The following is a 288,358-nucleotide window of genomic DNA, read 5'->3' on the forward strand; positions in this document are numbered from 1 at the left end:
GATAGACAGTATAACACGCTGAAACCAATTTCCTGCTGTTACAATTAACATGAAAAGAAAAAGATGTTTTCATGTGTTACAGCTTGCCTCTCTTTATTTGTTCTGCATAATTGATTGCTTTTCCTTTCATTACATGAATGGATATTTTTATGCTGCTTTGTGTTTGGAGGTAGAATATGTGCTAATAGAGATTTTGCAATTATTTGTGACCAACTGTTTGTAGAGGGGCATATCTACTTCTTCAAAATGTGTGCTTTGATATGCACTCACATAGATCCATGTCGCAATTTATAGCAGATACTGCTTTTGATATGAATGTACAAAGTTACATCTGAAAATGGAGATTGTATCTGTTTCATATAACATCTTTTAGAGAGGTCTGCCCTTTATTGAAGTGTACAGTTGCAGTGGCGTACCAAGGGGGGTCGGTGGGGGCGGTCCGCCCCGGGTGCATGCCGCTGGGGGGGTGCCGCGCACCTGTCGGCTCTTCGTTTTCATGCTTCCTTTGCCCCGGAACAGGTTACTTTCTGTTCTGGGGCAGAGGGAGCATGAAAACGAAGAGCCAGCCGGCGCACGGCACCCCCCCCCCCTCCAGCGGCGTGCACCCGGGGGGGGTTCTTTCGCCGGGGGATCGGGGGTTCTTTCGACGGGGGGGGGGGGCGTTGCGCTGTTCCGGGGGGGCGCTGCACCCGGGGGCGGGGCGCATCGGCGATCCGCCCCAGGTGTCAGCCCCCCTAGGAACGCCACTGTACAGTTGTATACAGTTTCCAAAGAAAATTATTTCCTTTCCTGATGTTACTAACCACCCTGTCTAATTAATGTACTGAAGTAGGTTTCTATATGGGTCTGGGTTTTCTAGCCCATTATAAACCATAAAGTTGTATTTCTCTTTTTATTTCTCTGTTTATCACCCTCCTCTCACCTTCCCACACCATCCTGTTAGAATATCAATGAAATGCTTTGATGTCCCCATGCATACCCCCCACTCTCCCACTCTGTCAGACTGTCAAAGTAATGCTTTGATGTTTCTCTTATATATACTATCTGCTACCACATTTGCTTATTTCCAATCTGACGAAGAAGGGCAACCTTCAAAAGCTAATCAAGAAATGTATTAAGTTATGTCCAATAAAAAAGGTATCATCTTATTTTCTTTTCCATGTTTTATTTTGTTTGATTTCTATTGATAATAACCTTATATGGGTCTGGAAATTAGGTTCTAATTGCTATTAACTTGGTACCTTCTTGAGGATGCCAAATATTTTTGGATAACTTTTCTGAAATGAAAGACTTTTAGTGGGTACTTATATAATGAATTTTTCATGTGTAAACTCTGTTGTATGCATGTAAAAGGCTTCTTAGGAAATTACCCCATGCGTTAAAGTATGCAAGGTGACAAGAAAACACATATTTTCAGTTGACCCAGTTGACTTCATCTTTTATGTGAAGTCCACTGCAGTGCTCCTTAGGATGCCCCACTGCTCCGCTGAGATGTCCGTGTGGCCAGTCTGCTAAGAATGTTGGCCCCTTCTACATCCCAATGACTTGATTGTGTGAGTTCTTCAGTCAGACATTTTATTTTTCAAATGTGGTCCAAAAAGATAGACACATCTGATCACAACATCTAACAAATGGCCATTTTCAAAATTTAAAAAAAAATAGACTTTTCTGTTTTGAAAATGGCCATGTTCGCCACTGGATTTTTAGATGTTTTTCTGCAAAACATCAAAAGTAAGATGTAGACGTCATATCGAAAATGCCCCTCCACATGTTTTACTAACATACATGCATACAATTTCCCATCTGGATAGTCAAGAGAGTAAAACTGAAATGCTGAATGAAAACATACACATCCACTCTAGGCTTCGAACCTGACTCGAACCTGACTCTCTGGAGCTCTTATTCATTCTTGGAGGCTTCTCCTCTGTACTCCTCTGCCTGTTTGATTTGCTTCTGAAGCACCTGCTCACCTTTTACACCTCTGGGGCCAATGCAGAAAGCGGCTCTACCGAGAAATTAGCACTCCAAAACTACTGTGGCATGCTAAAAGCAATAAGCATGCAGATTACCGCGCATTAAAATTGTGGCAGTAATCCACAGGTCATTATGAAATGTCATCCTTCCTGTCAGTGCCTGAGCTATGATTGGCTCAGGAACTGGAAGGAAGGGTGATATTAAAAAAAAAAAAAACTAAAAAGTTGCCATTAGTTTGCTTTGGCCGCAATCTCCTCTCATACTCAAATCTACATGACCCAACCTTACCCTGCTCTCTTCCCCACCTCAATATATATAAAAAAAGAAACTTCCCTGATGTCTAACAACACACCCTGTGACGTGAATTGCACCAAAACACTCCCTCCGTCCTGACTTTTAAAGGCAAGGCCATGGTGTCTAGGTGCAAGAAAACTCTCCATCCTCCAACTTAAAAAAATAATTAACCTGGTGCCTACAAGTACCCCCTTAAACTTCACCCAAACTCCCCCTCCCCCGTACACACCTTAACTAGAGGCAAGAACGATGCCCACTTGCTTCTACCTCTAGTGCTACCATCTTGAAAAGTTCCTCTATATGGCGGATTGACCTTGCCCAGTGCATCCCAGGATGCACTTAGCAGGCTGGGTATTGACATTTATCTGCTATACACTTGAGTGATTCTGTCACAGCTCATACTAAATGTTTTGTGGTGATGAATCCTGAGTAATTTTACTCATGCTACTGAGTTTAATGAATATCTAGAATGAAACTGCTAAGAATGAGTAAAGGTTCTCATCTAGTATCCAATGGAAATTATAGATATGCAGTCATTAGAGTGTGTTTGGAACACTAAAAAATTTAGTGCATGCTAAATTGGTTTTCCACATGAGAACTGCTGAATTAATGTGTGGTAAGTTGATTATTATGTGTCACCATGTACACTAGCATTTTTTTTATTAAAATGAATTTGTTAAACTAACTTTTTTAAATATCTGAAAATCAGGGAAAATTCCATAAAATAATGCAAAAATGCAACAAAAATGTTTATGCATATTTCCAACATATGTGTAAAGAAATGTGCAGGTGGGCAAGAAATGGAAAAAAAGGCAGTGGCTATTTTTAGATTTCCCCAATGTGACTGAAATATGCAACATGTTTGACATCTAACATTGTTATCATAAAATAAAAACCTAAAAAAAATGTCATATTACTTGTACTATGGAAATCAAAATTCAAAATTATTTTCACAGTTGACTTTTGAGTTAATAATGAATCATTGGCTTTCAAAACGTGGGTTGACTGACAACATAACAGTTCAGCTAATTGTACTGATGTCTGACTAAATTTCTGCCATTATATGATAGCATTCTAGGGAAGGGGCTAAAAGTTAATTGAATAGTCCTATTTGGTTACATAAGAACATGAGAGTAGCCATACTGGGTCAGACCAATGGTCCATTTATCCTAGTATTGCAAGCAGTTGCTTCTCATTCTGTCTCAATAGCAGGCTATGGACCTTTCCTCCAGGAACTTGTCCAAACCTTTTTTAAACCCAGATATGTTAACCGCTGTTACTACATCCTCCGGTAAATAGTTCCAGATCTTAAATATTCACCTGAGAGAAAAAATATTTCCTCCTATTTGTTTTAAAAGTATTTCCATGTAACTTCCTTGAGTGTCCCCTAGTCTTTGTACTTTTGGAACGAGTAAGAAATCGATTCACTTCTACTCATTCTACACCACTCAGGATTTTGTAGACCTCAATAATATCTCCCCTCATCCATCTCTTTTCCAAGCTGAAAAGCCCTAACCTCTTTAGCCTTTCCTCATACAAGAGGAGTTCCACCCCCTTTATAATTTTGGTCACTCTTCTTTAAACTTTTTCTAATTCTGCTATATATTTTTTGAGATATGGCGACCAGAATTGTGTTTTTAGTGGGACCACTTAAATAGCTTTCCTGACTTAGGGCTCCTTTTACTAAGCCGCAGTACTGATTCCTGCACAGCAAACGTGACGAAGCCCATAGGAATTGTATGAGCTTCGTTGCATTTGCCACATCAGGAATCACTACCACAGCTTAGTAAAAGGAGCCCTTATTCTGTTTCCTTGTTTAAGCTTAGGACCATATATTCAGTGGTTTGAAATAACTGAAAAAAATAATCAGATAAGACATCTGATCATCTTTAAGTAGACCTAAGATTTTTGCCTCCTAATTTTTTGATCTCTCTTTCCTGATTACATAGGGGCCTTTTTACTAAGGCATGCCCAAAAGTGGCCTGCGCTGGTGTAGGCGCACCTTTTGGACACGTGCTGGTCCATTTCCTGAGTGCGCCTGGAAAAAAGGGGATTTATTAATGTGCCTGAAAACGGACGTGCAGCAATATGAAAACCAGCATGCGTCCATTTTCGGCCTGAGACCTTAACGCCACCCATTGACTTAGCGGTAGTGTCTCACATGCTAACTGGGCAATAAGCGTGCAATGCGTGCCAACTGTCAATTACTGCTGGGTAAGGGCCCCGCAGTAGAAAATAGAAAATATTTTTTACCGTGTGTTTTGGGCGCGCGCCAAAAATGGAATGACCTCCCAGGGCACATGGTAGCTGGGTGGTAGTACCAATCTGACATGCATTGGGCGCTCGTAGGTGCCTATCCAGCTTATAATTGAAAGTGATCGCCGGCCATCTTCCGACACAAATCGGGAGATGGCTGGCAATTTCTTAAAAATGGCGAAATCGGTATAATCGAAAGCGGCATTTTTGACAGCATCGCCGCTTTCCCGTCGCTTCGCCGGTGAAAGTTCAAGGGGGCATGTCGGTAGATTAGCGAAGGCGGGACATGGGCGGGCATGGGCGTGGCTACCAGATGGCCGGCTGTCGCCGATAATGGGAAAAAAAGCGGCGTTAAGCAGTATTTCGCCGGCTTTACTTGGTCCTTTTATTTTCACGACCAAGCCTCAAAAAGGTGCCCCAACTGACCAGATGACCACTGGAGGGAATGGGGTATGACCTCCCCATACTCCCCCAGTAGTCACCAATCCCCTTCCAAACTAAAAAAATAAAACTAAAAACCTTTTTTGCCAGCCTGTATGCCAGCCTCAAATGCCGTACCCACCTCCATGACAGCAGAATGTGTTGTATCCTCCGACAGCCTTTCCCTGGTTGTGATGTGGCTCTCAGGTGAGTGTGACACTTTTTCTGTTAGGTGCCCTGCAGAGTCACATTAGCAATGCATTGTGGTGGGTGTAGGGTACTGGGCTCTACTCCCATGGTGCTTTTCCCCCCTGCTAACTGGGTCAGAGTGTGCCCTGTTTTGTTTCCTGTTGTAGTCCATGCGGTAGTGGCCATTTTTGTAAGCCAGTTTTAGTTCCCTTTCCTGTGTTACCCACGTTAGAGAACGTAGTTCTTACCTTGCATGGTGCTGAAAGAGCATTGTACACCATTGTGCCAGCTCTGACCTACTGCTAATCTTAGTACCAGGAGACTCTTTGCCAGTGGGGCACAACCTCTGATCTGCAGTTAACTGTGAGTACACGTGGTTATTTCAAGAAAGGACTTTTTCAGAGAGATTAGTCTTCAGGTGTGAACTGGTGTGCCAAAGTTATACAGCAGCAATAAGTCCTAGAGGCTGTATGCAGGTCCCTGGAAAAATTTTAGTGGGTGCAGTACAATTGTGGGTAGTGGGGGGGGGGGGTTTGGGGGGGGGGGTTTGGGGGGCTCAGCTCCCAAAGTAAGGGAGCTATGCATGTGGGAGCTTTTCTGAAGTCCACCGCAGTGACCCCTAGGGTGGCTGGTTGGTGTCCTGGCATGTCAGAGGGGCCAGTGCACTAAAAATGCTGGCTCCTCCCACGGCCAAATGCCTTGAATTTGGCCGGGGTTTGAGATGGCCGACATAACTTTCCATTATCGCTGAAAAACAAACCTGGCCATCTCAAACCCGGCGAACTCCACGGCATTTGGCCGAGCTAAACTGTATTATCAAAAAAAAAGATGGCCGGCCATCTTTTTCGATAATACGGTTCCGGCCAGCTGTAGCGCCGCCGCCAACATAGATCGCCGGCGATCTATTTGGCCGGCGACATTCGATTATATCCCTCCATGCAACTTTGTAAACGTGCCCCCTAATGTGCTGCATTACTCTTTTAAACAGAGATATTTAGTAGTCTAATCCATTTTTGGCTTCAGTATGCTCCGAGTTGTAGCAGTAGGATCTGGAACTGATATAGCAGGCTGCTTGAAGTGTGCAAATGTTTTTGCTAACAGGAGTTTGAAGGTCCTACTGTACAGTCATAGTTTCTGCAGTAAGCTTGACTTGTACAGAAGTCTGCTACTAAGAATACTTAACTCTGCAATGAGGAAGTGGAACAAGGAGCCAACATTTAGGGCCCTAAGAACTGAAGTGCAAGATGACTTTCTAAAAGTGCATTTTCATAAAATTATATTATTACTAGGAAAAAATGCCCGTTTCTGAGTGCAATGAAACAGGTGCTAGCAAGGGGCCCCCTCCCTCCGTCCCTCCGAGCTACTTGCCTTGTTCGCTGTCGACGCTGTGGCGTTTCCGTTTCGGCCCTCGTGGAGTGTCATAGCTCCGCCCTCGACGTCATGATGTTTTGATGCGAGGGCGGTGCAGACACTCCAGTGCACACCGGATATCTCGGGCACCTCAACTTCCGTGGAGGCTTCAGAACGTTGGGGTTGCCTTTTATATAGAGAGATTATTATTAGCATTAGCATTTGTATAGCGCTACCAGACGCACACAGCATTGAACACCTGATACAAAGAGACAGTCCCTGCTCAAAAGAGCTTACAATCTAAATAATACAGACTGACAAGACAATAGTAAACTTTCTTGTAAAGTTCGCCTTGCATGAAGATATATTTAAATTTGGCAATTGTTGAGCTGCTGCAATGCAAAATCTTGTAAATCAGCTCATTAATGTAAAATAATAAAAAAGAGCACATGAAAAAGGCTTTGTGGCCTTATAGGGGGAACCTGCCACTCCAGATTTAAGGTATCGTCAAGCTCCAAAGGCACTGGGGAGCCTCCTTCTGCCCCCAATATGCCAAGTGAGCCAACTGGAAAATTGTCATTGCTGCAAGCTGAACAGCAAGCATGTCCATTGGCCTGGAAGACAATATTGCTGGCTATGAGATAACACACTGCTGTTCAGCCTTGCATTTGCAACCCATTAGATCAAAATAGGTAAACATTATAAGAAAAAGCAAGATGGTAACCAAAAGTACCATGAATACTGGAAATACATAGCTGTGGTTTGTTTTTGTGAGCTCTTTCTGTGTGGAATGAGTGGAGAAGGTTGCTGTGACTGAACAGTAGAAGCTTGCAGTAATTATACAGAAGAAGCTTGCGCACAACTTGGCATAGGCATGGACTTCTGTAGAGAGAGCAGTTGATGAGCAGATAAGGTAGTCAGTAGATGGTCCTTGGAAGGCTGTGTTGGTAATGTGCAAAGCTTCTACAGTGAGAATATGCAGGGCAAGAGGAAACTGATTGTGCAGAGGAAGACATCATACCACCTTGGACAAGGTTGGCTTCAACTGGGTCAAGAGCCTCTACATATACAGAGAACGAAGAGGAATAGACTCTATGTGGAAGGCAGTTCCTTAACAGTGTGCATATATTGTGGCATCTATTCTATAAAGCAAAGTAGGTGCCTACTTTCTTTATAGAACACTAGTGGAACAGGTGATATATGTGCCTATAATTTAAGCACAAGCATTTATACCATCCATAGAGCTGGTGTAAATGCTCATACCTAAATTGCTAAAATATGAGCATCAATTGGAGTATTCTATAATTTGTGCACTGCCCACATTCCACCCAGACTCCACATGTCCACTTTCAAAACTATGCACCATTGCATTTTGGTGCCTTTTTATAGAATAATGCATAGCTGGAAAAGTGGCATTTACATGTGCATGTGCACATATACACAAATATATGCCAGTATTCTGGTCATTTAAGTGTGTCCTTGGTGCCTAAATTTTAGCACCCACTTTATTGAATTACACCATAATGCTCCTGGACCTCTCAGACCTTTGCGTAGGTGAAAGATATTCACCTGAAGTTGATGTCCCAGTTGAGTAAGCATCAGAGGTGATCTGTTTACTACTCATGTTGTGCAGTATGCTACTACCACAGAAAGGAGGTCTCGAAGGTAGTTCCTGTGATGACAGGAATGTTCAATCCTGTTATTTCACTAAGCTATCAACATGACGTGGTAAGACTCCATTTTCCAGGTCATGACTGGGACCCCAACAGCTGTAAAAGAATGGATGTAAGTCTTTAAGACAGAGTTTTCTCACAAAGAGGAATCAAAATCAAGAAGACAATGTTCCAAAAAAACAAAAACAAATTCTTGAAGTTATTCACAGTACTTGAAGGATTAATCATCATCTTCATTATCATTATATTCCATAGTCTTTATGGACTGCTAGAGCCAATGGTACAAACTGTCCTTCTTTCCCAAGGTCCTTTCCTGTCCTGAGCCATTTGTACTGCTGGATGACCAGTCCAGTCCACTCCCATATATCATCCATATATCTTCTTCATTTCCTTACTTCTTTGGTTTTTGCTCACCATATCCCTCCAACTTATTCTCCTTATTTTTCTGTAACACTTCATTTCAAATGTGTTCAACTTCACAGTGTCCGCTTTTTTTAGAATCCAAAATTTGCATGCGTATAGCGATGTAGACATCATGCATGCGTCCAGGATTCGCAGTCTGTTTAAAGCTTTCATAAATGTAATAATTGTATGCTTTTTATGCATTCTAATTATTCTGAATTGAAACTACAGAAATAATAAGGATGGTTAGAATTTTTAAATGCTTCATTGTTATTAAACTATAAATGCATAATATTCTTTGTGTTTGGCGTATAGGCTTAATTCTACATCATCCTTAATTTGACAAAAAAAAGTATGCCTTAGAAATAATGTTAGAGAAAATTATATCTTTGCTTTTCACCTTGCCTTAAATAATTTTGATTAATACTATGCAACTGCTGAACTCATCCTGGGGGGAACCAATGGGCCTATTGTATTCAGTTGTCTACTCTACTAAAATTCTGTTTATACTGAGAGCACTTGTCCTCAATAGCTACCCATATAGGCCTAGATTCTCTATATCATGCCTAAAAAATCGGTGCCGAAATGAAATTTGCCTAAGTGTTTTCTATAAAGTACACCTTAATTTAGATGTACTTTGTAGAATAAGCCTAAATTTCCATGCGATACATAGAATACTTAAAGTGCTGCTCCGCATAACTAAATTTAGTCATGGGCAGTTATGTCAAGTAAAATTTGGTGTAAATCCCAATGCTAAATTATGCACAGACTGGGTGTATTCTATAACAAAGCACATAGATTTTTTAGAAACGTCCATTCCATGCCCATGGTCATGCCCCCTTTTCAACTACGTGACTTAGAATTTACGTGCACCATGTTACAGAATACACTTGGACAGTTCTACTTGTAAATTCTAATTAATGCCAATTAGTGCTAATTGGTTAACAGCCAATTATCAGTGCTGATTAGCTTGTTAACCAATTAGCTTATGTGCATTCTTATGGAATATGCTTCAATTTCCGTGCCGAAATCTCAGCACGATATATAGAATCCCGGGGATATTTTTCAAACATTGGCACAAATTTTAGAATTTTCATATCTCTCTCTCTCTCTCTGAGGTTTAAATTCAAGAAACTGTATTGGTATACTAATTTTACATGCGTTGCCAAATTAATACACAAAACAGCAGAAGTACAGATTTAGGAGGAAGTTATCAATGTGGGCTACTATTATGATCCCAGGTTATTCGTAAGTAGTTCTCCTTGCATAAAGTAGGACCGGTACTAAAATGCCATGAGTCATAGTGAAATAACACATCTTTAGTATTAACCCACGTTCGTAACTTCCACCAATCGATTTTCAATTCAAGGGAGTCAGAATTCAGCAACATTTTTTTATGTATTTGGATTTGCTCACACCTTTTTAGTAGTAGCTCAAGGTGAGTTACATTCAGGTACACTGGGTAAATTTCTCTGTCCCTGGAGGGCTCACAATCTAAGGGGCACTTTTACTAAGCTGTGCTGTGTAGGCACGCTAATGTTTTTAGCGTGTGCTAAAAATTAGCACACACTAACACTAGAGACACCCATAGAAATATATGGTTGTTTCTAGCATTAGCACAAGTTAAAAATGCTAGCGCAGTTTAGTAAGAAGGGCCCTAAGGGGCCCTTTTACAAAGGCGCATAGGTGCCTATGTGCGCCCAACACACGTCAAATTGACACTAACACCTGGCTACCACGTGCCCCTGGCAGTAATTTGATTTTTGGCATGCGGCGGCAATCATCAGTTGATGCACGTTGGACGCTTACTGCCCGTTAAAGCGCATGAGACTATGCCTCTAAGTCAGTTTCATTTCCGCATCCTCAGTTTCATTAAAATGAGGGTACATGGCACTGAAAACAGGACAGGGCACCAGGTAATGTGAGACCAACGCGGGACAAACGCCTTAGCTGGCGGGGGTTGGGGACCCTCGCCAGCCAACGTGCATTCCAGTGGCAGCAGCGGGGGGGGGGGGGGGAGGCAGAAGTGGTGGCGGGAGGGCGGCAGCAGGGAGGCGGCCCAAAATGTTCCCCCCCCCCCACACCTTAGGCTCTGGCCCCCACCCTCTTGTCGAGATCTGGCTACGTCCCTGAAGACTGTCTAATAGATTCAACGCAGACCTGCCTATGGGTAGATACAGTGAGGAGGTTTTGGTTTGCAGACCTAAGGGTTCTCTGTGGGGAATAAGGAATGAGGTAAAGTACTAAGCAACATGGGTGGTAATCAAAATTATAAAAGGAATCCTATAGGATATAGGGAGTCAATGCTCAACATGATGAAAAGGAGATATATGGTCAAACTAATAACTGCTGTTAATGGTAGTTTTCAGAGGGGAATTTATCAATGTAGGCTATTTTTAAGATGTGTTATTTTACCATTAACCCCAGTTATTAGTAACTAGGTGTTATTGCATAAAATGGAACCTGTGCTAATAACATGAGTTACTGGTAAAATTTCACATCTTAATGCTAGCTCATGTTGATAACTACACCCCTAAGAAATTAGACTTGCTATTTAGCCATTGGCACTTCCTATATAATAATTCTCACCTCCAACGTTCTATGCTTGGGACCGTGGCTCCCTGGCTGCAGGTGGACTGCGAGGCAGACACGCACGGACGTCAATGACGTCAAAACAGCTGATTCCAAGGCAAGGAGAGGACTCCTCCTACTGCCTCAGAATCAGCTGTCTCCCCCCGCGCTACGGCCCCCTCGAAACCCACCCTCTTCCTGAACCTGTCGATCCCCCCCACCGAAACGCCAAAAACCGCACCCCCCGCCGCTGTTGTGCACTACCTGTGCTGACAGCCGAAGTGTTGTTCTGCCCTTCGGGTGGGTTCCTCAATCATCTTCTCAGAAAGTTTAACTCCATGCGTCTGACGTCAGACGCATGCGTGCGTCCTGACGTCAGACGCATGCAGAGGAACGTCCCGACAAGATGATTGAAGAACCAACGGGAAGGAAAGAACAACACTTCGGCTGTAAGAACAGGTAGCACAACAATGGCAGCAGCGGCGGGGGGGGGGCAGTTTTCGCCGGAACGGGGGGGGGGGGGAAACGACAGATTCGCGGAAGGGAGGGTTCAAGGGGGCCGTAGCACGGAGGGGGGGGGGAATTGCCTGCCTAAGGCCCATTTCCTTGCCTACAGAAACGGGCCTTTTTTACTAGTTAACATATGTTTTACGTTTAGCTGATGAATTTCACCAGTAAATATAACAGGACTGATATTCAGCCGGCAACACTCAGTGTTTGCTGACTGCTGCCAGCATTATGCCTGGAAATTCGATGACAGGCCATATTCAGACCGCCAGCATTTAGAGGGTCCTTTACAGAGCAGCAGTAAGTCCAATGCGGGCTTACTGCTCGCTCTTTTGGGACTGCTGCTGGCCCAATGCGGCTGCCGGCAGTAGTCCCGCCCCAAGCGTGCACCATTTCCAGGGAAAAAAGAAAACCCCTGGAAATGGCTGGTGCGGGAGTAACTGGCTGCCTGGTTACCACCAAGCTAGCGCAGGAGCCCTTATCATCACGTCAATGGGTGGCGGTAAGGGCTCCCCGTCGCATGGCCATGCGGTAAGAAGTTCTCTTACCTCATGGCCATGTGTGTTGGAGGCTATTTTGCCCGCTGTGGTAAAGAGGGCCCTAGCACATGGGAAAAATGGCCTCCACCACCAGTGGAGGGCCCCTTTTACGCAGCTTGGTAAAAGGGTCCCCTAATTTCTGGGATTGCGAAGCCAGACAAAGCATAGCCAGTTAAATACAATATTCAGCACTTAACCATCTATGTGGCACTGCATAAAGATAGGACTGACTTTTATACGGTCCTATTTATGCAGTTACCTGGGCCCATTAAGTGCTGAATATTGACTCTTAACCGACCAAGTGCCGACTTCACCCCCGGAATGCCCCTAAAATATTTGGTTTTCAGTTATGCGCTAACCAGATATTTTCAGTGGCACAAACTGGTTAAGTGCCACTAAAAATAAACAGTTAGCCCCAAACAGCTGATTAAACCATTCAGGAGCAGTTTCTGGCTGGTTAAATCGCTTTGAATATTAACCCAAACATTTATGTGTGTCCTTGCTCTGCCCCAAATCATGCCCCTTTTCAGTACAGATTAATTTAGCCATTCTGGGGGTGAGGGGGGAGGGGGTACTTTTAAGAAGGGTTTTTAATATGCATAATGTATTTTTACACATGTAAAAGAGCTTTCATAAAAATATCCCAGGGAGTACATTTGTAAAAAATATATGCAGTGACAAGCAGGGGTGTACTTCTAAGTGAGCTGTTCTGGGGTGGAGATTGCACAGAGCAGTGGCATATCGAGGGCGGGGTGGGGGGGCTTGGAGCTCCCAGCACCTCAGAAGGTAAGATGAATTCACTGGGTGGGGTGGGGGCTTGGAGGTAATGTGCTGGGAGGGATGCTGCACCCGGGGAGGGGGGGAATGGATGACACTGCACCCGGGGGCGGGGGGGGGGGTGCACAGCGGCGATCAGCCCCAGATGGCAGCCGACCAAGGAACGCCACTGGCACAGAGCACAGATGAATTTGCAATTTATATGCATTCTTTATTAAACAAATGCATATTATGTTCATGGCTTCACTCTAGCCATGATTTCCACTGGATTATCTCTAGTATTTTACAAAGACACGTGGAGGGGCATAATTGAATGAAAACGTCTATCTCCATGGGCGTTTATCTCCGAGAACGAGTCCGTGAAGGGGCGGACCGAACCGTATTTTCGAAAAAAATAGACGTCCATGTTTTATTCGACAATTTGTGAGCTGGGCGTTTTTGTTTTTCAGTGATAATGGAAAATGAAAGCGCCCAGCTCAAAAACGAAAAAATCCAAGGCATTTGTTCGTGGGAGGGGCCAGGATTCGTAGTGCACTGGTCCCCCTCACATGCCAGGACACCAACCGGGCACCCTAGGGGGCACTTTTACAAAAACAAAAAAAAAAGGTAAAAGAGCTCCCAGGTGCATAGCACCCTTCCCTTGTGTGTTGAGCCCCCCAAATCCCCCTCAAAACCCACTGCCCACAAGTCTACACCATTACTATAGCCCTAAGGGGTGAAGGGGGGCACCTACATGTGGGTACAGTGGGTTTGGGGGGGTTGGACGACTAAGCATTAAGCAGCACAATTGTAACAGGTAGGGGGGGATGGGCCTGGGTCCACCTGCCTAAAGTCCACTGCACCCCCTAACAACTGCTCCAGGGACCTGCATACTGCTGCCAGGGAGGTGGGTATGACATTTGAGGGTGAAAATAAAAAGTTGTGAAACATCATTTTTTGTGGTGGGAGGGGTTAGTGACCACTGGGGGAGTCAGGGGAGGTCATCCCCGATTCCCTCTGTGGGTAATCTGGTCATTTAGGGCACTTTTTGGGGCCTTATTCGTGAAAAAACAGGGTCCAGGAAAAGTGCCCTAAATTCTAGCTACAAATGCATACTTGTTTTCCATTAACGGTGAAAGGCGCCCATCTCTCCTCGGCCGATAACCACGCCCCAGTTCCACCTTCGCCACGCCTCCGACATGCCCCCGTCAACTTTGTACGCTTCCGCGATGGAGTGCAGTTGAAAACGTCCAAAATCGGCTTTCTATTATACCGATTTATTCGTTTTTGTGAGATAAACGTCTATCTCCCGATTTGGGTCGAAATCTAGGCGTTTTTCTCTTTCAATTATAAGGTGGATAGGTGCCTATGAGGTGTATTTTCAAAGCACTTAAACTTGCAAAATTCCATAGGGAAGCCCAGGAAATGACTGTGCATGTTCATCCCACTGTGGGGTTAATTTTTCCACACTGCTTTTCTTACACGTGTAGAAAACCAGTTCTAAGAATTCTATTATTCTGTCTGTGAATACTATAATTTGAGCTAATGCGCAAGATATATTACTCAAATTTTATTCTTCTGACAGCTAATCATTAAAAGAGGGCTTTTCTGGCTTAATGTAGTGTTTGCACAATCATAGAACTGTCACTTTGAACCGAAAATAATAAGTAACTCCATAGGCCTCTATTTGTCATGTGTGTTACTTGGGTATATGTTTTATAGGTAAATTTCACAGAAAGGGTAGTTAATGCCTGGAATGCCCTCCCGCAGGAGGTTGTGAAGACAAAAATGGTGATGAAATTCAAGAATGTATGGGGAAAACACAGAGGGACACTATATATTAAAAGGACGGAATCCAATTAAAGCAAAACTTAAGCGACCTCATAACTGGAGTGAACTTTGACGGCAGCTTCAGAGGTTAGGAAGTGAGACCAATGTAGGGCAGACTTCTATGGTCTGCATCCCATAAATGGTAAAAAACAGATCAGGATCAAGGGTGGAGTGGGCTTCGACAGCAACTCCAGTAGTTGGGAAATAAGACCGGTGCTGGGCAGTGAACAGCACTGTGTACATCTAGTAGCACTATAGAAATGATAAGTAGTAGTAGTAGTAGACTTCTATGGTCTGTGACCATAATTATCAGGGAGAGACAGAGATTAAGGTGTTCACGTATAACTTTGTAAGTCTATGTGCTTTGAAAATGAGCCTATACCAGTGTTTAATCATGAAGAAATGGAACCTGTGCAGAGTGCCAGATTCAGCTCTGGCCACCTTCATGGGCAGACTGGATGGACCATGCAGGAATTTATCTGCCGACATTTACTATGTTACTATCCAGCTTATTTTTGAAAGAGATCGCCGGCCATCTTCCGACACAAATCGGGAGATGGCCAGCGATCTCCTGAACCCGGACAAATCGGTATAATCAAAAGCCGATTTTGGCCGGCGCCAACTGTGGTCCGTTGCAGGGCCAGCGAAAGTTCAAGGGGGCATGTCGGCACGGTAGCGAAGGCAGGATGGGGTTGGGACGGGGGCGTGCGTTGAGATGGCCAGCTTCGTCAGATAATGGAAAAAAGAAAGCCGGCCGTGACGAGCATTTCGCCGGCTTCACTTGGTCCCTTTTTTTTCAGTATCGGTGATCAAAATAATGAAGTAACTTGCATATTACTATAAATAGTGCAGATATGAATAAATTCACATAGACACAAAATGAGATCCAATATACACTATTGCACTTTTCTTTTACAAGTGGTGCATAATGGAAGTTGCTCATTCTGGTGTTCCGCTGTGTGGTCCTTTGGCTTCCCGCTCCGAGCTGACGATGGCCAGCGTTTCGCTGCTTCTTCAGGGTCTCGGGCTGAAACTAAAATATCAAAGGAGAAACACCGCTGTAGCGGGTCAAACAGCATAACTAAATCACCAGAAAATAAAAAGTTCAAAATTCCACAGCACAAGGGACACACGCACAGCTGTCCAGGGCAACTCTTAACATTGAGCTGAAACTCTAATGTCCTGCAGTAAGATATGACCGTTATGACGTCAGATGCCATAAGCATGGTTACCAATCCAAAGCTCAGAAAACATGACACCATTCAACTCGGGAATTCAAACCAACAGGTTATTGCTGATGAGTCAGAGAAACTGAAACAAATCTCTGTAAACCTGGAAGATGTGATGGAGCAATCTGACAAACTGAAGAATAACAAATCACCTGGATCGGATGGTATACATCCCAGATTACTGACAGAATTGAAAAAAGAACTTGCCAAGCTATTGTTAGTAATATGTAAATTATCTTTAAAATCAAGCATGGTACCGGAAGACTGGAAGGTGGCTAATATAATGCCAATTTTTAAACAGGATTCCTGAGGTAATCCGGAGAAAAGTGATATGGAGGGGCATAATCGAACGGGGCCGGCCATCTATAAGAGCGGCCATCTGTAATGATGGCTCCGTTAAGTGGCGTACCAGAGTGTATTATCGAAACAAGATGGCCAGCCATCTTTCGTTTTGATAATACGGTCGGGGCCAGCTAAATCTCAACATTTGGGCCACCCTTAGAGACTGCCGGCGTTAGAGATGGCCGCCAATGTTTTTCGCCGATAATGAAAACTAATGGCGGCCATCTCAAACCCGGCCAAATCCAAGCCATTTGGTCGTGGGAGGAGCCAGCATTTGTAGTGCACTGGTCCCCCTCACATGCCAGGACACCAACCGGGCACCCTAGGGGGCACTGCAGTGGACTTCACCAAATGATCCCAGGTGCATAGCTCCCTTACCTTGGGTGCTGAGCCCCCCCCCAAAACCCACTCCCCACAACTGTACAACACTACCATAGCCCTTAGGGATGAAGGGGGGGCACCTAGATGTAGGTACAGTGGGTTTCAGGTGGGTTTTGGAGGGCTCCCATTTACCACCACAAGTGTAACAGGTAGGGAGGGATGGGCCTAGGTCCGCCTGCCTGAAGTGCACTTCAGTACCCACTAAAACTGCTCCAGGGACCTGCATAGTGCTGTGATGGAGCTGGGTATGACATTTGAGGCTGATATAGAGGCTGGCAAAAAAATGTTTTTTCAATTTTTTGGGGGGTGGGAGGGGGTTGGTGACCACTAAGGGGAGATGATCCCCGATTCCCTCCAGTGGTCATCTGGTCAGTTTCGGCACCTTTTCAAGGCTTGGTCGTGAACAAAAAGAGACCAAGTAAAGCCGGCCAAATGCTCGTCAGGGCCGGCCTTCTTTTTTCCATTATCGGCCGAGGCCGGCCATCTCTTAACCACGCCCCTGCCCCGCCTTCACTACCCTGGCGACACACCCCCTTGAACTTTGGCCAGCCCTGCAACGGAAAGCAGTTGAAGCCGGCCAAAATCGGCTTTCGGTTATACCGATTTGGACGGCTTTAGGAGAAGACCGACCCTTTCCCAATTTGTGTCGGAAGATGGTCGCCCTTCTCCTTCGAAAATAAGCAGGATGGTAGCCATGTTATTCCACTTTTAAAGGTAAGAAATAAAAATAAACAAAAACATAGAAAAGAAAATAAGATGATACCTTTTTTATTGGATTAACAATACATTTTTTCATTAGTTTTCGAAGATAACCTTCTTCAGATCAGAAATAAGCAAATGTTACAGGTAATCACGGAAATTATAGACTGGTGAGCCTGACATTGGTGCCAGGCAAAATGGTAGAAACTATTATAAAGAACAAAATTACAGAGGATATAAGCATGTATTAATGGAACAAAGCAAACATGAATTTAATCAAGGGAAATCTTGCCTCACCAATCTACTACATTTCTTGGAAGGGGTGAATAAACTTGTGGATAAAGGTGAGCAGTCAATATTATTTATCTGGCTTTTCAAAAGGCACTTGACAAAGTACCTCATGAAAGATTCCTGAGGAAATTAGAAAGTCATAGGATAGGAATGTTCTGTTGTGGATTAAAAACTGGTTAAAAGATTAAAAAAACAGAGAGTAGGGTTAAATTATCTGTATTCTTAATGGAGAAGCATAGATAGTGGGGTTCCCCAGGGGTCTGTGCTGGTACTGTTGCTTTTTAACATATTTATAAATGATCTAGATACAGGTGATTAAAATTGCAGACGACACAAAGTTGTTCAAAGTTGTTAAAGCACAAGAGGATTGTGAAAAATTGCAAGAGGACCTTACGAGACTGGGCATCCAAATGGCAGATGGCGTTTAATGTGAGCAAGTGCAAAGTGATGCATTTGGGAAAGAGGAATCCAAACCATAGTTATGTGATGCAAGGTTTCACATTATGAGTCATTACCCAGGAATCGTTGATGACACGTTGAAACCTTCTGCTCAGTGTGCAACAGCAGTTAAAAAAGCAAATAGAATGCTAGGAATTATTAGGAAACAAATGGAAAACAAAAATGAGAATGTTATAATGCCTTTGTATCACTCCATGGTGCGATTACACCTCAAATACTGTGTGCAATTCTGGTCACCACATCTCAAAAAAGATATAGCCGAATTAGAAAGGGTATAGAGAAGGGCAATGAAAATGATAAAAGGGGTGGGATGACTTCCTTATGAGTAAAGGCTAAAGTGGCTAGGGCTCTTCAGCTTCGAGAGAAGATGGCTGCAGGGATATATGATAGAGGTCTATAAAATAATGAGTGGAGTGGAACAGGTAGACATGAATCACTTGGTTACTCTTTCCAAAAATACTGTGATTAGGGGGCATGCAATGAAGCTACTAAGTAGTAAATTTAAAACAAATCAGAGAAAATATTTCTTCAGTCAACATGTAATTAAACGTGGGAATTTGTTGCCAGAGAATGTGGTATAAGCAATTAGCTTAGCAGGGTTTTAAAAAGGTTTTGCTAATTTCCTAAATGAAAAGTCCACAAACCATTATTATGATGGACTTGAGAAAATCCACTGCCTATTCCTAGGATAACCTTTCAATTTAGATACAATATGATACTGAAGTATCGTCAAAATGTATAATACTCAAATTCCAGCTGATTCTCAGTTTCATTTATCCATCACTTCCGGTTTGCCGCTTTCAAAAAGAACGCTGCCGCCATCTTTTCAAACAGTAGGTAACATGCACGATGTAATGATCTGCATCCAGTAAGTACACACCGGTTTTGAGGAGTTTTAAAATGTTCACTTATACACATGGGTTTTGACTGTTACCCTTTCTCTTTTAGGACAGCACCAGCATGATAGAAAGATCCAACTCGACCCCTTGACAAAGCGTTCAGCGAAACGGGTGCCTGTCGGGGTTCTGTTGCCTGGATATATAGATAAGTCTGGCTGGTTGCAGGGTGGTTTGATTAATTTTATTGTCACCATAAGTTATGAACAGAGGAGGGTTTTAAGACAACCCATAAACCAAAACAATTACACGTAAAATTAGAAAAATTGAAACATTTGGTTGGAGGGGGATTAGTCAATGATTACAAACAGATATCATTGGGCCAATATCCTAATTTATGGGACAAAAAGTCATGTGACAGCCCTTGGGTATTTATGAGACTTATTTTTCCCCTTAAACTAAATGTATGTTAATATTGTGACGTACAAAAGTGAACTTCTGACTGTCACTGGTTTTCAGTGGCGTTCCGTGCTTGGCTGACACCCGGGGCGGATCACCACTGCGCGCACCCCCCCCCCCCCCCGGGTGCAGTGCAACACGGCGCCCCCCCCGGCGTGGAACGGCACCCCCCCTGGTGTCGGCACCCTCCTGGTGTGGACCCTAACCCCCGCCCCCCCCCCCGGCGCAGCGCCTCTCACTCCCCCCTGACAGTCCCCACCTGCCTACCAGCTGAGCTCCGGCCGGCACCTCCAATCTGCAGCGCTGCTGACTTTAAATAAAGAAAACCGTCTCATCGTTGGCCCTTCACTACTGAGTCCCGCCCTCTGATATAACTTCCTATTTCCTCGAGGGCGGGACTCAGTAGTGAAGGGCCAACGACGAGACGGCGGTTTTCTTCATTTAAAGTCAGCAGCGCTGCAGATTGGAGGTGCCGGCCGGAGCTCAGCTAGTAGGCAGGTGGGGACTGTCGGGGGGAGTGAGAGGCGCTGTGCCGGGGGGGACGGAGCACCCCCCCACCCGTTGACACCCGGGGTGGACTGCCCCCACCGCCCCGCCCTTGCTACGCCACTGCTGGTGTTTGAGTATTATTCCTAGGATAAGCAGCATAAAATCAGTTTTCCTGTTCTGGGATATTTGCCAGGTACTTGTGACCTGGACTGGCCACTGTTGAAAACAGGATACTGGGCTTGATGGACCTTTGGTCTGTCCCGGTATGCCAACACTTATGTACCAATGAACTTATAACAATACACAGTAAGAACGATAGGCAGTAGCAGTCCTACCAGTTTGCAGGTGATATCAATCTCTTTCTCTTTGTAAAGCAAGGGGCACAGTATAAAGCCTTTGTCTGTCTATGTTTTGGAATACAGATTTCAGTATTGGGAAGCTGACTTCCAATCAAATATCTATATGTTAGAAAAAGTATTAAAAGGAGCAATGGAGCTGCTAGAAGGATTGCAAGGTTTTACTTATCTAAACAGCTTATTGGCTGCTTGAATTCAAAGATGACAGACCAGGTTGATTGAGAAGAGAACCAGTTTATAATGAGGACACAAGATTCGTCTGCAGCACAGAAAGCAGTGCAGGAAATTGGAAAACCAGAAGACCCTTTATATTCTCGTGGAGTCTGAGTTCCATGGGAGCTGAATAGGTTTTTTGTTTTTTTTTCTCTTTTACAATTACAAATGAAACCTTCCACGAACACAAAAAGCTGTAGAGAAGCGGCAGTGGCTGTTGCACCAAAGCAGTGATTAATCCTGTGAGTTTCATATTGACTCAAAGCTGCCTTTAGATTTAATATTCTAAATGGAGCAACATTTAGAATATTAGAACATTAGAACATCAAAGAAAATTAACACAGAATTGGCGTGCATAGCAGCCAGAAGCCAGAAAAGTGGTTGTTCTGGATGCTTCAGCACCCCCAATATTGAGCAAACTCATTCACTCTATCCAACGAGGGGTAATTTAGTTTGAATTTAGCACCCCTGATCATTTTGAAAAGTTAGAGGTGACATAGGGTTTACTAAATTTAAAAGGGGAAAGGGAAATGGGACTTGATCTACAGCCTTTCTGAGGTTTTTGCAACTACATTCAAAGTGGTTTACATATATTCAGGTACTTATTTTGTACCAGGGGCAATGGAGGGTGAAGTGACTTGCCCAGAGTCACAAGGAGCTGCAGTGGGAATTGAACTCAGTTCCCTAGGATCATCCACTGCACTAACCACTAGGCTATTCCTCAAAATAATTAATCAGAGATTCAGAGGAAGTACCATAATAGCATTGTGAGGGGGAGGAATTTGTGGAAGCTGCCCTGACAGAGCCAAAACTAATTCACACTGAACTGTCAACATCTGTACAAAAAGCAAAGATAAACCTGTCAAAAGAAGAGCAGTGGTTAGTCTTGTGAGGACCAGCTGAGCATCAAAGAATTATAAGTAAATTTAAATTCTAAGAATATAAACATACAAAAATATACCAGTCAATATTCAGCCACCAACTGTCAGAATTAGCTCCGGATATACAAGGCCGTGTCTGGGCACTGGCATTGAGTATCCAGGGAAGATGACACAAGAAAATGGTCTTAAGACGATGTAGAAAATCCAAGTTTATTATGTAACACAATATTCACAGATAAGTCCAAGTGGATCAAGGAGACTCGACACGGCTGTGTTTCGGCCAAGCAACCTGCCTCAGGAGTCTTTTGTATTCTTAAGGAAATTTTGTGAAAGCACTCTTTGTCTGTCAATACGTATCTGAATAAACACTTTGGTCTAGAACTCAATGGCGGGAAAACTACGTAGTGAGGAATAGGCAATACAGAGTCGCCTCTTCAAAATGGAGGTTGGGAATTACAGACCAGTCAGTCTGACCTCAGTGGTGAATAAACCAATGGAAACCAGTGGCGTAGGAAGGGGGGGGCGGTGGGGCGGTTCGCCCCGGTTGTACGCCGCTGGGGGGGTGTCGGCTCTGCTGGTTCCCTGCTCTCTCTGCCCCATAACAGGTTACTTCCTGTTCCGGGGCAGAAAGAGCAGGGAACCAACGGAGCCGACGCAGCTCCCAGCGACGTGCACTCGGGGCAGAGCGGCCCTCCCACCCGTCTCCTTTCCTTCGCCAGTGATAAGAATGTGCTCCGGGGGGGGGGGGGGTGCGCCATGCTGCACCTGGGGGGGGGGGGCACAGCAGCGACCTGCCCCTGATGTCAGCCACCCTCGCTATGGCACTGATGGAAACGCTTTTAAAGCAGATGATTGTGAGGTTTCTCAAACTAAATGGAATGCAGGACCCACGGCAGCATGGCTTTACTAGAGGCAGGTTGTGTCAGATAAATCTGATTGATTTCTTTGACTGGGTAACCAAACAGTTGGATGTGAGAGGGGCGCTAGACGTAGTGTACTTAGATTTCAGCAAAGCCTTTGACACAGTTCCGCACAAGCGACTCATAAATAAACTGAGTACCCTTGGTATGGAACTTAGAGTAACTGACGGAAGGCGACATAGGGTAGTGGTAAATGGAGATTGGTCTGAAGATATGGATGTTATCAGTGGAGTACCACAGGGATCGGTCATTTTTGAGACTGCTTTTAACCCTTGACCCCTATTCACCTGTTCGGTACCCATGTATGACTTGATCATTCCCAATCCCTTATTTGTCCTATTACTTTGTCTTGAATAGATTGGTGGCAAAAGGGGCCCTGTGGTGGCATCAGTGGATGGGTTTGCTGCGCACCAAGGCCCTCCTTTTGCCACTGCCTGGAAAAAGAAAATTCCAGGTGGGGGACAGAAATGACCGTGCGGTAAGTGAAACACTTGCTATGCAGCCATTTCCCAGGGAAGTCCTTACCATCACCTATTTATGAGGTGGTAATGGCTCCCGCGCCACCCCTGGTAAGTCCTGGGTAAGCTCCCGGTGCAAAAATATTTTTTAAAAATCCGATACGCCTGAAAGAGCGCGCATTGGGAGCAGCCTGGTGGTAGTGCTGGATTGGTGCACAGCAAAGCTGTGGTACAGGTACCACTGCATTGTAAAAAAAGACCCTGAACCTGTTAGCAGTGTGAATATCGCTGCTAACCAGTTAAGTACCAGCTCCACCCAGGCTCTGCCCATGGACCACCCAGGCACTAACTGGACAGTGAAGGGCCAGTTAGAGCTGATATTCAGCAGAACTGTCTGGTTAAGTTCACTGAATATCAGCAGATAGACAAGCACAGGTGACTAACAGGGTAGGAAGCTCTTCTGCTTGGTTAAATCACTTTGAATATCAGGCCGGTTTGTATATATGACACTATTAATTTTGTAAAATAAAGTATAACTACAAAAGGGGATAGAGGAAAGGGGATGGGATTTGATATCATGATTTGGATTGAGGTCACCCTTTTTCAGTACTAGTTCAAGGTGAGTTACATTCAGGTGCCTTAGGTATCTGTGGTTACAATCAAAGTGGTTTACATATTATATACAGGCACTTATTTTGTATCTGGAGCAACGGAGGGTTAATTGAAAACAACAACTACAAAAAACAACCAAACAAATGCACTCCCCACCTGTTCATAAAACTATCTGACTAAAACCAAATATACACAGCAACTGAAAACAGAACAGGGCGTCAGGCAATGTGAGACCAGTGCGGGGCAAATGCTTTAGCTGGCGGGGGTTGGGGACCCCCACCAGTCAAACCGGGGGCCCCAGAGTCAATTTGGTGGGCCCAGGCCCCCGTGGCCCCCCGTAGTTATGCCACTGCTATGTTTTAGTGAATACCTGCATCAGTGGGGTCATACAATATGATACAATTGGTGAGCAATAATCAGACTAAGTACCATGCAAACTAATAAAGCCAAAGCTGCTTGCTTTTGCCTGAAAATGAGACAAAAAGACACGTTAGTAAATATATTTTTTTAAAAACACTTTAAGGAGTTGAATATCCAAATAAAAATGAAAATAAGACAAAAATGAAAACCTCTTGCACATACCCCAAAAAAGGAGAGCAAGACTAATGGATATACAATTCTAAACACCAAGCTTTTCGAGGGGCAGTTATTGAGGTGTGTGACAGCCATAACGCATGCTATATGCCCCTTAATGTGTGTTAAAAGGCAATAATGTGTGTTATATTACTGTAACACATGTTAATTTAAGGTACTGCGGGATACACAGTAATTAGCTGCAAAACACGCAAATGCATCCAAAACACCTCATTACTATGTAAATTGAATAAACCAGCTTACAGTGAATACCACAAGCTGTATTATTCCTGTAAAAATAAAGCCAGCAAAAAGCTGGTGTTATTTTTCCTAGCAAAACACAGAAGAGCCACACTCCACAGCCAAACAAAACAAAGTGGAGGTGACAGAAATGGCTGGAAATATTTTAATGGAAATCTTTGTATGACTCATAGGCCCTGTCGCTGAAACATGGCCATGCCATCAGGCGTCTAAAAACATAAATAAATGAACAAACATATATGCAAAATATAAAATATAAGTAAGTGAATACAAAAAATGGTTGTTAACATTACAACAAACATATACACATAATATAAAACATTTAAATTTAAAAAATAATCAGATACTAGCTATTTTTCCTAGCCAGTAGCACTGGCTACTGAGCTTTGGTCCGATGCTCCTGGACCATGGCACAGCAGGGGCAGGAATGGGCCGGGGGGGGGGGGGGGGATGGCTATAGGAGGGTGCAAGAAAGGGGGAGTTTTTGAGGAAAGGAGGGTCTTTGGGAGGGGGTTTTATTCAAAGGGGGCTATCAGGAAGGGTGTGTGTAATTGGTGGGGTCTTTGTACCAGGGGTATGTGATTGGGGGCCATTGGGAGGATCAGAAATTTTGGGAGAGGGGCATTGGGAAGGAATCAGACATCAGGGGCATCGGGAGGCGGCATCAGGGATTGAGGGGGCTAACTAATTCCCAGCCCCCCCCCATTACATGTGTAATAAAATTAATTAGCACTAAATTGGCAATAAATACTGATGATTGGTGTTAACAAGCACTAATTGACACAAATTAGCTGTTTCACGTGCAAGTGGCTTAGGGGCCCTTTTACTAAGCTGCGGTAGTGCCAACGAGTGGTAGCAAGTGCCAAATCCGACACTACTGCAGGGTCGCTTTACTCATACTACCCCTCTCCTCAAGTCACTTCACTGGCTCCCTATCCGTTGTCGCATCCTGTTCAAACTTCTTCTACTAACCTATAAATGTACTCACTCTGCTGCTCCCCAGTATCTCTCCACACTCGTCCTTCCCTACACCCCTTCCCGTGCACTCCGTTCCCTGGATAAATCCTTCTTATCTGTTCCCTTCTCCACTACTGCCAACTCCAGACTTTGCGCCTTCTGCCTCGCTGCACCCTACGCCTGGAATAAACTTCCTGAGCCCCTACGTCTTGCCCCATCCTTGGCCACCTTTAAATCTAGACTGAAAGCCCACCTCTTTAACATTGCTTTTGACTCGTAACCACTTGTAACCACCTGCCTCCACCTACCCTCCTCCTTCTTCCTGTAAACAATAATTGATTTGATTTGCTTACTTTATTTTTTGTCTATTAGATTGTAAGCTCTTTGAGCAGGGACTGTCTTTCTTCTATGTTTGTGCAGCGCTGCGTATGCCTTGTAGCGCTATAGAAATGCTAAATAGTAGTAGTAGTAGTAGCATGAGCATCCAGCAGTAACTTCAAAGTTGGTGCATACTATTTCCCGCAGTAGAAAATATTTTTCCAATTTCTACCATGGGGGCGTTTCCGTTGGTAATCGGCAGCTTGGCCACATTAACACTCACTGTGTGATTACCACATGAGTAGTGTGTGAACCCTTACCGCTAGGTCAATGGGTGGCAGAAAGGGCTCAGGCAGTAAATAGCCGCATGCTACTTTCCATTTTAGCACACGGCCATTTACTGCTCTCCTTGAAAAAAGCCATTTTTCCCAGCTGCAGCCCAACATGCGCCAATTTCAAGCATCCAAACTTCCACAGGCCACTTTTTAACCACAGCTTAGTAAAAGGGCCCCTTAAGCCTCTATTCTATAAACAGCATGCCTAATTTCTTTCACATATAAATGCAAAGAGGATTGTTAACATGGGAGAGGCAAATATGTATTAGGGAAGGCTAAGAAAGCAAATAGAATGTTAGGTATTATTAGGAAAGGAATGGAAAACAAAAATGAGGATGTTATTATGCCTTTGTATCGCTCCATGGTGCGACCGCACCTCAAATATTGTGTTCAATTCTGGTCACCACATCTCAAAAAAGATACAGTGGAATTTGAAAAGGTGCAGAGAAGGGCGACGAAAATGATAAAGGGGACGGGACAACTTCCCTATGAGGAAAGGCTAAAGCTGCTAGGGCTCTTTAGCTTGGAGAAAAGATGGCTGAGGGGAGATATGACAGAGGTCTATAAAATAATGAGTGGAGTGGAAAGGGTAGACGTGAAGCGTCTGTTTACTGTTTCCAAAAATACTAGGACTAGGGGATATGCAATGAAGCTACAAAGCAGTAAATTTAAAACGAATTGGAGAAATATTTCTTCACTCAACGTGTAATTAGGCTCTGGAATTCGTTGTCAGAGAATGTGGTAAAGGTGGTTAGCTTAGCTGGGTTTAAAAAAGGTTTGGACGACTTCCTAAAGGAAAAGTCTATAGACCATTAACAAAATGGACTTGGGGAAAAATCCACTGTTTATTTCTGGGATAAGAAGCATAAAATGTTTTGTACTGGAGTGGTCACTGTTGGAAACAGGATGCTGGGCTTGATGGACCTTTGGTCTGTCCCAGTATGGCAATACTTATGTACTTATTTAGGGGCATTTGACTATTCTTATACGCACTTTATAGAAGAGCTGCATTTGCGCACCCAACTCACATGGCATAAGTGGTCACACCTAAAGTTTGGCGTCTAACTCTGCCATTATATAATATTAACTTAGTGCCCATTTTTGTTGGCACCTAATGTTTAGGGGCCCTTTTACTAAGCTGCAGTAAAAAGGGTCCTGCACTAGCGGTGGCCATTTTTGCTGCACGCCGCTAGTGCACCATTTATCGCAGTGGGTAAAAGGCTCAAAAAAAAGAAATGGCCATGTGGTAAGTTCACACTTGCCACATGGCCATTTCAGAGGGAGCACTTACTGCCATCCATTGAGGTGGTAGTAAGGGCTCCCTTGCTAACTCGGTGGTAACCCCTGCAGAAATATTTTCCCAATATTTCTGCTAGTGCCAGAAATGCCACGCTCTGGGGGTAGAACTACTGCCAGCCCCTGCATTAGGCTGGCGGTTGTTCCAGATTGCCACGCTGCAACCCTTTAGTAAAAGGGCCCCTTAGTGACCTATATAGAATTTACCCCTAAGCGGGGAAGTTATCAACATGGGCAACTGTTAAGACCTGTTATTTTACTGTGAACTCCAGTTACTAGGAATTAAGTCTCATTGCATAAAATGGAGCCTATGCTAAAATAACACATCTTAACAGTCACCCTGTTGATTACTACGCTCCTAAGTATAAGCGGCAAAGGCGGTATAAGTATATGATCCTAAGCTGAAGCAAAAGGGAGTTGGTGCTGGCGTTGATGCGTGTTTTACATGCGCACAAAGGCCCCCTTTTACTTCAGCTGGTAAAAGGGAAATCTCTCTTTCCAACAGGAAATGGCTGACTGGCAAGTAAAGAACTTGCTGAGCGGCCATTTTTGGAGAGAGCCCTTACCGCCACCCATTGAGGTGGTGGCAAGGTCTCCCGCATTAACCTGGTGGTAACTGGGCATCGCACGGCACTGCCTGATTACCACTGGGTACACTCCAGCTCTAAAAAAATAAATACATGTTTTGTAGCACCAGAAATGATGGTGCGCTAGGGGTGGGAAGTACTGCCAGGCTGCTGTGGCAGCCCGGCGGTACTTCCTGTATAGTGAGCGGTAAGCCTGTATTGGGCATACCGCCACTTAGTAAAAGGAGCCCAAAGTTATCCCCACTATGCCCATTTCTGATGGTTCTTCCTAGTCCTTTCCTACTTTGCTTTTCTGTGACGTGACATACACAGTAGCATAGTAAATGATGTGTATTCTGTTTTATTTTTAGCCTTCCTCCCAATGTAAATCTTGGAGTCCTTATAAAGCTGGCAGCTTGCTGGGAATAGAAAAGCTCAGCAGAGCAAACGTTGAAGAAACCAATTCAATCATTTTCTTTAATTGCAGTCTAAAATTAGTGCAAAAGCTTGAATAGCACAGGCAAACACAGTAAGGCGTCCGCATGCTCCAATGACTTGATTGAGATATAGAGACATCAGTTTTAAAGGGCACACATTCATTAGTTTATCAAATAATTTTCAGAACCAGAATTAAAAAAGCAAAACAGAATGCTACAAATCTCTGCATGCATGTATTCCTTACTAGGAGACAAAGCTACAGAGTGTTAAACCAGCTTAAGCATAGTAGAAATCTTTTAAGCATGAGGTTTCAAAATTATAAAATGGCAGATACAAATCAAGGTCAGGTATACACAAAAAGGCGCACATATGAGTTTATCTTGTGGGCAGACTGGATGGACTGTACAGGTCTTTCTCTGCCGTCATCTACTATGTTACTATCCTGCTTATAATCGAATGAGAAAAACGCCCAAGTTCCGACCTAAATCGGGAGATGGACGTTTATCTCACAAAAACGAATAGCGCGGTATAATCGAAAGCCGAATTTGGACGTTTTCAACTGCACTCCATCGCGGAAGCGTACAAAGTTGATGGGGCGTGTCGGAGGCGTGGTGAAGGCGGGACTGGGGCATGGCTATCACCCAAACAGAGATGGGCGCCTTTTGCCGATAATGGAAAAAAAGTATGCGTTTGTAGCTAGAATTTAGGGCACTTTTCCTGGACCCTGTTTTTTCACGAATAAGGCCCCAAAAAGTGCCCTAAATGACCAGATTACCCCCAGAGGGAATCGGGGATGACCTCCCCTGACTCCCCCAGTGGTCACTAACCCCCTCCCACCACAAAAAAAATGATGTTTCACAACTTTTTATTTTCACCCTCAAATGTCATACTCACCTCCCTGGCAGCAGTATGCAGGTCCCTGGAGCAGTTGTTAGGGGGTGCAGTGGACTTCAGGCAGGTGGACCCAGGCCCATCCCCCCCTACCTGTTACAATTGTGCTGCTTAATGCTTAGTCGTCCAACCCCCCCAAACCCACTGTACCCACATGTAGGTGCCCCCCTTCACCCCTTAGGGCTATAGTAATGGTGTAGACTTGTGGGCAGTGGGTTTTGAGGGGGATTTGGGGGGCTCAACACACAAGGGAAGGGTGCTATGCACCTGGGAGCTCTTTTACCTTTTTTTTGTTTTTGTAAAAGTGCCCCCTAGGGTGCCCGGTTGGTGTCCTGGCATGTGAGGGGGACCAGTGTACTACGAATCCTGGCCCCTCCCACGAACAAATGCCTTGGATTTATTCGTTTTTGAGCTGGGCGCTTTCATTTTCCATTATCACTGAAAAACAAAAACGCCCAGCTCACAAATTGTCGAATAAAACATGGACGTCTATTTTTTCCGAAAATACGGTTCGGTCCACCCCTTCACGGACCCGTTCTCGGAGATAAACGCCCATGGAGATAGACGTTTTCGTTCGATTATGCCCCTCTACGTTATTATGTTGCCTTCTTCAGATGGCAACGCAATCTTGAAACCTCACTTAGGTGGGTCACTGGCTGATCTTGACCCAAGAAGGGTACTTGCCCCCCCCCCCCCCCCCCCCACACACATAAAAAAAGACTGTTCAGAAATAGTTTTCTGCTTTTAAAGCCAGTACAGATTCGGCTTCTGTTTACCAAATAACAAATCAGCTGTTCGAGTTTTGTAAGTTGCAAGCATTCTTTTTGCTTGATTTTTGCATTCTAATAATTCTAATAGTTTTGCATTCTAATACTTGGGTTTGGTGGTTTTGTGCATTTGGCATTAGTTTTATAAACGAGGTCACGAGTTTCACAAGTTGCAGAGTGGGTCACACATGTTGTTGAGAGATAAAAAGCAACATGTGGCAGTTTTACTTCTGGAAGATGATGGAGTTGGGCAGCAATACGTTTCTAATGTTGTAAGACAAGTTTATGGTAAATTACAACTCATTCGGAAATTAAGACCTGTTTAGGATAGTGATAAAAGCCATTGTTATCTGCTCTTTTGACTACTGTAATACCTTGTATGACGTGTTACCAGGGAAATTAGGGGCCCTTTGACTAAGCCACGTAGGCGCCTACTCGCGCCCAACGCATGCCAATTTTGAGTTACTGCCCGGCTACTGCGTGGTCCTTGCAGTAATTTCATTTTTGACGTGAGTCCGCTAAGCGCGCAGGAAAATCATTTTTATTTTCTGGCGCGTGGCAAAAACTGGGCGGTAATTGTCATTCTACGTATGTAGATGATTGCTGCACGGTTACTGCATGAGACCTTACCGCTAAGTCAATGGCTGGTGGTAAGGTGTCAGCCCCAAAATGGATGCGCTGCAATTTTTATTTTGCCGCACATCCATTTTCTGCAAAAATTTTAAAAAGGCATCTTTTGCAGGCATGCTGAAAAAATGGATCTGTGCGTGCCCAAAACATGTGCCTACACTAGTGTAGCCCATTTTTCAGTGCACCTTAGTAAAAGGACCCCTTACTGAGACAGTTGCACAGAATACCATGGCTAAGATTTTTGTTGAGAAGTAAGAGAAGATTTAATGATTTGCCATAACTGTGAGGAATGATCCGGAGTATTGAGCCCTTGGGCCGCTGCCGGGGACCGGCAGCAGCAGGTGAACTGCCCAACAGGATGCGAGACTAAACACAGAGAGGCTGGTACAAGATTCAGGACTGTCAAACAGGTTTGGCTGGACAGAATTCTGGAATGGACTTGACTTGGCTGGACCCAGATGCAGGAACGGACCTGGCTTGGCTGGAACCAGATGCTGGAATGGACTTGGCTTGGCTTGGCTGGAGCCGGATGCTGGAACGGACTTGGCTTGGCTGGAGCCGGATGCTGGAACGGACTTGGCTGGAACTGGATGCGGTAACGGACTTGGCTTGGCTGGAAGCGGATTCAGGAACGGACTTGGCTTGGCTGGAACGGACTTGACTTGGCTTGGATGGAACCGGATTCAGGATACTGGAACAGGCTAGGCAGGAATGAAAGCTGAAAACAAACAGGGCAGCCACAGACAGGAAGGGAACTGAAACTAAAGACAACCAGGGCAGACACAAGCAGGAAGGGAACTGAAACTAAAGACAACAAGACAAGAACTAGCAGGGTTGGAACTGCAACAAGCACTCACAGACAAAAACTCATCCGAAGACCTCTGTTGCAAAGGCAAGTCTGAAAGTTCCCAGATGCTTAATAAAGGCAATTAAAGATAGTAACATAGTAGGTGACGGCAGAAAAAGACCTGTATGGTCCATCCAGTCTGCCCAACAAGATAAACTCATGTGTGCTACTTTATATGTATACCTGACCTTGATTTGTATCTACCATTTTCAGGGCACAGACCATAGAGGTCTGCCCAGCACTAGCCCCGCCTCCTAACCACTAATACAGAAACATTCCAGAAATACCCCACAATCAGCTCCCCCTCCCTCTGAAATGTCAGATGACCCAAACGCATGGACAAGAAAATATGTTTTCAACTGTCTTTTAAGTCAAAGATTCCAATGTACATACTTCAACTGGAAGCTGATTCCGAGGAACAGGTGCCAGACAAAAAAAAAGGCATTAACCCAAGGAGATACCCAAAGGGCTTGTGTAGGCACTGCTCCCTCTAAGATAAGCAGGAGTCCTCCATCTACAGTCCTGCCAGTGTGTGTGTGTGTGTGGGGGGGGGGGGGGGTTGTTGTTTAATTATCATGCTTTCAATAGTGAGGGACAGGCAAGCTCTGCAGGACTCCAGGGAACCTGCCTGTCTCTAGCCACCGAAAACACAATATTGGAGCACCATCGCTCACCGGTATTAATGAAGTTAGAGGATTCCCACTCACGAGAAAGTGTGTAAAGGTGAAGGAATAACCAGTCTACGGTGTGTCAATGATTAAAATACTGGTATCTATGCTCGTTCTTAGCGCCTAAAACTAGGTGGCTCCTTACAAAATTATGAAGGTAGACAACTTGTCATTTGTAACATCAAGATCCGGTAAAGAAAACTTCAGGGAGATTCCCTGTCACCATTCCTATTTTGTCTGACACTAAATCCATTGAGTATTCTAATTAACTCAAAGGCTATGGATTTAGTTTTAATCTCAAATGCATTAATGACCCCCCAGAAAGCATTATATCTATTGTTTATGGACTATTCAAAGCAATATAACTCCTGTAATCATTTCACAGAAAAAAGCCAAGTAGTCAAGAGTTTTTCAGATGATGTCAGGATGATTTCTGGTCTAGACAAATATGCAGAGCAATCTTTCTTAATGTACAACTAATGAAAACTGAAAAAGGTCTCTGTGACAGAACAACATAATATAAAAGAACTTGAGCAGGAAGGTGCATATAAATATCTAGGCGTAAGAAGAAGGTGCATCGGTCCAGCAAAATTACTGAGAGAAAAGATCAGCAAATAATACCAGAGCAGACTGAAATTAATATGGAAAACTGCTATAACAGCTTAAAATAACATACAAACTATCAATCAACTTGCAAAGTCTGAACTCCCTCATATAGGTTTGGAATCATAGAATTGCCTCATAAAGACCTTGAAAAATTGATTTTAAGAGCACATTATTTATAAGAACAGGTATGCTGAGACTGTACATCTCGAAAGCTAAAGGTAGTAATGGTTGTATATAGAACAGCCAATATCCTGGAATTACAGGCATACTTTACAGTATTCACAGACCCAAATGCAGTACTCAAAAAGTGCTAAAGTAAGAAAATAAACAGACACAGCTGATCTTCATCCTTAAACTTAGACAAGCATTCCAATTAACAGAAGGAGTGAGGGGGAGATGCTCAAAGCAAACTGGGCTTTAACCAGTCTAAATGAAACATTATTTTGTGGCTAATGCACAGAGGATTTCAGCAAGTGCTTTACCGTGCACGGAAGCAGTGACTGAATGTCCTATGCTAATGAGCTCGCTAGTATTAAAATGAGCTCATTAGCGATTCCGTATAATGCATAGAAAACCCCCTGCCCTAACAAGTGGAAAATACCAACAGCTTTTGAGCTGTCATTAGGGTTCCCTGCTATCTTTCCTGTCAGTGCCTGAGGTCACAGGTGAGGCTTGGCAGCAGAAACACCAGGGCAAGTCTGGAGTGCTGGAACATCAGGACTGGAATGAACTCTGGAACATGTCTGGGAAACAGGAAGAAGACAGTCCACAGCAGCCATAGGCCTGGTCACCCGGAGGCGAGGTGAGTGTAGGCATGGAATACAGTCACAATCGTGACATGATTCCTGAGTGTTAGCTCAACTACACTGGCTACTGATCCGGGAGTGTAGTATCTTTAAAATCTTATTATTAATATCAGACTTCTCCTTTTTGCTCTGGGCCCTTGTTCAAGTTTATACCCCCACACAGCCTTTATGATGTGGTCAAAAATTGTTGTTGACATTTCCAGAAAAATCTGTTTTTCTTAAGAAGAAGCGATGGGGAGGCAGGACTTTTGAACAATTGGCTGTGACAGAGTGGAAGAATAAGCAAAGTACAAGGTTAAGGATCATCTCTTAACGCAAATGTCGCTACCAAAGTCACTCTCTGAGTGATAATTTCAAGAGAGAGTTCCAAAAAATGTTCAATTCCGATGTCTAATGTTTATCTCCCCTTTCTTTCTGGCCCAGGTAAGTAATAGGTTCTTACAATTGGAGGCTTAGTTTGGTCAATTAGACCCAAATTTTCCCAAAGATATTTTCTCAGCATATCTACCAGTGATAACAGCGGTGATTTGGCAATATTCAAAAATATTAAATTATTTTGTCTGTGCTGATTTTCAAAATATTCCAGTTTATGGTGAAACCCATAAACTTTTATCATCACTGAATTTGTCTCCTACAGTGATATTATCTTCATTTCTAATGCATTTACTTTGGCAGATATCTATTCTAATTGTACAAAATAGGCAGCAATCTCTTGAGAATGTTCATTAAGTCTATCAGTTACCATTAGTAAAGAATAGTTAACGGCCTAAATAGAATGGTAGAAAAAAAACGTAGAGGAGCGGCTGCGAGAGTCAAAAATTTACATCAGGCATGGATGCTGTTCATAAACACCATCCTGGAAGCCCAGGCCAAATATAGTCCGCGTATTAAAAAAGGAGGACGGAAGACCAAACGACAGCTGGTATGGTTAAAAAGTGAGCTAAAGGAAGCTATTAGAGCTAAAAAAAAATCCTTCAAAAAATGGAAGAAGGAGCCAACTGAAAATAATAAGAAACAGCATAAGGAATGTCAAGTCAAATGCAAAGTGCTGATAAGGAAGGCTAAGCGGGACTTCGAAAAAAAGATTGCGTTGGAGGCAAAAACACATAGAGGGGCATAATCGAATGGGGCACCCAAGTTTTCCTGAGGGCATCCTTGCAGGACAGCCCTGCAAAGGGGCAGGGAAACCCGTATTATCCAAACAAGATGGGCGGCCATCTTTCATTTCGATAATACGATCAGGAACGCCCAAATCTCAACATTTAGGTCGACCTTACAGATGGTCGACATAAATGTTGAGATGGTTGACCTTAGAGACGGTCGTCCCCGGTTTTCGGCGATAATGGAAACCAAGGATGCCCATCTCAAAAACGACCAAATCCAACTTATTTGGTCATGGGAGGAGCCAGCATTCATAGTGCACTGGTCCCCCTTACATGCCAGGATAGCAACCGGACATCGTAGGGGGCACTGCAGTGGACTAACTGATGCACTAACTGAACGGAAAAAGCCCTTCCCTTACCGATCCCTTAGCGATTTGGAAAGGAACGGGCATGCCTGAAGGAAATCGCATGCAAATGAGCTGCTCGCTGTTAGCTCATTTGCACATGATTTCCTTCCTAAGGAGGGGAAGCCAGTGCAGAGCAGCCATGTATAACGCTTGGCTGCTCTGCACTGGCTTCCCCTCCTTATTATACACGCAGACATTATTTTTTACAGGCGTGCTAAAAAATGGATCGGCACGCCGGAAACCTGCGCCTACACTACCACAAGCCATTTTTAGATCACCTTTGTAAAATGACCCCACAGTCTCCTACAGCACCATTTACAGGAAACATTTACTTTTCCTTGAGCAGTCCTTCACGAAATCCGCTGGCAGTCCAAGTCATGACTCCTATGAAGTGCTTTGCCCGATTCTTTTCCCGGAGGGTTCACTGCTCTGTCGTCCACCTCGACGAGACCCCCGGAGGACTGAGAGTGCTGCAGTCCTCACTAAGGCTCTTTACTCAGTGCTTCGTCCTCGAGGGGATTGGGTCCACTGGGGGGGGGGGTGGGGTAGGTGGAGAAAATGTGGAGCTCTTCAGTCAACAGCCATCTTAGCTGCGAGTTCTAACAGAAGTGTGTCTAAATTGATTTTCAAATATGTTTATTTTTGTGTATAAATTTGTAAATTACTGCAGCTGAAAGTGGGAGCGTTGCAATGCAAAAAATTAACTGAAATATTTCTGGTTAAAGAAGGCTTTTCAAGTTACTTGGTGCAAAAAGACAAGAAAGAGGGCGAAAGATGTCCTCCAATTTTAAGGCTCTCTGTCTTCATGAATATAAACTCTAGGGTATTTGGGATCTAACTTCACAGCCTCCTAAATATTTATCCGAGGGTCAGGGAAGGCTTCTATGTAGTAAATGTTGAGAGCACCTGATGTATGGAATGCAGTGGCGTTCCTAGGGGGGTGGGTGGGTGCGGTCTGCCCCGGGTGCACGCCGCTGGGGAGGTGCCACGCGCTTGTCGGATCCGCTCGTTCCGTGCTCTCTCTGCCCCGGAACAGGTTACTTCCTGTTCCGGGGCAGAGGGAGCATGGAACGAGCGAAGCTGACAGGCGCACGGCACCCCCCCCCCCCAGCAGGTAAAAATGCACCCAGGGGGGTGTCGTTTCACCGGGGGGGGGGGGGGGCGCATCAGCGATCCGCCCCAGGTGTCAGCCACCCTAGGAACGCCACTGATGGAATGGAATAAAAGGAAGGGCAAGGGATGTTTTTCAATTGTTATTCAAAGCAAGTTACATTCAGGAACAGTAGGTATTTTTCTGTCCCTGGAGGGCTCACAATCTAAGCTTGCATCTGAAGCAATGGAGGCCAAGGGCCCTGTTTACTAAGCCATGTTATAGGTGTGTTAGTGTCTTTAATGCGTGTTAACCATGTATGTGCATTAACCATGTACATGCCTACAACATCCCTATAGGCGCCTACACAGTTAGTGTGCGCACTAATTGTAGGCACGTTAAAAACAATAATGTGCCTTAGTAAACAGGGCCCCAAGTGACTTGCTCCAGATCACAGCAGAATTTGAAGTGAACTTTCCTGGTTCATAGCCCAGTGCATTAACCATTAGGCTATTTCTCCACAAGGGCTGAATGAATATATCCTACAAAAGGGGAGAGGGGCGTCAATTAGTAACTCTAAACAAAAGCAAGGTTAAAAATAAATTCATTGACAGGATACTGATGGATGTCATTAAAGTAAGATGGCTCATTAACTTGGGTTAACTAAAGAACTAGAATTGTATATGTATTTTGAATTATTGCTACAGAAGAAACTTACCAATTAAGGGGTCCTTTTACTAAGGTGCACTGAAAATGTCTTGTGATAGTGTAGGCGCATGTTTTGGGCACACGCAGAATCATTTTTCAGCGTACCTGCAAAAAAATGCCTTTTTAAAAATTTTTACTGTAAATGGACGTGCGGCAGAATGAAAATTGCTGCATGGCCATTTTGGGTCTGAGACCTTACTGCTAGCTATTGACCTAGCGGTAAAGTCTCACGCGGTAACCGGGTGGTGGTAATGACCTACATGCATCAAATGCCACTTGGTGCGTGTCCGATACATGCGTCCAAAAATTTAAATTATTTTTTGGACGCACGGCAAAAATGAAATTACCGCAAGAGCCACGTGGTAGCTGGGTGGTAACTCCATTTTGGCGTGCGTTAGGCATGCGTAGAGCCTTACGCGGCTTAGAAAAAGGGCCCCTAAAGGCCATTTTTACTAAGGTGTGCTAGCGTTTTTAGCATGTGTTAAAATTTAGTGTGTGCTGTGTAGATGCCCATAGGAATATTACGGGCATCTACACAATTATTGTGTGCTAATGCGTGGCTTAGTGAACAGGGTGCTAAGCAACTTAAAAATGACTATGTTGGTATAATGCCTTCAATACGATTTCTTAAAGCTTGATTAAACACAAAATTGTACTAATCCCAGAGCATAAGCAGTTAATAATTATATTACATTATAGATTGCTGAGGTTCTGAACATGTAACATGGCACAGATTTCATCACTGTAATTATGCTTTCAGAGTCACTGAGCCAAGTTCAGTTTTTGTGTGAGCAATAATTTTCGTTTTCAGTGGTACTTCATCCATTAATGACACCTCTTTGTTATGAAAATGATTCAACTAGTTAACTAGTTTCCTGACCATGTCTACATTTCTGCTGCTGTCTGACCGTATGAATATTTTCAGAGAAAAAGAGAGAGAGGAAGCACAAAGGTAACATTGCATCCTTTCAGCTCCTCATAATAGAACTTATATAGTGCCATGTTATTTGCATACTGCCTAGATAATTGCTGCACACTGCACTCCATGCAAGCAGTCAAAGGAGATGAAGGTGGAAAGTAATTATTGACAAAGGTGGTAGAGAGTCATCCATGCAAAGTTCCTTAAAATTAAACCCTTAGCTGGGGAAGTCTGGTGAAATCCGTAAGATACCAGGTTAGACTAATTGTGACTAGTGAACTTATTTGCTGTTTCATTTACTTTTATTTATTCAACTCAATTACATTGTTGGAGTACAGAAACCTAAGTAATAGAATTGATGTTTAAAGTATGGGGACAATCAATTACTTGATGCCTCCAGATAAGTCAATGCTCTGCGCTAAGGGGTGAATTCCATATATGGCACCAAAAAAAAAGCACTATTCTATAAACTGAGCTTAAAATTAGGTGCAGTTTATAGAATAGCACTTATGCCCGGGAATCGTGCCTAACTTTAGGCACAGCCATTTGCACCAACTGAAATATGGTGCAAATGTACGTGCCTAAATTTAGCACGTTTCCCCTTATTCTGCAACAATGCGCATTAATTTTAGGAACACCCCTAATCTGCCCATAGCCCTCCGATTTCCACACCCCCTTTTTGAACTTGCATGTAAAATTTAGGTGTGGATCCCACGCTGAAACCAATATACCTATGTTCCATTTAAATCTAATTAGTGCCAATAATTGCTTGTTAAGAAGCCAATTATAATTGCTAATTTGCTCATGCAATTTGAGCATGCACCAAAATTTGTGTGTGCAATTTTTAGTGACTTTTTTTTTTTTATTCTTTATTTAACAATTTACATATATTAAAACAAGCAAAAATAAACTTGTCAGGTAAATAACATCACTGTTCAACTATATAAGGAAACCAATTAATGTTCAAACAAATTATAGCATGTTAATTAAAGTCCACATTTGTGAGATTCAAAAATTACAATATGGATTCCAAAAGAAAATAATTAAGGAAGCTTTCCTTTATCGGGTGCTCATAAAAGATATCTTCTCTTAATATATAGGGTTCTAAGTTAATTACTCCCTTGTCCTTTTGCAGCTAGGAATGAAGAAAGCTGTGCCGGCTCATAAAACACATATTTATTAGATTGATATTTAACTAGGCATTTGCACGGGTATTTTAGAAAAAACGTACCTCCTAACTGAATTACACCAGGCCTCATAAGTAAAAATCTCTGTCTACGTTTTTGAGTCTCCTTAGTCACATCAGGGAAGAGACTAACTTTTAAACCAAGGAAGCTCTTATCCTTATTTTGGAAGAAAAGTCTCATCAGCCAGTTTTTATCTGGCGACAAGGCTACTGTGGCAATTAAAGTAGAAGCTTGGACTAGTTCGGTATCTGAGGATTCCAGTATCAGTGAAATATCTAATTCTGACTTTTCTTGAGGCACTTGGCGCTTCAGGGGCAAATAATATATTTGTGTGAATGGTGGAACCATTTCCTCTGAAGCGCCAAGTATCTCTGTAATATACTTTCTGAGCATTTCCCTTGGTAAAACTCCAACTTTTTTAGGGAAATTTAAAAAGCGGATATTGTTATTTCTGGTTACATTCTCCAAGAATTCAGTTCGTCTCCTCAAGGAAATTAAATCTTTAATCATAGTCTCCTGGTTTAAATGAACCTCTTTCACTTGTTTTTCCAATTCTTCTTGCCGATTCGATATTGTCTCTACCTTGAGTTCAGTCTGTTGAACCTTTTGGTCCATTTTAGACATTTCTTGAGATAATTGTTTAATTTGTGGACTTAAGGAACTCCCCAAGTCCACAATCAAGGTGTATAGAGACTCTAATGTAATTTCAGTAGGTTTCTGAAATTTAGGAAATTGTACCTCTGCAGCTACAACAGCGGTCTGTTGTGCCTTATCTCCGGTCACAGCTTCCATCTGGTGCTGGTTATTAGATGTCATATCTCCCCCTCGAGAGGCACCTAGGTCGCAAAAAAGGTCCACACTGTCCGCAGTTCGACTCTCCTCCTCGGCCCTGTAGACGACTACACTCTTCGGTGGTGTCCTGCTGGGGTCCGGCGTCGACGTGCTCGCTCCCGAGGGTTGCGGGGGAGGCGCCTTATCATCAGGGCTGAGCGATAGCTCCAGTCCAACGGTCTCCGAAATGGTACCATTTCCACCCGGTCGACCTAGCGGACCTGCTCCCGATGTTCCTGATATCTGTGCTCCACGAAGGTAATTTACCATTGTGGATTGAAAAGGAAGATTTTGCCGTGGAGGGGCAGCAGCGGAGGACAAGCGGCCCCTTCTCTTTGGCATTTTTCTTCTCGGAGCTTTGCTGAGCGTCCGAACTAGTCAGCGGCCATTTTGAATCTCTTTTTAGTGACTTTTATAGAAGTAGGGGGTAAGCACCAATTCTATAACAGCATTTCTACACCATTTATGAGAAGTGAAAATGGGTGTATCTAAGTGAACCATGCAAAGCACATAGTAGATGATGGCAGAAAAAGACCTGCACGGTCCATCCAGTCTGCCCAACAAGACAACTCATATGTGCTACTTTTTGTGTATACCCTACTTTGATTTGTACCTGTGCTCTTCAGGGCACAGACCATATAAGTCTGCCCAGCACTATCCCCGCCTCCCAACCACCAGCCCCGCCTCCCACCACCAGCTCTGGCACAGACCGTATAAGTCTGCCCAGCACTATCCCCGCCTCCCAACCACCAGCCCCGCCTCCCACCACCGGCTCTGGCACAGACCGTATAAGTCTGCCCAGCACTATCCCCGCCTCCCAACCACCAGCCCCGCCTCCCACTACCGGCTCTTGCACAGACCGTATAAGTCTGCCCAGCACTATCCCTGCCTCCCAACCACCAGTCCCGCCTCCCACCACCGGCTCTGGCACAGACCGTGTAAGTCTGCCCAGCACTATCCCCGCCTCCCAACCACCAGCGCTGCCTTCCGATCTTGACTAAGCTCCTGAGGATCCATTCCTTCTGCACAGGATTCCTTTACATATAACTTATAGTATTTAATTTGGAGACATGCCCATGGCCTGCCCATGCTCCACCCACATATATGCAAGTGGATCAGACATATTTATCACAGATGAGTTACTATGAAGAGATGTTATAATGATTATTTATGTATGTTTGCAGAGTGGTTTATGTCATGTTAATTTTATTATGCATGTGAATTTTGTTATCCACATAGGATTTTTGAGATATACAGTCTATAAGAACTTTTACTATAAACAATACGCTCCCTTGTAGTTATGTGCTACAGCACTCAGGTGCGAATTTATAGAATAGCGCCTACTGAACTTGCATGTAACTGCCAATAAATGGGGATTAACTGAACATTCGCATACAGGGAAACCATATGCAGCAGCAGCTCCCAGTGGAGGTGGTGATTGGTTTGCAGGTGCAGAGGAAATATTGCAGGGCAGGAAACAAGAAGGGCCAATGAGGTCTATCCTGCTCTGGAAGTCCTCACAGCACCTCTTCTGGATAAATGTCATGTCAGGAACTGTTAGAGAGGTAAAGTCCCTAAATGAACAAAATGACTGCTTCATGGAGCATCTGGTTCAAGAACCAACAAGAAGGGAAGCTTTTTAGATCTGGTCCTCAGTGCAATGCAGGTCTTGATGCAAGAGGTAATGGTGTTGGGCAGTGTTCCCTTGAATTTTTGGCAGGCTGTGACTATAATCCTCTGTTTCTGTACAAGATATTTGATGATGGTTGCATTATGTGTTGTTCTTCAATGTGCTTCATGTTAGCAAAGATGTCAAATATGACATGAATCTACATGCAACAGATTTTTAAATGTTTTCATTATCCTGCATTCTTCATGAAATTCTACAATTCATATATGGGGTGCCATTATTTTTAAAGATAGTGGCACCGGTGGCAGGAGTGAGTGGACATCATTCCTGCCTCTCCTATTAAGGTACGGCAGGTGGGCTCTGGTAAGCTGGGAAGGGGTTGGGGTGGAAGGGTGCCACTAGACACCAGAAATTAAATACTTTTTTTTTTAATTTTGGGAATGAGGGTTGGTTCAGGAGGGAGGAGGGTCACTAGATAAATCCCTCCTCTCAGTACCCTTCTCCACCACCGCCAACTCCAGGCTCCGCTCATTCTGCCTCGCCTCACCCTATGCTTGGAACAACCTTCCTGAACCCTTACGCCAAGCCCCCTCCCTGCCCGTCTTCAAGTCTTTGCTTAAAGCCCACCTCTTCAATGCTGCGTTCGGCACCTAACCCTTACCGTTCAGTGAATCCAGACTGCCCCAATTTGACTGCCCCTATCGGACCGACCGTTCACTTGTCTATTAGATTGTGGGCTCTTTGAGCAGGGACTGTCTATCTTTGTTAAATTGTACAGCGCTGCGTAACCCTGGTAGCGCTCTAGAAATGTTAAGTAGTAGTAGTAGTAGACTACCAGGGAAATGTTTTGAACTGTGGTTGGAGGGGTAAGGGTTTGGTTTAGGTCATGTCATCAGGAAGGGAGGGGGCCGCTAGACCACCAGGGGGACCAATGCAGGTATCCAGGGCAGGGTGGTCACATTGGGAGGGAGAGAGGGGGTGTTTGTAGACACTCACTCCTCTCAACCAACCCATCTACCCTGCCCCAGACCCTGGCACAATTTTTCTGGCAGTAGTGATGCAGCCAAAGCTTTTTTTAAATTATTTTGCATGCCAAGGAATTGCAAAGAACATAATATAAGAACATAAGAGTAGCCATACTGGGTCAGACCAATGTTCCATCTAGCCCAGTATCCTGTTTTCCAAACAGTGGCCAAGCCAGTCACAAAGTACCAGGCAGAAACCCAAATCGTTTCAACACTCCATACTACAAATCCCAGGGTAAACAGTTGCTTCCCATGTCTGTCTCAATAGCAGACTATGGACTTTTCCTCCAGGAATTTGTCCAAACCTTTTTTTAAACCCAGGTACGCTAACTGCTGTTACCACATCCTCCAGAAAAGAGTTCCAGAGCTTAACTATTCATTGAGTGAAAAAATATTTCCTCCTATTTGTTTTAAACGTATTTCCATGTAAGTTTATTTATTTATTGCATTTGTATCCCACATTCCCCCACCTATTTGCAGGCTCAATGTGGCTTACATAGATTTGATAACATTGTCATAACAGGATATCGGATACAGTTAGTAATGTGTAGCGATTAAGGAAGGGGTGAGGGAGGAAGGAAGGGAGTTGTTAGGGTAATTATGGAAGGTGTGCATTCATAGTTGAGTGGACTTAGTGAGGTTATAGGTTCTCATTCAAGGCCTTGTTGAAGAAGAATGTTTTCAGAGATTTTCGGAAGATAGATGTTTCTTTGATTGCTTTCAGGTCTGTAGGTAATGCATTCCGTATCTGCATGCTCTTGTAAGAGAAGGTAGTTCCTCGAGTGTCCCCTAGTCTTTGTACTTTTGGAACGAGTAAAAAATCGATTTACTTCTGCTCTTTCTACACCACTTAGGATTTTCATTTCAATGCAGTGTGTGGTCAGGGTTTCTGCGCAAGTTAACACACAAGCTGAAACCCTTTCTGAATTGCTATCCTGATATAAAACTGTGTAAAACCCATGATAACCATACGTGAAACGTTCTGCATCGCCCCCATCACCAGTGGGTGTGACTGTAGCCCAGTATTCCTCTCCCTCTCTCTCTCTCTCACATTCTCTTGGGTGACAACAGCTCTCTCGTGCTCCACTCACATTTGTATCTTCTGTCTCATTACTTCATGACTGTATGTTCCCCAGGGGTTGTATTTTCCTTTTATGACAGGAAGATGAGTAAGACCCTGAGTGAGTTCTATCTCCTGTTACTTAAGGTATTAGCACTCACCATATGCACTGCTTCCAGCTTCTTAGGTGTAACTCAGGTCTCGCCCCTTACTAGCACAGGTCTGCAACAACTCAGACCCGGGTCACAGGAAAAATTTATTTCTCTCAAATGCTGTATTCTCTTTCTCTGTTGCCACTTATAGGGGCAGTAACAATTCTTATATCCAGCCTGTATTTATTTCTTGCACTCCAGGATCCTACAATTCTCCCAAGGGTCCTGGTGGGGGAACAGGCAACCAAAGACCTTGTGTACCTCCTTACAACTACTTTTATTAAACCCACACTCCACCCCTGCTGTCACTCTCCACAGGAAAACATTTTCTCTCTGCAACTTATTTCAACACCACTCCCTTGGGGTGGGCTTCATCCCATTCAGGGACAACCCAACTCTCCAGCCCACTGGCAGGGTCCTCCCTTCCCCCGGGGCTTCTGGAAACAACTAGCAGTAATACCCATCTCATGGGGTATTACACTCTTTCCCCAACAAATAAAAGATGATTTTTCTGGTTTCTTCCCTTGCCCTCAAGGGCTAAACTTTTTAGGTTTTGTTCTTCAAACATCAAACAAAGAAACTTTATTCAAACAAAATAAATCCAATTTTTATTCAACATAATTTTCCCAACTCCTGTTTTTTTTTTCCCACAGGAATCACCACACTCCCCATCATACTTATAACATCTTTCTTTTCTCAACATTATTTCTCTTGGGTTTCTATAACATTTTATTCTTGGACCTGGGTCCAAGCAGTTCCTTTTTTCCTCTTTTCTTTTTTTTTCCCACAATAACTTTTAAACTATCCAAACACATTTTCTTTTACTCCAGTGTAGATTTGAATCCATTTCAGCAGTTCTCAACCATACCACTTCAGGTCTAGCTGTATATTTCAGTATTATTTGTATTTAATTGCACTGCTTTTTCCTTTAGTTTGCAGTTCCTGTGATTGACTCCTTGTGAGCTTTCCCTATTGGCTGTTAGGTCTGAGCTACTGCCAGCCCTCCCTCTCTGCCCCTGTGACCTGTGTCTGTGTGACAGTGTGAGAGAGTCCAGCAGTGTTGCCAGGTGGGCGGTTTTCCCACCCAATTGGGCAGTTTTCTGCGACCCGCCGCAGGAAATTTTTGCCTGCGGCGGGTTGCAGTTTTTTGGGCTTGTTTTGGGGTCTTTCGGCGTTTTTTTTAGTGGTTTTTCAGGCCACGGGGCAGGGCTAGTGATGCATTGGGCGGGGTTAGTGATGTTTTAGGCGGGGTTAGTGACGTTCTGGGTGGGGCCGATGACGGGGGCGGGGCCGATGACGGGGAGGCGGGGCCGGTGATGGAAGAGGCGGGGCCGATGACGGTGCGGCAGAGTTGATGACGGCGGGGGCGGGGTTGATGACTGCGGGGGCGGGGTTGATGACGGCAGGGGTGGGGGTGTCAGGGGCGGGGTTTGACTTTGGGCAGGTTTGGGCTGGATTTGGGCTGATTTGGGTGGGGAAAAATTTTTCCACCTGGCAACCCTGGAGTCCAGTCTTCCTAGCATGCCTTTGTGATCAGAGCTGTTTTAGGGGCTAATCCCATTCCCTCCTTAATCTACTTTAATTCCATCAAGATTTTTCACCAGTTCCCAAATCTTTTCTCAAGCCTTTCCCAAGACTTCGCCCAAGTCATTCCCCCTTATTTTCCTTGAGTATTACAGCTTTCCCTCTCAGCTGGGCTGAGGTTCTGGCCATCTCCTTGCCTCTCAAGTGGCTAGATACAGACTCTATGGGCAGAAGGCCACAATTCTGTTACAAGCAACTAAACTGTAAATTGGATTTTCTTTGTTTATTCTGAGTATTACAATAAAGAAGATTTGCTTAAGAACTTAGAGTCTACTGGTGAAGCTTCTGCTTGGGGATGGTTTATGCTGGCTGATTAAGCTACAGTACACCTTGCCTAGAACAGTACAACATTCTTGAGTAGAACTGGTCTGGCTCCAGGACTGTGCACTTTGGGTTGCAAGAGTTTGACAGTAGCCATGTAAAGCCTTCCTGCAAAGGTGGGGAAGGACATTAAAGCAAGAATAAAGCCAGATCCAGTGGCGCAGTATGTCTCCGAAGGGTGCCCAGAAGGTTCGGTGTGATGTATAATGCCCTGCTAGCCAAAATCCAGGTTAATAATCCTTTTTCTCCTTTTACTTTGGATCATGGTACCCGACAAGGGTGCTGTTTCTCACTTTCATTATTTATGTTAGCAATTTAGGCATCCTTCTACAAAGGTGCGCTGAAAAATGGCTTGTGGTAGTGTAGGCGCAGGTTTTGGGTGCGCACCGATCCATTCTTTTAGTGCGCCTGTAAAAAAGGCCTTTTTTGCCGAAAATGAATGTGCATCAAAATCAAAACTTGCCACGCATCCATTTGGGGTCTGAGACTTTACCGCCAGCCATTGACTTAGCAGTAAAGAATCTGGGTGCTAATGACCTATGAACGTCAAATGCCACTTGGCGCGTGTCTGTTATGCGTGCCCGAAAATAAAAGTACAAATTTTCGGACACACGCCAAAAATGAAATTTCCACAAGAGCCACACGGTAGTCGGGTGGTAACTCCACTTTGGTGCGCATTGGGCGCATGCAGACGTTTACGCGGTTTAGTAAAAGGGCCCCTTAGCCACTTGCCATACCTATAAAAAGTGCTCTTGAAACTTATAAAATTACTGAGAGAATGGAAATGCATGTCATCTTACTGTATGCTGATGATACATTAATATATAAAATATCTGCTTTTATTACTCTTTTGGATGTTTTGAATTCAGGAACAGTATATCTCAGTCTTTCTATCTTGTAAAAAAAGGAAATATTAATTGGACCAACTGAAGCTTAGAATTTCAAATTGCATATCACTTTAAATAATCTATTATTCCTTTCTCCACCTGAACTATGATAAGCTGTTGAAGAAAATTAAATGTAACTTACAGGTGTGAAGAGACATGGTAGATATTTGGTTAGAGTGAATCAATGTTATAAAGATGCTGACACTCCCCCAAATGTTGTTCTTTCTTTTTCAATTGCCACATGATAATTTGCCATGAGATTCAGTAACCTTTACTGCCTCAGTACGACAGGTAGTGAATCTCATAGTAATTTTTTGCATTGCTATACTCAGTCTCCTAGACTTTCTGAACAAACTAAAAAACATAAAGCAGCTACCACCGAATACTCTTCTGGAAACAATGGATGTAGAAATACTATATAGCAACATTCCCCATGCAGATGGCATAGCTGCATGTGATAAATTCCTAAAAACATCCACCCTAGACCACAATACTCACTGGAAACCATTACAAAATTAATTAAATTCATTCTAACTCGCAACTATTTCTGTTTTAACAATGAGATCTATCTGCAAATCATGGGCACTGCTATGGGCACCAGAATGGCACCCCAATATGCTAACCTCTTTATGGCATGTTTTTGAATACATATCAAACTAAATCCTTAAAATACTACTGGTATATTGATGACACTTTATGATTTGGATTGAGGGAGAAAAGTCTCTCAAACAGTTTTAGAGTTCCTTCAATACATATCATCCTACAATCAAATTGAAAATTGACTACTACCCAGAAAAAGTCAACTTTCTGGACACCACTGCCATACCAATATTGATATACAGGAAACCTATGGACAGATGCAGCTATCTCCACAACTCCAGCTTCTAACCTTCACATACACAAAAATCCATTATACAAAGCCGTCACATGATACCACCATATCTGCTTTGACTCAAGAGACAAACACCTCAAAATCCTGATGCCTTCAAACAAAAAGGCTACAACCCCAAAATAATCTCCAAGAACATTGCTTCTTTCCTTAAAATACCTAGAGAAAACCCACTGCAGTACAAGGAAAAGAAAGCCACAGACAGAATCCCCCTTGTAGTGACATACAATCCAGAGCTAGAAAAATTGAGAAGAATCATAAAAGATCTACAGTCACTACTTCATGAGGATAAATTACTGAAAGAGATATTCCCAGTGGCCTTCCGACAGCTACCTAATTTGAAACAGAAATTAGTGAAAAGCAAACTCCCAATACAAGCTGAAAAAGAATAGAATGGCACATGTCCCTGCAATATACCTAGCTGCAAATTGTGCCAACACATCTCACAGGATCCTACAATCACTCACATGGGAAAAACATTCAGCATAAGGGAAACTTATACATGCTCATCTTCAAATGTGGTATATATCATTCAATGCAAAAAGTGTGAAGAAGGGTGCTATATTGGAGAAACAAGCCAGATGCCAAAGACCAGGCTCCATTTACATAGACACAATATTAAACATTCCAATACCAACCAGGATGCCACCTCTGTGGGACAGCACTTTACAAACCAGAACACTGCATCAATGATCTTATGGTAAAGAATATTAGAAGGAAATTTTAAGACAATACAGGAACGTAAGACCTTTGAAGTCAAAATGATGATATATTTTGACACCTACCAGACAGGACTTAACAATGATCTGGGTTTTCTATCCCACTATAAACCATAAGATTCTACTGCTTTATCACTCTTTTATCAGCCATTCATCTCTCCCTGTCTCTCACCCACCCAGCACTCCGTTTCTCACCTAACCTACCCCACCCTCTTGGCATTTTTATTTTTGTAGCGCTAACCACCACCCTTACTGCCAACCATTTTTATTTTTGTAGCGCGGGAGCCCTTACCGCCACCTCAATGGGTGGTGGTAAGTCCTACCCCCGAAATGGTCATGGGGCTAGTGGTTCACTTGCCGCATGGCCATTTCTTTAAAAAAAAAAAAAAAAAGACAGTCTTTTGCCCGCTGTGGTAAAAGGGGTCTCAGCTGCATCAAAAGCACACTTTTACCGCCGCTTGGTAAAAGGGCCCCTAAATATTTCTCGGAAAATAAAAATGTGATCAAATGACCAAATAGTATACCTGTTTAACTGGTAACTCAAATAAGAAGCAGTTTAAACTTAAACTTGAAAGAACAGCTAGTCCCCAAGCTACAATCATAGAGAAAGAATAGCAAGACCACGCTGACATGTATGTTAAAATGAAGTGATTCTAGGGTGCAAATACTTCTTTCACAATATCTTGTACACTAAATTAACTTGTTCTGTCAAAATTTATCAATACTACTTATTCTCTCACCAACTTATTATGAGATTCTCAAAAAGTTACATGCGTAGATATGCCCAATTCTATAAAATTCGGCTCCCAATTTAGGTATTGATCAGAAATTTCAGCACGGAAAAGGCAGATAAGTGCTACCCCTCTCCTCAAGTCGCTTCACTGGCTCCCTATCCGTTTTCATATCCTGTTCAAACTTCTTCTACTAACCTATAAATGTACTCACTCTGCTGCTCCCCAGTATCTCTCCACACTCGTCCTTCCCTACACCCCTTCCCATGCACTCCGCTCCATGAATAAATCCTTCTTATCTGTTCCCTTCTCCACTACTGCCAACTCCAGACTTTGCGCCTTCTGTCTCGCTGCACCCTACGCCTGGAATAAACTTCCTGAGCCCCTACGTCTTGCCCCATCCTTGGCCACCTTTAAATCTAGACTGAAAGCCCACCTTTTTAACATTGCTTTTGACTCGTAACCACTTGTAACCACTTGCCTCCACCTACCCTCCTCTCCTCCTTCCTGTACACATTAATTGATTTGATTTGCTTACTTTATTTTTTGTCTATTAGATTTTAAGCTCTTTGAGCAGGGACTGTCTTTCTTCTATGTTTGTGCAGCGCTGCGTACACCTTGTAGCGCTACAAAAAAATGCTAAGTAGTCGTAGAAGTAGTAGCAGTAGGCGTGATTCTATAAAGGCTGTAGTTGGGCATGTAACTTGGACATTGTGCTTAATTTTCCATGCAGAAAAAGAAGATGGGGGTGGGGTGGAGAATGGGCAGAGCAGGGGCGTTCCTCAAAATTCCGTGCAGAAATCATATTCAGTAAACTGTACGATCCTGATGATGCCAAAGATCCACGCTGATATTTGCATCTGCTATAAAGTTTCGCTCGAGTCCAGCCACCTTTGTCTTTTGGGACTCAGAAGAGTTTGTTAACGCACTCTGTGTTTCTGGTGATATTTTGCAATTTAGTGCATGCCTTGACCCTACCTTACACCCTATTCACCTACATTCTGTCCTTGCTACTCCTGCCTACTCTGTTCTTGCCCATTCCTGCTCCACCTCTGTCTATCAATCCCTTCCCACTCACCTCCTATCTCTTACCCCTACCCCTGCGCCCCTCCCTGACTCTCTATATCATCCCTGTTTGCAAGTAGGGGTGTGAGTATCTAAGGTGCAGCAATGTTGTTTGTCTTGGGTGTATTCTTGTGTGTGTGTGTGTGTACCTGCAGTCACTGTTTGTCTTGGGTGTGTCTCCTGTGTGTTTGTGTGGCTGCAAAGGGAGGCATGAGCTTCAGGCTCGGCAGAGGCAGACACAAGAAAGGAGAGGAAGAGGCATAGTGCAGTGAGTGTATAGGCTGAGGACACGGTTCATGGACCTCACAGATAGGCAGTGTATAGCAGTTACTGCTTTGATAGGGAGACCATCATGTACCTCTGTGAACAACTGCAAGAAGATATGGAGCTAAGTTCTTGGAGGTGACATACCCTGCCAGTGTATGTCAAGGTGACCACAGCCCTGAATCTTGTCCACTTGAACCTTTCAGACCCCTCTGGGAGATCAACAGACATCAGCCTGACCTCCACTTCACATTGCACTGTGCAGTTCCTGAACTGTTTTCTCAGGAGGGACAGTCAGTATATTAGATTCCCTATGCATGAGGCTGAACAACAGCAGACCATGGCTCCCATCTATGAGGTAGCAGGCTTCCCCTTGTCCTGGGAGCCATAGGTGGTACCCACATTGCCCTCAGGCCACCTTCAGGCAGTGAGGCACCCTATAGGAACAGGAAGTCAAACCATTCCTTAAATATGCCAGTGGTGTGTGATGCATCTCAGAGAATAAAAGATGCCATAAAAACATAAGCATTGCTATAGTGGGATAGACCGAAGGTCCATCAAGCCCAGTACCCTGTTTCCAACAATGGCCAATCCAGGTCACAAGTACCTGGCAAGATCCCAAAAGAGTAAAACCAAATTTATGCTGCTTTCTAAATGCCCCAAAGAACATCAACAGAAATGCTGACATATATACTTAATTTTCAAATTGATCTTTCAGCTGATTGTTGATTGCATGCAGTACCATACACTACACTGTTAGAGTGATTGGTTTCCTGTTTTCTCGTCTTAATTTTTTGTTCCTAATCCAGCCATCTATCATTTTCCTAATCACAAAGGCTTTTGACAGTCATCCTTGTCTGTAATTTTTAAGAAAAGTGAGATGCCTGCTAAATGAGCCTTGCTTTGCATTCAAGATACACTTATACCTCTCAGACATACTATATATTGTACTAATTGCATGCTTGATGTTCCATTGTCTGAATCATATTATTTGCATGCATGACTTGTCTCAATGTCTTCCAGCCCCTCAGGTTTGCTTTCCATGTTTTTTTGTGACAGTGAATTTTGTAACATGTTATAGGCCCTTCTTAACCAATGTCCCATATCCACTGTGGTATCTTCATTAATCTCGTGTCTACACCTAACATGAAGTATTTGAATCATGCCAACTGAAAACATTTTCTCCTGTACATGTTTTGATATGATAACTGTGTTTAACTCAAGGTTTAATAACATTAATTTTCTGATGAGGTTAAGAACATAGTGCTATACTGAGACAGACCGAAGGTCCATCAAGCCCAGTATCCTGTTTCCAACAGTGGTCAATCCAGGTCACAAGTACCTGGCAAGATTCCAAAACAGTAAAACAGATTTATGCTACTTATTCTAGAAATAAGCAGTGCATTTTCCTGTCTATCTTAATAATAGCTTATGGACTTTTAGGAAATTATCTAAACCTTTTTTAAAGCTAACTGCTTTAACCACATTCTGTGGCAACGAATTCCAGAGTTTAATTACATGTCAAATGAAGAAATGTTTTCTCTGGTTTGTTTTAAGTTTACTACTTTGTAGCTTTATTGCGTGACCCCTAGTCCTAGTATTTTTGGAAAGTGTAAACAAGAAATTCACATCTACCCATTGCACTCCATGCAGTATTTTCTCTATCATATTTCCCATCAGCCATCTATTCTCTAAGCTGAAGAGCCATTGCCACTTTACCCTTTCCTCATAGGGAAGTCATCCCATCCCCTTTATCATTTTCCCCTTGTCTGTACCTTTTCTAATTCTGCTATATATTTTTGAGATGCCATGACCAGAATTGCACACTAATTAGTCTGAACAACTTACGGCACCATATGTAGAATTTGGGGGATTGTATTCTGATAATGCTGTTCTATGGATCTTTCCTTCCGTTTTATTTCAGTTCATGTCTCTGATTTAAATCTCCTTTGTTGACACGTCACTGTTCTATGGTGTTGTTTTTTTTTACAGTTTATTAAGATTTGTACATTGCAGGGGCATAGCCACGGGCGGGCCTGGACAGGCCCAGGCCCAGCCACTTTCCCTCCAGGCCCGCCCAGCCAACATCCTTTGGCGTACCAAGGGCGGGGCGGTGGGGGTGGTCCGCCCCAGGTGTCAGCAGGTGGGGGGGGTGCTCCACTGGAGCCGCAGTCCCCACCTGCCTACCAGCTCCGTCGATGGACAGATGATCCTCTTCTCCTGCCACCCGGCACCTAGCCTTAAAAAACTATGAAGCGCCTCGCGTCTGCTCTGCTGTAAAGGAAGCAAATAGCCTCGTCGTGTCGGCCCTTCCCTCACTATGTCATGCCCTCTGATGTAACTTCCTATTTCTGCGAGGGCGGGACACAGTGAGGGAAGGGCCGAAGCGACGAGGCGATTTGCTTCCATTACAGCAGAGCAGATGCATGGCGCTTCACAGATTTTTTTTTTTTAAAGCTGGGTGGCAGGAGAAGAGGGTCGTCTGTTTGTCGATGGAGCTGGTAGGCAGGTGGGGACTGGGTCAGGGAAGGGGGCTTAGATGGGAGAAGGGGACTGGGTCTGGGGGAGGGGCTCAGATGGGAAAAGGGGAGAGTATCTTCGCGAAACATGCCACATGTTGGCTTTTGGTCCCGCGTACAAAACTATCTCCTTTGCTGATTCAAAATTTAAGACTGTGAAAAAAATTAAAATGAAATGAAGCTGAGACCTATGAGGAGGCAGGCAAGCCATGGATTAGAGTTTCCATGTGAATCAAGTTGCCACTGAGGTCAAATATAGATATACAATTAGCATTCGGTTTTAATGGTTATGAGTTCTAGTTTAAGATAACATAGTGCTGAGCCAATTTACTTGCAATATTCTAACCATAAACACATGTGACTATCTAACTATAAACATCACCTTTAAAAAATATATTGCTGACTGCTTCAAGCACTTCAGCAAAATGGTCCCTTACTCTCATTCCATGTTGCATATAAGAACGTAAGTGTTGCCATAATGGGACAGACCGAAGGTCCATCAAGCCCAGCATCCTATTTCCAACAGTGGTCAATCCACGTCACAAGTACCTGGCAAAATCCCAGAACAGTAAAACAGATCTTATGCTGCTTATCATGGAAATAAGCAGTGGATTTTCCCCAATTCCATCTTAATAATGGCTTATAGACTCCCTTTTTGTTTTGGGTTTTGTTTTTATCATTTTTGCTTTCAGCAAAGCACTTAGAATTAAATTGCTCTTTAAGTTAATTGGAAAAAAATAAATGTAATTAGAATGCTTGTACAAGGGGCTTAGCTTTTGACAAGCTTTATTTATGCTTTGGAATGAGTTGTTGTTTTAACAGTTCAACTGACTTTAAAAATGCACATTCATTTGCACACTGAAAATATATGGGCTGATAGTCAAATAAAGTTATATGTTCACACTGGAAGAGATTAATGGATAACCTCTCTATCCATGTATTTGCAGAATTTATATCCTGAAAGCATTGTGCTGAAAATATGACTGAATAGCCCAATACTGTCTGTGAACTAAGAGGCTGTGTTGGAGATAGATTAGAGGTGTGCTGAAAAAAATATCGGAGTAGCAGTGATAGTATGCTGTTATCCGGATAACTTGCACTTTTAGCTAGGCCTGCTTGGTACTGCTCTCTGTGGGGTCCTTTTACTAAGGTGCGCCCAAAAGTGGCCTGCGCTGGTGTCGACGCATGCATTGGATCGTGCAGGTCCATTTTTCAGCGCACATGCAAAAAAGGCCTTTGGGGGGGGGGGCCGAAAATGAATGCGCAGCAAAATGAAATATCGGTGTGTGTCCATTTTGGGCTTGAGATCTTACCACCACTAATTTTAACCCCCCCCCCCCCCCCCCCCCAAAAGGCCTTTTTTGCAGGTGTGCTGAAAAATGGACTTGGGCACATTCAATACATGGCCACTTTTTGGTGCACCTTAGTACAAGGACCCCCTAGTTACTAATAACTGGGGTTAATGGTAAAATAACAGGTCATAATGGTAGCCTATATTGATAACTTAACCCCCCCCCCCTGAATCTCTTCACTAAACACTTTTCACAGAATTTCCTTTGCACTGAAAACTACATGATTGTTGGGTATTTATTAATATATTTCATGTATTTAAAAGCCTCTGCTATCTCTTCCCTCCTTCCTCCTTTAGGGTGTACATATTCGGGGTAATTCTAATGTAACCTGGGGTTAAAGAGAAAAAATATATATACTTACCTGGGAGGTTTCTGGAGGGTCTCCGATGGCTGCAGGAGCAGGCAGCAAGGTTTTGGGAGGCTTCTGGATCAGGTGTGGCTGGGGTCCGTTTCGGGGCCGATTTTGAGGCCATTTTTCTGGATGGGAGTGCTGCGATGGAGAAGTGGTGCTCCCCGAGAGATTTTGGGGCCTGGGAATGCAGGCCCAGTTTTGGGGACGAGGCGATGCACTTTTCAGGGTCCGGGGATGGTTGGAAATGTCCCCGGGCCTGCAAAAGTGAGTCGGAGCGCTGTACGAGCGCTCGGGTACGGAGGAGGGCACGTTTTTGAGCCGGAGTGCTGGAGGCACTCCGGGTACTGCGTGGGGGCCGGCGGGAAGAGAAGACGGCGTCGTTCCGGGCCCCAGATGGAGTAGAGGGCCGAAATAAGATAAGACCGGGAAGGAGTGTTTTGGAGAAATTGGGAAGGAGTTATAATTTTATTTTATAATTTCCCATTAAACTCTATGGGAAATTATAAAATAAAATGGAGATTTTGCTGTGCTTCTCAGGATTCCGCTGGTCAGCTAGAGAGTTTAGAATGTTGGAAAAGGCTTGGGATTGGTCAGCACTGCTCGGAATCCCAAGCCAAAGCTTGGTCTCCTAGGAGATGAGGCTGACTGGCAGTTGGTGAGAGGCTGGTGACTGAAGAGAGCGGAAGCGCAGCTCAGTGTGGGAGAGTCAGTGTGAGATTATTGTGGGTGGAAGTTAAAAAGTGAGTCTAGTGTGATAGTAAAAATTGTGAGAGTGATAGTGAATGAAAGGAAAAGCCAGAAAAGGGATGTTATTTAATTTTTGATGAATTATAATAAACTTGGGGGGTATGAAGTGTGATTGGTTTTGGTAGTGAAGTGTATGAATGATAGAGGAAAGTGTATGATTACATGTGAGAATAAGAAAGTGGAATGTTGGGATGAAAGGGTCTGAAAGGGTTATCAGCCTCTTAAATTTAGGGAATTCAGTGATTAGAATAGGCTTGAAGCAGTACAGGGATTTGTATTTAATTTTATTTAAATAGTTTAGTTGGCCCTAAGTATTGAATAATAATTCCCTAGATAAAGGTATCAACAAAGTGGGAGAATAGATAGGGTTTTTACTCCTATTAAGTTTTTAAGAGATAGGTTTAGGGAGAAGATCTGGAAGAAGAACCTGAAAGTTGGTGAACAAGGGCCCCTCCGCAAGAAAGACTACACCTCCAGTGAACTGTTATCAGCTAAGTGACCATTGAGGAAATAGAGGAAAAAAATAGAGAATAAAAGATAGAGAAATACAAAGACATATATACTTACCTTACTTGCTTCTCTAGAGTGAGGACAGGTACCTGTGAAAATAAAAACAAAGAATACACAAAGTATCAATTCTAGTAGTTTACTGTTTAGCTTATTTGTTATCTGATTGAATTTAAAGAAATTGAGAAATGGTTTTTTTTAAAGATACTTATCTGAAAGTTCTTGAGTGAAAAAGGGATTCCTGTAAAGAAAAAGATAAGAGAAAACAAGTTAAGATATTAAACCTGAGTTGAGAAATTGTTTAACTAGTATTGTGAAAGAAAATAGAAGGGAATTTGGTTAGAAATAAAAATGTTATTGATTCTAGTTTTTATTATTAACAGAATGTGAAATAAACTTGTTTTATTTATAGTAAGATAATAGAGTTTCATTGATTCCTTCAACTAAGGGGATAATCCTGAATTTAGTTTTTCTTTCCCCTCATGGTTCAAGGGATTGTGAGGAGAGGTTAGTTTTTGTAGCTTGTCCCTTCCATTCTGGTGTAGAGCCCCAGAGTCACGACTAATTACATCTGAAAATTTGGAGCTCTATTTCTGCTGACATCTGGGGCCAGAGCGAGAGGGGTACAGCTTACACTATATATATATATATATATATATATATATATATATATATATATATATATATATATATATATATATATATAATGCCTAAAGTTAGGCACCTGGATAAGCACACTAAGGGGGCTACTGTTAACCCAATTTGTGGTAAAATAATCCAACTTGTTTTAACACAGGGCTACAATTTCTACAATGAAACCATGTGCTAAAATAACCTGACCTGTGGTGAAATAACCCTGACTTAACGATTGCTCATATTGATAATTTCCCCTGTAAACACTAATTCTATCACAGTTGTGCACACAACTGCCAATTATGAAATTTTTATTTATTATTTATTGCATTTGTATCCCACCTTTTCCCACCTCTTTGCAGGCTCAATGTGGCTTACAATACATCATGAATAGTGGAAGTATATAACATAGTAACATAGTAACATAGTAGATGACGGCAGAAAAAGACCTGCATGGTCCATCCAGTCTGCCCAAGACAAACTCATATGTGTATACCTTACCTTGAATTGAATTTGTACCTGTCCTTTTCAGGGCACAGACCATATAAGTCTGCCCAGCAGTATTTCCCGCCTCCCAACCACCAGTCCCGCCTCCCATCACCGGCTCTGGTACAGACCGTATAAGTCTGCCCTCCCCTATCTTTGCTTCCCAACCACCACCCCCTCTTCCCCCCACCTGCTCCGCCACCCAATTTCAGCTAAGCTTCTGAGGATCCATTCCTTCTGCACAGGATTCCTCTATGCATATCCCATGCATGTTTGAACTCCGTTACCGTTTTCATCTCCACCAACTCTCGCGGGAGGGCATTCCAAGCGTTCACTACCCTCTCCGTGAAAAAAATACTTCCTGACATCTTTCCTGAGTCTGCCCCCCTTCAATCTCATTTCATGTCCTCTCGTTCTACCGCCTTCCCATCTCCGGAAAAGATTCGTTTGCGGATTAATACCTTTCAAATATTTGAACGTCTGTATCATATCACCCCTGTTCCTCCTTTCCTCCAGGGTGTACATGTTCAGGTCAGCAAGCCTCTCTTCATACGTCTTGGAACATAAATCCCATACCATCCTCGTAGCTTTTCTTTGCACCGCATCCATTTTTTTAACATCCTTCGCAAGATACGGCCTCCAAAACTGAACACAATACTCCAGGTGGGGCCTCACCAATGTCTTATACAGGGGCATTAAAACCTCCTTTCTTCTGCTGGTCACTCCTCTCTCTATACAGCCTAGCAATCTTCCAGCTACGGCCACCGCCTTGTCGCACTGTTTCGTCGCCTTCAGGTCCTCAGATACTATCACCCCAAGATCCCTCTCCCCGTCCGTGCCTATCAGACTCTCCCCGTCTAACACATACGTCTCCCTTGGATTTCTACTCCCTAAGTGCATCACTTTGCATTTCTTCGCATTGAATTTTAATTGCCAAACGTTAGACCATTCTTCTAGCTTCTTCAGATCTTTTTTCATGTTTTCCACTCCCTCCAGGGTGTCCACTCTGTTGGAAATCTTGGTGTCATCTGCAAAAAGGCAAACTTTACTTTGTAACCCTTCGGCTATGTCACTCACAAATATATTGAACAGAATCGGCCCCAGCACCGATCCCTGAGGCACTCCACTACTCACCTTTCCCTCCTCCGAGCGAACTCCATTTACCACCACCCTCTGGCGTCTGTCCGTCAACCAGTTCCTAATCCAGTTCACCACTTTGGGTCCTATCTTCAGGCTGTCTAGTTTATTTAAGAGCCTCTGTGGGGAACCGTGTCAAAAGCCTTGCTGAAATCTAAGTAGATGACGTCCATAGCACGTCCTTGATTTAATTCTCCTGTCACCCAGTCAAAGAATTCAATGAGATTCGTTTGGCACGATTTCCCTTTGGTGAAACCATGTTGTCTCGGATCTTGCAACTTATTGGCTTCCAGGAAATTCACTATCCTTTCCTTCAGCATGGCTTCCATTACTTTTCCAATAACCGAAGTGAGGCTTACCGGCCTGTAGTTTCCAGCTTCTTTCCTATCCCCACTTTTGTGAAGAGGGACCACCTCCGCCGTTCTCCAATCCCTCGGAACCTCTCCCGTCTCCAAGGATTTATTAAACAAGTCTTTAAGAAGACCTGCCAGAACCTCTCTGAGCTCCCTCAGTATTCTGGGGTGGATCCCGTCCGGCCCCATGGCTTTGTCCACCTTTAGCTTTCCAAGTTGTTGATACAACTCTTCCGTGAACGGCGCTCTATCCACCTCATTTTCAGGTGTACTTTTGCCAGTCTCTCTCGGTCCTTCCCCAGGGTTTTCTTCAGTGAAAACAGAACAAAAGTATCTATTTAGCAAATTGGCTTTTTCTTCATCATTTTCTACATAGCGTTTTGTTGTATCTTTTAGTCTCACAATTCCCTTTATAGTAGTTCTCCTTTCACTAATATACCTGAAGAAGTTTTTGTCTCCCCTCCTTACATTTCTAGCCATTTGTTCTTCCGCTTGCGCCTTCGCCAGACGTACCTCTCTCTTGGCTTCTTTCAGTTTCATCCAGTATTCCTCCCCGTGTTCCTCCTCTTGAGATTTTCTATATTTCTGGAACGCTAACTCTTTAATCTTTATTTTCTCAGCCACTTGCTTTGAGAACCATATCGGTTTCCTTTTTCTCTTGCTTTTATTTACTCTCCTTACATAAAGGTCTGTGGCCCTGTTTATTACTTCTTTTAGCCTGGACCACTGTCCTTCCACTTCTCGTATGTCCTCCCAGCCCATCAGCTCCTTCCTCAGGTATTCTTCCATTTTGTTAAAGTCAGCTCGCTTGAAATCCAGGACTTTGAGTTTAGAGTGGCCGCCATCCATATGAGCCGTTACATCAAAACAAACCGTTTGATGGTCTCTGTTTCCCAGGTGTGCAGCCACTCGGACATTTGACACACTATCCCCATTTGTGAGCACCAGATCCAACGTGGCTCCCTCCCTCGTGGGTTCGTTCACCATTTGTCTGAGCAGAGCACTTTGGAAAGCATCCACAATCTCTCTACTTCTTTCCGATTTTGCAGACGGAACCTTCCAATCTACATCCGGCAGATTAAAATCTCCCAACAACAGCACCTCTCTTTTCTTCCCAACTTTTGAATATCAGCGATCAGATCTTTATCCAGTTCCTCCAATTGTGTCGGGGGTCTGTAGACAACACCCACGTGGACCAAGGTTTTATCCTCTCTTGTTAAGGTGATCCATATTGCTTCTTCCTTTCCCCACTTCCCTGTCATTTCAGTTGCTGCGATATCATTTCTCACATACAGAGCTACTCCTCCACCTTTACTTCCCTCTCTATCCTTCCTAAAAAGATTATAGCCTGGTATGTTTACATCCCATTCATGGGAACCATTGAGCCATGTCTCTGTGAGTGCAACTATGTCCAAGTCATTCTCCAACATCAGGGCTTGAAGGTCATGAATTTTATTGCTTAGACTGTGAGCATTTGTGGTCATTGCTTTCCAACTACATTTCCTAGTATGTGTTTTGGGTTTAGTGATTTGTGAGTGTCTTTTCTCTTTGGGTACCTTCTCCTCTTTTTGTTCCCTCTTCCTTGCTTTTTCTTTTTCTTCTGCTTCAATTTTAGTTTCAGGAACATCACAGTGCTGTAGTGGAGCAAAAGAATTTTGTAGTGGCAACACTTGTGTGGGCGGATGTTTCTGTATAAGAAAATAGACATTTAGTATTGCAAAAAATCTTGGGTAAACATGATAATGATAAAGCATGATAATAGTATAACAAGCAAATATCTTAAGGCAGTGCTGGATATATGTGTAAGATTTCACATTTGTTGACCTTTGTGGTATGCCTTGTTAAAGAGATGGGTCTTCAATAGTTTGCGGAAGTTAATTAGTTCATAGTTCATTTTTAAGTTGCGCGGCAGCGCGTTCCAGAATTGTGTGCTCAAGTAGGAAAAGGTTGATGCATGCGTTAGTTTATATTTTAGACCTTTGCAGTTGGGGAAGTGAAGATTAAGGAATGAGCAGGATGTTTTTTAGCGTTCCTGGGTGGTAAGTCTATCAGGTCTGACATGTAGGCTGGGGCATCTCCGTGAATGATTTTGTGAACTAAGGTACATAGTTTGAACGTGATGCGTTCTTTGAGTGGGAGCCAGTGTAGCTTTTCTCGTAGGGGTTTAGCACTTTCATATTTTGTTTTGCCAAATATGCGTCTAGCTGCAGTGAGGTCTACATTTACACACCTAACTTTGGGGCCCTTTTACTAAGACACATAGAGGGGCATTTTCGAAAGAAACGTCTAAGTCAGAATTTGGACATTTTACAAAGACGTCCAAATTCTGAAGTGGAGAGAAGGTCATTTTCAAAAAAGATGGGATGTCTGTCTTTTGCATTCGAAAATACCATGGACGTCCTTGGATTTGGACGTTTTGCGATTTGGACATCTTTGATTTTCGGCAGGCGGTAAGGTCTCAGACCCAAAATGGACACGCAGCAATTTTCATTTTGCCGCACGTCTATTTTCGGTAACAATTTTAAAAGGCCTTTTTTACAGGCGCGCTAAAAAATGGATCGTTGCACACCCAAAACTACTACTACTACTACTACTATTTAACATTTCTAGAGCGCTACAAAGTGTACGCAGTGCTGTACAAACACACTACACTACACTACCTCAAGCCATTTTTCAGCACTCCTTTGTAAAAGGACCCCGGAGTTAAGGTGGGATTTGTACATGGGTGTGCCGTTGTTAAAAGTCCACTACACTGACCACTACAGCGGTCCTCCGCTCTGCAGGGATGTCTTTGTGGCCATTTTTGTACAAATTTTGCCGGACAGACATTCTTGTCCCTGCTTTTTTTACAGTTCTTAATTTGGATATTTAATTTTGGAAAATAGCTGTTCATTTTGGACGTTTTCAGCACAAGGATGTCCTTCTCATGTATTTTCAAATAGGAAATCCCAACATTTTCCCGTTTGAAAATAGCTGTGAGATGGACTTTTTTTTTTTTTTTAACATTTTGTGCTGGAATGGAGAGTTGTTTTTTTTTTTTTGCACTTAGACGTCATTTCAAAAATGCCCCTCCGATATGACTTTCTGAAAAAGATTGAAAACATTTCTTTTTACAGAAATTTTAGAGAATCAATTTTGACTCACTCCCATGTTATGTTATAGGTAGGCCAGCGAGGGGCATGCCGAGCAGCCGCACATAACATGGCGGCTGCTGCCCGGCAGCTCCCGAGACAGAACGACCGTTCCTTTCCGGCTTCCCCATCGGCGATCGAGATGACTTGGGAGGAGACCCACTTGCAGTAGGTTGGGAAGCCGGAAGGGGCAGGGCTACAGGGGAACGCATAAAAGCTGCCAACGAGGGCTAAGGAGCCTCTTGTTGGCAGCGAGCGGCGCAGGAGTTTGATTGACTGGCTTCTTTACTGTGCTCCACAATGAACTAGTAATCTGGAAATTTGCAGAATTGTATTGTATTGTAAGTTGTATTGTATTGTATTGTAAGTTTAGAAAGTGTTAAGAAAAAAAAATCACCCAAACAGTACACAGACCTCTAGTAGCAGCAGAGAAAATTCTAGGTGTTGCAAGAGAACAATGTTTATGTTTCTCTGCCAGCAGCAGGGGACAGAGACACAAGGAGACAGGGTTAATGTTAGAAATCTCTAGCAGAAGCAGAGAAAATTGTGCTCTGTTTTCCAAGGTTTTCAGGGTTGCTTGCTGGCTGCTGCAGAGATAAGTGCAATTGTGTGTGTCTGCTAGCACAAAAGGTAATAGTCACAGCAATACAGGGCAGAGAGGCTGATTGTATATATAAGTAGAGAGATGAAAAGTAATCTGTAACAATCTCACCTACTGATACTACAGAAAAGGAATGTAACCCCATGGAGTAAATGATGAAGCCTGTTATAGAAAAGGGACAGGAGGAGAAAGAGGGAATGCCATGCAGCTGGGGGGTGGATCCAGCAGACATCAGAATAATTACCTCCCCTACTGTGTGGGTAGAAATGGGGGGGGGGGACTAATACAGTTATGGATGTTACAGTATGTTTATGCATGGGGATGGGGTTTGGAAGGGATAAAAGCATCTCTGTGACTCACAGCTGGGTCTTTGGTAGCCCGAACCTGAGAAGCCCAGGAGGTGTCCTGTCCTGGCATAAGAAACAAGGGCCTGTAGGAGGATGGTGAAACTTTCTGCAGAAACAGGGGCAGACAGAAAAAAAGAGAGTATGGGCTCTTCAGGGCAGAGGGATTGTAAACCCTGAGAGCAGAGCAGGAGAACATCCGGTCCATTGACAAGTCTGGCGGCTGAGGACACGCCCAACAGGACTTTTCAGAGTGACAAAAAGAACAGCCCCGTGTTGTTTTGCCAGGCAGGATGGGACAGCACCTGCTAGGCACAGGAAGTAACCATGGATGGGATGTCATCACGTTTAATGTATTTTTTCCAAGTTGCTACTTACAAGAACTGTTCACATGGTCCCCCCGCCCCCCAGGGCCGCCGAGAGGGGGGGACAGGGGGGACAAATTCCCCGGGCCCGAGCCTCCATGGGGGGCCCGGCGCCGCCACCGCAGTCCGGCCCACTCACCCTCCCTCGCTCCCTGGCATTGAACTTATGCGCCTCACCTTCGAAAGCGCAGCAAGCAGTGGCAGACCACTCCTTCCTTCCATGTCCCGTCCTCGCCTGACATAACTTCTGCGAGGGCGGGACACGGAAGGAAGGAGTGGTCTGTCGCTGCTTGCTGCACCTTCGAAGGTGAGGCGCTTAAGGTCAGTGCAGAGGGCCCGGGGGTGGAGACAGGGCCCGGTGGAGGGGGGTCCGGCGACCTCGGGTGGGGGGGCCCGGGGGCGGCCTTGTCCCAGGCCTGGCCCAGTCTCTCGGCGGCCCTGCCGCCTCCCCCATTAGTAAAGTGGAACTGTTTTTTTTTTTTAATAAAAACCCTTTGTGTAAGTGAAATTCTTGGAGTTGCACTAGGTGGCAGCAAAACCCCCAGGCATACGTCTAGCTCATCAGACCTAAGATTTTTTGCAGACCCAGGTCCGGGAGCCTGCCCCAAGGAGCTTACTGGCATTCTGAACAGTAATGAGTGGGACCGGTGTTACACAACATCTAAAGTTTAAATGTTAAAACAATGTAGTTTAAAATTAGATCACTTTAGGATATATATGTATATATATTTTTAATCTTCAAGGCTAACTTTCGGAGAGGATTTTACCTTGCAGTCCATTCCAACTGACTTGAACATCAACAGGAGGTCACTGGTGCCAGAAGGGGATCTCACATCATAATGCCTGGTAACAGGGGCGTAGCTACGGGTGGGCCTGGATGGGCCCTGGCCCACCCAGTTTAGCCTCAGGCCCGCCCAGAAGCAGATCCTTGCCGTGACCATCTCCCACCCCTGCCGCAGCGCTTCATTTAATGTTGTCGGCGCTGCTGTTAGTTTCCCACCCCCGCGAAGGCGCTTTACACTTTACCTGACGGCAACGCTACAAATGCAGCGCTGACGTCCGACGTCCTGCTCCGGGCCTTCCACGCTGATGTAACTTCCTGTTACGGAGGCGGGACGCGGAAGGCCCCGGAGCAGGACGTCGGACGTCAGCGCTGCATCTGTAGCGTTGCCGTCAGGTAAAGTTTAAAGCGCCGCCGCGGGGGTGGGAAACTGTAACAGCAGCGCCGACAACAACAACATTAAATGAAGCGCTGCGGCAGGGGTGGGAGAGGGTGAGGAAGTAAGTGGGGTGCTGCGTGCTGGCCCAGTAAGGGGAGGCAGGGAGGGGAGGGAACAGAAGGGTGCTGGACTTGCAAGGGGCAGAGGGTTGGAGGGAAGGGAGAGAGGTTTTGGGATTTGCAGAAGGGAGGTTGGAGGGAAGGGAAGAGGTTTTGGATTTGCAGAGGGGAGGTTGGAAGGAAGGGAGAGAAGTTTTGGGATTTGCAGAGGGGAGGTTGGAAGGAAGGGAGAGAAGTTTTGGGATTTGCAGAGGGGAGGTTGGAAAGAAGGGGAGAGGTTTTGGATTTGCAGAGGGGAGGTTGGAGGGAAGGGGGAGGTTTTGGATATATAAGGGGGGGTGGAAGGAAGGGGAGAGGTGCTGGATATGCAGAGGGTTGAAGTGAAGGGGAGAGGTGCTGGACATGTATGGGAGTTGGATGAAAGGAAAAGAGGTGCTGAACATGTAGGGGGGCTGGATGAAAGGGAGAGATGCTGGACGTGTGTGGGGGGGGGGGCTGAAGGAGAGGTGCTGGATATGCAGATGATGATATGCAGAGGGAAGGGAGAGAGATGCAGGGAGAAAAAGCCAGATGCATAAGGGGAAGGAAAGAGAGGAAGAGAAGCTGGTTGGGGGTGGGATCAGAGAGGAGAGGGACACATTGGTGTGGAGGAGGGAGAAAGGGGACATAGGGAAGTATACAGATACAGAAGGGAGATGATGGGCATTAGGTGAGAGCATGGGGACAGGGACACAAATGTGAGATGCTGTATGGGGATGGCACATGGGCACAGAGGGGTAATGCCTGACCAAGGGGGGGGGGGTATAGAATAGAGATAAAATGCTGGACACTGGAGAGGGGGGTATATGGACACGGGGGGGGGGGGGAGATACCAGACAAGGGAGAGAATAGGAATGCAGAAGGGATATGCTGGACATGGGGTGCATAGGTGCACAGAGGAATGATGATGGATGAGGGGATATGAACGTAGGGGAGATACTGAACAAGGAAATATAGGAAAACAGAGATGGAGATGGATGATGGACATGAAGAAAGAAGAAATGTCAAATAGGAGACCCTGGCAAGTGAGTTAAGAGAAGACAGAGGGAAGCAGAAACCAGAGACTGGGACCAATATGATTTGAGAAAAAATGACCAGACAACAAAAAGGTATAAAAAATATTTTATTTTCAATGTTGTGAATATAATATGTTAGATTTGGAATGTACATCTTGCCAAAGTTGATGGTAAACATGGCTGGGGTCCAGGACAGAAATCTAGGAAAGGACCCCAAAGTCCATTACCAGGCTGCTCCTTCAGCTTCCAGCATGCAGGCTTTCTCTGGCCAAGGAACCAAGCACAATTGCCCTAGTTGCATCCCCTAACACCATCCCTGGCATGTGCCATCTTTATATTTTGCACAGGAGCAAGTGCCTTTCTTTCTTGTTTCTCTGGTGTTGTACTACATGCAAGGTCTAGTTTCTTGGGGTTTCCATTTAATTTATATTTCTAGAGTTTGTGGTCACTTATTCTGTATTTGGCATTTGTGTCTTGTGTGTGTGACTGAGGTATTCTGTTAGCATGAAGTTTCCATGTAGCATTCTGTAGTAATTTGGCTTGTTCAGCTTTCCTGATAAATGTATTTGTATTTTAGGGCCCTACTATAATATTTAAGGCACTTCTTTTTCATAGGTAGGTTCTTTGTTTTTGGAAGTTAGTGTTGGCATGGTAGATTTGCTCTAGGTTCTGAGTGACTTTTGTTTTATAGATTTTTTTAAAGTTGATTTATAATATGTCTGTAATTGAGATTACACTAAAAAACAAAACTTCTTTATATGATGAGTTTTATGGAGAATTGTCCTTGCTGTGCTCTGTATCCATTGTTGGTGGACGGCCAGGAGGTTCTCTGGATGCAGAATGTGTTTGGCTTCAATACCATATATGTGTTGGAGGACCATGGCTCAGTGGGGCTGAATAGTGCAGTCTATTGTACTTCCCTTAGCTCTCAATTGGCCTGCAGCCACTGAAGCCTGCACTGCAACCCTCATTGAAGTTATGGGGAGTGGGGTAGGGACAGAGCATGGATGCATCAGGTTTGCTGTTTTTTTCTTTTTCAAAAAAGTTGGCAACTCTAGTGCCCACCCATCCAACCTGTTGGCCCACCCAAAAATTGCCTTCTGGCTACGCCACTGCCTGGGAAGGGTAGATATGGAAATGGTAGTGGAAGAAAAGGAGAGAAAGTAGGTGAGATATCTAATGCCAGCAGTAGCATAAGTGTAGAGGCAGGGATAGAGCATTCTAGTAGTATAACAAGCTCTTCTGTGCTGCATCAACCAAGCTAATGAGAGATTTCTTTAAGAAGAGAGTACCAATAGCAGCAGCTTCTAGTACAACTGTGAAAGAATAAGGGGCCCTTTTACTAAGCCGCGTAGTTGCCTACACACACCCAGTGTGCACCAATTTGGAACTACCGCCTGGCTACCGCTTGGCCCGGGTGGTAATTTCATTTTTCACGTGCGTCCACTACGTGCGCTGGAAAATATATTTTATTTTTCAGTGCGTGGTGCTAACCGGGCGCTAATCAGCATTGTATGTGCACTGACGATTACAGCCCGGTTAATGCGTGTGACCTTACCGCTAAGTCAACGGGTGGTGGATAGGTCTCAGGCCCAAAATGGACGCGTGACAATTTTTATTTTGCCACACGTCCATTTTTGGCCCAAACAAGGACTTTTTTGCAGGTGCGCTGAACAATGGACATGCGCACATCCAATTCATGCGTCTACACCACTGCAGGCACCTTTTTGGCACACCTTAGTAAAAGGACCCCTAAGTGTCAGCAATTCTCATATTCACAGATGAGCATAGGAAGGCAAAGATGTTGCAGGGAGGAGGAATAGAGACCATCAGCAAATAAATCCAACACAGCAGGGTGGAAGGTGCACCCTATTGCCTGTTGAGAAATGTATGCAGCTGCTTTTGGTAGATACAGAATCTGGTGAATCCTTATATGTGGGATCTGTGTCAGAATCATTAGAAACTGAGGCCCAGATGCACTAAACTTAACGAGCCAGCAAAGTGGTTTTTAAACTTGTTCTAGCTGGTTTAGCACGTAAGTAGTAAACCGGGACATGCACAAAAGGGTTCTCCGAGCCATTTTCCTGTCACGGTAGCAGCTAACGAAAACGGAATGCAGAGCTATTATAATGAGCTAATTACTATTATAATGTGCATGCAATGCACTACCGTTTCCGACCACATGCACAAAAGCAGTCCCTACCGTTACCGTGGAAATTTTAACGGGAGGTCTGGACCTGTTGGTTCTTCATTATCACAAATAAGAGAAGGGGAGAAACAAGGCAAGGAAGATGGAGCACACACAAAAAAAGTACACCGGCTTACACGCAGCTTCTTTGCGTGTATGAAAGCCATGCCATGATTCTTTTCTCAAATGACATTTTACTGGCAAGAAATGGGGGGGGGGGGGGGGGGGGGGGGGGGCAGCATAAAAGTAATGGTGACTTACCAAAAATACAAGGAAGACAAAGGTCAAACAACCTCTGCTGGGAAACAGCATCTCCCATGCTAGAAGCACAACAGAGAGGGCCTAAACCAATTGGACAGTGTCAGCCTGGGACATCCCGCCCACTCACTACTGGAGGGGAACACCAGGAAGTTTAGATCCAATCAGCTCACAGCTCTAGAGTTATGTCATCAGGGAAGCCCTGCAGGGAGGAGGAGTTGGGACAGCAGCCAGCCAATGAGAGGGAAAGGTGAGCAGTGGAGTGCCTCAGGGATCGGTGCTGGGGCCGATTTTGTTCAATGTGACATTGCCGAAGGGTTAGAAGGTAAAGTTTGCCCTTTTGCTGATGATACTAAGATTTGTAACAGAGTGGACACCCAGGAGGGAGTGGAAAACATGAAAAAGGATCTGCAGAAGCTAGAAGAATGGTCTAAGGTTTAGCAATTAAAATTCAATACGAAGAAATGAAAAGTGATGCACTTAGGGAATAGAAATCCACGGGAGACGTATGTGTTAGGCGGTGAGAGTCTGATATGTACAGATGGGGAGAGGGATCTTGGGGTGATAGTATCTGAGGATCTGAAGGCGACGAAACAGTGTGACAAGGCGGTGATAGAAGGTTGCTAGGCTGTATAGAGAGAGGTGTGACCAGCAGAAGAAAAGAGATGTTGATGCCCCTGTATAAGTCGTTGGTGAGGCTCCAATTGAATTGTGTTCAATTTTGGAGGCCGTATTTTGCTAAGGATGTAAAAAGAATTGAAGCGGTGCAAAGAAAAGCTACAAAAATGGTTTGGGATTTGCGTTACAAGACGTATGAAGAGAGACTTGCTGACCTGAACATATATACCCTGGAGGAAAGGAGAAACAGGGGTGATATGATACAGATGTTCAAATATTTGAAAGGTATTAATCCGCAAACGAACCTTTTCTGTAGATGGGAAGGCGGTAGAACTAGAGGACATGAAATGAGATCAAAGGGTGGCAGGAAGTATTTTTTCACGAAGAGAGTGGTGGATACTTGGAATGCCCTCCCGCGGGAGGTGGTGGAGATGAAAATGGTAACAGAATTCAAAAATGGGTGGGATAAACATAAGGGAATCCTGTTCAGAAGGAATGGATCCTCAGAAGCTTAGAGGAGATTGGGTGGCAGAGCTGGTGGTGGGAGGAGGGGCTAGTGGTTGGGAGGCGGGGCAAGTGCTGGGCAGACTTCTACAGTCTGTGCCCTGAAAATGGCAGATACAAATCAAAGTCAGGTATAAACATAAAGTAGCACATATACTACTACTATTAAACATTTCTATAGCGCTACTAGACTTACGCAGCGCTGTACAAATTAACATGAAAAAGACAGTCCCTGCTCAACAGAGCTTACAATCTAAATTGGACAGACGAACAGACAGCTAGGGGTGGGGAAATTACAGTGGTAGGGGTGATAAGTGAGGGTGTTGAGTAAGAGAGTCATGGTTAGGAGTCGAAAGCAGTAGTATATGAGTTTATCTTGTTGGGCAGACTGGATGGACCATACAGGTCTTTCTTTGCCGTCCACGTTACTATCTTCAGGGAGATGGGCATTCCAGGATGTCAGCCGGCCAATAGAAGGAAGCAGCAGGAACAGCTGGGGGTGGATTCAAGCCCTGATACTGATTCCTCAGAGCCCAGAGCAGCAGCGAGCATATTCCCAGCAGCGGGGAGGCAGGGAGCCCCAACACAGGTCTGTCCATCCAAAAATAAAAACGCACTTTTGTGCTTGCAAAAAAAAAAAAAAAAAGGGTTACATCTACTGCTATCATACACGCAGCTTGTCTGTATGTATGAGAGCCGTCTGTAGCATTCGCAGAGCAGCCACGCATAGCGATTGACTGTTCTGCGCATGCTCAGCTCGCTGACTGGCATTCCCGATATCGCATGCAAGTGAGCTGGGTCGCAAAAGCAACGAGCAGCTCATTTGCATGTGATTCTCTTTGTGAATTCCTCTGTGTTTCTAAATCGGTAAATTTTTATCAATTTGGAAATGCATACGGATTCTTAACGGGACCTTTGTGCATCTCCCTCTGAATGTTTCATGTCTGAAGGCTATCTGGAAGATACTGTTGCTAAGAGGCTAAGAGGTGAAGTGGTAGGAAGTAATATTGCCACTGCTAGGGCCAGGAACACACCATAGGTAGGACAGTAGAGAATGGTAGAGGTATGAGTATAAGAAAAGCCGTACTGAGTCAGAGCAAGGTCTGTAAAAAATAGCCAGTCCAAAGTACCTGCCAGATTCTGTTTCCCAGAGTTCATTTCCAGGGATGAGCAATGGCTCTCTCAAGTCCAGCTGGCTAATTTTTCCTCCAGGAATTTGTCAAGTCCAGCTGGCTAATTTTTCCTCCAGGAATTTGTCCAATCCTCTTTTAAATCTCGTTATGTTGGTTATTTTCATCACGTCCTCTGCCAACAGATTCCACAGCTTTTATGTGCTGCGTGTGTGGTGTGTGTGTGTGGGGGGGGGGGGGGGGGGGGGGGGGACAAAACCTTCCCTTCCTATGATTTGTTTTCCATATGCTGCTCATAGGCTTGCCCTCTTCTTTTTGTTTTATATTTATTTGTTGCATTTGTATCCCACATTTCCCACCTATTTGCAGGCTCAATATGGCTTACATAGTACCGTACAGGCGATCAGCTGTAGGTAAACCTATTTAACCATTTCACACCAGTCATGAATTCATCAACCTCTGCCATAACTGCTCTCAGTTATCTTTTCTCCAAGCTTAAAAGCCCCAAGCTGTTTATTTCCTCTTCATAAGGGAGCCATTCTACCCCGTTTGTCATTTTATTGACTACCCTGAACCTGTTCTAGTTGTGCTATATCCTTTTGAGATGGAGGGACCAGAACTGCACACAATACTGAAAGTGTAGGTGCCTCAGGGATCATGCAGATCTATAATGATATTCTCAATTTTGTTCTCCATTGCTATTCAAATAATTGCTAATATTCTATTCATATTTGCTTTTGAGCAGCTGCAGCACATTAGGATGAAAATTTCAATGCATTATGCAAAATAGCTCTAAGATCTTTTGTTTGGATGGTGACACCTAACTCAGAACCCAGCAATTTTACCTTGTAATTGAGATTTGTTTCCCCTGTATATATATATATATATATATATATATATATATATATATATATATATATATATATATATATCACATTGCAATTGTCCACAATCATTTCCATCTGTCATTTAGTAGCCCAGACTCCTAGTCTCACAATATTCTTCTGCAAATCCTCATAATCCTCTTCTGTTTTAGCAATTTTGAATAATTTTGTGCCATTTGCAAATTTGATCCCTTCACTCATTGCTACTTTTTTTTTTTAAATTTAGTTCATTTATTTAGAAACTTTTATAGACCCTCTTCATGGCCAAAGCCAATCAAGGTGGTTTACAATTTAAAATAAAAAAATAATTAAAAAAAAAAATATATATATACACACCCACATACACACATCATCAAATTATCAAGAACAACAATAATACAATACAAAAACTCTGGAATGTACTGCCAGAGAATGCAGTAAAAGCAATTAGCTTAGCAGGGTTTTAAAAAGGTTTGCAAGATGGACTTGGAAGAATCTACTGCTTATTCCTTGGATAAGCAGCACAACATCTGTTTTACTCTTTTGAGATCTTTCTAGGTACTCGTGACCTGGATCAACCACTATTGGAAACAGGATACTGGGTTTGATTGACTTTCAGTCTGTCCCATTATAGCAATGCTTATGTACCGAACTTAAATATTGTCTTTTGCAAATTAAAAAGTATTCAAAGCCTTCTGAAAGCCTTCAAGAGATGTTATATTTCTTACATCTTTGAATAATTTATTCCGTCCTACTGCCACCACTTGTCTGAAAGCCTTTTTGCTCTTTAACTGTTTTTAAAAAAACAGTTTTATTGGGGATAGTCAATAGTGGGGTTGGTAAAGGGGAAAAACATGAGGGAGGGTGGAAGCATTACACTAAAGAAAAAAAAAAGTAACAGAGTCATGCTAGCTTTCAATTTACGCCCCAAGCTTGACTTTCACTAAACTAGCCATGACTGTTCAAACTAGCCATGATTGTTCCTTCTTGCATCAGTGACATCAGTATCAAAGTACAGCAAAGCATGTTACCATGGAGGAGGTGGGGTAGTGCTCAAGAGCACTGTCACAAGGCAAGCAGCAAACAGGACTGAAAGTGGTGGCACAGTGCATTGGAGGCGACTGAAAACATGGACTGCTGCATTTCATATCTCCCAATTACCAAGTGTACTGCAGTGCAACTTTCAGTAGGCAGGTGATCCCCAGCCTGTATAATCAGTGGCATTCACAGCTGCAAGCAGATTAGCCAAAGGCAGAGGGTACTAGTGTACATTTCACTAGCAGCATATTGACTAGTCAACATGCTATGCTTGCCTAGTCTTCCTGATGGCAGACTGGTAGCAGCAGTTGGATGAGGCAGCGAAGACTGTAGGAATTGGGGTGGGGGGGGGGGGCACCAGGGTGAGGCTACTGGTGGACTTGTGGCACACTCAAATAATGAATGATAATCATACCTGAGCATTTATCTTTGCAGAAATAGGAGGAATGCAGCAGGGCTTGAATCTAGGCCAGAGAAAGACGACCATGCTTCTCAGAGTTTTTGTAACAAATGGTGTGGTAAACATGGTTAAATCAGTGATAGAGGGAAATTTCCTAGTAGCAGATGCTTTGCATATTTATTGCTCCTGGTTCTAAGACTCCCTAGGCCTGGGGAGCAAAGGAAGCAGCAGCTCTGTCCTGAAGTACCAATTGAGAAGTGCCAAAAATAGAGTATTTCCACTGTGTACATAAACTTGAAGGTTAAGCGGGATATAAATGCTGATGTTAAATTAAAATTAAGAAACAGGAAGCAACAGGGGCACCTGCACACCAGTTCATTCAGGATGTTGGTACCAGATGGAATTCAACTTATGCTGGAGAAGTTAATGGAGCAACCTGCAGCCCTCCATCAGATATTCCTAGAAATGGAAACTGATATGAAAAAGTCACACTTAGACAAATGTGACTCAAGTTTTAAAAGTCCTGAAGCCCTTCAAGGATGTCAGGGAGGAGTGAGGTCCAGAAGGACTACCCTGAGCCTTAGCATCCCAATGTTGCCCCTCCTCATGTACCTTAACATGTTCTTACACAACAAAAATGGGGTGGAGAGGGCCCAATGTCAAGTCACCACACGCAAGGGTAAGATGCTCAAAAAAAAAACTTTTATTTGGACCCAACACGGTCCGTGTTTCGGCTTTATCAGCCTTCTTCAGGGGTCTACAAAATTGTAAACATATAAAGATATATATATATCAAAACATGTAAAAACAAATCATTTGCATAATCGTAAACAACGGTATATTTACATCACAGATACAATTGTAAAAACCAAACAGAACATAACATATATATATCTATATAAGAATTTTGTAAATATTTTATATATCTGTATTCAAAAATTTAAAATTCTTGTTAACATGTTCTTGCCATTAATAGTGCTGCTTTGCCTCACTGCTAGAACATTCATTTTCCTAGTCCTTTAAAAGTGCCTTAGAAAGAGATGCTTGTATTCCTGTTTGGGTGGTAGGACCTTTCAGCCTACCTTGGTGCTACTGTATGTTAGTCCTCTGGATGCTCTAGGTCCTTCTAGCCTGTGTAGTGTTTTGTGTAAGATCATTGTGTTAGTGAACTCATTATGTGTTTCTTTTATTCATTGCAAAAAGAACCTAGCAAATGCACTGACTAAAAGAGAAGGACCACAGCTCCAAATAGGACTTCACTGGGAGCTAAGAGATGCTTTAGGATCTTCTAGCTGATCTTGCTGGAGTGTTGGCACGATTCAGGTCTTGTACTCCCCTAGGAGTGGAGGAGTAGCCTAATAGATATTGTAGTGGGATGAGAAACAGGAAAGCCAAGTTCAGATCCCATTGTGACTCCTTGATCTTGGGTAAGTCAGTGAATCCCTCACTCCCTCAGGTACACACTTACCCCCTTGTTTACTAAGCCACGCTAATGACTGCCGCACGGCAATGCCGACACACCAATGCTGCACCACCAGCGCTAGTGCGGCTTAGTAAACGGGGGGGGGGGGGGGGGGTTAGATTGTAAATTCTCTGGGAACTGGAAATTACCTAGTGTTAGTGTACCTGAATGTATTCTGCCTTGAGCTACAATTTTAAAAAGCATGAGCTCAATCCAAATCCCTTATAGGGCTTCCGAGTTAATCTATCACCCACTTTGGACTGCAGTCTCACACAGCCCAATTACAACACACTGAACCCAGTGCAGCAAGGGACTCCTACCAGCCTAATAACATTGATGAGCCTCAGACTCCATCTTCCAAGTCCTTTTCAACTTTCCGTTACCATACTTGTTAACCAGTGCATTTTATCTAGCGAGAAAGGTGCCGGTACTCAAATGCCAGGCCACCCTTCAGGGGTGGGGTGATCACCAGGCCTTCTGCAACCACTCACAGAATCTAGTATGACAAGGCAGAATTGGTATGTAGAGCCTGAGGTTTTTCATTAAAACTTGGAGACCAGGGATCAAATTTAGCAGACAATGGAAAAGGTGCCAGTACTCAGTACCCCCTCAAAAAAAGCCCTGTTGTTAACTATCACACCAGCCACTATTCAGGCTTTGATTTAAGGGCCTTTAAGCTAACCTCACTGTTGCATTTTTCTGCCTGAGGCATTCTGGGGTCCTCAAGATAGTGTTACTAGCCCTTCAACCCATTCTCACTGTTGTTGGAGACATCATCACAGTACCTCCTCTGCTGTTTATCCAAATCCCACAAGATTTCATTTCAAGCAGTCTGTGAATTCTTCCCCTAGCCCACAGGGATCTTCTTTTTTATGTAAAGTTTCTATGCCAGGACAAAATTCTTCAGTGTTGGAACTTGAGACACACAGTTGAGCTGACCTTACCCTACTCCTGCTGCCTGGGATCATCCAGTTTCTAATGCTGCAGTTTTGGTATTCCATTTTTTTTTTTAAATAGGTGTCCAAGCTATCTTGGTGTGGGAAGGGGGGGGGGGAGCAATGTCTTCAAATGTCTTTTGCACATACAAAACGTATTATGGCTATCACCAAATTATGCAAAAATACTCCACATATGTCACTAATTTCACATTAAATATTGCAGGAAGGAATAAGCCTCAGAGAACGTCCAGGGCATTCGTTTCGGTTCTACACATTCAGTTATCAGCATAAAAAAACCTTCTTGTCCAACATTTACGATCCTGATCTTTGCTTTCTTATAATACATTCATTTCAAAATTAATTTTCAAAAACAAATATATGAACAAATTATGTCACTTAGGGGCCCTTTTAATAAAGCTTAGCATACGCTAAATGCTGCATTTCCTATTTGATATCTATGAGCCACGTGGCATTTAGCACACAATAATGTCCATTAGCACATGCTAAACTTTAGTAACAGGACCCTTTAACTTCTTTAAATTACTCTGGTCTTGCTCTAATAATGGCAGCTGATCCATATAAGTATAATGTCGCATGCCGACTCCATCTTGCGATTATGAGAAAGAGTAGATACATTGGTGTGAGTACAATATAGTATTAGGCTTTAATATACGTGTTTAGATAACGGTAACGCATATTATTGATTTGGACGTTACTAATTTGGACATATTTTTGTGCAGGACCGCCCCTGACACAGTAACGAAACATGGCCCATGTCGGTCGGTCAGTTTTATATTATCAGATAAGTGCAACGCACATCCTTTAAATATTAAAGTTCTTTTAAATAATAAATGTTGCAAGTATGCAAGGATAATGAGTAAAAGTGCTCACTGGTATACTGATCCGATAAGGAAGGCAGACGAGTTATGAGGTTTCATCTCATGAGAAATGAGTCGCCACTGAGGAGTCAACCAGTGTTGTCTAAAATATATATTTCAAGTGCTGGGATTAATAGTCGTCATGATTTACTTCCGACAGATGTGAGGTTCTCTACTAGGGTATAGTTAGTCTAGGGATTTGTTGTAGTGCAGCACAATAAGGGCAATTCTACAATCTAGGCGCTCATATTTACACACCCCTTGTGCATGTAAATATCTAGAATACTAGCACATACATGTGTAAGTGTACATTTACCCCCCCCCCCCCCCGAAAGTGCCGCATCTAAGTGCTATTTTGTAATGACACTCCTAACTTACAAGATATGTAAATGCAAGGGGCATTCGCATGGGCAGAATATGGGTGGGGCTCTTACATCACCGCCACAATTAGGTGCCTGCACATACACCAGTTTCATGGCTAGTGTAATCGCAGGTGCATAAATGTTAAAGGTGCCGATACTGGGTTATGCTAGTATTCTATAATGGAACTCGGGCACCTAGGGGTCCTTTTACTAAGCTGTGGTAAAAAGGGGCCTGCGCTGGCATCAACACGACTTTTTGAGGCATGCTGAGTAAAAGCGGGTAAAAGGCTGTCTTTTTCTGAAGAAAAGAAATGGCCCTGTGATAAGTGAAACACCTACTGTGCGGTCATTTCAGGGGGGGGGGAGTGGAGTCCTTACCGCCACCCATTGAGATGACAGTAACGGCTCCCGTGCTAACCCTGCGCTGCCCAATTACTACCGATTAAGTTCCAGTACTAAATAAATAGGATATATTTTTGTAGCGTCGGAAATGGTGCATGGTAGTTCCGGATTGGTGCGCAGTAAGCCCGCAGTGGACTTACCACTGTTTAGTAGTTTCCATTATAGAACAGGTTCCAACTGAGGCATCTAAATTAAGGTGTCCAGTTGTAGAATTGACCCATTCTCTTTACCAGTAGTGTTGGTGTTCTAGGTACTGGTGTGATATTTGAAATGTTGCTTTTTCATTGGTTGACGGCTGGTTGCAGAGAGCTAGACCCTGGTCAATGATACCTATCTTGCGAGTTCAACCAGTGAGTACTGGCATGAATTTTATGGAATAACAAGCACCGGTATCATGTATAGCTATATAAATCGCAAACCAGCACAAGTTGAACTGGTTATGTCCTAAAGGTTTTCCCTGGGATCTCTGAGGTCTTCTTTTTCTCCCATAAGAATAAAAATAAAACAATAGTAAAACAAATGCAAAATCATATGACCATGGAGCATAAGTAATCGGTGTCTATTTTAGTATAGTTTTACGAAAGTCTTACACCAATTTATGACTATTTTTTTCTTTAATATTGCATAAAATATGTTCAATATCTAAATAACTGCAAGGAGTGAAAAATATCTCAAGACACTACTGCCACCACTCCTTCTTCATAAAGATGTTGGTGCAGTGTATGATCCAAAAGATAAATATAATCTCTCTATATAAAAGGCACCACCAACGTTCTAAATGAAGCCTCCAGCCGGAAGTGTGAAGGGGGAGAGATATCCGGTTTCCCCATGAGTGTCTGCCCCGCCCTCGCTCTCTCTGTAACACAAACAGTGAAGGAAAACACAGCAAAGCACGAAATCAAATCGCTATCTCTGTAACAGTGAAGGAGTCAGAGGGGGGGGGGGGAGAGAGGGCAGAAGCCCTCACTATCTTTGTAACACAAACACAGCACAGCAGGAAACTTAACACTGAAGGACTCCGAGGAGGGAGGGGACAGGCAGCACAGGGGAAGGGAGAGAGGGCAGAGAGCAGGGACACACACACTCCCACATGCACACAGAAGAAAACCTTGCTAGCCCCCATTTCATTTGTATCAGAAATGGGGCTTTTTTTTTACTAGTTATAATAGAAAAACTAGCCTCAGGTGCCCAGGGAGCCTATACATAAGACTCCACTGAATTGCCGGTGATGTTAGCCAATTCAGTGGAGTCTTATGTATAGGCTCCCTGGGCACCTGAGGCTAGTTTTTCTATTATAATTATATTTATCTTTTGGATCATACACTGTACCAACATCTTTATGAAGAAGGAATGGTGGCAGTAGTGTCTTGAGATAAAATGTTTTCAAAAATATCCCAAGGTTGTGACTTCAGCTTTCTCCTTTCACCTTCGTTGTTTTGAAGACATGGTCCCATTAACTCTTCTTTTAGCCTATCTAGGAACTATTTAGTTAAACTGTAAAAAGCAATTTACTGCTTTAATTTATGGAGCATATTTTCTCTCCAAAATACAACATAGTAAAGAATGGGTCTTTGATTACTTTTTATAGATTACCTCATTTATTTTTACACAGATTGTTGTAATAATATGGCAACCTACTCTAAGTTCTATGCAGGATTTTTTTTAGACGTTTTTTTCAGCAGATTGGAGCTTCTTCCTACTAAAGAACAATTTGTCCCTTCCCCACAGTTTTGTTGCAACCTTATATCTGTCATGAGCTAAATCTCCAAGTGCTGGAAGATTGTCAATCACATTAACATAAATGAAAGTTCCATTTCCTCCTAGGAGCTCTTCCCCTTGCATTTTAATTGCCTTAAGGTTATAAAAAAAAATGCCATCCTTCCTCTTTCTCTATCTTGATCTTCCCAGAGAGATTATGGAGCTCATTTTCAAAGCAGAAAAATGTCCAAAAAATGGCACAAAGCAGCAGATGGACTTTTATTTTATTTTTTTTTTTATTTTTGCAAAAACATCCAAATAGTTATTTTTGAAACTTATTTTTAAGACGTTTTTCTACACAGTTCATCTAAATCACAAAGAGGGCGTGTTGGAAGTGTGTTTGGGCTTGGGCTTGGACTAGGGCAGGATTATGATTTGGACTTTTGTTGTAATAATGGAACATTGTAAAAACAAGAAAACAACAAGACAAGCGGAAGAAATCCACAAAGACCAAACTGTGACTTCAGCTTGGTCTTTCTGGATTTCTTCCGCTTGTCTTGTTGTTTTCTTGTGTTTTTTTGCGGGAGATTTGGACTCTCTTTGTTACATTGTAAAAACACCCAGGGTAAAAATAGAATGTTTTTAGCTAGACCTGTTTCAATAATGACTAAGTGCCAAAAAGGTGCCCAAACTAACCAAATGGCCATTGGATGGATAAAGGCATGACCACCCCCCCCCCCTTTAATCCCCCAGTGGTCACTGACCCCCCACTCTACCTCCCTAAAAGGTGAAAGTGACAGGCTCCATGATAGCTGCACATATATGGCCATTCCTCTTAGAGCAGCGAGCAGGTCCCTAGAGTAGCCTAATGGTCGGTGCAGTGCACTGTAGAGAAGTGGACCCAGGCCTATATTCCACTCTAACTGGTATACTTGTGGTGGGAAGTATGAGCAGGGCTTTTTTTGAGGGGGTACTTGGGGGTACTGAGTGCCGGCACCTTTTCCATTGTTTGCTAAAATTGACCCATGGAACCCAAGTTTTAATAATAGAGCTCAGGCTGTACACACCAATTCTGTCTTGTCATGGATTCTGTGACTGGTTGCAGGGGGCCTGGCTATTGTGGGGTGGGTCCCTCAGTGATCACCCCACCCCTGAAGGGCGGCCTAGCATTTGAGTACCGGCATCTTTTTTGCTAGAAAAAACACACTGAGTATGAGTGTCCCAAAACCCACAAAACACCTGCTGAATCCACATATAGGCGATACCTGAAGGCATAAGGACTATTGTAGTGGTATACAGTTGGGTACAGTACATTTTTTGCTATTCCTGGAGGACTCACCATACCATATAAGGAGGTTACAATGTGATGTGTACCTGGGACCTTTTACGTGAAACTCACTGCAGTGTCCCCTAGGCTGCCCCACTGCTCTGCTGAGATGTCTATGTGGCCACTTTAGTAAGACTGCTGACCACAGACATCCCAATGACTTGTTTTTGTGCGTTTTTTGTTTGAAAATGGCCTTTAAAGAAAGACACACTGAACACAAAAATGTCTAAAACAGGATGATTTTCAAACCAAAAAGATATTTCTTTGGTTCGAAAATTACCAACTTTAGCACTGGATGTTTGAAATTTTATTTTGCAAAATGTCCATTTATTAATGGTTCATTAACTTATTAGTTTTTTTTCTGTTACATTTGTACGCTGCACTTTCCCACTCATGGCAGGCTTAATGCAGCTTACATGGGGCAATGGAAGATTAAGTGACTTGCCCAGAGTCACAAGGAGCTGCCTGTGCCTGAAGTGGGAATTGAACTCAGTTCCTCGTGACCAAAGTTCACCACCCTAACCACTAGGCCACTCCTCCACTGATTGCAGAGCTGGGATCTGCGCTCAAATATTGGCAACCTATATAGAATCTGGAGGCAATGCTTAGTTCTTTTAGGGGTTCATTTACTAAGCTGCGGTAAAAGGGGCCCTGCACTAGTGGCAATAGACATTTTTGATGCTCACCAGGGTCCCTTTTACCACAGCCCCCCCCCCAAAATAAATGGCCGAACGATAAGCTCGCACTTGTCACACAGCCATTTCCTAGGGAACACTTACCACGCTAACCTAGCAGTAACCCCCTGTGGATATATTTTTCAAATATTTCTGCGTTGGCCCGGCGGTAGTTCCAGATTGCCGCATGGCAGCCCTTTCATAAAAGGTCCCCTACGTAAACATGCCCTTTAATGTAACTTATCCAGACAATGTTATTAATAACAAAAAAAATCAAATTTATATTTCACTGGTTGGAACGTAGTGCAGCAGTGGCTGCTCCACAGCATAAATTATTGATGAGCTTCAGCTTTCATGAAATCACCTCTGGCCTTTTTCCATCTGAGAATGAGCTGGCCCTTAATAGATTGGCATACCATTATACTTTTAATGAGAACGTTAGAAATTCCTTCTGCCCTCAAGGAAATATTTAAAGTTTAATTTATACATCTGTTGTATTTTGCTTAAAGTCATACTATTTGGTTGTAATCACTACACAAAAACAAATTGTGAGCCTTGTACTGCTGAAGCAGAATAAAATTTTATTGTGGTAAGTCTTCAATTATATAGCCCTTGCGTTACCTTTATGAAGCCGCTGTGTACACAGTCTTGTAAATCATATTGCAATGAAAACATTAAAAGGTGACAGCTATTAGGCATTTAGAGGCCCTCTTGCTATGATACGTTGGGTACTAATGTGTGCCTTATGTAGCTTAAAATGATGTAAAACACGACATATTTAGGCACCCTGTGGTAACTGCCAAATTAATGCTAATCCACATGCTAAAAACTATCTCTTTTTTTGAGATGGCATGCTTGGTAGTGAAGAATGGGTGTTCCTGCGCTAAACAGAGAGCATTCATATTAACGCTCACTAACTGGTTAACACAGGATTACCGCAGGAGCCCTTGCCACCTACAAAATGGGTGGTGGCAAGTGCTCTTGCGGTCATTTGTTTTAATAGCCGCCGTGCTAATGGTAACATTAATGCGTGGTCATTAATTTAAAAAAATGGAAAATATCCATTTTACGGTTGCAGCAAAAATGGCCTTAGCGCTCGGGAAAAATCCGCACAATTCACATTAAGGCCACTTTTTGCCACAGTTTAGTAAAAGGGCCACTTATTCTAAAGTAGAGTTCTTAGCCCAATCCTTGGGACATATCCAACCATTGTATGCATATCTATCTCATGCATATTCATTGTGGTTATCCTGAAATCCTGACTAGCTTATGTGCGTCCTGAAGACTGAGTTGAGAACCCCTGGTCTAAAGGTTTTAATTTATTCACACGCACATATCTACTTTTTCTTCTGGTATTTCAGATACTCATTTTTTTTACTTTTTGGAGTTTTTAAAAAAATTTTTGCATTGACTGTGTTTATTAGTTTTTATAAATTAAAACATAAACCTAATATCAAAAGCCTTAATCATAACCAATACCATTTATCATGTTGTGGCATAGAACAAGCTTCAAATGTTATTCTTTTTATTCAAAAACCTAATAATGTTAAAGGACTGTTACTCCTTTGAACATAAGAAAATAAGTATTGCCATACTGGGACAGACCGAAGGTCCATCAAGCCCAGCATCCTGTTTCCAACAGTGGCCAATCTAGGTTACAAGTACCTGGCAAGATCCCAAACAGTACAATACATTTTATGCTGCTTATCCTAGAAATAAGCAGTGGATTTTCCCTAAGTCATTTTAATAATGGCTTATAGACTTTTCATTTAGGAAGCTATCCAAACCTTTTTAAAACCCCGCTAAGCTAACTGCTTTTACTACATTCCCTGGCAAAGAATTCCAGAGTTTAATCACACTTTGAGTGAAGAAATATTGTCTCTGATTTGTTTTAAATTTACTACTTTGTAGCTTCATTGCACGCCCCCTAGGCCTAGTATTTTTGGAATGAGTAAACAAGCGATTCACGTCTACCCATTCCACTCCACTCATTATTTTATAGACCTCTATCATATCTTCCCTCAGCCATCTTTTCTCCAAGCTGAAGAGCCCTAGCCACTTTAACCTTTCCTCATAGGGAACTCATCCCATCCCCTTTATCATTTTCGTCACCCTTCTCTGTACATTTTCTAATTCCACTATATCTTTTTTGAGATGCGGTGACCAGAATTGCACACAGTATTTGAGGTGTGTGTAAACCTAAGGGGTTAATTTTTTTAAATAAATAAATCTTACCTGGGCTTTCTCAGGCTTCATTGTGGTCACTTCGGGACATTTTGGGTAGTCCTGGGTGGCAGGGGTGCTTCTGTGCCCAGGGCTGCTCTTTTGCTGGCCCGAAAATAGTGTTAAAGGGATGATCAGGGAAGACCGAGCCGTAGCGGAGAAATTAAGTGAATTCTTTGCTTCGGTCTTCACCGAGGAGGATTTGGGAGGGACACCGGTGCCGGAAAGCATATTTGAAGCAGGCGAGTCGGAGAAACTAAACGAATTCTCCGTAAACTTGGAGGATGTAATGGGTCAGTTCTGCAAACTGAAGAGTAGTAAATCACCAGGACCTGATGGTATTCATCCCAGAGTATTAATAGAACTGAAAAATGAACTTGTAGAGCTACTGTTAGTAATATGCAATCTATCTCTAAAATCAAGTGTGGTACCGGAAGATTGGAGGGTGGCCAATGTTACGCCGATTTTTAAAAAAGGTTCCAGAGGAGATCCGGGAAATTATAGACCAGTGAGTCTGACGTCGGTACCGGGCAAAATGGTAGAGGCTATTATAAAGAATAAAATTACAGAGCACATACAAAAAGATGGGCTGATGAGACAAAGGAGGAGTGGCCTAGTGGTTAGGGTGGTGGACTTTGGTCCTGAGGAACTGAGTTTGATTCCCGGCACAGGCAGCTCCTTGTGACTCTGGGCAAATGTAACAAAAAAAAAAAGTCAGTATGGATTTAGTGAAGGGAAGTCTTGCCTCACCAATCTACTGCATTGTTTTGAGGGGGTGGACAATGGGGAGCCGGTGGATTTTCAAAAGGCATTTGACAAAGTGCCTCATGAGGAAACTGGAGAGTCATGGGATCGGAGGTAGGGTATTACTATGGATTAAGAGCTGGTTGTAAGATAGGTAGGTAGCAAAGAGTAGGGTTGAATGGTCAGTATTCTCAGTGAAGAAGGGTAGTTAGTGGGGTTCCACAGGGGTCTGTGTTGGGACCGCTGCTTTTTAACTTATTTATAAATGACCTAGAGATGGGAGTAACTGGTGAGGTAATTAAATTCGCAGATGACACAAAATTATTCAGGGTCGTCAAGTCGCAGGAGGAGTGTGAAAGATTACAGGAGGACCTCGCGAGATTGGGGGATTGGGCGTGCAAGTGGCAGATGAAGTTCAATGTTGACAAGTGCAAAGTGATGCATGTGGGTAAGAGGAACCTCAATTACAGCTATGTCATGCAAGGTTCCGCGTTAGGAGTTACGGACCTAGAAAGATAATCATTTTTGAATTCCTGACGAAGTTTTGAACGAAACCCTGCAGTGTTGGACTCTTGATGATCATTTGAATTAATTCTGATGGAAGAAGCGGGTGATGGACTCTTATGACTTGAAAAATTACGTTTTAAAGTGTACCTTGGTCATAATGGAGTATTCAACAGATATGGCATCCCCGCTTCTATAGCCTTAAGGAAGTGGCTATTTAAGAAGAACGATAAGTGCCGTCTTTCATACATTATAGAATTAAAAGACCTATTTGGGTCTCTCTTTTTTTAGTCTTCTGTGAGGACTTTATGGAACTTTAAGGTATCAGTTTGTCATACATGATATATACATTTGAAATTTAAAATCTAAAAACACGTTGTTTGAAAGATTCACTTTGTGATTAGAGCACTTGAGTGGTTTGTTTTAAAATATTTATAATAAAAAAACCACAGAGAGATTCAGTGATTGAGATGCTCAACCACCCGTAGAGATTGTAAATTTTATTAACTGTGTCTCATTTTGGGTGAGTTAATACTCTGAGAATCCTCCTAAAAAATTAACAAGGCGTTAGAAATTCATCTCCTTGATTTTGAGGTGAGAACAAGCTGATACCTTATTATAAGTATCCATACTTTAACTCTAGTTTGTGCTTAGCGAAAAAACACACAGTTAGCGTGATTCTATAAACAAAGCCAAAATACCTGTTACTAAGTTAGGTCAAGATCAGCTGTAGTCTATAATAATGTAGTTTTTTTAAATGCCCACAACCCGCCCATTCCACGTCCATGTCTACGCCCCCTTTTCGGCTGTGCGCATTAGAATTTACGAGCACTGCATTGTAGAATATGCCTAGAACATTGTGCGCATAAATTCTAATTTAAGCCAATTAGTGCTGCTAATTGGTTGTTGTGTCAATTATCAGCAAAAATTGGCTCATTAATCAATTAAGTTGTGCCATATATAGAATTTGAGTGCTTGCACTAGATTCAGTAAATGGTGCTCAGAATTCAGCATCTGAAAATATCAGCGCTAAGCTTGACTCTATAAAGGGTGCGTGCACTTCAGAGAATCACGCTTACGCCAATTCCATGCCAAACTTTTAGGTGCCGGACTTACACCTGGTAAAATTAAGTGTAAATGCTAGCGCCTAACTTGGACATGCTCAGGCCATACTCTGTAAATCCAAGTATAACTTTCTGGCACATCCCTGACACGACCCTGGCCATGTCCCTTTTTTCAGATATGCACTATAAAAGTTAGGCGCCAAGCCTTATAGAACAGTGCAGCTAGATGCGTGTGCAAATCTTAATTGGAGCTAATTAACTGCAATAATGGGTTATTGGTGTCCAATTATTGCTAGTTAAGGGCTCGATACTCAAGTTGTGTGCACAACTTGGGCACACATCCAAATTCAGTCGTACAATTTTGGGCACCATATATAGAATCCAGGGGTAAATTAAAAAAAAAAGGAGTTAATAGTAAAATTGAAAGAAATTAAAAGAAAGTGAAGTTACAATTTGCAATAGAAGAGAGAATTGATTTTAAAAATAGCTCTAAAAGAAAGCTTAACTGCGTTATCTATGCTGTTGCTCTCTGCAAGCTCCCACCCTACGTCTTATTTTGTGTAATGTATATGTCCTTACAGCTGATAATCCAGCATTTTATGAACTCTAGCTGCTATATTAGTGGAGGACAAGGGAAAGTTGGTGATTGGTTAAAATCCCCACCAATACATTTGATCTTGGATTGTTCCCCATCGTGTGCAATAAGACCTTTTTTCACTGGTCTACATCCAACATTGCAATACATCCAAATAGCAAGGGGGCACGTTGTAAGTGTGTTTTGGGCAGGACTAGGGAAGGCCCAAAATCAGAACATCCAACAGCAATTACCGAACAGGAAGAAATGTCCGAGCTTAAAAGGAAGAACGTCCTAAATGTGACCTCTTTTAGTCACGTCCACTGACATGACACCTCCTTAATCCCCCAGTAGTTGCTGTCCCCTCCCTCTGCCCTGAAAGTGAAACTGAAAGGGGATATCAGGCTCTATGACAGCTTCAGGTATTATGGGCATTCTTAGCAAAGCAGGAAACAAGTCTGAGGAGCAGCCTAGTGGTTAGTGCAGTCACGCAGGGGCGTAGCCAGACATCAAATTTTGGGTGGGCCTGGGCCCCAAGATGGGTGGGCAGAAGAACTCCACCTTATCCCACAAATGATGTCTCTCCCTCTCTTGCCTGCATGCCATATGGTCTCTCAAACATCCCCCCTCCCCCATATACCTTTTAAATAGCAGATTTTCACTTTCAGCGAGCAGCAACAAATACACACTGCTCATGCTGGCCCCACAGCCTTCCCTCTGATACAACTTCCTGTTTCCATATAGGCGGGAATACATCAGAGGGAAGGCTGAGGGGCCGGTGTGAGCAGTATGTAACAGTCGCTGCAAGCAAAGATCTGCTATTTACAACATATGCAGGAGGAACAGTTGTTGAGAGTTTTCGGCTGATGGGGCTTAGGGATCTCTGCCAGCCACATCATAGGTGTGCTGCTACTGGGTGGGCCTGAGCCCAAAGTGGGTGGGACTGGGCCCACCCAGGCCCACCCTTGGCTATGCCACTGGCAGTGGATTTTAAACCAGGGGACCCAGGTTTAAATTCCACTTTAATTCTTTTTTTATTTTATTTTATGTGAGCCCTCCAGAAATAGAAGAATACCTACTGTATCTAAATATATAGGCCACCTGCAAGCCTGAAGGCTATCGAAGTGTGCATTCAGGTACAGTATATATGTTTCTGTTCCTGGAGGGCTCACAATTACAAAATAAAAGAGTTGAAGTGGGATTTGAACCTAGGTACCTTGGTTTAAAGTCCACTGCACTAACCACTAAGCTCCCCCTCTGCTTTTCAAAGAATGCTACCAGATAGACGCCCTTTCCCTGCTCGTTTGCCGTTCATATGTTGGACATTCCAGTTTGTAAAATAGATGTTCATGCTGGACGTCCTCAGCATAAAGACCTTCCATCTCACATACTTTTAAAGAGCAAATCCTGACATATTCCCTGTTGGAAAATGCATGTGAAATGGATGTCTGTTTTGGATATTATGAGCTGGATGTCTCTGTTCTGACTAGGACATCCTTTTGAAAATGCCCCCTCCTAGATTATTGTAACAGTCTATATGCAGGCTGTCTCATTAAGCATTTTATAATACTTCAAACTCTTCAAAATACTGCAGCTAGATTAATATGCAAGGCTGGAAAATTCAATAGGTCATCGCCAAAGCTTCAAAAATTACATTGGTTTCCAGTTATTTCCTGTATTAAATGTAAAGTTAGTTGCCTGGTGTTTAAAATTTTCACATGATACATAAGTACATAAGTAATGCCACACTGGGAAAAGACCAAGGGTCCATCGAGCCCAGCATCCTGTCCATGACAGCGGCCAATCCAGGCCAAGGGCACCTGGCAAGCTTCCCAAACGTACAAACATTCTATACATGTTATTCCCAGAATTGTGGATTTTTCCCAAGTCCATTTAGTAGCGGTTTATGGACTTGTCCTTTAGGAATCCGTCCAACCCCTTTTTAAACTCTGCTAAGCTAACCGCCTTCACCACATTTTCCGGCAATGAATTCCAGAGTTTAATTATGCGTTGGGTGAAGAAAAATTTTCTCCGATTTGTTTTAAATTTACTACACTGTAGTTTAATCGCATGCCCCCTAGTCCTAGTATTTTTGGAAAGCGTGAACAGACGCTTCACATCCACCTGTTCCACTCCACTCATTATTTTATATACCTCTATCATGTCTCCCCTCAGCCGTCTCTTCTCCAAGCTGAAAAGCCCTAGCCTCCTTAGTCTTTCTTCATAGGGAAGTCGTCCCATCCCCGCTATCATTTTAGTCACCCTTCGCTGCACCTTTTCCAATTCCACTATATCTTTCTTAAGATGCGGCGACCAGAATTGACACAATACTCAAGGTGCAGTCGCACCATACACAATACTCAAGGTGCGGTCGTAGGTGTAGACTAAAGGTGTAGACTAAAGAAGCCCTTAGTCTACACATATATACAGTAAAGCAACTGTATATATGTGTAGACTAAGGGCTTCTTTTACAAAGCCGTGCTAGCGATTCCCACACTGCAAATGAGATGAAGCCCATCGGAATTGAATGGGCTTCTTCTCATCTGTGTTTCCATCTTAGGACTTCTTCTCATCTGTTTTTCCATTTTATCTTAGATCATTTAGATCTAGAGGACAGCTATTGTTACATTTTCCCAATGTTAAGAAAGTTAGACTTAAGAATATGCTAGAATTGTTCTTTTCATAACAGGAGGCTTTAGCTTGGAATGGGTTAACAAGAGATATCAGATTGTAGAAGAAAACTGAAGACAAAGGTAACCTCCAAGTTCTATTCCCTTCTGAAAGAGGAAATTAGGATGCTATTGTGGTACTCAAAAAAAGGTTTGGGAATGGAACTGGGAGCTACCCTATCCTTGAAGATTTGGGACTTTTTCGGGGAAAGTTAGCTCAGATTTCTTTTACTGTCACTGACGCAATCATTATTTTTTGTGGCACATAGAGGAATATGGACTCCAGTTAAATTGCCTGAATGGTTGGTTGGTCTCTAATATTGGTCCTGTGCTACTGAATTAGGAACTCTCTCATCTAATTTTTTTTTGTCCCAATTTGTCAGGTTTCTGGAATGAAGTGTCCAGGTAGATTTATGCAATTTTTTAGAATTCATAAGAACCTGTTTACAAAATTGTAATATGGAAGCCCGTAGGCCTGCAAACTCCAATTGCAAAGCTTGATACTCTAGTGTTTACTGATAATGGTAGTTATCAAGTTAATATTGATAAAACGGAAGGATAATACAAAGTTGGATATTACTGCATGTTGAGACCTAATTTGTCTTGCACAAAAGAAAAGAACAACCATTTGTATAAATGTGGTCAAATGGGTATCTGTTGACAGATACTTTGAAGAACTGCAGGCATAACGATGGATATTTCAGTTTATTGTTGAACTGTGCTACTGCTGAATGCTTCGATTAAGATATTGATAGACAGGGGGAAGGGGAAGAGTTGCTCCTGCCTCTAAATGATGCTCCTTCATATGCTGGAGGGGAGATTGATGGCAGCAAATGAATAACGAAGGATAAAAAAGTGTAGTAGGCCATAGATGGAACAATAAGGCGGAGCCAAGATTGAGAGGAAGGAAATTTTATTGGACCCAACACGGCCGTGTTTCAGCTAGTGCCTGTGTCAGGGGTCAGAGCGCTGTTACAAGGACGATAAAGCTTCCTGTTCTAGTTCCACAGTAGAAATACCAAATAGAGTGGAGGAGTGGCCTAGTGGTTAGGGTGGTGGACTTTGGTCCTGGGGAACTGAGGAACTGAGTTTAATTCCCACTTCAGGCACAGGCAGCTCCTTGTGACTCTGGGCAAGTCACTTAACCCTCCATTGCCCCAGGTACAAATAAGTACCTGTATACAATATGTAAGCCGCATTGAGCCTGCCATGAGTGGGAAAGCACGGGGTACAAATGTAACAAAAAAAATGTCAAGTACACACAAATTTGCACACAGTTGCTCCAACAAGCCTAACAGCATTAGCAGTGAATCAGAATAACATAAGAATATGTTTAAATCATTTTTATTGATGACAGAAAAGGAACAAATACAGTGCAAGTAGCATTGATACAAATATCATCAAATACATTTCCAAGATTAACAATCCCTATATCCTCCCCACCCAACCCATCCTATACTTTGTACCGATCCTATCTCTATGTAAATATGTATAAATCAGTTTTATTAATGAATCATACCACCACATTGTTACGTCATTATGTTCCTTCTGCTCAGTGCCGTAGCGAGGGCTAATGGCACCCGGGGGGGGGGGGCGCCGCTGCGCACCCCCCCCCCCGGGTGCAGCATGGCATGACCCCCCCCCTCTCTGTGGCACCCCCCCAGAGCGCAACCCCCCCAGACCGCATTCTTACCTGAAGGGCCAATCCGCCCCGAGTGCATGTCACTCGGAGCTGTGTCGGCCCCGCTGGTTCCCTGCTCTCTCTGCCCCGAAACAGGAAGTAACCTGTTCCGGGGCAGAGAGAGTAGGGAACCAGCGGGGTCGCCCCCCCCCCCCCGAACGCGTGCACCCGGGGCAGACCGCCCCTCCCGCCCCCCCCTTCCTACGCCACTGTTTCTGCTAACATCCTATTCTACCCTTCCCTAGCCAAACCCTTAACACATCATACTTCCCCTACCTCTCCCCCTACCCTCCTCCCTGTTCCCTCCCTTCTTCTCCCACCTGGGCTTACTGGTTCAGGATACGACTCCGTGCCACTGGTGTCAGAGTGGCCCAGAACCGCTCCCAAACATGCTGGAATCTAACACCTCTATCCGAAGTTATAGTTTTTATACCTAAACACTCCATTGTCAACGTTATCATCTATGCTCGCCAAAGCAATGGAGACACCACCGCCGAGTCCAACCAGCAGATGAGAATTACCTTCTTCCCCATCAGGACAGCCTGTTTCAGAAAACCAGTCAGGCCTGGAGTTCGTGGCTTTGCCATTTGGAAACTATCAAATAATAGTAATGGTGCTGGGGCGACTCTGCATGACCACATAGTTGATATCTGGGCAAACACCTGGAGCCAGAAATCAGCGACTACAGGGCAGTGCCAAAACATATGCCCCAGCGTCGCCCGAGATCTTCCACATTTAGCACAATTGTCTGAGGTCCTGAGTGCCGTCCTATAAGCCCATGTAGGCACTCTATATAAACGTAATATAAATTTAAATAATAGCTCCCATAGTTGTACATCCTGCATCCATGATTGTGCAGAGAATAAGCAGGTCTTCAGCTGTGTCCCGGACACTACCACCTCCAAATCTCCAGACTAGTTAAGGTCCTCTGTGGTCTCTTTCAGGAATCTATGATGAAACTTCAAGGGTACATGGGTCTGAGCGTCCAATGTTAGGGCCTCTTGAAGAGACTCTTGCACATCCTCGCTGAGATTTCCCCAGCCAAAGCTCAACACATAATGATTTAGTTGCATATATGCAAAGATGTCCGTCTGTGGCAAACCATACTTTTCTCTTAAATCTGCAAACTTCTGCAGTTGTCCGTCCTCCGTTAACACATGATACAAGTAGCTCAGTCTTTTAGTGAACCAATGTGCGAACACTATCGAGTCAGTGCCCATTGGGAAATCCAGGTTGTGGTGCAGGGCCAAGTAGGGCATACTAGCTGCAGAGACACGTTGATGTTTACAAAGCCACCTCAAAGCTGCCCTTGCCGTCTGAGGCTACATTTTGGAATCGTGTGAATCTGCCAACTGAAATGATTAGGTCCCAGACTTGCAAGTTCTAGTCTTGTTGCTGAATAATTGCTTGTTCCTCTGTGCCAGTCATTGATATGTCTCATAGCGCAAGCAACTGACAGATATCGCACATTCAACACACCCAGGCCTCCGTGTGACCTCGGCTTCTGGAGAACAGCAAATGATACTCTTGGACGCCTCCCCTGCCACAAAAATAACATAAGAATATAAGAATAGCCATACTGGATCAAACCAACGGTCCATCTAGCCTAGTATCCTGCTTCCAACAGTGGCCAAAACATATGCCCCAGCATCGCCCGACATCTTCCACATTTAGCACAATTTTCTGAGGTCCTGAGTGAAGCCCTATAAGCCCATGTAGGCGCTCTATATAAACGTAATATAAATTTAAATAGTAGCTCACAAGTACCTGGCAGAAACCCAATTAGTAGCATCATTCCATGCTGCCAATCCCAGGGCAAGCAGTGGCTTCCCCCATGGCTGTCTCAATAACAGAATATGAATTTTTTCCTCCAGGAATATGTCCAAAGCTTTTTTTAAACCCCAATATGCTAACCACCATTACCACATCCTCTGGCAACGAGTTCCAGAGCTTAACTATTTTCTTTGAATGAAAAAATATTTCCGCCTATTTGTTTTAAAAGTATTTCCATGTAATTTCATTGAGTGTCCCCTGGTCTTTGTAATTTTGAATGAGTGAAAAATCGATTCATCTTCAGATGCTGTGAGCAGAGGTGATTTGAGAGAGGGGGCTTCCTATTACAACTGACAATCATAAGTCCTAAGAATACTTTCACTAGACATTATTATCAGATTCCTGATTAGAGCTACTCAAGATCTGTCCAAACAGTCACTCCCTGTATTGCAGTTCCAGAGACTCTGTCCATAAATCCTGGACTGCTTCCTCAGCGAGAGTCACAGGAACTCCTGGGTTTCTTCTCTATATTCAGTCCACTGAACCTTGTATAGCTCCCAAAGGACCTCCTTCCTGACATCATTTCCTACGTGTCCATAAAGAAGCATACTTCATTAGTAAGAAGCATTGAAGTATATTTTCAAAGCACTTAGACTTACAAAGTTTCATAACTCCCTTATATTATGAATACCAATTAGCAATGAAGAAAGAGCATTGATACTAATCATAGTTATAACAATCATCTAGACCATTCATTAAATCAAGATCTGAATTGCCTTCTATTTATGACCCTTTATAAATTGAAATGCGGCTACCTTTTTGATCAATCCACTGTTTTCAGCTTTAAAGAGGAGAGGGAAACAAAGAAAATGGGAAAGTCTCATTTGTAATTTTTGCTCAATTGGAACTAAATAGGGTTACAAAATGTGATAGCATTACAGAGACCTTAATTATTCTAAGGACAGCAATTTCACATAAGCAATTTTTAAATAAAAGGCAAGTTGCTTTGTAGGCAGACACTGGAAGCTTGAAATTAATGCCTTTCTTCTTTTTATCCTCTCTAGAAAGGTTTTCTGATCCATTGCTCTCTGAATAATTTTTGAGGAGTATGCAGTCCACTTTACAGCTATTTCCTGTAGTGCTCTTAATACAATTAATAGATGTCACTCTTCGGTCATTGTAACCATGCAGAAAAATGGCCTTAGTGTGAGGGAATGACCCACGTAAGCATGCACCAAAGGCACTTTTAACCACAGTTTGGTAAAAGGGGCCCTTAGTTAATAAAAATTAATTGAAATTCTGGATACAAGTTTGCAACTGGTTCCATTATAATCTTTGAGAAATATGGAATTTTAAATGATGAAATACATTGGTTTGCTCTATCCTTGCTTAGATAAAATTTCTCATTTGTAATTTAAAATTAAATAATTGAATGCACTCTTCACGGTACAGTATATGACCCTGTTCTCTTAGAAGTAATAGGACAACAGTTGCATAAACCTCAGCTGGAAACCAATTTTCCATTGCAAACTTTTATCTTGCTGTTACAACTTTTAAAATTATTCTTTTTTAAATACTAAAAACATAGGGCTAGTTATTATTTACTATAAGTCCCATTCTATGCAAGGGGCCTGTTTACTACTACTACTATTTAACATTTCTAAAGCGCTACTAGGGTTACGCAGCGCTGTACAATTTAACACAGAATGACAGTCCCTGCTCAAAGAGCTTACAATCTAATGTTTACTAATAACAAGCATTACTGGTATTTATATATGCTAATGCAGTAGTACACATTAGTTAATTCAAACCCTATGGGGCCCTTTCACTAAGATGTGTGGGTGCCTACGCACATACAATGCATAGAACGACTGAGGGCTACTGCGTGCCCTGGGTGGTAATTCTAATTTTGACGTGCATCAGAAAAAAATTCTATTTTCTACCATGTGGCACTAACTGGGTAGTAATTGTCAGTGTATTTATTTAGATTTTGCTCACACCTTTTTCAGTAGTACCTCAAGATGAATTACATTCAGGTACTCTGGCTATTTTTCTGTCCCAGGAGGGCTCACAATCTAAGTATGTACCTGAGGCAATGGAGAGTTAAGTGACTTGCCCAAGATAACAAGGAGCAGGAGTGGGATTTGAACCAGCCACCTCTGGATTACAAGACCGGTGCTTTAACCACTAGGCCACTCCTCTATATACCTGCTGGTGATTACCACTTGGTTAACACCTGAGACCTTACCAGTAAGTCAATGGGTGGCAGTAAGGTCTCAGGCCCAAAAGAGATATGCGCTGATTTTTATTTTGCCGCGCATCCATTTTCAGCAAAACAAAATGGACTTGTGCACATCCAATACATGTGCCTATACCAGCGTAGACCATTTTATGGCGTGCCTTAGTAAAAGGGCCCCTATGGGACCCTTTAACAAAGTGCTGGTAAAGCTACCGCATGGGTAGTGTGCAGAATCAGCACGCAGGGTGTCCTGAAGCATGTCGCAGTATTTCTGAGATCAGCTCATATCATTTCCCATGTTAGAAAATTATATTTATTTTCTATTGTGGGGTGGAGAGTAGGCATTCCCGTTGGTAATCAGGCAGCAAAGGCACATTGCCATTGCCTGATTATCATATGAGTGATGCGAGCCCTTACCGTCTCCTAAATAGGAGGTGGTAAGGGCTCATGCGGTAATGGCTGCGTGCTAATTTGGAAATTAGTGCATGAACATTAATGGCAGAAATAAAAACTTGCCCATTTTAAATCTGCTCTAAAAAGTGGCTGGAGCACGGAGGAAATCCATGCGCTAAAACTACTGCCGGCCACTTTCTACCATGGCTTAGTAAAAGGACCCCATAGGATGGATTTACTAATCATATTGTTGTCCAGTAACTTGAACCTGCTCATTAAGGTCCTGATTCACTAAAATTCAAGGTTTAAAAAATTCAAGGCCAAAATTTACTTGCTTCAGTGCATCCTGCCTTTTTTTTTTGGCGTGTTTAGCCCATGTTAGGCTTTAGTTCATATTAGTAAAGGAGCCCCAAATAGCACCTATCAAATTACTACTACTACTACTACTATTTAGCATTTTTATAGCGCTACAGATTAGTGAGCAAGATCACATTGTTCCAGACCCAATGGAAGGATTAAGGAGAGGCACCTATTTAAAAAAAAAAAAATAGGAATGATAGACTAGTGAAAAATATCAAGAAAAACTGAAAATGAAAAACAAGAAATAAAATTAAAAAAATTTAAATGAAAGAGTAAGTAAGAATAGAGGGGTCCTTTTACTAAGCAGCAGGAAGCACTGACACATGCTTTCCATGCGCCAAAATGCACTGCTTCAGGGCATGCTCAGGCTCCTGGCGGAGGTTCAGGTATCTGTGCATGCTTTCCTGGGGGCAGAGAGTAAGTGTGCCCAGCGATAATCAGTTAGTGCAACTACATTGTCACAGGTCAACCAATTAGCACATGGTTAACGCGTGTGCCCTTTCCACCTACTAAGTAGGTGTCGTAAGAGCTCATAGGCAAGTGGTCACACAATAATTGGGAAATTAGCATCTGGCCATTAATTGAAAAAAAAAATGGAAATGCAGCTATTTTACAACCATGCTAAAAGTGGCCTCAGCACATGGGGAAACCCATGCATCAATCTTAGTGCGTGGCCCCTCTTAACACAGCCTAGTAAAAAGACCCCGTATCTAGGTAAAAACTAAAAGAAGTCAAATAATGAAAACTATTGGGTCATAGCAGTGCATCATGTCTTTACCATCACAATCTGGGCCTCCAAAACCTGGAGCTCACTGCTGTGAATTTGGGATCCCCACTTAGAACTTCAGCGGATAAAATGGGCATTCACCACCATTTTAGTGGTCTGAGATTCCTGCTCAAGGTTGTCACTGATGCTCATCTTCCTTATCCAATACAGCATTGGTTTTTCACCAACATCCTTTAATCTACCTCAAGTTGAGATTTTTTCTACCATATGTGGTCAAAAATAGGAGTTTTTTTAGGCAGAAATTTAGGAAGATACTCCCTATGACTATGAAGAGTCACAGGTCTCCCACTTAGCCATCTCTCTCCTCTTCAATCTGTTCAAAATTCTGCTGCACGACTAATATTCCACCAGTGTCATTATGCTCATATTAGCCCTCTCCTCAAGTCACTTCACTGGCTTCCTATCTGTTTCAGCATACAGTTCAAACTCCTCTTATTGACCTATAAGTGCATTCACTCTGCAGCTCCTCAGTACCTCTCCACTCTCATCTCTCCCTACATTCCTCCCCCACTGCTAACTCCAGACTCCGTTCCTTTTATCTTGCTGCACCTTATGCCTGGAATAGACATTCTGAGCCGGTACGTCAAGCTCCGTCTCTGGCCGTCTTCAAATCTAAGCTAAAAGCCCACCTTTTTGATGCTGCTTTTAACTCCTAACCCTTATTCACTTGTTCAGAACCCTTATGTTATCGTCCTCTCTTTAATATTCCCTTATCTCTTGTTTGTCCTGTTTGTCTGTCCTAATTAGATTGTAAGCTCAGTTGAGCAGGGACTGTCTCTTCATGTTCAGGTGTACAGTGCTGAGTACATCTAGTAGCGCTATAGAAATGATGAGTAGTAGTAGTAGTAGTATTACCCATAAACATTCCTTTTCCCTCTGGGCTTTCTTAAATAAGGGTCTGTAGCCACCTAGTCTCTCAAAGGTACAGAGGATACTACCTACTATTAATTATCATTTCAATAGCACTACTATTAACATATCTTGAATATAATTCCAGTAAAGTCTAAAAAAAAGGCAAATATTTATTATTTCCAATTTTATATGTGATAAGCAAAAATCACTAAATTTAGACACATATTTAGAACATTTATTACATAGTAACATAGTAGATGACGGCAGAAAAGGACCTGCACGGTCCATCCAGTCTGCCCAACAAGACAAACTCATATGTGCTACTTTTTGTGTATACCCTACCTTGATTTGTAACTTTCAGGGCACAGACCGTACAAGTCTGCCCAGCACTATCCCCGCCTCCCAACCACCAGCCCCGCCTCCCACCACCAGCTCTGGCACAGACCGTATAAGTCTGCCCAGCACTATCCCCGCCTCCCACCACCGGCTCTGGCACAGACCGTATAAGTCTGCCCAGCACTATCCCTGCCTCCCACCACCAGCTCTGGCACAGACCGTGTAAGTCTGACCAGCACTATCCCCGCCTCCCAACCACCAGCCCCGCCTCCCACCACCGGCTCTGGCACAGACCATGTAAGTCTGGCCAGCACTATCCCCGCCTCCCAACCACCAGCCCCGCCACCCAATCTCGGCTAAGCTCCTGAGGATCCATTTCTTCTGAACAGGATTTATTACAATGTCCCAATATAAGCTCAAAGGTAAATTCCAAAATACACAATAATACTCTGATTCAAATAAACATTCTAATTGTAAATACCTTCTGTGCTTTGTAACAACTATTTATTCATAACCAAACTTAATTCATATCCAGTATTTCCTTTAAGAACACAAGGTTTGCCAAATTAAAATCCGTATCCAGACCCTAGTCCATTATTTTACAATTTTATTTTCTCAAAATTTTGTTTGTATACTTTTACTACTAAGAATTTGGATCGTTAGCAAAAGGCCCCAAAGTGAATTTTTCACAAAAGTACAGTAAGTTTGTTACACCAAAATTAACTTGTGGTAAGTGCAAAATGCATTTACTACACAGGACGGAAGGTTACTGCACACGCACTGCGTTATATAGCACAGGAGTACTTGCACTAGCAGACACTACATGTAACCTTCTTCAGGTCCAGAAATATTAGTGCATTGCTGGTGGTGTAAACCTTCTCCCCACCTCAGCTCCATTCTCTCCTCTTGCACGTCCCTCCCACTACAGTGCAAACCCTTCTGATCCCTTCCTCCCCACAGGGTGGACCTTTCCAATCTCCCCCTATCCCCAACAGGGCAGAGCCTTCTGATTCCCTGTCCAAAATCCAGGCTGCCCCTATGAAGAAGCCCTGCCCCCAAGAGTAAGTTCTTCCTTTGAGAGCCCAAGCTTCGCCCACCTCCTGGGGCTCTCTATGGTGGTGTAAAGGGCAGGCAGACTTAAAGCATAGGCAAAGAAGGCACATGCCCAGGGCCAAAATGTTTAGGAAGGCCCTGTCAGATATGTTAATTTAATGGCTCCCATGGATGATTTTGTCCTGGTAAGTCAGCTACTGGCAGAAAGAAAAGCATGTGTGGTAGGGAGGAGGGAACTAGAATCACTGCTACTCACAGAGGTCTGTCTTTTCTCACTCCCTCCCCCACCCCCCATGCACTGTCAGCTGGCGGGAAGAATCAAGCAAGCTACTTCCACCTTTGCCAATTTCCCTCTGTAGTCAGAACCATGTGGGTCCCTATTTGTTGCAGTCTTAAAATTGTATTTATACTATGATGGGGGGGGGGGGGGATGCATTTGTTTGGTTAGGGCCCGCCAAAGGATTAATACTGTCCTGTTAAAGGTACCCTGACAGCAGCTAAGCTCCTCTGCTGCTGCCTGGGACTGTCAGGATCTAAAATGGCCACCATGACCCTAGTGCTCATCTTGTGGTACTACACCTCTTGAACTAGTAAGTTTGGCTGTGCTATTGGTAGTTATGACAACTAGCATGGGGTATTGACCCCCATGCTAACTATCACAACCAGCCACCCACCCACCAATGTCACGCTCAAATCCTGCCCATTTCCATGTTAGATAGCTATCATGGGAGTTTTACCACACTGGGTACCTTTTTAACACAAGAGACAGTCATGTGAGTCGGTTTTACAGTCTACAGTGCAGCTACTGGTCAACTCTCAGATCCCTTGAAAAGGTCTATTCCACTTTTATTACTGTTTCCTTGAGGAATAAATCAAGAATAAGGAGCCTCAGCTGCAGAGGGGAAAGCTGAATCTAAAATTGGAGTCAACAGTCGCTCAGATTAAAATGGTGCAGACAGCTGTATCTCAGGATAGAGTGGTGATATATCAGAAGATCGAAAATTATGAAAATCATTAGAACCTGTGGATATTTAATTTTCCACATAGTTAAATGACTTTTCCAAGAAACAGTTTTCATAGATTTTTGAAGGAAGTCTTGAAATATCCTGAAACTTGATTTCCCCATTTACAGAAAATATATTATTTACCATCTTCAACACAAAGAAATTCTGATAACAGTGATGTATCTATCGCAGATGTTTCTTCTGCTATCTTGATGTATCTGCTCTATTGACGAGGTCTGAAGAAGTGGGTTCCAGTAGATCCACATTGCTTGTTTCTTTTGTGTTTCTCTAATATAATGAGGCTTATTACATTTATACTAGACAGCATCTGAAACGCTTTTTCTTGAAGGTAAAATCCAAACATTTCTAGATTTGTCAAGATGGGCTCAGGACAGGAGGAAGACATTCTTGGCTTTGCATCAAGAGGTGGTTGTATTAGTAGTTAAGTTCCAACTTCATTTTCCAATTTATATGTGTTGTTCAGTTTGAGAATAGAATACATCACTTCTTTAATAATACTCACTTGTGGGGGGGGGGGGGGGGGGGGGGGGGGGGGTTGGGTGCTAAAGGTGGTACTTGACATTTATTTATTTTATTTATTTGTTACAATTGTACCCCACATTTTCCCACCTATTTGTAGGCTCATTGTGGCTTACATAGTACCGTAAAGGCATTCACCAAGTCCGGTAGAGAACAAATACAAGGTTATATTGTGGTTGAATAAGGTCGGTGTGTTTCAGGCACCATGAGGGTCGAAGGGAGGGAAAGTTGTATATTGTCCAGTACAATCATTGGTTTTGCTGTGTTGCCGGGTGTGTTGATTTACTTTGGATCGGTAGGGTAAGCCTTTTTGAACAGGTTGGTTTTTAGTGATTTCCTGAAGTTTAGGTGGTCATGGATTGTTTTCACAGCTTTTGGGAGTGCGTTCCATAGTTGTGTGCTTATATAGGAGAAGCTAGATGCATAGGTTGTTTTGTATTTGAGTCCTTTGCAATTTGGGTAATGAAGGTTTAAGTATGTTCGTGATGACCCGGTTCTGTTTCTGGTTGGTAGGTCTATAAGGTCTGTCATGTATCCTGGGACAACGCTGTAGATGATTTTGTGGACCAGGGTGCAGATTTTGAAGATGATCCATTCTTTGATTGGGAGCCAGTGCAGCTTTTCTTGGAGAGGTTTGACACTTTCGAATCTTGTTTTACCAAATATCAGCCTGGCTGCTGTGTTTTGGGCAGTCTGGAGTTTCTTTGAGAGTTGTTCTTTACATCCTGCATAGATTCCGTGCAATAATCTGCATGGCTTAGAACCATTGATTGTATTAGGGTTTGAAATATTTCCCTCAGGAAGAACGGTTTTACACATTTAAGTTTTCACATTCAGTAGAACATTTTCTTTGTTACAGAGTTTACTTGGCTCTCAAGAGTAAGGTTGCGGTTGATTGTGATGCTGAGTATTTTTAGGCTGTTTGAGATAGGGAGGGTGTGTTCTGGGGTGTTTATGGTTGTGGGTTTGCATTTGTTGTGTTGAGATGAAAGGATTTCTGTCAAATTGTGTCTGAAGGGAATGTGGATTGTAACATCGTCTGCATAGATGAATGGGTTGAGGCCTTGATTGGATAAGGACTTAGCCAGTGGGATCTTCATTATGTTGAAGAGTATTGGTGATAATGGTGATCCTTGAGGTACTCCAAAGGCTGCTTTCCACGGTGGTGATGTGTTTGAGTTTGATTTTATTTGGTATGTTCTGGTGGTTAGAAAACCCTTGATCCAATTAAGTATTTTTCCACCAATCCTGAAGTGATCAAGGAGTCTTATTAGTATATTGTGGTTTACCATGTTGAATGCGCTCAACATGTCAAATTGGAGGAGAAGTATGCTTTTACCTGTAGCTCTTTCCTGCTTGAATTTGGCCAGGAGAGTGACTAGGACAGTTTTGGTGATGACATGATGATACTTGCAGTGTTGGGCAGTAAGAAATTACTAAGTAATATATTACTTTTAAAAGTAATGAGTAACTGTAATGACTACTTTCATGCACATGTAATGAAATAACTGTAATGAGTAATATAATGTCTAGTTACTTTTAGGGCTGTACCGAATATTTGTGTTCGATTCGATTCAGCCCTGAATAGTGCCTGGAATACATTATTCCTATTTGGCCGAATAGTGATTTAAATTCAAATACAAATAACCCAGGGCTCTGCTTTGCTAAATCCGATTAGAATAACCACTTGATCTCTGATTTCATGTTGCTTCTTTTATGATTTGTTATGTTAAAGCTCAATGCCCATTATTCGTATTCAGTCGAATAATATTTTTCATTATTTGTATTTGGTAGAATAGTAAAATATGTTATTCAGTACAGTTTTAGTTACTTTATATAATTACTTTTTAGTGACACCCATTTGATTTTCTTTGCATCACTAGGCCCATTATTGGGTTGCTTCTGGTTTCCGGCAAACTTCCTTTTGAGTGAATTGGTTCAAATGTGCAGCACAAGGTGATAAAGACGACTGAGTCTTCAACATTTAAGCACTCTGTTTCTATCAAATATTGAAAAAGATAACAATATTTATGTTATATGCAAGCTGAGTCTGGTAAAGCCACAAACCTGAGAGAGTGATGAAGTGGCATCAATGCCAGCAAAGAAATAAAATCTTGTTCAATCAACAGTTGATTTTAACCATGATATCAAAGTATCACAGACTCAATCGGATGACCTCATCATGAACTTTCTCATAGAAGATATGCAGGCATTCAGCATTCTGGAGCAGCCAGCTTTTGTTAAACTTGTCACTATAAACAACTAAGATCAGTTATGAGTCAGAAAACTCTGTTCGGAAATCTAGAGGGTAAACGTGGCAAAATGAAGCAAACACTGACAGCTCATTTGAGCAAACCACTATATGCTTGCATAAGTGCCAATACCTGGACAAATTATAATTGCAGTTTCTTCAGTGTGACTGTTCACCGGTTAGACAAAAGTTCTCTGCAGTGCCACTCTGCTGCTTTTACACATCAATGTATAAAGGGGCAACACACTTATGATCTAATAGTGTCAACTTTTTAGACTGTCCATAATATAATCTGGCAGCTAAGGTGACAATGATTATCATAGACAATGGCTCTAACTTTGTCAAAGCCTTCAGTTTGTTTTCAGATGACTCAGCTGATCATGGCTTGTTTCTCAATTCTCAATCTGAATCAGAAGAGACTGTCTTTACAAATATAGGCGAGTTGATGGTTGCGATACAACAGAAGAGCAGTATGCTTTGCCACCACATGTGCAATACTTAGATTGTGAGTCCATGAGGGACAAGGAATTTACCTGCTTATAATAAATGTAAACTGCTTTGATTGTCCCACAGAAGGGTGGCATATCAAATCCCTTTAGCCTTACCCCACACTAACGATGTGCTGCAAACGCTCTAAATTTGGTAGCTGTTAATGACTCGGAAGATGTTTGTAATTATACAGCATACAATATTTTTTTCAAAGCTGTATACAAAGTGTGCAGCATTATAGAACAAGACAAGTCAAAGTGCTCAGGCAACTGATATTGTACAAGAAATATGCCTCACCTCTGGCTCGTGCACTTCAACGTGGGCTCAATAAGCGTTTTGGTCATTATCTTGACTGCAAAGATTTGATTCCGGCTGCAGTTATACTGCCACAGTTTCATCTTCATTGGGTTGAAGGTGACAGAATGAAGACGAAATGCAAAGAACTTCTTTTTGAAGCAGTGAAGACAGTGAAGCTTTCGTCAGATCAAACTGCACCTGCTTCATTCAGCAGTGATTGTGGCGATGAAGATGACTTCCGTTTTCAGAATGTTGATGGCAGTGACTGAAGCGATGTTGCTTCACTTGAAAGAAAATTGCACTGGTTGCCTGTAAAGGTACGAGTTGTATTTAAGTTATGTACAATCATTTTCTCAGTTCTGAATGGTTTATCTCCTGCATATCTATTAGATCCCATAACTCTTTCACAACATCATAGTGGTTTATCAGATAGATTAGCTCTTTTATTGCAATATCCCAGTCCTAAAGGTGTTATCTACAGATCTGTTCAATGGGCTATTCTCTTTTCAGTCTGTAAAGTGGTGGAGGAGTAGCCTAGTGGTTAGTGCAGTGGACTTTGATCCTGGGGAACTGCATTCAATTCCCACTGCAGCTCCTTGTGACTCTGGGCAAGTCACTTAACCCTCCATTGCCCCTGGTACAAAATAAGTATCTCAATATATGTAAACCGCTTTGAATGTAGTTGTAAAAAAACCTCAGAAAGGTGGCATATCAAGTCCCATTTTCCATCATTGAATATCAGGACAGTAGATCTGTTTAAGGGGCTCTTAAGACATATCTCTATCAACTATTTAATAAGTAATGGTATATATTTGTAGCTCACAGAGAATGCCTTGTTTGATCTTATTGTAAACCGCAAGGAGCTTGTGAGACCCCAAGCAGGGGTTGGGCGTGGCCGGAGGAAATAATACAGCCAGACTGTCACAACTGTGAGGAATGATCCGGAGTAGTGAGTCCTTGGGCCGCTGCCGGGGACCGGCAGCAGCAGATGAACCACCCAACAGGAAGCAACTAAACACAGAGAGGCTGGTACAAGATTCAGGACTCTCAAACAGGCTTGGCTGGACAGAATTCTGGAATGGACTTGACTTGGCTGGACCCGGATGCAAGAACAGACTTGGCTTGGCTGGAGCCAGGTGCTGGAATGGACTTGGCTTGGCTTCGCTGGAACCGGATGCTGGAACGGACTCAGGATACTGGAACAAGATTCAGGATACTGAAACAGGCTAGGCAGGACTGAGAGCTGAAAACAAACAGGGCAGCCACAAGCAGGAAGGGAACTGAAGCTAAAGACAAACCAGGGTAGATACAAGCAGGAGGAGAACTGCAGCTAAAGACAACCAGGGTAGATACAAGCAGGAGGGGAACTGAAGCTAAAGACAACCAGGGTAAATACAAGTAGGAGGGGAACTGAAGCTAGAAACAAACAAGACAAGAACTAGCAGGGCTAGAACTGCAACAAGCACTCACAGATGAAAGCTCATCTGAAGACCTCTGTTGCAAAGGCAAGTATGAAAGTTCCAAGGTGCTTAATAAAGGCAATTACAGATGAGGTCACAGGTGAGGCTTGGCAGCAGAAACACCAGGGCAAGTCTGGAGTGCTAGAACATCAGGACTGGAATGAACTCTGGAACATGTCTGGGAAACAGGAAGAAGACAGTCCACATAAGCCATAGGGTCTGGTCACCTGGAGGCGAGGTGAGTGTAGGCATGGAATACAGTCACAACCGTGACACAGACAAAAAGGTAGAATGCAAAAACAAGTATTTATTTACATGGAGGAGTGGCCTAGTGGTTAGGGTGGTGGACTTTGGTCCTGAGGAACTGAGATCAATTCCCACTTCAGGCACAGGCAGCTCCTTGTGACTCTGGGCAAGTCACTTAACCCTCCATTGCCCCATGTAAGCCACATTGAGCCTGCCATGAGTGGGAAAGCATGGGGTACAAATGCAACCAAAAAAGAACAGAAATTCCCAGACTTGTTTCTTCACAGAGCCGAGTAGTTGTAGCAAGGACAAACCTCTGCAGTTCAAGAACATAGTTATTAATATTTATAGTCATGTACTCTCAGGCCTCAGCCTGCTGACAATGTTCAGGTCTATTTAGTCAGGGCATACGCTAGGCTTCTTCTCTTCCTCCTATGGGCCTTTCTAACTTCTGCCTGGCTCTGCCTTTTGAACTACCTGGTTGTGTCTCCACCTTCCCAGCTTACTTCCTACCTACTATGAAGCCACTCCTTCCTGCCAGGCAGCCTCACTTTCCCATAATTCACTAATACTGCCATAGTAACTCTGAAGTTCAGCCTTTGACTAACAAGGTTAACACCACCTACTGCAAGGGTGGCTGAACTGCAACTCCCCACAGGGAACATCACTAGGGATGTCCACACTATGTCCCTCACTGCCTTACAGAGCTCTCTTGGGATCTTGCAGGGTAAAAGTGCCTTATGTAAATGTAAATTGGACTTATTTCAAAATGACAATTCTCGTGAAGTAATTAGCATATCACAGTGTCCTCATATCAAAGCATTGTTTTTGAAGTATAACATGGGTTTGCCTTCAAGTGCTCCTGTTGAATGATTTTTCAGCATGAGCAGACAAATTATGACTTCAAGAAGATGCAGAATGACAGCAAACATTTTGAAATCCAATTGCTCATTTGTTGTTAAGTATTAGCAGGTGTTATACTTCAAAAACAATGCCTTGATATGAGAAAACTGTCATTGGACCTATTTCTAAATGACACTTAAAAATCTGGAACCCTATGATCAGCCATTCTGATTGAACAAGTTTTTGTTTCTTTGCTGGGTCTGCCTGGTGCTGCCACACTGAGGGCTGCTGAATACAGAAGCTGATTGATTTGTGAACTCTTCATATGCTAGCTAGTCTCATGGGGTTTTTTTCTTATTTGATTTAAATCTCTCTCTAATTGTATTGGATCCCTATATTTGAGGGCTTGAGAATTTTCAGTTTAGATGTTTTCTTTGATAATGGATGGATTTCCAATTGCTAAAATTTATTTTTGTGTAATGTCAAAGCAATTGTTTATATCCAAGAATTCAAAAATTAACTAAAAGTAACATATTTTTTCACTGTAACTTAACATATTGCTTTCATTAAACAAGTAACTAGTAACTGTAATATATTAATGTTAATATATTATTTTTATGAAGTAACTTGCCCAACACTGGATACTTGTAAAATAAGGGCCAAAGTTTTCTTTTTAGTAGTCACAATTTATATGGCTATGCATACGCTTTCATTGAAAACAAAACATACACAGAGATCATTTTATTAGAGAGTTACATGGACAATTCAACTGAACCCTTTGAGAGTAAAAAAATTGATATTGTGAGAAGTAAGAGGTTGCTAGGACCGGGGAGAGTCCTGGGGGAGGGGTGGCAACAAGGTGTGAGAAGTAAGAGGTTGCTAGGACCGGGGAGAGTCCTGGAGGATGTCCACAGGTGTAGGAGGTTATGGGCTGGGTCCTGTGTAGCTAATTAACCTCTTTTAACCCCACCTGAGTTGTGAAAGGAAGGGAAGCGAGCTGGCAGCAGAAGAAGAGAGATCTCCCTGGAAGATACTGGCTAACCCTATGGACTTGTGGTGGACTGTGTGTCCAAAGGAGATCAGCAGGCTGAAAATCCTGGGGTAAGAAGTCCCTAAAGCATTAGTGTTTGACTGTGTGTCCTCAGTACTTATAGGAACTGTGTGTTCAGAGGAAGGACTGTGTGTCCAGGACTGTGTGTCCAAGGAAGGAAGGACTGTGTGTCCAGGACTGTGTGTCCCAGTACTGAGAGAAGCAGGCTGCAAAGCCTGGGGTAGAAGTCCCCAGAGTACTGAAGCTAGTACTGAGCCCATGTATCTGTGTGGGGAGGCTCAGTGGGAAGATCTATGAAAGCATAAAGTATTAAGCTAGAAGAAGTGTGCCCAGGGGCTGGAATAAAGAGTTGCCTGAGAAATATGCAGTTGGTGAGACCTGTTTAATTTGCTTAGTGGGAACCAGGTTACCCTGAGCGAGAAGGGGTAGCACACTAATTTGCATCTGATCTGCATATTGAGAACCAGGTCACCCTGAGTGAAGAGGGGGGTATCACAATATAACAAATGATTCTACATGAGCAAGAAGTGGTTATGATTTTGAAAATGATAATAGACCAGAAGTTTTGATTAATAAAATGAATATTATTATAGATTATTAATATTGAGATTATTGTTTTTCCCAGAGTTCCGGGTAAGACTCCTAAAGTTTTCCTCAGAAATATCTCCTCAAATTATTATTACTTTAAAAGGAGTGAAGACTGGGATTACTTTAATCAGTGGGATTTGAATTAGAGACTTAAGTATATGTATTGTTAAATAACTTCTGGTTTTTAAAAGAGAAAGAATATAATCAGATGTATTATTTCTAACTAATATTGGACAATAAGTATGTTTTCAATGAAATGATTTGACTATACACCGTATTGGCTTGAAGAAGCCAACCAGATGATCAATGTGGAATAATGAATTAGACAAGTAATATCTGGGGATAATCAGGTTAATACCACGGTTTGTTTTCTGTTTACAGTTTAATTGATCTCCTTATCTTGTTTCACTCTCCCTATTTAGTGGTCTAAGAAAAAGAATAGAATTACCTGACTGAAATAATTCCTACATATTACTTTCTCTGTATTTCCAACAAGTTGTTTTATCGCTTGTAAAAATTGAAAATGGTTATAAATAAAAATTTAAAAAACAAAACATACAGATATAGATATATCTGATCACTCCTGGAAAGTACTCTTTCTTATCTTTTCATTTTATATTATTATATATTCTACTTACTATTTATATGTGTTAAACAGGCCTAGACCCCTGGCATAGGCAGATTGTGTCAAAACATGGCTGTGTTAGGCTGATGTGATTGCCAGACTTTGAATAATACAATAAATATTTATACTCACTGAATTCACATGAAATACTCACACCTTAAAAAAATAGCACTACACACTTCCAATTAAGTAAAAAATATTAGGAGGAAAAAGCCTCAAAGAGCAAAACTCTGAGTGCTAGTAGCACTAAAACTACTTGAATGTCCCTGAAGTAGGTGGACGAAATGCTGGCCTTCGTCGGGCATTTGCGGAAGCTTCATGCAGAGTGATTATATTTGTGACGTAAGTTAGGTACTATGAGTCCCTTTTACAAAGGCGCACTGAAAAATGACCTGCGGCAGTGTAGACTCGTGTTTTAGGTGTGCGCAGAATCATTTTTCAGCACACCTGCAAAAAAATGCCTTTTTAAAATTTTTGCTGAAAGTGGACGTGTGGCAAAATGAAAATTGCTGCGCATCCATTTTGGGTCTGAGACCTCATGTGGTAACTGGGCGGTAATGGTCTATGCATGTACAATGCTGATTACCACTCGATTACTGCCCGCGTGCCGGAAAAATAAAAATATTTTCCGGCATGCGTATTGGACGCATGTCAAAAATGAAATTACCACAAGGGCCACGTGGTAGCCGAGCGGTAACTCAAAGTTTACACGCGTTGGGTGTACATAGGCACCTACGCAGCTTAGTAAAAGGGCCCCTATGTTTCTTTGGTGGTAAGCCAATCTTTAAAATGAGACAAGTTTCAAGATGAATAATAACTAAAGTAAATACACAAGAGGCCCAGGACCAATCTCCGAGGCACTATGTTAATTATCCTAGTCTCTTCAGAGTAACTTGCATGTACCACTATCCTCTGTCCTCTATCAAATCATCCAGTTTCTAATCCATTCCATCATACTGAGACCTATTCTAGGGCTGCTCAGTATATTAATGAACCTCCTGTGTTGGAAAGTTTAAAAAAAATATTTTGCTTAAATCAAATAATCCACATTCAGTGTAAGCCCTTGATCTAACTCCCTGGTCACATAATCAAAAAGAGTCAATCAGATTCATTTGCTACAAACTTTTTTAGTAAAGCCATGCTACCTTGGGACCTGAAATCCATTGGCTTATAGATACTTCATTACCGCTTTCCTTCAGAAGTCTCCAGCACAGACTATCCAGTCTGTAGTTTTCGACATCCTGTCACCTACCACTTTTATGAAAAAAGACAATATCCAGCCTTCACTGATCACTTGGGCAGGGCTGTGCCGATGCGGTAAGCGGGGTAAGCACCGCAGGAGGGCGCCCACCTCTGGAGGGCGCCGCCGCAGTGCTTACCCTCGCCCCGCGCCGCCGAGGCCTTTAAATCTTTTACTTGCAGTCGCAGCAGCGTCTGTGAAAACGGAGCGCTGCCGACGTCTCCCTTCCCTTGCACTCGTTGGTTCCCTCAGTGTCCCGCCTTCTTCTGACGTCAGAAGAAGGCGGACACTGAGGGAACCAAGAGCGCGAAGGGAAGGGAGACGTCGGCAGCGCTCCGCTTTCACAGACGCTGTTGCGACTGCAAGTAAAAGATTTAAAGGCCCCCAGGGCGCGCAGCGATCATCTTCACGGGGGGGGGGGAGAGGGGCACGTGCGCGCCAACTGTTCTTCTGCTGGAGGGGGCGCCAACTGTTCATCTGCGGGGGGGGGGGGGCGGCATAGACCCTTGGCACGGGCCTGCACTTGGGCCCAATCCTGTCTCCAAAGACCTATTGAACAAATCTTTCAGTTGACTTGCTAGGACCTGTCTGAGCTTTAATGTTCTTGGATGCAAATCCAGCATAATGGTTTTGTCTACCCTCAGTTTTGCTAGTTCCATCTAAGCATTCTTCTCTGTAAATAGTGTGGTATCTTCCCCCCTCTAATCAACCATTAATGGCCCTTTGTCACTCTATTCTTCTGTGACCACCAAATAGAAGTATTTATTTAACATTTCTGCTTTATTCCCATCCTCCTCCATTTCTCTTCTGCTCTCAGTTCTACCTCTCGTCTTCTTCTTTTCTCTGATATATCTGAAAAAGTCTTATGACCTTCCTCTGCCTCTTTAGCTACTTTTTTCCATGTACACGTTTGCCATCCTAACTTTTTACCCATCTCATTCAACTGTAGCAGGTCAACCCTAGCTGAGATAATATTTAACCATCTCTCTGACCTCATGTGCAACTTTCTTTAAATTAGTCACCTTACTTTCTAACTCTTCTTACTGTCTTACTTATCTATATGTTCCATCTTTGCTTTACCCTTCACTATCAATTAAAATGTTCTATTACGTACTGTGTTGACATTGTAAGTAGTATACTGCCAGTCTTATTTTCGAAAGAGAAGGACGCCCACCTTTCGACACAAATCAGAAGATGGGCGTCCTTCTCACAGGGTCACCCAAATCGGCATAATCAAAAGCCAATTTTGGGCGTCTCAAACTGCTTTCCATTGCAGGGATGACCAAAGTTCCCGTGGGCGTGTCAGAGGCATAGTGAAGTCGGGACTTGGGCGTATCTAACACATGGGCGTCCTCGACCCATAATGGAAAAAAAAGGGCATCCCTGACGAACACTTAGACAACTTATGGAGGCAGTTAACTTCAAGTGGTCACCCCCAGCTGAAGCTAAAGACAAGATGTGTCAGTAGAAAAGAAAGCAATGAAAACAACAATCTTAGCAAATCACTTCTTACCAACACAGCAGGAAGTGAGACTAAACAAGAAACTAAACAGAAGAAAAAAATTCCACGGAAATGTAGATGGAAAGCAATGACCACAAATGCTCACAGTCTAAGCAATAAAGTTCATGACCTTTAAGCCCTGATGTTGGAGGCAGACTTAGACGTTATTGCAAACACAGAGACATGGATCAATGGTTCTCATGAATGGGATGCAAACATACCAGGCTATAATCTATTTAGGAAGCATAGAGATGGTCGTAAAGGTGGAGGAGTAGCTCTGTATGTAAGAAATGATTTCGCAGTGACTGAAATGACAGGGACCTGGGGAAAGGAAGAAGCGATATGGATCACCTTAAAAAGAGATGATAGAACCACTGTCCACATGGGTGTTGTCTACAGACTTCTGACACAATTGGAGGAACTAGATAAAGATCTGATCGCAGATATTCAAAAGTTGGGAAAGAAGAAAGAGGTGCTGTTGCTGGGAGATTTCAATCTGCCGGATGTAGATTGGAAGGTTCCATCGGCGGAATCGGAAACAAGTAGAGAGATCGTGGTTGCTTGCCAAAGTGCTCTGCTCAGACAAATGGTGACAGAACCCACGATGCTGGATCTGGTGCTCACAATTGGGGATAGTGTCAAATGTCTGAGTGGGTGCACACCTGGGCAGCAGTGACCATAAAACAGTTTGGTTTGATAAGACAGCTGAAGTGGAGGGCGGCCACTCAAAACTCAAAGTGCTGGATTTAAAGCATGCTGACTTTAGTAAAATGGAGGAATACATGAGAAAGGAGCTGATGGGCTGGGAGGACGAACGAGAAGTGGAAGGACAGTGGTCCAGGCTGAAAGAAGCTATAAATAGGGCCACAAACCTTTATGTAAGGAGAGTAAATAAAAGCATGAGAAAAAGGAAACCGATATGGTTCTCCAAGCAAATGGCTGAGAAAATAAAGGCTAAAGAGTTGGCGTTCCTGAAATACAGAAAAACTCAAAAAGAGGAACATGGAGAGGAATACTGGATGAAACTGAAAGAAGCCAAGAGAGAGATACGTCTGGTGAAAGCGCAAGCAGAAGAACAAATGGCTAGAAATGTAAGGAGGGGTGACAAAAATTTCTTCAGGTATATTAGTGAAAGGAGGAAGACTAAAAAGGGAATTGTGAGACTGAAAGATGCTGTGAACTGCTATGTAGATAATGATGAAAAAAAAGCAAATTTGCTAAATAGATACTTTTGTGCTGTTTTCACAGAAGAAAATCCTGGAGAAGGACCACGATTGACTGGCAAAAGTGTGTATGAACAACTAGAAAATCTAAAGGTGGACAAAGCCATGGCACCGGACGGGATCCACCCCAGGACATTGAGTGAGCTCAGAGAGGTTCTGGCGGGTCCTCTTAAAGATTTAATAAATCCTTGGAGATGGGAGAGGTTCCGTGGGATTGGAGAACAGTGGACGTGGTCCCTCTTCACAAAAGTGGTGATAGGGAAGAAGCTGGAAACTACAGGCCGGTAAGCCTCACTTCGGTTAGTGGAAAAGTAATGGAAGCGATGCTGAAGGAAAGGATAGTAAATTTCCTGGAAGCCAATAGGTTGCAAGATCCAAGACAACATGGTTTTACCCAGTGGTGTGCTGGTAAATGTTTAACAACAGGCTCTCTCCCCGGTCCACCTCTGCGGCCTCCCCCCCCCCATCCATCTCTGCGCGCCCCCCACAATTGCAGAGCTGGCTATAGCCAGAGAGAGAGCCTGGGGGGGGCAATCTAATTCATGTTTAATGTGGGATAAAATGCCATAAATAAGTAAATAAAAATAAACTTTTAATGTTGAGCACCTGATTCTCAAAGTGGACATATTCCAAACACTATAATGAAAATAAAATTAGTTTTTCTACCTTTGTTGTCTGATGACTTTGTTTTTCTGATCATGCTGGCCCAGTATCCGATTCTGCTGCTATCTGTCATCTTAACTCCATTTCCGGGGCTTCCTTTCCATTTCTTTACATTCTGCCTTTCTTCTTAATCCGTAAGTAAAAGCTGGGTCCTCCGCAGACTTGACTGTCCAGTGGATCCAGCTTCTGCCTATTTTCTCAATCCATGTGCAGTTATTCTCCTCTATTCCTTTTCCCTCTTCTCATCTCCTTCCTCACTCTTCCCTCCCCTCCATCCATGTCCAGCAACCCTCCTCTCCCCTGCCCTCCATGCACCCATGTCCAGCAACCCTTCTCTCTCCTCCATCCACCCATGTCCAGCAACCCTCCTCTCCCCCTGCCCTGCTCTCCATGCACCCATGTCCAGCAGCAACCCTCCTCTCCCCTCCATCCACCGATGCCCAGCAACCCTCCTCTCCCCCCCCGCTCATCCATCATCCATCTGCCCTCTGCTCCTCGATAGCTCTCGTTTCCTTCCTGCACCGCTTCCCTGCCTTTAAAAATTTTATTTTCCCTCGAGGTGTGCTGGCGTTGAAGGCAGCAGGCTCAGTACGGCTCCAGCCTTCCCTTCCCTCGCATCATGGCTCCGCCCTCACGGAAACAGGAAATACGTCAGAAGAGCGGAACCATGATGCGAGGGAACTGGAAGGGAAGGCTGGAGCCATGCTGAGCCTGCTGCCTTGAACGCCGGCGTGCCTCGAGGGAAAATAACATTTTTAAAGGCAGGGCGGCGGCGCAGGAAGGAAACGAGGGATATCGGGGAGCTGCAGACAACCGGAGATGATGCACCACCTGGGGAGCAGAGGCGAGCCGGCTCGCACGAACTAACAACCGGCTCACAAGATGCCAATAAATTTAACTGGCTCTTGCGAGCTGGAGCGAGCCGGCTCCAGCACACCACTGGTTTTACCAAAGGTAAATCATGCCAAATGAATCTCACTGAATTCTTTGACTGGGTGACCGGAGAATTGAATCAGGGACGTCACATGCTATAGATGTAATCTTCTTAGATTTCAGCAAAGCTCTTGACACGGTTCCCCATAGGAGGCTCTTGAATAAACTTGACAGGCTGAAGATAAGACCCGACATGGTGAACTGCATTAGGAACTGGTTGACGGACAGATGGCAGAGGGTGGTGGTTAATGGAATTCGCTCGGATGAGGAAAAGGTGAATAGTGGAGTGCCTCAGGGATCGGTGCTGGGGCCAATTCTGTTCAATATATTTGTGAGTGACATTGCCGAAGGGTTAGAAGGTAAAGTTTGCCTTTTTGCGGATGATACTAAGATTTGTAACAGAATGGACACCCCGGAGGAAGTGGAAAACATGAAAAAGGATCTGCAGAAGCTAGAAGAATGGTCTAAGGTTTGGCAATTAAAATTCAATGTGAAGAAATGCAAAGTGATGCACTTAGGGAGTAGAAATCCATGGGAGACATATGTGTTAGGCGGTGAGAATCTGATATGTACAGACGGGGAGAGGAATCTTGGGGTGATGGTATCTGAGGATCTGAAGGCGACGAAACAGTGTGACAAGGCGGTGGCCGTAGCTAGAAGGTTGCTAGGCTGTATAGAGAGAGGTGTGACCAGCAGAAGAAAAGAGGTTTTAATGCCCCTTTATAAGTCGTTGGTGAGGCCCCACCTGCAGTATTGTGTTCAGTTTTGGAGGCCGTATCTTGCTAAGGATGTAAAAAGAATTGAAGCGGTGCAAAGAAAAGCTACAAAAATGGTATTGGATTTGCGTTACAAGACGTATGAGGAGAGACTTGCTGACCTGAACATGTATACCCTAGAGGAATGGAGAAACAGGGGTGATATAATACAGATGTTCAAATATTTGAAAGGTATTAATCCGCAAACGAACCTTTTCCGTAGATGGGACATGAAATGAGGTTGAATGGGGGCAGACTCAAGAAAAATGTCAGGAAGTATTTTTTCACAGAGAGAGTGGTTGATACTTGGAATGCCCTTCCACAGGAGGTGGTGGAGATGAAAATGGTAACGGAATTCAAAAATGCATGGGATAAACATAAAGGAATCCTGTTCAGAAGGAGTGGAACCTCAGAAGCTTAGTGGAGATTGGGTGGCAGAGCCGGTGGTGGGAGACAGGGGTAGTGGTTGGGAGGCAGGGCTAGTGCTGGGCAGACTTCTATGGTCTGTGCCCTGAAATGGCAGATACAAATCAAAGTCAGGTATACACATAAAGCAGCACATATGAGTTTATCTTGTTGGTCAGACCGGATGGACCGTGCAGGTCTTTCTCTGCCATCATCATTTACTATGACTTTACCTGGTCCTTTTTTTCTTATGACCAAGCCACAAAAAGGTGCCTGAACTGACCAGATGACCACCCGAGGGAATCGGGAATGAACTCCCCTTACTCTCCCATTGGTCACTAACCCCCCTCCCTCAAAAAAAAATAAAAAAAATATTTTTTGACAGCCTCTTTGCCAGCCTCAAATATCATACCCAGCTCCATGCCAACAGTATGCAGGTCCCTGGAGCAGTTTTAGTGGGTACTGCAGTGCACTTCAGGCAGGCAGGCGGACCCAGGCCCACCCCCCCCCCTACCTGTTACTCTTGTGCTGGTAAATGTCAGCCCTCCAAAACCCACCACAAACCCACTGTACCCACATCTAGGTGCCCCCTTCACCCATAAGGGCTATGGTAATGGTGTACAGCTGTGGGGAGTGGGTTTTAGGGGGGGTTGGGGGGCTCAGCACACAAGGTAAGGGAGCTTTTTCTGAAGTTCACTGCAGTGCCCCCTAGGGTGCCTGGTTGGTGTCCTGGCTTGTCAGGGGGACTAGTGCACTATGAATGCTGGCTCCTCCCATGTCCAAAGGGCTTGCATTTGGTCGTTTCTGAGATGGACGTCCTTAATTTCCATTATCGCCGAAAATCAGAAATGACCAAGTCTAAGGACCACCATCTCTAGGGATGACCTAAATGTCAAGATTTGGGCGTCCCCGACCGTATTATTGAAATGAAAGATGGGCGCCCATCTTGTTTCGATAATACGGGTTTTCCCGCCCCTTCGCCGGGATGTCCTGCGAGGACGTCCTCAGGAAAACATGGGCACCCCTTTTGATTATGCCCCTCCACGCCATACTTTGTATTGCTGTTTGAATATTTTTACTGCTGTAATTGCCTATTGCTCATGTTTGATCTATTCTTACTGTACACTGCCTTGAGTGAATTCCTTCAAAAAGGCGGTAAATAAATTCTAATAAATAAATAAATACTTCACAGTGTTGTTAAGCCATATTTTAATGTTGAAATAATAAATGCATGTTAAACCTCAGTCCTTCCAAGAATTTGAAACTTGCATTGGTGACAATAGGATGGACAGTTTTCAAGGTGATTAATATGGATAAAATATGTTTTGCTTGCTTGAATTAAGTGGCTGGCTGAAAATTATCTATACTCAATGTGGTTAAAAGTACATATGGTGTTTCACAATGGATGCACATTTAACCACATAACTCAGTGTTGTATCAAGGAAGGGAAAGAAAAATTCACATGTAGATGGCATTTCTTTTCAAGTCTATATGTGTACTTTTTCTACAAAACTCTACCTACTGAACAAGCAGGTAAAAGCATCTGTGGGTACTCTATACGTGTGACAACTCTCAAAGGAAAAGTAGATATGTACTTTCTCTTTGAGAACTGGTGCATAAGCTTTGTAACAGTTAAGGTGGTTTGAAAATGTCCCTCATAGCTGGTTCCTTGCATGTATGAAGTTCAGTAGGATATAATAAGTTCTGATGTTGTCAGCCATGCTACAATGTGTTCGACATTCACAGTTTCAGCATACTTGAACATCGCAATTGCTGAGTCCTTCCCCATAATGTATTCTGGCTAACGCATCTCCTTGACCTAATAAAGGATATTTGATTAATTCACACACAGACATAACGTGCCTCACATGTCAAAATAAATGGAATGAACTGTCATTTATCAAACTAGATTGAGTGTCATGGAAATGTAATGGGAATACCTTAAGCCTACACATTCATTTATATTCAACTCTGAAGCATAGATGATTTCTTTGGCGTGTAGCAAAAGCATGAAAATAGTATCAATTCCATGTCTTTGCTAATGAAGTAGAAAATAATTACTGTAATAGAAACTTTTAGGTGCGCTCGTGTATTGGACACAAGCTGGACCATTTCTCCACTGCGTCTGGAAAAATACTTTTTTTTGGGGGGGGGGGGGTCGGGAAATGGACGTGCGGCAAAATGAAAATCAGCATGTGTCTATTTACAGCCTGAGCCCTTAATGCCACCCATTGACTTAGCGGTAAGGGCTCATGTGTTACCCATGCGGTAACCGTCCAGCGCGCCAACTGCCGATTAACGCTGGGAACGCCCCCTAGGAGAAAATAAAAAATTATTTTCTATCGTGGGTTTTCAGCGCATGCCAAACTCAGAATTACCGCCAGGCACACATGCTATCCGGGCAGTAATGCTGATTTGACACGCCCTACATGCGCCTTTGTAAAAGGGCCCCTTAATTATTTAAGATGAACAGTGTCAGAAGATAAATTATGATAAAAATGCCTAAAAATTAGACATCTGTAGTTCTGGTCAGGAAGACCCACCTTCTGCTCCCTGGGTCATCCACTGGCTGGGGATGCTGTGGATAAAATATCCGCTGTTGCTCAATAGTGACATCTATTGGTCAGGCTTAGGGTACATGCATACTGAGTTATAGAAGTGAGCAAGGTCTGTTACCTATGGCCAGGGTCCTTCAGTCCAATGTTTTAGCTGGGCTAGGAGGAGGGGAGTTACAGAATAAGGGAAAAACACAGCTAGTTGTAAATGAAGGCACATAACAGTAGCACTCTAGTCCAATGGAGGCTGGTTCTGATTTAGCCTGAAGCCCAAACAATGTAGCAGGAAACTATCAATAAATAAAAGTTTAAGGGGGGTCCATTTACTAAGGTGCACTAACAGATTTAGCACACGCTAAGATGCCCATAGGAATATAGGGGCCCTTTTACCAAGCTGCCGTAGGGCTACCGTGGACTTGGCGTGTGGCAATGCAGCCCTACCGCCAGGCTATAGTAGGAGCCCGGCAGTAGTGCTGACTGCCACTGCGCAGCATTTCCAGAGCCAAAAAACTATCTTTCCATTTTTTTACTGCCGGGTTAGTGCAGGAGCCCTTATCGCCTCCCAAATAGGAGGCGATAAGGGCTCTCCCTGGAAATGGCCGCCCAGCAAGTGTTACACTTATTGCACTGGTATTTCAATTTTTTTTTAAAGTCCTTTTACTGGAAGTGGTAAAAGGAGGCCTCAGCGCACAGCAAAACCATGTTCCAACGCCACCGCAGGGGTCCTTTTACCACCGCTTGGTAAAAGGACCCCATAAAGGGCATCTTATCATTTAGTGCACACCTTAGTAAAAGGACTCCTAAATGAATTACGGATTATAATTAAATATGGGGATCAGCACCGATCACTGAGGGAACTGGAGGGAAGGGAACTGGGTATTACTGTCAAGCCTGGACAGGGCATAAATCAGTTTGAATAAATCTGAGTCCTCTGTGGCCTGAATTTGGATACACTATAAATACAAAATATGCTAAAGCCAGGCAGTAAAGTATGTTTCAGTGGCTTACGTCAGCTCTCAGCTGCTGTGTCAATCCATATTTACTCTCCCACTCCCAGCAATCATATTCATAAGTCCATCTACTAGTGCCTACTTTTAAGGAACTGAACCTCTCTAAAATCATGTAAAGAGCTTTCTTGAGGTCAGCCTCAACCTCTGAAATGCCTTGTTACTCAGCATTAGCCTTGCCTCAGATCTTCCAATTTTCAGAAAATTGCCTAAAACATGGCTCTGAGTTGGCTTTTGGGACAATTTTCTCAGAACATGCTCCCTGATCAGTATAGTTTGTTTTTAAGAGCCTGATAGAGAAGCGTTCCTTGTAACTAAAACCATTCTTGACTCTTTTCTCTTAAAGTGCCCAACTCTGAAGTGCTTCTCTGTTATATTTTTGCTAAGCTATTATTTGATGTACTTATTCTTTGTGAAGTCTTTGTCCTTGCCTTTCGATACCTCTATTTATTTGTCAAAATGAGGGGCCCAATGCACGGTAATCCAGAACTACCACCCGGCTACCGCGTGGCCTGGGCGGTAATTTCATTTTTTCACGCGTCCACACCGTGCACCGGAAAATACATTTTATTTTCTGGTGCATGGCACTAACCAGGCGGTAATTGGCATTGTACTTGCGCTGATGTTTACCACCTGCTTATCATGTGAGACCTTACCACTAAGTGAGTGTGTGGCAGTAAGGTCTGAGGCCCAAAATGGACGTGCGCCAATTTTCATTTGGCTGCACGTCCACTTTCAACCAAAAATTGGCCTTTTTTACAGGTGCACTGAAAAATAGACCTGCGCGCGTCCAATACACAAGTCTGCACCAGCGTAGGCCACTTTTCGGCACGCCTTAGTAAAAGGACCCCTGAGAATGTAAACAGTGGCCTGCCATATCATCTTTTGAGCTCTCTAGTAGGAAACACGTGAAATAAATGATGGTGAGAATGATATACAGTGGTGGAAATAAGTATTTGATCCCTTGCTGATTTTGTAAGTTTGCCCACTGACAAAGACATGAGCAGCCCATAATTGAAGGGTAGGTTATTGGTAACAGTGAGAGATAGCACATCACAAATTAAATCCGGAAAATCACATTGTGGAAAGTATATGAATTTATTTGCATTCTGCAGAGGGAAATAAGTATTTAATCCCTCTGGCAAACAAGACCTAATACTTGGTGGCAAAACCCTTGTTGGCAAGCACAGCGGTCAGACGTCTTCTGTAGTTGATGATGAGGTTTGCACACATGTCAGGAGGAATTTTGGTCCACTCCTCTTTGCAGATCATCTCTAAATCATTAAGAGTTCTGGGCTGTCGCTTGGCAACTCGCAGCTTCAGCTCCCTCCATAAGTTTTCAATGAGATTAAGGTCTGGTGACTGGCTAGGCCACTCCATGACCCTAATGTGCTTCTTCCTGAGCCACTCCTTTGTTGCCTTGGCTGTATGTTTTGGGTCATTGTCGTGCTGGAAGACCCAGCCACGACCCATTTTTAAGGCCCTGGCGGAGGGAAGGAGGTTGTCACTCAGAATTGTACGGTACATGGCCCCATCCATTCTCCCATTGATGCGGTGAAGTAGTCCTGTGCCCTTAGCAGAGAAACACCCCCAAAACATAACATTTCCACCTCCATGCTTGACAGTGGGGACGGTGTTCTTTGGGTCATAGGCAGCATTTCTCTTCCTCCAAACACGGCGAGTTGAGTTCATGCCAAAGAGCTCAATTTTTGTCTCATCTGACCACAGCACCTTCTCCCAATCACTCTCGGCATCATCCAGGTGTTCACTGGCAAACTTCAGACGGGCCGTCACATGTGCCTTCCGGAGCAGGGGGACCTTGCGGGCACTGCAGGATTGCAATCCGTTATGTCGTAATGTGTTACCAATGGTTTTCGTGGTGACAGTGGTCCCAGCTGCCTTGAGATCATTGACAAGTTCCCCCCTTGTAGTTGTAGGCTGATTTCTAACCTTCCTCATGATCAAGGATACCCCACGAGGTGAGATTTTGCGTGGAGCCCCAGATCTTTGTCGATTGACAGTCATTTTGTACTTCTTCCATTTTCTTACTATGGCACCAACAGTTGTCTCCTTCTCTCCCAGCGTCTTACTGATGGTTTTGTAGCCCATTCCAGCCTTGTGCAGGTGTATGATCTTGTCCCTGACATCCTTAGACAGCTCCTTGCTCTTGGCCATTTTGTAGAGGTTAGAGTCTGACTGATTCACTGAGTCTGTGGACAGGTGTCTTTCATACAGGTGACCATTGCCGACAGCTGTCTGTCATGCAGGTAACGAGTTGATTTGGAGCATCTACCTGGTCTGTAGGGGCCAGATCTCTTACTGGTTGGTGGGGGATCAAATACTTATTTCCCTCTGCAGAATGCAAATAAATTCATATACTTTCCACAATGTGATTTTACGGATTTAATTTGTGATGTGCTATCTCTCACTGTTACCAATAACCTACCCTTCAATTATGGGCTGCTCATGTCTTTGTCAGTGGGCAAACTTACAAAATCAGCAAGGGATCAAATACTTATTTCCACCACTGTACATTCTGGGCCTGAAATTCTGGCTGCAGGGTGCAGCCCACATAAGTTCAACGATCAGTGCTGACCCTGGATATTCAATGCTGGGCCATTTCCGGTGACCGGCATTGAATATCCAAGTTGTTTTTGGCTGTTAAAATGTTAACCAGCTATGCCGATATTCAGCTCTAACCCCCAGATTCTATATAGTGCACCTAGATTTAGGTGTCGAAATCAGCACGGATTCTATAACAATACGCACAATTCAAGCTTAACAATCTAGTAAGCAGATAACAAGAAATAATGAGCACTGATTGGCACCGATTAGAATTTAGGCGGACAACTCGCTAAGCATATTCTGTAACGAAGTGCACCAAACTTCTAACATGCACAGGCAAAAAAGGGGCATGGTTATGGGCGGAGAAATGGGCGTTCTGAAATTTAGGTGCCTAGTTATATAATACGGCCCAGTGCACTTAGATTTACATGCTGGGATTTACGCTATGTTTTTGTTGGTGTAAATGGATGCGCGTAGATTTAGGCGCTGAAATATCAACTAAGCATATTATATGTACTGCGCCTAAATCTAAATACTAATTTCAGCACCAGTTTTTTAGCCACCATATATAGAATCTCCCCCTAACCAGTTAACTTTTTAGCAGCCAAAAGATCAGCCTATTTAAGTGACCCATTTTGACCGCTCAACATAGCCAGTTAGGCATTGAATATCCATGCCTAACCAGCTATCTGCTAACCAGGATATTCAGCGGGAGATAACTGGCCCCCCTTTTGCCGCAGCTTGGTAAAAGGGTCCCTGGGCTGGCCATGCCTGGATATTAAGCAGCACTTAACCAGATAGTGCTGCTGATTATCTCCTCTGACTTAACCAAGGTAATATTCAGTCCGCTAACCAGTTAAGTGAGCGGATAAAGTTAGGCTGTCCTAACTTTATTTGCAGATTTCACAGGGCACCAGTCTTAATATTGGCCAGTGCCCAGTTAACTTCCGGGTTGCCACACTAACCTGGATATTTAATGTCGGAGGCTGGACATGTCCTGGCATTTAATATCCAGGGTTAATTCATCTCATGGCTTTGAGCAGCTTACGTGCTTCGTAGTCTCTGCTGAATATCAGGCTGCAGTATTCTTAAAAATAGACAATGCAATTGCTGAAAAATCCAGTAATCATGCATCCGAACAATAATGAGAGAAAATGTATTGCAATACAATGAATCCCTATTGCAATTATTTTTTTGGGGGGGGGGTGGGGGGTGGGCAGGCCATCTCTGTGTCATCAGACATAGTATCAATGAAGAAACTAAACCCCCTGTTTACTAAAGCTTAGCTCGAGTTATCTGCAGCAGGGCCCATTTTATTCGTAGGGGCCCTGCTGCAGATAACTTGAGCTAAGCTTTAGTAAATTGAGAGATCTTTGATGATTTTCTTGACTGCCTCGCCACTCAACATTACTGTCCACGATTTCTTGGCATACTGGCAAAATTAGCACTTCTGCACTTGGATGTAACTTTCATATATTCATTAAAAGTTCAGTAAGCAAGTGCCTTGTTTCCTGCAGTTTATCCAGCACTGTTACAGTTTAACATTATATGGGCTCACTTTGCAGTCTGATCTTTCCAGTGCTTAGAAAATATTTATGTACTTGTTGGCAAGGATCAAAGGTTTGTGCATAAGATGCCATTACACTTTACTGAGAACAGGGGAATTGCTTGTGATTCCATCCCCACATGTGGGAAAGTGTAACAGAATAAGATGTTTATCAGAAGCCCATGAAATTCTTATTACAGTGGCTGCAGTATCGTCTCGTCCCCAATTTTCTCACTTTCAAATTTAGTTAAAACTCCATCAAAGGAAGAAGATATGGATCCACCCAGAGCTGTCACAAAAGGGAAGTAGGCAAGGCTGTGCCCTGAGCAAAAAGGCAGGGTGGAGTGGAGGAGTGGCCGAATGGTTAGTGCTGTGGGCTTTGATCCTGGCAACCTGGGTTCAATTCTCACTACCACTCCTTGTGACCCTGGGCAAGCTACTTAACCCTCCATTGTCCCAGGTACAAAAAACACTTTAGACTGTGAGACCACCAGGGACAAAGCACCTGTATATTAGACTAGATTCTATACATGGCACAAAAAAAAGTGCTATTCTATAAGCTGTGCTTAAAGTTAGGTGTAGTTTATAGAATAGCACGTATGCCCTGGAGTCACACCTAACTTCAGGCGCTGCCATGTGTAACAGCTGAAATGTGGTGCAAGTGTACACAACTACATTAGGTTCATATCCCTGTTATTCTATAACAGCACACATTTAATTATGCCCATGGCCCTCCCATTTCCACCCCCTATTTTTCAGATTGCATATACATTTTAGGCGTGGATCATTTGCGGCAATGCTAATTAAATAGATAAAAACCTACCGTATCTAAAGGTGCACCACTAGAATAGCCCCATGCTTGCAGGTGTCTTATAAATTCAGGTACAGTAGGTAGTTTTATGTTCTAGGGGGCTCACATATTTGTACAGAAATAAGAGTTAAAGTGGGAGTGTTCAAAAAAGGACCAAGTAAAGTCGGCCAAGTGTTCGTCAGGGACGCCCTTCTTTTTACCATTATTGGCTGAGGATGCCCATGTGTTAAGCACGCCCCAGTCCCGCCTTCGCTATGCTTCCAACACGCCCCTGTGAACATTGGTCATCCCCGTGATGGAAAGCAGTTGAGGAAGCCCAAAATTGGCTTTCGATTATGCCGATTTGGGTGACCCTGTGAGAAGGACGCCCATCTTCCAATTTGTGTCAAAAGATGGGTGCCCTTCTCTTTCGAAAATAAGCCTGATAGTATCAGTTGTGCACATAATTAGCTACTAAGTAGCATTAAGTTATTAAATTAACTACCAATTTTGCCTATAATTGCTGTTAATTGGCACTAATTAGCAGTTACATGTATAACTGCCCTTAATCACTATTCTATAAATTGTACATGTGACATCATGGGCGTAGTTTGACAGTTTCATTGGGGGGGGGGGTAAAGGGTGGGGCGTGTCTCTCTCCTGCCGCTGCTCCCCCTTCCGCCGCCCCCCCCCCCCCCCCCCCCCGCCTGGAGTCTTCCGGTGGTGCCCGGTATCACCCTCCCCTGTCTTCCAATCCCCTAAGCCACCGGCAGCCTCAACGAAAGAAGCACGCATGCTGCTTTAGACCTGCCCCGGAGGCCTGTCTCTCTCCTACAGCTTCCCCCCGCCACAGGAACAGGAGGTTGAAGGAGAAATAAAGGCTTCCGGGGGCAGGTCTAAAGCAGCGTGCGTGCTGCTTTCTCGCAGAGGCTGCCGGCGGCTCAGGGATTGGAGGATCAGTTTCAGCTCGTTTGGGGGGGGCACTGCCCCCCTCACCCCCCCCCCCCCAAACTATGCCTATGTGTGACATCTATTGCATGCATTTGCAAGGGCATGGATCTGGGAGGGGCATGGATGGATCAGGGGTGTGCCTAGCACTTACACATGCAGGTTCTAGGATACTAGCAGTTACGTGCTTAACTGACTACATTGAGGTGTGAGCATTTACACCAGCCTTTGAGCTAGTGTAAGTGCTTGTACCTAAAGTTAGGTGCCCAGCTGTAGACTTAGTCTAGTATTTATTACAGCAGTTTTGCACACAATTGCTATTGCAGGATTGCAGGCAGCAAGCATAAGCTTTCAGTTACAATGCAGCTCAAGTCCCACAGAACTCCAACAGTTTCTCCAGACCCATTGCACACAGCTGAGTCAATTTGCTCTGGCTTTGAGGTCCTTCTAACCAGGGCTGCAAGAAAAGTCTGGCAATTAGTTTGCTTTCTTCACAATCTCTGAATTTCAGACCTCAGTTTGCAGAGCAACTTCATCAGGATAGCTTCCTAGTATCCAGGCTAAACACACACACCACGTACCTTTTCCTTTGTCCTGTCCACATATGCCAACAGAGGATCTGCTCCTGCAATCTTTCTGTTCTGAGCTCCTCTGGTATTATTATTCTCCAGTCAGCCTGCCCCTCTTCCCTCTCTGAGACTGTCAGTTTCTCTCCAGAAACTCTGGGGTTAAAGGCTACTCCAGTTGTGTTCCTAGCTTGTTCACCACCCGGGACAGGTCATCTCTCCACCCCCCCCCCCCCCCAGCGTGTCACCCCCCCAAGGTGTGCCACACACCTCCCTCCCCCTGAAGCAAAGGGGTAGGCGGAGCAGGCGCACAGCTGTCGGCTCTGCTGGTTCCCTGCCCCAGAACAGTAGGTAACGTTAGAGGGGACAGGGCAGGGACCAGCAGAGCTGACAACTGAGCGCCTGCTCCATGCACCCCCTTGTTGCCTGCATCAGAGGTGTACTGCCCCCACTATCCCACCCTTTGGACGCTGCTGGGCTCTTCCCTTCCTTGCACTCAGGTTAGGCCTGGCCACATTTCTGGATTTTTAATACTCTGTACCTTATTCCTGGCCCAACATCTATTGTGGGGTCCTCAATGCCCAGGGCTGGGTAACCTGTTTATTCCAACTGACCAGCTCCTTTCTCCCTCCCTCTCTCTCTTACAGGGATGGTGCCTGCTCTTTGCCACACCCCCTTTTCTCCAGCTTCCCTCCCTATAGGATTCTATCTCTCAGAACTTTGGAATTCTTTCCCCTTTTATGGGATTCCAGTTTTGGGTTTTCCTTCCCACCAAGGTTCAAGCCCCATTCTGCTTTTCTACTAGGGTATGTGAGTGGTGAGGGGAGGCACAATCAGTCTTACTCACCAAGGTATATTCATAGAAATGTTTTAAGTCAGTTTTCATGGCAGCTTTTTTGATAACTATTATTGCTGTTTTGCAGACAAGAAACCAACCTGTTACTGAAGGGACTGAATTGTATAATTGTTAAGTCTTTGGTCATGCATTATTGTGGAGTTTTGAAACTAATGTGTTATTCACAGAACATCTACCAGGTGTTTGAACTTCCCAGCACTCTGAGCATATATTTAATTGGTTATTTTGGATTACAATTTTCATGTGAGTGCACCTGAAATTTTGCCATTTCAAATATATTACAAGTAAACCTCAAATGTAAATATAAATTCAAACCCAAATTCCCAAGAGTCAATAAAATATTGGCACACTTTCTTCCAATGAAATTAAAGGGAGACAAGTGCTGTAACCATGAAATTTACCCCTGAGGGTACAATCACTGGCTTCTCCTTTACTGTAATGTCTCTAATGCATTCTTTTGTCTGTTTCAGCAATATTTGGCAAAGAATCCCATTTCTAAATTGTGGCAGCTGTAGAAAGACTGCAAATAATAATTATTAAAGTGTTCTGTAAGGAAGATTATAAGAGGTCGGAACCAAAAAGTTGCACATCTAGAAAAAATGGAAACGTCTTTTTTAATATTGAAAGCTACATCTAGACATCTTCCATTCTTAAAGGGGCTTACTTCAGGTTACTGTATGGTAATTTTTATGACTGTGCCTGAAGTCTTTAAAAAAGAAGGATGTTTTTGTTATTTTGTTTTATATTGCTGATTCTGTTGGTGGGTTGTTTTAATAGCTTTATGCCATTTTAGGGAAGCCTTTTTTGCTGTAGGGATTTTCTGTAGCTTTTAATTTTATATATTCAGAGATTAGGGTAAAACAATACTGTTTTCAAGTCAATGATGTGCAATCCCTTCTTTTACAAAGCCACGCTAGCGGCTGCTGCGCAGCAATGCCGACACAACCCATTCACTTTGAACAGGCTGTGTTGGCACTACTACACCAGAGGCTAACACGGACCATTCCTCTAATTTTGCTAAGTCCTTCATGTTATCCACACCATCAGGGGCATCATCTGCAAAGAGGCAAACCTTACCAGATAGCCAGCCTTCATCAATATTACCTACAAAAATGTTTACAATAACTGGCCCAAGAACAGAACCTTGCGAAACACCATTGGTCGCATCCTTTTCCTCAGAATGAGCTCCATTTACCACTACCCTCTGTTGCCTTCCACTCAACCAGTTTCTAACCCAGTCAGTTACTTTAGGGCCCATACCGAGGGCGCTCAGTTTATTTATTAGTGGTCTGTGAAAGGCTTTGCTAAAATCTAAATACACTACATCTAGCGCTCTCCCTCAATCCAACTCTCTGGTCACCTAGTCAAAACAATTCATCAGATTTGTCTGACAAGACCTGCCTCTAGTGAAACCATGTTGCCTCGGGTCTTGTAAAACACTAGGTTCCAAAAACTTTACTATTCTCTGTTTTTTTATAAAGCGTTTCCATTAACTTACTTACCACAGAAGTCATTCTTACCAGCTTTTGTGGTGAGGGACTACATCTGCTCTTCTCCAGTACTCTGGGACCATTCCCAACTCTAGAGAAGCATTGAAAAGGTCAGCCAGCGGAGCTGCTAGAACTTCCCTAAGTTCCTTCAGTACCCTCGGATGTATGCCATCCGGTCCTATCCTGCTTCAAAAGTTTTACTTTCTGTGAGATGGACATGGAAAACTCCAACCTGCCTAGGACAAAAGAATTCTGAATGGGGTGTGGGTGAAATTTCTAATTGTTCTGTGCAGAGCTCAGCCCTTAGGGAACCATCTTGTGCATGGCTCTCGAGCAACCACTTTGTTCTAGCAAATATCATTTTTGATATCTTATATGGAAAAAATTAATGTATCAATTTTGACTTTCAGTCTGCAGGAAGGTAAAATGAATTTCCTACATGACCACTTTTGGTTCTCTTCTTCTGTAAATAAATATCAATAGAAGGAAGTTTATATAATGCCAAAAAAAAACTGATTCAGCAGGTCAAAGGGGCATTCAGATGTGGTTTAGTGTACATGAGTAAACTTAAGCTTTAAACATTAGCATCTACAGATTGTGCCATACAAATAAATACATATTTATTATTACATATCCCATTACTCGTAGAAGCCTTCAGATTGCATCAGGTTCTTAGTATTCAGGAAAACTTCAGTGATATTAAACATTATTTTAAAGCTTCTGTTTTGACAAGGTAGCATTATGAGAGGAGAAGAAGACTGCACACCTGTTTAATTAAAACATGTAATTACCTTTATATGATATAATAATAACAGAGACATCCACTTTTTCTACAGCTGTTTCTGTGCTTTTCATATTTTTTTTTTAAATGCGACTTTGTTACCAAAAGTGACAAGCATCAGTGCGTGAGAAAGGTGCCTGAATAGCAGCTCTACAGAGATGAGCTCATTGGCTCATCCACAGTCACAACCAAAGGAATCAGATCAGGTGTCTGAAACTCAGACATCACAGTGGACGGTGACTGTGCAAAAAATTTTGAACTCAGCGAGACTGTAAGCGTCTTAGGGGAGAGCGTGTGCATGGAGTGTGCTGATAAAGCCCATGAAGGCTCTGTGGTACTGCCCAGTATTCCCTTCTTTTTGCAATACTGCAGGCTTTACTTGATGTCTGGTTTTACATAGTTTAGCTGCTACCGAGGATCATATATGCTTTTTGACTTGAGTTTATCATGGATGGGTAAAAACTCTTGTCTCAGAATTAAAAGAACAGCCAAAAAAAAAAAAAAAAGTATTTTGAGCCACTGTGATGTCGGAAACAACATAAGACAGAATATCAAGTATTTGGAAATACATAAATATTCACTGTTTCTGATTTTTGAGAAATAATACCTTTGACAAGAAACTATGAAAACTATTTGGAATTGGCTATGTCAATCGTTGCTCTCTGGGTCTCACTGCTCCATCCAGGAACCAGTCCATGATCCACCTCGATGCTGCTTTTTGAGCAGCCGTCCCCCTTGTGGGACTTAATAGGGGATTTTCTTCCTCACCCCACCCCTCTTTTTGCTTTCTCAATAGTCAATGTTCATAGTTCACTTTGCAGTATGCAGATGATATGCAAATCCTTCTCATTTCCCACCATTCACAGTTCTTATCTGGGTATTTTCTGTTCACTACCAGAATTCAGGGAAATGTACTAAATATGTCTCAGATAGGTCAGTCCCTAATTTGAGTCTCCTACCCCCTGCTATCTCCCACATAGCCTTCCCTGACAGACTACAACTACCCACTGTAGGTCATCAAGAGGCTCACCCTAAATGTACTTGGGAGCTAGAGGAACCCTTTAAACCCAGGTTTGCATCCTATGACTTGGTATCCATTTTGTACTCATCTGGGACACTCCACCCATTTCTCCTTGTGATGAAATATACATAGAGGGGCATAATCGAACGAAAACATCTATCTCCATGGGCGTTTATCTCCGAGAACGGGTCTGTGAACCGTATTTTTGAAAAAAATAGACGTCCATGTTTTATTCGACAATTTGTGAGCTGAGCGTTTTTGTTTTTCAGCGATAATGGAAAATGAAAGCGCCTAGCTCAAAAACGAATAAATCCAAGGCATTTGTTCGTGGGAGGGGCCAGGATTCGTAGTGCACTGGTCCCCCTCACATGCCAGGACACCAACCGGGCACCCTAGGGGGCACTTTGAGAAAAACAAAAAAAAAAGGTAAAAGAACTCCCAGGTGCATAGCACACTTCCCTTGTGTGTGTTGAGCCCCCCAAATCCCCCTCAAAACCCACTGCCCACAAGTCTACACCATTACTATAGCCCTAAGGGGTGAAGGGGGGCACCTACATGTGGGTACAGTGGGTTTGGGGGGGTTGGATGACTAAGCATTAAGCAGCACAATTGTAACAGGTAGGGGGGGATGGGCCTGGGTCCACCTGCCTGAAGTCCACTGCACCCCCTAACAACTGCTCCAGGGACCTGCATACTGCTGCCAGGGAGGTGGGTATGACATTTGAGGGTAAAAATAAAAAGTTGTGAAACATCATTTTTGTGGTGGGAGGGGGTTAGTGACCACTGGGGGAGTCAGGGGAGGTCATCCCCGATTCCCTCCGGTGGTAATCTGGTCATTTAGGGCACTTTTTGGGGCCTTATCCATGAAAAAACAGGGTCCAGGAAAAGTGCCCTAAATTCTAGCTACAAACGCATACTTTTTTTCCATTATCGGCGAAAGGCGCCCATCTCTGTTCGGGTGATAACCATGCCCCAGTCCCGCCTTTACCACGCCTCCGACACACCCCCGTCAACTTTGTACGCTTCCACGATGGAGTGCAGTTGAAAACGTCCAAGTTCGGCTTTCGATTATACCGCGTTATTCGTTTTTGTGAGATAAACGTCCAACTCCCGATTTAGGTCAGAACTTGGGCGTTTTTCTCGTTCGATTATAAGCAGGATAGATTACCAGACTTCACCATATGGTGAAGTTCACAGATACTGATAGGAAGTATTTTTCTTTCTTTCTTTATTTCTCCTATAAAACATAGACAGCATAAATGTCTAATTGAGGAAGGAAAAAAATTAAAAGGGAATAGTTGCTGGTGCCACAATTCTGTGTACACTGTCATTTCCTATTAGGGTTGTTTGTGTATCATGTTGTCAATCACCTACCATACAGTTACTGGCCTCACCAACTTTCTTGCCCTGGCTCTTCACTTTCTCCCAAACTGACTGATGCAGATATGACACAGCACAGCTTTCTTATCAGGTTGAGCTTCGCCGGTGCCTGCATCCTCACCCCAGCCTTGTAGTCTCAGCCTCATGAGATCAGTGATAGATTGCAAGCTGAATTTCATATTTTCACATTTTAAGTTTATTTAATATACTGCAAATAGCAAAATATCTAAGCGGTTTACATTGAAAAAAAAAAGTTAAGTATATATACGGGTAAGAAAGGAAAAACATAAGAGGAGTCTAGGTTTCAAAGCCTACTTTATAAAAATGGGGGAACAGGGAAAGAAGTGATTATTATAGTATATCTAAGTCACACTAGGATGGCGAGAGTGAGAAACTAACAAGAATGAGTGAGGTTGCTTAGCGAGGGCAGTGCCAGCCCTAACATATAACATAAACACTAAATAATATTTCAATTTTTAATTAACAGATGGAAATGGTTGAGAAAAATAGTGTGTTTTAGTAGAGCTTGAGTAAAGTGATGTGGTAGCCATGTCAGTCCACTTTTAAAGGTATTAAATAGAAATAAAACAGAACAAAACATAGAAAAGAAAATTAGATGATACATTTTTATTGGACTAACAATACATTTTTTTTCATTAACTTTCGAAGGTAACTCAAATGTTGGCAAATAGAATATATAAGTGAAATATAAAAGCATTCCAATGACAGTCTCACAGCAAGAGGGTGGGGTGGATTAGATGAGCAACAGGGAGAGCTGGGTGGATGAGAGACAGGAAGAGATTGATGGTTGAGGATGACAAAGCAGTAGAATTTTGTGGTTTATAATGGGCTAGAAAACCCAGATCTTTGTTAAGTCCTATCTGGTGGGTGTCAAAATATTTCATCATTTTGATTTCAAAGGTCTTACGTTCCTGGATTGTCTTAAAGTTTCCTTTTAGTATTCTTACCATAAGATCATTGCTGCAGTATTCTGGTTTTGTAATGTGCTCTCCCACAGAGGTGACATCCTGGTTGGTACTGGAATGTTTAATATTATGTCTATATAAATTGAGTCTCATTTTGCTATAGAAAGTTTCTTCACACTTTTTATATTGAATGATATATACCATGGATTATCGGATTAAACTCAAAGAAGCGAAGAGGGAAATACAGTTAGCGAAAGCGCGAGTGGAAGAAAAAATGGCTAAAGATGTAAAGAGAGGTAACAAGACCTTTTTCAGATATATTGGAGAAAGGACAAGAGATAGGAATGGAATTGCGAGATTGAAAGATAATGAGAATGGCTATGTGGAGAGTGATGAAGATAAAGCAAATGTGCTAAACAATTATTTCTCTTCAGTGTTCACAGTGGAAAATCCTGGAGAAGGACCGCAGTCAGCTGCCGAGGGAACATCTGAGAATGGAGTGGATACTGCGCTGTTCACGGAAGAGTTTATAAACAGCAGGAGAATCTGGACAAAGCTATGGGGCCAGATGGGATACATCTCAGGATACTGAGTGAGCTCAGAGAGGTCCTGGCGGGTCCTCTTAAAGATCTATTTAATAGATCTTTAGAGACGGGAGAGGTTCCAAGAGATTGGAGATGAACAGAAGTGGTCCCTCTTCACAAAAGTGGAGACAGGGAAGAAGTGAAAACCTACAGACCAGTAAGTCTCACGTTGCTGGTAGGAAAAATAATGGAGTCGCTGCTGAAAGAAAGAATAGTTAACTTTCTAGAAGCCAACAGGTTACAGGACCCGAGGCAACATGGCTTTACCAAAGGAAAATCCTGCCAAACAAATCTTATTGACTTCTTTGACTAGGTGACCAACAGGCTTATTTTCTAAAGAGATCGCCGCCGATCTTCCGACACAAATCGGGAGATGGCCAGCCATCTCCTAAAACCGGCCAAATTGGTATATTCGAAAGCCGATTTTTGGACATACTCGCCGGCATTCCGTCACGGAGGCGGCCAAACTTCAAGGGGATGTGTCAGCAGGGTAGCGAAGGTGGGACGTGGGCGTGCTTACGAGATGGCCGGCTTCAGCTGATAATGGAAAAAAGAAAACCGGCGATGACGAGCATTTGGCCGGTTTTACTTGGTCTATTTATTTTCACGACCAAGTCTCAAAAAGGTGCCCAAACTGACCAGATGACCACCGGAAGGAATCGGGGATGACCTCCCCATACTCCCCCAGTGGTCACCAACCCCCTCCCACTCAAAAAAAAAACTTTAAAACATTTATTTGCCAGCCTCTATGCCAGCTGTATGCAAGTCCCTGGAGCAGATTTAAAGCCAGGTGGACTAAACTGCACGGAAGAGTCCTTCCCTTACCGATCCCTTAGCGAATCGATAAGGGAAGGGCATGCATGAAGGAAATCGCATGCAAATGAGCTGCTCATTTGCACATGAATTTCGTTCCCTAGGAGGGGAAGCCAGTCGGCCAGCTCGTAAAAATAAAAAGGATCTTGCTGATCAGTTATGTTATGACTTACTTGTTCTGGAGTGCTGTATTTTGTGATACTGTTTTGAGAAATGTTCAATAAAGACTTCATACAAATTTTAAAAAGTCTATGCTGTGCATTTCCCCTTGATGGCCGTTGTTCAAAACTATTTTTGCTCACAGCTTTTTTTAGTAGTAACAGTGGGATTTGAACCAGCCACCTCTGCATTACAAGAGCACTGATGTAACCACTTGGCCACAGCTCCACTTAGTTGACTGTCCCTCTCTTTTGATTATACCCCTTCAGGTCTCTCTCAGCTAATCACAGCGTGTTTAGCTGTCTATGAGTGGCTGAGAGAGATCTGGAGGGGCATAATCAAAAGGGAGAGACATCCAAATAAGTGGAGCTGTGGCTAAGTGGTTATATCATTGGTCTTGTACTGCAGTGGTAGCCAGTTCAAATCCCCCTATTACTACTAAAAAATGCTATGAGCAAAAGCAGTTTTAATTTTCCCAAAAGACGGCCATCAAGAGAACGAAGGCCATTAAGGGAAGTGCACGTCAGGGACGGCCATCAAGGGAAAATGCACGGCATGGACTTTTAAAAATTTGTATGGTCTTTATTGAACATTTCTCAAAACAGTATCACAAAATACAGCACTCCAGAACAAGTAGGTCATAACATAACTGATCAGCAAGATCTAAATATCCAGAAGTACCAGTGAACTACGAATGCTTGCCCCTCCCACGGCCAAATGCCTTGGATTTGGCCGGGTTTGAGATGGCCGGTTCCAGTTTTCATTATCGCTGAAAAACAAAGTCGGCCATCTCAAACCCGGTGATCTATGGCATTTGGCCGGCCCCAACCGTATTATCGAAACAAAAGATGGCCGACCATCTTTTTCGATAATATGGTTCCGGACAGCTCTTTGCAGCGGCGCCAAAATAGATGGCAGGCCATCTATTTGGCCGGCGCCATTTGATTATGCCCCTCCAAAGAACTGGATGAAGGACGTGCGCTAGATGTAATCTACTTGGACTTCAGCAAAGCCTTTGATACGGTCTCCCATACAAGACTCATGACTAAGCTGATAGGGTTGAACTTAGGACCGAAAGTGATGAACTGGATAGGAAACTGGTTGACTGACAGGTGGCACAGGATGGTGGTAAATGGAATCTGCTTAAAGGAAAGGAAAGTGAGCAGTGAAGTTCCTCAGGGGTCAGTGCTGGGGCCTATTCTGTTTAGTATATTTGTGGGAGATATTGCTGAAGAGTTGGAATGAAAGGTGTGCTTTTTTGCAGATGACACGAAAATAGTCAATAGAGTGGATACCCTGGAGGGAGTAGAAATGAAGGAAGGGATCTCCAAACCTTAGAAGAATGGACGAGGGTCTGGCAGTTAAAATTTAATAGTTGGATCCTCTGGGGTATATAGTTATGTTCGGTTTTACTTGTATTTCTTAATTCCTACCAATGAAAACCACAAACTAAAAAAACAGAACAACTAAACATAAACTAATTTAAGTGTTACTGTGTGATATTTTTTTATTTTTTTTTATAATATGTAAATGGTGCTCAGTGGCTGGGCATGTCCCACAGGACTTACTCGCAGTGCAAAACTGCTTTGATAGCCCGATTCAACATCATGGCACCCCAACCTCCCTCTCCTTACGATGTTAAGTGAGATTATGAAAGTGGTGTCTAACACAATTCAATTCCACTAGAATATGTTATCCTTCCTCCGTTGTTCTTAACGATATGTTATAAATACATTCGTTGTCTCTCAGGTATGCTTAAATCTTATGCATAATGGATTCTCTAAGGAGAGTCGGACTCAATATTTGTCTCAAAAAAGTGTAGAACCACTACTTATCTTGAAACAGGGTGGTAGCGGTCATGATTTGAAGTTCGTCCTACTGGGATCCCAGCCTGTAACGTGACGTGTGTTAAAATGGCTGCGGTATAAAGTCAGTTCCCTGTTCGGGACTTCAATATCCAGCTTTTAATGACATATTTTCTTTCCCCTTTGTGCGAGCATGTTTCGCTCAGTGGCGTCTTCAAGGGAACGATCTGCTGAAACAAGGACAATAGAGTACATTGTTGTCACATTGAGCTAACTAATCATTTTTCAGCTTTAAACTTCTTTATACATCGTAGTTTAAACTTTCTTGTAACAAAGTGATAGCAAAAATGCTCTTTGACTAACCTGTGCCGGGAACGGTACAGCATCAACTCTCCACCGGCCGGACTGAAAATATGTCATTAAAAGCTGGATATTGAAGTCCCGAACAGGGAACTGACTGTATACCGCAGCCATTTTAACACACGTCACGTTAGAAACTCTCCCTTCTGGCCTGAAAGTATTACAGACTGCAATGTTTCCATTGTGAAATGTTGAACCTTTAACACTCTGTTGACTCTTTGAAGCCCAAACCCAGGTGGAAGGAATCCCTCTTCTTTGGAACTACAAAGTAAATGGAATATCTATCTGTTCAATTGCAACTTGGGACAGTCTCTACTGTGCCTAAATGAAGAAGTGTTTGCAAGGTGGCTTGAACTACTTGACATGTGCTGGAGCTTGCATGGAGATGCCAAGAAAAATCTGTAATAGAATGGGACAACTCCAGTCTGTAACCCTACTTGTCTCTTCATGTTCAATTGTACAGCGCTACAGAAATGATAAGTAGTAGTAGCAGCATTTCCAAGACACATCGGTCTGAGGTAATTTTGGTCCACTCCTCATAGAACCTGGAGAGGTGTCCTGCTATTATGAAACCCGAAGAGTGAACCAAAACCCCATCATAGGGAGGTCCAGGAGACATTGGTAGACCTGGAGTTTGAAGTCAAGTGCTTTGTTATGAGAAATACTGACTGACCAAGGAGCATTCAATCCTATAAAACAGTTCAGTTCACCACTTTCTATCTCTACCTGATGGTCACAACCCACAAGTCTCTGGATTCATCTGATTCGACTAAAGAAAATAAAATTATCTGGTCAGCATGAAAGAAGGCTCATATTTGTTGAAGAGGGAACCCTAAAACTTAGATTTACCTGGTCTGTAGCACTTGCCCTCATGAAACCGAAGACGAGACTGAGAGTATTTAAAAGAATATTTATGCTTGTCCTCTGGCAATTTCTGAGACTTGGAGTCCCCTAAGTCTATAACCAACTGCTCTAGATCTTCTCCAAACAATACTTTACCTCTAAAAGGTAGCTTGCTGAATGTGACTTAGAAGCCATTGGGCTCATTTTCGAAAGAGAAGGGCGCCCATCTTTTGACACAAATCGGAAGATGGGCGTCCTTCTCACAGGGTTGCCCAAATCAGCATAATCGAAAGCCGATTTTGTGCGTCCTCAACTTCTTTCCATCATGGGGATGACCAAAGTTCCCAGGGGCATGTCGGAAGCATAGCGAATGCAGGACTGGAGCGTGCTTAACACATGGGCGTCCTCAGCCAATAATGGAAAAAGAAGGGTGTCCCTGATGAACACCTGGCCGACTTTACTTGGTCCTTTTTTTTTTAACGACAAAGCCACAAAAATGTGCCCTAAATGACCAGATGACCACTGAAGGGAATTGGGGATGACCTCCCCTTACTCCCCCAGTGGTCACTAACCCCCCCCCCCCCCCCCCGCCCTAAAAAAATATTTTTTTCAGCCTCTATGCCAGTCTCAAATATCATACCCAGCTTCATGACAACAGTATGCAGGTCCCTGGAGCAGTTTTAGTGGGTACTGCAGTGCACTTCAGTCAGGCGGACCCAGGCCCACCCCCCCCCCCCCACCTGTTAAATTTGTGGTGGTAAATGTGAGCCTTCCAAAACCACCCAGAAACCCACTGTACCCACATCTAGGTGCCCCCCTTCAACCCTAAGGGCTATGGTAGTGGTGTACAGTTGTGGGGAGTGGGTTTTGGGAGGCTCAGCACACAAGGTAAGGGAGCTATGCACTTGGGAGCTTTTTCTGAAGTCCACTGCAGTGCCCCCTAGGGTGCCCGGTTGGTGTCCTGGCATGTCAGAGGGACCAGTGCACTACGCATGCTGGCTCCTCCCATGACCAAAGGGCTTGGATTTGGTCATTTCTGAGATGGGCGTCCTCGGTTTCCATTATCGCCGAAAATCGGGGACGACCGTCTCTAGGGGCGACTATCTCCAAGGTCAACCTAAATGTGGAGATTTGGGTGTCCCCGACCGTATTATCAAAACAAAAGATGGCCACCCATCTCATTTCGATAATACGGGTTTCCCCGCCCCTTTGCGGGGACGTCCTGCGAGGACGGCGCCCCGTTCGATTATGCCCCTCTGTCAGCTGTCCAATGCCTAGGCCAGAGTTATCTTCTTACTAAGAATTGACTGGTGTGGCTATGCACTAGAACTGGCTGTGCAGTAGAGCTAATTATTATCGCTGAGAGCCAGAGCTAGATGGTGTAGCACAATATGACAGTGTCATTGTACACTATTAATGGCAAGCTGAAATGGCACTTGAACCAGCAAACATTTGATCCCTGTGCTCATACTGAGCTGGTTGCTTTAACCATTAAGCCATTCCTCTACATTGAAGTAGCTCTGTATTACTGCTAGCTGTCCAATTGAAAGAAAAGGTGCAAACGTGTGATAGAAGCATTTAGAGGACTACGACATACAGTTGTTCTGATTGACGCAATAAACGACCAAAGTCCCTTCTAAGTTGGGATCTATTAAGTTGTTCCAAAACAATACATTGCAGCACATCAAACTGGCAGTTATGTAGCTCACAATGGGATACCAAAGGTGCTTCACATTTTTGCATTTTCAGACAAGAACGATGCTCCAACAGCCTTGTTGTCAAACTCCTAGCTCTTTGCCCAATATAAACTAAGTCACAAGGGCAACAAATCAAATATATGACTCCCGCTGATTCGTAGGTAGTAAAAAACTTCAAAGTGCACTTCTTCCAGTTTTAAAATGGACAAATTCACTGCTTTCCAACATGATATGACACACTGAACAGTGGCCACATTTTTATGAATCCATTTTCCAAAATTAGACTTTTTTTTACGGTCTACACATAATTAGGGCTCAAGAGATCGCCCAAATTGCACCCGCATATCACGGTCGTCGAATCTGTGCCTTGTTCGTCAGTGCCCTGATCCATCTAGACCCATTAAATTTACCTGCAGTTCTAGCCAGTGACCTGTGGGGTCACTGTAGGGTGGTGGAGGCCAAGCTGGTGATGTCATCAGTGCTAAATCCTTCTTAAGCTGACCTCAGTGTTTTGGCAATTAATCCTTGATTGAGCTCAGGCCTGCCTGAGGCTCTGGTAGTTCCATCTGTTGTCTCATTGTCAGGCCGTGGCCTGAAGCATTGCTGCAGCTTTTTCCTTCTTGCTCTGTTCCAGTGAAGCTGGCTTCCCAGCCTTGAAGCCCTGAGAGCTACTTGCCCTTCAGCTGAGTCCCCAGTCATCCACAGTGAATCCCTGGTCACTGGCTGCAGTGAGTAGGTTCTGTGCTGAGTTTTGGACTATGTATGCTAGAAGTGCAGAGGGATCCATGTGTGCTGTTCCTGTTTGCTGTGCTGTGCCTGTGTATGTCTTTTGCCCTGGGAGCATCAGCTCAGGCAGTGCTTTACTTAAACCCTTTTGCCCTGGGAGCATTGGCTCAGGCATTGGAGTGGAGGAGTAGCCTAGTGGTTAGTGTAGTGGGCTTTGATCCTGGGGAACTGAGTTCAATTCCCACTGTAGCTCCTTGTGATTCTGGGCAAGTCACTTAACCTCCACTTAGCCTCCCTGGTACAAAAAACAAATACCTGAATATATGTAAGCTGCTTTGAATGTAGTTGCAAAAACCTCAGAAAGGCGGTATATCAATTCCTATTTCCCTTTCCCTTCCCTTTAACCTGGTTGCCCTGGGAGCATTCAAATCGGGCACCTCTGCGGCTTTGTCTTCTTGTTTGCCTTCAGCGAGCGGAGTGGACTGTTCAAGTTCCCTATCTGCGGTTCAGGTCTTCAAGAGACTATTTTCTTTTGCCCTGCTGCTGCTCATCACCGGCTTCTGAGAAAGCTTGCCGCAGAGGTCCCACAGCTTGCATGAGAGTCCTGACAGAATGAACCTTTATCTGACTGCCAGCAGTCTCACCGCTTCCAGCTAAGTGCTACTGTTTTCCGTGGCCCGCCAAGGCAGGCCTTTGACTAGTCTCTTGTGCTCTTATGTTTGCTTTCCTTGTACAGCTAGGCTGTCTTACTATTTGCCATTTGTATGCCTCATGTTTTAAAAGTGTTAGGATGTGCAGCTAGGCTGCTTATGCTCTCTCTCCTCTCACATTTTATCTGTGCAGTTTTGTTTGCCCTTCTGGCTTGTATTCCTGTTGCTGCAAATAAAGCTACCTTAGTTCACCTCCACTTGCAGTCCAGTCCAGGTCTTTGGGGTACTCTTGGCTCTTATGGGACTCTGTCTACCCAGAGGTGTTTGAGTGATCCTCCCACAGCCACCTCTGGGCCAAGGGCTCACAAACGTTACACCATGTTGATACAAGAAAAAAATTGTAGCCTGCTCAAAAACTTCATGAACCTTCAACAATTCAAAGTGCCTTCCAACAGCATTACTTAATGGTCTACTCATTGCATTGCATTGTATTTTATTATAAACTGCAAAATGTCTTCTTTTTGTTGCACCACTTTATATTGTAGCAGTGCTTCCCTAGGGTTATACCAAGCTCTCTTTGCCGCTTTTTTCACCAAATCCTTGGGATACCCATGTTGCATAAATTTCTGACTCAATTCTTTCCTTCATTCTTTAAATTCACAATCAGAAGAACAAATCCTTCTGTATCTAAGGAACTGAGCAAAAGGAATATTTCTTTTCATGTGAGATGGATGCATGCTGGAAAAATGTAGCACATAGTTCCTATCAGTTAGTTTAGAAAAAACCGTGGTTGAGAAACCATCTAAATGTTTTTCTACCATAGCACCCAAAAAAGCAAGTTTGTTATTTTCACTGGATGCCTCAAATCTGATCGTAGAATGACATCCATTTAAATATCCAACAGCTTGAGGCAACATATCAGTAGTACCCGTCCAAATACAGAAAATGTCATCAAGAATCCGCTTCCAACATTGATTGTATTGGAAGTACCTTGAAGAATACACCCATCGCTCTTCAAATGCAGCCATAAAAAGGTTAACCACAGTTGGGGCAAAAGTAGCCCCCATGGCTATTCCAGCTACTTGTTGGTAATATCGACTATCAAAAATGAAAATGTTTGAACCCATAGCTACCTTACTCAATTGAACTAAAAAATCAGATGGAACCAAATGAGGGCAAGGACATTGTTCTGCCGCATCAAGAATGATATCCAAAGCTTCATTCTGGGGTATACTTGTGTATAAGGAACATACATCAAAAGTCACTAGTATTCACTCTGAAGAAAAATTAATTTGCCTATTTTGCAAAACTTGTAAAAAATGAGTCATATCTTTGTTATAATTTAACTGTAACAAGGCAAGGTTGGACATGCTTATCTACAGTATATATTTACAGGAATGTTTCAGGAGAGAATCCTTAGCCTAGACAATAGGACGTCCCAGAGGGTGATCTAAACATTTATGAATCTTGGACAGCAAATAAAAGATGGGAATTTTATGTTTCCCAAAATTAAAAAATGTAAATTCCAGATCAGTCAAAAAACCTTGAAGGTTCCCCTGTCTTGTAATTTCCAATATTTTATCCACCACTTGAGGAGAAGGATCCACAGGTAACTCTGAATAATTTGCAGTATTACTTAATAGTAAATCTGCTTCCTACATGTAATCCTTTTTATTCCATACCACCATCGCACCGCCCTTATCAGCACGGCAAATCACAATAGTGGAATCCTCCTGCAAAGCTGTTATGGCTTGTCTTTCCAATCTAAATGTGTTAAAACCCACATACCCTGTAGATCTGTCAAATTTCTCCACTTCCTTTAGTCCCATTGCTTTAAACATCAAAATCACAGGATCCAATGGTCTTGGAGTAAAAGGGGGCCTCAGCACGTGCTGATTCTAGCGCAGGCTCCCTTTTACCACAGCTTAGTAAAAGGACCCCTCAGTGTTACAAAAAAGCGCACAGCCAGATGCATGCACAAATCATACTTAGTGCCAATTAAGAGCTTGTTATCTCCAATAATTAAATTACTACAGCTCAATAACTAATTATGTTGTGCATGGATCTGGTATCCATGCTCAATTTTTGGCACTTATTTTTTGGTGACCTATATAGAACCCAGAAGCGTGTACATGGAGGCGGGGGGGGTGCTCTGGCTATGCATATTCTTCAGGGCACCGGCCCCTTTAAGATGTTGGCCAGCAGCATCGGACTATGGCTGGGAAGCCCAATGCTGCCAGGCTAGTAAAGTAACCCCAGTTTATAGCTCTACGGTTTCAGCTACACTGGCTCCCCGTAGCTGACCGCATCACATTCAAAATCTGCTCACTTACTCATAAGATTATGTATGGTGAGGCACCAGAATACATGCTCGACCTCATTGATCTACCAGCTATGATATCTGCAAGATCCTACCTCGTCCTCCATTTTCCAACCTGCAGGAATGTTAAATATAAGACTCTTCTTGCATCATCATTCCCTTACATCAGTCCGAAATATTGGAATGTCCTGCCAAAACAGCTTAAGGAGCTTGCCAACCACCTACTGTTCAAGAAGTCCTTAAAGTCGTTCTTATTCAACAAGGCTTATTCCACAGGCAGCTCCACTATTTAGCATATACCACTTGCCGTCGCCTCACCCCTGTCATTTCCTCTGTGTTTCCCCCTGTCCCTACCCCCTGTCACTTTCTGTTACTATGCCATCTTTGTCATGTATTGTAACCACCTGATTTATTGTAAGCAAATTGCGCCTGCCCCATGTGGGCAAATGTGGGGTAGAAATGCACTAAAATAAATAAATAAATAACACAGATTGATAACTTTCCCTCTGAACTGTGGGATAGGTATAAAATCCATGGGGGTCCTTTTACTAAGACGTGTAAGCGCTTATGCGTGCACAACACGCGTCAATTCCAAGTTACCACCCGGCTACCGCGTGGCCTGGGTAGTAATGTCATTTTTGATAAGCATCCGATACGCATGTCAGAAAATATTTTTAGTTTCTGGCGCGTGGGCGGTAATTGGCATTTGGGCGCACGTTGACCTTTACCGCCTGGTTAATGAATGAGACCTTACCGCTAACTCAACGGCTGGCGGTAAGGTCTCAGACCCAAAATGGACGCGCGACAATTTTGATTTTGACGCACGTGCATTTTCGGCCCCAAAATCCCCCAAAAAATACAGTTTTAACAGGTGCGATGAAAAATGACCCTGCGCACAGCCGAAGCATGTGCCTACACTACCACAGGCCATTTTTCAGCGCACCTTAGTAAAAGGACCCCTACGGATGGTTGAAAGGGCAATGGAGAGCTTTGGCACAAGAATTACAAAATGAGTTCATTGACTTATGTGGTGCTCTTCTGCAAACAATTATAAATGAGATATGAAATGCAAAGTACTTTTCAATTATTCTTGATGCAACTCCAGATTGTTCTCATCAGGAGCATACAACCTTAATCATCCATTAGAGTTTTAAAGTGCCAACTGATGAGCTTTTTCTTTTGTTCGATAATTTCACACTAAAAGCTGGAAAAGAAACTGCTGCCAAAGTTCTTAATAAAGAAGAGCTTGTGTTTGTCTACTTCAAAAATGAATGAATAAACACAAAAAAATGGAAAGTAAGGCTTTTATCATTTATTGGACCAACAATGCACTTTGGCAGCAGATCTATAAATAAGGTGCTAACATTTATGCATTGGATATATGCATAGATAATTATAATACTGGCATATACCGAAAAGCCACTTCAGCGTTATTATGTAATTACACATATATATTACTACTACTACTACTACTGATCATTTCTATAGTGCTACTAGACTTCCACAGCACTGTACACTAAACACATATGAGACCACCCTTGCTTGACAGAGCTTACAATCTAGTCAAGACAGACAAACAGGACAAATAAGAGATTAGGGAATTACTTAAGGTGGGAATGATAAAACAGATATGGGTACTGAACAGGTGAATAGGAGGAGGCCAAACCAATTAGGGAGGCAGGACACAACTGGGCTGTAGGCCAGCTGGAAGGAAAGGGTTAAGGAAAATAGGGAAAGGAGGGGGGCGGGACGTAGAGGGAAGACATAAAAGGGGTCAGCAGGTGTTTCCTATGAGTTATGAAATTGGCAACAGAAGTAAATGCGATTTATGAGATGTAATGCAAACTGCTTGGCTGCGGCCATAATAAATTCCAAATTTGTCAAAGAAGCAGCTGGTCCTGTGTCTTCTGTTGGTGGTAAAAGGAGGGTGGATGAATGAGCAGTGCCGAATGCCCCAGTTGAGGAGTTAGAAGTTAAAAGCAGCCTCAAAAGGAGGGCTTTTAGCCTAGATTTGGCTAGAGATGGAACTTGACGTACTAACTCAGGAAGTCTATTCCAGGTATACAGTGCAACAAGATAAAAGGAATAGAGTCTTGAGTTGGCAGTGGAAGAGAAGTGTACAAATAAGAGAGATGTACCTGAAGAGTGGAATTCCCAGGGAGGAGTGTAGGGAGAGATAAGAGTGGACAGATGCTGAGGAGCTGCAGAATGTATTCACTTGTAAGTCGCTAAGAGGAGTTTGAACTATATATGGAAACGGGTAGGGAGCCAATGAAGTGACTTGAGGAGAGGACAAATCTGAGCAAGCAACACTGGCAAATATGTTGTCCAACAGTGGCCAATCCAGGTTACAAGTATACTTGATTATGCTACTAATCTATAAAGTAGGTGTCTACTTTCCTTTATAAAATTTCTTGTTTACTTATTCCAAAAATACTAGGACTAGGGAACACACAATGAAGCTACAAAGTATAAACTCTGAAATTCGTTGCCAGAAAATGTAGTAAAAGCAGTTAGTTTAGCAGGGTTTAAAAAGGTTTGGATATCTTCCTAAAACAAAAGTTCATAAGCCATTATTGAGATGAACTTGGAGAAAATCCACTGCTTATTTCTAGGAAAAGCAGCGTAAAATGTATTGTACTGTTTTGGGATCTTGCCAGGTACTTGTGACCTGGATTGGCCACTGTTAGAAATAGGATACTGGGCTTGATGGACCTTTGGTCTGTCTCAGTATGGCAATACTTATGTATTGATGACAAGAACAAAAACAGGAGGCGCTAATCTGCCCACTGAGAAATCAACAGGATAAAAGCAGATCACATAACAACCACAGAAATGAGTGAATAAAAAAAGGAGAAGTGGTTTAATAAAACAGTTACCCGACGTGGCCACGTTTCCCCCTCAGGCTGCATCAGGGATAAAAAAAACTACAAAATAAAAACATACAAATTGAGTCTAACAACAACCAAAATTTAATATGAGCACTTGAACACCTAAGTCACATGAAATTATGTCTTATTGAATAGTATGTCACAATGGATAACACATTGATGTATTTGTTCTGCCTTCACATACACTATCACACTATGTTCTCCTGTTGCCTGTTTGTGAGTATATATTCTTTTTAAACTTTGATTGTTGTTATATTCAATGTTGTATTTGTTTTTTTTAATTAAAGTTGTATGCTTTTATTGTTTTACAATTTTACAGTTTTAATATGATTTTAATTATTTAATATTTATTAAGCTGTTGTTTGGAAATTTTTGATTTGTAATGATGTTGTAGACTCAGTTTGTATGTTTTTATTTTGTAGGTTTTTTTTTACCCCTGATGCAACCTGAGGGCGAAACGTGGCCATGTTGGCTAACTGTTTTATTAAACCACTTCTCCTTTTTTATTCACTCGATTCTGTGGTTTTTATATGATCTGCCTTTATCCTGTTGATTTATGCATTTATGTACAGGAGCAGGGCATCTCAGTTTTTTCCATCTTCAGCTACAGATTTTCTCAGCATTTGCTTGAGGGTCTTGTTAAAATGTTTTACCAGACACTTCATCTTTACTTTTAGCAGGGCACATACTTAACTTCATTACTCAAGGCATAAAAATGGTGCCCTGTTCAGTCAGGCTGTTGGTGGGAATCTGCATACAGGAGAAGACTTTCCATAGGGCATTGGCCATGGTGGTTATCTTCATGTTGTGCAGTGCAGTGACTTCTGGGTAGTGGGTGGCATAATCCAAAATTACTAAGATGTACTTGTTGCTATGGGTTATGTGTTCCAGTGGCCCCAGATGTCCATGGCCACCTGTCAAATGGGATATTTATGAGCACAAAAAAGGAAAGTAGAACCCATGCAGGGCTGCTCATCTGGCAGCTTAGGCAGGATTGGCAGATAAGCACTAATTGTTTATATATACTGGGTCAGAAAAATTGGACCAGGATGTGTTCCTTGGTTTTGTTCCCCTAAGTGACCTCTAAACAGGTGACTGTGTGCTAGTTGCATGACCTGCCAACAATAAGGGTGTGGAATAAATAATTGCTGTACCTCCTTCCCTCTAGGGTTCCCTTGGTTACTCTATATAACAAATCACTCTTCATTATGAAATATGAGAGAGGTACCTTAGAGGGGTCCTGGTTGCCCGTGGGGTTCCCATATACAGCTATAACCTTGGCCTGAACTCTTCTAAGGGACTTGTCCTCCGACCTGGTTCTTTTAAAGTTTCCCATGATCCTTTCCCCACTCCACTCAGGCAGACTATCTAAAGCATCCGGAGTGTCCTGTCCATCTTCCCCTGGACACTCTATCAACTGCAGTGCCTAAATTTAGAGGGTGGCGCAGTTTCTTTAACCACCACTCAGTGCCGTAGCGAGGGTGCCTGACACCCGGGGCAGGTCGCCGCTGCACACCCCCCCCCCGGGTGCAGGGCATGGAACCCCCCCTCCGGAGCGCACCCCCCGAAACGCACCCTACCTTTCAGCGGGGGGGCAGGCGGGAGGGCCGATATGCCCCCCGTGCACGTCACTGGGAGCTGCGTCGGCTTTGCTGCTTCCCTGTTTTCTCTGCCCCGGAACAGGAAGTAACCTGTTCCGGGGCAGAAAGAACAGGGAACCAGCGAGCCGCCACCCCCCCAGCGCTTGCACCCGGGGCGGACCGCCCCCCCCCCCCCCCTTCCTACGCCACTGCCACCACTGACAGCAGGGTTTAGGCAGTTTTGGTTTCTCTGTATACAATTAAGGATCCTCCAAAGTGAAGATCTCAGAAAAAGGCTCCTCCTCCTCTTCCTTAGGGCCAGCAATTAGCTGGTCCAGATGGTTCTGAAGTTTGGAAAATACTGACCCAGGACAACTGAGTTTGGGAGCCAGGTGAGGACTGCTACCTCCAACTGGGGATTGTGTAAGTGACACCTCTCTCTCTCCCCCCTCCCACCACCCGTTCTCTCTTCCCATTTCTTTCAATTTGGCATACCTCAATATGGCATTCCTTTTAGTGTTTTGACTGTAAATCACCTTTTTATGTGAAATGAAGGGCAGTATATCACATATAAATAAACATAAATATACTTCCTTTGATGTACCGTTCAAGTAACTATAAGAAGCGCATTAGAAGATATGCACATATTTACTGTACACAGTATAACAGCATTATGAAAAATATTAACTTTGCAGAGACCTCGACTGGATAGCTTTGAAGGTAACTCTCGTTACTGAATTATGCTAAAGGTCTGATTTTCAGAGGTATGCAAAAGGACAAGATTTTAAACAAATCAGTGAAATAACCCATGTAAGTCTCTAGGAAAATGATCCTTTCTAATGTAAATGCACTACAAGAGACCTTTACAAAGTCATGTTTATTTAACTTTTCTCCCCGAAATCTTTTCAGTAATGAATCAATCCAGTGGAAACAGTTGAGCTTCAATAGACATTTAAAGGGCAGTTCTAAAACTGGCCACTCTCATTTATGTACATGTTAGATATGAAGAAATGTTGAGTTAGAAATCCTACAAAGACTTTTTCTTCCTGATGCAGTGAATTAAATACGTGAAACAAGATGCATTAACCACACCTTATCCTGCCCCCATATCCCTTCGTCTTCTCATTCCCCACACAATTTGTATCTCTGTAAAATGATGTGTCTATATCTTTTGTTATCTCTGTCACACTTTGTTCCCATTTATTGTAAGCCGCACTGAGCCTGCCATCGAGCGGGAAAGAGCGGGGTATAAATGCTACAAATAAATAAATAAATTAAATAAATAAATAAATAAATAAAAGACAGACGAAGAAGCCCTGGATGTGAAGCTGGAAAGATTGTAGCGGGAGCGTTTGGGGTAACACTGGCGTTTTTAAAATAAGAATAAATAGCTCCAATTAGTGTGCAAGTTAGCTTTTTCAGCATTTGTAGATATAAAGTGGTAGGATGTTTGAGATAAGTATTTTTTTTGTGTGTGTTTTCACTCTATTCTGTATTATTTATAAGAGCAATTTTTTTTGTAACCAATAATTTTTCTCCAGGAAGTTGGAGTTTTTTTGTACTGGTTCTTTATTTTCCCCTTTAAAGAACCAATCATAATAACGGACTCCCAAGAATGATAGTGGTATGTGAATACTTGGGGGCTCATTTTTGAAAGAGAAAAACATCTAAAAAGTGACATAAAGCAGCATTTGGATTTTTTTCTCAGAAAAAACGTTCAAATCACATAAGAGTAGTCATATTGGGTCAGACCAATGGTCCATCTAGCCGATCATCCTGGTTCCAACAGTGGCCAATCCAGGTCACAAATACCTGGCAGAAACCCAAATCATGGCAACACTCCAAACTACAAATCCCAGAGCAAGCAGTTGCTTCCCCATGTCTGTCTCAATAGCAGACTATGGACGTTTCCTCCAGGAATTTGTCCAAACCTTTTTTAAACCTAGATAAGCTAACTGCTGTTACTAAATCCTCCGGCGAAGAGTTCCAGAGCTTAACTATTCATTGAGTGAAAAAATATTTCCTCCTATTTGTTTTAAAATTATTTCCATGGAACTTCCTTGAGTGTTCCCTAGTCTTTGTACTTTTGGAACAAGTGAAAAATCGACTCACTTCTACTCGTTCAGAGAGTTTTGGGTCTTCCTGATAATGTTGGTGCTCTGATCTTATCCCTTGGGATCTTCATGCCCTTGTTAATACCTATTATCCATCTTGTGGTGCCTGGGGATTTTCATGCTACTCTTGATGTGTTGGCATGCTGTTGTCTCTATGACAGCAAGTTTTGAGCAAGTTTGATTAAAATTGGTTGGAGAATCCTACAGTGCAATATTGCTTGCTCTCTTGACTTTAATGTAAACAAATGATCTAAGTAATTCAGAATCTAAAGATGAACCAAATGGATGACAAAACCAAAGACATACTGAACTAAAGTCTTTTGCTATGCACAGCCCTAATGCTCTCTATAGACCAGCAGAATGACTTATGCTACTATAGCACATCACTAGTATTTCAGTGGGAAAAATTAAGTGCAATGTAAAGTTAATACATAGAGACATTTTTCAGCGTGTTATGTTGTATTTGCTGTTCAATCTACAATATATGATTTTTGCATTACATGTCAGTAATAATATTTGTATCAGTCCATTAGCAAGCTACCATTCCGGACAAACCTAGTAAACAAGGAATCAGACAGAAGAAGAAGTAATTTTTCTCATCGTAAATAGAACAAATGAGCCCCAGTGGTGCCTATTATTTGTCGAACTGAATTAAACAATAATCTTTACAATGTGATATTTCTCAGAAGAGTCTCAACTGCCACGAGGATCTGATCAGTCTGACTCATGCCATTTTCTACCAGCATCCTTTTTTAATCATTATTTGTTAAATTGACTCAATTAAAGTTTCAGACAATTTAGAAAAAAAATCATTGTATAAAAAAACACATAAACCTGTCAGGAAGGTTAAAGTAACAGAATATTACTGTATGACCTTTGAGACACAAGAAAAATGAACTCCTCTCTAACAAGAAGTTTTTAATTAAAAGAATTAAATAAGAGAGACAGAATAACCTAGCCATCTACTCTAAAAGTGGGAAGAACTGTATACTTAGTGGTAGATTTTCAAAGACTCTTACATGAATAAATGTACAGTTTGCCCACAAACACCAGCCTAGCCCAATTCTCAGTAACGGTCAGCAGCTTTGTATTAGCTGTACTCTGGTCAGAAGTTACAGGAAACTCATGGGCGTAGTTTGAGGGGTCGAGGGGGGCATTGCCCCCCCAAACGCAGGGCCGGCGCAATGCTGCAGGCAGCTCTCCCTTCGTCCTGCCCTCAGCTCTCAGCTCCCCAACTGACAGCCCTCCTTTCCGTTCCTTCTCCCCCCCCTTGGTGCGTTTAACCCTTTTATTTTCAGTGGCAGCGACGGCAGTGAAGAAGAAAGCACTGCGGGCTCACCTCCAGCTTCTCCATTCCCTCACACAGTGTCCCGCCCTCACGGAAACAGGAAATACATCATCACAGAAGGTGGGAAACTGTGTGAGGGAAGGGAGAAGCTGGAGGCGAGCGCGCAGTGCTTTCTTCTTCACTGCCATGGCTGCCACTGAAAATAAAAGGGTTAAACGTGGGGGGGGGGGAGGAAGGAATGGAGAGGAGGGCTGTCAGGGAGCTGAGGGAGGACAGGGAGAATCATTGGACATGGATGGGATGGGATGGGAGGGGAGGGCAGGGGGCGAGAAGAGATCACTGGACATGGAGAGGAGGGGAAGGCAGGGGAGAGAAGAGATCGCTGGACAGGAGAAGAGGGCAGGGCAGGGGAGAGAGGAGAATTGCTGGACATTGAGTGAGGCTGGCAAAATGCCCAGAGCTGCTAAACGTTAGGGGCTGCTTGCAGTGAACCCACCATTCCTCTCCTCTATTCCCCCACGCTTGCGTCCGGTATTTCAAAAGCTCCTCCTTTCCAGTTCTCCACATGGTGAGGTGGATCACAGGAGACATAGCGCTGAAGATGGCCTCCCTCTCTCAGGCCAGCAGAGCCTTTCCTTTGCCACACCCTGCCTCCCTGATGCATCTTTGTGGGTGAGTTGCAGCAGGGAAAAGGCTCTGCTGGCCTGCCGGCCCGAGAGAGAGAGAGGCTGCCTTCGACACTGTGTCTTCTGCGAGCTATCCTGGCGTGTGGAGGACCGGGGGGGTGGAGGAATTTGTACAGATGTTGGATCTGGGCACAGGGAAGAAGAGGCGAGGAAAGAAAGAGACAGAGAAAAAGACCTGGAGCAAAGGGGAGGGGGTCAGGAGAGTAAGCAGAGGGAAGAGAAAAAAAGAGAGACTTAGATCAAAGGGGAGTGAGAAAAGAGGGGAAAGATGCTGGAATGGGGGAATGCAAAAGGAAGAGAGAGAGACTGGAGGGAGGGAGAGAGTCTCTGGATCAATGGGAGAGGGAGATACACCAGACCATGAATGGGGAGAGGAAAAAGAGAAAAAGACCTGGAATAAAGGTAGAGAGAAAGAGGGGGAAAGACACTATACTGAGGAAGGGGGGATAAGCAGAGGGAAAAGAGAAAGAGAGAGAGAGAGAGACCTGGACCAAAGGGGATGGAGAAGAGAGAGGGCAAATACTGACTAGGCAAGTGCAGAGGAAAACATTGAGTGAGAGAAAGAGAGAGAGAGACTATGGATCAGGGAGGGAGGGAGGGAGAAATATGCTGGACCACAGAGGGGGGTCAGGCATTGGGGTGCAAGAGGAAAGAAAAGAGAGAGGAGAGAAACTGGCCATGAGGAGGGATGGGGACACAGAAGAGATGCTGGGCATGGAGGAAGCATAGGGTTAGGGACATAGAAGGACAGGGACACCTAGAGGCAATGCTGGACACAAGGGAACGGATAGAAAACACAGGGGGATGCTGGACAGAGAGAAGAACACAGATAGCAGATGATGAATATGGAGACAGTATAGGAACACTTAGAAGGCAGAGCTGAACATGGGGAAGGATAGGGACAGGGACACAGAGGGGAGACACTGGAAATGACAGATAGGGACGTGGAGGATATAGAGAGAAGAGAAATCTCAAAAGGTGACCCTTGGATGACAGTTAAGAAAAAACAGAGAAAAACAGAAAAGAAACACTGAGACCAAAGCAATGTTCAGACAACAAAGGTAGAAAAGGGTATTTTTTTCTGAAATTATTGTAGTATGTCAGTTTTAGAATATGTGCATATCTGATATCTTGCACTTCAGTTTCTATATCTAATACTGAGACAGGCTTTCTATGTACTGGAGCTCTTAAAGGGTATTTCATCTCACCCCTTCCCTCCCCCCCCCCCAGTCCCCACAACCATTGGAGGGATCAGGTTATAAGGGGCCCATCTCAGTTTTTCTGCCCAGGGCCCATTCAGTCCTACCTATGCCACTGTTTTCAGGATAACTTTAATATGTATGTTTTAGAGGTTTGACATATTTATGTTTATCAAAATTTGCTAAAAATGCTTCTTTTTACAAAATGAAATCAAGGTAACGTACAATAACTAACATCAAAACAAATGAGAAAAGAACTCCATTAAATGACAGGAAAGAATATACACACACAAGAACAACCATACAATAACAATGACAATAGACTCTGACCTGTAACTGTAAACAGCTGGTCCAGGTCAGGGGGCAGCAAATCACATTTAAGAAAATGTGTTTTTAAGCTGATTTTAAAATTCTTCAATACAGGTTCGGAATGAATATATAATGGTAGGCTGTTCCAAAGAACTGGGGCAGGAAAATAAAAAGCACTTTTTCATGTTTCCCAATTAGCCTGTTTGGGATTAGGTAGGACCAGACTATGATAATGATCAAAGACAGTGAGATAGAGTATAGGGAATAGTTAGTCTGGCCAGATAGATTGACCTACATGAAGGACCCTATGAGTTAAGGTATTTAAACTGAATCCTAAATTCAACTGGTAACCAATGTAACTTTTGTAGTAGAGGTAGTCTAGCTGGGACCCAATAAAGGCATGAAATAAAGTATGCAATGAATCAAAGTACATCTAGGGTTAGTGCTGATTTATAGACCATCTAAGAACTGGCAAATCTCTCAACATAAGTTATTCAAAAGAATTACATATTGTTCCACAAAATGTACAGAATTGATATTACTAGGGGATTTAAATCTGCATTTGGAAGACCTTTCTAGTCAAGAAATGATTAATTTTTTTAAATAATTTTTGGATTCTTTAAACTTAGTTTTAGACCCTCTCTTGCCTACACATCTAAAAGGCCACAAATTGGATTTTTTTAATTCATTCTAAGATTACTGCAGCAGATCATTGAAATTGGGATCCACTGATATTGGCAGATCATTTAAATCTTTCTGTTTATTTGAAATGTTTTAAAAATTATATTCAAGCACTGCTAGAGAAGATACAATAAAGTATAATAAGTGAAGGGTAAATTCACAAATTTTCACCTAAACTATATGAAGATTCTCAGAATTACGAGTTAGGATAATGGGATAATCTGTCAAATGTTGGATCATTTAACACTTTTGAGAGAGAAGAAAATTAGAAAAGGGAAAAAGTTATGGTTTAATGAGGTAATTGCAAATACTAAACTATTTTTGAAGATTGACAGACACAAGCTCAGTACCTGCGATTCCTGAAACATTACAACCAAGTGCTGAGGCTTTGGCACAATATTTTCAGGCTAAGGTGAATAAAATTAAGGATTCTTTTGCTGAGGTTAATCTAGATAGTTTGGTAAAGACAGCTTCATACTAGCATAGAAATTATATTCCCGCAGATAGACTATGGGCAAATTTTGAGGTAGTGACTTCTGATACTGTTTTAAAGACACTTATTAGATTTTTTTTTTTTTAAAGTGTGTCCTCTAGATCTATTAAGTGAAGTTCCTTTACAAATTTTGCAGTGGTTGACGGCATTTGTTAATATTGTGTTGCAATCTGGTTGTTATCCAGAGACTCCATTGCCAAAGACCGTTGGTGCCGACGTAACGAAAGTAGAAAAATACCACCCAGTTGCAAGTATACCTTGGATGACCAAGCTTCTGGAATTTCTGGTAAATGAACAGCTTAAGAATTGTTTTATAATCGTTTCATATTAGCATGTGCAAACTGCATGTGAACAAATATTTTTATTTAATGGCAGATGGGGCATGTCGGGGGTGGACAGTGGGCATGTCAGTGCTCTGTGCGCTTAGGGGGTCTTTTACTATATTTCCCTGGACGTCTCGGCATTTATCACCAACTGATTTCTCCCGCAAGCTAAAAACACTACCACAGCTTACTAAAAGACCCCCTAACTGATTAGTGCATGATTAGCATGTGAGCCCTTACTACCTACAAAATCGATGTCAGTAAATGCTCTCACGCTAATTTGTTTTAAAGGCTGCTCAATAATGGCAATATTTTACTGCACAATCAGTAAAGGTTTCCAGCAATATATAATTAAGTATTTTTGTGGTCCATCAGAGTAGCAAGTGAAGAATATATAGTGAGTGTGAGGCAGAACACTCAGACACCTCGCTAAAAATCTTCATCGGTCCTTTTTGTTGTATAAATAAAGTTTAAATAAGAATTATTCAAACTTCAATTTTTCAGTTTTTTTACTCTTCAGTTTATCACTAAGCTCACAATTCTGTTCATTTTTTCTTCAAATAACTAGGGTTCCTTTTACTAAGCCATGGTAAAAAAAAAAATGGCCTGCTGTAGTGTAGGCACATGTTTTGGGCACGCGCTGGACCTGCAAAATAAAAGGGCTTTTTTAATGGGCCAGGAAAAGGGCATGCAGTAAAACCAGCCTGAGCTCTTAACGCCACCCAAGGGCTCATGTGCTATATGCGCAGTGACCAGTTGGCACTTGCCAACTGCCGATTACCGCCAGAAACATCGTGCATGGAAGGAAATAAATAAATAAATCATCCAGGCATTATGGACATGCAGCTAATCTGAAATTACCACCAGGGGGCATAGTAGCCTGGCGATAGTCTCATTTTGGCGCACGGTGCATGTGCATAGAGCATAATGTGCCTTATGTTAATGGCAGAGGTTAAATAGTTAACTTCTGTTACTCTTCTCTTCTTGCTGCCTTGATATTTTCCAATTTAAAGGTCAAACGGTTTGCTCTCACATACATCCGACATAGTGCTATGTTTTGCTATGTAACAACAGCTGCTTCAGGGAGTTCCATTCTACAAAGGTGCAGAAATTACAATTTAGCAGTCCATAGCAATGCATAGTAATTCCCAGTCCACAAACATTTATAACTTTTACCAAGATTCGGTACTCTTCCTCTAATAAGTTCATTCTGCCAAGATGGCAGTGGCATTTTTAGTTCTAAATATATGCATATGACAGCACTGGCTACTGATGTCACATAAGCACATAAGCACCGCCACGCTGGGAAAAGACCAAAGGTCCATCAAGCCCAGCACTCTGTCTCTGACAACAGCCAATCCAGGTCCCAAGAACCTGGCAAATAACCCAAAGTTTAATAACAATCAATGGACTTTTCCTTCAGGAATCTGTCCAGACCCCCTTTGAACTCAGCAAGGCCAGCTGCCATCACTACCTTCTCCGGCAATGAGTTCCAGAGTCTAACTACACGCTGAGTAAAGAAAAACTTTCTCCGATTTGTTTTAAACCTACCACATTCTAATTTCATCTTGTGTCCCCTGGTTCTATTATTGTTAGAAAGCGTAAACAAACGCTTCACATCTGTCCGCTCTACCCCACTCATTATTTTGTACACCTCTATCATATCACCCCTCAGCCGCCTTTTCTCCAGGCTAAAGAGTCCTAGCCATCTTAACCTCTCCTCATAGGGTAGTCATCCCATCCCTTTTATCATTTTTGCCGCCCTTCTCTTTCTCCAATTCCTTTATATCTTTTTTGAGATGAAGCGACCAGAACTGAACACAATACTCCAGGTGCGGTCGCACCATGGAGCGATATAATGGCATTATAACATCCTCATGCTTGTCTTCCATCCCTTTTCTAATAATACTCAACATTCTGTTCACCTTCTTAGCCGCCGCAGGCCCACAGCACATTGAGCTGAAGATTTCAAAGTCCTATCCAGGAACCACGATGACTCCCAGATCCCTTTCTTGGTCCATAACTCCTAAAGCGGAACCTTGCATGACATAGCTATAATTCAGGTTCCTCCTTCCCACATGCATCACTTTGCACTTGTCAACGTTGAACTTCATCTGCCATTTGGACGCCCAATCCCCCAGTCCCATGAGGTCTTCTTGTAATCTTTCACACTCCTCCTGTGACGAGACGACCCTGGATAACTTTGTGTCATCTGCAAATTTAATTACCTCGCTAGTTACTCCCATATCAAGGTCGTTTATAAATATGTTAAAAAGTAAAAAAGAACCAATCAAGTTCCTTGCTTAAGCCCATCGGGCAACAGTTTTAAGGTCAAAAATCCAGCATTGTTCTTTTGACTTGAGCAGTCTCACCAGTTTCTGCTGCAGTACAAACTGACCTTAGTGCACGAGATAAGGGTACACTAAGGATTTGACGCCCAAAAGTAAACATGATTACTAGAGACCATTAGCGCTGTACTAGCACCATATTTACCTGCACAGAATGTTCAGAGGGGTCTAGCACAGGAAACAAAAAGTGTGCCAGGCATTAGTGCAGATAGCATGCAAATATAGTCAAGCTCATGTAAAGGAGGTTATTTTGAATTCCTTCCCTATGCTCAGAGCACCCAAAACAAAACTGTCTTACCGCTGCAAGATATATTGCCAGGTCGGAGCAGGTATCACAGTGTTGAAAGAGAGGATTTCTCATGATTCTCATGTGTATTTCATGATTTTTTTCTGCAAAATCTGCTGGTTTTGATTGCTTTTGAAAGCAGAAGGAAGCCCGTAGCAGACCTTAAAAGCTGGTAGTGAGAAACAGCAGACCCAAGAGAAAGCACACGTTTACTGCATCTAAAAATGAAGTGTCCATGCCAAAAGAGAAAAATTAAAAATGCCTAGTGAAAGCACACATTGGCACCTGTTTCCTGCATTTAAATATACGCGTCCAAGCTAAGAAAATTAAAAACGACAGCCAGCATGGTTAAAAGGTGAGGTGAAAGAGGCTATTAGAGCCAAAAGAACATCCTTCAAAAAACAGAAAAAGGATACAAATGAAGGAAATAAGAAGCAACATAAGCAGTGTCAAGCCAGATGTAAAGCAGTGATAAAAAAGGCTAAAAGAGAATATGAAGAAAAACTTGCCATGGAGACAAAAACTCATAGTAACACTTTTTTTCAGGTATATCAGAAGCAGAAAGTCTGCGAGGGAATCTGTGGAACCGTTAAATCAGGAAGGACAAGGCCAAATTGGAATGACTGAATGAGTTCTTTGCTTTGGTCTTTACAGAAGAAGATGTGTGAGATCTACATATACCAGAAATGGTTTTCAGGGGTGACGATTAGGAGTTAAAATGTGATAAAGCACCTGGACTAGATGATATACACCCCAAAGTATTGAAAGAACTCAAACATGAAATGGCTGATCTGCTCTTAGTGATCAGTAACCTGTTGTTAAAATTGTTCATAGTACATGAAGACTGGAGAGTGGCCAATATGATGCTGATTTTTAAAAAAGGGTTCCAGTGGTGATCCAGGAAATTACAGACCAGTAAGCCTGACTTCAGTGCCAGGTGAAATAGTGGAAACTATTATAAAGAATAAAATTACAGAACACGTAGACAAATGTGGTTTAATGGGACAGAGTCAGCCAGGATTCAGCCAAGGGAGGTCTTGCCTCACCAGTTTGCTTCATTTCTTTGAAGGCTTGAATAAGCATGTTGATAAAGGTGAGTCAGTTGATAATGTTACTATGTATGTTTTGATGGACCTTTGATCTGTCTCAGTATGGCAGCACTTATATACTTATGTAGGAGATTGAGGCACTTATGGAACATCCAGCTTTTGTAATTCTCTGATACTGTGCTTGCTGGTAGATGGTCTAATTTTGTGATCCCCATGAGACAAAAATATTTGGTCTCTCAGGGACCCTTTTACTAAAGCTTAGCATACACTAAATGATAAGTAACCCATTTTATACATATGGGCTTTCTAACATTTAGTGCATGCTAACTCTCTTAGCATGACTAAGCTTTAGTAAAAGGGCCCCTCAATTATTACTTGCAACTGTTGTTACTATCTCCACTTACTGGAAGCTCCTTCTTATGGTAGATCACTGGCAGAAATACTTAAATTAGTGAACATTGAGAAATTGCACTTCTATTTGAAATGTGCAAGAACTTGAGGCTGTTTTATAGTGTTTTATAGGCTAGACCAGAGCTTCTCAGCTCAGTCCTTGGGGTACACCCATCCAATGAGGCTTTTTTTTTTATTTTATTTTTTTTTATTCATAAATTTCCAAATTTCTTACAAGCATATCACTTGTTACAGAAAAACAGCATAGTACAAAGGTTAAAGAAAATAATCAAAGGAAAAATTATACATGCTTCCTTAGACCTCAAATTGAGGGGAGAGTTACAGTTTAGTGGAGTTTTATACAGGTATATTAGCACAAATATAAAATAAAAATAAAAAAATGCGGTTTAAGTGTGTAATTCGTCACATATCATTTAACTAATTCTACATTAAGCTGTTTCATATCTAGAAAGGATTTTAGCTGTTCTGAGTCATAAAATACGTACTTTATCCCTCTATACCTGACCAGACATTTGCAAGGGTACACTAGCAAAAATGAACCACCCAATTTTAGAACATCCTGTTTCAATGCTAGGAATAATTTTCTACGTTCTTGGGTTACTTTAGTAACATCTGGGAATATCCATATTTTTGTTCCATAAAAAGGAACCTTTGAAAACTTAAAGTATAACTTTAATATTGCATTGAGGTCTTGTTCGAATACTAACGAAACCAAAAGGGTGGCTCTTTGCGGAACTATTTCAATAGATTGTTCTAGAATCTCAGACAAATTGTTAAAGTCTATACCATCCAAACCTTCTTTTTTTCCTTCTTTTCCATCTGAACTTGTCGGAAGATAATAAATTTTATTTATAGGAGGAATAAGTTCTTGAGGCATTTTCAAATTTTCTTGTAGGTATTTTTTAAATAACTCAATAGGCGTCTTATCAGGAATTTTTGGAAAGTTCAAAACACGGAGGTTTAGTCTTTTATTGAAATTCTCAATCTGTTCAATTTTTCTATGTATTGCCAAATTATCTTTTATCACCGTCATTTTAAAGTCTTGCAATTGATCCATATCTTTTTTTAAATCTTTTACCTTTTCTGAAGCATTTTGAAGCGTAGAGTCCATTTTACTCAGCTTTAGCCAAATCTTCTCTAGATTAACCTCCGGAGTTGTTATGGGTCCCTTAAATCCAAGGACCTCTCTCTCCTGGCTGCTTTCCTGTGGCATGGGTCCTCCGTCCGCTGGCTCCTTGTTCCCCATATTGGGGTCCTGGATGCCTGCTCCCCTCACCACATCTGTAGCCGGACACGGAGGACATTTAGAATCGGGAGGCGGGGATAAAGATGTTTCTAGGCCCATCAGGAGCTCCGCTCCACCGGTTGCCCCTGCTGCAGGCGACCCCGTCTCTTCTCTCTGTGACGGGCGCGTCAGGAAGCGGACCATGCTGCCCCGGAGTGGAGAAGAAGAAGCTGCGGGTGGCGGTGGAAGCCTCACGGCTCCTTTTCGTTTTGTATGCGGCATTGTGAAATGAAGGAATCTCTTCACCCACGAACAGCAAGGAGCGGTTTCGCCGAACGCGCTCACACTTCCGCCATCTTAGGTAACGCCCCCGATATGGGAATTGAATAGCCCCATCCAATGAGGCTTTCAGGATATCTACAATGAATATGCATGAGATAAATTTGCATGCAATGTATCCTTGATATGCAAATCTCTCTCATTCATATTCATTGTGGATATCCTGAAAACTTGAGTGGCTGGGTGTGCCCTGAGATCTAGGTTGAGAAGCATTGGACTAGACACAGGGTTGCTTGATCTATGATGTTGCCTTCTTGATTGTCTGTTTATTATGTTCTACTGAGGAGGTTTTTGATGTACTTGCTTGTTTGTTACACTCATGTCCTGCTTATATACTGAAAGATTAGAATGAATAACAGTTTTACAAAGTTATTCTGGACCTTCTTCACATCAGCTACCCAAAAGATAAATCCTGCTCTTTCCAAATGTGTCTTACATAGTAACATAGTAGATGACGGCAGAAAAAGACCTGCACGGTCCATCTAGTCTGCCCACGATAAACTCATGTGTATACCTTACCTTGATTTGTACCTGTCTTTTTCAGGGCACAGACCATATAAGTCTGTGCAGCAGTATTTCCCGCCTCCCAACCACCAGTCCCGCCTCCCATCACCGGCTCCGGCACAGACCCCGTATAAGTCTGCCCTCCCCCATCCTAGCCTCTCAACCACCAACCCCTCTTCCCCCCGCCACCCAATTTCAGCTAAGCTTCTGTGGATCCATTCCTTCTGCACAGGATTCCTTTATGCCTGTCCCACGCATGCTTGAATTCCATTACCGTTTTCATCTCCACCACCTCCCGCGGGAGGGCATTCCAAGCGTTCACCACCCTCTCCGTGAAGAAATACTTCCTGACATCTTTCCTGAGTCTGCCCCCCTTCAATCTCATTTCATGTCCTCTCGTTCTACCGCCTTCCCCTCTCCGGAAAAGATTTGTTTGCGGATTAATACCTTTCAAATATTTGAATGTCTGTATCATATCACCCCTGTTCCTCCTTTCCTCCAGAGTATACATGTTCAGGTCAGCAAGTCTCTCTTCATACGTCTTGGAACGCAACTCCCATACCATCCTCGTAGCTTTTCTTTGTACCGCTTCCATTTTTTTAACATCCTTCGCAAGGTATGGCCTCCAAAACTGAACACAATACTCCAGGTGGGGCCTCACCAACGTCTTATACAGGGGCATTAAAACCTCCTTTTTTCTGCTGGTCACACCTCTCTCTATACAGCCTAGCAACCTTCTCGCTACGGCCACCGCCTTGTCGCACTGTTTCATAGCCTTTAGGTCCTCAGATACTATCACCCCAAGATCCCTCTCCCCGTCCGTGACTATCAGGCTCTCCCCACCTAACACATACGCCTCCCTTGGATTTCTACTCCCTAAGTGCATCACTTTGCATTTCTTCGCATTGAATTTTAATTGCCAAACGTTAGACCATTTTTCCAGCTTCTTCAGATCTTTTTTCATGTTTTCCACTCCCTCCGGGGTGTCCACTCTGTTGCAAATCTTGGTGTCATCCGCAAAAAGGCAAACTTTACCTTGTAACCCTTCGGCAATGTCACTCACAAATATATTGAACAGAATGGGCCCCAGCACCGATCCCTGAGGCACTCCACTACTCACCTTTCCCTCCTCCGAGCGAACTCCATTCACTACCACCCTCTGGCGTCTGCCCGTCAACCAGTTCCTAATCCAGTTCACCACTTCGGGTCCTATCTTCAGCCCTTCTAGTTTATTCAAGAGCCTCCTGTGGGGAACCGTGTCAAAAGCCTTGCTGAAATCTAAGTAGATGACGTCCATAGCACGTCCTTGATTTAATTCTCCCGTCACCCAGTCAAAGAATTCAATGAGATTCGTTTGGCACGACTTCCCTTTGGTGAAACCATGTTGTCTCGGATCTTGCAACTTATTGGCTTCCAGGAAATTCACTATCCTTTCCTTCAGCATGGCTTCCATTACTTTTCCAATAACCGAAGTGAGGCTTACCGGCCTGTAGTTTCCAGCTTCTTCCCTATCCCCACTTTTGTGAAGAGGGACCACCTCCGCCATTCTCCAATCCCTCGGAACCTCTCCTGTCTCCAAGGATTTATTAAACAAATCTTTAAGAGGACCCGCCAGAACCTCTCTGAGCTCCCTCAGTATTCTGGGGTGGATCCCGTCCGGCCCCATGGCTTTGTCCACCTTTAGCTTTCCAAGTTGTTCATATACACTCTCTTCCGTGAACGGTGCTCTATCTACTTCGTTTTCAGGTGTACTTTTGCCAGTCCCTCTCGGTCCTTCCCCAGGATTTTCTTCAGTAAAAACAGAACAAAAGTATCTATTTAGCAAATTGGCTTTTTCTTCATCATTTTCTACATAGCGTTTTGCTGTATCTTTTAGTCTCACAATCCCCTTTTTAGTCTTTCTCCTTTCACTAATATACCTGAAGAAGTTTTTGTCTCCCCTCCGTACATTTCTAGCCATTTGTTCTTCCGCTTGCGCCTTCGCCAGACGTACCTCTCTCTTGGCTTCTTTCAGTTTCATCCGGTATTCCTCCCCGTGTTCCTCTACTTTAGATTTTTTGTATTTCTGGAACGCTAACTCTTTAGCCTTTATTTTCTCAGCCACTTGCTTTGAAAACCATATCGGTTTCCTTTTTCTCTTGCTTTTATTTACCCTCCTTACATAAAGGTCTGTGGCCCTGTTTATTACTTCTTTTAGCCTGGACCACTGTCCTTCCACTTCTCGTATGTCCTCCCAGCCCATCAGCTCCTTCCTCAGGTATTCTTCCATTTTGTTAAAGTCAGCTCGCTTGAAATCCAGGACTTTGAGTTTGGAGTGGCTGCCATCCACATGAGCTGTTACATCAAAACAAACCGTTTGATGGTCACTGTTTCCCAGGTGTGCAGCCACTCGGACATTTGACACACTATCCCCATTCGTGAGCACCAGATCCAACGTGGCTCCCTCCCTCGTGGGTTCGTTCACCATTTGTCTGAGCAGAGCACTTTGGAAAGCATCCACAATCTCTCTACTTCTTTCCGATTTTGCAGACGGAACCTTCCAATCTACATCCGGCAGATTAAAATCTCCCAACAGCAGCACCTCTCTTTTGTTCCCCAACTTTTGAATATCAGTGATCAGATCTTTATCTAGTTCTTCCAATTGTGTCGGGGGTCTATTGACAACACCCACGTGGACCAAGGTTCTATCCTCTCTTTTTAAGGTGATCCATATTGCTTCTTCCTTTCCCCACTTCCCTGTCATTTCAGTTGCTGCGATATCATCTCTCACATACAGAGCTACTCCTCCACCTTTACGTCCCTCTCTATCCTTCCTAAAAAGATTATAGCCTGGCATGTTTACATCCCATTCATGGGAACCATGGAGCCATGTCTCTGTGACTGCAACTATGTCCAAGTCAGTCTCCAACATCAGGGCTTGAAGGTCATGAATTTTATTGCTTAGACTGTGAGCATTTGTGGTCATTGCTTTCCAACTACATTTCCTAGTATGTGTTTTGGGTTTAGTGATTTGTGAGTGTCTTTTGTCTTTGGGTACCTTCTCCTCTTTTTGTTCCCTCTTCTTTGCTTTTTCTTCTGCTTCAATTTTAGTTTCAGAAACATCACAGTGCTGTAGTGGAGCAAAAGAATTTTGTAGTGGCAACACTTGTGCGGGTGGATGCTTCTGTGTCACATGACGAATTTTGCCTGAGCCTACTGTGAGCCATCTGTTCCTTTGTGGTTTTATTCTCTGAGGCAGTGGTGAGAAGTTATGATTCTGCACAGTCCTATAAGTTGCTTTAATTGCATCTAATTCTTGCATTACTTTATATAGCTCTTGTTTTAAAGTAGATAGCTGAAGGCAGATAGGACAAGCTTTAAGTTTCCAGATGATTGGCCTTGAAATCAAAGCAGCACAATTATTGCAGAGAATAAAAGTCATCCTGATTGGTTGAAATGGGTATGAACAGGTGTACTATGTTGGAGTATCCGCCTGCAAGACTGCCTGTGTATGACTGTGGAGTAAAGTTAATAAGGTTTGGTTTGTCTATAAATGAGTGGACAACCCTGGGGTGGGTGGGTTGTGGGGAGGGTGGGTGGGATTATAAGTCCCAATGGGTCAGCTTAAGTGCTGCTATCAAGGGAATTCTCTAGTTGAATGGACCAAAATGGTAGTGTCTGATCCAGCACTTTACAATTTATTATACTTTTTAAAACTGTCCTAAGATATTAATAACTTTCCTTTTAAATAAATCTAGATATTGCCAATAATTATAGCAGTGTCAGCTATGTAAAAATGCCCCTCCCCTCTATCAGAGTTTGGCAGGAACAGAAAGAAAGACAGAGAGGTTTCCCAGTGCTAATTAAATTGATTAAGCAACAAGCCTTAAAAAGAATCATTTAAATGAATTTGTCTTGCCCCAGTTCAGAATGAAGTTTTACTATCAGGCTTATTTTTGAAAGAGAAGGACACCCATCTTTTGACACCAATCGCAAGATGGGCGTCTTCACAGGGTCGCCCAAATTGGCATAATCGAAAGCCGATTTTGGGCGTCCCCAACTGCTTTCCGTTGCGGGGATGACCAAAGTTCCCAGTGGCGTGTCGGAGGCGTAGAGAAGGCGGGACTTGGGCATGCCTAACACATGGGTGTCCTTGACCCATAATGGAAAAAAAGGGCGTCCCTGATGACCACTTGGATGACTTTACCTGGTCCTTTTTTTCTTACAACCAAGCTACAAAAGGTGCCTGAACTGACCAGATGACCACCGAAGGGAATCGGGGATGACCTCCCCTTACTCCTCCAGTGGTCACTAACCCCCTCCCACCCTCAAAAAAATAGTTTAAAAATATTTTTTGCCAGCCTCTATGCCAGCCTCAAATATCATACCCAGCTCCATGACAGCAGTATGCAGGTCCCTAGAGCAGTTATAGTAGGTGCAGTGCACTTCAGGCAGGCAGACCCAGGCCCACCCCCCTACCTGTTACACTTGTGGTGGTAAATGTGAGCACTTCAAAACCCACCAGAAACCCACTGTACCCACATCTAGGTGCCCCCCTTCAACCATAAGGGCTATGGTAGTGGTGTACAGTTGTGGGGAGTGGGTTTTGGGGGGCTCAGCACACAAGGTAAGGGAACTATGTACCTGGGAGTTTTTTCTGAAGTCCACTGCAGTGCCCCCTAGGGTGCCTGGTTGGTGTCCTGGCATGTCAGGAGGACTAGTGCACTACGAATGCTGGCTCCTCCCACGGCCAAAGGGCTTGCTTTTGGTCATTTTTGAGATGGGCGTCCTTAGTTTCCATTATCGCCGAAAATCAGAAATGGCCAAGTCTAAGGACGACCATCCCTAGGGATGACCTAAATGTCAAGATTTGGGCATCCCAAACCGTATTATCGAAACAAAAGATAGACGTCCATCTTGTTTCGATAATATGGGTTTTCTTGCTCCTTCACCGGGACGTCCTGTGAGGATGTCCTCAGGAAAACTTGGGCGCCCCTTTTGATTATGCCCCTCCACGTTACCTACAAAATAACTGGCAAGAATTTCACAACCTGGAATTATCAGCAACTTCCAATTGGCTGAATGGGATGCCTTAATACAGTGTTCACTACCTGAAAAAGCTGCTTTTGTTATTAAATTTAATTTCCATTCCACTAGTCATGGCTACTAATCCACTCAAAAGCGGATTGCAACAAAATTACAGAGTTACATAAAATCACCAATAATGAGTAGCAATTACATAATTATATGGAATGGTTCCATCTATATCACGATTAATAATATATCAATGACCTCTTTGTAGCCCTTTTTGTTCCAAACAATTCAGGAAGTAATCCTAAATTATTAAATATATGTATCCCTTTCTAACTAGAGTGCAATATGAATAAACAGCACAGTAGAAAAGCTCCCATAACATTTAATCAGAGAGAAGAAGAAATTGTATCAACACTTTCCACTATTCAAGGATCCCATCCAGTGGTGTACCAAGGGGGGGGGGGGCGGTCCACCCCAGGTGCACGCCGCTGGGGGGGTGCCGCGCGCCTGTCGGCTCTTTGTTTTCATGCTCCCTTTGCCCCGGAACAGGTTACTTCCTGTTCCGGGGCAGAAGGAGCATGAAAACGAAGAGCCGGCAGGCGCGCAGCACCCCCCCCAGCGGCGTGCACCCGGGAGGGGGTTCTTTCGCCAGGGGGGGGCGTTGCACTGTTCTGGGGGGGGCGGGGTGCATCGGCGATCCGCCCCGGGTGTCAGCCCCCCTAGGAACGCCACTGATCCCATCAAACCTCCTATCTGTGAATGACAAAAATGAAACACCAGCCTAGATAGTGAACAATAGATTGCCCCAGATTGAATGTATGAGATTTTCCAGTTTAGTCATTCATAAGAAGGGATGAACTACAGAAAAATGGGTCTTATACAGGCCAATGTCTTTATCAAGCCTATTATGCATATTATGCGACTAATATTCTGTGGGCAAATCAGCGCATGTAGCTGATTTGCGTGCGCAACTTAATTGTTTAACAAGCTAATCGGTGCTGATAATTGGCCGCTAACAAGCAATTAGCACTAATTGGCACCAATTAGAATTTACGTGCACAGCTTTCTAAGCATATTTTGTAAAGTGGTGCATGTAAATCCTAATGTGCAGACCACAAAAGGGGGCGTGGCCATGGGAGGGGCATGGGCTGATCTCAGGCATTCCTAAAAATTATGCACGCTGTTATAGAATAAACCCAATCCACAAGTAAGCATTCACTCCCGGTTTTAATTGGTATAAATGGTCACACCTAAATTTTAGTCGCATGGACAGGCGCTATTCTATAAACTGTGCCTAACTTTAGGCAAGATTTATAAAATAGTGTTAAGTGTGGATTTTTTAGGTGCAATTTATAGAATTTGGTCCATTATGCCTATTTAATATAACTTTGTAAACTGCTTACAAAATGTGTCAATTTGCAGTATATTAAATAAAGTTGCATCTTGAACCTTGAACCGAAAACATTCCTGCCACGATCCTGGTTGTAAGAGTGAAAAGAAAATTGCCAAAAGTGTTTGATTTTCTTTAATATTTCCTCCATTGTTTTTGTAGTCTTGCTCTTTCTAGATATCTTAATTCCTATGGAGGATCTCAGTGAACCATACTACAAAGTAGTACATTTAAAACGAATTGGAGGAAATTTTTCTTCACTCAACGTGTAATTAAACTCTGGAATTTGTTGCCAGAGAATGTGGTAAAGGCGGTTTGGACGTCTTCCTAAAGGAAAAGTCCATAGACCATTATTAAAATGACTTGGGGAAAAATCCAATGCTTATTTCTGGGATAAGCAGCATAAAATGTATTGAACTTTTTTGGGATCTTGCTTGGTATTTGTGACCTGGACTGGCCACTGTGGGAAACAGGACGCTGGGCTTGATGGACCTTTGGTCTGTCCCAGTGTGCCAATACTTATGTACTTTTGCTGGTACCATTTAAGCCAGTGTTTGTCAGGCCACTCCTGGAGCACCTCCTAGCGATGAATAGGCGTTTTAAATGCGATACGCTATGAGGAGAGTGTTTCTATCATATGAGAGAATTTCTACAATATGAGGTGTGGATTTTATACTGTCAAAAAAGAAAGCTACCACATTTAAACACATCCAGAAAAGGCTCCTGAGGCAGGCCCTTATGGCCGAAACATGACTTGTGTAGAGTCTTTGGATGATACAATAAACTTGTTCCTGGACACTGTCTAGCTTTCCTTTGTCATCTTCACTATGACTGGTGCATTTGTGCGATTGTAAAGGTTTTTGTTCTTGTGTCCCTTTGGTGACTCTACATTGATATTATGACCATTATGGCGATTTGATTCAATCGGTATCATGAATGTGATATTACTATACCTGGTTATAATAACCTATTTAGGAGGAGTAGCTCGCTATGCCAAAATCAACATTTGAGCTGCTGAAATGCTGGGCACATGGGGACAAAAGGAAGTATTATGGATTATTTTAGAAAGAAGAAATGGCACTTCCATCTACACTGGTGTAGACCATAAACATCCAACTTAAACATTACTGGTTAGAGATCTGGTCAATGATGTTATAAAGGTGGGAATGAAGGGAGAGGTGATACTGGGGGACTTTAATCTACTGGATCTGGATTGGCGCATCCTATCTTTATCTTTAAAACTGGAAAGTAGAAAGATTGTGGATGCCCCAGGGACTTTGCTCAGATGCTGTCCCAACCCATCAGAGAAGGGTTGACGGTACATTCAAATTCTGCTGACATCATATTTTGTTATAAGATTGTTTTACAGTGCTGTTAAATGTTTTTATTTCTGATACTGTGTCATATTAGCCCTATTACTAGGATTCAATTTACTATCTTCAAGTTTACCTCATTGATTGTATTCGTACTTACACTGGATCATTTTATGATTGTTATGCTGATAACAAAATTGTAAGTTTTATGTCAAGCTGTACACCACCTTGGGGAAATGTCTTCATAAAGATGGTTAATAAATCCTAATAAATAAAACAACCATTTTGAAGACATGTCCCCAAAAGGATTGAATTAAAGTATAGAATATTTCTACTTCAAAAATGTATGGGGGGGAGGGGAGGGAGATAACCTGCCTGGAGCAACAGATACAACTCTAACCACCTTAGGGGCCTTTTTACACTTTTACAAAGGCACATAGGTGCCTACACAAGTCCAACGTGCATCAAATTGGCACTACCGCCTAGCTACCACATGCCCCGGGTGGTAACTCCATTTACGACGCGGGCCCAAAATACGCGGTAGAAAATATTTTCTACCACATGGTGCTTACCCAACATTAATTGGCAGGTTATGCGCGCTGGATGCCTACCGCCCGGTTAGCGCGTGAGACCTTACCGCTAAGTCAATGGGTGGCGGTAAGGTCTCAGCCAAAAAAAAATGGACACTCGCTGGTTTTAATTTTGCCACATGTCCATTTTTTGGCATAAAAAAATGCCTTTTTTCCACGAGTGCTGAGCAAATGGACCTGTGCACGTCTAAAACATGCACCTACACCAGCGCAGGCCACTTTTAAGCGCACCTTAATAAAAGAGCCGCTTACTGAGCAGGCTACAGGAGTCATGCAGGTCTTTATCTGCCGTAATTTACTTTGTCTGTAATCAGGAAGCAAGTCTCAATTGAAAGGAAGCCCTGGAATGAGAGGATATAGGATGAGGGTCAAAGGGGATAGACTAAGGAGTAGCCTATGAAAACTCTTTATGAGAAAGGTGATGGATGCCTGGAGCGGCCTCCTAATGGAGGTGGTGTAGATTAAAACTGTATCTGACTTCAGGAAAGCATGGGACAAGCATATAGGATCTCTAAGGGAGAGGAAGGGATGGTAGATGGCACAGACGGGCAGACTGGATAGCTCATAGGGTTTTTATCTGCTGCCATTTTCTCTATTTCCATATATATTAATTATGATTGAAAAGCAAGCAGTGCTATTCTCTGCTGGGTCCTACCAGAGTCAGAGGAACAGCTCAGGGCCCAGTGGGGATGCACCAGGCACCAACAGACAGACCCCTATGCTTTAGCATATTATTCTGTATACATAATTATATATACAGAAATTTAGATACAGTATATCATTTACTGGGATCTCAGGGGAAATATACCTGTAGCTCTGCTAGCAATTTAGCATAATTACTTAGAGGAATACACTGAACTGCAACTAGTGTAAAATAAATATACCTTGTCTTTTATTTCTAAACATAATACATGACACCCAGAACATCTGATACTCATAGTTTACCTGGCAGAAGATTAGGTTGGCCAGAGCAGTCTCAAGAGTAGTGGATAGCTCTTTGCTGTATGTACAGATTCACTGGAGTCTGCAAACTGTTCTTTTGAAGTGATGCTTTACTCTTCGTTTTCTTTCATGTCTTTTTCACATCTCTATATATAAAATGCACCGCCAACATTCTAATGAAGCCTCCATAAGTCCCAACATTCTAAATCTGTGGTGGTGTAGATCAAAGTTTGCCCATGAGTGTTTGCCCTGCCCTCGCCTGTAAGGGAAGGGATGCTACTTTAGCTATCATAAGAGGGGGGGAGAGGGGGGGGCAAAGGGGAAGAGAGGAGTAGGAGGGGGGGAAAACACTGACTCTCTCACACTCACTGTGTCTCACATACACACTCGCACACAGTCATTCTGAAACACACACACTCACTCACAGATACACAACCACACAGACACAATCTCTCTCTGACACACAATCGCACAGTCACTCTCTCTCTCTCTCTCACACAGTCACTCTCACACACACACACTCACTCAAACATACACACTACGAGGAAAACCTGGCTAGTGCCCGTTTCATTTGTTTCGGAAATGGGCTTTTTTTTACTAGTGTATGAATAATGCACTAAATAGTGCAGTAGGAGGCATCATGGGTATAGGGTGACTGCTTAAGTTGGTGGTGCATCAGAAAATTTGCTCTTCTCATGTGATTCAAAAACAATGAAAGTGCATGCTAATTATTTAAATGAAGGAGGTGATAAGCTTCTAAATTCATATCCTATGCGCAAATGTGCAGAAAACTTGCAGTTACATGGCTGTGTGAAAATTAACAATTGGGGGGAGGGGGAAGAAGGGTAATGACTATGAGGTAGGAAGGGGTGGTGAAAAATGCTAATGTGCCAACCTTGTACCACAGCCTCTGTGTTCTAGCCTCTAGCAACCCATACCTTCCTCCCAACCAAAAACAACTAGGCCATCCAAATGCCGATCTCCCACCATCATTGCAAACAACAAACCTACTTGAACCTCAACCCCATATCCCTCTTCCCATCCCCCCTCCCCCCAACAAGGCTGCCTAGAACTCTCAAAAATTCACTTGACTCCCTAGGATTTCCCTAATCTATCATACCCCCTGGGGCATCAGAAGAGGTGCTTATTTCCTGCTGTCTAGCCCAACACTGTCAAAATCAAACTGGTTCATGAAAATGAATATTTGAAGCACTAAGCCTGTGCTATTTTCATGGCAGTGGACAAAACAGCAAGAGACAAGTACCTCTTCTCTTGTCAGGTAGAAGGGACAGGCTTGGGCCTGGAGACAGTGAGGGGATCTTGGTAACTTTGTTGCAGACAGCCCTAATTTAGATTGTGACTGTCACAGCGATGGTTTGGGGATAGAGGTATAGTAAGGGGTGTGCTGGTAAATTTTTAACAACAGGCTCTTTCTCCAGACGTAGCCAGCTCTGCAGTTGGAAGGGCCGGGTAGCCAGGGGAAGCAACACTTGCCTCTCTCTCCTCCCTCCCTTCGTGCGGGCACGCTAGGCATACCTTTGCTGGCAGCCAATAAATGGACTGCCACCACTCCCAACGTCTTGCTCTGAGCAGCATGCTGGAACTTCTCTCACATGCTCGAGAAGTCCCAGCCTGCTGCCCAGAGCTGGAAACAAGGAGCGGGGAGCAACAGTAGTCTATTTACTTGGCTGGCAGGGCTCAGCATCCCCACCAGCAAAGTAAAAGATAATTCAGCAGGGGGCCCAAGCTCACATTTTGGGAGCCAGTTGTTAAAGTAGCCACGGAGGGCCCTACTTTAACAACCGGCTCCCAAAATTCTTAAAAACTTAACAACCGGCTCTTGCGAGCCTGTGAGAGCCTGCTCCAGCACACCACTGAGTAAGGATCAAGTTGGATTTAATTGCTGAAGGCAAGTTACATTCAGGTACAACAGGTATTTGCTTTCACCAAGGGGCATATGATCTAAAGACTAGATTTACTAATGTGCATTACTATGTTAACAAGCATTATTGCATATTAATGTGAGTTAAGGTAATTTAATACATGTTGTTTAATGCAGATTTATATACTATTCATGCTAATCACAATAATGCACTTCAAGGGGGTACTTCTATAACTGGGTGCCTGGTAGGTGCTTATTCTCCAAAGAAGCATAAGTGCGGACCAACGCAACATGGTAAGCATGACAAGAATGCAAGAGGGCAATGACATTAGGGGGAACCAACCCTGTATCAGCATAGGTGTAGGAACTTAGTAACATAGTAAATGCCCCTCCGAAGGGACACTGCCTTGTAGTGGTGGAGGGGCTTCTGTGCTTCAATGACTCAGAGGGCTATGCTGAAGAGTTACCCATATCAGACAGGCCTCTGAGGAGAAACCAGACAAAGAGTGTCCCAAACTGAGAGAGTAGTAAGATGGCGATCTGAAGTTCGTATGCCCAATGGCCCAGCTGCCCTCTGAAGTTTCGTCTTCTTTACGTAAATTTCCTCTCTGCAATTGCAGTTACCTAAACTGAGAGGAAGGGGACAACCAGTGGTCAGCCGCCGATGGCCAGCGTTTTGTCCCCTGAGCAGCAAGTGCGGGACTGCTGCGCGACGAACTGCCCACAGATGAAAGGGTTGGCGAGTCCTTTGATTAGCGCCGGCGAAGGAGCGTCAACACTCTTGGACCTGGAGAAAACAACTCCATCGCTCCCAAATTATTCAACCACCATGTCCAAAGGAGTGGCGGAGTGAGTTAGAGGCATATGCTGAAACGGAGGACGTTTACAGCAGAACCTGAATCAGCGGAACCACTCCTAAACACCTAAGAGAAATCAACTTGGAGTTTTTGGATCCCGTGGAGGTTACATTGAATACCATCTGGAAGGCACTTCGGGACCTAATGGTGGCAGTAAATAATTTTGTTTCAGATATAATTTTATTAGAGAGTTACATGGACAATTTAACTGAACCCTTTGAGAGTGAAAAATTGATATAACAAATGATTCTACACGAGCAAGAAGTGGTTATGATTTTGAAAATGATAATTTTTATTTTTATTTATTTTATTTTTATTTATTTATTTATTTATTTATTTATTTATTTATTACATTTGTATCCCACATTATCCCACCTCTTTGCAGGCTCAATGTGGCTTACAATATATCGTGGATAGTGGAAATGAAAGGAGAGTTGACATTTGGTATTACAGAAGTGTTTTGGGTTGCATGGTAATAGAAAACATGATAATGATATAATGTATGGTGTTCTTAACATTGCTTGCTAGATATATGTGGGGATTTCACATGTTTTGGTCTTTGTGGTATGTCTTGTCGAAAAGATGGGTCTTCAGCAGTTTGCGGAAGTTGGTCAGTTCATAGGTCGCATTTAAGTTAATAGATCAGAAACTTTGAGTAATAAAATGAATATTATTATAGATTATTAATATCGAGATTATTGTTTTTCCCAGAGTTCCGGGTATGACTCCTAAAGTTTTCCTCAGAAATATTTCCTCAATTATTACTTTAAAAGGAGTGAAGCCTGTGAAAACTGGGATTACTTTAATCAGTGGGATTTGAATTAGAGACTTAAGTATATGTATTGTTAAATAACTTCTGTTTTTTAAAAGAGAAAGAATGTAATCAGATGTATTATTTCTAACTAATATTGGACAATAAGTATGTTTTTCAATGAAATGATTTGACTATACACCGTATTGGCCTTGAAGAAGCCAACCAGATGATCAATGTGGAATAATGAATTAGACAACTAATATCTGGGGATAATCGGGTTATAATACCACGTTTTGTTTCTGTTTAATTGATCTCCTTGTCTTGTTTCACTCTCCCTATTTAGTGGTCTAAGGAACAGAATAGAATTACCTGAATGAAATAATTCCTATATATTACTTTCTCTGTATTTCCGGCAAGTTGTTTTAACGCTTGTAAAAATTTATATGGTTATAAATAAAATTTTTTAAAAAGTAATACAGTAAATGACGGCAGATAAAGACCTGAACGGTCCATCCAGTCTGCCCAATAGTCACACTCATTATCAAGTCATGACTATACTAACAATAAATGTGATATAAAATACTTGATCATTGTCTCTCTTTGGCATTTCTGGAACAAAGACCATAGAAGTCCGCCTGGACCTGTCCTTAGATTCCAACTACTGAAGTTGCCATTGAAGCCCACTCCACCCTATCCAAATCCATCTTGTCATTTGCAGGACACAGACCATAAACGTCTACCTGACATTTGTTGGAATTTATTGTATTTTACATGCATTGCCTGTCACCTATTATTTCTCTGTGATTACTCTGTGACCTCTGATGTGAATTACTTAGAGAGGTCACACAGCTATGCAACTTCCTGTGGGGGATAGATGCAGCACATGCAGCACATGGAGCACATGGAGCTCATGATCTCTCCTAACCTGAGAGGATCTATGGTGGTGTGAGCATCCATTACCATCTAAGCACATGGAAGGAGCTGATAAGACAAATGTATAGTAATATGTATATAAAAGCCTGTCTGATTATAATCTAACTACAAACTGTGAGTAAACAGATGTTTTGTTACTTCAACTTTAAAGTGACTCAGCAGTGAATTATTCAGGGGTGAATGAGAGAGAGATGAAGAAAGAAATTAACATTTCTAAAGCTGAAGCTGTGTGTACTAAAATCTGCTAATTATTTACTACAAATAATCCAACAAAAGGGTTATGGGCCCAGGGCTCAGGAATTGAAAAAGAAGAGAAATATTACCAGGCAGAAAAAAAAGGCCACATTTTTTCTCTTAAGTTTTAAAGGAAAGATTCAGTCTGTCTCTCTCTCCCCCCACACAGCAGACAGAAGGCTAAGAAAATGGCTGAGGGAAGAAATTCACCATTGTTCTATTCTCTCAAGGTGCCTAGATTAACTGAGTTTAATTATCAGCAGTGGGAACTAAGATTCATATGTCTCCTTCGAGCAAAAGGATTAAATATATGCTTAGACCAAGACAGAACAGCTGAAAATATGGCTGAATGGGACAATGCAAACTATTATGTGAAGTGCATGCTTTTGGAAGCTCTCTCAGAGAAACAAGCCATATTAGTGGAGGGAAAAGATACACCAAAGGACATTTTATATAAACTGAGAACTATGTATGCAACTACATATGCAAAGCAGCAACCAATTTGGTTGGCAGAGTTGAATGAAACCAAATTAAGGGATAAAAGTAAATGTAATGATCACATTATGCATCTTATGTCTTCATTTCAAAAGTTAGAACTTTCTGGAATTCCCATGTGTGATGCATTGAAAAGAGCATTTCTTTTACCTCACTATCAAAGAAGTTTGATGTTTTTAGGTCTGTAAATGAGGCCATTGAAGGGCAATCTTTTGAACAGGCAACATCAAAACTAAGGCAGGAATGCATAATAAATGATTCTGAGGAGATATGTTCTCAAAGCAAGTCAGAGAGAAATGAAACAAATTTCTTGGCAAAGAACAGAGGAAGGCGGAGCTATGGGAAAACTCCACCCAAGGGCAAGCTGATTTGCTACTCATGTGGAAAGGAGGGACATGTATCTAAATGGTGTAAGGAAACACAAAACACTCCCTCTAGCTCACCTAAGCCAATGGAACTAAAGAATTTTCAAACCAGGAAATGTATGAAGGACAAAGATAAACACAAGGGCTTTCTAATGGCAGAAAAATCTTTGACTATGGTAAATAATAATTCAAATGAAAGTACTTGGATTTTGGATTCGGGGAGCACATGCCATTTAACCAATTGTAAGGATTTCTTTCAGGAAATGTGTCCAGAGGAAGGTATTCTTAAAAACTGCAAACGCAGGGACTGCTAAGATCCAAGCAAAAGGTATTGGATTCTTAAAATGCAAAGTGTCTAATGAAGTTAAAGAAATTCCTGTAAGTGATGTCTTGTATATTCCCCAAGCAGTTTGTAATATGCTTAGTGTATCTACATTAGATAAGAAGGGATTTGCGATTCATTTTGAAAACAGTAAGTGCACAATCTCTAAAAATGATGAAGTGTATGCTGAAGCTTTTATGCATAATGATGTTTATAAGCTGAACATTTCAGGTGAAGCCTCACATATGGCGCAAGTAAGGAAGAATGATGGTAAATGTAGTCCGGAAATCTGGCACCGCCGCCTGGGACATCGTGATTCTAAGGTGATCCAGGATCTTTACAGTAAGCAACTGGCCACCGGCATTCAGATAAGTGCAGATGCTGGTAAAATGGAGAAATGCATAGACTGTGTTACTCAAAAAGGTGTGAGACCCTCATTTCCTGCATACACAGGAAATAGGAGTAATAAAGTACTGGACTTAATACACAGTGACTTATGTGGACCGTTTAATATCCCATCATTGGGAAATAACAGATTTGTGCTAATATTCTTGGATGATTTCTCTAGATATTGTGTGGCCTATTTGCTGAAAGAGAAAAGTCAAGTCACAGACATGCTGAAGAAATACGTAGCCATGGTGAGCAATAAATTTGAAAGAAAACCAAAGGTTCTTCAGACCGACAATGGTGGTGAGTTCACTTCACAAAGCATGCGCACATTTCTAGAACAAGAAGGCATTCAACATATCACAACAGTAGCTTATACACCAGAACAAAATTCTGTTGCAGAGAGAAAATTTAGGTCACTTGTGGAAATGACCAGATGTATGCTGTCAGATAGCAATCTCCCTAAAAGACTATGGGGGGAAGCCATTCTCACAGCAGTGTACCTACAAAACAGAATGCCAACTAAAGGCGCTGAGCGCACACCACATGAGACATGGCATGGTAGGAAGCCAAACCTGTCACACATAAGAACATTTGGAAGTACAGCATATGCTCATGTACCAAAGCAAAGAAGGCATAAGCTGGATTCCACAACAGAAAGGGGCATTTTAGTTGGCTATGCTCCAGGACACAAAGGATATAGAATTTTGAATCTGAAAACTGGCATTGTTGGCATAAGACATGTTACATATTTTGATGAAAACAAAAGGGTTGATAAAGGCTGGATTATCCCAGATGAGCCTTATCATCCAGAATATGAAACTAGAACCATAATAGACATGCCAGTGTATATAAATGCCATACCAAGGCAGATGTCTGAAAGCAACTCATCTGCATCTAACGAGGAACAGGCAGAGGAAACAGACACAGAAAGGATCATTGAAGAAGACAGTACAGTTGGAGAAGGGGAATCAATTGGAGAAGGACTCTCAGATTTAGAGGATGCGGAAAGGTCAGACCAACCTGTTGTCAGACGCTCATCCAGGAAAACAAAGGTGTTCCACCCCCAAGACTGTCTTACCTAACAAAGTCAGCAGAAGCTCAAGAGCCCTTAACATGGGATGAGATTGAGAAAATGCCAGCAGAAGAAGCTGCTGAATGGCATAAAGCTGCACAAGAAGAAATTGATGCATTGGATAAAAATAATACTTGGATTCTTACAAAATTACCTCCTGGCAAGAAAGCTATAGGATGCAAATGGGTATTCAAGTTAAAAAGGAATGCACAAGGAAAAGTGGAAAGGTATAAAGCAAGATTAGTCGCAAAGGGATATCTTCAAAAATATGGAGAAGATTTTGATGAAGTGTTTGCACCTGTAGTGAAACACAAGACAATAAGAACACTTCTGAGCATTGCAGTCTCAAAAGGCATGCAAGTCAACCACATTGATGTGAAAACAGCGTTTCTTCACGGAGATATAACTGAAGACTTGTACATGGAACAGCCAACAGGTTTCATAAATACAAAACAAAGACAGCTAGTGTGTAAATTAAACAAAGGTCTTTATGGATTAAAGCAAAGTGAAAAATGTTGGAATGATAAATTGCATGAAATATTGACAAATTTAGGATTTAAGCAAGGTGAAGCAGATAAATGCTTGTACACTAGGTGCACAAATGGACAATATGCATACATTTTAGCTTTTGTTGATGATCTGCTCATTGCAAGCAAAAGTGAGCAAGAGTACAAGGACATTGTAAAGTGTTTAAACCTGAATGTTGAGATAAAAGAACTTGGTAATGTGTCATACTATCTTGGTATAGAAATTGAGAAACAAAATGATGGTTCTTATCTTCTAAGCCAGAAGCAGAAAATAAATGAGCTTATTGAAAGTTTAGGTATGCAAGATGCCCAAGTTGTAAGCACTCCCATGATCACTGATTTTCTGAAGGATGAAACAGTAAGAGAACCTTTACCAGATAACATCCAATATAGATCAGCCATAGGTAAGCTTTTATATCTAGCTACCACATACAGGGCTGATATAGCAAATGCAGTAGGAATTTTGAGCAGAAGGGTCAGCTCACCTACCAAATCAGATTGGACTGCAGTTAAAAGGATGGTAAGGTATTTAAAGGGTACCATTGATTGTAAATTAAAGATTTCAGCCAATAGTAATCCAAACTAATATGTTACTGTGATTCAGATTGGGCAGGGGATCATTCTGATTATAAGTCCACAAGTGGATATGTGTTTATGTATGGAAATGTACAAATTTCATGGGCCAGTCATAAACAAAGTATTGTGAGTTTGTCTTCTACAGAAGCTGAATATGTGGCTGTATCGGAAGCGTGCAGAGAACTGATGTGGATTGAAAAACTTATGCTGGATTTTGGTATAGCTGAACAGAGACCAATCCAGATAATGGAAGATAATCAGAGCTGCATCCGACTGTCACAGAATGACAAGGTTCAGTCACGCACCAAGCACATCGCAACGAAATACCACAACGTGCGAGAGTTGGCAAAAGAAGGGGTCATCAGTCTACACTATTGTCACACCAGTGAGATGACAGCTGACATCATGACCAAACCGTTACCCAGAGAACATTTTGTGAATCTGCGTATAAAGCTTGGACTTTGTATGAATAAATAATTGCATGACAGTTATGCATGAGAAGGGGTTTGTTGGAATGTATTGTATTTTAACATGCATTGCCTGTCAGCAATCTTTTCTCTGTGATTACTCTGTGACCTCTGATGTGAATTACTTAGAGAGGTCACACGGCTATGTAACTTCCTGTGGGGGTTTAGATGCAGCACATGGAGCACATGGAGCTCATGTTCTCTCCTAACCTGAGAGGATCTATGGTGGTGTGAGCATCCATTACCATCTAAGCACATGGAAGGAGCTGATAAGACAAATGTATAGTAATATGTATATAAAAGCCTGTCTGATTATAATCTAACTACAAACTGTGAGTAAACAGATGTTTTGTTACTTCAACTTTAAAGTGACTCAGCAGTGAATTATTCAGGGGTGAATGAGAGAGAGATGAAGAAAGAAATTAACATTTCTAAAGCTGAAGCTGTGTGTACTAAAATCTGCTAATTATTTACTACAAATAATCCAACAACATTGTCCTCATGCTCCAAATTACTGGGGACAACCAGATGTCTGGCTCCATCAAAATCATCCTCACCAGCTGCCCCTTCTCCCACCTGCCCTGTACTTTAAGATCATCTGCAGTTTGACAGACGCATGTGTTTTCGCTGCTGTGGCTGTGCCTATCTTTGATCTGCTTGGACGGCCAGCCCCAACTGGTTGTTCAAGTCAGACTACTTCTTTAGTCTCAGAAGACAATAAATGCGTTCTTGAGAAATTTCAAAACCTCAAATTATAGGAACAAAAATAATTTTCCAAGGGCTCTGATTTATAATAAATAGATAAAATATCCTTAATTCCTGCTGTTCTTGTTGATTGTATAGATAGGAATTCAGTCTCTAAACTCTGAAACCATTGCTCAATCAATTCATTTTTTATGATCCAAATTTAGCTGATATTTCTTTGGAAACTGAGCACAAACAAACTACAGTTTCATGCAAGATTATCTCAGATCTCTTAACAACTTTCCAAACATCTGAAAGAGATATTTCTTGAGGAAGTAAATTTACATCACCCAACAGTTCAGTTGTCCTCATGAAAGTGACAGACTTGGGTGGGGCACATCTAGTTCCATCATTCTCGCTAATCTCCCTTGGTTCGCTCTCAAAAGAAAGAAGCAAAATGGGAAACCCATGAGGAGAAGGAAAGGAGGAAGTGGGGGTGGAGTTCTTTTGGAGGAACATAAAGGGAGAAATGGGAGAATAGGAGGTGGTAATGCCAAAATCACATATTGATCCATAGGGCCCCTTATCACTGGGGAAGAAGTAGTAATCTGTCTGATCTTGACCTTCTAGTTATGTATTTATTTGTTTTTATTTATTACAAAACTTATATTCTGCTTAATCCATAGTTCTTAGCAGATCACATAATTACATTTATAATATCAGAACAAACCAGACAGACAACATAGCATCATATCAAAATAAAAGCAATCAAATCTTTAAAAACAGGCACAGAATTCGTATTCCTTCCCCCAACTGTAAGCTTGTGTAAAAAGCAATGCTTTACGTTACTTCTTAAATTCTTTAAAATCTGTGATATTGCTAAGCTGTAAAGGTAACTTATTCTAATGTATTGGACCAGCAATATAAAATATCCTGTTTGCCTATTTAAGAAGGATCCAACACCTGACCAGCAGAGTCCAGGATGTCAGCTGCTCTTCAGGTGCTCTGAAGGGGCTCCATTTTGGTCATAAAAAGGGGACAAGCATTTACATTATTCTAGGACATTCTGATGATATCACTTGAGCACAAACTCCTTGCAGAGAAGCAGAGGCACTGGTTTGGTACTGAAGTTCCCTCTGGAACTGCATCATTCTCCTCTCACCACTTCCCATTGCCGGTACTAGACCACACAGTCCTTCATCTGAACTTCGGAGTCCAAAGTGCGTCACAAAGCAGACATGCTTTTATGTTATTCCAGCATGATCTGATGATGTCATTTGGGCGCAACCTCCTGGAAGAGAAGTAGAGCCTCTCATTTAGTACTGGTAGATTCCCTCTAGAATTGCATCACTGTCCTCTCACCATGTTGGTACTAGGCTGCACAGTCCTTCCTCCCCCAAAACAACCTTTTCCAAAAACAGGGAGGCAATAGAAATAGAGGACAAGAAGTGAAGTTGCAAAGAAAAAAAACTTATAAGCAACATCAGGAATACTTTTTTAAAGGAGAGGGTGGTGAATGCCTGCAATGCTCTTTCACAGGGAGTGGTGGGGTCAAGAGCAGTGATGGAACTCAAAAGGGAATAGGAGAAACACAAAGGTTCCCAATATGGCATGAGGGTGGAATAAAAGTATTGAGCATTTTCACTGTCAGGAAAACTTAAATTACATTTACACTTCCTTTTTGTGGCCAGTCAGTGACTGTCTTCCCAGATGTAGCCAGGCAAACCCAAGTATGAAGGAAAGCCTTCCTGCAAATAAAGCCAATGCTTTTTGCAAGCCGGTGGAACCTTTTTGCTTAAATTTTCATGTACTGTAAGTGCCTGATTAATCATGGGAACTCTAGTTACATTTTCTGGAATCCAGTTCAATTACAGAATTTTCTTTAGGATATGTGTAAAAAATATAGCGGTTAGATTATTTTCCACCTGGTAGTTGTAGTTATTGAAGACGCTAATGAAAGTACTGGATTTGTTTCCTGCACTGCAGGTCTATTGTTTTGATATTTTTTTGCTTTTGTATCCTACTAGCTCCTTTCAGTGATCTCAGTAATGTGAGCTAGTGTTTGATACTTATTGATTATCTTTGTTTCTTATTTTTATTTCTTACTTTTCCTTATGATGCTTATTGTGTATTTTATTTATTTTTTTATTTTTGTTACATTTGTACTGCGTGCTTTTCCACTCATGGCAGGCTCAATGCGGCAGGCAATGGAGGGTTAAGTGACTGCCCAGAGTCACAAGGACCAAAGTCCACCACCCTAACCACTAGGCCACTCCTCCACTCCATCAAGTGTCACTTACAATCCTAAAGACAAAAGGGAAAGGTGGGATAGCTTATATAGAGTTCCAGGTACACCCCTAGCCACCTTTCTAGGCACAGAGACTGGAGACAGCAGCAGATCACACAAGTGGACTGGATGAGGGCTAAAACCACTTATTGAAGGAAACAGTCTTAAGATCTCACAAACATGGATAGCTGATGTGGCCACATTTGACCCAATACAGTGCTGTATCGGGAGACACTAGAATGAGATTAAAAACAAAGCCCAAAATATTTCCTATATAAAATTCCTAAATTCACACAATTTCAAACAGTAGTTCTAACCTTCCACACTAATGTGGGGAATTTTATGAAGGAAATATTTTTTTGTGGGGTTTATTTGGACCTCCTTCTAGTGTACAAAACATGGAACCAGTGAAGCCACCTTAATAATGGGGAGATAAGATCCCTGGCTTAGAAATGGCCTTTATGAAATATGCCCACCCTATATGCACATAAGTTTACTGTATCAAGTTAGATTAGATTGGTTAAAACATACAACCCCAGATTCTATGTAGCGAGACCAAAATTGCATTGTCACTTAACAAGAAATTATTGACGCTAATTGGCATTAATTAGAACGTACGTGCACAACTTGATAGGCATATTCTGTAAAGTGGTGCACATAAATTCTAATGCACACTGTCAAAAAGGGGGCATAGCTATGGGCGTAAAATAGGTGTGCCATGGGCATTCCGAAAATCTACGAACATGGTATAGATTACACCTGCTCTGCGCCTAACTTAGGCATCGGTATTTACACCAAGTTTTACTTAGTGTAAATGGACATGCCTAGAGTTTGGCTCAGGCATGGCCACTAGGCATATTCTACAAACCAGCTAGGCATAGTCTATAAAATGCACCTAAATCTAGGTGCGGTTTACAGAATACACCTAAGCGGAAATATTTTCAGCGCCAATTTTTCAGGTGCCATATATAGAATCTAGTCCACAGAGTGTAAAGGAAGAAACCACTCTTTACAAATTCCTGGGTTCTTTCTTATATACCGCACATGCACGGCATTTCCCTTGGGATAACATATTTATAAATCTATGGACAATAATTTAGAATTAATACATCATGCACAATATTTGATACAGTATATGACCACAGTTCTAGGTACTAGCCACTGTGTTTCCCTAATAAAAAAAATAGATTGTAAGTCTCTCACCCAGATGGCTCAGCTGTGATACTGTTACTGTGTTAGGGCTTTCTCTCTCAGGCTTGTTTGGTTCCTTCTCTTAGTTCTGGTGTTTCTCAGTCTTCTGGAAGGAACTCTCAGGCTCCTTCTGCTGCTTCTTGTTGGGTCTCTTCTGGTGATGTTTTCAGGCTGCTTCTTCTTCCTGTTGTGATCGGAGAGGGCACAGGATGAAGTTAAAATGGGGATTGCTACAAGAGTAATCTAAGGAAGTACTTCTTTATGGAAAGGGTAGTAGATGTGCGGAATGGCTTCCTGGTGAAGTTGAAGATTGTATCTAAATTCAAGTCTGTATCTGAATTTAAGAAAGCATGGGACAAGCATGGAGCATAGTAGAGATAGTAGATGGTATGGCTGGGGAGACTGGATAGTTACTTGCCATGATTGTACAGTGGGTTTTACAGAAGAAGGGTAAGGCTTCTTGTGGGTCAATCTTCCTGTCCAGTCTGGCCTAAGAAATGAGGCATATCAATGATAGAAAACCACTCCTCTTGACAAGCATTCTGCAGATGCTGTTTTACTTCATCTACAGGGTTTAATGAACCCCTGTTATATACAGGTGAACTTTGTCCACTCTCACCTCCAGTTTGAACCTATACATACAAATAGATATACACACCTGGAATAAAATTTCCAGATAATTTCTGTTAGAGGAGGACTCAAAAGATACTTTTGTGGGACAAAAATGGTTACAAGAATATAAGACTACCATCAAGGAGAGTCAGGTTTAATATTCAAAAGCAACCTCAAAAAAGGGAGTTTTAAGAATGGATTTGAAATACAGCCAGAGAAGGAGAGAGCATAATGCACCAACTCAGACTGTCTACTCCAGCCAAAATCCAGCAAGGTGTAATGTAAGAAAGCAACAACTCATTTCATATTAGCTGCTATGCAGCTTTCAGATGATAATGGCTTTCAGTCACTACCAAGTCATCCTGACTTTGAACTGATGACCTACAAGTAAAAGGCTAAGGAATATTGTGTCAGTTCTCTTAGGTTATCTAGCCTCCCCGGAACCCTCTCTATAAAGCACTGAGGAACCTAGATACTTATCTGATCTTTCGTAAATGACTCAAGACCCACTTCTTCAAGAAATCCTTCCACGAAGCTCCACTGTGAATCAGCTATGAATAGTCATCAATTTTACACAGCAACATCCCCTACATCCCTTGCCTGGTCATGACCCCGCATTAACTTCCATTAATAGATCCACCTCCCTATCCTGCTGCCCTTCCCCTTGTCCTTCATATCTCCTCCTGCCTCTTCAAGCCACCTTGATTCTATGTAATTCAGATTCCCTATCTTATTGTATTTCTTAGTTCCATGTAAGCCACATTGAAACAACACTAGTTGGAAAATGTGGGATAGAAATGCTGTAAATAAATAAATAAATGATAGCCAAAGATTAAAGGAGCTGATATTCAAACAGTTATGTATTCACCAACAGCCTGTGTATGTATAAATCTGTAGATTTTCAGCCGCTGTATCCACTGTATGAATATTATTGGGCCAAATATCTTTCTAAATGGCCTGATACAATCCGTATAGTAAAGGGGTATAAATAGGGCAGAATAAAGGTGGGTTTAGCCACTATCCACATATGATATAGCCCTTATTATTATTATTTATTGCATTTGTATCCCACATTTTCCCACCTATTTGCAGGCTCAATGTGGCTTACATGATTATGTTAATATTGTCATACCAGGATATCAAATACAGTAGAATTGAAAATAGTTTAAGGAAGGGAGGATAGAAGAAGGAAGGAGTGATTAGGGTAGTTATAGAGGGTGGGCTTTCATAACTGATTGGGTTGGTGAGGTATATTAGTGAGGTTGTCGGTTATCTATCTATCTATCTATGCAAATTTCTTTGGAGACTGCTTGCCAAACTGAGCCCTGCTCTGCTCAAATACAGTTAAAACAGTCAAAATTATCCAAAACTTGCATTTTTAAACCTCTCTTAAACCCCCAAACAGAAACAATTTAAAGTGTTTTACATAAAAAAAATTCTTCAAAGAAGGTCACAGCATCACTTTGGGACCTCTGGGTACAATTTATCTTATACTAGTATAAAAGGCCCGTTTCGGTAGGCAATGAAACGGGCGCTAGCAAGGTAATCCCCTCCCCCCCTGCAGCATCCTTCCTGTCTCCCCTGCCCCCCCCTGTAGCCACCCATCTGGTCTCAGGACCCCCTCCCCACCAACCCTCCTCTGCCCCTGCAGCCACGCATGTCCAGCGACTCTCCTCTCCCCCTGCCCCCCCTGCAGCCACCCATGTCTAGCAACCCTCCTCTCCCCCTGCAACTACCCATGTCCAGCGACCCTCCTCTCCCCTGCCCCCCTGCAGCCACCCATGTCCAACGACCCTCGTCTCCCCTTGCCCCCCATGTCCAGCGACCCACCTCTCTCCCCTGCCCCCCTACAGCCACCCATGTCCAGTGACCCTCCTCTCCCCTGCCCCCCCTGCAGCATCCCTTCTGTCTCCCCTACCCTCCCCTGCAGCCACCCATCTGGTCTCAGGACCCCCTCCCCACCTCCCTCTTTCCTGCCCCCCCCCCACAGCCATCCATGTCCAGCGACCCTCCTCTCCCCCTGCAGCAACCCATGTCCAGCAACCCTCCCCTACCCCCCCAGCGCATCACCCAAGCCCCTCCCCCCCTCAGGCACATCAACTCCCTCGCCACCCGCAGCCGCCAATACTAACGCTGTCCGGCCGCTGCTGCGTCTCATGTTGAGCAGCAGCAGCCGGTACAAAAAGAAAAAAGCCAAAAAAAGATTTTAAACCTGAAACACAGCTCCGTAGACAGCCATCTGGCATTGGCTGTCATCTCTGCAGATGCTCCTCCTCTCCCCTCTGACATCGCTGCACTCCTCCGGGGTCTTCCTGCAGGGGCAGATGTGGAGGGGAGAGGAGGAGCGGCTGCAGTGACGACAGCCAATACCAGATGGCTGTCTACGGAGCTGCGTTTTAGGTTAAAAATCTTTTTTTGGCTTTTTTCTTTTTGTACTGGCCGCTGCTGCTCCACAGGAGAAGCAGCAGCGGCTGCACAGCGTTAGTATTGGCGGCTGCGGGTGGCGAGGGAGTTGATGTGCCCGAGAGGGGGGGTAGGGGCTTTGGTGATGCGCCAGGGGGAGGGTCTTGGGTGATGCGTCGGGGGGGGGGGTAGGGGCTTGGGTGCAGCGCCGGGGCGGAGGGGCACTGAGAGCTGATTGGTAGGCAGGGGGAGGAGTAGGGAAACACGTGGAGCGTGTTTCCCTACTCCTCCCCCTGCCTGGCTTGCAGTTTTGCAGGGCAGGGGCTTGGGTGTTGCGCCGAGGGGAAGGGCACTGACAGCTGTTTCCCAGGCAGGGGGAGGAGTACTAGTCCTCCCCTTGCCTTGGAATCAGCTGTCAGTGACATCACCGACGTCAGTGCATTCTAAACTGCCTAACAGACCACCTCCGAGGCAGCCATGGTACCAGGCACATTAGAACGTTGGAGGTGAGAATTATTATATAGGATACTGGTCTCAGTGCTGTTTCTGGGCTGCCCTGAGCCCCCCCCCACCCATGCCTGAAATGAGTCTCCCCCTAAAAGTAAACAAAATAATATTTAATAACCGCAGGTTACAATGATATTCCCAAAGTGTGTAAACCTGACTCCATCAGTCTGCCTGCCTTTCCTTTAGTGAATAATTAACATAAAGTGCTTCCCACCTCCCACTCTGCTTAGCTCAGCCCTGTAACATTTCATCAAATTGATACATTTCTCTTACAGGGAGTTGCCAAGGCAAAATGACAGTTAGAAACCTCTATTATTTTCTCAGTGTAATAAAGACAGAGAAAAACCCGCTTTGAAACTCATTGTAACAAAAAAAGTCCCTCTCTATTCAATTTCTCAACAAGCCTTCCCTTTGGGAGGAGGGGGTGTTCATAGATAGATAAATAGAAATATATATATATATATATATATATATATATATATATATATATATATATATATATATATATATATAATAACCAAATTTAAGAAAGCCAGTATTTACATGCACATATCTGCAATACATGTTGTGCAAGAGGGCATGGTTTGGGCATGATGTGGGCTGGGCTCAGACATGACCAAAGTCTACACATATATTCCCTGTTTCACAAAGTGAATACACATGTATTTGGGACGCTTCATATACTGAGACTGAAACCTGCTCTTTTGCAAGTACAGGTATTTCAAAAGTACACATACCCCCAAAGTCTGGTGAGCAATTTTGGGTGCGGAATAACAGGCGTTAACAAATGCTAATTGGCAATAATTGCTAGTTTTATGCAGATCTGTAATCCGCACCTATTCGACAACCTGCGTGCCAATTCACCTTGTGCACAACTTCAAAGGGGGTGGGACCAAGGAACGGGCATGGGTACGTCAAGAGCATTTCCAAGATTTAGGCACAGATTTATAGAATATTTCCATTTCCACGCCTAACAGGCAGTAGTTAGGTGTGAGCATTTACACCAGCCTTTGGCAGACACAAATGCTCACGCCTAAAGTTAGGTGTGAAAATGACTTAAGCAAGTATTCTGTAACGATAGCTCTGGATGGAACTGCCTTTATAGAATTCTTGCTTAGTGAACATAATTTCGGAGAATATCTTTAGGCACCATTTACAGAATCTTGCCCACAGCAGCTGCCTCTTTACAGGTTGGATTAAAGGAGGAAGGAAGGCCAAACGACAACTAGTATGGTTAAAAAGTGAGGTGAAGGAAGCTATTAAAGCTAAACGAAAATCCTTCAGAAAATGGAAAAAGGATCCAACTGAAAATAATAGAAAACAGCATAAGGAATGGCAAGTCAAATGCAAAGTGCTGATAAGGAAGGCAAAGAGAGACTTTGAAAAGAAGATTGTCTTTGAGGCAAGAACACATGGTAAAAATGTTCTTAGGTATATTAGAAGCAAGAAGCTGGCAAAAGAATCAGTTGGACCGCTAGATGACTGAGGGGTAAAAGGGGCACTCAGGGAAGTCAAGGCCATAGCGAAGAGATTTTGATTAGGAACTGTTTCATGAAGTCCTGGAAAATGCCAGATGATTCTGTACAGTTTTGGAAACTAATTATTACTTTTCATAAATTGGCAGAGGGATGAGGGCAGCAGCTAGACGTACAGTGCAAGGAACAGTGGTAATGTACAATTTATTATTTGTACATTTCTTGATTTAATAATGGGGCTCTTTTTCTTTTGTTATTTTGAAACATTTTAGCCTTGAATTGTAAACTGCACAGATGGTCCCCGATGTATAGTATATCAAGAACTAATAAACCTGAAACTAGATTTCTGATACGTACTATGCAGCCTCTAGATCTGCGCTAATGAATGCAGCAGAAGGGATGGCAGATACTTTGAGCTCAGCATATAGCTTGGATCTGTCTGCTCTTCTGAGTCATCACTTGATGAGATTTCTTCTACGTCCACCTCACTGTTTGTATTTCAGATTGAGGTAGACAAGATCAGGATTTTTAAAAAAATGTATCTTCGCAAGAACCATATTTCTTTTTGTGGGCAAAAGATTTATGTGTTCCCTGAGGTGTTTAAGGTCACCCAGGTATGGAGAAGAGCATTTCTCTAGTTGAATCCCAGAGGTTTTTTTTTCCTTAGATTTCCTTATAAACACAGGATTATATACCAAGGGATCAATTAAATCTTCATTGATCCACTTCATTTAGAGAATTTCATTAAGGCTAAGTTGATTTTCTTAGATTTCTGGTTTTCGATAGAATTGGGGTTCATTATGCAAATTGGTATTTCAGGTGTTTCTCTCTCCATTGTAGTGGGCTAAATGATTTGTTTTGTTACATTTGTACCCCGCGCTTTCCCACTCATGGCAGGCTCAATGCGGCTTACGTGGGGCAATGGAGGGTTAAGTGACTTGCCCAGAGTCAGAAGGAGCTGCCTATGCCTGAAATGTGGCACTATAAGACTCAAAGCTAAGGTGGAAGAATATTTGGATATTGACACGAGCATGGGACTTGTTTAAAAAGTATTCTGTTCAGTGTTTACTAAGGAATGGCTGGGAACAGAATCAAAGAAGACAGATACAAAAGAGGAATGGAAGTGTGGTAGACTATAATTCCAACCTAATAAAAGGAGTTTGTGTTGTGAAGTTGGTTTGAAGGTGTCTCAATCAATTGCAAGGGGAAAAAAACCTCCACCATGTGTATAATATATATATCAAATGGAACCTCAAACCTCTATACAGGGGACCATTCCGATGGAATTTAACACACCTTGCATAATACGGACTCCTATGGGTGTTTTCCTGTGCTATGTACTGAGGATTGTTTGATATCTCTGTTCTTGAATTTGGAACAATGTACACATTTGAATGCATAAAAATTAGAAAAAAAAAGAAAAGAAAATTAGAAAGTAAAAAATATGCATGCCAAAAAGCATCTGTAATGGATGTTTTAATGCAATGATACTCCACTCTCACACCTGCCTAGTTTCCAGTAATAATCAGCACAGTTTCATTAGCTGTAATCTGATTAGAAGCAAGTGGAAGCTTGATCTCAGGCTTTTACAATTAACTCCACAATTGTTTGTGCAGTGTTTTCTGGTATGTAGAGTACAAAGCACAACAAAGGAGGAGCCAGCTGTAGCACATTTCCCTTGTTAATCAGCTTGTTAATGTATTTATTTATTTATTGCATTTGTTTCCCACATTATCCCACCTCTTTGCAGGCTCAATGTGGCTTACAATACATCATGAATAGTGGAAATACATGACAAGATAGATATTTAGTGTTACAGACGAATCTTGGGTTACATGATTATGATAAGACATGATAGTAGTCTAACAAGCAGATATAATAAGTCTATTCTGGATATATGTGGAAAGGTTCACATTTGTTGGTCTTTGTGGTATGCCTTGTTAAAGAGACGGGTCTTCAGTAGTTTGCGGAAGTTAGTAAGTTCATAGATGGTTTTTAAGTTACGTGGCAGCGCGTTCCAGAATTGGGTGCTCAGTTAAGAGAAGGTTGGCGCATGCGTTAGTTTGTATTTTAGACCTTTGCAGTTGGGGAAGTGAAGGTTGAGGAATGTGCGGGATGCTCCTTCAGTTATCCCCCATCCAGCCAGAACAAAATATAAGCAGGCTTAGGGAAGTTGGAGACAAACCTTCTCGTATATCTAAGGATAGAAAGAAGGTTTTTTACCTAAACCACCCATGGTTGTTTTTGGAAGGATAAGCTAAATACCACATTAAGGGACCCTCTTGCTAAGCTGTGGTAGACAATGGCCTTAGGCCTCGATGATCAAAACTCTGGCGCTGTTCTGAATAGCGCTGCACAAGTACCCCTGGAACAGCACAGAAGAACAATGCCCTAATGCTCAATGTTAAAGAGATGCAAATATAGGCACACTCATAGTGCTGAGAATTAGGATTGTGCTTGGTACATATGCAGAAGAGTTCCACGGTAATCTCGGTAAAACCTGAACATGAAGCACACATTGGCATCTATTTTCTGAATCCTAAATATAAGAACATAAACATAAGAACATAAGAATAGCCATACTGGGTCAGACCAATGGTCCATCTAGCCCAGTATTCTGCTTTTTAGCAGTGGCCAATCCAGGTCACAAGTACTTAGCAGAAACCCAATTAGTAGCACCATTCAATGCTACCAATCCCAGGGCAAGCAGTGGCTTTCTCCACGCCCATCTCAATAACAGACTATGGACGTTCGCTCCAGGAACTTGTCCAAACCTTTTTTTTAAACCCAGATACGCTAACCGCCATTTCTACATCCTCCGGCAATGAGTTCCAGAGCTTAACTATTCTTTGAGTGAAAAATTATTTCCTCCTGTTTGTTTTAAAAGTATTTCCATGCAATTTCATTGAGTGTCCCCTGGTCTTTGTACTTCTTGAATGAGTGAAAAATTGATTCACCTCCACCCGCTCCACACCACTCTGGTTTTGTACACCTCAATCATAACCCCCCTCAGCCATCACTTTTCCAAGCTGAAGAGCCCTAACCTCTTTAGCCTTTCCTCATATGGGAACAGATCCATCCCCTTTATCATTTTTGGTTAGTCTTCTTTGAACCTTTTTTAATTCCACTATCTCTTTTCTGATATACGGCAAGCAGAAATGAACACAATACTCAAGGTGCGGTCGAACCATGGAGCAATACAGATGCATTATAATATTTTTGATCTTATTTTGCATTCCTCTCCTAATAATTCCTAGCATCCTGTTTGCTTTTTTGGCCACTGCTGCACAGTGTGCAGAAGATTTCAGCATATGTCTACAATGACACCTAGGTCTTTTTCTTCAGTGCTGAGCTCCTATAGTGAAACCTAGAATCAGATAACTATGATTTGGATTATACTTCCCAATATGCATCACTTTGTTTTTGTCTACATTAAATTTCATCTGCCATTTGGATGCCCAGTCTTCTAGTTTCCTATGGTCTTTCTGTAATTTTTCACAATCTCTATGCATTTTGACAACTTTGAATAGTTTTGTGTCATCTGCAAATTTAATTACCTCACTCGTCATTCCGATTTCCTTATCATTTATAAATATGTTAAATAGCACCAGTCCCAGTACAGATCCCTGTTGCACTCCACTGAGAAAAATGGCCATTTAACCCAACCCTCTGTTTTCTGTCCAATAACCAATTCTTAATCCACAGAAAGACATTGAGGGGCATAATCAAACGGGGTGCCCAAGTTTTCCTGATGGCGTCCTCGCAGGACATCCTGCGAGGGGGTGGGGAAACCCATATTATCAAAACAAGATGAGCGGCCATCTTTCGTTTCGATAATACGGTCAGGGACGCCCAAATCTCAACATTTAGGTCAACCTTAGAGATGGTCGACTTAAATGTTGAGATAGTCGATCTTAGGGAGGGTCGTCCCCAGTTTTTAGCGATAATGGACCAAATCCAACTCATTTGGTCATGGGAGGAGCCAGCAATCGTAGTGCACTGGTCCCCCTGTCATGCCAGGACACCAACCGGGCACCCTAGGGAGCACTGCAGTGGACTAACTGATGCACTAACTGAACAGAAAAAGCCCTTTCCTTACCGATCCCTTAGTGATTCGGAAATGAATGGGCATGCATGAAGGAAATCGCTTGCAAATGAGCTGCTCGCTTTTAGCTCATGTGCACACGATTTCCTTCCTAAGGAGGGGAAGCCAGTGCAGAGCAGCCAAGCATTATGCGTGGCTGCTCTGCGCATGCCAAAGATGGCTTCATACACGCAGACAAGCTGCGTGTATAATAGCCGTCTACAATCTTAAATAACTTGCCGTCTACAACCTTAAAAAAACACAAGTCCAGGTGAAAACGTCCAAGTGCTCGTCAGGGACATCTTCTTTTTTTGAGTATGGGTTAAGGACATCCAAGTGTTAGGCGCCTTCGCTATGCCTCCATCCCTGCGAGGGGCAGTTGAGGACGTCCAAAATGTGGATGTTTCTGTGAGAAGGACATCCATGCGCTTCTGACACCACCTTTATTTATTTGGATTTTGGATCACAAGTAGCAGCAGTGGGATTTAAATCGTCCACCTCTGGATTGCAAGACTAGTGCTCTAACCACTAGGCCACTCCTCCACTCCACTCCCTTGAAATTTGCCTGTCCCTGTGGGGGGGGGGGGCAGTTCAGGACGTCCAAAATGTTTGAAAGAAGGACATCCATGCCTTCGTTAAGCCTCTGCTGACACACACACACCTCCCCCCCCCCCAAGGACCTGCATACTGCTGCGATGGACCTGAGTATGATATTTGAGGCTGGCAAAAAAAGTTTTTGTTTTTTTCAGGGTGGGAGGGGGTAAGTCACCACTGGGGGAGTCAGGAAAGGTCATCCCTGACTCCCTCTGGTGGTCATCTAGTCAGTTCATACACATTTTTGAGGCTTGGTCGTAAGAAAAAATGGACCAAGTAAGGTCGGTCAAGTGCTCGTCAGGGAAGCCCTTCTTTTTTCCATTATCGCTCGAGGACACCCATCTGTTAGGCATGCCCAAGTCCCACCTTCGTTATGCCTCCGACACGCCCCTGGGAACTTTGGTCATCCCCGCGACGGGAAGCAGTTGGGGATGCCCAAAATCGGCTTTCGATTATGCCGATTTGGGCGACCCTGAGAGAAGGACGCCCATCTCCCAGTTTGTGTCGAAAGATGGGCGCCCTTCTCTTTCGAAAATAAGCCTGATAGTAACATAGTAGATGATGGCAGAAAAAGACCTGCATGGTCCATCCAGTCTGCCCAACAAGATAAACTCATATGTGCTACTTTTTGTGTATACCTTACCTTGATTTGTACCTGTCCTTTTCAGGGCACAGACCGTGTAAGTCTGCCCAGCACTATCCCCGCCTCCCAACCACCAGCCCCTCCTCCCACCACCGGCTCTGGCACAGACTGTATAAGTCTGCCCAGCACTATCCCCGCCTCCCACCACCGGCTCTGCCTCCCAATCTCGGCTAAGCTCCTTAGGATCCATTCCAAGCCCTGCATCCTGTTTCCAACAGTGGCCAATCCAGGTTACAAGTACCTGGCAAGATCCCAAAACAGTACAATACATTTTAGGGGGGGGGGGAGGAGGAATGGGACTTGGTATACTGCATTTTTGTTGTTTTTGCAACTACAGTGGGGGAAATAAGTATTTGATCCCTTGCTGATTTTGTAAGTTTGCCCACTGACAAAGACATGAGCAGCCCATAATTGAAGGGTAGGTTATTGGTAACAGTGAGAGATAGCACATCACAAATTAAATCCGGAAAATCACATTGTGGAAAGTATATGAATTTATTTGCATTCTGCAGAGGGAAATAAGTATTTGATCCCCCACCAACCAGTAAGAGATCTGGCCCCTACAGACCAGGTAGATGCTCCAAATCAACTCGTTACCTGCATGACAGACAGCTGTCGGCAATGGTCACCTGTATGAAAGACACCTGTCCACAGACTCAGTGAATCAGTCAGACTCTAACCTCTACAAAATGGCCAAGAGCAAGGAGCTGTCTAAGGATGTCAGGGACAAGATCATACACCTGCACAAGGCTGGAATGGGCTACAAAACCATCAGTAAGACGCTGGGCGAGAAGGAGACAACTGTTGGTGCCATAGTAAGAAAATGGAAGAAGTACAAAATGACTGTCAATCGACAAAGATCTGGGGCTCCACGCAAAATCTCACCTCGTGGGGTATCCTTGATCATGAGGAAGGTTAGAAATCAGCCTACAACTACAAGGGGGGAACTTGTCAATGATCTCAAGGCAGCTGGGACCACTGTCACCACGAAAACCATTGGTAACACATTACGACATAACGGATTGCAATCCTGCAGTGCCCGCAAGGTCCCCCTGCTCCGGAAGGCACATGTGACGGCCCGTCTGAAGTTTGCCAGTGAACACCTGGATGATGCCGAGAGTGATTGGGAGAAGGTGCTGTGGTCAGATGAGACAAAAATTGAGCTCTTTGGCATGAACTCAACTCGCCGTGTTTGGAGGAAGAGAAATGCTGCCTATGACCCAAAGAACACCGTCCCCACTGTCAAGCATGGAGGTGGAAATGTTATGTTTTGGGGGTGTTTCTCTGCTAAGGGCACAGGACTACTTCACCGCATCAATGGGAGAATGGATGGGGCCATGTACCGTACAATTCTGAGTGACAACCTCCTTCCCTCCGCCAGGGCCTTAAAAATGGGTCGTGGCTGGGTCTTCCAGCAAGACAATGACCCAAAACATACAGCCAAGGCAACAAAGGAGTGGCTCAGGAAGAAGCACATTAGGGTCATGGAGTGGCCTAGCCAGTCACCAGACCTTAATCCCATTGAAAACTTATGGAGGGAGCTGAAGCTGCGAGTTGCCAAGCGACAGCCCAGAACTCTTAATGATTTAGAGATGATCTGCAAAGAGGAGTGGACCAAAATTCCTCCTGACATGTGTGCAAACCTCATCATCAACTACAGAAGACGTCTGACCGCTGTGCTTGCCAACAAGGGTTTTGCCACCAAGTATTAGGTCTTGTTTGCCAGAGGGATTAAATACTTATTTCCCTCTGCAGAATGCAAATAAATTCATATACTTTCCACAATGTGATTTTCCGGATTTAATTTGTGATGTGCTATCTCTCACTGTTACCAATAACCTACCCTTCAATTATGGGCTGCTCATGTCTTTGTCAGTGGGCAAACTTACAAAATCAGCAAGGGATCAAATACTTATTTCCCCCACTGTACATTCAAAGTGGTTTACAGAATATATACAGGTACTTATTTGTACCTGAGGCAATAGAGGTTAAGCGACTTGCCCAGAGTTACAGGGAGCAGTAGGAATTGAATCCGGTTCCGCAGGATCAAATCTGCTGCACTAACCACTAGGCTCCTCCAGTTTTATGCTGCTTATCCTAAAAATAAGCAGTGGACTTTCCCCAAGTCCATCTTAATAATGGCTTATGGACTTTTCTTTTAGGAAGCTATCCAAATCTTTTTTTAAAGCCCACTAAGCTAACTGCTTTACCACATTCTCGGGCAACAAATTCCAGAGTTTAATTACACAATGAGTGAAGAAATATTTTAAACTTACTACTTTGTAGCTTCATCGCGTGCCCCCTAATCCTAGTATTTTTGGAAAGAGTAAACAACCGATTCACGTCTACCTGTTCCACTCCACTCATTTTTTATAGACCTCTATCATATCTCACACAATGACCAAAAACTGACTCATCTCCCACCAATCCCACAACATGTACTTATAGGTGCCCAGACAAGAGCCAGCCAACTCATATCAACACTGTAGACTAGAGCTAGCACATATCTTAAATAAAAATTCAGCAGTTTGATAAGTTCCATGCAGAATCCTAAACTACTACTACTTAACATTTCTAAAGCGCTACAAGGGTTACGCAGCACTGTACAATTTAACATAGAAGGACAGTCCCTGCTCAAAGAGCTTACAATCTAAAGGACACGTGAATAGTGAGTCTGATGGGGGCGGTCAAATTGGGACAGTCTGGATTTCCTGAAAGAGTTAGGTGCCGAACGCAGCATTGAAGAGGTGGGCTTTAAGCAAAGACTTGAAGATGGGCAGGGAGGGGGGCTTGGCGTAAACATTCTCTCTCTACTCTCCTCATGCAGACAGAGGTATGATGTGCAAAAACCCAAATATTTTCCCAATCTTTCATATATAGAGACTTCAAATCTTCAGTACAGCCATGAATTATGCAATTAGTGGCACGACTATCAAATTTAGCCAAAAATATACTTTAATAAATATCCCTTTCTCAGCTTTGCCAGTATCCATATTTCCATGTTGCTCGAATCCCAGAGCGTATGCCTCCAAGGCACACCAAACCTATAAATAAAGACAATACGATGCCCCATTCATTTCAAATGCCTGTTGAAGAGTTTGATAAATGTTAAGGCTTTTATCCTTCCAAAGTTGTTCCATTTACGTCAGACCCTGCTTCTGCCAGTCCTGCAGGGTGAAATAAGCCAATTCATATACAATAGTGAACAAGTTGACACCTACACACATCTCTCCAAATTCTGAGCACGTGGGTCAGTGTGGAAAATTAAGAGTTATTAAGAATGTACATTAGTTAGTGCTCATTAAGGTTTGTCAGCATGCCTCTAAAATCTAATGTGCACTCAATCGATTTTAATAGGCATTAAGCTACAAATTAGAGTTTGCTGTTACTGCAAGCCTGTGGAGATGCCTGATGCATGCTAAAAACAGGCAGCATACTAAAAATCGTCTACTAACTGCTTAGTGTGGTTTGCGGCAGGAATGAGATGGGATTAGAGCAGTAATAGGGTGCAGACAGTACTTGAAAGTAGTGCAAAAGTACATTAGTAATGCCACACTGGGAAAGACCAAGGGTCCATCGAGCCCAGCATCCTGTCCACGACAGCGGCCAATCTAGGCCAAGGGTACCTGGCAAGCTTCCCAAACGTACAAACATTCTATACATGTTATTCCTGGAATTGTGGATTTTTCCCAAGTCCATTTAGTAGTGGTTTATGGACTTGTCCTTTAGGAAACCATCTAACCCCTTTTTAAACTCTGCTAAGCTAACCGCCTTCACCACGTTCTCCGGCAACGAATTCCAGAGTTTGATTATGCGTTGGGTGAAGAAATATTTTCTCTGATTTGTTTTAAATTTACTACACTGTCACGCACTGCTGCAGCTGCAGCTGCCTGATCCTCCACTCCCCCTGTAGCATCCCGACCTCTCCAATTCCCTTCCCAAGTGCCAGGATTTAATTTCACTTATTGCTTGTATATCATAGCCAATATATCTACTTCCAGTATCGCTCTACCCTCCAATCCTCCCACCTCCCCATATCATTATAACTTCCACATAAGAGAATGACACGGGGACGGGGAACTGCAGTAACCGCGGGGATGGGGACGAGGACAGAGCCCACGGGGATGGGGACAGATCCCACGGGGATGGGGTGGGGACAGGGCAGGGATGGGACAGAGCCCACAGGGATGGGAACAAACACTGTCCCCATGTCATTTTCTAGTTGGAAGGGTAGAGGGTAGTGGTGGGAAGGAGGGTTATTACAGATGCTCATTGTTATTATTGTTTTCTATTTGTAGTTTATACACAACAGTTGCACAGCATATTGTTCCTTTTTATACTTTAATAAAAAGATTTAAATATAAAATCATAAGTGTTCAAGGCTTCTGTAGATGAGGACAAAGCCCATGGGGATGGGGACAGAACCTGCGGAGACGGGGTGGGGATGGAGACAGGGCCTGCGGGGACAGGGTGGGCACGCAGACAGAACCTGCGGGGATGGGGACAAACTTTGTCCCCGTGTCATTCTCTATTCCACACCCTCTGATTCCCTTCCTAAGAATCAAAACTACCCCCAACCCCTCCCTAGCAGTTACCAGGGAGTTCTGTGGTAGCATAGTGGCAAGCCAGGAGCAATTCCAGGACATTCCTGTCACATTGTCTCCTGGGTTCAAAATAGCAGTTATGACCCCTAGCAAAGGTCTTACAATATTACAATTAGAAGCCAAGCTGTTAAATAAGGTAGAATGTTGGAAATTACTCCTGCCCCACCACAGGAACTCCTGGTAAGTGCCGGGAGATTCCGGACTGCGGAAATGGTTGGCTGCCTCTTCGAAGGTGATAATGATTCTTGGGAAATGGATCAGAGGATGGAGACAATACTGATATTTGGGAAAGGGATTGGAGGGTAGGGATGATACTGATACTTGGGGGATGAGAGGGTGGGGGTCACACTTGGGATTGGAGAGTGTGGGGTTATACTGATACTTGAGCAATGGATCAAAGGGATTGGTGTGCTGCTAGGGGGGGATGGGAGTCATTTAACACATAGGGTTGCAGTAAATGCACCCCTGATATCTGCCAATACATTTAGAAGGGAATTCTATAAATCACACTAAAAAAAAAAAGATTGACACAGTGCAGTTCTATAAAATGTGCACTCCCTTTTGTAGTATAGTATAGTATAGATTCTCATGCCCAAACTTTGAGTGCCAGACTTACGCCTAATGAAAACTAGTATTAATGCTGGCACCCAAGTTAAGCGCACTGAGGCAGTATTCTGTAACTACGCGCGTAACTTTTCACAATGCCCCAATGCATTCATGCCCCTCCCGTGGCCATGTCCCTTTCAGATACATGTTGAGGAAGTTAGGCAGGTGCCCTGCCTTATCGAATAGCCCACAGCCAGATGTGTGCGCAACTTCTAACGAGTGAAAATGAACTTCAATAATTGGTGGTTAGCACTCGATTATTGATGTTTCTGAGCTCGTTATTCAGTTCATTTGCGCATACATTTCAGAAGCGTGCCCAAATTTTGGCATGCAAATCTGGGTGCCATATATAGAATCCAGGAGTTACTGTGCAGTGTCTGTCTTATGTGGTAAACACAGGGCAGACACTGGCTATGCCCAACAATTACCTCACAGGCTTTGTATTAAATTTTGCAACCTAATCAATTAGTGTGTCTTAAAAAGTTCTAACACATATTTTTAAAAAAAGTATTAGCACAAATGTGTGAAATGAACCAAGTAATAATTATCAACATGGGCTACCGTTACAATTTGGGTACTTTAAGGAATAAAGCATTTCATCTTTCTTTCGTCCTGTTGTTTTTGGAAGTGTCCTACTGGCTACACCACTCATTCAGTGAGTATTTTATCACTAACTCATGCTATTTTAGCACAAGTTTCATTTTATACAGTGAGACCTAGTTACTTTTAACTTGGGTTAACAGTAAAATAACATGTCTTAATGGTATCCCATGTTAATTACTCCCCCCCCCCCCACCCACCTCAAAAGGTACGTTATCAAGGTACGGTAAAAGGCAAGCTTTTACAACACCTTGATTTATGACGGGAGTCAGCAACTTGCAGTACAACAATCCTGCAGGTACTTGCTAGCCACCTCGCAATCAGTGTTATTCCAGTGGCCCAGAATTATCGGGTCTCATAGCCTCAGCCTGATGCTTCTGGGCTAGAGCCTAAAGGGACCAGTGCCATTCCTCTCCCCTCCCCCATCAAGCTCTCCCACCCCCCTGATCATATCACCCCACCTCCCAAAGCCCCCTACCATCTTATAGGGCTGGTAGTCTCACTAAGATGCTGGGAGGCCCTCTGGTTGGGTGATCGGAGGGAATGTGATCTAGAGGATATGGAGAATGGCACTGGCCCCCTTGGATTTTGTCTGAGGAGCATCTGGCCAGGACATTAATGCCTGATGCTCCCAGCATGGTTAAATAATTCCAGCTTTTGGCTGGGATTATTTTACCACCATTTTATGCCCATAATGGGCTAGATTCTATATAGCACACCTAAAAAATCAGTGCTAAAAAAATATGCCTAGACAAGGTCTATAGAATATGCAAACAGTGGGTGATGCAGCACCCTACATTGATCCCAGAGAGTGCTTTAGAAGAGGCCAGAATCTTCTACCAAGCACAATCAGAATCTGAACTTTACTAAGAGAGGAAGTGAGCTGGGAATCCCAGGAGGAAAACAGAAAGCCTGTATCTGGTCATAAACCACCTTCCAGCCTGAGGTTCCCAAGGAAGGGCTCAGAGCAATGGAAGCCCTTGTCCCCATGAACTCAGCACACATCACTGACCTGGTTGTGGGATCCATATTCCCCCACCTGTTTCAGATGTGGGGGAAGAGGTCATATAGCCAGGGTCTGCCAAAATTTAGCTGAAGAAGCCATGCATGTGAATGTAGTAGCCACAGACTGTTGCAATTTTGTGGAGGCTTTTCAACCAAAGAACAGAAACTGTGTATTACAAGTCAATTTGGAAGGACACTTATTCCAGGCACTGGTGAATTCCAGCAGTGTCAAGACCCTCGCTCAGAGAGAAAGACTCACCTGACTGCAATTGAATTATGAACAGACTGTGACACTGGCATATGTATATGGTGATCAGAGGCAGTATCCTACAGCTCAAGTATCTTTTAAAACACCTGTAGGGCAAGCTCAGCTGGAAGTAGCAGTGTTGCCCTGGCTACACTGCCCAGTGGTTATGGGTTGGGATCTTCCAAACCTTGGTGCCATCTGGGTCCAGATGATTGCTGGCCAAAAGAAGGGAGGGGGAGTCTTGCCCTGAGATCGTCCTACTGGAGGACCCCAACTTATATACTGAGAGACCAAAACTGACTAAACCCCACTGTCAGCAGCAGGTGGAGACACTGTGTTACTCTCTCAATGTATGAGCTTCAGTAAATGAAGATCCGGAGCTGGGGGATGACAACAACTCCCCAGACCCTTTAGATAGTATATCCAAGTGGAGCAGTGAAGGTACCACAGGGAACTTTAAAAGAGCCCAGTCAGAGGATGAGCCCTTAGATTAGAATGAGCCAGGGTTCTAACTGTAGATGGGGATCTCATGGGCAACCAGGTACCCTCTAAGGTAACATTCTGGTATATCATAATAAAGAGTGATTTGTTGTATAGGGTGGCCAAGGGGAGAAGAGATAGAGCAACTGTTAGTCCCTCATCCCAACCAAAGGCAGGTCATGCAAGTAGCCCACAGTCACCTGTTAGGAGGTCAACTGGGAGATGATAAAACCCAGGAATGGATTTTGGCCTGGTTTTTCTGGCCAAATGTATTCAAGCAAGTAGCACTTTTTTGTTACTCCTTCCTGGCATTCTAGTTAAGTACATACAAGGGTTCTATCTGCCCCTCTTGAGTACCCATGCCCATTGTCATCATTCTGTTTGAGAAAGTAGCTATGGACTTCATGGGGACAGTTGAACATAACACCTATGGCAACAAGTACTGGTTATTTTGGATTATGCCACCCGCTATCCAGAAGCCATTGCCCTATGTAATATGAAAATTACCACCGTGGCCAATGCTCTGTGAGAAGTTTTCTTCCACAAGGGGATTCCTAGATTCTATAAAGCAAGTATGTGCTGTTCTCAAAGTAAAGACCTTGCAGTCATCAGTATATCATCCACAGACAGATGGTCTGGTGGAATGCTTTAATAAGACTCTCAAGCAAATGCTGAGGAAGTCTGTGTCTGAAGACGGGAAGAACTGGGGTAATCTACTCCCATATATGCAGTTTACTGTCTAGGTGGAGCCCCAGAGTTTCACAGGATTCTGTCCATTTCATTTATTATATGGTCAGAGACCTAGGGGAATCCTGGATGTGGTTTGGGAAGCCTGGGAGGAGGAACTTAGCCTGGAAAGGAACTTGGCCGAATATGTGCTCACCATGCAGGAGAGGTTGAAGAAAGCAGGTGAGGAAGCCAAACTCTGCTTGGAGAAGGCTCCACCTGGTCAAGCCTGAGCCTATAATCAGAAGGCTATACAGAGAACCTTCTAGCTGGGGGCAGGGTCTTAGGCCTCCTGCCCTCCTCAAAGAGCAAACTATTATGCAAGTGGCAAGGGCCTTACAAAATTGTAGTGAAGGCAGGACCCATCAGCTACAACTTGGCCCAACCAGACAAGAGGGATAAGGCAAAGATCTTCCACATCAACTTGTTAAAGAAGTGGATTCTGATGACTACAGTGCTGGTCCGAAGTCTGAACGCCTGCAAGTCCCATTTGGTGATGACCTTTCTGCCTCACAGAAGGCCAACCTGGAACAGTTGGCACCAGAACTAGGATTTCTTTTCTGAGAATGCTGGGCCGTACCCACCTTGCAAGTCATGATATTATCAGTGAGCCTGGAGTGGTAGTCTGCCTCTATTGAATCCCGAAAGCCCGGCAGCAGTGGTTTCTCCTTTTTCTTCTTTGCTTTTATAGTTTGTGATTTGTAAAGCATTCTGGTGTTTTTAATGAAGGGTGGTATAGAAGATCCTGTACAAAGATTGAGGATTAAAGCTCTGTAGCTGCTTGGAATAAGTTCTCATACGTAACAATAAATGCATATAGTTACCCAGATAAGATAATATTTTATAAAGAAAATTTGGCATCTACTTTTTTTATCAAATATAATTTAAATAGGCATATTCTTGGTACCTAAAAATAGGGACCCTCATAAAGAATTGCCTTCTAACCGTCCTCTAGACACGTTCAGAGACATTCTTTAAGGGTCATGTGAGATTGCAGTATCAATTAATTCTTTATGAGGTATTTAGATTGTGCAAACTTGCTCTGTTTACTACTCGAGGTGGAACTCGATGAGCATAACGATCTGTGTAGTCTTTCACAAAGAAATCTCTTTTATAAGAAACTCATTGTTTTGTGTGAAACTGAAACTTTCAAATTTTTTGTATATTTTGATGTTATGAGTTTAAGATACTCTATAATAAATGTTTTTATTTGTATGACCATAAGATTTTATTTTATTTTACTTTAGTTTTATGGCTTTAAACTAAATTCTCAATATTTTGTATTTCCTTGAATATTGTCTCAAGCTTTTGTTTCCTGTAAGTCGTGTAGGACCTGTTTTAGGCATTTACTGCCGGATTCTATATATCGAGCCTAGCTTTCCGCTCCTAAATCTACGCGTATTTCATAACAATGCACGTAACTTATCAGCATTATTAACAGCACTTAAGAAGCAATAATGAGCACTGATTGGCAATAATTAGAATTAGTGTACATAACTCGCTAAGCATATGCTATAATGAACTGCACCTAAATTCTAACACATTAGTTCAAAAGAGGCGTGGCTTGATAATAGGCAGCCTCAGATAACATCCGACTCTGTGTTAAAACAACCAGCTATTTCCCTAAATTCAGACGGAAAGGAAATTTCTTTGTTCAGCAGTTGAACAAAAGAGAATGTCCGGTTCCTTCTGCAGAACATGCAATAATAAGAAACATTCTGGTCTTTGCTCGGGAATTGAGATGCCTGCCATCAGCCAATGTCAGTATTTGTGCACTTTGTCATAGAGAGAGCTTAATGTTCAAGAGTTACAAGCTGATATGAAAGACATTAACGTTCAGTTTCATGCACAAGAAATTCAATTAACTGTACAAGGCACGGCCTTGCATGTCACAGTCACCTTAGTCAATTTACACACTCAAGAGATTGAACAGAGCCAAAAAGATTTGTTTATTAACAAGAGTTTGTTGACGAACATGCACTTATAAAACCTGTACATGACCTCACAACTAATGGTGTTTTTGTGATCAGTAATTTGATGCAAGACCATATTTCTATCTATCTATCTAGTTTCTCCAGAAGTCATTACGGAAGCCTTTTTCTAGAATAATACAAAATACTATAGCATTTTATTTAGATTGCATTGCACTTGGGAAATGCCATTGCATTATATGTAAATGTATAGCAAATAGAAATTGCTTACATTTTGAATTTACCTTTCACACTGCATGGCAGTGTTTACCAATTGAAACAAATGATTAGTACTGGCATCAGGTACAATAACCTTTCCTGAATGTCGTCAATAGACCAGAATATTTTGTCTATCCAAAACAATACCTAGGATCCAATTTACAGTAGGAATGGGTCAATGGATGGGGGGGAAGAACCATTGGTTGTATCCTGGTAAATCATTTCTAAAATACATCATTAAACTCTTTGTGGCCTGTCAGCTAAAAATATAAAAGAGAAGTATAATGTCGTCCCCCCCCCCCCCCCCCAATATTTAAAACTATTTAATCAGCCAGAAATGGCACCTGGACAGTTAAATAGCTATAAGCCATCTAAGCTCTCATCTTCTGTGCAAGATAGCTGGCTACCTTGGCTGATTATTACCAGATAGGGCTAGATTCTGTATATTTCACCTGAAAAATCTGCGCAGAATAAATTTCTGCCTAAGCATTTTCTATAAGCAGTGCCTAGATTTAGATGCGGTATATAGAATATGCTTAGTTGATATCCCAGCATCTAGAAGTACATGCATAGCTACCGGCACATAGATTTAGGCCAGAGGGGCATATTCTATAACTACATGCGTAAATTTTGGAATGCCCATGAAACACCCAATTCCCCACCCATAATCATGCCCCATTTTGGCTCTGCATATTAGAATTTAGGCGCTGTGCATTACGGAATACGCTTAGCGAGCTGTGCACGTAAATTCTAATTATTGCCAATTAGTGCTCATTATTGCATGTTATAGAATATGATTGGATTGCAGCAAGGTATGCTAGGCGCGATATATAGAATCTAGCGACTAGCAGCTAACCTGATCACCAAGTATGTTGCGCAACATAGCTGGTTAGCACCGACATTCATTGGCTGAAGGATTAAGTTTAGCGGCCATTTAGACCCGAGTAAATAGCAGGTCTATCTTTGGCGGCTATAACTTTGCTGGTTAAGCCGATGAATATTGTTTTAATCAGCTATGCTTTTAGTGGCCAAACCCCCCCCCCCAGAAATTCAATGCTGCTCACCAGATACGGCCCCAGCATTGAATTTCTGGGTTTGCTTCTGACCGCGGGAGTTAGCTAGCTCCCTCCTGCAGTCTGAATATCAGCCCCACCATGATTTAAAATGATGACTTCCCTGGGCCCAATATTCAAAAAAAGCTGAACTTCTAAATTTAAGCTCCTAAATGTGTGCCCTTTTTTCAGCCAAATTTAGGAGATTAACGGGCTGACCTAACCCTGAATATTGAATGCCAGGTGCATGGGCGGCTCCTGGCACTGAATATCTAGATATATCCACTGATGTGGAAGTTAACCAGGCATCTCTCCCTTAGACATCACCCACCTAATTTTATAAAAAAATCAGCATTCAGCTTAAGTGCCAATGCAGACTAGCAGGATGCATGCTAAGCGGGATTACATAAGTACATAAGCACTGCCATGCTGGGAAAAGACCAAAGGTCCATCAAGCCCAGCACTCTGTCTCCGACAGCGGCCAATCCAGGCCCCAAGAACCTGGCAAAAACCCAAAATTTAATAACGATCAATGGACTTTTCCTTCAGGAATCTGTCCAGACCCCCTTTAAACTCAGCAAGGCCAGCTGCCATCACTACCTTCTCCGGCAATGAGTTCCAGAGTCTAACCACACGCTAAGTAGAGAAAAACTTTCTCCAATTTGTTTTAAACCTACCACATTCTAATTTCATCTTGTGTCCCCTAGTTCTATTATTGTTAGAAAGCGTAAACAAACGCTTCACATCTGTCCGCTCTACCCCACTCATTATTTTGTAGACCTCTATCATACCACCCCTCAGCCGCCTTTTCTCCAGGCTAAAGAGACCTAGCCGTCTTAACCTCTCCTCATAAGGTAGTCGTTCCATCCCTTTTATCATTTTCGTCGCCCTTCTCTGCACCTTCTCCAATTCCTTTATATCTTTTTTGAGATGAGGCGACCAGAACTGAACACAATACTCCAGGTGCGGTCTCACCATGGAGCGATATAACGGCATTATAACATCCTCATGCTTGTTTTCCATCCCTTTTCTAATAATACTCAACATTCTGTTCGCCTTCTTAGCTGCCGCAGCACATTGAGCGGAAGATTTCAACGTTCTATCCACGATGACTCCCAGATCCCTTTCTCGGTCCGTAACTCCTAAAGCGGAACCTTGCATGACATAGCCGTAATTCAGGTTCCTCCTTCCCACGTGCATCACTTTGCACTTGTCAACATTGAACTTCATCTGCCATTTGGCCGCCCAATTCCCCAGTCTCACGAGGTCCTCTTGTAATCTTTCAAACTCCTCCCGCGACGAGATGACCCTGGATAACTTTGTGTCATCTGCGAATTTAATTACCTCACTAGTTACTCCCATCTCAAGGTCATTTATAAATATGTTAAAAAGCAGCGGTCCCAGCACAGACCCCTGAGGGACCCCACTAACTACCCTTCTCCACCGAGAATACTGACCATTCAACCCTACTCTCTGCTTCCTGTCTTTTAACCAGCTCTTAATCCATAATAATACACTGCCTCCGATCCCATGACTCTCCAGTTTCCTTTGGAGTTTTTCATGAGGCACTTTGTCAAACGCCTTCTGAAAATCTAGATATACAATATCCACCGGCTCCCCTTTGTCCACATGCTTGTTCACCCCCTCGAAAAAATGCAGTAGATTTGTAAGGCAAGACTTCCGTTCACTAAATCCGTGCTGACTTTGTCTCAGCAGCCCATGCTTTTGTACGTGCTCCGTAATTTTATTCTTAATAATAGCCTCCACCATTTTTCCCGGCACCGACGTCAGACTCACCGGTCTATAATTTCCCGGATCTCCTCTGGAACCCTTTTTAAAAATCGGCATTACATTGGCCACCCTCCAATCTTCCGGTACCACACCTGATTTTAGGGATAAATTGCATATTACTAACAGCAGCTCCACAAGTTCATTTTTCAGCTCTATTAATACTCTGGGATGAATACCATCCGGACCCGGCGATTTACTACTTTTTAGTTTGCAGAACTGCCCCATTACATCCTCCAAGTTTACAGAGAAATCATTTAGTCTTTCCGACTCGTCCGCTTCAAATACCTTTTCCGGCACCGGTATCCCTCCCATATCCTCCTCGGTGAAGACCGAAGCAAAGAATTCATTTAATTTCTCCGCTACAGCTTTGTCTTCCCTGATCGCCCCTTTAACACCACCGTCGTCCAGCGGCCCTACCGATTCTTTAGTCGGCTTTCTGCTTTTAATATACCTAAAAAAAATTTTGCTATGTGTTTTCGCTTCTATCGCTAACTGTTTTTCAAAGTCCTCCTTAGCCCTCCTTATCTCCTTTTTGCATTTGGCTTGACATTCCTTATGCTTTATCTTATTGTCTTCCATCGGTTCCCTTCTCCATTTTCTGAAGGCTTGTTTTTTGGCTCTAATAGCTTCCTTTACCTTACCGTTTAGCCATGCCGGCTGACGTTTGGCCTTTTTTCCTTTTTCTAATACGCGGGAATATATTTGTCCTGTACTTCTAGGATGGTGTTTTTGAACAGCATCCACGCCTGATTCACGTTTTTTACCCTTTCAGCCGCTCCCCTCAGTCTTTTTTTCACCGTTCTCCTCATTTTATTGTAGTCTCCTTTTTTAAAGTTAAACGCTAGTGTATTTGATTTCCTGAGTTCACTTACTTCGTAGCCAATATCAAAACCGATCATATTATGATCACTGTTATTTTTTGTCCTTAGCGTTAGCGCTTCTTCTTTTTGGAGCGACGCAGGGGCAGTAACGTAAGAGATGGGAGGAGCCTGCGAGCCAGCAGCCAATGCCTCAAGGCTGCCTAGACAGTGCCTGCCGGTGCCGCGCTTTTTTTTTTAAACATTTTTTGTCCTTAGCGTTAGCGCTTCTTCTTTTTGTTGCGCCAGCCCTGCTGCTCAACAGGAAAAGCAGCAGTGGCCGGCAATGGGAGCTGGGGCTGGCACTGGTGCTGGGCGGGCCTAGGCTGAAATTGGGTGGGCCTGGGCCCAGCCAGGCCCACCCGTAGCTATGCCCCTGGTGCCCAATCTATCGTATTCTAGGAATATGCAATTACTGTCACAGTCTGTGTGGCACCTTCTTGTTGCAGATGCCTGCTACCCTCCACTGCATACATAGAAACCAACTTTTCAAAATGATTGGGGGTGCTGAATTTTTTTTTTTTTTTACAGGTGGTGCATTCCCCCCCCCCCCCCCATCCTCTGAGTGCCATTCCCAACACCAACCCGACCTCTTCTCCCACAACAGTCCTCCATCTTCGCCTTCCTGCCGCCCAGAATTTAAAACTCATCTTATCTCAGTCCCGGCAGCAGTGAAAGGCGAGCAGGGTTGGCTTCAGCCTTCCCTTCTCTCTCAGCTCTGGTGCCGCCCTCGCGGAAACAGGAAATGAGGTAAGGTGAGTTTTAAATTCTGGGCGGCAGGAAGGCGAGGATGGAGAACTGTTGAGGGAGAAGGGGGCGGGTTAAAATATTGGGGGTGCTCGAGCACCCACGGCACACACGGAGTCGGCGCCTATGACTGCATATATCTTGACTTCTTCATTGCTTCTCTAACAAGCAATAAGCTACATATTTTGAAATTTTGCTATGAAGTTCTTCATGTTAACAGATGCTGGCAAGTTAGCTACATATGGTGCTGACCTTGAACATAGCACCTCTCTGAGAAAAGGAAGCTAACCCAACTGCTAGGCAGTCAACCACACAAACGGGATGCAGCCCAGCACGGCTAGAGTAAGGGGGGCAGGGGCTAGGAGGGGAGGGAGGCTAGGGTCAGTAGGAAGAGTTCACAGGTAGGTGTAGGCAGGATAGAATAGGCGTAGCAGAAGGGGAGGTAGGTTAAGTTAAAGGGGAGAGGGCTGAGAAGTAAGTAATAGGAAGGGAGGGCCCAGAGGCAGAGAGAAGGGTGGATATGGGAGGCAGCAAGAAGGGCATTTGCAAAGGTGCAGTCGCCATTTTGCAGGCTGCCTCAGTTCCAACCTTCTGGTTATTTGGCATTAGGATTTGGCATAGGCTAGGGCCTAGGCCATCAAGGGCCTAGAGCATCAGCAACCAAGTACGGTCCATTCCACTTTCCTGTTCCAAAGGGGAGGTTTGGTCTAGGGTTAAGTAGTATGGCCTTACTCCAGACCTTGAGGGGCCTTAAATCAGAACTTTTTGCATATACCTCCTGCAAGTAATTCCTAGACTTTTCTGTGTTAGGCAGCACAGTGGTCTGTATTTCTTTTAGATGTTCTTGCAGGGATTTCATACATTCATTTGCAAGAATTACTGTCTGGTCCTCTAGAAGAAAAGAATGTAGCAGGTTTTCCCACCGTGGCATTGGTCTTCCCATTAAGGCTTCATAGGGTGCAAAATCTGTGGATTTACAGACATTAACTCTGATACGCATAAGCACCAAGGGAAGTACCTGATCCGACCCTCCACTTATACCTCATACGATCATTATACAACCTTGTATTTGTTATGAACCAACTGGGCAAACGCCTTTGACGGTAGTATGTAAGCCACACTGAGCCTGCAAATAGGTGGGAAAATGTGGGGTACAAATGCAACTAATAAATAAATAAAATAAATAAATATGCTACATATTTTGAAATTTTGCTATGGATGTCATCATGCTAGCAGATGTTTGCAAGTCAGCAACATAAGGAGGTGATAACATAGCACCTCTCTGAGAAATGTGCCAAAGAAGAAGGGAAAGCAGTGATAAGGGACTTGCTTTAATTTGTACCAAAGAATATGCCTTTTGCTCAAATGGCTAACTCTGTAACTGAAGCAAAGGAGAAAGGCTTCTATACCATTTACTGCTGTAACCTTATCTGTAAAAGTCTGGGTATTGCAGGGATTTCTTCTGCTATTCCCTTTGCTTCAATTAAAGGTATCATTCAGCATTTGACTAGTCCAAAGATACAAGAACTGAAGGACAGTGACAGATCTATTCTGTTCACAGTTAAAGACAAGGTCCTTCAATACAACCAGCTGTCCAACAATGATAATGCTGAGAGACAGTGAGACAGGCAGAACAAAACAAGCAAAACCCACAGAGAATGTACTATCTCAGTTTTTAGAAAGCTTAAGAAGATCACCATAGACTGCACAGGAAGTGCTTCTCAGAATGAGATTTACAGTGAAGCAGGAGACCTGATAAAGAGATAGATTGGAATAGATTGTTATTCTGAATGGAAAGGACAAGCCTTGTTTCTGAAGCCTAGTTCACCAGATTGAAAGGGGGGCTTGTAGCAGGGATACAGTGAATCAGATAGAGTAGAAACAACTGTAAGGATTTCTTCTCCTGGATAAACTGAAGAAGTTACTGAAAGGAGAACTGAGAATAATTTAATTTTATTCTTACTTTATTAATGTTTCTTTACTGTCAGAATTTGTATTTCTTTTCTATCTTTTATTGCTTGCATTCTATTGAATTGTAAACCACTCAGAAAGTTTACTCATCAGCAGTATATCAAGAACTAAATAAACTTGAAACTTGACACTCAGTTTTCTAAAATGTAAAAATTATTCTGCCTTACTGACATCAGGAGTATGGGACTGCACAATGATAGCCATTGTGTTCTGAAGTGCAAGAACCCAAAGAATGCCCATAAGACTTCTTTATTCCAGTTTTTGACCCCTCTCAGAAAGTACTATGACCCTTATTTTAGAAACATATATATGTGTAAATGGCACCATTTATATATGTAAGATTGCATAGATGTGCAAATAGCATTTATATAAAGGCACTTTTGCATGTATACACATCCAATGTAGAGATTGAAAGGGACATGGCTACAGGTTCACATGGGCTTCTTCACATTCAGCGCACGTTAATTGGTAGCGCCACTTTGTAAAAGGAGTCCTAAATCTTTTCTGTTGGTAACTCTCTGAGGCTTTCCCTCCACTGTTCTTCCTCACTTCCAATATCTGTCCATTAAAAAAAAAAAATCTTTTTCTTCTTATTGCTAGATGAGGAGGTGGGGGAAGGGGGAATATAGAGGCTGAGGGATCAAATAGTTCTTCGTTGTCACTTCAAATTATCTCCCTACTCCTTTCTGGTATTGTGATAATATCTATTAAATAACAACTTATCAATTTTATTTCTAAATCAAACGTTTTCCTTTTGATGTCCAAATACTCTGTTATTTTTGGATCTACTCCATAGCAATTTTTTAATCAGTTTCATCACTTCAGCTGTCAATGCAACATTGTTTGGACAAACAACATAAATTTAAGGATTTGAAGGGCATGGTCATTGATCAGATATGAGATAATGGGAGACATGGGGACATTTCAAAACTTCTTCACCAAAAGGAACAAAAATGAATGTACAGGTTATCTACGGTAAGTCCATTGGGTCCTAATGGTCCTATGGAATGGGAAGCATTCTATTGACTATGATGTCGCTATTGTATCTCTGCAAAGAGGAGGGGTTTATCATCAGTGTTCTATAAGAGCATGCACTACCTTGGTTCAAGTTATGTTTGAGTAGATTATCCTCCTGACGCAGGTTGGTGAAACAAGGGGATCCTTATTCCTTGTTGAGAATTTTTGGATGTAGTGACAGCAATGAGAACGTTGTTGGACATATTGTACTCCTGAACTCTGTTTCTGGATTACAGGAAGATTGCTGAAGTGATCTTTTTGCTCAGATAAGTGTCCTGTTTTTTGGCTGTGCACAGTCTATTTCCTCTTTTGAGTGACTGAACTGATAATAGAGAGAAAACTGTGGGTTCGAACTTTAAATTGTTTTTATATGCTCAGCTTTTTTGGAAGCAATCTTTTCTCCCTTAGAGCTTTTTTAGGGAGTTTTTTGTTGCTCTTTATTTTACTGAATTTAGTATTCATAGAAACCGATGATAGGAAGCCAATTTGAGATGGATAATGTTGACCTCTTGGGGCAGTTGAGGTTTCAGTTCTTTAAATAATATTTTGTTGGGTTTGATGGTTCACCACTTGGTGTCTTGCATTAACAATTTAGCAAAGGTTTGTTTGGTATTTCTAAAGATTTCTGTATACCTTTGCTTTCCAATTTGTTTTTTGTACTACTATTCTACATTCATAAATATCATTTTATCTAGTACAAATCATTTAAAAATACATATATCCATAAATCTTACGTGTATCCATTATCTTTTCCTTCCCTACTCCCCACAAATACCTCCCTTTTCCATCTATGCACCCTTTGGTGACTTTGAACTAATGTACTACCATATAAATGGGGTAGTTATTAAGGTGCAGTAAAAGTCAGGCTTTTACCACACCTGTATTTACCATGGAAGTTCCCAACCTGTGGTATCTCACTATCACAGATTCCTGACTCCCATATTAAGTGAATAACACTGGGCCACCTCACAAGCAGCATTATTCGATTATCCTGGGAGTATCGGCCTGCAAAACTGAAGCATCAATGACATTACGGTGCCTCCCTGAATGCCCCCCAATCAGAAACACCACTCCCAAAGCCCCCCCCCCCCCAAGCCATAGCCATCCCAATAGCCTCCTTGCAAAGCTCCTATTTCAAGGCCTCCCAAACCAGAAGCTCAGGAAGCTGACTCCTACCCACTCATCTTCAAGTTCCAGTCAGTGACCCCTCAAGAATTGAACATAGATATGGACTTGATGGTGTTTCTTTAATTCAGATTTTTATACTTATTTATTGTATTCAATAACTTTTTATTTATTCATATATGTTTATGTATTTATGCTTTTATGTGTTTTGCTTATTTAGACTTATGTGCATGTTATTTTTTCTTTTTTGAAGATGAAATAAGGGCTTTCAACAACCTATTTATTCAAATTTATGGGGTTTTTTTATAGGGCAACCTGATTTTTTTTTTATCTAATGATATGCTAATCTGAGCTGGTTCTGACTATCCCCAAATGTTTTAGCATCCAGTGACATCTCTGATGTATGAAACATGGCTGTGTTGAACTTTTAAATATTTATGTATTTTATGCTTTTATGTGGTGAATAATCTTATCGCCAGTCTGCTGGTTTGCTGCCTATCTTGGAATTTGTGGATTGCCTGCCCATTTGTTTTCTCAGTTCATTCCAGAGAATGTGTATGCTGTAATGCCAAACAAGGCGAGGAGCCATATTTCAGTAAAACTCTTTGAGCCAGATGTTTACTGCATCAGATTCCTTCTATCTTAAGCATCACTTGCAGAGGAAGCTATCATCTAAGGAAAGGGAAAGGGGACTTGATATATTTTATTTATTTTTCTTACATTTGTACCCTGTGCTTTCCCACTCATAGCAGGTTCAATGTGGCTTACATGTTATATACAGGTACTTATTTGTACCTGGGGCAATGGAGGGTTAAGTGACTTGCCCAGAGTCACAAGGAGCTGCCTGTGCCTGCAGAGGGAATTGAACCCAGTTCCCTAGGACCAAAGTCCACCACTAGGCCACTCCTCCACCCCATATACTACCTTTCTGTGTTTTTTGCAACTACATTCAAAGCAGTTTACATAGTATATACAGGTACTTATTTGTACCTGGGGTAATGAAGGGTTAAGTGACTTGCCCAGAGTCACAAGGAGATGCAGTGGGAATTGAACCCAGTTCCCCAGGATCAAAGACCACTGCACTAACCACTAGATGAAATAGCACATATGGAGGTGCAAAGCAAAGGTTTTAGGGAATTATCAGGCAGCCATTTCTCCTGGTGACTCAAGAGTGTCTCCTTGGTTATACTTTATCTCTTTGATTTCTTTATGAAATTTGTTTAGATTTTTTTAAGTCTTCTATTAACATGTCATAGCACAAGTCATTTCCTTTCAAAAATGCCAATTCTGACTACCTATTTTGTGAAAAATTACGCTTTTTGTTTACATGTCTGAATTAAAAAGACTTTTAGATCTAAGGAACATTTATTCAGAAAACTCGTTCTCATCTGCAAATATTTTGTGTTCTTTCAGGACTTGCAGCTCCCTAGGGATTCTCTGTACTCTGCAACATTTGATGATGTATACGCCAATGTTGTACTAATGATGCTTCTTTATAAGTATTAACAATTTTCGATTTATACTCATTCAAACAAATTTTTACTGGCTTTGATGTACATACTACATATATTTTATCACAGAGACACTGAATGTTATAAATAACATTATGTGTAGAGCATGTCATATTTAATCTAACTATAATTGTCCTTTTTGTATGGGGGTCAGTCCAACTAGGACCCCGCATATTGGTCACACACCGTTGACAAGAATGACAACTTACATTCTATGCTGTCTGTTTTGTAGCTAATTTCTTTCCAATGTTTTTTTATTGTTTCCCCAATCGTTCATCCTCGTTGAAATGCCACAACTGGATGATCCTCAAAATATTTATGTAACTGAAGTGCATGCCAATGTATACGTATAGATTTTGATAATTGTCATGAAATTTGTGAATGTGGTAAAATACATGTCAATTTATCATCAGTTGCAGTCCTTTAAACTGTAATAGAAGAGATCTAGAATATAAGTTAAACTATAAAGAACAAAACTGTATTTATTTATTAAAATCAGTGGAACCAGGTGGTCTCATTAGGGAGATAGAACGGATGACGTTAGTCTGATCCTTTCTGATATTATGGAATGAAATCAGCTGACCTCGGCGTTCTAATTAAATGGAGTAAGACGCCTCGGCCATTTTGAAATCAGGGGGAAAAGAGCCAATGAGAGACACGAACAAAGGTACTGTTTATTGGAGGAATTTATATTTAAATAGTTCTTTATTAATTCATATAGCTCTAAGTTTTATTCTTCTATTTTATATAGGGGACATAGCCTTGAAACAGTTAAGGCAAAATAAGACTGTGTCTGCACATGTTCCCCTTAACTTGAAGATTAGTAAATGTTTCATATTTTACAGAAAATGTTTTGAGAGAAATTAGTATAAAATGTTGATACAGTTGAAAAAATACTTTTGAATTTGGACTGATGACAATTTGAAGTAGCAATTCCCTAAATAGGATTTGTATTCACTTCACAACAAGTTGCACTTCTGATGGTCCAGTAGTACCTGTCCCGGTTGTGGCCGTGCCCTTATGTTCAGACCTACTGTTTCGCTGTATCTAGCTCTGTGACCTCTCCAGTCTGCCTTTTTTCCTGTTGTTGTTTACCCATTCACCCTAAATCTAACCAGTAGATGTTGCAGTTGAATAATAGCAGAGACCCCTTCCCCCCCCATTATGAATGCTGCCTCAGTCAACCTGAGGAGCAAAAGCCCAGCCTTCTGAATCTTCTATGTGCAGGGCACAACACCTAATTGTAGCCACAGCCCTGGTGAGGGGTGGAGGAGGACTTCATACCATTAATCTGGTGGAAACAAGATGGGTCAAAAAATTCACTTCACAACAAGTTGCACTTCTGATGGTCCAGTAGTACCTGTCCCGGTTGTGGCCATGCCCTTATGTTCAGACCTACTGTTTCGCTATATCTAGCTCTGTGACCTCTCCAGTCTGCCTTTTTTCCTGTTGTTGTTTTTCCTGTAAGCCAAGCCTCGCTTTGGTCTCCTTGCTTCTGCTTCATTTCCTGTTGTTGTTCTTCCTGTTAGCCAAGCCTCACTTTGGTCTCCCTGCTTCTGCTTCATTTCCTACTTGTGACATCATCAGTCTACTCCTTTATAAGGACCCAGGGAGCTTTTCTATGTTGCCTTTGCAACAGGTCTATTTTCCTTTTTCTTCTGCTGTTGTTTGATTCTGGGGGAACTGGTCTTCTTGTTATGCTATGCCTTTGGGCAGAGCCCTGAGCCCTGTATGAGTGGTTTGGTTTGCTCTCAAGCAAAGCCCTCTTCTGTTTCTGTGTGTGTGTGTTGTTCTGGTTTAAACCTGTATGGATTACTTGTCTGTTAACTTTGCTCCTCAAGCAAAGCCCTGTTCTGTGTGTGGTTCTGGTCTGAACCTGAATAGATTCCTTTCTTGTTTCTAGGCTCTCTAGCATAAACCTGATTTGTTTCCTTGTGTGGTTTCCCGTGTTACCTTTTACTGTTCAGAGAGCCGGTTGTTGCCAGCCCAACTGCATTTCTTGATTACTTTGTTTCCATAGCCTAGCTGTTTCCCTGATTACCTTGCTCCCATGCAGCTGGGTATGCTCTCTCTGCCTGCCTTTCCCTTCCCTACCTGGCTGTGTGTACTGGCTGAGTTCTGATGAGAACATTGTTTGCTTTTTCCTTTGTATGCTTTATACCTTTGACTGCAGTGTAAGCCCTGCTTCTTTCTGATGTGTATGTAAAGGCAGCTTTCCCTGTTTGCTTGATTTTCCCTTTGTTTCTAGTGTTTGTTATTTGATTCTGTGGCACAGCCTTGTGTATTCCTATAGGTGGTTTTCCTTTACCCTTTTCCCTGAGTGCTGTAAGGTACAGCCTAGAGTGTTCCTATGAGTGGCTTCCCCTTTTCCCTGAGTGCTGTAAGGTACAGCCTAGAGTATATTCCTATAGTTGGCTTCCCTAGTGGCACACCCTTGAGTATTCATTTGAGTGGCTTCCCTTATTCTTGAGTTCTGTATGGCATAGCCAAGTTCTGTTCCTGTTGTTTGTTTGAGCCAGGTTCTGCCCCTGCTCTGTGTTTGAACTAATTCTGTCCCTGTTCCCTGTCAAGCCAAGTCCCTTTCAGAATCCTGTTCCCTGCCAAGCCAGGCCAAGCCCATTCCAGAATCCTGTTCCAGCCAAACCAAGTCCATTCAAGCATCCTGAATCTGTTTGAGAATCCTGAACCCTGTTCCTGCCTTGTGTATTGTCTTGCTTGTCTTGAGTGTGCTCTGTCTACTTGCCATGTCTGGTATCCTGTTTGTATTCAGTGCCTCGTTTGCCTCTGCTCAGCGCCTCCACAGAGGACTTGTCTGCTGCAGCCCAAGGGCTCACCATTCTGGGTTCGGTGACAGTACCTATATTAAGAAAATATAATATAGAGTAGTGAATGTTATATTGATACATGTGTTTTGGATAGACTCACTATTTTGATAGACATAGTGCCATCATTAATCTATATTTCAAAGGAATATACATCCCTAGTAGGAGCCTGTCCTACCTGGATAAAGTGCCACTGAATATCTTCCCCCTAGTATTCTCCTCTGTGCTTCCAGTGTGGGGAAACTGGCAGTGATATTCATTCAGTATTGTTGCTCCCACTGACAGGAATGGGAAAGCAGAAGTGCATCAGTGATCCTTGCAGTTATTCTACTGACATCTTCATTAAAATTCCAACGTGTCTACCTTTAATGTTCTGCAAATATCAGCATGTCGAAGATGGATATTTCAAGCTCTGAATGACATTATTGGCAGAGTCACCACTGAGTAGGTGTCAACTGTCCAGAGGTAATTACAAATTTACTTCTGGTGTGGGTCAAAAAAAGTGCCATGGGACATGGTTTGCCTACGCTTGGTGTCACAGCTAAAAATACTGGCCACATATGCTGACTGGGATACTCAGAAGCACATGTCTGGAAAGTACTTCTGAACAGAAACATAGAAAATGACAGCAGATAAAGGCCATATGGCCTATTCAGTCTGCCCATCCATATCATCTGCTATTTGTTCCTCCCCCTAAGAGATCCAACATGTCTGTTCCATACTTTCTTGAATTCAGATACAGTCCTCATATTCACTACTTCCATGGGGGGGGGGGGGGGGGGGGTCATTCCATGCATCCATCACCCTTTCCGTAAAGAAATATTTCCTTAGATTACTTTTGAGTCTACCCCCCTTCAACTTCATCTTATGCCATCTTCTTCCAGAGTTTTCTTTCAGTTGAAAAAGACCTGTCTCCTGTGCATGTGTCGTGGAGATATTTCAATGTATCAATCATATCTCCTCTCTCTCGTCTTTCCTCCAAAGTCTATATATTGAGATCTATGAGTCTGTCTCTATACGCTTTATGATGAAGACTGCTAACCATTTGAATATCTGTACAGACCACCTCTACACTATCTGGACTGTGTCGGAGTAAAGTGTGGGCAGAACAAGGGTGATTTTGGAACTAATCCGGAGAGAGGCAATATTCAGTCTGATATCTAGATAACTTATTCAGAGAATTCTGTCCTAAGTTATCAGGATAAGCTACCAGCGTGTACCCAGCAGGGGGGGGGTCCTTCGCAGGGGGGGGGGGGTCCGCGCTGCATTGGGGGGGCGCTGCACCCGGGGGGTGGGGCGCATCGGCGATCCGCCCCGGGTGCTAGCCCCCCCCCCCCAGGAACGCCACTGGAAACACGCTCTTCCTTCCACCCTTGATCCCCACCAAGCAGAGAAGCTCTGCATCTCCTCAGGTCAGCTTGGCAGAAAATGTTGGAAGAAAGACCAAAAACTCCTCTCTCTCTCTCTCGCTGGGGTGTCTCCTTGTATCACTCCTTTTTTTAATATCCCATGAGAGGATTATTGCTTGCTATCCAACCTCCACAAAAATACTGCCTTGTATTAATTCTGCTAAATAAAGAGTTATTCAGAAAAATAACTACTTTTGAGTTTGGTACAGCCATTTATTTTATAGTTGAATAATGCTAAAATAAAAAATGAAGAATGAAGAACATTATTTCATTCTCAGTCTCCCTTCTTCTGATGTATTATCTTGATGGCATTTCACAAATGAACAGTCATCTCAATAAACTGATATGAAAAAAACCCCATAATAATCCGTTGTTCTGCTTATCGCACTGTGTAATGGTATATTTATTTTTAAAATGTGCAAAAGCAGATTTGCTCTGTTGCCTTCAATAGAATCAAATCATCAAGGAACATAATATTTAAAAATACATTTGCATAATTACACTTATTTATTTATTAGGATTTCTTTACTGCCTCTGAAGGAATTCACTCAAGGTGGTGTACAGCAAGAATAAGTCAAACATATGCAATAGATAAAGCAGTAAAAATATTCAAATTACAATAGAAAGTGTGGCATTGTATACTACATTACAATGTCAACACAATAAGCGATAAAACATTTTAATAGACAGCATAGGGTTAAAGCAAAGATGGAACGTATAGGAGTCCTTTTACTAAAAACACATAGTAAAAAATGTTTTATGTATTTTAACAGCAGGAAGCCAGCAAAAGAATCGGTTGGACCACTAGATGACCGAGGAGTAAAAGGGGCGATCAGGAAAGACAAAGCCTTAGCAGAGAGGTTAAATGAATTCTTTGCTTTGGTCTTCACCAAGGAAGATTTGGGTGGGATACCGGTGCCGGAAATGGTATTCGAAGCTGACGAGTCGGAGAAACAATGAATTCTCTGTAAACCTGGAGGATGTAATGGGGCAGTTCTACAAACTGAAGAGTAGCAAATCTCCTGGACCGGATGGTATTCATCCCAGAGTACTGATAGAACTGAAAAATGAGCTTGAGGAGCTATTTTTAGTAATATGTAATTTATTCTTAAAAACAAGCGTGGTACCGGAAGATTGGAGGGTGGCCAATGTAAAGCCAATTTTTAAAAAAGGTTCCAGAGGAGATCCAGGAAATTATAGACCGGTAAGTCTGACATCGATGCTGGGCAAAATGGTAGAGACTATTATTAAGAACAAAATTACAGAGCATATTCAAAAGCATGGATTAATGCGACAAAGTCAACATGGATTTAGTGAAGGGAAATCTTGCCTCACCAATCTATTACATTTCTTTGAAGGGGTGAACAAACATGTGGATAAAGGTGAACCGGTTGATATTGTGTATCTGGATTTTCAGAAGGTGTTTGAGAAAGTACCTCATGAAAGACGCCCGAGGAAATTGGAGAGTTATGGGATAGGAGGTAGTGTTCTATTGTGGATTAAAAACTGATTAAAAGATAGAAAACAGAGAGTAGGGTTAAATGGTCAGTATTCTCAATGGAGAAGGGTAGTTAGTGGGGTTCCCCAGGGCTCTGTGCTGGGACGGCAGCTTTTTAACATATTTATAAATGACCTAGAGATGGGAGTAACTAGTGAGGTAATTAAATTTACTGATGACACAAAGTTATTCAAAGTAGTTAAAGCACAAGAGGATTGTGAAAAATTTACAAGAGGACCTTACAAGACTGGGAGACTGGGCGTCTAAATGGCAGATTATGTTTAATGTGAGCAAGTGCAAAGTGATGCATGTGGGAAAGAGGAACCTGAATTATAGCTACGTCATGCAAGGTTCCACGTTAGGAGTCACAGAACAAGAAAGGGATCTAGGGGTCATCGCTGATGATACGTTGAAACTTTCTGCTCAGTGTGCTGCTGCAGCTAAGAAAGCAAATAGAATGTTAGGTATTATTAGGAAAGGAATGGAAAACAAAAATGAGGATGTTATAATGCCTTTGTATCGCTTCATGGTGTGACCGCACCTCAAATATTGTGTTCGATTCTGGTTTCCGCATCTCAAAAAAGATATAGTGGAATTAGAAAAGGGGCAAAGAAGGGCGACGAAAATGATAAAGGGGATGGGACAACTTCCCTATGAGGAAAGGCTAAAGCGACTAGGGCTCTTCAGCTTGGAGAAAAGGCAACGGAGGGGAGATATGATAGAGGTCTATAAAATTATGCTTGGGAAAATGTGGGATACAAATGTTACAAATAAATAAACAATAAACTGTGATGATACTAAGGCTTCCATGAATTTAGTAAGCACTGGTATATTTGCCACAGGTCTACAACTAGATGGTAAAGATTGATCTAATTTACCAGCCTTCAATAAAGGCTGTCTAATAGATTCTTGATAGTACCCAACTTTTAGAACCCTCCCCAAAATACTGCATTCCAATAAAGACCTTCACTTGGAATAACCTTTCGTAAATATGTAGGACATCCATCTCAACCACAAAGAGAATGTGAAAATGTCTTTATCATTTGATAAACATGTTTAGAATGAATTGACAGGAAATTTTCCCATGTGTAATCCATTAGAACATTAGAATCTAAGGGGTCCTTTTTACTAAGGTGAGCTAACAGATTTAGCGTGCGCTAACAATTAGGACGTGCTGAATGATAAGCCGCCCATAGGAATATAATGGGCGTCTTATCATTTAGTGCATGCTAATCTTTAGTGCATGCTAAATCCATTAGTGCACCTTAGTAGCAGGACCCCTAAGAGAATCCAGCTCTGTTGCGTAGAGTGTCTCTATAGAATTTAACCAAAGGTCTTTGGAGATCTTTAACCTTATTAGAAAAATAATTTACAAAATCTAATGCTGTAGGTAACACAATGCCCTTATTTGAATTCTTGTGAGGGCCTGATATCAAATTGTTGGTTAACGAAAAATGTTTCTTAATATACAACCTAACCTGTCCTATCAGATTAAAATAATAATTCCTTTTAGTTGTTATCAATTTGTATTGTCTAATTGCAAATTTCCAATTCTCTTTCAGAAAATTTGTTCCTACATCTATTCAATCGTTTTTTATCTTCCACTTCTTCTGTGAACTGATGGGAATTATGCTAGAAAATAAACCATGAAGCAGTTTTGCTTTTGTCTTCCCTGCATTGCATTCAGGCTTCTCTTTGCTTCTGGAGTCATTATAAAGAGGAGACTGCTGTTTGTTGCCTAGGTTTCAGCAAAATAAATGAACCGTTGAATTCTCCTGTGGTCTCCATACTCCTTTATTCCTCAGTACCGTCCCATCTTATACATACAAACATAAATTTACTGAACACTGAGATGTCTTGAAATTCAAGGGCAGATGTATTAAAATACTGATAATTGAGAAATTGGTTCTGAATCATCACAGACAACAAAAAGCAGCAAACATCTTTTGTACCTGAGTGCCTCTTGTTTCATCAGTGTATACTCAGTGCACATTAAGAGCAGCTGGTAGTTGTGATAAACTGAAGACAATACTGCTTAATGCAGACCTTGACGATCACAATACTTTCTTTGCAAGCTAGTCAGAGTATTGGATTATTCATCTTCGACTTGAACTTGCACTTTCAAGAGAAAATTTAATAAATGGAGACAATGAGGCATATGAAAGGGATAATTTTAGGATTGTTCACACATAACCCCTGTTGTATGCATGTAAAAAGCCTCTTAAGAACATAAGAATAGTCATACTGGGTCAGACCAATGATCTATCTAGACCAGTATCCTACTTCCAGCAGTGGCCAATTCAGGTCACAAATATCTGACAGAATCCCAAATAGTAGCAAGATTCACACTAGTGATCCCAGGAACAAGCAGTGGCTTTCCCCATGTCTATATCAGTAGCAGTCTATGAACATTTCCTCCAGGAACTTGTCCAGATCTTTTTTAAACCCAGAAACACTAACCACTGATACCACATCCTCTGGCAACGAGTACTAGAACTTAACTATTTGTTAAGTGAAAAAAAAATCCCTTCTCTTCGTTTTAAAAGAAGTTCCATGTAACTTCATTGACTGTTCCCTAGTCTATACATTTTTTTGAAAGAGTAAAAGAAACAATTTACTTTCACCCGTTCTACACCATAAGTATTTTGTAGACCTCTATCAAAATAACCTCACATATAAAGGACATGTATTATTATTTTTACATGTAGCATTTATTACATAATAGTTTCAGATTTGACATGACAGCAAGGTAGGAATTCAGAGTATTGGAACCGTAGAAGATGAACTTGAGGTGTGAAAAAGAATCTGTATGTCATCTGCGTAGCAATATGGTTGGCAACCTTGTTCCTGAATTAGAGTGAGTAACAGAGAGAGAAAGATATCAAATAGGATGGGTGAAAGGAAAGAACCCTGCAGTACCCCATACAGAACAGGATAGATTGGAGAAAAAGAACCAGAATGACTAAATTGGAACGTAGGATTTGAGAGGTAACTCTGGAACTTATAGGAGTATTTACCTGAGATCTCACCTTTGCTGATCTTGGCCTAACAAGCTGAACCATTCTGTTATAACAATATGGACACTTCTGCCTCTGGCCTGTATATACCTGTAACCATCAGAAACCAGTTTTTTTACAAAAGAAAAATTACTGCTGAGCATACCATGATGGCTTCATCCAAGGACATATTATTTGTTGAAAACTTGCCCAGTTATCTCCTGGGAAGAATGGAGGAGAGCGACATAGATGGCTCCAGGAGTACGAGCTCTGACAGGGAGGTTTGCATGCCATCGATAACAGTTTCTTTGCTATAACAAAGGCTCCTCTTCATGACCATCAAGCTGGCTGGACATTATTACACTGTCTGTGATTGGTCCACAGGTATCATCTGACCCATGCATGCCAAAAATTGGACTGAAGAAGGAAAACAGGGGGAAAGGACCAGAAGACTTGCAGGAGGATAGAAGGCTTGGAGAGAGAGAGCAAGAGACTGATTTCCTAAACACCAGTGAACTGCATACAAGGTTAGCTCAGCTACAATATACGGCCTTACCTAAAGACTGTGCCATCTGCATCCAGAATACAGATCTCGGACTTTATTCCTGGACTGAGAGACTCACTGAGGCTTCAGCTTGAGTCTCAGAGGAGGATTGGCCGCTGTCGTGGACAGGATGCTGGGCTCGATGGACCCTTGGTCTTTTCCCAGTGTGGCATTACTTATGTACTTATGAATCCGCTTCTTTACCATTGGAAGTCTGCCACAGACAGCAAGGTGAGATAAAAGGATATACTACCTATGGTCATGGGGATAATTAGTCCTTGGCTTTTGTCTGAGACATATGGGTTTTGTGTCATTTATTTTATTTATTTATTTATTTATTTATTTATTTATTTATTTATGGCATTTATACCCCACTCTTTCCCGCTCAGTAGCAGGCTCAGTGCGGCTTACAGGATATGGTACAGAGTATCATAGAGATAACACAAAGTAAGGTACAAGGTACACAGAGTATGGTACGAAGTGTAACAGAGATGATCCAGTTGTAAGGAGTAGGACAATTGGGAGTGTTGTGGGGGAGAGGATTGGAGTATGGGTAGTGTGGTTAAGTTCGAGAATTAAGTTGGGTTATTTGGGTAAGCTTGTCTGAAGAGGTAAGTTTTCAGCAGCTTTCAGAAGGGTAGGTGTTCATTGGTTCGGATTTATGTCATGACTTATAGTCTGTGAATTTAGCTGCTAACTGTGTATTTTGCATAAGACGTGTAGTGTAAGTTCTCATAATAATCATTAGGATATCAGTATTGTGATTTATTGTGTAATCACTCATTTCGTTAGTCCATTAGGATAATCATATATCATTATCTATATTTTGGTGATAATCTATTTTTATAGCAAGTTATTTTGTATTTTGCTTTGCATTTTGCCACACACACACACACACATATATATATATATATATATATATATATATATATATAATATCTCTTTGATATTTTTCTATTCCATCTGTGGCATTGTTCCTTTTTCCAGCACGGCTAGCTAGCCATAGGGCCAAAGAGGTATGCTTCCCCTAGACACTAGTCCAGAATAATTGCTATTTAGTAGTGTTCTGTCAGCTAAGTACCTCTGGATATATATTAGGAGTTGTCCTCCTGAATATACCCTTACAAACCAAAAGTGGACAGTACCTACTACTACTACTGTAACCACGCCCCCAATTTATTCCTGGGCGAAAAATATCCCAGACTTCCAGCTATCTGTAGTTGTGCCTAATACCTGGGATCACACCGTCAGGAATAGGGAGGAGTACAAAACGTGGTGTGCTGGTAAATGTCTGATAGGTACGGACGGGGAGAGGGATCTTGGGGTGATAGTATCTAAGGATTTGAAGGTGACGAAACAGTGTGACAAGGCGGTGGCCATAGCTAGAAGGTTGTTAGGCTGTATAGAGAGAGGTGTGACCAGCAGAAGAAAGGGGGTGTTGATGCCTCTGTATAAGTCGTTGGTGAGGCCCCACCTGGAGTATTGTGTTCAGTTTTGGAGGCCGTATCTTGCTAAGGATGTAGAAAGAATTGAAGCAGTGCAAAGAAAAGCTACGAGAATGGTATGGGATTTGCGTTACAAGACGTATGAGGAGAGACTTGCTGACCTGAACATGTATACTCTGGAAGAAAGGAGAAACAGGGGTGATATGATACAGACGTTCAAATATTTGAAAGGTATTAATCCGAAAAAGAACCTTTTCCGGAAATGCGAAGGCAGTAGAATGAGAGGACATGAAATGAGATTGAAGGGGGGAAGACTCAAGAAAAATGTCAGGAAGTATTTTTTCACGGAGAGAGTGGTGGATGCTTGGAATGCCCTCCCGCGGGAGGTGGTGGAGATGAAAACGGTAACGGAATTCAAACATGCGTGGGATAAACATAAATGAATCGTGTTCAGAAGGAATGGATCCTCAGGAGCTTAGCCAAGATTGGGTGGCAGAGCCAGTGGTGGGAGACGGGGCTGGTGGTTGGGAGGCAGGGATAGTGCTGGGCAGACTTATACGGTCTGTGCCAGAGCCGGTGGTGGGAGGTGGGGCTGGTGGTTGGGAGGCGGGGATAGTGCTGGGCAGACTTATACGGTCTGTGCCCTGAAAAAGACAGGTACAAATCAAGGTAAGGTATGCACAAAAAGTAGCACATATGAGTTTATCTTGTTGGGCAGACTGGATGGACCGTGCAGGTCTTTTTCTGCTGTCATCTACTATGTTACTAACCACGTCTCACACTCTCAAAGATTGTGAGAGGAAATTGAACTAAATTTAGGATTTTCTTAATTTGGAAGCAACAAATTCAAGGTTTCACAAAATATTTTCATTATTCTTTCACAAATTAAAATAAGTACTTATCCCTAACATTGAAAATCAACAAGACTTCTTCCTTCTAGAATATTTAACTTTAAACATGTTAACTGAGATATCATAACAAATAACCTTGTGTTTGAATCCCTTTTCTCAACAGAAATAACTTCAATATCAGTCTTCAGAAACCTATCAGATAAGTATAGTTTTACTAAACAACAGAATGTAGAAATCTTCCTTTCTTGACCTTTAAATGTATTTGCAAATATTAAGAATTTGATTCTTTGTGTAAATTGTTTATATTTCCACAGGAACTTCTTTTCACATCAAACCTGGATAGGCTCAGGTAAGTATAATCCTTAATTTTTTCCTATCATAGGTTGGTCTTAGCACAGTTCTCGTTAATTAGTTACTTAGCTGTAGATGGCAATTTCAGTGGTTTCTTTTTAAACCTGACGAAATAAACTCTTTCTTGCGTGGAAGCCCACAGATACTCCAGGTAGTTGTCTGTAGTTGTCAACCAGGAATCTCTTCTTCTTCCTAAACCTCACACTTAAATAAAATTGGAGGCAAAACCCTCTCTCCCTATCTCTTCATTCTTCGGGTACATAGGAGCTCATTATAGACCTATACTTTACTACTTATGCCCTAAACTAAAAGAATGGTCAGAAGGACTCTCACACTTACTCAGAGACTCAAACAACATTCCCCAGTCAGCATACTATTAACCTTCTATTTCATAGTTCACTCCAGGAACATACTTCCCTTTAGTATTATCAGGAACCAAAATTTCTCTCTCTCTGAAACTGTTTTCCTTTTCTCCGGGTATTTACCCTTTTTAGTTTCAATGCAGCCATACAGCACTGCTGACCTGTCTCTGTACTATTTCTAGATTAGTGCACCCAACCCACAGCAACCTAATCAGTACAGTACTACAGTTTCTCTTTCCCAAACCTAAAATTTTACTTTAAAAGGAAATAATGTTTGCCATGTTTAAAAAATTTATATATATATATATATATATATATATATATATTTAATTAAATGTAGCAAACTCCCAAAAAGGATCTCCCTCTCATAAAACTACTCACTCCCTCAGAGCTCACTCAAAATCCAGTCACCAAATTCTTTTCAGACACCCAATCTTCCTTTGTACCAAAGCTTCACTTTTTTTTATACCAGACACAGACACCCAACTCTGCACGTATTCTCACTTCAACAGCTTCACCCCTTCTCAGCAACTGTCCAGAAAACCATTGCCAAGACAACGGAACCTCGGCTTGGGTATCAGAGATCTCCCAGCCAATAGAAAACTTTATAGAACCCCCTGTTTTTTTCTGTCAATTTGGAATTCCAACTGATCAGACTGTCTCCATTTTATTTTATTTTTTCCCATAGGGATCAATGTAGAATTCGTATTTACTGAGTTTTAAAGTCAAATTAAGAAAAAAAGATACCAAATTCACTAATAGAGTCAAGCATAACACTCCCCACAGAACCATGGTCTTACTTCTCAAAACTAACTATTTTTAATAGACGTCCCAGAATTTTCTCATTTAAAACCCTTTCAAAAATCCAAAATAAATTTAAACACCTATTAAAAATTCAATCATTTCTTCCCGCACCTGCTCCGTCGAAGGTTTCCTCTAAAACCCCAGCCAAGACCCCTTTACAACCACTACTTAAAACCTACTTTTCAAATTTTAACCCCTCCCCACACAAATATAAGTAAATCCCTCAGAACCCATAACTTCAAAAAAAATTAAAATTCAATTAACCCCTTCATTCCCATAACCTAAAGTCTTAAAACCCACAAATTAAAAAAAAACTAAACAAAAGTTTGGGCCACTTGACCCCCCCCCCCTTACCTGTCTCTGGAGACCCCTCTAACCTGACACCTCCATCGGATCCAGTCCTAAGGGTCCCCTTTCAAAATCGAAACGAAAAGAAAAAAAAATCTACAAAAATCACTGGAACTCCAGCCGGGCAGCTCAAAAATCGAGCCCCAGGCTTCAATAAGGCCTGACTGGAGCTCCAGAGACAAATGCCATGCATGACATGCACGTGGAGCACGTGCACGCCACGTCCTCTGCCCTTCCTGGCAGGTCAGGCCGCAAGCCAGCCACCATCCCGCCGGGACCCTGACCCACCTCCCTCACTCACGTCCAGCACCCCCACGTCTGGATGCGCTTCAACGTCACCTCTGCACTGGAACGTCCGAAGCACTCCATCGACCCCCCTCTACATCACCGCCGCCAGCCGCAACTGGCCCAAAACAGGCCCGAAGATCCCCAGACCATCCAGAGGCACCCCGGAACGGCCCCCGACCGCCCGCAACACGTCCGGGCCGGCAACAACACCAACCCGGATGCCGAAGCACCGCTCCTCTCCCCCTTTTTCAGGACAAATGCCGGGGCCCTGGCAACCCCAAAATGGCCCTCAGGTAAAAAAATATATATTTTTTTCCCCTATATTACACTACTATTACTACTTATCATTTCTATAACGCTACTAGATGTACATAGCTATAGATCCCTGAGATCCCAATAGAGGTGAGGTGGTTTTAGGTGCTGGGATATCAGCTAAGCATTTTCTATATACTGTGCCTAAATCTAGGTGCCACTTATAGAATATGTTTAGCTGGAAATGTTTACCGCACACATTTTAGAGGTTCCTTATATAGAAGTTGGCCCTAGGGGACAATTTTCATTCTGTCTGCATATCCATTGACTTTTATCATATTGCTATTATATGACTTCTGTACTGTACTGTTTTAATGTGTATACTGTAATACTGTAACATGTTAGTCCTATTACTATTCTCCAAGTTTACCTTATTTATTATATTTATGCTTATATTTGATCATTTACTATTGTTACACTGTTAACTATTAACATAGTAGTATGTTTTATATCAAGCTATACCTGTTGTACACTGCCTTGGGCGAATCTCTTCATAAAGATGGTTAATAAATAAATAAATGGAAAGTCTAAAGGTGCTTTTTGCCCATGGACTTTTCACTAATTTTCAATGTATGTATTTTGACCGTGAAAATTGCTGAAAGAAGGACACATACATTTTCTGAAAATACAAAAGTGCATGCATTGTTTCAATCCCTGCTCTAATCCTGTCCACAGGAATGCCTTCACTAAGGGCAGGGTGGTCATCGAGGTGAAGTAAAAGTTGAGCAAAAATGGATAAAGGTTCTAATACAGACCCGTTGCCCGATACAATTGGTCTACATGGAGGGTTTGTGACAGATTTATGAATATATATAGTGGGAACCTTGGGGTTTCTAACCAATAGAAAATCCTTCTCCTTCAGGGTTAGATAACCAGCTTTGAAGGCAATCTCGACCACCTCTGAAATTTCTTGTTGGAATATAGTAATGTCTATCAGTTAATTGCCTCCAAATTTCATCTATATAATCTGATCTATTGAGAACAACAATACTGCCCCCTTTGTCTGCCAGTTTGATAATGATTTGATGATTGGTGAGGTTATAAAAATGTGGCCTACTTTTACATTTGATTTCCTTGATATCCTTTTCAACACAGAGGCCTGTATTGATGGGTCAACTGGTCCTGAAGGTATCCATGTGGAAGGTTTCTTAACAGATGTATCAATGTGATTAATAGTATCTTTTGCAAACGCATGAATGATCTGTAACTTCTGGATGAATTTGAAAAGGTCAATTCTGGTTTGAAAAGCATTCTATCTAGCGGTTGATAGAGGTATGTTTATTTGTTCCTCCACTTTAGTGGTTCCTTTTCATAAATTGCTTCTTCTGCCACCTGTCTAAAATGGGGCCACATACAATCCTGCAGAATAAACTAGCTTATAATTATTATATTGAAATTCAATTCTGGCTGCAATACATAAGGTGACACAGTTTTATGAATTAATGAGATGTGGAATTGTACTGCTACTTTGCATGCTGCCCTTTATAAAAGAGACTATTGGAAGTAGGTTTCTGCCACTGTCATTTATCATGACACAACTAATAAGCAGAGTTTCTCTCTTCTACTTACAAAGGACTCAGCACTCTTATGCTTTCTGTTTGAACTCATGCTACAGGATTGTTTTTAGACTCAGAGTTTAACAAATTTAAAAAAAAAACAAGTTTATCATCTTCCAAACCAGTTATACCAATGATTAGATAAATTTCTATTGTTTTCTTCATTGAAGATCTACAACTTGGAATCTGGCACTGCCAGGTGAGATGCAAGTCTTTCTTACCCTTCTGTCTTCCTCAAACTGGGCCAACAAAGATAAAACAATGTTCTCAGGGCTAAGCAGAGTGTGTCCCTGGCTAGCTGTTTTAGTTCTGTACCCCTGATGCAGCCTATTTGGTGAAACGTGGCCACATCGGGTCTGTTCAAATAAAAGAGTTTTTGGATCTGATAGGGTTCTTCTTCTTGCTTTGTTGCAAGACACCTAGTGCCTCTCTTTGATTCATTCATGGCTGTTGCCTTGTCACATTGTTTCTTCACCTTTAGATCCTAGGACACCAACACCCCAAGGTCTCTCTCCTAAGTCGAGCTTACTAATCTCTCCCCTCCTATCCAGTATCTCTCCTTTGGGTTTCTGTATCTCAAGTGCATTACTCTACACTCCTTGGCATTAAAGTTTAACTTGCTTTACAAGTAGAAACCCTTGGTTGATTTTTTCAATATTTTTTTTTCAAATGCTCTTCAGTCTCATCAAACTTATATTCTTAATAAATATATTAGTAAATACTACAGTGCTCACTTATGCATATTAACAATCACTCCGCATGATTGACTATAATATGTAATTACTCATACATCACTGCACTGTGTCCCTACCTGCCTATTTATGTCGCAAATATGGCAATCAGTTATTGATTTTCAAAGTACTTATCTGGAGACAGTATCCTGGGGCACTGCTCGTGACAGCATGTTACAATCCATATACCGGAGTGAAAAATAAATGTGAAAGTGCACTTATGTACTCATAAAATAGTCCTTCCCACTTCAGATCTCTCCTCAACCACTCAAATGGTCATATCCTCTTAACGATCTTCCCAACACCAACTGTGTTTCGCAACGGTGTTGCTTCATCAGGGGAATTAACGTAACCTAGAAGTTAAAAGCAAGTTAGAATGACTATATATGCGTAAAAATGCAAAAAGCAGCAGTATAGTTTAGTCTCCTTAAGCAGTCAGTTAATTTCACTTATTTTCACGCCGCTTTTCTCGAACAGTTTATTATACACTTTTAGGCATACCTATGGTGAGACATTCTCCCAGCCCACGACTCTCCTTTTTGAAAAGACGCCCACGCATGCGCTGTCTTATAAATCTATATTTTACTAGCTCCACCCCTCCATTAATCCTGCAACCACTCGATTTCACGATTCAATCACCGTGGAGTGACAGTATCCCACTGGAAAATCATCCTCTGTTCTTTATTTCTGAGCAATCTCGCAATGTCACCACCAAAAGGTGTTCTGATTTGTGCTAGCACAGCGTTTTTTAAATCCTCCAATGTATGGTTCAAAGTTATCCAATGTTCAACTAAGGGTGCCTCCCTTTTTAAAATCCTCAGATTACTGATAGGTTCGGCTATTCGCTGTTTTATCTTCCTAGTCGTATAGCCAATATACCATTTACTGCAGGGGCAGACAATCCCATAGACAACTTGGGATGACTCACAGTCCGTATTTGTGCGACTCTCATAATTTTGGCCAGTTACCGGATGACACACCTGGCTAGACCGCAATACATATTTACAATAGACACACTGTGAGCAAGGGCTATGTCCCCTCTTCAACTGAGAAGTCATTCTTCTATCAACTGTATATCGCCGTTGTAACAATTCCCCTGTATTTTTTGCATGGGTGCAGGCAAACAGTGGAAGTTCTTGAAAGTCAAGCACTCCCCAAGGGGGAGACAAAAAATTTTGATGCAAAAATCAAAAATAGTCAATCCCAAAACAGTATAGGCTGTAACCACAGCCAAGCTTAATTTCTGTGAGTTTAGCCAAGAATGGCTTACTTGAAAGCTCTATACATCATTAATACTCCCAATTTTGTATCCTTTGTTTCTTTTTTAAACTTTTTTATGTCAAACACATATTTTAAATATTATATCCATTGTCAATGTAGCACTGGCATCCCTGACGAAGAATTATGAAACAGGGATTTCTATTGGATGTCCGGAACAGTTAGGGGGTCTTTTACTAAAGCTTAGCTTGAGTTATCTGCAGCAGGGCCCATTTTATTCCTATAGGCCCTGCTGCAAATAACTCAAGCTAAGCTTTAGTAAAAGACTCCTTTAGTGAATTAGCGACAGAATATGAGCTAAGATACGTTGGCTCCTTTCTGCTGTTGAATATTCTGGTGCTTTTTTTGGTTTAAGTGTATGGACATTATTTATACTTTTTGATCACTGTTTTTCAGTCAACAGATTTGGGGGTTTTGTTTATATGGATTCCTATTGAATTTTTCATAATCTTGGTTCAATATAATAAAATATAATATAATATTTAAAATATGTTTGACATAAAAAAGTAAAAAAAGAAATTTAGTGCCCTGTTTACTAAGTAGCATTATAGATGTGTTAATGTTTTAATGCACATTAACCAAGTACGTGCATTAATCATGTATGTGCCTATAATATTCCTATAGGCTTCTACATGGGTAGCGCGTGCTCTAAGTATAGGCGCACTAAGAACACTAATGCACCTTATTAAATAGAGCTCTAAGGGATACAAAATTGGGAGTAGTAATGATGTATAGAGCTGTCGCGTGCGCGAGGACCTTGGCACACTGTCAGGCTTCTTCCCCGGGAGCACTGGTTTCGTGAGTCCTTGGACCACTACCGTGGAGCGGCAGTGGCAGGCAAGATCACCTACAAGGTAGAGATGAGACAAGACAGGACCGGAACTCCGGACTGGAGTTCTACACCGGGACACTCGGAACTGGAACGCACCGGACGGGTGCGCACTGGAGTGGGGCCCGCTGGACTGGACACCCTGGAGTGGCCCCACTGGACAGGAACATACAGAAGTGAAACCCGCTGGACTGGAACACACTGGAGCGGAACCCGCGGAACTGGAACCCCCTGGACCTAGGCTTCACCTACACTTGACTGCCTTCCCCCTCGGGTTGAGCCCTCAGGTTCTGGCAGCCGGTAGGACTTACAGGAACCGCCGGAATGAAGGTCCAAGAGTGCCTCCTGGCCCCTGGGCGACGGCAAGGCAGACAGGCAGGGAATGTCCGGGTTCTGGCAGTAGGCAGGTTCAAAGCAATGGTCACAGAAGGGCTGGAAACCCACAGAGCAATAAACACAGAAGGGCTGGAAACCCACAAAGCAATAAACACAGAAGGGCTGGAAACCCACAAAGCAATAAACACAGAAGGGCTGGAAACCCACAAAGCAATAAACACAGAAGGGTTGAAAACCCACAGAGCAATAAACACAGAAGGGCTGGAAACCCACAAAGCGATAAACACAGAAGGGCAGAAAACCCACAGAGCAATAAACACAGAAGGGTTGGAAACCCACAGAGCAATAAACACAGAAGGGCTGGAAGCCCACAAGAAAAGACAAGGAAAGCAAACAGTGCAAACAGCACACTAACCTTGGGACCTAAGGCATTGCGAAAGCATTGGCAATGCAAAGGCCAGGACTGTAGTCTCCAAGTCACTAATAAAGCTCATCAACACCAGAGCCACAGCTGCAGCAATCACCTTGCTACCAAACAGAGGCTTGACACACAAAGCAGTCATCCCATAGGAAGGAACAGCGGGAGCCATCTTGGATACTGGCAAGGAGGAGGAAGCGGCAGCCATCTTGGAAGAGGCAAAGCCCACACAGGTGAGATTCAGTAGGGCAATCAGCACACAGAGCCAGAGAGAAACTAAGACAGAGACAGACACAGAGACAAGCAGAAGCCAGCACAGCCACTGACTCCCAGAAACAGGGTAAGTAAGAGGGTGGTCACGGCCACAGACGTGACAGTACCCCCTCCTCAAGACCCCTCTCTCGGTCTCCCTGAGGAGGTCAGGTGTCCAGGGGTAACTGTGGTGAAACCTTCTGATCGGTGTCAACCCCCAGACATGGATCACTGGACTGGAAGTCACAAAGAAGTTCAAAACTGGCAGACAGGAGCGGAACTTGTCAACAGGAGGCTCCTTCCAATCACCGCTGGGCCAACTCAGGAACTTGGATGCATCAAGAGGAACCATGTTCAAAAGGAACCCTTCTCTGAGGGAACCCAGACTGAACTCAGGAAGCAAACCGGGACTGGGACCCGGACTAGAGTCAAGAAGCAAACCGGGACTGGAACCCAGGCGTGCGTCAGGAGCTTGACTGGAACTGGAACTCAGAGCAGGCTCAGCATCTTGGCTGGAAGTGGAACTAGGAACGGACTCAGCATCTTGGCTGGAACTGGAGCTCGGAGCAGGGTCAGCATCTTGGCTGGAAGTGGAACTTGGAACTGACTCAGCATTTTGGCTGGAACTGGAGCTCGGAGCAGGGTCAGCATCTTGGCTGGAACTGGAACTTGGAACAGACTCAGCATCTTGGCTGGAACTGGAGCTAGGAGCAGGGTCAGCATCTTGGCTGGAACTGGAACTTGGAACAGACTCAGCATCTTGGCTGGAACTGGAGCTAGGAGCAGGGTCAGCATCTTGGCTAGAACTGAAACTTGGAACTGACTCAGCATTTTGGCTGGAACTGGAGCTCGGAGCAGGGTCAGCATCTTGGCTGGAACTGGAACTTGGAACAGACTCAGCATCTTGGCTGGAACTGGAGCTCGGAGCAGGGTCAGCATCTTGGCTGGAACTGGAACTTGGAACTGACTCAGCATTTTGGCTGGAACTGGAGCTCGGAGCAGGGTCAGCATCTTGGCTGGAACTGGAACTTGGAACAGACTCAGCATCTTGGCTGGAACTGGAGCTAGGAGCAGGGTCAGCCTCTTGGCTGGAACTGGAACTTGGAACAGAAGTAGAACCGGGACTGGGACCCGGACTGGAATCAGAGTCTTGACTGGAACAGGAATTCTGAACAGGAGTAGAACCGGGACTAGAACCCGGACTGGAATCAGAAGCTTGACTGGCAGGGCCCCTCAAACTGGACTCAGGAGCTTGGCTGGGAGCGCCCCGCGAACTGGACTTTAACTGAGGCTTGGCAGAACACACCCTTTGGACAGGGATCGGAGGCTCGAGCGGAAGCGCCACTCGAACTGGCCTTCGGAGCTTGATTGGAGGTACCCTCCAGACTGGAAGCGGAGGTGCCACCTGAACCACCCTGTGGACTGGCATCGGAGGCTTGGTTAGAAGCCCCCCTCGAACTGGACTCAGTGGCTTGACTGGACGGGTCACTTGAACAAGAACCGGAGACTTGACCCGAAGCGCCACTTGCACAGGAATCTGAGGCTCCATCGAAGGCTTCCCTCGGACTGGACTCGGAGACTTCAAAGGGCGTGCCACTTGAACGAGGACTGGAGGCTCGACCTGGAGCGCCACTTGCATAGGAATCTGAGGCTCCATCAAACGCCTTCCTCGGACTGGCCTCGGAGACTTAAGCTTCCTCGTTACTTGGACTGCAATTGGAGGTTCAGTATGAAGCATCCCCTGGACTGGACTCAGTGACTTAGGAGGCAGCGCTACTTGAACTGGGGTCAGGGGCTTGGTCCGACGCCTCACTCGGCCTGACCTCAGAGACCTGGTCAGGACCGTCCCTCGGAACGAACTCAGAGGCTTAACTGGCGGCTTCACTCGAACAGGATTTGAAGACTCCACTTGAAACTCTCCTTGGACTGGACTCAGCGCCGGTGGACTGGAATCCCGAATAGGAACTAACCCGCTATGGTACCGCAGGCTGCTCTGCTGAGGAGACCTGAGCGGAGGGATTCCCCGGCGTCTTCTTTCGGCCTCAGCTTCAGGAGTATCCCGCAGAGCTGGCTCCTCCAGAAGTCTGAGGCGGTACTCACAGAGCGAGATAGCAGGATTCATGTCAGAAACTGGGCTATGGCGGACCAGACGCCACCAGAGACGCTTTCTTTCAGCTGCTGCTTCAGGAGTAGCCTTCAGGGCTGGATCAGACAAAAGTTTATCTCGGTACTCCCGAAGCGTCATAAAAGGACCCAAAAAAGAAACTGGGCTGACATAAGGATCAGAGTCAAAATCAGAAACTGCACCCGGATTGTCCACAGGGAACGAACTCATGGGCAGGCAGCCCACTGGGAGTGATGATCTTGCCGGACTCATGGCCTTTGCATTCTGTCGCGTGTGCGAGGACCTTGGCACACTGTCAGGCTTCTTCCCCGGGAGCACTGGTTTCGTGAGTCCTTGGACCACTACCGTGGAGCGGCAGTGGCAGGCAAGATCACCTACAAGGTAGAGATGAGACAAGACAGGACCGGAACTCCGGACTGGAGTTCTACACCGGGACACTCGGAACTGGAACGCACCGGACGGGTGCGCACTGGAGTGGGGCCCGCTGGACTGGACACCCTGGAGTGGCCCCACTGGACAGGAACATACAGAAGTGAAACCCGCTGGACTGGAACACACTGGAGCGGAACCCGCGGAACTGGAACCCCCTGGACCTAGGCTTCACCTACACTTGACTGCCTTCCCCCTCGGGTTGAGCCCTCAGGTTCTGGCAGCCAGTAGGACTTACAGGAACCGCCGGAATGAAGGTCCAAGAGTGCCTCCTGGCCCCTGGGCGACGGCAAGGCAGACAGGCAGGGAATGTCCGGGTTCTGGCAGTAGGCAGGTTCAAAGCAATGGTCACAGAAGGGCTGGAAACCCACAGAGCAATAACACAGAAGGGCAGAAAACCCACAGAGCAATAAACACAGAAGGGCTGGAAACCCACAGAGCAATAAACACAGAAGGGCTGGAAACCCACAAAGCAATAAACACAGAAGGGCTGGAAACCCACAGAGCAATAAACACAGAAGGGCTGGAAACCCACAGAGCAATAAACACAGAAGGGCTGGAAACCCACAAAGCAATAAACACAGAAGGGCTGGAAGCCCACAAGAAAAGACAAGGAAAGCAAACAGTGCAAACAGCACACTAACCTCGGGACCTAAGGCATTGCGAAAGCATTGGCAATGCAAAGGCCAGGACTGTAGTCTCCAAGTCACTAATAAAGCTCATCAACACCAGAGCCACAGCTGCAGCAATCACCTTGCTACCAAACAGAGGCTTGACACACAAAGCAGTCATCCCATAGGAAGGAACAGCGGGAGCCATCTTGGATACTGGCAAGGAGGAGGAAGCGGCAGCCATCTTGGAAGAGGCAAAGCCCACACAGGTGAGATTCAGTAGGGCAATCAGCACACAGAGCCAGAGAGAAACTAAGACAGAGACAGACACAGAGACAAGCAGAAGCCAGCACAGCCACTGACTCCCAGAAACAGGGTAAGTAAGAGGGTGGTCACGGCCACAGACGTGACAAGAGCTTTCAAGTGAGCCGTTCTCAGCTAAACTCACTGAAATTAAGCTTGGCTGTGGTTACAGCCTATACTGAATTCTCATTTGTTTCCTTTTTAAATAAAGTTTTACAGGATTATGTAATTCTCTAGGCATCTGATATAGATAGATAGATAGATAGATAGATAGATAGATAGATAGATAGATAGATAGATAGATAGATAGATATAGACATTTTATGTTTTTACTGTGGCATTTAAAAGAGTATGCCGGCAGAAAAAAAACAACAACAGTTCATACCACTGGGGTAATACGCAGCCATTTGCTTCATCAGAAGTAAAGTATTTCCTCCTCTCACTGTGTGAGTGGGAATTGGCTCAACCACTGACAAGAAGGGGGACATTAAGTAAAAGGCCAGATGGATTCCTAGTCTCCAACTCCTACCATTACCCTCCAAAAAGTCCCTGGTGGCCCAATGGGCCCTACCTGGTCAACTCTGATTTCCCCCAAAACTTCTACCCACCCCAGGAGCTATCTGGTCCAGGGCACCCCTGCCCTGGGCACCCAGCACTGAAAGTTGCTCGACTACAGTACAGAACCTCCATAATGGTGAACAGGAATCCCTGGACCAATCATGGAGCCCTCCAGCAGCATCCCTCTCTTCATGCCATTATCATCCAAAATTCAGAGCGCACCATTCTATCAAATAAGGGAGTGTTTTCCTTATTTCAGAAGCACTGCCTTTGGCAGACTGACACCTAGCAGTGCATCCTAATGACCACTAAGTTTCAGGTATCACTGTTCTGGAAGATGGCAGTGCCAGAGGCAGAAGCAAATGAGCATTACCACCACCACCAGAGTTTAAATGTTAGGGGGTGTCAGGTGGTATGGGGAGGGGGTCCTAGGGGCTGGGGGTTCACTTAGACCACCGCAGTTTCTTTTGTACAACTAGGAAGGACTTTCTTGTAGGGTTTGGGTTGGGGTAAAGGGTCAGGGGCCACACCATCTTAGATTATCCTTCTGCTCCCATACAGCATCTTCACTCGAGCCTTGAGCCAAGTGTTGTGATGGTCATGTACAAATCTATATACCAGAGAAAGAGATTTGGCTTGATAAAATATTCATACATTTCCATGGTTTCCATCAAAGGATTGGTCTACCAAAAATTATTTTACATATTTGTTCTAATTCTAGATCTATAAAAAGAGTTCACCTGAGCTTCCACTGGTTTCTGTGCTCCTGCTTCATAGCATTTTCTTATGCGACCTGACACTGTAGAGGATGCAGTCAACCTGTAAAAAGCTTTGAATGACCTGTCAAGCAAATCAGCCTCTGGGATGACTGGATGTCAAGGAGCTGGCTTCACACCTCATTCATCAAGTGATGAAAATGTGGCAGTGCTTCCCAGTGTAATTAAAGAATCAGTCAAACAGGAAACCAGGCAAAAATCGACACTGAAAGAAGCAGGATAAAATTTGTCTTGAATATAATAGGCTCAGATATTAAGGTCCAGCACACATTGAATCTGAATCTACTAGTGCTGGCACTACTTTAAAATAAGTATTCATAGAAATATAGACGATGATGCCATTAACTAAATGTATAGATAGATGACATATATAGAGAGAACATACAGATAGTCATGGTACAATGGGACAGAATCAACACTGATGCGGCAAAGGGAAATCTTGCCCCACCAACCTACTACTACTATTTATAATTTCTATAGCGCTACAAGGCATACCTGCTGCATTTTATTGAACAACAAACAAAAATACCAAAAAGAAGAGGATATAGAACACACTGATTACAAAAAATCCTCAAGAAAAAACATCCAAAGCTAAATCAATTGAAAATATTTAAATATTGGAGAAGCTCACGTGGAGGGGCATAATTGAACGAAAACGTCTATCTCCATGGGCGTTTATCTCCGAGAACGGGTCCGTGAAGGGGCGGACCGAACCGTATTTTCGAAAAAAATAGATGTCCATGTTTTATTCGACAATTTGTGAGCTGGGCGTTTTTGTTTTTCAGTGATAATGGAAAATGAAAGCGCCCAGCTCAAAAACGAATAAATGCAAGGCATTTGTTCATGGGAGGGGCCAGGAGTCGTAGTGCACTGGTCCCCCTCACATGCCAGGACACCAACCGGGCACCCTAGGGGGCACTTTTACAAAAACAAAAAAAAGGTAAAAGAGCTCTCAGGTGCATAGCACCCTTCCCTTGTGTGTTGAGCCCCCCAAATCCCCCTCAAAACCCATTGCCCACAAGTCTACACCATTACTATAGCCCTAAGGGGTGAAGGGGGGCACCTACATGTGGGTACAGTGGGTTTGGGGGGGTTGGATGACTAAGCATTAAGCAGCACAATTGTAACAGGTAGGGGGGGATGGGCCTGGGTCCACTTGCCTGAAGTCCACTGCACCCCCTAACAACTGCTCCAGGGACCTGCATACTGCTGCCAGGGAGGTGGGTATGACATTTGAGGGTGAAAATAAAAAGTTGTGAAACATCATTTTTTGTGGTGGGAGGGGGTTAGTGACCACTGGGGGAGTCAGGGGAGGTCATCCCCGATTCCCTCTGGGGGTAATCTGGTCATTTAGGGCACTTTTTGGGGCCTTATTCGTGAAAAAACAGGGTCCAGGAAAAGTGCCCTAAATTCTAGCTACAAACGCATACTTTTTTTCCATTATCGGCGAAAGGTGCCCATCTCTCCTCGGCCGATAACTACGCCCCAGTTCCACCTTCGCCACGCCTCCGACACGCCCCCGTCAACTTTGTACGCTTCTGCGATGGAGTGCAGTTGAAAACGTCCAAAATCGGCTTTCCATTATACCGATTTATTTGTTTTTGTGAGACAAACGTCTATCTCCCGATCTGGGTCGAAATCTAGGCGTTTTTCTCTTTCAATTATAAGGTGGATAATGTGCCGTTAAACCCATCCATATAGCCTCACAGCTACAGTGCAACTGGTAAGTGGCCAGTTATAATCACTGATCTTTCTCTTTATGAAATATTGTGCATAAACTTCAGTGAACCAATAAAAATTCATATAGTAACATAGTAAATGACGGCAGATAAAGACCTGAACAGTCCATCCAGTCTGCCCAACAAGATAAACTCATTTTACATGGTATGTGATATTTTGTATGTATTCCCGAGTTTGATTTGTCCTTGCCTTTCTCAGGGCACAGACCGTAGAAGTCTGCCCAGTACTGTTCTTGTACTAAATTCTGAAGCTAAGATCAAAGCCCCTTAAAATTTACACTCCAGCCCATCCCTATCTATTCAGTCACAATCAGGGCATAGACCAGGGGCGTAGCCACGGGTGGGCCTGGGCGGGCCTGGGTCCACCCATTTTCATCCCAGGCCCACCCAGCAGAAAACCAGCCAGGCAGCCACTATCCCTCCTCCGTTGGTTGTTGCAGCTTCAGCAGCGAACGAAGCAGCTCAGCAGAGAACGAAGTTGCAGCATCGGAAGATCCATGGCAGAGGAAATCAGCTGGGGATTCATTGTACTGCAGCATGGGACCAGCCTCATATCCGCTAACAGCTTTGCAGCGTCCCGACTCCAAGTCCCGCCCCTTAAGACACAAACGGCCTGTTTCTCTGTATCGGAAACAGGCCGTTTGTGTCTTAAGGGGCGGGACTTGGAGTCGGGATGCTGCAAAGCTGTTAGCGGATATGAGGCTGGTCCCGCGCTGCAGTACAATGAATCCCCAGCTGATTTCCTCTGCCATGGATCTTCCAATGCTGCAACTTCATTCTCTGCTGAGCTGCTTCGTTCGCTGCTGAAGCTGTATGAGGGAAGGAATGGATGAGATCCTTGCCATGGGGAGGGATGGGTCATAGAGAGGGGGTACTGGGCATGAGGGAAGGAATGGGGGCGATCCTGACCACACTGGATCACGGGAGAGGGGGCAAGAGGAAAGAGAGAAGTGACAGGAAGATGCTGGGAGGGGGTGAAGGGTGGGGAGAAGAGAGGGAGCAGATGCTGGGCTAGAAGGGTGGAGGGAAAGAGACACTGGGAAAGGTGGAACCATGTGGGGGAGGCCAAGGGGGTGGCAAGGAAATGAACGTGAGGAGGATGGTGATTACAGGGGAAAGAAATACAAATGTTAATAATAATAATAATGGGGAATAGATTGAAGATGGAAGGGAATGGATGGCTGGGGAAGTAGAGAGATGGGGACTAGGAGAACTAGTGGGTGAAAAGGAAATGGAAATCTGACAGGTATCTGCAAAGTAAAACAAAGGAAAAGGGGTTAGGATAAAATTTGGGTGGACAGAGAGCAGAAAAGAAAAAAAAAGAGAGGAAAGAGCTAAAATGGAAAGGTCAATATGTCAGAGGCAAGTGAAGTGAGGGAATGGAACAAGAGAGGAGAAAAAAAACAAATGGACAGAAGCTGCTTGAAGGAGAAATAGCAGAAAGATAGGAAAGTTCAAAGGAGAAACTGGATCAACATGATGGAAAAAGAAAATGACATTTCTATTTTTATTTCTCCACTGTTGCAGTATGGTATCCGGCTAGTTGCCAGCCACCAATTCCTGCTTAGACAGTTCCCTCCTAGGACGTTTCCCCAAGGTGGAAAATTCCCTCCTAGGTCTGTTCCCTCCTGGCTAGTTCTTACTGGCATGTAATTTTGTCTTTTTGTGTTGATGTTTTGCTGGGGGGGGTTTCTTATGCATTGTATTTTTTTAATGAGAAGTGTCATTGCGTGTCGTGGATGTGTTGGAAATATTTTGTGTAAGTTTTTATATATAATATTTTATGCTCTGTATTAATTTGGATTTTGGCTTATTTTAATTTTTTTGGTGTGGTGTGGCGTGCTAAAGGTAATATTTGAGTGTGTGTGGAGGGGGGGAGGGCATACCCCCCCCCCCCCAAAAAAAAAAAAAACACTATCTGGAAGAGGAAAGGGAAAGAGATAAATTTAAGACTGTGATGTTTCATGATTGTTAAGGGTGGGAATTGTACTCCCTGGAGCAGTGGGAATTGTTTAGGTAGTAATTGTCCTAGGTGCGAACTGACCTAGAACCTGCAGTATATGCCAAGGTTCCCAGTTCAATTTTTGTCTACATATTTTTATTTCTAATTTGTGATCACTTGTTCTGTATTTGGTGAGGGTCTGTTGGTGTGATTGCAATGGCAGGTGGGGAGATTGGAGGGGAGAAAGGGAGAAGAGGGAATTGGGGGGGGACCTTGTTTATTTTCTGCCCTGGGCCCTAGCATGTCAAACACCAGTCCTGACCTTTGCTGTGGCTGGAGGGGATCCCTAATCCCCATAAGCTGAGGTGCTCCTCTGACGGCAGCCAAAACTTCCTTCTACTAAGCTTAGCAGGCGGCGGTAACTACTACTACTATAAATTATTTCTATAGCGCTACCAGTCGTACGCAGCACTTCACATCCTTGAGTCACCAATAACTAAGCATGCCTGGGGTGCCAACATCAGTAGCTCAAGCAGCCTGCCAAGCTTGGTAAAATGGAGTTCTTCAGAGGAAATCAGCTAATAGTGCTTGGGGATCCTCATGAGCTAAAGTGTTTCTGTTTCTATTTTGAGTTGGGAGGTGCTGGGGGAGAGGTGGAGAATAGGGGGAGGAAGGAGGCGGGACAGAGAAAATTTTGTGCCCACCCACTTTGGGCTCAGGCCCACCCAAAATTGGCTGTCTGGCTACGCCACTGACGTAGACCGTAGAAGTCTGCCCAGCTCCCACTTTATTTCCCCAATTAACGGCGTCGCCACCCAATCTCCGCTAAGATTCCGCAGAACCATTCCTTCTAAACAGGATTCCTTTGTGTTTATCCCACACATGTTTGAATTCCATTACCGTTTTCATCACCACCTCCCGTGGGAGGGCATTCTACATATCCACCACCCTCTCTGTGAAAAAATACTTCCTGACATTAGTCCTGAGTCTGCCCCCCTTCAACCTCAATTCATGTCCTCTAGTTCTACCGCCTTCTCGTCTCCAGAAAAGGTTCGTTTGCGGATTAATACCTTTCAAATATTTGACGTCTGTATCACATCACCCCTGTTTCTCCTTTCCTCCAAGGCATACATGTTCAGGTCAGCAATATCTCCTTGTACGGTTTGCAACGCAAATCCCATACCATTTTCGTAGCTTTTCTTTGCACCACTTCCAGTCTCTTTACATCTTTAGCAAGATACAGCCTCCAAAACTGATGACTTGTAGAGGGGCATCAACACCTTCTTTCTTCTGCTGGTTATGCCCCTCTCTATGCAGCCTAGCATCCTTCTGACCACGGTCGTCGCCTTGTCGCATTGCTTCTTCACCTTCAGATCTTCCGACACCAACACCCCAAGGTCTCTCTCCTGAGTCGAGCTTACTAATCTCTCCCCTCCTATCCGGTATCTCTCTTTTGGGTTTATGTCTGTATTTTTTCCACTATCATATAGTATCCAAAATTCAGTGTCCCATAAATATCAGAAGTCACATATCAATAGAGAACTGTCAAAACTGAAATAGAGGAAACTCAAAACGTATCTTTCCAATAGTTAAAGCTGTCCATGCATTATACTATCCCCAAAACTACTGGAAAGATAAGTTTTGATTTTCCTTTATTTCAGTTTTGACAGTCCTTTATTGATGTGTGGCATTTGGCACACATAGGTCATTACTGCCCAGTTACTGCATAAGTCTTTACCGCTAGGTCAATGGCTGGAGGTAAGGTCTGAGACCCAAAATGGACGCGCGGCAATTTTCATTTTGCTGCACGCCCATTTTTGGCAAAAAATTTTAAAAAGGCCTTTTTTATAGGCATGCTAAAAAATGGAAACCCGCGCCTACACTACCGCAAGCCATTTTTCAGCGCGCCTTCCTTTTGCAGTCATGCAGAGGAGTAGGTAAAACCATTTGTCTTCTCATATGCACTTCACGTAGGACATAAATTTAAATTCAAGGGAGGCTTATTCACAAGACAAAAAGCACAGACATACTAGCTGAAAGCCCAAAAAAGATCACAGCTTCTCAGCAGCAAGCTAAAAGAAATCCAAAGCAAATCCACACTGCCACCTAAGGGAATGAGGCTTATATATGTTTAAGCAGAACTATTGTAGCCATTGCATCTACAAGAAGATGGTATGGCTCTGCCACCAAAAAAAAGCCATGATCTAGGAGGCAAGTTCCTGTTGGGAACTAGTTAAAAGACAGGAAGCAGAAAGTAGAGCTACATGATCAATCGTCTCAGTGGAGGATGGTCAGTAGTGGACTAGCGCAGATGATGAGATGAGTTTTAGAAGCACTAAGGGGTCCTTTTACAAAGGCGTGCTGAAAAATGGCCTGCAGTAGTGTAGGCGCGGGTTTTGGGTGTGCGCAGAATCATTTTTCAGCACACCTGTAAAAAAGGCCTCTTTTTTTTTCCTGAAAATGGACGTGCGGCAAAATCAAAATTGCCGCTCATCCATTTTGTGTTTCAGACCCTACCGCCAGCCATAGACCTAGTGGTAAAGAATTTGGGCGGTAATGACCTACACATGTCAGATGTCACTTGGCATGCGTCTGCTACGCATGCCAGAAAATAAAAAATATTTTCAGAGGTGCATATCGGATGCACGCCAAAAATGAAATTACCGCAAAAGCCACATGGTAGTCCAGCAGTAAGTCCATTTTGGCACACTTTGGGCATGCGTAGGCACCTACGCGGCTTAGTAAAAGGGGCCCTTAGTTCCCTGAAGAATCTCTATAGCAAGTGAAACAGGAAGGCCCATCGGACAAAGTGAAAGCTAAGTGACTTCAGAACTGTCCGTAATTATGATACAATTTTTGCAATAATTTTTTGATAAGATTAAGATTAAGAAAACAAAAGAAAATATTTTTAAAAAAAGCTATAGGTTAAGCCATTGAATTCGAATTGAAATATGTGGAGGTTTTTTTGACCTATGATAATACCGGAGTCTGCTATGTGCCGGTACTAAGACATTATACTTGCTGCCATTCCTAGACTTTTGAGGTCTTTTTCCTCCGTTAAACATATTAAACATATTGATGACTTCAAGCAAACTGAAGAGTAGTAAATCACCAGGACCAGATGATATTCATCCCAGAGTATTAATAGAACTGAAAAATGAACTTGTAGAGCTACTGTTAGTAATATGCAACCTATCCCTAAAATCAGGTGTTGTACCGGAAGACTGGAGGGTAGCCAATGTTACGCCGATTTTTAAAAAAGGTTCCAGAGGAGATCCGGGAAATTATAGACCGGTGAGTCTGACATCGGTACCGGGCAAAATGGTAGAGGCTATTATTAAGAATAAAATTACAGAGCACATAGAAAAACATGGGCTGATGAGACAAAGTCAGCACGGATTTAGTGAAGGGAAGTCTTGCCTCACCAATCTACTGTATTTTTTGAGGGGGTGAACAAACATGTGGACAGTGGGAAGCCGGTGGATATTGTGTATCTGGATTTTCAGAAGGCGTTTGACAAAGTGCCTCATGAAAGACTCCAGAGGAAACTGGAGAGTCATGGGATTGGAGGTAGGGTATTACTATGGATTAAGAGCTGGTTGAAGGATAGGAAGCAGAGAGTAGGATTGAATTGTCAGTATTCTCAATGGAGAAGGGTAGTTAGTGGGGTCCCTCAGGGGTCTGTGCTGGGACCGCTGCTTTTTAACATATTTATAAATGACCTAGAAATGGGAATAACTAGTGAGGTAATTAAATTCGCAGATGACACAAAGTTATTCAGGGTCGTCAAGTCGCAGGAGGAGTGTGAAAGATTACAGGAGGACCTCATGAGACTGGGGGATTGGGCATCCAAGTGGCAGATGAAGTTCAGTGTTGACAAGTGCAAAGTGATGCATGTGGGTAAGAGGAACCCAAATTACAGCTATGTCATGCAAGGATCTGCGACCTAGAAAGGGATCTGGGAGTCATTGTTTATAAGACGTTGAAAATTTCTGCTCAGTGTGCTGTGGCAGCTAAGAAAGTGCACAGAATGTTGAGTATTATTAGGAAAGAGATGGAAAACACACACGAGGATGTTATAATGCCATTGTATCGCGCCATGGTGCGACCGCACCTCGAATATTGTGTCCAATTCTGGTCACCGCATCTCAAAAAAGATATAAAAGAATTGGAGAAGGTGCAGAGAAGGGCGACGAAAATGATAAAAGGGGTGGAACAACTTCCCTATGAGGAATGGCTAAGACGGTTAGGGCTCTTCAGAAAAGGTGGCTGTGGGTGATATGATAGAAGTCTACAAGATAATGAGCGGAGTAGAGCAGACAGATGTGAAGCGTTTGTTTACACTTTCAAAAAATAATAGAACCAGGGGACACAAGATGAAGCTAGAATATGGTAGATTTAAAACAAATAGGAGAAAGTTTTTCTTTACTCAGCGTGTAGTTGGACTCTGGAACTCGTTACCGGAGAATATAGTGACAGCAGCTGGCCTTTCAAAGTTTAAGGGGGGTTTGGACAGATTCCTGAAGGAAAAGTCCATTGAACATAACTAAATATATGTATATATATATATATACACACACATTTGTTTTTTTTTTTTGGGGGGGGGGGGGGTTCCGGGTTCTTGAAGCCTGGATTGGCCGCAGTCGGAGACAGGATGCTGGGCTTAATGGACCCTTGGTCTTTTCCCAGTATGGCAGTGCTTATAAGTATCACGGTGTGAATGAAGAAACATTTAGCCTGGTTAGGCATCTTTCAGCTTGGGATATTGTTTCTATAAGCATTTTTTGCTGAAATTGTGTCCGGACATTTTTGAATAGTGGAGTGTCCCGGGGTCTGTACTAGGACTGTTGCTTTTTAGCACATTTATAAATGCTCTAGAAAGGAGAAGAATGAGTGCTGTGATCAAACTTGCGGATGATGCAAAATTATTCCAAGCTGTTAAATCACAAGCAGATTGTGAGAAACTGCAGAAGGATCTTTGTGAGTCTGGGAGACTGGGCATCCAGGTAGCAGATTAAATTTAAAGTGGGCAAGTGCAAAGGGATGCACGTAGCGAGGAATAACCCAAATTATAACCACAGAATGTTAGGTTCCACATTAGAAGTCACCATCCAAGAAGATAATCTAGATGTCATTAACAAATATGAACATATGCAACTCCTCCACATATATTCAGAACTGTCTTAATATATCTGCTTGCTATATTACTATCATATTTTTATTATAATGCTACCCAAGATCCTTCTGTACCATTAAATGTATATTTTCTCATATATTTCCACTATTCATGATGTATTGTAAGCCACATTGAGCCTGCAAAAAGGTGGGAAAATGTGGGATACAAATGCAATAAATAATAAATCATGCAAAATATGTTGAAATCCTCTGCTCAGTGTGAGGCAGCAGCTAAAAAAGGAAGCCGAATGTTAGGAACTATTAGAAAAGAATGGCGAATGCATCAAAGAATATCATAAGGCCTTTTTATTGCTCCAACGTGCAACTGCATCTTGATTACCGTGTGCAATCCTGGTTTGCTGCATCTCAAAAAAGATACAGCAGAATTACAAAAGGTACAGAGAAGCATGATTGAGGAGATAGAATGACTCCTCTCCTATGAGGAAAGAAAAAAAACAAATAGATTAAAGATCTTCAGCTTGGAGGACAGCTGAGGAGGGATATGATAGAAGCCTATAAAATACTAGTGTGGAATTAATAACGTGAAGCAGTTTATTCTTTCAAGTAAAAAGACTAGGGGGTATATCATGATGTTACTAAGTAGTACATTTAAAACAAATCAGGGAAAATATTTGTTCAATCCATAATCAAGCTCTGGAATTCATTGCTGGAGGATGTGGTAAAAACAACCTATTATAATAAAGTGATGTAGGAACCTCAGAAGTCCATAGTGGTTAAAAGTAGATCTATGCCACACCACAACTTTTGTGTCACTGGTTCCATTGCTTGTCTATAAAAAGGTTACTCCACTCTGTGCTCTTACAGAGCACTCACCCTTATTTTGCAATCTGACTGATAGATCTCTTGGGAGGAGCAACCACCTTTCCTATGCCTGTCCCTCCAAACATTGCAATTAATCAGAGGGACACAGTTTCTCTCTTTTATCTAATGTGTACGGATTTTACTTTAATTTACAACACAATGAGCACAGCACACATAAGAACATAAGTGTTGCTATACTGGGACGCATTTGAAGGTCCATCAAGTCCAGTATCCTTTTTCCACCAGTGGCCAATCCAGGTCACAAATACCTGGCAAGATCCCAGAACAGTAAAACAGATTTTATGCTGCTTATCCTAAAAATAAGCAGCGGATTTTCCCACTTCCATCATAATAATGACTTATGGACTTTTCTTTCAGGAAATTATCCAACCCTTTTTAAAACCCTGCTAAGCTAACTGCTTTTTACCACATTCTCTGGTAAAGAATTTCAGAGTTTAATTGCACGTTGAGTGAAAAAAAATATTTACTACTTAGTAGCTTCATTGTGTGCCCAAGACCTAGTATGTTTGGAAACAGTAAACAAGCGATTCACATCTACCCATTTCACTCCACTCATTATTTTATAGACCGCTATAATATCTCCCTTCAGCTGTCTCTTCTCCAAGCTGAAGAGCCCTAGTCACTGTAGCCTTTCCTCATAGGGAAGTCGTCCCATCTCTTTATCATTTTTGTCGCCCTTCTCTGTACCTTTTCTAATTCCATATCTTTTCTGAGATGCTTTGACCAGAATTGCACATAGTATTCAAGATGTGTCGTACAATGGATCAATACAAAGGCATTATAACAATCTCATTTTTGTTTTCCATTCCTTTTTTAATAATTCCTAACATTCTGTTTGCTTTCTTAGATGCCACTCACCATAGGCTTGACCAGGTTATAGTCACTGCACACTGAGCAGAGGGTTTCAACGTAGCATCAACGATGACACCCAGAGACTTTTCCTGGGCGGTGACTCTTTATGTCACCCGTCTGTGGTAAGACTTCACACAGTATCAAAATACCTCTAATATGTAGTCGTGCCAGCCGAGGGAACTAACTGTGCTCAGGTCACCAGAGACAGAGTGAACATAAAATAAAACATCATCCTTAAAAGTTAATACCGATGAATGTATAAAGGTGAACATAAATTCCTGTGAATGGAATCAATTTGATTTACAATAAATCCAGATACTACTCCCTTATATATATATAACAAGAAATTATTTATTAAAGTGGAATGAAATTATTTAACTGTACTGGTAAACAGAAAGAAATACTCCAGTTATATTGTACAGGATTAGACCAGTAAATCTGCTGATTCCCTACTGGATCCAGTATACACTCTAATTTCTTTACTAATCAAACATTTAGTCTCCTAACCAAGTTACAAGTCAGTATAACACTTCAAAGATTTCCAACTCAAAATAGGAATGTTTCTTAGGTGTATTTCATGTAAAATCTCGTGTAAAATCTCAGTTCCCTTGTGTGGTAAACAGGAGTTTCAGAAAAAGTGTGAATTGACCCGGCACTGAATATTTGGGGCTAATTTAGCTGGCCACAGTCAGCATTTTAAAAAAACATTGACTGCCACTGGCTGAATATTACCCCCATAACATATATAAGATATGATAACATATGAATACTTGATCTTGGCCTGTTCTTGGATTTATCCCATCTGGCTCCATGGTTTTGTGTACTTTCAGTTTTTCAAGTTGTTCATAAACACTTTCTTCCTTAAATGATGTGATATCCACTCCATTCCCATATGTACCCTTATCAGCCGACCGCGGTCCTTCTATAGGCTTTTCCTCCATGAACACAGAACAAAAGTATTTACTCAGCACGTCCACTTTTTCCCTCACCACTCTATGTATTCTTTTAGCTTGATATGCTGCTCAAAGTATACATACCTAAGCAGTTTACATAAAATAACATCTACAATAAGACATCCCATGATATAGTAAGTAATATAAAGCAATCGAATGACACTTAATAAAACCCTCTTCTGCTGATAAGCTAATTAGTCCCCAGTCTTATTGATAAACTAACAATCTGGAAAAGCCTGTCAAAGGCATAACTTCAGTATCTTCCCAAAGATAAGATTTTCCACACTATATAGCCAACCTAGTGGAGAATTCCATAAACGGAGGACATAAAAGCTGAAGGCTGTGTACATAGCAATTTCCAGATTCGCTCTGTTGTGGAAGGATTAAAAACAAAATCTTGTGAAAACAAGGACTATGTGTCGGTGCATAATAGACAATAAATATCCTATATAATAAAAAGCACCTCCAACATTCTGAAGCTGACTCTGTGGCACTGTGGCAGTGTAGGGTTCGTAAGTCTGTAGTTCAGCGTTTCATTGGCTCTCACTGTCCCCACCCTCACGTCGAGGAAACGGAACGCTGCATAGTTGCCAAGCAAACAAACGTGACGTCACAGGAACGAAGAACTGATCAGACAGAACGGAACTTGGAGGAGGGAAGTGGAGTGGATTGAATCTCTAACAAACAATCATATACAGGGAGGTACGAACATCAGTGGAGGCAAGTGCACAGAACGGAAGGGAAGACAAACATTTAATCACTTTGTCACTCACACACATCACACACACACACACACACACTCAATCACTCTGTGTATCTCTCTCTTACACTGTCTGTAAAACACACTGTCACTCTCAGTCTCTCACATGGGCAACTATATGTTGCATTCTCACAAGTAAGGAGCTCTTCTGATGTGATTGTTAAACTGATTGAAGGGCCTGAACAAGGAAAACTTTTACCACAGTGTAATACAGTTTACACAAAAAATATTGTATATAAAGAAATCTTACACATGTAAGCAACAATTATATTCAGAATACAACCGTGGAAACATTAATGGCAGGAACTCATTACATTGCTAGCGCCCATTTCATTGCGTTAAGAAACGGGCCTTTTTTACTAGTGCTATATAATGTGCTGATAACTACTACTACTACTTAACATTTCTAGAGCGCTACTAGGGTTACGCAGCGCTGTACAATTTAACAAAGAGAGACAGTCCACTTCAAACCTAACCAGTGGATGGCTTTCAAATTAGATGTCAAGGTTTGTATTTTTTGTCTACCAGTATCCTGGCTGCACTATTGTGAAAGAGATAATCACATCAACGATTCTTTAGGATTTCTTATAGGAGGGGGGTATTAGCTCACACAGTTTCAGTAGTAGTGCAAGCCAAATTATATTCAGGTATAGTAATGTATTTTCGTGTCCCTAAAGGGCTTATGATCTAATTTTGCATCTGAGGCAATTGAAGGTTAAGGGGGTCTTTTACAAAGGTGCGGAAGCACTTTTAGTGGAGTGAAGGAGTAGCCTAATGGTTAATGCAGCAGGCCTTGGTCCTGGCAACCTGGGTTCAATTCCCACCACAGCTTCCTGTACCTTGGGTAAGTCTCTTAACCCTCCATTGCCCCAGGTACAAAAAACTTGGATTGTGAGCCCCCTAGGGACAAAGAAAGTACCTATACATAATGTGTACGGCACTGACTACATCTAGTAGCACTATAGAAATGATTAGTAGTAGTAGTTAGCACAGGTACTGATTAGTGTGCTAAATGCTAGAAATACCCATAGGAATATATGGACATCTCTAGATAATCTATCCTTAACTGTTGCAAAAACTGCAGAATGACATGAGCTTATTTGAGTCTCAGCTTTCCCAAGCCATTGATCTAAGTTATTAATTCTAGATTCTTGATCCAAAAACTTTGCAACTGCTTCATCTGTAAATTTTCCAAAATTATTAAGATTTGGAGAAATCCTTTCAAGACAGTCTATTAATAGCTAGCAGAAGTTCTTTTAAGGAAATGTCTTATGCATTACTTAAGGCTGGAGAAGCAGTAGCTGAAAATGAGAGACTGGAGATGGCATCTTAACAATGTCGTTAGACTCTCACATTTGAAACAAGAGGATTTAGAGATGGGGAACATTCCAGGATAATTCCTTTTGGTTCCAAAGTACTTTCCGTTGTGGAGCGCTACTTTTCTCCACTAATGAAGCAAGTTATGGGGAAGGGATAGGGCCCCAGAAGAAAGGGAAGCTCCAGAAGAAGAGGGAATACTCACAGTCAAAGATGTTTGAGATGCCATTGCCTGCCACTGATGAAAATCTATAGGTCCCTTAATACCAGCAAGCTGTGTACTTTTACTCTTCGCTCCTTTACATTTCCCCATAATTAGAAGCAGAGGCACCCAATCCTTGCTCTGAAGGGGCTCAAAAGGGGTGGCACCTGCCCCTTTGGTCATGCCCCTTCATGCACATGTCAACAGGCCACAAGCACAGGAAGCCTCTCAATGGGAAGCAGTATTCCAAGGCATCCTCCTTACTGCTTGCTACTGGTAACGTAGCCTGATGGACCTCAGGTAGTCAAGACAGAGGCACAAAAATATAGTCTGGGGAGGGGGGCTCTCATTGGGAAGCAGTATTCCAAGGCATCCTCCTCACTGCCTGCTACTGGCAACATAGCCTGATGGACCACCCCCAAAATAACCAGTTTTCAATTGGGCACTAACAAGTTAAATGGTGCTGATAATTACTGGTTTGCCCCGGCAAGCAATTTAACTGGCCAGGAGCTGTTTCTGGCCAGTTAAATCACTTTGATTATTGACCCGATTATGTTTATGTTTAAATTGTATGTTTTTATTGTATCCTATTGTACACTGCCTGAGACGATTGAGTTCAGGAAAGAGATTTATACTTTTCTAAAAACAAATATTCATGTAGCCTTGGGGGGTGGGGGACGGGAACTGTACCGAATATTCATGTTCGATTCAATTTAGCCTCGAATAGTGCCCCAAATACATTATTTCATATTCGGCCAAATAGTGATTTAATTCAAATATGAATAATGCGGGGCGCTACTGTTTTTAGATCTGCACTAGTTGTCAGTGGATTTGCACATTAAATTCCAGTTACGCTGCTTCGTTTTTGAAACGTTATATGGAAACATACCTGATAATTTCCCTTTTTTTAACTGGTTTATTGGGTGGTTCCTTTGAGAGTTGCAATTATGATTGCCTAACATTACAGTTTCCATCTGTAAAGGGTTTGAAGTATAAGAGAATACAACAAGGGGCTTATTGTTATTCTGCAGTTGAGATTTGGAACTCACTGCCTTCTTTCATTTGTCATAGTTTGTCTTATGATATTTTAAGAAAGAATATTAAAATATGGTTCCATTTGATACTGTGGATTTAAATTTGACTCAAACTTTGGAAGATGACAACTTGGGATTAACACCAATGACTTTAATAGTCTCTTTTGTATTACAACCACACAGAGACTGGGTACTCAAACAATTTTTGCTCGATAGAGAACAGCTGTTTATGAATTATAAAATAAAAATGTTTCCGGATATCTCTAAAGCAACCCAAAAACGGCGTAAAGAAGTTCTCAAATTACGCCCAAAAATACAACAGTCGGGCACTCTCTGTTGGTTAAACTTCCCATGTAAGTGTGTAGTTAAATTGAATTTGGTTAAATATATATTTTTTGACCCTATACAATTTGACTCTTTCTTGGATGCAAAAATTGCCCTGTTACCTTCTGTACAGTCAAGACAAATAATTACATCAACCCCGTGATTTAACTGGGAACTCCTAGAACTCCCTCTCATTCCCTAGTCTCTTATGGAAAGAATTTGTAGTTTATTCTTTATAACTGCCTGAATATTTTGGTATGCCTCCCATATTGTGGACTATAGATGAATGACTTAATGTGATTTAAAAATGTCAATTTCAATGTAAGATGGGAATTATAGAATTACTTTCTTTATTATTTCTTTTTCCTATGTTAATCATCTTTGCCAAACAAGATTTATTCTTGTAATTATTGTAAAATTGTAAAAATGTAAAAATAATAAAGAAAGAATATTAAAATATGGTTATTTGATAGTTTTTTTGAAAATGAGATGATATGTATAAAATGTATGAGGCTGTAATGTTTTTTTTTTTTATTTCTTGTGCTTTTATGTATTTTTTTTTATATGTAGCCAGCATTGAACCTGAAAAGGGATTTTGCGAGATATATGATCCCAGTAACATAGCACAGCATACTGTGCTAAATCCTACTGAAATAAACCCTTGATCTCTGATTTCACTTTCTGATTTGCTTCTTTTATTATTTGTTATATTAAAGCTAAGTGCCTATTATTCATATTCAGTATTCGTCCAAATAGTAAAATATGCTGTTCGGTGCAGCTCTAGTTTGTAGTCGGCTGCACTATCAGGTTTAAGAAACTCTTTCTAGGAGCTAACAAAGAGTGGCAGCAGGTCCTGGAGCTTATACAGCAGAAAGAATGCCTCACTTGTCCTCTCATTAGAGATAATTGCTCAGAAGCACAGGGGGTGATTCAGTCACAGCTGGAAAACTTGCTCCCTCTGATCACCAAATGATAAACCATGTTAGAAATTCAGCTGGTCCTTAGCATTCAGAAGCAACCATACTAGGAAGTTGTCAGCAACCCTGTAAACTTTGGAAAACTTCCTTATGTGGAATAACGTTATGTTCCGAATACAATGCTTGTGCTCAACTATATCACTGTTATTCCCATTATGTGCATTTGCCTTCGCCCAGCAGAATTTCCATCAGCTGTCACATGCTCCACAGTTTCTATGGTCTTCCACTTCTACCCTACCTCCTTCCCTTCCCTAAAATAATTAACTTCCATCCTCTGCCCTTACTCCCTGACATAACCTTCCTTCTTTACTAGGTACAAAAACGTTTAGACTGTGAGCATAGGAGTCAACTGTTCAAAATTATTGGGGGTGCTAAACCCAACAGAAAGTACCTCTCCCAGGACACAGTCAAGGTGTTTGTTCAACATTGGGGGTCTTCAAGCACCCATAGTACCTACAGAGCTGCCTCCTATTGTGAGCCCACTAGGGACAGAAAAAGTACCTGTATGTAATATATAACCCACTTTGGCCATACCACACAAAGGCATTACATCAAGAATTATAATAAACCAAAAAATATATTTTTCATCTTCAAAATAATCTTTTGATTACATCATCGCCTCACCTCCCCCCTCCCCCACCCTCCAGGATCATCTGCAATTGGCTAAGCACTGCTTCTTGTCTGTGTCAGCTGGCTTGCTGTAATTTTGAAACCATATGGGGACACCATAGTCCAGCAAGACCAGCCTGCTCTGCACTTTCTGACTTCACAGGTAATCAATACAAATAAAATAAAACATAGAAAAGAAAATAAGATGATACCTTTTTTTATTGGACTAACTTAATACATTTTTTGGGTGGCATAGCCGGTGGTGGGAGGCAGGGCTGGTGGTTGGGAGGCGGGGATAGTGCTGGGCAGACTTATACGGTCTGTGCCCTGAAAATGACAGATACAAATCAAGGCAAGGTATACACAACAAGTAGCACATATAAGTTTATCTTGTTGGGCAGACTGGATGGACCATGCAGGTCTTTTTCTGCCATCATCTACTATGTTACTATTAGCTTTCGAAGGTAGCCCTTCTTCATCAGATCAGAAATAAGCAAATGCTGGTAAATAAGAGTGTATATAAGTGAAGCATCAAAACATTTCAGTGACATTCTTACAGGATGAGGGTGGGGTGGGGTAGATTAGGTGACCCAGAGGACAGAGATAATCCATCACTTGAAAATCCTGACTGAATCCTTCAAACAAAAAAGCTACAACCCCAATGTCTCATTACAAATACATCTCATTTGCTTGAGCAACTCTTTAACCTTCAACCTTTGTAGATTTTGGCGATTCCTTCTGCATAAAATTTGCCAGGGATGGCTGGGAGATTTCTTCCTAATTCTTCATAGCTTTACTCCATACAATTCAAAACATAACTTTAAACCTTTATTATTGTGGCTTTCTGTTTAAATGGCACACTTTATTTATGGAACAATAAATCAGAAAAAATAAAAGCACATGAGCATCCTAATTAACAGTACAAAACACTTAAAAAATATAGTGCTATTTTTATTTTTGAATTTACGTAATTTCAAACTATTTTAACAACTTATAAAATTCTCACTACTTCACCTTTGGTAATTATCTTTGGAGCTATAAATAAGTCAGACAATAACCTTTATATATTTTACATTTTACTTTACAGTATATGGAAAAGGGAAAACACAGTCAAATACAAACACCATTATACAAACAATGTACCTTTTCAGTTGTGCAAAAATCCCTTCTAGACATAATTCTCTAAACCATACCACACAACACTTATATATATATATATATATATATATATATATATATATATATATATATATATACTAGTAAAAAAGGCCCTTTTCAGACACAAATGAAACAGGCGCTAGCAAGGTTTTCCTCAGAGTGTTTATGTTTGAGAGAGTGTATGTGAGAGTGACTGTGTGTGAGAGAGACAGTGAATGTGCGAGTGTGTGTGTGTGAGAGAGAGAGAGTGAGTCTGGGTACGAATGTGTCTGTGAGAGAGAGAGAGTATGTGCAAGTGCATATGTGAGACACAGTGTGTGAGAGAGTGTGTTTCACACAGATACAGTGTGCGAGAGAGAGAGAGAGAGAGAGAGAGAGTGTGTGTGTGAGACACAGACTCTCTGTGAGACTGAGTGTATGAGACCAAGAGAGTATGTGAGTGACTGTGTGACACATAGAGAGTGAATGTGATACAGTGTGAGACATAAGAGTGTGTGACAGTGTGTGAGAGTGAAAGACATTGACTGTGAGAGAGTGAGTGTGTGAGAGAGAGTGTGTGTGTGACAGAGATACCTCCCTCTCCCCTCTCTGGTGTCAGGCCCTCCTCCCTCCCTCTCTCTGGTGTCAGGCCCCCCCTCTCTCTCTGGTGTCTGAGCATTACTGGGCAGGACGCTGAGCTCTGGCTGTGCTTCAAGAAACTGACCAATCCTATTTAATAGAATGCACCTCCAACATTCTGAAGCCGAGAAACCTCGTGTGGTTGGTCACTTCTGCTTGTGACGAACCTGGAAGTACGTGATGTCAATTTAGGAGATGGATACAGAGAGCAGGAATGTCTCAGCCATGCAGTCAGCTTCAGAATGTTGGAGGTGTGTTTTATTATATAGGATATATTTAAAAAGATTCATTATTACAGGAGCATAGGCTAGTTTACTAATGACTGCATACATATGGCTTATAGCCTCTGGGATAGACTCCTTCTCCCCTTGACCATCAGAGTACCCATTATATATTGGAGCTCTTAATTGCTCCCATGTCAAGCTATTAATTGCTCCCAAGTCCAAATACACAAGACTTGTAATGTTTTCCTTTCCTAAAGGTCTCTGTATAACCTAACATCATACCCTGTCAGAGCTGCCAAGTTACCCATTCCAGGAGGGAGACTTTTTGGCTGGTCCTGGATTTCTGCCAACTTCATCCTGGTGCATTATGGGATCTGCAGAACTGATTTCAATGGCTAGAATCATGGACTACAATTACTACACTGCTTTGGGATGTAAGTTTAAAATCAGGACTGGCCAAAAAGTCTCCCTCCTGGAATGGGTAACTTGGCAGCTCTGCTGGGGCCTCTGCCCTGTTATTCATAGTTAAACAATGAGGTAATACACATCCAGAAAGTGGTCATACATACTAGATTCTAGTCTAATACTAGTACCACATTGATAAATATATATTTCTAAGGTAGAGTTTTTTCCACACTGTGACTCGGAAGTCTTGGCTCTGGATGCAGCATGTAGGAAAACCACTCTCTTCTCTATTTCCAGGCCTCTCAATCATGGAAGTAGTTTCCATTTTAGGAGAAATAGGCTTCAAGAAGAAGTCGTGAGAGGAAACAGCACAACTTCAGTCCAGGTTTTTATTCCAGCCCTATCAGTTGGCTACAGACATCAGTCACAAGCACTTCAAAGAGCAGGCTATTTCTTCAGCACTAGTATGTAAGCCAGACAGCAGACTTTACAAGGCCACATTTCTCAGGCTTTAGCCATGTCCTTCTTACTATAGGCACAGTCTATGTCTCTAAATCTTGCCCTGTCTCTGCCAAGTGTCAGGGTTTATAAGTAGGCAAGTGGCACTGCTGGCGCTAGCCTCCCTTAACAGGGCTTCCATAGTAATACTGTCCCAAATCCTCAAGTTCAGCTCCCGTTTCAAAAATTCAAGAATTCAAAAATAACACACTCTCAATTGATGTTTCTCTCCAGTGTCTTTATTAAACAGTTCCTGCCCCTTGCACTCCTCTGCTCCGCAGGGATTTCCAGGAGCAGAGAGGAAGGCTCCACCCATTCTCTTTATTTCAGGGGCCCTCCCGCACCTTCCATGGGCAAGTAACTAAAACATACACAAACAAAATAGTTCAAAATAGCTCCATGCAACAGCAAAACAAAAGTACCAAACCTTCAATCCCAGAGCTGGTCTTTGCATTAATTCAGCTTCAAACTTTAGCTACAGTTCAAGAAGCTTAAACACAGTTCTAAAATACCTTTAATACCAGCCTACAGCTGCCCAGGTAGAGGATAAGTTTAGCAGCCGCAAAATTTCGGTTACCATATGGCTCCAGAAAAAGGAGGACGGATTGAGCCAGCCGGGTTTTACTTCCATTGCTTTCAATGGAAGTAATTGAGCCAGCTGGGTTTTACTTCCATTGCTTTCAATGGAAGTAAAACCCGGCTGGCTCAATCCGTCCTCCTTTTTCTGGAGCCATATGGTAACCCCCTCCCAGCTGGAAGCACCACACCCTTCTAGGGCTGTCACATACAGCTTTGCAAGGTGAGAAAACTTTAAACTTCAGCATTGGGTATTTCCCTCCCAGGGAAAGGGCAAGCATTATATGTTAGAAGGATTTCCCTCTCAGCCCAGATTAGTCTGCTTTGGGACCCTGTTCATCTCACTTCAAAAATCCAGACTTCTTTGCTTTATTCAGCATTCTTCTCCCTCCTTATAAAGGGCTTTTTTATTTTTATTTTATTTTTATTTTATGTGTTATCATTTTCATACTGTTTTTCCTTTTATTGTAGACTCCTGAGGCAGGCACGTTGTTGCAAAATAACTCTCCTCTCGTGTGTCTGGGCAAAAAACCCTTTATTTGGGAGTCAATCCCCTTCTTATATACTCTATGAATATTCATGGATATTACATGTATTATCATTACTATTGGTTACATTTTGCTTACACAACCATGATCATGCATTGCTTACAAGAACAACTCTACATGAACAGCTCGTGAACCTGCTCAGGAATGTACAAACATCACCTGCTATTCTGCTACTTTCTCAGGAAAGAACAAAAACATCACATGCTAGATTCTCAGGAATATACAAAACATCATCTGCTGCCTGTATCCAAATACATTCTATCTACATCTCCACCTTTTTTTTTTTTTTTTTTTTTTTTTAATGAAATCTCCGTGGTGTGCCAGCTGGAGATGGAGGTGGAGATGTTTGTAATAGCTTATAAACATATTGAGCAGAGTGACGTGTTGGAGCGAATGGACGAGGAAAACATAAAGAAAAAAGGTTAGGAATGCATTGTATACAACAGCAAAAAATAGTGAAAACAAAAATACCAATGACTAAATACTGGATAATAGGGCGGAGCCAGGTCCAAGGGATCCATTGCCACAATTGATCCCATACATCAGAGAGTAGGTTATTATGAATAGTAATATGAGTAGTTAAATTCCGTAGGAAAGCTAATTGTTTGTCAATGGCCTTTGAATTGTCAGATAAATTAAAACAGCACATGTCCTGAAACTCTTCGCAACCATGATGGTTAAGTAATAAAAGATAATCAATGGCTGCTCGATTTTGTAAAACTCCATGACGTAATTGCTGTTGCTCAGCATTAAGTAAACTAATAGCAGTGGAGGTTGCATTGATTGATTTAATTGCCCAACAGGCTAATTCACGAATATTTTTTGCATTTGCCGCTGCCAATGCAGGGACACCTATTAATGAAAATGCAAGTGCCAGATATTCAGTTTGACTCAGAAATTTAACATTATCATTGCAATTGGCAGCAAGGGTCATACGCTTGGATCGCATATGTGAGGAGTTAGAAAATAAAATATGTTTACTGGGAAGTACCATAGTGAGTCGACTTAGACAGCATGTAGTACCATCAGATATATTAGCTGGAATATAATTAAAGGTATACATTCCACATGACCAAAACCAGCCAGGGGGTAAATGAGTAAATTTATAAATATATGAAACATTTTCGTAGGAGCTACAATTTAACAAAGTTGGTCCAAAATTAACACAATTTGATCGGGTACAATTAACCATACGAGCACATGTCATATTGATACTAGCTATTTGATTGGTTCTCACATGCATTGCCAAAGTAGGCGGCAACAGGGTTTGTGTTCCCCAATTATGGTATTCATAAGAAGCATTTCGATAGGATGAATTAACAGGAAGCTGTGAATAAAACCAAGTATCATTTTGCATATCTTTAGGATCATGACATACTGGAATCAGGCAAGTTGCCAAAACTTCTCCAACTGCCTTTTGATGAGAAAGACAGAAATCAGTTTGGTTCAGTGAAATTGCAAACGCTTCCCAAATATTTTTTGTGGGAAGTAATTGTGACTGTCCACAAGGTATGTACAAACAACAACACAGTAGAAGCAATGTAATGGAATTAGCATTAAGCGCTGCAATAATAGCCACTACGAAGTTATCATCAGTCTTTTCAATATGAGCTTTTTCTAAAGTCTCTGTAGCTTGTTGACTCAAGGCTTTAATTTGTCCCCAAGTAACAGGAGCATTAGGTTGACGAGTCACTGACCGTTTGCGTGTTTGCATCTGCGGTCCTTGAAGGGTGAGTGTGAAATTGGGAATTGGGTTGTGAAGACCTTGATGCCACGACATGAGGTTTCACCCACTTTGCTGGAATCCACACCGGGCCAGAATCTGTTTGAACAGCAGCGTAACCACGACCCCAGGTAAGGAGAGGCACAGGGGAACTCCACTGATCAGAAGGTAGTTGTCGGTATATGACCAAAGGACGAGATAAAGGTGGGGCAGGAGTACGAAAATGTTGTTCAAATCTGGAAGAAAAAGTTTTTGTAGCAGGATTATTGATGAGATTGAGATGATTCAGTGTGTAAAGGATTTGTGCTAAGCATTCATCAATGCTTACTCTATGACGGAGAATACCGTCTTTTTTTGTAGTCAGATTACTTAAAGCAGTTTTCAGTGTGCGATTAGCACGTTCAACAATAGCTTGACCAGTGGAGTTATAGGGGATACCAAAAAGGTGCTCAATATGCCAGAGGGTCAGGAACTCCTGTAAGGAGGTGGAAGTATAAGCAGGGGCATTGTCTGTCTTGAGAGTTTTAGGAACACCCATGACCGCAAAAGCTTGGAGAAGATGAGAGCGGACATGAGATGTAGTTTCCCCTTTTTGTGCAGTGACCCACAAAAATCCAGAATGAGTATCAACAACCACATGAAGCTTAGACCATTGACCAAAAGGGGGAAAGTGAGTAACGTCCATTTGCCAGAGGCTATTAACTTCCAGACCACGAGGATTAACTCCAGGAAAAAAGGTAGTAGGAGCTGAAAAGGAACATTGTGGACAATTTTTGATAATAGCTCTAGCTTCTTCTAAAGAAATTTGAAACTGGCGAGCTAGGCTAGGTGCATTTTGATGATGAAGTTCATGACTGCAGTGTGCTGTGGAGAAAAAATGAAGATGGCGATCCGCTCGAGCATTCCCTTCAGACAGACCACCAGGAAAAGGTTGATGACTGCGGATATGACCTATAAAGAGAGAAGAAAGGCGATTCTCCAAGTAACCTTGGAGGGTTAACAGTAAAGCATAAAAAGAGGCATCCATTTTGAATGATACATAACTGTCGGGCATGCGACGGACAAGATTAGCACAATATTGACTGTCAACAATAAGATTCAGTGGTTGATCTGAAAATAAAGAAAGAGCCAGGATGATGGCAGCAAGCTCTGAACGTTGAGCAGAGGTTTGTGGAGAGGTAAATTTGACGTGCCATTTGTTCAGATTGTACCAAGTAACCACCCCACGAGTGGGACTACCATCTGTAAAGACGGTGAGAGCAGTAGGGAGTGGACGTAAAGAAATGGGATCATGAAGAGTGATTGGCAAAATGGATGTGCCCTGTATGCGAGGGTCTTTAGGATAGTGGCAATCTATAATACCAACATAAGTGGCTAAAATAAATTGCAAGTCGTCGGAGAACTGAATCATTTTTTCCCACTGCCACAAAGAATGAGGAATGATGAGTTTAAGAATGTCGAAACCAGTCATGAATGTTGCTCGCTCTCGAGCTTTAGTAATCAGCAAGGCTAGTTGCTGGGGCCATTGTGTAATAGTAGAATGGAGAGTATTCTGTAAATAGACCCATTCTATCAATTTCGGAGGAGTTGTATCTTGATATAAGACACCAAACGGTTGTCGGTGGGTGGGGTCTTTGAGAACGCAAAAACAAAAAAAGGGCAAATGCATCTCGTCTATCTGTCCATTTTGTTTGTAAGATTTGATCCAATTGTGACAGAATTGTTTGTTGCGATGCAGTGAGTGTAATTAATTCAGCAGGTGTTTTATGACCTTTTAATGCGAGAAACAGGGGTTGTAAAAATTCTGTAGGAAGTTTCAAGTAGGGACGTAACCAATTGAGATTTCCTAAAATCTCTTGTAATTGATGTAATGTCGTGGGAGACTGTAAATTGAGATGAGGAGCGACAGGTTGGGCTGCAGCTTTAGTCATACGGAAACCTAGATATACATAGGGTTCCTTTTCTTGAACCTTCTCTGAGGCAATTGTTAATCCTGAGGAGGCCAAGATAGAAATTAAAGTAGATTTCCAAGAAGGGGGAAGAGTTATCCCTGCAATTAGTATATCATCCATATAATGATATACCAAAAGTTGAGGGAAATAGGCACGAAATGGTTGCAAGGCTTGATGAACATAGTATTGACAAATAGTGGGTGAATTTAACATTCCCTGGGGCAAAACTTTCCAACAATACCTAGTAGTAGGGTGTGCATTATTGTAAACAGGTACAGTAAAAGCAAAGTATTTATAATCTTTTTCCTGGAGAGGAATTGAAAAAAAACAATCCTTCAGATCTATAATAGCTAATTGATAATCATAAGGAATCAAATTAGGATTTGGAATACCACATTGTAACGGGCCCATTGGTTCTAAAATCGCATTAATAGCTCGTAGGTCATGTAAAAATCTCCATTTTCCGGATTTTTTCTTGATCACAAATACCGGAGTATTATATGGAGAATTGGTAGGCTCAATGTGATTTAATTGTAATTGTTCTTCCACCAATTGATGTAAAATCAACAGTTTTTCTCTGGTAATCGGCCACTGCTCTACCCAAACAGGTTTGTCAGTTTTCCATTCCAAAGGAAGAGAAAAAGACATATTTATGAACTGTTAATCAGGTAGGATCAATGATGCATCTAATTGTTCCAAAAGGTCACGACCCCATAAATTAAAGGGTACTTGTAAAATACAGGGCTTAATATGTCCTAGAACCTTGGTATCGTTAGGATATGTAATAGATAACCATTGAGAACTTTGGGAGGCTGACTGAGTTCCCCCTATTCCTGTCACATGTGAAGTATCTTCAATGGGCCATTCCACAGGCCATTGTTTATAAGCTATGACAGAAACATCCGCCCCGGTATCTAATATACCAACAAAGGGCTTTTGTTGCAATAAAAATTGAGCAGTGGGTCGTGCATTAGAAACCGGTTTTAAAACTGCACTTACCTGTCGCGTAGATCCAAAGCCCCCTGTACGAGAGACAGTAGAAGGAATAGGTGCTGTAAAATATGGTAAAATAATTAATTGTGCCCACGAGTCCCCGGGAGAAATTGTTAAAGGTGATGAGGACCATACTTGAATTTTAACAATGCCTGTGTAATCAGCATCAATAACTCCAGGGATAACATGAATACCTGCCTTCGATGCAGAGGAGCGAGGTAATACTAAACCTACAGTAGCCGCTGGAATGGGTCCTTTAAAGGTAGTATTATATACCAAACTTCATGAGGTAAGATGGCAGTTTTACATTCCGCTGCAATAAGGTCAATTCCTGCACTACCTTGTGTAGCAGTAGTACTATGAGCAAAAGACCCTTGCACTCCCTTTGGACCGAGGTTAGGAGTTAACCCGGAGCAAAGTTTTTTGGGGGTGGCGGTGTGGAATTAATTGGATTAGAGCGACATTGATTGGCCCAATGATATCCTTTTTGACATCGAGGACATTTTCGAGAAGGTCGAGAAGGTCCTTTTGCAAAGTTGGCACCCCCTCCTGGGGCTCTACACTGAGCTCGAAAATGTCCTGGTTTCTTACAATTAAAACACGTCCCCTGTGGCTTATTACCTTTTTGTATAGCTCCTGCTAACAAATTCATAGAATAACCATGAGTCCCCACATCTGCACATGCGCTCAATAAATCTGCTAAAGTAATTCCTGGGCGATGAGCTACAGTCTGCAATGCCTTTTTGCAATCTGAATTTGCATTTTCTTGGGCTAATTTAATCAATAACTCTGTTTGCGCATCAAGATTATCAATTTGCCTAGTTACAGCTTCCTGCAATCGATTAACAAATTGAAGGTAAGATTCGGTTGCACCCTGTTTAATTGATGCAAAAGATTTTGTTGGTTTATTCCCTTCTGGTGTTCTTTTAAATGCTCGCAAGATACAAGTGCCTATGGCTTGAAAACAGGTATCGTTTTGTTGAATTTGCATATCAAGGGTTGAAAATGGTCCCGATCCATAAATTTGATCAGGCACCAAATTAGTCCCAGTGATAAGTTGTGCTGCTTGCTTATATTCATTATCCCACACTACATATTGCGCAGGAGTTAACAGCATACGGAAAAGGTCTTTCCAATCTTTTGGAGTCATTAAGTAACCGTTACTAATCCCTTCTATCATGCCTTGAACAAATGAACTTTTTAAACCTGATTCTACGATAGCTCTACGTAATTCTCTCAAAACTTGATAAGGTAGAGCAGTCCATTCTGCATGATGTGTTTCGTTCCCTGCCTCTATTGTTGTAGTTCTAGTAACTGGGTATAAATTAGGATTAGGTTCCGAATTATCCCATAGATCATCGTTCCAAATGAATTCACCATTTTTTCGTGCTTGCTGTATACCTAATTGAATTAAACTAGGTCGTTCTACGCTCTTTGGTGTTTTGGTAATAATAACGCTATCATTAGCGTTGTTGTTTTGGATATTTTCAATTGGTTTATTAGGGGTAGTAGTAGTAAAGTCAGGAGTTTTGTTTTGCTCTTCCCTTCCCATATCGGTGGCCAGCCGACAAGAAGGAGGAGAAGGTGTAGGTCCAAGAGTCGCGGGAGGTAAAGAGACCAGGTCTTGCCTGGCAATTTGTTGGATATATTTTCGTTAGTAATGCCTGTCAATCCAGAAGAGAGAATTACTATAGTAGAATATATCTCTCTCCAAGTCAATAATATAGGAGTCGAAACTCTAGGCTCTAAACGAAACTGCTGCCCTATCTTTTCCCATGTTTGAGGATCGAATGATCCCTTCTCTGGATACCAGGGACATTGACAAACTATTTCCTCAATTAAACGCTCTATATCTTTAAGAGTTATTGGATTTCGGGAGGAACCATATCTTTGCGTTATAGTATATAGCTCCTGTGCATGTTGTTTATGTGATGATGTTAAATTTCCCCCCATACTTACAGTGTTCCGTAGAAGGAATGGCGCGCTGACTGTTCCAGTCGTAGTAAGTACGTCACGTTTTCACCGATCACGTCGGGGATCACCAGATGTTGCAAAATAACTCTCCTCTCGTGTGTCTGGGCAAAAAACCCTTTATTTGGGAGTCAATCCCCTTCTTATATACTCTATGAATATTCATGGATATTACATGTATTATCATTACTATTGGTTACATTTTGCTTACACAACCATGATCATGCATTGCTTACAAGAACAACTCTACATGAACAGCTCGTGAACCTGCTCAGGAATGTACAAACATCACCTGCTATTCTGCTACTTTCTCAGGAAAGAACAAAAACATCACATGCTAGATTCTCAGGAATATACAAAACATCATCTGCTGCCTGTATCCAAATACATTCTATCTACAGCACGTTATATGCCAAATCACGGTGCCGTGTTGAGTCTAGAGCACTGATTTTACATTTATTTTGTAATGCTGATTTTTAAGCACTGATATTATTTTATTGTATATTGTTTTACATACATTGAATTTTATGTAGTGGCTTTATATTTATTCTGTATTGTTTTTGATATACACCAGAGCAATAAATATTTAACTTTATTGATCCTGAGGTGTGTCTAGCCCTCCTACGTTCCCACTTCCTTTGTGTATTGCTATTTGTCTCGTGGGACTTCGCCGTTCGGTTATCTGTTGGTTTATAAAGGGTTTCTGTCATGATTCCAGGGAATAACAAATATCCTTCTATGTCCAGGGTCAGTAACATAGTAGTAACATAGTAAATGACGGCAGGTAAAGACCTGAACAGTCCATCTAGTCTGCCCAATATCCGAGTTTGATTTGTCCCTGCCTTTCTCAGGGCACAGACTGTAGAAGTCCGCCCTGCAGCGGTTTTATTCTCCAAATACCGGCATTGCCACCCAATGTCTGCTAAGATTCCATAGATCCATTCCTTCTAAACAGGATTCCTTTGTGTTTATCCCACGCATGTATGAATTCCATTACCGTTTTCATCTCCACCACCTCCCGCGGGAGGGCATTCCACATATCCACCACCCTTTCTGTGAAAAAATACTTCCTGACATTAGTCCTGAGTCTGCCCCCCTTCAACCTCAATTCATGTCCTCTAGTTCTACCACCTTCCCATCTTTCGGAAAAGGTTCGTATGCTGATTAATACCGTTCAAATATTTGAACATCTGTATCATGTCACCCCTGTTTCTCCTTTCCTCCAAGGTATACGTGTTCAGGTCGGCAAGTCTCTCCTCGTACGGTTTGCAATGCAAATCCCATACCATTTTTGTAGCTTTCCTTTGCACTGCTTCCAGTCTTTTTGCATCTTTAGCCAGATACGGCCTCAGTACTTGGGTCCTTACCGCCTGTTGGTGCTGTTGACACCAAAAGGTGTTACAACTTACAAAGAAGTACCAATGAAGACTTCACTTATGTGAGCAAAACACGTGTAACTGCACATGCCTAGTTATACATGTGCCCTTCATGTGTTTCACTGATACACCACCCAAATTCTACCCCTTTGTACACGTACTGAAAAAGGGTGCATCAGCTTGCATCGTGTGCATAAAACAGTGTTTTAGGGTAAAAATGGTTTATAAGATTATCTTTTTTAAACTTAGTCCATCTGCTTCACTGCCTGGGAAATCACTGACAGTTACAGAGATGCTGTAAGCAGTAAGGCAGGCCCATTGCTTTTGTCTAATGCTGCTGAAAAGCTTTTGATTTCAGACACTTTAGTAGAAAATCTCATTGATTCTTTGTCATTTAAATGGGCTTCTTGAAGGAAAATTATATCTGGCTTCTCTCTCTCTTTTTTTTTTTTTTAAATAGAGCAAATGTTTTTCTTTTATAAAAGGGTTATTAAGCCCTATCACATTTACAGATACTATTTTTCATGCAGACCCCATCAAAGATTTATATCAAGTAGGGAACCTCTACTGAACCAGTAGCATAAGGATATGCTCAAAATGATAGTTGCAGCTGCTTCTAATCTGACATACAGAAACTCAAATATACTTGAAGCAGATTCTTCAGAGGTGACTCTTAGAGAACAATTCTGTTCAGAGTCACACAGCAAAATTTAAAAAAAAAACCCACTGCAGCTGGCAGTGATAAAGCTGTAGCCAATCGTTTGATCAACTAAATCCTATTAGTATTGGCTGGTATGGGGGGAAGGGGTGGGATGAGTGAGTGAAGCAGGGGTTTGTGCACATGAAGGTCTGCGGTGCTGGAGGTCAAGTCCTAGTTATCCCTGTTATTATAGGCCTATGTATATTCCATTTGGAGACGTGCTCATACACTCTCCAGCTGATATTCAGCTTGCAGCGGTCAGTGTTTTTTTTAAATTCTGAGCACTGCAGGCAGAATTAGCCACAGATATTCAATGCTGGACTATGTTTGGGCACCAGCATTGAATATCCAGAGTTAATAGTGGGTCTGGATGCTGGAGCTTATGTAAGTCCCAGCAACAGTCAACTGGGGGCCCGCATAAGGGGTGCAGGTGCCCTCTGCTCCCCTGATTCCTGATTCCCCTTCCCTCCCCCATGATCCCTTTCCCACCTCCCCCAAAGGCCAAGCGAGGCTGACTGAGCCCACCCCTTCCTCCTGTCTCCCACAGGCCCCCTTCTGGGCCTACTGTGAAGGATCCTGGTGATCCAGTAGGGTCCTAAGGGAAGGTGCAGTAGCCTTTTTGGACAAGGAGCTTCCATGGGCAGGAGCATGTGAGCATCACTCCTATTTTTAGGTCCCCACTGGACTACCAGGATTCTTCAAAGTAGCTCCAGAGGATCTTACAGGGTGGGAGAAGTTGTGGGGTGCGCTTAGTCAGCCCTGCTTGCCCTTGAGGGGTTCAGCATTTCAGGGGAGAGAGAGGCATCAGGAAGGTTGTGGTAGTAATCTAGAAGTTAACTGGCAATTTTTAGATGTTTTTCAATGAAGTCCATCAGAAGTATGTTCAAATCATAAGGGGGCATATCAGAACTGAACACAATACTCAAGGTGCGGAGGCACCATGGAGCAATACAAAGGCATTATAGCATTTTTGGTCTTATTCACCATCCCTTTCCTAATAATTCCTAGCATCCTGTTTGCTTTTTTTGGCCTCCACCACACACTGAGCAGAAGATTTCAGCGTATTATCTACAACAGCACCCAGATCTTTTTCTTGAGTGCTGACCCCCCCCCCCCCCCCCCCCCAAGGTGGACCCTATAATCAGGTAACTATGATTCGTATTATTCTTTCCAATGTGCATCACCTTGCATTTGTCCACATTAAATTTCATCTGCCATTCGGATGCCCAGTCTTCCAGTTTCCTAACTAAGGTCTTCCTGCAATATTTCACAGTCTGCACCTTACAACATTTCAATCATCGGTCAAAAAAGCCTCCTCCATATCCCTATCCATTTATTCAAAGTGCCTTTCAAACATTTTAAGTATTTAAGCATTATAAGCATTTTCAAACATTTTCAAGAACACGTGTCAGCGAATTAGTCAAATAATCTGGGGGAAAAAAACAAAAGTGGGAACTTATCTTTTCAAGGGTCTTATGGAGCCGCCCGTTTCACTCAGTAGAGCTTCATCAGGAGCAGGTTCCCGGATTCAGTCAAATAAACGCTGCACGTTAACCACATACATGCAGACAGTGACAGCTCCGCTGCTAAATGCTGTCACCGTCTCTATATGCATGTGATTATTGATGAAGCTCTGTGGTGAGAAACGGCAGCTCCATAAAGCCCTTGAAAATATAAATTCTCAGTTTTGTTTTTGCCCCATATTGCTTAACTAATTCGCTGAGACATGTTTTTGAAAATGTTTGAAAATGCTTATAATGCTTAAAAACGTTTAAAAGGTATTTTCAATAAATAGGGATATGGAGGAGGGGTTTTTTTCACCAATGATTCAAATGTTGTAAGGTGCTAAGCCACTGAATTTCAGGGCTTATACTGCTACTTAGTCTTTTTCCTGATGGTATGTGTGTTGGGTCTGTGAGTGCTTTCTGGGAACTGTGGGACCACTGGCAGTGTGGCCTCCAGTAACCTAGAAATCACTGGGGATAATTTGAGAGCGGGAGACTCACCCAGAGACGGTTGTGATCCAGTCGGTGGGAGGAGGGTGCTAGTGAAGGCACAAGTGGCAGGTGCAGGCAGACCTGAGCTGTGCTGGAGATAGACCCTCTAAGTGGCCATGGGGTAACCCAGGTGGTTGACTAGGCATTTCATGACATAAGCCTCATAAGTGATGTCATCAGTAAATAAAATAACTCCTCCATGGAACATATTTAACCTATCTTATTTTTTCCCATCTGCCCAAACCTCTGTAGCGCTGTCTCTTAGCGTACCCTTCCCACAGGAAAGCGCCAGTCACGGATTAATACTGATAAACGGAGGCTCTGTATCCCTCTTAGGCTCATTTCTTCCCCCCTCCCCCCCCCCACCATATTTAGAGCAATGGTTCTCAACTTCTATCGTCTGAAGACACCCAGCTACTTGGTTTTCAGGATACCCAAAATGAATAGGCATTACACAGAGGTGTAGCCTAATGGTTAGTGTAGGGGGCTTTGATCCTGGTGACCTGGATTCAATTCCCACTGCAGCTCCTTGTGACCTTGGGCAAATCACTTAACCCTCTATTGTCCCAGGTACAAAAACTTAGATTGTGAGCCCTCTAGAAACAGAGACAGTACCTGCATATAATGTATACAGCACTGCATATGTCTAGTAGTGCTATAGAAACAATTAGTAGTAGGATTAAATTGCTGTAAGTATTCTGGCTCATTTTGTCTTAGCGTTTGGAAAATCAGAGATAGAGTTTTAAATTTGACCCTCTAAGGTATAGTGTAGTTCTTTGCAGGAAGGATGTGGTGTGGTCTTGCCACTTGCTACCCTCTATCAGTCATGCTGCAGCTTTCTGAATTAGTCAGATCTGGTACAAACTCTTTTTTTCGTTGTTGTTGTTTTGGTTTGAACAATGTACAGGGCAGGGCTGGTGGTTGGGAGGTGGGGATGGTGGTGGGCAGACTTATACGGTCTGTACCAGAGCTGGTGGTGGGAGGCGGGGCTGGTGGTTGGGAGGCGGGGATAGTGCTGGGCGGACTTGTACGGTCTGTGCCCTGAAAAAGACAGGTACAAATCAAGGTAAGGTATACACAACAAATGGCACAGGTGAGTTTATCTTGTTGGGCAGACTGGGTGGACCATGCAGGTCTTTTTCTGCCGTCATCTACTATGTTACTATTACAGTAGTCCAGTTGTGATGTTATTATGGTATGGACCATATAGTCAGACTTGTCTTTGCAATATATGAAGAGAGATTTTGTACTTACTGCGGGTGATAGAAACAGTTTTGAATTTGTGGGATTAAAGTAAATGATGAGTCCAAGATTCCTGACCTGAGATTGAGGGAAAGTTCAATACCAATACAGTCCTTATATAATTCAATGTGAGACACAAACGAGACTTTGAATTTCTAGGAAATGTAGCAATTCACATACTTATTATTATTATTATTAACATTTGTATAACGTTACCAGACGCACGCAGCGCTGAACACCTAACACAGAGAGACAATCTCTGCTCGATAGAGCTTACAATCTAAAAATACAGACAGACAAGACAATTAAGGGCGAGGAAAGTACTGGGTGAGAAGGAACAAGGATAGGGGAATTGAGTAGTGGTTAGGAGCCAAACGCAGTGGTGAAAAGGTGGGTTTTCAGCATAGATTTTAAAACAGGTAGAGATGGAGCTAGGCGTACAGGCTCAGGAAGTCCATTCCAGGCATAAGGTGCCTTAAGGGAAAAGGAACGAAGTCTGGAATTAGCAGTGGAGGAGAAGGGGGACAACAAGAGAGATTTGTCCAGTGAGCGGAGTTTATGGGGAGGAATATAGGGAGAGATGAGAGAGGAGAGGTAATGGGGGGCTGCAGAATGGATGCATTTAAAGGTCAGTAAGAGAAGTTTGAACTGTACATGGAAGCGGACAGGGAGCCAGTGAAGTGACTTGAGGAGTGGGCTAGTGTGGGTAAAACGATTTTGGAGGAAAATAAGTTGTGCTGCAGAATTTTGGACAGACTGGAGAGGAGAGAGATGGCTGAGCGGAAGACCAGTGAGAAGCAAATTGCAATAATCCAAGCGAGAGGTGACAAGGGTTTGGATAAGGGTTCTGGTAGCGTATTCAGAGAGGAAGGGACGAATTTTGCTAATGTTGCAAACAAAGAAGCGACAGGTTTTGGCCGTCTGCTGGATGTTAGCGGAAAAGGAGAGGGAGGAATCAAAGATGACTCCTAGGTTACGAGCAGATGAGACAGGGAGGATGAGGGTGCCATCTACTGAAATAGAGGATGGGGGAGGGGCGAGGTGGGCTTGGGGGGAAAGACAATAAGCTCAGTTTTGGCCATGTTCAGTTTCAGGTGGCGGTGTGACATCCAGGCAGCTATGTCGGTCAAGCAGGCTGAAACTTTGGCCTGGGTTTCAGCAGTAATGTCAGGTGTGGAGAGGTAGAGCTGAGTGTCATCGGCATAAAGATGGTACTGGAAACCGTGAGATGAGATCAGAGAGCCCAGGGAAGAAGTGTAAATGGAAAAAAGAAGGGGGCCAAGGACAGATCCCTGAGGAACTCCAACTGAGAGTGGGACAGGGGTGGAGGATGATCCACCAGAATATACTCTGAAGGTACGGTGGGAGAGATAAGAGGAGAACCAGGAAAGAACAGAGCCATGAAATCCAAACAAGGACAGTGTGGCAAGAAGAAGACTATGATTGACAGTGTCAAAAGCAGCGGATAGATCGAGCAGGATAAGGATGGAGTAATGGCCTTTGGATTTGGCGAGGAACAGATCATTACAGACTTTATTGAGCGCTGTTTCAGTTACACAATCTAACCTCTAGTTATCATAAACAGAAAGAGAGCCGCTTTTAGGTATTTCTGCAATAATTTATAATTAGTTACAGATTTCAACTCAACTGGCAATTCATTCCGCAACTTGGATGCTTGATAGGTAAAAGTGAGTATAATAGGTTTTTTATAACACATTCCTTTCCAACTAGGAAAGTATAAGCTCAATTGATTCCTCAAGCAGAGATTACTATAAATAGAAGGGAAAACCACATATATGATGGTGCATGTCCATGTAGGATTTGAAAAATCATCGTACAAATCATGAACATTATTCTAACTTCTATAGGACTCCATTGTAGTATTTTATGTAAAGGTATCACTCTGTCAAATGTTTTAGCAGAGCACAGCAACCATGCTGCTGTATTTTGTAATGTTTGTATTTTAAATAAGCAGCCTGCATACAAAACATTACAAAATCTAGTTGTGTTATAACTAAAGCTTGTATTATCAACCTAAGGGGGTCTTTTACTAAGGTGCGCTAAAAATCAGCTGGCGCTAAATGCTGAGATGCCCATTGAGTGTCTCAGCGTTTAGGGTCAGCTGATTTTTAGCGTGAGCTAAAAACACCAGCGCACTTCAGTAAAAGACCCCCTAAATTGTTTGAAATCAAGATAAGATCTCATTTGTCAAAGCCATTTTAAAAGTAAGAAAAACTCATTTAGTCGACATATTTATTTGAGGATCTAAAAATAAAGGGGGTCATTCTATAAACGGTGCTCAAAATTCAACACCAAATAAAATCAGCGCTGAACTGTATTCTATAATGGTTATTCTGGGATCAGCGCCCTTTATAGAATTGTGCATAGCACTATGATTCATACTCATCCATGGACACGAGGAGTTACACCAACTGAAACAAGGTGTAAATCCCGGCACACAAGTTGGGCATGGATCCCACAAATTGTATGCCCCTGCTCCTCCCATGGCCACACCCCTTTGCAGATCTGCACAGAATCACAGACACTATGTTATAAATGGGTGTGTGTGTTTTCACACAGATCTGCTGCTTCTGCCCTGTTTCGGAGCCTTGCAGACATTAGAACATTTTTTCATGCCAAAAATTCAGCAAGGAAGTATCACCTAATGTTTTGGCGCTGTATATATAGAATTTTCCCCAAAGTGCATTCCAGTTAACCCATAAGATCTTCAAAGTGGATTCTGCGTTTGTGCATAGAGATCAGAGTGGGCTAACGCCAGGGAGGCAGGCTTGTGATAATTTGCATACTTTTTAGAATATATTAACTGTTGTGCCAAAGTCACCAGAGCGTTTATTGCCATCATTAGATGCTGAAAAGGCTTTAGATAGAATTGAGTAGAATTATTTATTTAGTGTGATGTAGTGGTTTGGAATAGGTTCCCAATTTATTTGTAACATATCAACATAGTAGATGACGGCAGACAACGACTTATATGGTCCATTCAGTCTGCCCAACAAGATAAACTTATTTTACATGGTATGTGATACTTTATAAATATAGATATATACACACCATTTTCATGGCATAGACCATAGAAATCTACCTAGCACTGTCTTTGCTCTGGGTTTCTGAAGTTAATGTGGAAGCCCCTGAAAAGCTCTACCTTAGCCCATCAAAACCTATTCAACCATGATCAGGGCACAGACTGTAGAAGTCTGTCCAGCACTGGCTTTGCTTTCCAATTACCGGTGTTGCTTCTTAATCTCTGCTAAGTTTTTGGATCAATTCCTTCTAAACAGAAGTCCTTTGTGTTTATTTTTTGTACAGCATCTTATGCAAAAGCTTACGTGAATGGTGTATTGTCTGACTCCTTTCCCCTCTTCAGGGGTACTAAGCAAGCAGTGCATGCAAATCTATCTCATGCAAATTCATTGTGGGTATCCTGAAAATCTGACTGGCTAGGTGTGTCTTGAGGACTGGGTTGAGAATCCCTGCTTTAGTGGCTCTTGCAATTGCTATAAGAGCAGCAGAAGGTATTGTGGGTGTGCAATGGGCAGGGATTACCTGTAAGTTGTCCGGTTGTGAGGATGATTTGTTATTATATTTACATGTTCAGTCTTTACCTAGTCTGATAGTTTTTCTGGAATTTCAGGTTATAAAATGAATTAGGGGAAGTCAATAGCCATGTCCCTCAATTTGCATGTGCATAGACGGTGTTTGAAGGATTTGCCTTTGTTCTGGGCATAAAATAAATTGAAGTGTCTATGGGTCTGGTGTGGTAACACAGTTGTGAATTCTTTGGAGCACAATAGAGATGATCTGGAGCCGTTTGTAATTGACACTTTGTTAAAATGGTCACCATTGCTTTTTTGGGGGTTGGGGGAGATTGGATGTGGTTAAAATGTTATTGGCATCAAAGTTGAATTATATTTTGAGTATGGTACCTATTCCGTACCAGGTTCTCTTTATAAGACTCTGGAGATTTAAGATTGCTTGATTTTTGTGCTTGGTAAACCGCCAAGAATAGCATTACAGAAGTTAAAATCCAGAGGGGGAGTTAATTTTCTGGACTTCAACTTTTATCATTATGCATATTTGGGAGCTACTGCTGCTGTCTAGTTTTCAGATTAAGATGATTCTCATGTGCTTAGGTGGTTGCAACTGGAAAAAGCGTTTGCTGCCCCATTTTTCTTAAGGAGTTTGTTTACAGCACAGGTTAGCAGGGTTGTTTCTGGCCATTTACTTTGGTAAGCGTGCCAACAGTTTTAAAGTATTTGGCACAGTGATTGGATATGTCATGGCCAGGGTCAGAATGTATTTCTATTTGGTTTAATTTCATACTGTGAATTCAGGAGAGAGTGTTTAGTTGGCTTGAGAGGCAGAGTATGAAGTATCTGGTTTGGGAATCAGCTTGTTCGTTGTAGACAATACTTGGAAATCTTCTGCCCAGTGTGTGGCAGCAGCCAAAAAAGCAAACAGGATGCTAGGAATTATTACGGAAGAGATGCAAAATAAGACCAAGAATATTATAATGCTTCCGTATTGCTCCACGGAGCGACCTCACCTTGAGAACTGCATTCAATTCTGGTCGCCGTATATAAAAAAAAGATAAATATAGTGGAATTAGAAAAAGTTCAAAGAACAGAGACCAAAATGATAAAGGGGATGGAACTGCTCCCATATGAGGAAAGGCTAAAGAGGTTAGGGCTCTTCAGCTTGGAAAAAAGACGACTGAGGGGGGGTATGATTGAAGTCTATAAAATCCTGAGTGGTGTAGAATGGGTAGAAGTGAATAGATTTTTTTATTCTCAAAAAATACAAAGACCAGGGGACACTCAATGAAATTACACAGAAATACTTTTAAAACAAATAGGAGGAAATATTTTTTCACTCAAAGAATAATTAAGCTCTGGAACTCGATGCCAGAGGATGAGGTAACAGCGGTTAGCATTTCTGGGCTTAAAAAAGGTTTGGACAAGATCCTGGAGGAAAAGTCCATAGTCTGTTATTGAGATGGACATGGGGGGAAGCCACTGCTTGCCCCGGGATTGGTAGCATGGAATAGTGCTACTAATTGTGTTTCTGTCAGGTACTTGTGACCTGGATTGGCCACTGTTGGAAACAGGATACTGAGCTAGATGGACCATTAGTCTGACCCAGTATGGCTATTTTTTATGTTCTTACGTTTGATCTGGAGGTTAGACATTATTATCAATGATTACAAGTGAGGCATTCTCTGCAGTGCTCCAATTTGATTACACTGGCAGTAAGTATAGATTCAGAGTTGTAGGATTGTTTTTTTAAAGATTGTTGGAATGGCTGGAAGGGTGTCTGCAGTGTACAGAATGGTTAAACTTGAGTGCATTTAGATGCAGAATGTTGGAATATGTCTGGGATAATGATTTCCGCATCATTTTCAACTGACTTTTCTGCTGCTCAGTAATAAACTATCATGCAGCATGTCTGGTTACTGTTTCTTTTAATGAACTTTTGTTTGTTTAAACTCAAGGGGATCATGGTAGCAAGATTTCAAATCATTTTTTCTATTCCAGTAGTTATTACTGTAAACCGAAGAGTTAGAGCAAAGAAGTCTGTTTCTGTTTCCTGTCAAAATGTTATTGGTTTAACCTCGCAGTTATCTTGTTGTATTGTAACTGTAATAGGTAATAGACCATATTATGGGTCTGCTTGTAGAAGATCTACTAGAAGATAGGGAAAATGTTTAAAATCATTACCTAAGAGCTATAGGGAGGAGTGGCCTAGTGGTTAGGGTGGTGGACTTTGGTCCTGAGGAACTGAGTTCGATTCCCGGCACAGGCAGCTCTTTGTGACTCTGGGCAAGTCACTTAACCCTCCATTGCCCCATGTAAGCTGCATTGAGCCTGCCATAAGCGGGAAAGCGTGGGGTACAAATGTAACAAAAAAAAATTAGAGATTTAACTCCAATGTCTTCCCTATATTTTAATGCTAGGTAGGTGAATAACAAAGCTATTTTAATTCATTATCTGATTCAGGATAGTGACCCTGGTATGGTCTTTATAGTAGAAACCTGGCTTTCTGATCCTATGAGTTGTGCATTTTCTCATTTATCCCATTATGAATATAGTGCTATCACCCGCCTAATCACGTCCCCTTTCCTCCCTACTTAATCTCTACACACTACTAACTGTATCTGATATTCTGTAATGACAATATCATAACAAAACTATGTAAGCCACATTGAGCCTGCAAATAGGTGGGATAATGTGGGATACAAATGCAATAAATAAATAAATAAATAGGACGGATAAGAGGGGAGGGGAATTGGCTATAATTTTTAAGAGCTTTCTTGAACTCATGCTTGTTGAAAAGAAAATCATTCCAGGCCTTGAATTACTTATAGGTCAACTACTGGATGATGACTCAGTTAAATTGGGTCCTATAGGAATTATTTTATTTTATCATCCTCATGGTCTCTGATCCAAAATCTTTTCAAGATCTTTTTTTGTTTCAAATTTACAAGAGTTTTACTGCTTGGAGATATGTAATTGAGAGGTAAAAGATATTAGTGATTTTTTAAAAACTTTGTCAATTCAATTGACCTGCTGTTAAACCTACTCACGTTAAGGGTCATAGCTTAGATTTTATAGCTTATCAGGCTTATTTTCGAAAGAGAAGGGCACCCATCTTGCAACACAAATCGGAAGATGGGCGTCCTTCTCCCAGGGTCGCCCAAATTGGCATAATCGAAAGCTGATTTTGGGCGTCCTCAATTGCTTTCCGTTGAGGGGATGACCAAAGTTCCCGGGGGCGTGTCGGAAGCATAGCAAAGGCAGGACTGGGGCATGCTTAACACATGGGCATCCTCGACCGATAATGGAAAAAAGAAGGGCGTCCCTGACGAGCATTTGGCCTACTTTACTTAGTCCATTTTTTCTTGCGACCAAGCCTCAAAAAGGTGCCCAAACTGACCAGATAACCACCGGAGGGAATCGGGGATGACCTCCCCTTACTCCCCCAGTGGTCACTAACCCCCTTCCACCCTAAAAAAAAAAAAAAAACTTTTAAAATATTTTTTGCCAGCCTTAAATGTCATACCCAGCTCCATCACCGCAGTATGCAGGTCCCTGGAGCAGTTTTAGTGGGTACTGCAGTGCACATCAGGCAGGTGGACCCAGGCCCATCCCCCCTACCTGTTACACTTGTGGTGGTAAATGGGAGCCCTCCAAAACCCACCACAAACCCATATCTAGATGCCCACCTTCACCCCTTAGGGCTATGATAGTGTTGTACAGTTGTGGTGATTGGGTTTTGGGGGAGCTCAACACCCAAGGTAAGGGGGCTATGCACCTGGGAGCAATTTCTGAAGTCCACTGCAGTGCCACCTACGGTGCCCAGTTGGTGTTCTGGCATGTGAGGGGGACCAGTGCACTACCAATGCTGGCTCCTCCCATGACCAAAAGGCTTGGATTTGGTCGTTTCTGAGATGGGCGTCCTCGGTTTCCATTATCGGCGAAAACCAAGACGACCATCTCTAAGGTCAACCTAAATGTTGAGATTTGGGCGTCCCAGACCGTATTATTGAAATGAAAGATAGATGCCCATCTTGTTTCGATAATATGGGTTTCCCCACCCCTTCATGGGGACGTCCTGCGAGGACGCCCTCAGGAAAACTTGGGTGCCCCATTCGATTATGCCCCTCCACGTGACACATGATTAACTCCCCTGTACTAAGCCGTGCTAGCGGCTGCCATGCACTAATGCTGACACTGCCCGTTCACTTTGAATGGGTTGTGTTGGCATTGCCATGTGGCAGCAGCTAACGTGGCTTAGTAAACAGAGGGGGTTAGTGACTTCAACTGCCTGGCAACCGGTTCCCTGGTTATATCATTATAAGTTGAGTTTTCATTTTAATGTTTTTCTTACAAAGGTACAAAAGCTTAATCACATTAAATCATTATTTACTAGAAATAATTTTGACATTCCTTTTTTGGGGGGGACCAAGTAGTACAACAGATTTTGAAGAAATAGACCATAATTAAATGTTTTCTAACTGGCACTCTTCAGTTAGTAATATTCTGGAAGATATTGTCCCATTGAGGGGAAAAAAGAACTGTGAGCCTTAGAAAATCAGCCCCTTGGTATAACAAGTCTTTATTAGATTTAGAGAGAATGTCATCATTTGGAGCAGTGTTGGCTCAAGTTTGGTGACGCTGATCTGAAATTATCTGGAAAGCATAGTTCACTTTTGATAATCAGAGTTAGAAGTAGCAAAGAAATACATAAGTACATAAGTAATGCCACACTGGGAAAGACCAAGGGTCCGTCAAGCCCAGCATCCTGTCCACGACAGCAGCCAATCCAGGACAAGGGCACCTGGCAAGCTTCCCAAACGTACAAACATTCTATACATGTTATTCCTGGAATTGTGGATTTTTCCAAAGTCCATTTAGTAGTGGTTTATGGACTTGTCCTTTAGGAAACCGTCTAACCCCGTTTTAAACTCTACTAAGCTAACCGCCTTCACCAAGTTCTCCGGCAACGAATTCCAGAGTTTAATTATGCGTTGGGTGAAGAAATATTTTCTCTGATTTGTTTTAAATTTACTACACTGTAGTTTCATCGCATGCTCCCTAGTCCTAGTAGTTTTGGAAAGCGTGAACAGACGCTTCACATCCACCTGTTCCATTCCACTCATTATTTTATATACCTCTATCATGTCTCCCCTCAGCCGTCTCTTCTCCAAGCTGAAAAGCCCTAGCCTCCTAGTCTTTCTTCATAGGGAAGTTGTCCCATCCCCGCTATCATTTTAGTCGCCCTTCGCTGCACCTTTTCCAATTCCACTATATCTTTCTTGAGATGCGGCGATCAGAATTGAACACAATACTCAAGGTGCGGTCGCACCATGGAGTGATACAACGGCATTATAACATCCTCACACCTGTTTTCCATACCTTTCCTAATAATACCCAACATTCTATTCGCTTTCCTAGCCGCAGCAGCACACTCAGCAGAAGGTTTCAGTGTATTATCGACGACGACACCCAGATCCCTTTCTTGGTCCATAACTCCTAACGTGGAACCTTGCATGACGTAGCTATAATTCGCGTTCTTTTTTCCCACATGCATCACCTTGCACTTGCTCACATTAAATGTCATCTGCCATTTAGCTGCCCAGTCTCCCAGTCTCGTAAGGTCCTCTTGTAATTTTTCACAATCCTGTCGCGAGTTAACGACTTTGAATAACTTTGTGTTATCAGCAAATTTAATTACCTCGCTAGTTACTCCCATCTCTAAATCATTTATAAATATATTAAAAAGCAGCAGTCCTAGCACAGACCCCTGAGGAACCCCACTAACTACCCTTCTTCATTGTGAATACTGCCCATTTAACCCCACTCTCTGTTTCCTATCCTTCAACCAATTTTAATCCACAATAGGACATTTCCTCCTATCCCATCACCCTCCAATTTCCTCTGTAGCCTTTCATGAGGTACCTTGTCAAACGCCTTTTGAAAATCCAGATACACAATATCAACTGGCTCCCCTTTGTCCACATGTTTGTTTACTCCTTCAAAGAATTGAAGTAAATTGGTCAGGCAAGATTTCCCCACACAAAAGCCGTGCTGACTTGGTCTCAGTAATCCATGTCCTTGGATGTGCTCTGTAATTTTGTTTTTAATAATAGTCTCTACCATTTTCCCCGGCACCGACGTCAGACTCACCGGTCTATAATTTCCCAGATTATATTATGCTACTCAGATTCAGACTTCTCCCCTAAACTCTAAGGCACTTTTTCAAACAGTTCGTAAGTTGTGATCTCTACCATCTGAGGGAAGGGAAACAGCTCTAAAGCAGACATTGGCAGATTTCTTTCCCTCTAAAATTGAAAAAAATTAGATCAGAACTGGTAGCATTCCTGACAAAGACCAGCCTGAGCCTCTAAATAATATTTCATCTGATAGGCTTTGGTTCTAGGTTTGAAGATGTTTTATTTTTTTCCCCATTGGTTCAATCACAAATATGCAAAGTGACAAAATTTATGAAAGATCCTCCTCCTTTGATTACTTATTGGATTACTTTGTTGATTGATGCTATTTTTTGACTGGGAAGTTATCCTATGGATAGGGGTCAGATCCTATTAACTCCCATTCCAAAGTCAGATGGGTTGGATCTGGTGCTACCTTACAGCTTCAGACCTATTGCAAGTATCCCTTTTCTTTTTAAGCTTATGGAATCGCTAGCTGGATGGCAACTTTCCCAATACATAGATAACCATCTCTGATTGTATTGTTCTTAGTTTGGTTTTAGGACCTTGCATAGTACAGAGTCGCTAATTTTGATTCTGGTAACCAAGATCCAGAAAGTTTTGAGTATAGGAAAACAGATGGTGTTATTGCATTTTGAGATATCCACAAAACTGGATCATGCCAAACTTCTAATGAACTAGGTAGTATTTGGTTGGTTTAAGGGATTCTTGGAAAATCATAGCTACAAGGTGCTGAAAAATGGTGTTTGTTCGGATACCTGGAAACTGTATGTGGTGTTCTTCAAGGATGCCCTATCTCCCATCTATTGTTTAATCTTTTTATGTCCAATTTAGGAACGATTTTTTTGCCTGATGATGTATCTCCTTTTTCTTATGCAGATGATATTTTTGTGTTAGCACCAGTATGTCCAGATCGTTCTTTAACCTACTCTGTAATTGATTCTTGTATTGCTAAATTTAGATCTTGGGCCCAGGAACATTTATTAAAACTGAATGCGGACAAAACCAACATTCTTTGGTTTCGTAAATCTCTGCCTGATATTTCTGTTTCGTTAGCTCTATCGAATGGTCTGTCGTTGCCGTATATCTTAATCTTGAGTGTTAAGAGGTTTTTCTTGATTCAACTTTGTCTTTTGAAACCCAAGTTAACAACTTGTTTAAGAAAGGTTGTTGTTTTTTTTAAACTCAAACAATTGTGATCCATTCGTTCTAACTTTCAAGAGGAAGATTTTACTTTAATTGTTTAGGCGATGATAGTCTAGTCTGAATTATTGTAACTCTGTGTATTTTGCTCTCTCTCATAAATTAATGCTTAGATTACAGCTACTGCAAAACACAGCTGCCAAGATGATCTTTCACTGCTCTAAATATACAAGAGTTACTCCATTGTTAGGTGCCTTGCATTGGCTTCCCATGTCTGTAAGAGTGAAGTTTAAGGCTTTATGTTTTATACATAAAGCTATTTATGGCTCAGCACCTGAATCTTTGATTAGTCTGCTTAACTCTTAATTTTTCTTTTGCTAATATGCAATGTTCTAGAGATTGCTGTATCATCTCATTCTTCTAGCCTAATAGTTAGTGCAACAGGCTTTGATCCTGGTGATCTGAGTTCAATTCCCATTGCAGCTCCTTGGGTGAGTCACTTAGGGGCCCTTTTACAAAGGCGTGCTGAAAAATGTCCTGCGGTAGCATAGACACGTGTTTTGTGTGCACGCAGAATCGTTTCTCAGCGCACCTGTAAAAAAATGCCTTTTTAAAAATTTTTTGCCAAAAATGGACGTGCGGCAAAATCAAAATTGCCGCACGTCCATTTTGGGTCTGCGACCTTACCGCCAGCCATTGACCTAGCAGTAAAGTCTCATGCAGTAACCGGGCGGTAACGACCTACATGCGCCAAATGCCACTAGGCGGGCGTCTGAAAATAAAAATTATTTTTCGGCAGCGCGTATCGGACATGTGCCAAAAATTAAATTACCGCAAGAGCCACACGGTAGCTGGGCGGTAACTCCATTTTGGCGCACATTGGGTGCACATAGAGCCTTACACGGCTTAGTAAATGGGCCCCCTAACCCCCCATTACCCCAAGGTCAAAAACATAGATTGTGAGCCCTCTAGGGACAGATAAAGTACCCTACATATAATATGTACAGTGCTGTGTATATCTAACTGCGCTACAGATAATATTATTAGTAGTGGTTTAAAGTATAGGAGAGCATCTTTTTCTGTGCTGCTTGGAACACACTACCTATTGAATTAAGGTGTGATAGCTTTTATTTTTCTTTTAGGAAGAATTTGAAGATCTACCCTTCTACAGAATTGTTAAAGGTGTAATTTTTGTTATCAAGCTTATTTTATGTAAGCTGTTTTTACTTTGTAAAGCTTTGTTAGTTTGTAAATCGCTTAGGACCACAAGGATTAATCGGTATAAAAATGCGTTGGATTAGATGAGATTTGCGGGGGAGAGTTTTTTTTTTATTCCTTGTAGGAGTACTTTATCACTCTTCTATATAGCTCATAGAGAGCTCTGAACGCCTCTAAGGGTGTCGGAGTTTTCTGGGGATAGGTCTGAAGTCTGTTGGTTTTGCAAGTCTGTTGTGGGACCCTTATTTCGTATGCTGTTTGACTATTCTAATTTGAAGCAGCTTTGGGGATCAGGTTCAATGTGTGTTTGGTATTCAGGTTGAGCTTAGCTACAGGATTGTGCTTTTGAGATCAGCTGCGCTGCCTCGTGATCTGCTGGGGAATAGAGCTAAGTTGTTTGATATGCTTATGGGAATTACTGTTCAGTCCGTCTTGTCTGAATGGAAAAGTAATTCTGAGTTGAGTATGATTGGGTGGTGGAGTGCTCTATATCTTGTCAGAAGGTATGAGGAAGTGGCTGCAATTAAGAGGAGGAGCTTGGCATCCTTTAAGAGAATGTAGGCGCCACTTGGTACATAAAGGGGTATTTTCCATATGACGTCCAAATCCAATTTTGGACATTTTGCAAAAAAGTCTATAAATCCCATGCCAAATGTGGTCATTTTCAAACCAGAAAAACATCTATTTTTTGGCTTGAAAATTGACCTATTTTAGATGGTTTTGTTCTCTTTGTATCTTTCTTTAACAGCCATTTTCAAACAAAAGATGTCCAAGAGAAAAATGCACAAAAATAAGCCATTGGGGTGCCTGGGGGCTAGCAGTCTTACTAGACTGGCCACACAGACATCCCAATAGAGCAGTGGGGCAACCTAGGGGGCACTGCAGTGAACTTCACATAAAATGTTCTAGATACACATCACATCATAACCCCCTCATATTGTAAGGTGAGTCCTCCAGGAATAGCACAAAATGTACTGTACCCAACCGTATAACACTACAATAGTCCTTATGCCTGCAGGTATCACCTATATGTGGGTTCAGCAGGTATTTTATGGGTTTTGGAACACTCACACTTCCCACCACAAGTGTACCAGTTAGCGTGGGATATGGGCCTGAGTCCCTTTCTCTATAGTCCACTGCACCAACCAGTAGGCTACTTCAGGGACCTGCCTGTTGCTCTAAGAGGAATGACCATTATATCTGCAGCTGTCATAGAGCCTGGCATGTACTGTCACTTTCACCTCTTAAGGGGGTGGGAGGGGATCAGTGACCACTGGGGAATTAAGGGAGATCCATCTTTTTATCCCTCCAGTGGTCACCTGATCAGTTTGGGCAACTTTTTAGCACTTAGTCATTACTGAAACAGGTCTAGCCAAAAACATCCTATATTTTGCCCTGGATGTTTTTACAGTGTAGCAAAAACAGGAGTAGGGTAGTCTAGCTCTTTCAAACAACAAGGGAGACACATATACAAATGTCTTTATTAAGAAACACCAAGACTTACATTTATATATGCATCTCCCTTGTTTTCGCTCAATTGACTCTCGTAGGGATTGAGTGTTCCTCCACTTTTGTGGTTCTTCCTGGTGTTCTTTACAATGTTCCAAATCGTAAGGCCACCCTAGTTCCATCCAAAACACACTTCCAACGTGGCCCCTTAAGACTTAAATGAACTACACGGAAAGAATATCTTTAAATGAGTTTTTGAAAATAGCTATTTGGACATTTTTGCAAAAAAAAAAGTCTATCTTCTGCTTTGTGCTGGGTTTTTTTTTTTTGGACATTTTTCTGTTTTGAAAATGAGCCCCTTAATTATTGTCAAGTTAGAAATGTGTAGTTTGAATGAAATTTCAGCATTGTATGATCTGTGAGGGAGTTCTCAAATTTTGAGTTGTTGCTGTTTCTATATTGTAATTTAAAGTCAATAAAAATATTGAACTAAAAAAAAAGTGGATTCTAAGATAAAACATGGAAAAGAAAATAAGATGATACCTTTTTTATTGGACATAACTTAATACATTTCTTGATTAGCTTTCGAAGGTTGCCCTTCTTCGTCAGATCAGAAATAAGCAAATGTGGTAGCAGATAGTGTATATAAGTGAAACATCCAAGCATTACCTTTGATAGTCTGAGAGGGTGGGGGGTGGGTAGGAGGTATGCATGCAGACATCAAAGCTTTTCATTGATATTCTAACAGGATGGATGTGGGTAGGTGAGAGGAGGGTGATAAACAGAGAAATACAATTTTATGGTTTATAAGGGCTAGAAAACCCAGATCCTTGTTAAGTCCTGTCTGTTGGGTGTCAAATATTCAATCATTCTGACTTCAAAGGTCTTACGTTCCTGTATTGTTTTAAAGTTACCTTTCAGGATTCTTACTACGAAATCGCTGGTGCAGTGTCCTGGTCCCCATGTTATACCTCCTACCCACCCCCACCCTCCCACCCTGTCAGACTGTCAAAGTAATGCTTGGATGTTTCACTTATATATACTATTTGCTACCACATTTGCTTATTTCCGATCTGACGAAGAAGGGCAACCTTCGAAAGCTAATCAAGAAATGTATTAAGTTATGTCCAATAAAAAAAGGTATCATCTTATTTTCTTTTCCATGTTTTATTTTGTTTGATTTCTATTGATAACCTTAGGAGTGGACTAACACAGCTACCACACCTCTCTACTTAAGGAAAAGCAGAATCCACCAATCATCAACTGATGATATAATGCTGACTGTAGAGCAGGTTGAATTAAGAGGGATTTTATTTTATCTTTGTTTAATTTTAAGCAGCGAGATACGATCCAATTCTCTAGAAATCAATGTAACTCTGAATCCTCTATCACAAATAGTGGAACCAGTACGTTAATATAATCAGTAAGGTACTATCATACGCATACTTCTGAAATGGTATTTTGAAGTATGCTTGTGTTAGGAACCCACAGAACTTCTGTTTTGCTTGGATTCAGACAGACATTGTTGTTTTTTTGCCTATTCCTGAGTTGCTCTGTTGCAGTTAGACAGGCGGTCACTTTACTCAAAGCTGAGAGTAGATCTAGTACAGTGGGTATGAATGAGTAGTTGCACATCATCAGCATAAATAAACACTTTTGAGTCCATCAACTAAAGCAGCTTAGCTAAAGACATGGATATTAAATAAAATAAAGGACAATATCAGGCTTATTTTCGAAAGAGAAGGACGCCCCATCTTCGACACAAATCGGAAGAAGATGGGTGTCCTTCTCCCAGGGTCGTCCAAATTGGCATAATCGAAAGCCGATTTTGGGCGTCCCCAACTGCTTTCCGTCGTGGGGACAACTAAAGTTCACATGGGCATGTCGGAGGTGTAGCGAAGGCAGGACTTGGGTGTGCCTAACACATGGGTGTCCTCGACCCATAATCGAAAAAAAAGTGCGTCTCTGACGAGCACTTGGACGACTTTACTTGGTCCTTTTTTTGTTATGACCAAGCCATGAAGAGATGCCCGAAGTGACCAGATGACCACCGGAAGGAATCGGGGATGGCCTCCCCTTACTCCCCCAGTGGTCACTAACCCCATCCCACCCTCAAAAAAATAGTTTAAAAATATTTTGTGCCAGCCTCAAATGTCATACTCAGGTCCATCGCAGCAGTATGCTGGTCCCTGGAGCAGTTTTTAGTGGGTACTGCAGTGCACTTCAGGCAGGTGGAACCAGGCCCATCCCCCCCCCCCCCCACCTGTTACACTTGTGGTGGTAAATATGAGCCCTCCAAAACCCACCACAAACCCACTGTACCCACATGTAGGTACCCCCCTTCACCCGTAAGGGCTATGGTAGTAGTATACAGTTGTTGGTAGTGGGTTTGGAGGGTGTTTGGGAGGCTCAGCACCCAAGGTAAGGGAGCTATGTACCTGGGAACAATTTATGAAGTCCACTGCAGTGCCCCCAGGGTACCCGGTTGGTGTCCTGGCATGTCAGGGGGACCAGTGCACTACGAATGCTGGCTCCTCCCATGACCAAAGGGCTTGCATTTGGTCGTTTCTGAGATGGGCGTCCTTTGTTTCCATTATTGCCATAAGTACATAAGCGTTGCCATGCTGGGACAGACCAAGGGTCCATCGAGCCCAGCACCCTGTCACCGACAGCGGCCAAAAGAATAAGCAATTTGTCCCCACCCATCCTAGAAATACTGTATTATTCCCTCATTCATTCAATAACATTCTAGGCTTTTTCCTCCAGAAAGCCATCCAACCCTTTTTTGAAGTCCGCTAAGTTAACCACCTTAACCACCTTTTCCGGCAGAGAATTCCAGAGTTTAACTGTACGTTGAGTGAAGAAAAATTTCCTCCGATTCGTTTAATGTTTACCACACTGCAGCTTCATCACATGCCCCCTTGTCCTAGTATTTTTGGGAAAGCGTAACAGACGCTCCACATCGAAGTGCAAAGGTAGACAGATGGGCAAAACTGTTCAGCCCTCTGCTGCTGCTGCAACTGGACCAATGAATCCTTCATGCCCTTCACTGGAAGCCATCAAACTGGTCAATCACTAGAGCCACTGAGGCCAATTGTCAATGAGGCAGCACAAACAAGGCAGGGCGTTGAGGGCAGTCCGCCCTGGCTGCACGCTGCAAGGGGGTTCAGGGAGCAGTTGTGCGGCTGTCAGCTCTGCCGCTTCCCTGCTCCCTGTGACATGACTTCCTGTTCCAGGACAGGAAACCGGCGGAGCTGACAGCCTCGCAACTGCTCCCTGCACCCCCAGGAGGTAAGAGCGATACGCTTGGGGGGAGGGGAGGTGATACAGCGGGTTGTCATGATTCACAGGGAGGGTGATTCACTAGGGGGAGCTGATGTGCTGGAGAACGGCACCGCGGCGATCTGCCCCAGGTGACAGCCGACCAAGGAACACCTCTGATGTCAGTCTTAAGGTTTTTTTCAAGAACCTCATCTGTGATCTGGTTGAATGAGTCTCAGATGTCTTTGCATGGGAGAAGGGAGTGTTCTCTTTATTAGCTATATGTTCATAGCAGGGGCGTATCTGCGTGGGGCCTGGGCCCCCGCAGATTTTGCCCTGGACCCCCCTACCGCTGCCAACCCTCCCTCTCCGTTGCTGTCGCCTACCTTCGCTGGCGGGGGACCCCAACCCCCGCCAGCCGAGGTCCGCGTCCTCCTGCTGCTGTCGGCTGCCTGTAAAAGAATTCCATCAGCTGGCGGGGGACCCCCCAACCCCCACCAGCCAAGCCGAGGTCCTTTCATTTCTTCCACTAAAGCTGGCACCGAAAGTTTCTTCTGAGTCTGACGTCGCTGCACGTTGTACGTGCAGGACGTCAGACTCAGAAACAGAATGAAGCTCATTCTGTTTCTGAGTCTGACGTCCTGCACTTACAACGTGCAGCGACGTCAGACTCAGAAGAAACTTTCGGCGCCAGCTTTACTGGAAGTTCTGGAAGAAATGAAAGGACCTCAGCTTGGCTGGCGGGGGTTGGGGGTCCCCCGCCAGCTGACGGAATTCTTTTACAGGCAGCCGGCAGCGGCAGGAGGACGCGGACCTTGGCTGGCGGGGGTTGGGGTCCATCGCCAGCGAAGGTAGGCGACAGCAACGGCGGGGGGGGGGGAGATTGGCAATGGCAGCGGCTGGGGGGAGGGGGATGGGCAATGGCGGCGGGGGGGGCTATAATGTGCCCCCTCACTCTGGCCCTGGCCCCCCCTACCGCCGCAGTTCAGACACGCCCCTGGTTCATAGGGCCGTGAGATCTTGAAAATTTGAAGGTTATTGTTAAGAGACATTATCATTCATGCTGGAAAATATAATCCATAATATGCATTCAAATTCATAAATTGATTGCAGAGTTGTTTCTGATGAATTACTTTCTGCAAACTAGGAAAAATCATGATTGATTTGCCTTCATAGTTTAACTAGGCCTTCAGTTTTGCCATTTACATGCTTATCAGATATATCAAAGAAAACTGTATAGGGAACTGGAATTTGGAGTTATAGGCCCAGTGTGATGGAATTCTATAGGTGCATTCAATTTTGATAAAAGTCACAACCAGAGTTCTCCATGGAGGTTCCCAGATGATATTCCAGTCACATCTACCGTAAGATCTCCAAATCTATCGACATTTAATTGCCTTTTAGAGATGTAGGTAGTTTAAATAAATTCTATTCACAGACAGCTGAAAAGTTCAAAATTTCCATACAAAACCTTTTAAACATATCTCTCAAAGAACTGTTCCTCTCCCGTGAAAGTTAATCATCTAAATTTGTACTTCTAATTGAATTTTCTATAGATTCCACTTTAGATCTGATCTGTAATAATTGTGATATGTACTGATTGCAATTCAGAAGCAGATGACTTAGGGGCTCATTTTCGAAACAGAAAAGCATCCAAAAAGCAGCACAAAGCGGCAAATGGACGTTTTTCTTGCAAATTGCTATTTTTGAAACATAGTTTCAAGACTTTTTTTCTATGCAGTTGGTCTGTAGTGTGTACAAATCACAAGCAGGTATGTTGGGGGCAGGATTTCGGCATGCCCACAGCTTGGAAGTTTTTCTGCCATAATGGAACAAAGCAAAAGCGTCCAGAGCTAAAAGTTGGACGTTTTGATCTGGACCTGTTTCAATCATGACTAGATCATAAAAAGGTACTCTAAATGACCATATGACCACTGGAGGTTTCAAGGAATGACCCCCTCCCACCCCTAAAGATGTGAAAGAAACAGTATATACCGGCTTCTATGACAGTTTCAACTGTACAGTCCTATTAGAGCAGCAAGCTGGTCCCTGGACGAGCCTAATGGTCAGTGCAGTGCACTGTAGAGAAGGTGACCCAGGCCCATGTCACACTCTAACTGTTACAATTTTGGTGGAAAGTGTGAGCCCTTCAAACCCACCAAAAGCCTACTGAACCCACATATAGGTGATACCTGCAGGCATTGTAGTGCTATTCTATTGTAATGGTGTACTGTTGGGTACAGTAGGTTTTTGGTGGGTTTTGGAAGGCTCACCATACAATATAAGAGGGTAACAGTGAGATGTATACCTGGGAACATTTATGTGAAGTCCACTGCAGCACCCCCTAGAGTGCTCCACTGCTCTGCTAGGATTAGAACATTAGATGGACCGTATTGGATCAGACCAATGGTCCCTCTAGCCCAGTATCCTGTTTCCAACAGTGGCCAATCCAGGTCACAAGTACCTGGCAGAAACCCAATAGTAGAACATCCCATGCTACCAATCCCAGGGCAAGCAGTGGCTTCCCCATATCTGTCTCAATACAGACAATGGACTTTTCCTCCAGGAACTCGTCCAATCCTTTTTTTAAAACCCAGATCCACTAACTGCTGTTACTACAATCCTCCAGCAATGAGTTCCAGAGCTCAACTATTCTTTGAGTGGAAAAATATTTCCTCCTATTTATTTAAAAGTATTTCAATTTAACTTCATTGAGTGTTCCCTAGTCTTTGTACTTTTGGAACGAGTAAAAAAATTGATTCACTTCTACTCTTTCTATGCCACTCAGGAGTTTGTAGACCTCAATCATATATCCCCTCAGCCGTTTCTTTTCCAAGCTGAAGACCCTAATCTCTTTAGCCTTTTCTCATATGAGAAGAGTTCCATCCCCTTTATCATTTTGGTCACTCTTCTTGGAACCTTTTCTAATTTCGCTATATCTTTTTTGAGATACGGAGATCAGAACTCAAGGTATGGCGCAATACAGAGGCAATATAGTATTCTCAGTCTTACTTACCATCCCTTTTCTAATAATTCCTAGCATTCTGTTTGATTTTTTGTACAGATGCTGCTGGTCCCCATATGTCCCAATGGCTTGTTTTTGTGCATTTTTACCTTGGATGTTTTTTTTTTGTGTGTGTGTGAAAATGGTCACAAATGAAAATGCTCTGAGCACAATACGTCTAAGAAATGGCCATTTTCATAACAAAAAGATAGATGCTTTTCAAGTTCAAAAATGGCCATGTTCGCCCACTTGATTTTTGGACGTTTTTGCAGCAAAACATTCAAACTTGGATTTAGACGTTATATCAAAAATGACCCTCCACATCTCTTGAGAAACTTCCGATGAAGATTTTAACTGTTCCAAATCTCATCATGCTGAGATATTCAGCTCTTTAAATGTTTTATTTAAGGTGATATTATTAACCAAGCTGTAATCTTTGTTTCTAGTCTTAAACATGCTTCCTTTTCTTGTAGTGAAAAAAGTAAAGACAAGGAGGAGCAAGCCTCACGTAACCATGAGCGATGAAACAAAAAAGTGAGGTGAATCCAGGAAGGATATCAAGGAGTCTTTATTATAAATCAAGCTGAAAAACGACCTGACACAGCAGTGTTTTGGCACAAAGGCCTGCTTCAGGGGTCTGGTAAATCTATATAAAACATGGACGTAGAACAAAGGCCAAAACGAATATAAAAACTTACAATAAGTGTATAATCGAATAGATAAACAAATGATTATTTAAATAAATCAAATAAATGATTATCTCATCTATTAAAATAAGTTTAAATGACACTTGTGATATAATAACACTAAAATAAGTTTATATTTAAAAAAATATTCCATAAAAAGTGATACATTAAAAAAGTTACATTAGACATATATTGGTACGCATACTAATGGAGTGGAGGAGTGGCCTAGTGGTTAGAGTGGTGGACTTTGGTCCTGGGGAACTGGGTTCAATTCCCACTGCAGGTACAGGCAGCTCCTTGTGACTCTGGGCAAATCACTTAACCCTCCATTGCCCCAGGTACAAATACGTACCTGTATATAATATGTAAACCACATTGAGCCTGCTATGAGTGGGAAAGTGCAGGGTACAAATGTAAGAAAAATAAAATAAATAAAAAATAATGTATGGATGAAAAATAAATAAAAATTGTATTTCTAGTGTTGTGGCTAAACATGTAGCAAAAGAGAAATGCAATTATTCAGTCCATTGAATCTAGATAAAAGTATAAAATTGTAATAATACAGACAAAACCTATTAATTATGCACATAAACAGAAACATTATAGCAATAAACAAAATGAATTACATTTTGGAGTGGTGTGAATAACATAATGATGCACATTCCTTACTGTAAGGTTATATTTGGAACAACCTACGGGAATGTAAGCTTAGTTGCAGTGTTGGACATCGTTTATATAAGGAAATACTGCTTTGCAAGCAATGTTGTAATGGAGTGGATAA

This window comes from Microcaecilia unicolor, chromosome 1 (assembly GCF_901765095.1).
Source record: "Microcaecilia unicolor chromosome 1, aMicUni1.1, whole genome shotgun sequence".
Classification (NCBI taxonomy): Eukaryota; Metazoa; Chordata; class Amphibia; order Gymnophiona; family Siphonopidae; genus Microcaecilia; species Microcaecilia unicolor.